This window comes from Siniperca chuatsi, linkage group LG4 (genome assembly GCF_020085105.1).
Source record: "Siniperca chuatsi isolate FFG_IHB_CAS linkage group LG4, ASM2008510v1, whole genome shotgun sequence".
Lineage (NCBI taxonomy): Eukaryota > Metazoa > Chordata > Actinopteri > Centrarchiformes > Sinipercidae > Siniperca > Siniperca chuatsi.
The window spans coordinates 25,608,878-25,840,686 of record NC_058045.1 but is presented as its reverse complement, the minus strand read 5'-3'; the positions used below and the strand labels follow the sequence as shown (position 1 = coordinate 25,840,686).

The 231,809-nt window shown below is 39.8% G+C and overlaps 7 protein-coding genes and 1 pseudogene across 16 annotated transcripts; 2 read left to right on the top strand and 6 right to left on the bottom strand.

Annotated features, from left to right (window-relative positions):
- Nucleotides 1–14,816: 14,816 nt before the first annotated feature.
- On the bottom strand, nt 14,817–18,391 carry LOC122874965. Of its 3 annotated transcripts, none has more exons than XM_044193572.1 (6): nt 18,232–18,388; nt 17,824–17,887; nt 17,480–17,638; nt 16,944–17,156; nt 16,282–16,414; nt 14,817–14,972 (listed from the first exon to the last, which is right to left on the bottom strand). In XM_044193572.1, exons 1-6 carry the CDS (start codon nt 18,300–18,302, stop codon nt 14,926–14,928), a joined length of 687 nt encoding a protein of 228 aa, XP_044049507.1. In that variant the 5' UTR covers nt 18,303–18,388; the 3' UTR covers nt 14,817–14,925. The 3 variants fall into 3 exon arrangements, with proteins under 3 accessions (XP_044049507.1, XP_044049509.1, XP_044049508.1); XM_044193574.1 differs by having other exon boundaries at nt 18,120–18,387; XM_044193573.1 differs by lacking the exon at nt 17,824–17,887 and having other exon boundaries at nt 18,179–18,391.
- A 4,070-nt stretch (nt 18,392–22,461) lies between these two features.
- On the bottom strand, nt 22,462–27,930 carry LOC122874997 (olfactomedin-like). Its single transcript, XM_044193655.1, has 5 exons — nt 27,775–27,930; nt 27,446–27,604; nt 26,921–27,133; nt 26,354–26,486; nt 22,462–24,843 (listed from the first exon to the last, which is right to left on the bottom strand). The coding sequence occupies exons 1-5, from the start codon at nt 27,817–27,819 to the stop codon at nt 23,996–23,998; spliced, it is 1,398 nt and encodes a 465-aa protein (XP_044049590.1). The 5' UTR covers nt 27,820–27,930; the 3' UTR covers nt 22,462–23,995.
- Nucleotides 27,931–36,691: 8,761 nt separating this feature from the next.
- LOC122874995 (olfactomedin-4-like) lies at nt 36,692–42,341 on the top strand. The gene is made up of 7 exons (XM_044193654.1): nt 36,692–36,858; nt 37,008–37,130; nt 37,309–37,527; nt 39,562–39,715; nt 39,962–40,189; nt 41,198–41,366; nt 41,706–42,341. Exons 1-7 carry the CDS (start codon nt 36,805–36,807, stop codon nt 42,139–42,141), a joined length of 1,383 nt encoding a protein of 460 aa, XP_044049589.1. The 5' UTR covers nt 36,692–36,804; the 3' UTR covers nt 42,142–42,341.
- Nucleotides 42,342–48,227: 5,886 nt separating this feature from the next.
- LOC122874994 lies at nt 48,228–61,083 on the bottom strand (annotated as a pseudogene).
- A 3,714-nt stretch (nt 61,084–64,797) lies between these two features.
- On the top strand, nt 64,798–71,427 carry LOC122875340 (olfactomedin-4-like). The gene is made up of 7 exons (XM_044194329.1): nt 64,798–64,958; nt 65,133–65,255; nt 65,481–65,699; nt 68,078–68,231; nt 68,687–68,914; nt 70,012–70,180; nt 70,500–71,427. Exons 1-7 carry the CDS (start codon nt 64,905–64,907, stop codon nt 70,933–70,935), a joined length of 1,383 nt encoding a protein of 460 aa, XP_044050264.1. The 5' UTR covers nt 64,798–64,904; the 3' UTR covers nt 70,936–71,427.
- Nucleotides 71,428–77,454: 6,027 nt separating this feature from the next.
- On the bottom strand, nt 77,455–140,188 carry ndrg4 (NDRG family member 4). 7 transcript variants are annotated; one of them, XM_044193309.1, is made up of 19 exons: nt 140,037–140,184; nt 135,949–136,022; nt 105,928–106,018; nt 103,164–103,322; nt 100,081–100,119; nt 92,619–92,724; nt 89,010–89,130; nt 88,586–88,648; nt 87,880–87,940; nt 87,616–87,702; nt 87,462–87,518; nt 87,055–87,158; nt 86,910–86,966; nt 86,336–86,387; nt 84,879–84,926; nt 84,029–84,064; nt 83,836–83,887; nt 83,586–83,624; nt 77,455–81,778 (listed from the first exon to the last, which is right to left on the bottom strand). In XM_044193309.1, exons 2-19 carry the CDS (start codon nt 136,020–136,022, stop codon nt 81,624–81,626), a joined length of 1,401 nt encoding a protein of 466 aa, XP_044049244.1. In that variant the 5' UTR covers nt 140,037–140,184; the 3' UTR covers nt 77,455–81,623. The 7 variants fall into 7 exon arrangements, with proteins under 7 accessions (XP_044049244.1, XP_044049246.1, XP_044049245.1 ...); XM_044193311.1 differs by lacking the exon at nt 135,949–136,022 and having other exon boundaries at nt 140,037–140,188; XM_044193310.1 differs by lacking the exon at nt 83,586–83,624 and having other exon boundaries at nt 140,037–140,183.
- A 21,151-nt stretch (nt 140,189–161,339) lies between these two features.
- On the bottom strand, nt 161,340–169,753 carry gins3 (GINS complex subunit 3). Its single transcript, XM_044194003.1, has 3 exons — nt 169,463–169,753; nt 167,665–167,898; nt 161,340–162,412 (listed from the first exon to the last, which is right to left on the bottom strand). Exons 1-3 carry the CDS (start codon nt 169,631–169,633, stop codon nt 162,182–162,184), a joined length of 636 nt encoding a protein of 211 aa, XP_044049938.1. The 5' UTR covers nt 169,634–169,753; the 3' UTR covers nt 161,340–162,181.
- A 664-nt stretch (nt 169,754–170,417) lies between these two features.
- znrf1 (zinc and ring finger 1) lies at nt 170,418–230,321 on the bottom strand. Of its 2 annotated transcripts, none has more exons than XM_044193804.1 (5): nt 228,893–230,321; nt 191,911–192,006; nt 178,854–178,959; nt 176,937–177,028; nt 170,418–176,065 (listed from the first exon to the last, which is right to left on the bottom strand). In XM_044193804.1, exons 1-4 carry the CDS (start codon nt 229,284–229,286, stop codon nt 176,971–176,973), a joined length of 654 nt encoding a protein of 217 aa, XP_044049739.1. In that variant the 5' UTR covers nt 229,287–230,321; the 3' UTR covers nt 170,418–176,065; nt 176,937–176,970. The 2 variants fall into 2 exon arrangements, with proteins under 2 accessions (XP_044049739.1, XP_044049738.1); XM_044193803.1 differs by lacking the exon at nt 228,893–230,321 and adding an exon at nt 218,275–218,806.
- Between the last annotated feature and the right edge of the window lie 1,488 nt (nt 230,322–231,809).

Sequence of the window (231,809 nt, the reverse complement as noted above, 5' to 3'; positions counted from 1 at the left end):
TCACAGGGATCAGAGAAATGCACTCATCACTGTTTTACTTAAGAAAGGTAAAGATCCACTTGAATGTTCTAGCTATCGCCCAATCTCACTGATGTTAGAGAAAGCCTTATGGTTTATTAAAATCTGTCCTTCCGCACCCCACTCCCACTGTAGGACACTAACCTCATGCTGAGTTCTACAGTGTGTGTATGTGGGTGTTCGACCTGAAGCTAAGCTGTTACAGTGTGTGGTAGAGCAGCTGGATCAGCCTCTGTGTTTTCTATAGAGGCGGACGGAGCAGAACAGACTGGCTTTTCCCCTCCACAAAATATAATCCCTGTGCTCCTGTTGACGACAGAACAGACAGCTTTGTCCCTCTGCTACTCCACACAGAAGACGAGAGTCTTTGAGCACATATTTTGTGCGCATATAACATTATTTACAAACAAAATACGATATTATTTGTGTGCGTAAGCACTATTGTGTTTAAGTGTACCAAATGATTACAAATGAGCTTCCAGCAGTGAGAAAAAAACAAAAGCAAAAGGCACGAGTCTGGATGAGAAAATGGTTGGGGAGACGCGGTCAATACGGGATGTCTATTCTTCATTGAGAACCGGAGGTGAGATTTTAACTGTCACTTTTCATATCTGTCAACAGTCGTGTGCTAAGTAACATTACGCAACACTGTCAGCATCACCGTCTCCTTGTAGACTTCTCTCTCTTATTGTTTATTGGGGTCCCACTGGGAAAGTACTGAGGTCATCATCCAGATTTTAACTCCTAAATATCAAACACGTATGAAATTATCCGATGAGTCTGCAAGCTCTTCAGGAGGTTTAGGACTGGATCTGTAAACCCCTCATATTACCAGATAATCTGGTCCCAGACCAGATTTCGGGAGGGGTGAATCGGGGATAAATTGGCCCAAAACTCCTGTAGTCTGAGTCCGGCTTTAGTTAGACAGCCAGTCACCAATACATCCACAAATGTTCTGGGTTATCTTCAGGGGACTTCTGACATACTTTGAAAATAGATGTTAAAACTTGGACGGCTAAAACTGCATTAATTGATATTTTAGCCACTTGGGGGTAGCAGAACAAGCTGTAAACACAACATTGACGTACAGTGTTATCTTATAACGTTAATATGGCAAATGTGTTAGCAACCAGTTACACATCCAGCAGCTACAGAGGAACATTAACATTCATTTGGAGTCATGTTTGTGTCCACATGATAAATGTAAATCAAATATTCACTCGTTATCACTCTGGTCTGATCTCCAGTTTTTGCACAAAACAGCTGACTGCAGCTGGAAATGATGAGGGCGGTGAGACTGAACCAAAACAGAAATGTTGGAGGCCGTAAAACTAAAACAATGAGCTAGAAGCCGCTGAAGTGCTTCGTAGAACTGAGGGGAACTGCAGGATTGGGTGATAATTCTCTGAGGGTTCATCACTATGAGCAACACCTTTCACATAAACATTGTCATTTGATCCTTCGGTCCAAATAGATGGATGCCAGGGGCTGAAATAAAATAACTCCACTATGGGTTGCTATTTGCAACTTCGACACATCATCAGATGATACTGCTTAATGTAAACCATTAAGCATCAATATTGAGACGTGCATATTTTTCTCTCTTCTACTTGACTGGTTTAAGAGTGGATTCATTTAATGTTGCATTACTGCCCTTTACTGCGGAGAAAGGCCATTGTCGTGGGTAGAAATGTCACACAACAGGAAGAAGCGTCGCCACCATAGGTGGAAATGCTATCATCGTGGGAAGAGCTGTTCTCATCACAAGCAGAGACATTAGACTACAGACAGACACATAGTCAAAACAGGTAGAAACATCACTGTAACTAGAAGCGTCAGCTTGGCATTTAGAAATGGTTTCGCCACTGGATTGAAAGACATTGCAACAGGCAGAACTCCATCACAGCAGGTAAACATATCCTGTAGGTTATAGGAACATCATAGGAGTGGAACAGACCCTGTAGGAACACTGTGGGCAGAGGTCAGTTGACAAATGAAATACTGAGCCTCAGCCACCGTTTTTATGGAGAAGAAGCCAGTCAGAAGCACAAATCAGAGCAAGACAAATTAAAAACACTTTGTTTTTGCAATTGGGAACTGACGCTATTGTTGCAGAATTCATCCAAAACTGATCCAGAATGCAAAAGTGAACTAAATTGAAATTGCATATATACAGTGTTTTCAGGTTTCTACAACACATGAACTTTAGCTGCCATTTGCGTTATCAGGCTAACAGTGTATGTAACAGAGGTATAACCTTGGTGATTGGATGTTTTGTACCAAAATGCACCTTCGTAGTCCTAGTTGACTTCTGAAGTTTTTGTTTACAATGGCTTATACATTTGACATATTATCAAAGAACCAGATATTTATCTTTTGTCTTGATGACGCAACAGATTCAATTTCATGCCTACCCTAGCCTGGGACTATTGTCTGTGCACCTCTGGAAGTAAAAGTTCTATGAATAGGACTTCTTCCAGAACCCTAGATGCCCAAAACACTTCACAAATCAGTGTGAGAATGCTATCAGTACAGATAGGAATGGTAACGCTGTCACTGTGGGTAAAAATGTTAAGACTGCAGCTACAAAGATCATTATTGCGAATCTGTAAAATGTGATTATTGCGGCCAGACATTTAAGGAATATGAAACAGCATCGCGGCTGCAATTTAAATTTGTGTAAGTTTGTAATATACAGGAACATCACCTGCCATGCCACTTTTTCCAGATGGCATATTCAGATACAGACTACAATTTAAAACCAGGGGTAAATGTGGTCACACAAGTAAAACACACACACACACACACACACACACATTCTAAGACAGCGAGTGCAGAAATATTTCTGGACTGTAATGTAAACACCATCCAAAGACCACCATAGTACAGCTGGTTCAGGTGAAGGGGGAAGGTATGAGTGAATGGTCAGAGTCCGGTAAAAACAACAACTAGTAGACACATAGGAAAACATTTTGTTTGCGGAAGCAGGTTTGGTCACACCAAAAAAGGAATAAATCAAATAGAAGGTTTGTGTCTCACTAAAAAGGTTCTGTCTAAATGTGTTTTTTGTTATTTTATCCATTTAATGCAGAGTCTCCCCAGTCTTGTGTAAACAGGAGGCGAACATCTGCGTCAGTATTTGGTCAGCAGGAACAGGATTTTGAATTATGGGCTAAACTCTGTGTTTTAGACTACAGTAACTCATTACAGGACATGTAAGGACACACATTTTGAATGTAAATCCATCACAGTTAAACAGCAGAGGATGGTGTGTGTGTTTAATGGGTGTTTAACATGAGAAACATCGGTGACACAGTAGCACATTGTGGAAGAAAGAACAAGTTAAATGGTAAAACTGTCCACCCAGTGTTTGAATTAACTGACACACACACACACACACACACACACCCTTTCCATCAACCCTGTCATTTTAAGCAGAGATGGTGGAATCTTTGCTTGGAACAGCTTTTTAAAAAAGTATTTATATCTTTAAACTCCAAGACGCCTTGTCATTAGAAGGCCTCATATAGCAACAAGGCTGGTTCCACCCATCACAGCTCCACTCCCACGCCCCTTTCTCTCTACATCTCCCTCTCTCATCGAGGCCAAAATGGTTTTGCCTAAACAGTGCCAGTGCTAAGTCTCATGGCTTTTTCAAGTCAATGTTATATTTAACAAGTGTATCCAAACACAACTTCTGTTCTATTATTCAGTTCATTTGCTTATAATTAAAGCTACACTGCACAGTAGCAAACATCTGGCTGTGCCATCATAAATCTACAGTGCCTTAAACAAGCAGCCACATTCACCATCTAGTTCCCACTGACACCCACTAAATTCCATTAACCTCTCAATGTACTTTCCCCCATTGGATTCCCCTTAAGTAGTAAAACTGAATGAAAGATTCAAACCAAATACTTTTTTATGGCTGCACCATTCCATTAACTGGAAATCCTGCTTGTTAAGAGATTAAAACCTGTTAAAGTCTGGAAAAACCTGCCAGAACACCTTAAACTCCATTAGGCTACATATCTAAAGGGAAACCTTAAAGGAATTCAAGTATTATTGATCAGTTTTATACCTTTTACGTAGTAGGAATAATAATAATGTTGCCACAAAAATCATCTATATTTTCATAAATCAAAATAAATGAAAGTTACATTTAGGTAGTTACTCCTTATAGCTTTTGCGGCCAGTTTCAAGTTAAATGTTACCGGCTAGCTAATGATTCACTGGTGAGTAACAACTAGTCACTATAGAGAGCATAAGTCTTGACGCCAGGCTAGCCTCTGTTCCATTAGCTTCTGTAACTCATTGCAATCTCTCATTCAGCATTTCTTTCATCTTCTTTCTGAAAAAATGTTTCTGGGGTTTACGTTCCATAGTCTACAACAAATTGACATCCACTCCATGACATATTGTTGAGGAAGGCTCTGTTCCAAGGCTGGATTTTTAGTTATTAGTTAAATGTCAAAGGGATTTGGATGAAGTTTTCTTACTTCTGGAACAGAACCCAGAACTTCCGGTTTAAGTTCAGCTCTCTATGATGTCAAGCTTCCAGCACCTACTTTTTTGTAGTGATATGAGAATGAATTTCACTTTGCCACTTACTGGTGTGGCCTAAGTCTGTACATGGCTTGTGTATTTCTACATTTTTTAAGTGAAATAGTCTAGTTTTATATTTATGTCAGATGAGACAACCATGTATTCATGGTTTGCTGTCATAGTTTACTATTAATTTAGCTGATTTCCAAAATTAAATGGAAAACACATTTGAAATGAAAAATGTATCGGGGATCCATTGATGATTTAGGTGCTTATGTGTCATTTATTTCAAGGCAGTCTCACTGCTTGACTAAACCACCATGAGTGGAAAGACATGGTGGAAGTTGAAAAATATGGAGGAAGGAGGAAGGTGTAATGTGGGTACGGAGGCAATACGAGGAAGACAGGGATAGGTTGAGATGAAGGGGGGAGGAGGAGGGAGGCGGCGAGGAGTCGCAGTAGTCAAGGGAGGAGGTGGAGGTAAAATTGGTGTGTAATTACTCTCTTACTCTCTTAAATTAGAGGGGAGGACAGTGCTGTCACCCTCCTGCTGGTGCCTGATGTCTGCACCAGGATCCCTCCTCCACTCCTTTATGTTTTCCTTCTCTCCTCTCCTCTCCTCTCCTCTCCTCTCCTCTCCTCTCCTCTCCTCTCCTCGGAGTATCACAGAAACAGTTACTGTGAGACAAACACAACGCTCTGGGAATTTTGACAATCATTTTAATTTCTAAACTGCCAAAGTAGCTTTGAGGTTATGCAAGAGTCATTATGCTCTGACTGGGTAAGGGCCAAAGTGATGAGAAGATTTGACATCCACATCTCAACGAAAACAAGGTCTCTTTATCAAGAGGATGAGGGATTAAAAAGGCATCGATTTGAATGTGTTTTACATTATCACCATACTCAGTTGTTACGGCTAACATCTTGCAAACAATTGCCTTTTCACACATCCAACAGACACACAGCAACATTAGCATTGATTTTAAATAATGTTTCTGACTGAGACTGAACAAAATAATAAAGTTGCCTGCCAAAAGCTGAAAGACACTGAAAAGCTCTGTTGAGCTGAGAGGAACTGCAAAATTGGGTGATAATTCTCTTGGGTTTGTCACTATGAGCAACTCCTTTCATATTTCACATAGTCATTTAATACATTGTTAATACAAACATATTGACTAGTGCAGCTTTAAAGTTGTAATGCTTCCATCTCTTGCACTAGTAGGCAGGAGAAGGAGAAAGCTTTTGTCAGACTCAGAGTGAGAGGCTTTGTTATTTCCTGGAAGCAGTACATACCAGTGTCTGCATGTACCTACATACTGAACTTGAAAAAATCTCCAGTCTATCCCATCCACAGTTACTGCTACTGATGACTGTCTTGGAGTGTACAGTACAGTCTTTAACTTAGCACTTCCAGTGTCAGACCTTTTTGCAATTCCAACTGAGTTGATACTAAATACAGATACCCAGATAAATGCAGGTTGCGTAGCAAACATTAGGTCTTGATGATTCAGTTTGTTCCCTGAGGGGACATTTGACGAGATTATATTTTTAAATGCGTCTGCCAGAATATTTTAGCAGTGGGACAACAAAGCAGCAATGTTGTCACCAATGCTTAGTCGGTGAAGGGGAAACTCATTTTCATTATCCTGTTTTGGTAAGGTGTATGCTGCTCTCCTCCACTTCTGTCAGACTGGAGATTTTATCTACACAAATATTTCTTGAAGGCAGAGCCTTCCAGGAGCCAGAAGAAATGTCTTATTGGTTAATTAAACTTTAACAGAGCCAAAGGACCTCAGTTCGACTTTAGTTAAAAACCATTAAACTAAAGCCCAGTGTGAAAACCAACAGGAAGCAGTTTGTACCACAGAATGTCACACAAACAAGAAAAGCCTGACACAACAATCCTTCATTTTGAGTCTGGTGAGTAAAGGTCAAATTTACAATGTTCTTTTATTGGTGTTGGAGAATCAGTGAGTCACACCAGCAAGTCAGATTTGAGTCACAATTAGCCAATGACGATGATCCTCTCTCAAATTAGAGGACAAAGTTTAAAGAAGAGCTCAGTGATGTTAAAGGATAAGGCTGGTGTTGTTCCATATTTTTCTTATTGTCAACAAATCACATGAAAAGATCAAAGCCAACCATAACTATAATACTGGCCATATTTCATTTTGTAAAAAGGATGATGAAGATGGTCAACCTGTCTGGTATTATGAGAATGAATTTGAGAATTAAAGTTACAGTTACATAACACAGTTATTAATCCCAGTAACCCTCTGTCACTTTGCCATTTGGGGAGTCGACTTGTTGTCTTACCAGGAGTTGGATGGGGGAGTTGATATCAGTTTTGTCATTCAATGGAGAGACTGTCTGTTTCCTCTTCAGTTAGTGTTTCTTCTTAGCTGAACCTGCCCCCAGCCTTAACCCTAACCCCAACCAAATATCTCTGTGACGCCTATCCCCAACAACAGAGGGAAATGCTTCAGGAAACACATAGGAAAGCACTGTTGGAAGACTTGTATCAAATTCTGTCTTCCATTAATAATGGTGCTGGGGATGAAGGTTTGGGAGGTGGCCAAAAACCAAAAGAGGGTAAATACGCCTTCTGATGACTCCTAAGTTGTCTTGTTTATCTGTTGTATCTTCTTAGCTGGCTAGCTAAGCACTACATCAAGAATGCTCCATCCAGTTACCAGAGCTAAGCAAGCTATTAGACCAAATACCTCCAAACTGTAGGCTACTTGTTAAACTAGTGTCTCGTTCTGTCTCTCTCCACGTGGTGGTTTTGGAGTTGTTGGAAGGCACCTTTGATGGACTTTTGTTTATTGAGCCAGAAGTAAGGATGATTTTTTGCATTTTCAAGTAATTTTCCCAATACTGGTCACAACTATATTGTAGTTTTTTAAGTAAATGTTACTAAAAAAGGAGTAAATAGTGCATTTGTGGGTGACTATTTTAAGATGCAGATTAATCCACATGTGGTGCTCTAGTGAGTATTTTTGGCAGCAGGACGGTGTATGTGGGTTTGACTCAAAATAAACTACTGTGTGTTCATGGTAATGAAGGAACATACTGTATGCAACAATATGGCTCATTGATGTGTTTTTAATACTTTTTGGACAACAATGGAGCTCTATGGCACAGTGAAATAAGACATATCAGGCTTTGGATACACACACAATACTTGATAGGATCAATTCATTGTTGGTTTGGGTTTTTTCATGGGATTTGTTAACAATACAAAAAGGATAAACTACTGACAGTCTCTTTTTTATGATTTCATTAACTGTCCACAAACATTGTATTAAACAATAGTTACCAGAGATTATATTTTATTATTCAATAAGAGCTTTTATTAATAATAAATATATAATAATAGACGATAGTCGATAGGTCAGTAAGGGTACGCAGGATGGGCATTTTTAAAAACAGTTGAAGTGTGGACAGATGAAGCTACAGCAGCTCTACAGGACTTGTTTTCAGTGCACAGACTGGTACATGTTCAGAGATGCCGCCAGGAGATCCACATCAATCTTGAGGAATATACTGTACATCAACAGTGACATCAGCAAATGTGTTGATGATGTGGTGATCACAAAGACAACAAAATCTTTCCCCAACCAGAAAGCCTGGATGAATGGGCTCTACTTAGAGCCAAAAAAGCTGGCTTTCGGTCAGGAGACAAGGAAGTTTACAACAACGCCAGAGCAAGACTAAAGCTGGCATCAAGGAGGCAAAGCTGAGACGTCAGGAGAGACTGTGGAGAGACCTCAACAACAACAACACCAAAGATATGTGAAAAGCAATCCAGACCATCACAGGCTGTATGAGGCCATGTTGCCTGATGAGCTTAAAACATTTTATGCTCGCTTTGTTCTCGCCAACAAAGAGTCAGTTGTCAAGTCTACTCTGCCTCCAGAGAACCAGCCAATGTCAATATCCACAGCAGATGTGAGAAGAACCCTGCTGAGAGTGAAGGTGAGTAAATCTGCTAGGCCTGATAACATCGCTGGCAGTGTAACAGTAACATGTGCCAACCAGCTATTTGATGTTATTACTGACATTTTCAACATATCACTGTCACAGGAGAGTGTTCCCACCTGCTTCAAGACAGCCACCATCGTCCCTGTACCTAAAAAGTCTGCAGCATCTAGTCTAAGCGACTACCACCTTGTGGCTCTCACCTCCAATCTAGTGCTTTGAAAAACATTTTCTCCAGCACATCAAAGACGACATCCCAGCCAGCTTGGACCCTCACCAGTTTGCAGGATGCCGTGCAGGTGATTAGTTTTAGGAATCAGCATCACAGAGAACCTGTCATGGTTCTCTCACATCTCCACCCTGGTAAAGAAAGCTCAAAAACATCTGTATTTCTTAAGGATACTTAGGAAGGCAAAATTCCCATGCCAAGTTCTTGTTAACTTTTACAGAGGAGCAATAGAAAGAATCCTAACTGGAAACATCACAAACTGGCATGGGATGTGCACGGCCCAGGACCGGAGGGCTCTGCAGTGGGTGATTAAAACCGCCCAGAAGATCATTGGTACCAACATACTGAGCATCAGTGATATCGGAAAGGTGAGGTGTCTGCGCAGAGCCCAAAGGAAAAGACAATAAACACCCCAGCCACAGCCTGTTCAGCCTGCTGCTGTCTGGCAAACCATACAGAAGTATCCACTGCCGTACCACCAGACTACAGAGCAGCTTCTTCCCTCAGGCTGTGATACTCAACTGCACCTCATCCTCTGCACTCCACCATAAACCTTCTTTTATGCTGGTTTTGCACATTACCATACCAGTACCTTTTGTATAATATATGTATATAAGTAATGATATATATTGTTTTTATTTTTATTTTATTCTAATTTTAAATATTTGTATACAGCATGTTCTGTATGTGTAGTGTGAAAGGGGCTACAACTTTCATTTTATTCTGCATTCCTGTGTTGTAGAATGACAAATAAATGTACTATGAACATTGACCTTGAACCTTGATTAGCTGCCTCGCTCTCTCCCTCTCTTTCTTTCCATTTTCCTCATTCAGCCAGTGAATTCAAATAAGTAATGGTGCACAGAATACATTTTTATTTACATAGGTGTAACCAGAGCTTTATGATATAACAGACTACAGCAGCCCCTGCAGCCTTTAAAATATATTCATGTCCATGTAAATAAAAATACATTTCATATGAATTAAGTTTTAATAGCATTTCCAAGGACACCCTTTAGTGTCCTTAGAAATGCTCCTTCTTTATCTCCTTTTAGGATGAGGAGATAAGAGGTGGATGTACTGTCATGGCTGGTAAGTGCAGGGTAACAAGAACATAGGGTTAGGACCCAAATGCAGACAACTGAGGCAGAGCAGACGCAGTTCAGTGATTTTAATAACAAAAATGAGGTACAAAGGTTTGCGGGAAGTTGAGGATGGTCAAAACCAGAGATCGGTCAAACACAAGCAAATAATTCCAGTAAAGAGCAGGCAGGAATCCAAAGTCCAATAAACAGGTAAAGGGTCAAAATGCAAGTAAGGCAGGGAGAAACAGGGAACCAAGACATGAATCACACAGCAATTAAACATAACAAGCTGGACAGGAACAAAGGAAGTGAACTGGTATATGTAGTGAAGGGTGATTAGGGAATGAGGTGCAGGGGGGAGATGAGTGGGGACGCTCAGGTGACTGCAGGATTGATGAGAAATGAGAACAGGTGTGTGGATGGGTGGGTCTGTCAGGTGATGAGAAAAGGAAGGAAAAAAGTCTGAGGACATCTGGTGGACAGCTAGAGGAAAGCAGGTCTGGGGAGATGAAGAGAAGAACATGCCCTGGGATAGGAGAGCAGGGGCTGGAGACAGAGGCTGAGGGGAACTGAGGAGCTGATTGTGACATGTACAGTATATGCATATTGCATGGAAGTGCTTGTGTATGAAAGGTATTCCTTGACTGCATGTGCACAGGTAGTAAAAAGCATTGACACAGAAAAAAATATGTAACTGGCAGCAGAAATGATAAATGAGAGGATATTTGAACACACTTTGAAAAGACAATCTGTGTTTTAGCACCTGCAAAGTTCCACTGGTCTCCACACCCACAGCCTCCATGCATTCAAACACATGCACAGACATACGCACACACTACAAGCATCCTTCATTCACTCATATTAATCCAGTGTAGCGCTTCCATAATCTTATTAACCCCCTACAGCCTTGCTGTTCTGTACCTATCTATCTTGTAGTTGTATGTTACATAATAATAAATGGCAACAGTATCCTGGAGTTATTTTTCACATTCTGTATAGTTAAAGTTTAGTATTAGGACTGTAGTGTTTTGGCTAATGACTATATATCACTACAGTCATCAGAGAGTATTGGTAATGCAGACAGTATGTGCAGATTAGATTAGATTCAATTTTATTGTCATTACACATGTACAAGTACAAGGCAATGAAATGCAGTTTAGGTCTAACCAGAAGTGCAATAAGCAAGTGAAGGATATAAAGTGTGTGCATAAATGCAGAATAGAGCAGTATTAGGAAAACATTTTACAAATGGTACTATGGACATTATATACAGATGGCATTACTATAAACAGAAGTATACTGATGGATATGTACAATAATGAATTTGACTGGGCAGAACAGTAGTGGAATGAATATAAAGTAGTGCAATTTATGGAAATAGTACATAGTACTGGAGTGCAAATGATGCAGATGATACAGAATACAAGCACATCTATGGCATTAATACTGATGGAGGAGGTTGTTCTTGAGTGGATTAATGGTAAATGGTAAATGGACTCTACTTGTATAGCGCCTTTCTAGTCTTGCGACCACTCAAAGCGCTTCTTGAGACATCATGTATATACTGTAATGTACATGTTGGAATCCAATATGTTGATCTGATGACTCTTGTAAAACTATGGAAAACTCTGTACAAAGTTTAGTCTGTGCACAGTAGGTTGCATAATGTAACATTACATATTCTTACAACAGCTACTAGATGGGAGGTGTCTGATTGAATAAATAAATATTAGATGACACCCGTCTGCAAAGAACAATAATGGTAGACTTGTGACTCTCCTCAGTTAGTGGCTTCTGACTCTTCTCATTTTTTATTTTAGAGACTTTTATATTGACAAAACTACAATTCTAAAGCTGTGTTAATGACCTGTAGAGGCTGACATTTTAATTATTACATCCAAAAAACATGAAATTGTTGGATACAAGAAGCAACATACAGATTATTAGCGGCGTGGCTCTATGGATGGCGAGGTCAGCCTGTTGGTCCATTACTTGGTCCAGATTGAAATATCTCAACAACTATTGGATGGATTGCCCTGAAAGTTTGTACATACTGTATATTCATGGTCCCAGAGGTCGAATCCTACTGGCTTTGGTTATCCTCTGACGATTTTTGTGAAATATCACAACTATTGCATGGATTGACACAAAATTTGGTACAGATATCTAGGGTGCCTAGAGGATAAATCACCAAAAACCATCCAAATCATTTAGAAATGTGCAAATTTTGTTTTAATCTGGGGCCCAATTAACCTAATAAGCGAGATTATTTTCTCTGAACCAAAAGTGTTGGACAGACGACTGAAACTGTCCATACAGTGCTGTGAGAGAACTGATACAGATCTACTGGGCAATGTTTTGCCATTTCTGTTTTTATTTCTAGCTTCAATTTTTGAAAACTCCACTGAAAAACGGGCAGCAGAGAGGAGGCTGAAAGATTCAAAGCTCAATACCCTGAAGTTCTGCCACTCTGTCAGTAAACAGCACACAGCTTATGTTCACTAACCCTTTATTCCAAAGGAAACCACAGAGAAGAGAGACAGAAAAAAATTCCATTTGTTCACCCTTAAATTGTTGGTCATCACTTCCTGTATGCAAGATTGCCAACCAGTGAACATATTTAGATTAGAATATATATAGAATATACTTCCTGAATCAGTGTGTGGACAGGGCACTCTCCTCTGCAGCAGCTTGTGATTTAAGCTGATAAGCCTGGCTGATTTTTACATGAAAACCCGGCCTGGTGCAGCTTTAAGGAAGTTGGGTAGCTCATTGCAGGGTCAGCTGATGTCATTACTGGTAATCATCTGTACTTGAAACCGGTAGCGAGTGATAATGGCTCTGTTTATCAGATGGACTCTTTAATGTGACCATTACATATTTATGGGTAATGATGGTGTGATGATGTGTAAAGGTGAAGCTGTCAGGCTATCATCATGGTATAATCCTGCCTTGGAGACAAAACAGGATGGACTTCCTGGCAATAAGTATGAGGTATGAGTATTGTAAGTGGTCAGTAAAGCATCAGCCTTCAACATTTAGTGATCATCCAGTTAAACTGAGAAAAGTCCTGATTAAAAACTTGGCCTTTAGTCTGAGTTCCAACAACAACCACACTCTCTAGCTTATTTGCAGGTCCTGAACCCACTGGGCGGCCGAGGCCTGTCTGTGTGAAGCATTTTCAGTCTTTCTCTCTATCTGCAGTCTTTCCTTGGCTAAAAAAAAGAGAGGAGAGAGCAACGAGTAAACATACTGCACCTGTGGAGGGGGAAACTGTAAAGAAGAGGCATGTTGAAGTTAAGTAGTATTCTTCCGATTTGTTCGTAAACGCAACATTTAAAGTTGGCCCCTCCTCCCCAGCTCTCGCCAGACCTATTTCCATACTTTGTTTTAGTGCTGTGCCAGTGCTGGAGATGCATCCATGACACACAGAATACAGAGGAGAGAGACAGAGACAGCGATGTAAGCTGCTCCCTACGTTACGAGTCCCCGACCTCACAGACTGCGCGCTGGGGGCTACACACCACTGCCCAAAAGTTGATGCCCAGAAACATCCCGAACACAGCAAACTAATAAGAAAATCCTACTTATTCTGCATTTAAGAACCAGTTTAAATGATTCCAGTTGAGATGGTGTATTATTTGTTGTGTAGTCTGTCATGCTCACTCCTATCTGGCCTTGTATCTAAATCTGCAGCTCAGAGTCTACAGCCACACTAGCAGCTCTAGGCTGTACTTAGGCCCAAGTTGGAGAAATTTGCCTTCAGGCCTTTCTTTTTTTCCTAAACCTAACCGAGTAGTTTGGGTGCCTAAACCTAACCAAGTAGTAAGGCATTCTGGCAGAAAGCCCTGAGGGCAAACTCAGGACGTACACAGAGGGGGTGTGACGTCATCCTCTGCTCAGGACACCATTACACCATTACATCTTTACATAGCACGTAGTTGTTGCTATATTGAATCTCATTTACAGAACCTTTAATGACTGATTCATTCAATTCAGTCCGTTTACGTGTGGTGGAGGGGTATGAACTTTTTCCGGCTCCATGACAGAAAAAGTTTGAGAACCACTGGGTTAGGAGAACGTGGGCAATAGGGGCCCACATCTAATTTATGCCCCGTGGCCCCTTATCAGGTTGATTCGGCCCTGCAGTGATGTTACAGAAATGGTATGAAGAAAAAAAGAGGCGCTACAGATCCCTCTGAAGTGTCGGATTACCATTAATTGAATCTCTTATGATTGATTCAGCTTAGTTGTAAATCACCAATAAAATGAGCTCAGATATTAGATGTAGATATTTATACATCTGTTACTACATTTTCGACAACTTTTCTACTTTGTTTCTATATGACAGTGACTGATCTGTTCATTTCTATAGAAGGGCACAATAAAAGAGAGGATTTGAAGATAAAAATTATGACTCTGAAGGTTACCAAAATGTTACAGTATCCCAGCATATTATTACAGAACATGTAGATCCTCCCCAGCCCTGAACAGAAACATGAAATTAGCCTGACCACATACACGGTAAAGAGTAGACCATAAAGTTTTGTCCTGAGCCAGCCGCCTGCTGTTTGGCTTCTTTAAATCTGCAGGGCAGTAGGTCTGTCATTATGTGAGCAGGGCTTTGGGTGTGTCTGAGAGGCAGCCAGCCAGAAACTGGAAACCAGGCCACAGCAGTGGAAACATCTGTCCTCGTGACTTCAGTGTGAGATTACATCGCCCCCTACTGTGTACAATCGGCAGTACAACGAACTGCTCAGTACATACTTCATGTGCTATTTATTGTGTTGTGTTCAGTATACCACAAAACTATTTAACAGTTTCAATACCTCCCATTCAAAGTAAAATAAACAACTGAAATAAGTGCAATATCTCATACTGCACAGCACTATGGGTCATTTAATTTAGTCATTTTATTTTAAACATTTATTTAAAATTATATTCAATGTTATTTTTTACATCATATACATAACTGAAGTGTAGTCAGCTTGCTATTCATTGTAGATAGATAGATAGATAGCTAGCTAGCATTGGTGCCACTTCTGATAAGTCCTTCGCTCTAATGTCTCAGCCTTGGTTAGTGATCAGGCCCTTGAGGCAGTACCTGTCCCGGCCTGGAAACAGAGAGAGATGAGAAGGGTCTGAAGATCAGGTGATATACAGTACAGGATAGAGTATCACCGTCTTTGTCTCTTTTTACCCTTTGGCAGTGCCAACAAAGAAAGTAATAACATGCAAACAGGAAATAGAATAGAGACAATCAGTTAGCTAGTAGCTTTACCTCAGAGATACCACTATCACTGAAAAGATGCAAAGACAAAGTTGTTAATACAGTAACCCTACTTACAATCCTTAAAGTTTCCTTGATAGAGACCTGATACTAATGATTATGTTATGTATTTGCACCTTAAACCACAAACAAAATAGGCAAACTATATGCAGCCTGCGAGGTGAAGCCCAGGGCAAAAAAGGTCCTCAGAGCACCGGCTACAGGGGGCCCCCCATCTCGTGGCAATTACGCCCTATTTTCTGCCTCTTACATGAAATTTAATATGAAAGTATCTCTGGTTCAGAATTTACATGTAAGAAAGGCTGAATAGAAAAAATGCAAATAATTAAAAATATCTTTAAAAAAGGTTAAGTCAAACTTTTTCTGTCATTGGATGCAGAAAAACTGTGGTGCCCCTTCCTATTGTAAACCATTTTAATCTTCACGAAATATTACAAATATTTGGTTGTATTCAGTATCCAAGCCAACCAATTTCAATGGCATTTCATCAAACGTTGCAGAAGATGCCAGAGTTTTTAGATACAAAAGATACAAGGCTCTCCTGCTACATTAATTCATTTGCAGCAATTTTTCACTCCCCACATTGTGATTTTGTATCTGCATGGGTTTTCAGCACATGGTTAATATCTGGTATGACTAAACATGGTGATTTTAAGGAAAGATCTTAGTTGTAAGGAGCATATTTTTATATGATTTCTAAGTAGAATGATACATGTTTATTCAGAGATACCACTATCACTGGCTCTGATTACAGCAGTATGTGTGTGACATCTATATTTCCATTGCACTGCAATTTTAAATGCAAAATGAGCATCAATAAGACTCATTCAACTTTAGTTCCACTCCACATTTTTCCAGTCATGTGGGTCCTCCATAAAATGCTCCCCACAGTTTAAGAACCACAGTTTTAAGAAGTGGCAGGTTCAAACAAACTTACATTTACAATCAGTTGTAGTGTATCGAGGAACTGAGTTTCAAATTCTGGGGTTACATTTTTGAAGATCCTCCATATAACCATTCAGTCAGTTGTTTACCTGACAAATAAGGCCAAATCAATTGAATCGGTTCTTCATGCTATAGTTATTTCAATGAATGAGTGAGTGCTCTCTTACACACACACACAGCATACTTACCTCTGAAGTCTTTGGGGATTGACTTGCAAGACTCAGCAGTGTTCTTCAGGTAGCGCAGTTTCTCTTTGACTGTCTTCATGTTAATTGTGTCTGACATTTGCATCCTGTCTACATCTGTACGCAATTTAACCACCTACACACACACACACACACACACACACACACACACACACAAACATTTACAAAATTGTATACAGTTAACATATATACATGGTAACCCATTCAATTTACCTTTAAAACATTTCAGATACCTCAGTTATGTTTCTTCATATTATCATATTTATTCTCTTGATATATCTCGATATATATATCTATATATAGATATAGATATATATATAGATATATAGATATATATATATATATATATATATATATATATATATATATATATAGATATATAGATAGATATATAGATATATAGATAGATATATAGATATATAGATATATATATATATATATCTATAATTTCAGTTAGGTCTTACTTTTCTTTCTTTCATGTCTGTATTATTCCTGTGTTGTAGCAATCTTATTTATACAATTTTTTTCTTTTCTGTATTATATTACTTTTTGCTGATTCAACAACCCAGTTTCCCCATCGAGTTTATTAAAGTTTGACTTGTTACTTTAGGAATCATTTTAGTGTCTTGCATATTTTACTGTACCTCTTTGGAGAGTTTTTGTGTTTGGGTGTTGTTTAGCTGGCTGTGAATGGCACCAATGTTTGTCTCCAGCTGGCTGAGCTCCTGGCCCAGCAGGCGCAGAGACAAGGCCGTGTACAGGCCCTGGTCGTGCAGGTACTGGTGAGGCTCCAGCCGGGCCGTCACGTTCTTAACCAGAGCCTGGATCTGAGGGAGACGCTGGCTGGACAACTTCAACTGCAAGGAAACACAGACAGAAAATCTTGTGCTGTTTCTTCATATATTCTGAAATCTTCCCATTTTTCTCATTTTAATTGAGTACTGTACCTTCACACAGTCACAAGACATACAAGTCAGGTGAATTGAAGAGTTTATTAGAGTCTAGAGTCACAATTGTTGAATCCAATCAAAATGTCACATTAGAATAAACACTTCTAACCTGCATTGTATGACTCAGGACCACTGTATCCATATAATAAGGTGGAATTGGACTGGACCCAGTCTGAATTAAGTACCACACTCACCACTGTAAAGTGATGCTGGTTGACCTTAGTTCTCACCTGTTCCTGCAGGTTGTTCAAAGATCCTTCACAGGACAGAACCTGCTGCAGCACGGCCTCATACTTCAAAACAAGGAACGACCACAGGTTAGAGTCCACCGCACACACACACAAGCCGTTCTTCTTCTGGCCAGACGCCCGCTGAGTCTGGCCATCACCCTGTAGTCACACATGTACAAAAAACACAGATGTCGTAAATAAGAGATTTACATGGATCGTAAAGAGACTGCATTAACAAAAAGAGAGAAAAATGAAGAAAAAAGCCTCAGTTAAATGTCATCAAGTGCTATATCTTCCACTTTCATTCTTAGTTTCTAAGAGTAGGATATCAAGCGTAAACTCACTGATGACAGCAGCAGTAGGAGCAGCAGCAGCAGCATGTTTAGAGCTGGAGAAATTAATAGTGGACTGACAAAGACAGAACCTGTTAGTAAATCACCACTCCACCTCTTCTCTTTTCTCTAATAAACTAAATCTCAACAAACACACATTTTGCTGATTTGCTTCTTGTCACTGGTGACTTGAGCCTTAAAACCACTCACATGTATGTGAAACTCTCTGTAGTGTTATCTCCTATTTTAAACATGAATAAAACATATGTATTTTATAACAAGCAGAATACTGACAAATGTCTGCACACCTGAATGTGTGATAGGTGCATCAGATTAAAGGGTTTAAAAATCCTGCGCATTACACTACCTTAATGACCCAAATATAAACTTTCACCTGGCATTCATGCCAATAAAACATACTGATTTGAATTGAAATTGTTCTCCCTAATCTTGAGAAAAGGCAGCAAAGTAGCTCTACTGGCTGCAAGCATCAGGAGTCGTGTTGGTTTAACTGGAACAGACAGTCACATTTGCACAACGTAATTTATCCAAGTAGGACATGTTCCTGGACCAACAATACAATCAACCAATCACAGCCCTCTGACAACAGTGTGCTGCTCTTGCGCTTCTTTCAAAATTCCTTTATGCTTCTTCAGAGGCAAGCTTTCCAAAGCTAAGCTAAGTTTTCCAAATTGAAGTTAGTACAACTGAACAAAATCCTCAGTAAAACTGAAGAAAATCCTTAAGCAGAGCAGGTTGAGTTCAAACAGTTTTTTAATGAAAAGAACAAGGCTTGTTCAGGTTACAGGCAGACAGTGGTCACAACCAGGTAAGCAGTCAAAAAAAGGCAAACAAGTCCAACAGGAAGCTGGCAAAATCCAAAAGTCAATAAACAGAACATAAATCCAAAACACAGAAGACTAGGGTCAGGAAGCTTAATACAAGTACGACGACAATCTAACACAGAACAAAGGAAGAACACAGACTAAATACACTCAGGTAGGGGAGCTAGGAGACACATGTGGAACCAATTGACACAGGTGAAAACAATGAAAGCAATCAAAGACAGGAAGCAAAACTACCAGACACAAGAGGGAGGGAGAATATTACAAAATAAAACAGGAAATAACAGGGAGTCAAGTGTGCTAACAAGGTGGTGGAGGATTTTTTTCCTAATTGCTGTCTTTCTCTCCTCAGAATGAGGCAATCCGTATAAGATGAGTATGCACACTCAAGTCTTAGTGCACCTATCGAATGAAGACCCTGAGAGACTGAAGGAATACACAGTGAGTTGCTTGTAAGATACACTAAATGTGACGAAGTAGCTGTTCATCAGTGGATAACCTTATTATATGCTAGATTGCAGAACTATTGTCCTGCTGAAAGACTTGCAGTGGCTTCCTTGATTTTGCTCCATTCTTCTTCACTTTCAACAAATATGTCAACGCCATGCAGAACCAAAAGTGTATCCACATCATGATCCTTCAACTGCCATATTTGACAGTACATAGTCACAAAAGACTTAATCAGCACAGACGACACGCTAACTCAGGATTACAGAGCGCCGTGCATTTGCATCTAAAAGCTACAAACCACACATTTGAAGACAGCGAGGTGAAGATTCTAAGTAGAGAGTAGAGTTGGTTTTGGACGGGGCGTCAAGGAAGCCATTTTTATGAAAAAAGAGAGCCCCTCTTTGAACAGAAATGGTGGTCTGAGATTTAATCTGCCCAAAGTCTATTACAGTGTATTATCACCTTGGTCACGCCAATCACATGCTAATCAGGTACTTAACAGTGATGAGGTAGATGCAGCCAGAAAACAATAGGCCTGATTACTGGGCCATCTTGGAAACAATTAGGTCAGTTTCAGGTGAAACTAGCTATTAACAGATACTCAGGTAGATTCCTTCCTGAGGGCAGGGCTTATGTAACACAGAGTAGCTTAAATTTCTAGTTCCCATCCCATTTTTTTCACAAGTGAGAATGACTTCCGGATGGGAGCCGAAACGTCTTGATTCTGAAAACAGTGTCCAGATGACTACGACTGAAACCTTTTCTACGACAGTACATAGTGTTCTTCAGGAAGTATTATGTTTGCAACACACACTGCTTTGAATTTTGACTTATGATTTCAAAACCATGTCCAACATCTTGGATGTCACTCAATTCCTCTCTGGAAAACTTCAGGCCACTTTTAACATGGTTCTTTTTAGGTCACGGTAATCTCTTTTAACAGATATCTCCATATGACTGCAGAATCTGTAGGCAAGGGACCAAGATTTTGTCATCGGAAGCGTTCTGGTTTCCATTTATAGCCCAACTAGTAATTACCCATCACGTTTGAGTGGGCTTTGGTTGCATGCAGATAAACAGTCCGTATGGAGAGCAAAAGAGGCGGAACACACTGGCCGAAATGTAATTTTGGAACCTATCTGCTATGGAAGTCTTCAGTGGAATGGGGAGCATTGTGCTCACTTTCTTTGTACTCTTGATTTATTTGGAGTGGTATGCTACTCACCTTGATCCTATGCCTTTGTGTGAAGCAGTCACACTTTTAACCCAATACATAGTGTTTTCACAATGAACATTTTCAAATTTGATATGTTATAATGTTGTTTTTGTTGCTACTGTTTTAGAGAGGTGTATTTTGTCCAACCAATTTATATCAGAGGGTCGACCAAATATTAACACCTCTCGGTATAACTCCATTCAACAGCACCACAAACTACATCCTCCAAAATGATCTTACAGTTATATCAGCCCCTCTCTAAAACAGTACCATCAAAAACTGAACATTAGAACCTTTATTAGAATCTTTATTGTAGGACTGACATAATAAACTGGACAATGAGTTTATGTTTCATGCATTGAAAAGAAAGTTAGGAGAAACAGGTCAGAATTCAGTAATATCCAAATAAGAAGCTGATTTATTTCTGATGATATATATATATATATTCATATTCATGTGGTGCTTTGCATTTTTGCATTGCATTGACCATTTATGGTTGAATGTGGGCGTGTAGAGGGCTGGATATGAGGTTGATGGTCCCAGTTTCACTTTCTTACAGGGTCATTTGTTTCTCATTAGAAGAAAACTGCACCGTAAACTAAAGTCAAACATCGGGTCACATCTCGCTACTTCACATGTCCCTCATAGCCTGGATGTTCTCCGGAGTCCCATGGAGGTTGAAGGTAGTAAGACATCAGACCATTTTATGCCGTGTCACTATCTAACTCCAGTAGCATTATGGAAACTGCCAGGATATTGCATCTTTATTTCCCACTGTTAGATTCTTAGACTTTCTTAGAGAGAACAGAGCTGTACCGTGAACTAAAGTGAAATGCACAGATTTGCATATTAGGCTGTTCACCTCCTCATTCGTCTGTGAAGAACAAAATGTGCATTGATATTATGACTATCAAAATATTTGTTAATTGAGGAGTTTAATGTAAGACTCATGCTAAGCTAACTGTAATAGTAAATTGAAATCTTCCTGAGTCAAACTTCAACAAGAGGGGAGTTTACACACCCAAATATAAACCTAATGAATATCATATATAATAAATAAATATTGATATATACAGTACAACCAAACTCCCCTCTCCCCGCTTGTTGTTACAACAAAGCATTTGAATACTGATTTGGATTTTCATGGCATCGGTAGAAGCGTCGAAGCATTGCGTACATGCGTATGTATCGTTATCTGGATACAAAATGACCATATATTGGATATGGAATAAGAGAGTCTGGTCATATCGCACAGCCCTATGTCCGATATAATATGGCATTAAATTTGTTACAGCCTGTGTTGTCTAATTAAGCTATCATTGGCCCATGTTGGTATCATTAAATGTGGTGTCTAATATAGCATAATTTGGTAGTAAGGTTAGAGTAGCGTCTAACTATAGCATGTTTTGGATCTGATATGGTATTGTATTTGATTTAAATAAACTATGATCTTGTAAAATGGTATCAAATTGTGTATTGTGATCTCCTATTGTGTCTCTGTTGAATCTCCTCAGAACTAGCTGTCTGTCTAAAATGCATTGATCAACAGCTGTCAGTGAAAACTTTTCCCAATACTCACAATGAATATTCACACATTTGTCTCATTTCTTTCTTTTTACGTGAAAATTAAATTTTCTAACTCCACACTCCCAGTTTTTCTTCTAGTCTACCCCAACCGATACTGACTTGAGACAATTTATCACATTTCATGCAGTTCCCTCTGGAGCCACAAATAACTTTATGCAACTTATTTCACATGTGCAGTAGTACTCCCCAACACCTGTAAACAGACTTTGATTTGTAAAATCGAGATTTTAATATTGGACTTACAGTCAGCAGGTGGCCAGAAACATGACTCCAAATGAATGATAATGCTGTTCCATGTCTGATGGATGTGTAAATAGGCAACTGTTTGCTAACACATTCGCCATATCAACTTTATTAAGTGATAAGATTTCAATATTGTGTTTGCAGCTTGTTGCGCTGCCCATATGTGGCCAAAACAATTAATGCAGATTTAAAAACACCATGTGTACGATTAAAAATTTCTACCTTTGCTGCCATCTGGTGATATCAAGAGTGACAATGGCAGACAGCAATGCTTGTTGCATCAGACAGAATCTACAATCACACCAAAAATTACACATAGTAACTTTTAATGTATCCTACATGAAATTATGAGTCAAAATATAAAGACAGACAACTAGACATTGCTCCTGGATGATTGCCAGGGTAGACCTCCATATATTGATACATATGTGAGTGTGCAGTGTTGGGCTTGTTATGCTAATATGCTAGGTGTTGCTAATTGCAAAAGCAGTTTTTTATTACTAATCAATAAGATAGATAGATACCATTGGTGCGTGCCGCTTCTGGTATGTCCTTCACTCTAATGTCTCAGCACTCTGGTGGTAAAAAGGCATTCATTACAATGAATGTAATGTAGCCTGTGAGTCTTATCTGCCTGAAAAATATAATTTCATAGAGTCTTATGTCTATCAAGCTATACACATTCTTACCTGTACCCTAAGCTGAATATGAATGTACAGCAATAGTTCAAATAGAACTGCTTCTGCGTTTGTGAAATATAATGTAGCAGTAGAAGTAGAATACAGAGAATGACAGCATGGCTCATAATATCCAGCAGTCCTTCGCTGGATGTCTCAAGATGATTTAGTCAGATGTCATAGTCATCTGAAGTCTCAGGATATAAGTTTGGTAAGTTTATGTAAAAGTTATTGTTACACTCATACAAGCCAAACCAGACTGTGAGAGTGCCCATCAGTCCTTGTGCCAGCCCCTGCTCGCTCAGACTGGATCAGCCACCCAATGAGCTGACCTGCAGGCTGTAATATGTTCACTGGCAGGTTTTACATTATGATCCTCTGATAATACACTGTGGATGCCTAAATTTCACTGTCAGCTCATGCTCTTACTGTTAACTCCTATGAACTTTATATGTAATACTACCTTTTTTAGTTGATAATGCCACCAATATTAAACAATAAAGAAATATCAGCCTCAAGTCTTTCTCCAAAGCAAAGTGTAATACTTGATTGATTTTAAATTGAACTAAGTGTTTGTGTTGTGCCATGCTAGCAGAGGGGCTGTAGAGATGGACAATGACAGTAGACTCACCAGTTTGGGCCAGGATGAATTAGCAAAAGTTAGCATGCTAACACACTAAACAAAGAGAGTGAACATGGTAAAGGTTTCCTTCTATACATCAGCATATTAACACTGTCATTGTGAGCATGTTAGCATCCTGACATTAGCATTTAGCTCAAATCCCCACTGCCTTAGTACAGCGAGCTGTACAGAGCTGCAAGCGTGGCAAAAGACCTGACACACCAGTCTGCAATTACCGCTAACACAATGACTACATTTTCTATTGGAAGAAAATGCTATTAAAGTTAGATATAGTTTACTATGTGATTTGTTTTTATTGATTTTCAGCTTTATTCCAGTCTGTTACTACATTACAAACATTTGTTAAATCATACAGTTTGATATGCTCTACATATCCTAACTTCATGGATCATTATGATATATCATGATATAATATGTACTTTGATATAATCTGAGCTGGACCTTCTCTGGCTAAGTTTTATTTCTTGTTATTTAGTGCTATGTGAACATGGCTAACATGGAAATTACAATACATAGCTTCAGATCAGAAGTTGGCCTCGTAGGCCAGTAGATATCCATCGTTGTACATGTAGATCTGCCTGTTGGTGGGGTTATAGCTCAGACTGGCCACTCCTTTAGCTACCTTCTCCATTGGCAGCGCTAGTGAGTTGTCTTCTTTGCCTGTTGCTGTGTCGAAGGCATAGAACACCTCCTCGCGGTATTCGTCCACATAACGAGTGGCATATAGCACACCGCACACCATGAAAGCATTGCTCACCGCCTTCTTGAACAGCCTCGTCTCCCACGTCTGTGAGACATTGAGTGTCTCAGCCTCGCTGTCCCAAACTAGCTGGCTCACCACTAGATTACCGTGGTTACCGACAGTGGCATAGAGGGCCCATAGTCCCGTCTCGTCTGCCTCCACGTCCACATCACTATTGGCACGACAGTCATAGTAACAATACGGGAACTTGTTGTTGAAACCCACGCCGGTGCCTGGGAGTGTCACCCGTTTGACGGTGTTGCTGTTCAGGTCGTAGCGACAGACGTCTGCAGAGCGGTAGCAGTGATAGTACAGCGCTTCACCATATAGAACAGCACTGGGACCCTCAATGCTGTTGGCGTGACTGTAGGATGGAGCAAATGTAAAGTCCCTGTGGTTGGCAGAGGCCATGAAGTCTTCGTAGGTTTGGTATACGCGCAGGGAGTTGCCCCAGATGTGGCTGGCGAGCAGAGGCTGAACCCAGTAGCTGTTCTTCTGCCCCTCACTGTCCATCTGGGCCTGTTTGCCCCATGAACCAGAAATGTAGCTCTTACCGTGGGGACTGACCTTAGTAATGACAGGATCGCTAATGTTGGTGATCAGGCCCTTGAGGCAGTACCTGTCCCGGCCTGGAAACAGAGAGAGATTAGAAGGGTCTGAAGATCAGGTGATATACAGTACAGGATAGAGTATCACCGTCTTTGTCTCTTTTTACCCTTTGGCAGTGTCGACAAAGAGTTCTAATAATATGCAAACAGGAAATAGAATAGAGACAATCAGTTAGCTAGTAGCTTTACCTCAGAGATACCACTATCACTGGAGAGATGCAAAGACAAAGTTGTTAATACAGTAACCCTACTTCTTAAAGTTTCCTTGATACAGACCTGATACTAATGATTATGTATTTGCACTTTAACCCACAAACAAAATAGGGCAAACTATATGCAGCCTGAAAGGTGAAGCCCAGGACAAAAAAAGGTCGCCGGCTACACAACTTGTTGCTGCTCATTAAGTTCGTTGCTGGAATAACTGAGGGTGACTCAGATGAAAATATCAACATTTTCTTCAACTCCTCTCTTCTCTCATCTGGATTTTGGCAGCTGGATGGTCAGAGGACACTGTTTAGTGAGAATTTCTTAGAAAATCATCCTGAAAGTGTAAAAGTGAGGGGGGACAAAAATAGAACTTTGAAAAGTGAGGGGGGCACGTCCCCCCCATCTCGTGGCAATTACGCCCTATTTTCTGCCTCTTACAAGAAATTTAATATGAAAGTATCTCTGGTTCAGAATTTACATGTAAGAAAGGCTGAATGCAAATAATTAAAAATATCTTTAAAAAAGGTTAAGTCAGTAAGGTTAACTTTTTCTGTCATTTGATGCAGAAAAACTGTTGTGCCCCTTCCCATTGTAAACCATTTTAATCTTTACGAAATATTACAAATATTTGGATGTATTCAGTATCCAAGCCAACCAATTTCAATGGCATTTCATCAAACGTTGCAGAAGATGCCAGAGTTTTTAGATACAAAAGATACAAGGCTCTCCTGCTACATTAATTCATTTGCAGCAATTTTTCACTCCCCACATTGTGATTTTGTATCTGCATGGGTTTTCAGCACATGGTTAATATCTGGTATGACTAAACATGGTGATTTTAAGGAAAGATCTTAGTTGTAAGGAGCATATTTTTATATGATTTCTAAGTAGAATGATACATGTTTATTCAGAGATACCACTATCACTGGCTCTGATTACAGCAGTATGTGTGTGACATCTATATTTCCATTGCACTGCAATTTTAAATGCAAAATGAGCATCAATAAGACTCATTCAACTTTAGTTCCACTCCACATTTTTCCAGTCATGTGGGTCCTCCATAAAATGCTCCCCCACAGTTTAAGAACCACAGTTTTAAGAAGTGGCAGGTTCAAACAAACTTACATTTACAATCAGTTGTAGTGTATCGAGGGAACTGAGTTTCAAATTCTGGGGGTTACATTTTTGAAGATCCCTCCATATAACCATTCAGTCAGTTGTTTACCTGACAAATAAGGCCAAATCAATTGAATCGGTTCTTCATGCTATAGTTATTTCAATGAATGAGTGAGTGCTCTCTTACACACACACACAGCATACTTACCTCTGAAGTCTTTGGGGATTGACTTGCAAGACTCAGCAGTGTTCTTCAGGTAGCGCAGTTTCTCTTTGACTGTCTTCATGTTAATTGTGTCTGACATTTGCATCCTGTCTACATCTGTACGCAATTTAACCACCTAACACACACACACACACACACACACACACACACACACACACACACACACACACACACACACACACACACACACACACACACACACACACAAACATTTACAAAATTGTATACAGTTAACATATATACATGGTAACCCATTCAATTTACCTTTAAAACATTTCAGATACCTCAGTTATGTTTCTTCATATTATCATATTTATTCTCTTGATATATCTCAAGATATATATCTATAATTTCAGTTAGGTCTTACTTTTCTTTCTTTCATGTCTGTTTTATTCCTGTGTTGTAGCAATCTTATTTATACAATTTTTTTCTTTTCTGTATTATATTACTTTTTGCTGATTCAACAACCCAGTTTCCCCATCGAGTTTATTAAAGTTTGACTTGTTACTTGTTATCATTTTAGTGTCTTCACTGCATATTTTACTGTACCTCTTTGGAGAGTTTTTGTGTTTGGGTGTTGTTTAGCTGGCTGTGAATGGCACCAACATTTGTCTCCAGCTGGCTGAGCTCCTGGCCCAGCAGGCGCAGAGACAAGGCCGTGTACAGGCCCTGGTCGTGCAGGTACTGGTGAGGCTCCAGCCGGGCCGTCACATTCTTAACCAGAGCCTGGATCTGAGGGAGACGCTGGCTGGACAACTTCAACTGCAAGGAAACACAGACAGAAAATCCTGTGCTGTTTCTTCATATATTCTGAAATCTTCCCATTTTTCTCATTTTAATTGGGTACTGTACCTTCACACAGTCACAAGACATACAAGTCAGGTGAATTGAAGAGTTTATTAGAGTCTAGAGTCACAATTGTTGAATCCAATCAAAATGTCACATTAGAATAAACACTTCTAACCTGCGTTGTATGACTCAGGACCACTGTATCCATATAATAAGGTGGAACTGGACTGGACCCAGTACCACACTCACCACTGTAAAGTGATGCTGGTTGACCTTAGTTCTCACCTGTTCCTGCAGGTTGTTCAAAGATCCTTCACAGGACAGAACCTGCTGCAGCACGGCCTCATACTTCACAGCAGGGAATGACCACAGGTTAGAGTCCACCGCACACACACACGAGCCGTTCTTCTTCTGGCCAGATGCCCGCTGAGTCTGGCCATCACCCTGTAGTCACACATGTTCAAAACACATTTGTTGTATATAAGACATTTAAGGATAGTAAAGAGACTGCATTAACAAAAAGAGAGAAAAAGAAAGACAAAAGCCTCAGATAAATGTCACCAAGTGCTATATCTTCCACTTTTATCCTTAGTTTATATCAAGCGTAAACTCACTGATGACAGCAGCAGTAGGAGCAGCAGCAGCAGCAGCAGCAGCATGTTTAGAGCTGGAGAAATTAATAGTGGACTGACAAAGACAGAACCTGTTAGTAAATCACCACTCCACCCCTTCTCTTTTCTCTAATAAAGTAAATCTCAACAAACACACATTTTGCTGACTTGCTTCTTGTCACTGATAAGTTACTACAGAGCTGGATGTGAAACTCTAAAAATTTGAAAGTATGGAGTTTCACAAAAGGTGTGGTCAACCCAGGAGTTTCCCATATTTTCCCCTTACTTCATGCAATGGTTATTTCCCCTTTGCAATATCCTCTGCAGTGTTGCATTTTTAAAAATGTTTTGCAAGACCTGCAAGTTTGCAAGTATGTGTCATTACTGAATACTGATAAATATCTCTGCACACCTGAACGTTTGATAGGTGCATCAGATGGCAGCACCACTTGATTTAAAGTAGAAAATCCTGCACACAATCTCACATACATAATGCGTCGGTCCAAACAACATTAATCACCCAGCACTGAGACAGTATACAGGAGTTTTTCCACTTTGATTAATATTAGGCAATGTAATTAGTAGCTGGGAAAGAATGACTGAACTGTTGATTTAATTATTTGTTCATTCATTAACTGTTACCAGGGCAACAGCTACTCTCCCTGGGCCCTTTTCTTCAAATGTGGCTTAACTCAGGGGCATTGTGTAAATGCGGCAGCACAGAGAGTTCAGGAGGTTGCGGCCCAACCGGAGCAGGAGATGGCTGCGACCCAACAGCGGCAGGAGTTTCAGGGTTGTGCAGCAGCACAGAAAGTGCAGGATGACTTTTCAACATGACACATCACACAAGAACTGTAATGTTATGGTTTTCACCAAGACTTGGCCATTGTTCCAGAGGGGCTCGCCATTCACCGCCAGGACCAGACAATAGAATCGGGGAAGAGCAAGGGGGGAGGTTTCTGCTTCATGATCAGCAACCAATGGTGCTCTAATGTGGAGATTATTTCTACAGGCTGTTCTCCTAACCTAGAGCACTTTATGATTGGATGTCGAACTTATTATCTCCAGTGGGAGTTTACATCGGTTGTTCTCACAGTAGTCTATATTCCACCACACACCAGGCTGCATTTATTTTGGATGGGGATTTTAACAACACCAACCTAAGGAAAATCCTGCCAAGATACTACCAACACATCGGCTGCCCTACGTGCGGTGGTAACACGCTCAAGTCAAGGGCCTAGTTATAGTTAAAAGTGTGGGTGCAAGATTAGTGACAGGCAAGGGGTGGTATGGCAGGAAAATTTTTATTTTTTTAACACCAGAAAGTGCCATTTCGTGCAATGTAGAGCCTTTAATCATGACCAATAAAGCTGCTCTTTCACTATGATGCTCAGTTTATATTGCACTATTATATATAAAAATATTAGTTTTTCACTGTGTTCTGTACTTTCAGCAGTGAGTGACAGATAAAATGTTGTCTCAGAGTGTAGATAAGGCATATATTTCATAGTTTGTGAAGACAAATTACAAAGCTATGGAACTCATCTGGGCATATTTTGAATCAAAACCAAGTTTTTGTTGTGTTTGTGATCTGATTCCACCTTATGTACATTTATTTCACTTTCCAATCCACAGAAACCTTTGTTTTTTGCTCTTTAATATTCTTTCAAATAGGTCTAGTTTTTGTCATTAATGATAATTGCAACATTGAGACAATGACAAAGAAATAATCATATCATATATCGGAATTTTATTGTATGACAATAATCGTAAGGCAAAAATATAATAATTGTCACAGCCCTAGGCTGTAAAAATTTAAGAACTTTAAAAAAAGATGACTATTTAAATAATCTTTCCTCCTTTCCTCCTCCATCCATCATTAGCAGTTTTCTTATTTTTTTGGGAACTCTCCAAATATGTTGGTTGGTGGAGCGAGCTGCAAACTGTTTAGCTATGGCATACAGGTCAATTGTCGTTGTGCTTCTTAGGTATGTTTTCAGTCGCCGTAACCCTGAAAATGACCTTTTCTGCGGAGGCAGAGGAGCTTGAGGGTCCAAACCTCGCTAAAGAGGTGGGCAGCCTCACCTAACTGGTTGATTGCTGTGATTGCCAATTTCAGCACCACGTCATTGGACGATATTGGGTCATAGAGCATGCTCAGCTGCACTTTGAGCTTGTTGACAACAATGTCAGAGGAACAGTGCTTCAGCACAGCATCAGAAGAGCCCTTTTCCGCTCTGATGTTGTCCACGAGAAGCCTCTCCACACAGGAAACAGAGTTGTCCAACATGTGGAACCACTCCTCCAGAGTTGTGATTATTTTGGAAAGCAGAAGATCCCAGTGCTTTCTGTAGGTTTGTTTCATTGTGAAGATGGTTGGATCCTCTGCTTCCTCATCATCCTCACTGATTAGCCTTCTTGGTTTTGTTGTTGTTGGTGATCTTTGTGGCAAGAAACACTCTTGCCATAGATCTGCAAAGCATGAATGCGCAGCATGCTTGCTTTAAAGCAGTCTGTGGCAGCCTTGGCTTCGCACATTGTGATTATTTTGCCCTGCAAAACCCTGCTGACCATCTCAGCCATAGACTTACTTACTACACTTCCTCACAAATCAGCAAGCCAGATAAAAACCCAAATAACTAGAGCTGTTTTCCAAGGCCAGATGCCTTGCTTCCAGCATTATCCCTGTCAATTTCTGAGATGTTCTTGAGATCTTTGTGCAGAGGTTCTGAATTGTCAAGGATACATCTGATGGACGAGGCACGCATCCTCCATCTTGTCAGGCACAATGGCTGCAGTGCAGTCTGATCTCCCTGTTGGAGATTCTGGAAACTTGCCAGCCGCTTTGGGGAGTCCTGGACAAAGTTAACCAAATCCTGGACCAGGTCAATAATGTTCCACACTAATTGGACATCTCATGTTGCATCCTGCAGGACCAGATTGAGGATGTGAGAAGAACAGTGTACAAAGAAGGCATTTGGCTGCTCCTCTTTTATTCAGGACATCCTTTATTATCCAAGTAAATCTTCATAAACTTCAAAATGATCAGAGAAAAAGTGGTAGACTTTGGGCGAACGGCGCAGGGGCTGGACAGGTGCAGAACTGAGGACTTCGGTCAGACGGTCCGGGGGCTGGACAGGTGCGGAGCTCATCTCATGATCCCACTGGTGGCCGGTGGCGAAGGCAGGACCCTTCAGGAGGCCGGCGGCGAAGGCGGGTCCCTCCAGCAGAGAATTCAGTGGAGTGCTGCGACCCAGCACACGGTCCAGCAGACGGTTCAGCGGCATGCTGCGATCCAACCGAGGCAGGAGGTGGCTGTGATTCAGCAGTGACTAGGGGTGGCTGCTGCTGCGATCCAACCGGGGCAGGAGGCGGCTGTGATCCAACGGCAACGGGGGATTGGTGCTGCTGTGATCCAGTGGCGACGAGGGATTGGTGCTGCTGTGATCCAGCTGGGGCAGGAGGCGACTGCGATCCAGCGGCCACAAGGGGTTGGTGCTGCTGCGATCCAACCAGGAAAGGAGGCAGTTGCGATCCAGCAGCGACGAGGGTGACGACAGAAGCATCTGAAGCATTTAATTTTGGACATGATGCCCAAACCACTTTTTCCTTGCTGATAAGCCACTCACTCACTACTCTGATCAGCAGTGTTACCTCTGATCGCAATGCCCTGTATTGCAATAAAATAGAGTAACTCCAGGATTTTCATCAGTGCAGTTCTGGCCTTTTCACATTCTTTGAGTGCTTTAGGATTTGATGAAGCACAGTTAAGGACTAGTAAGCGCTGAATTTCAACTCTGCCTCCCTGTAAGCATATGACTTCTCATGGGTTTTGAATTTCATGCTTGCCTCCAGTTACCAAAACCTTGGGAAGGGAAGGCTTCTTCTCTGCATTTTAAAAATGAAAACAACTTTAGCTTTTCATCCATTCTACAGCTATGGCAGAAGGCTTTGTTAACTTCTGAGTCCAACTCAAGCCTTGGATGGTCTGTAAACCATGAGTATTTGAAGGACCTCTGAGTTGATCCAAAGGCTAACTTTGGGAACCGAATGTTTGGCTGATTTGGTGTCCTCTGGAAATCAACATCTGACCTAAAATTTAAACCAAAAGAAAAACAAAACTCATTCACGACTCAAGCTTTTTTCTTTCCTATTGGCCTAGGGTACACACACTGCAGTTAGTTAATCTCTCTCTCTCTCTCACTTTCTCTCTCTCTGTTACTTTCACGCTATCTCTCCCTATCTCTCCTTTGTAGCAAGTCCAGGCATGGTTGATGGTGACTTTGCCTCAATGCAGATGTTTGGGTTGCAACACAATACAAGAGTCCACAGTCCACAGTCCATATTAGGGTTGCTAAAGGTAGGAATATTCTCAGTTCTTGCTTAAAGTTAGATGGAAATTTCAAAATGTTCTCAACTTCGTCAAATCTATCTAGAACTCTCAGGGTATTCATGACATGGAAGATGTAAAAACATGTAAAACTATACAAGGAAAAGGTTTAGAGGATATTTGGGGATATCATTTCTATATCTTGTCCTTATGTATAAATCTGCAATAAATTACACTAAGGTATTGCTAATTAAATAAGACTTTTTTATTCTGAATGATTTATGTATTCAATAAATAATAATTAATATTATACTAGTGGTATATAGTATACTATTAGATTAAATTCTATGACTATACTAACATTATATTATTAAAATATTAATATTATACTACTAACATTATACTATTACATTTTACTAAAGTTATTGTTATAAATATTGCTCAGTAATCTTGTTTAAGTGTGGTTTGGGTTGTGTCGGTGGTGGTGTTTCGTGGGCCGGTCTGATTCAAAAAGTCCAGGCCATTTTTTGTTATCATTCCAGCCCTGCTGTAGTCCCCATGTTTCAAGCAGACCACCATTGTCCCTGTCACCAAAAAGACTAAAGCCCTCTGCCTAAACAACTACTGCCCAGTAGCGGTGGAGGTAGAAGGCCAACAGGATCATCAGAAGCCCCAACCAACCCAGCCACAAACTCTTTTACTTGCTGCTGTCTGGCAGATGGTACCACAGCACCTGGTCCCACACCACCAGGCTCAGGGACAGCTTCATTCTGCAGGCCATAAGACTGTTGAACTCTTGAGCTCTCGAGCTCGTCACTATGTCACTTTACTCGCACCATATTGATACATGGATGTCATTTTTACACTTTATACTACTGCCATACTATACTTACTGATAAACATACAAATTCTACTGCACTGGCTCCACCTGCTTACTTACCTGATTACTTACTTTTTACAACCAGTTTACATCTCAGGATATATCTTTATTACCACCTGTTTAAACCTGTACACATCATAGAATATATATTTATTTTACTACATGTTTATATACGCTGTTTATTCATCACAGTAAATATATTTATGTGCATACCTGTCTATAATCTTTTCTCATTACGTATATACAGTACATTTACTACATTACTGCACAACCTGTCTACTTTCCAGTTCATACAATTTACCATAACTGTACATCTGTCCACCACAGTATATTTTATTATTTTATTTTACATTATATTTTATTCCTATATTTTAGCTGCTGCACTATTTTATTTATTAGATTCTAATTAGATTTTACTTACATGATTTTTTAATACATATTTAGAGATAAGGAACATAAAGAATATAAAGAACCTGAACTTGAACTGAGCGGGTGTGGAATTTCTTCAGTGGATATTCTGTGTGCTCAGTGCTGAGTGGTCACATTCTGTTCCTGAATCCTGTAACCACATTTTCAGCATAGACCAACAAGTCCTCATACCTAAAGGACAGAATAGGTCATTTGCCAATGACTCTCAAAAAGACTTATATGACCGTCGGAGAGGACCTTCGTTGTCGTGGTAACAAACACGTGGTTAGCGTTGTGAAATGGTCGCAGGTTGGTCAGGCACCAAAACCACTTGGTCATGGTTTGGGTTAAAATAGTTAGTAACAGTTAGTGTCACGTGACGTAACTTAAAATAAGTCAACGTTTACATTTGGCTTCACACGGGACACAAATAGCGGTCTCCTGGGTGAAAGTCCTGTGTTTGACCCATCTATCCACCCTGGCCTCCTCCCTATGCAGACCATAGACTGTATATAAAGATGAACAACATGATAGCGGATGGGACGTGAGCCAAACTAAGAGTATACGTCAAATACATTTTTCTCATAGATGGTTTCTGTCATTTTAGGTAGTTCTTATCACGCTGATGTATGTTCACGTGTTCAAGTTTGGTTTTAATTAGTTACTTGATGCTATAAAAACCTAACAATAAGCATAAATATGGGTCGTAATAAGCTGCTTGCACAGACAATCTATACGGCCACATTTTTGTGGAGGACAGGCTCCTGCAAACCTACAAATCCAGAAAAATGCTGTATTAGTCCTCGTTTTCCCTCCACATTTGGATTTCCCTCCCATCATCCTGTTACATTACTGCAGCCTGAAGGATCAACAACCTCCAACCTGTATCTGAATGAGCAGTGGAAAAACATGTATTTAGCTCAGGTAAAGATATGACCTGAGGGTAATATTTGTTTCTGATCATGCACTGCTAAATGCGATAAAATACTTTTAATTGCTCCCATTTTCTTTTTAAAACTGGAGTGCGGGACTTTTACATATAAATGAATGTCCATTACTTTCAAGCCCTTGCAGGTTTAATTATTGTTAATCAATAAACAAAATTTCCTGGTTCCTGGCACTGGGTTTTAAAAGTGTTAAAAAATACATTAAATCTTGCTTTAAATTATCATAAATAATGCATTAGTTACACATTATTTAAGCAGGTGTTTTGTACCCTTATTATAAAGTGTTACCTTTAAAATTCCAACTCGACCAGCTACAAGATTAAAGTGCTGCATACACATTAATGGAACAGTAATACTATTCCAATAACATAATATATAAAACACTCTAATCATTCTGTATAATAAGTACAGTTGTATGCAAAAGTTTAGGAACCCCTGACAATTTCCATGATTTTCATTTATAAATATTTGGGTGTTTGGATCAGCAATTTCATTTTGATCTATCAAATAACTGAAGGACACAGTAATATTTCAGTAGTGAAATGAGATTTATTGGATTAACAGAAAATGTGCAATATGCATCAAAACAAAATTAGACAGGTGCATAAATTTGGGCACCCCAACAGAAAAATCACATCAATATTTAGTAGAGCCTCATTTAGCAGAAATAACAGCCTCTAGACGCTTCCTATAGCCTGTAATGAGTGTCTGGATTCTGGATGAATGTATTTTGGACCATTCCTCCTTACAAAACATCTCCAGTTGAGTTAGGTTTGATGGTTGCCGAGCATGGACAGCCCGCTTCAAATCACCCCACAGATGTTCAATGATATTCAGGTCTGGGGACTGGGATGGCCATTCCAGAACATTGTACTTGTTCCTCTGCATAAAGGCCAGAGTAGATTTTGAGCAGTGTTTTGGGTCGTTGTCTTGTTGAAATATCCAGCCCCGGCGTAACTTCAACTTTGTGACTGATTCCTCAACATTATTCTCAAGAATCTGCTGATATTGAGTGGAATCCATGCGACCCTCAACTTTAACCAGATTCCCAGTACCGGCACTGGCCACACAACCCCACAGCATGATGGAACCTCCACCAAATTTTACTGTGGGTAGCAAGTGTTTTTCTTGAAACGTTGTGTTCTTTTGCCGCCATGCATAACGCCCCTTGTTATGACCAAATAACTCAATCTTTGTTTCATCAGTCCACAGCACCTTATTCCAAAATGAAGCTGGCTTGTCCAAATGTGTGTTTGCATACCTCAAGCGACTCCGTTTGTGGCGTGTGTGCAGAAAAGGCTTCTTTCGCATCACTCTCCCATACAGCTTCTCCTTGTGCAAAGTGCGCTGAATTGTTGAACGATGCACAGTGACACCATCTGCAGCAAGTTGATGTTGTAGGTCTTTGGAGGTGGTCTGTGGGCTGTTTTTGACCGTTCTCACCATCCTTCGCCTTTGCCTCTCCAATATTTTATGTGGCCTGCCACTTCTGGCCTTAACAAGAACTGTGCCTGTGGTCCTCCATTTCCTCACTATGTTCCTCACAGTGGACACTGACAGCTTATAGTTCTGCGATAACTTTTTGTAGCCTCCCCTAAACCATAATGTAGAACAATCTTTTTTTTCAGGCCATTTGAGAGTTGTTTTGAGGCCCCCATGTTGCCACTCTTCAGAGGAGAGTCAAAGAGAACAACAACTTTCAATTGGCCACCTTAAATACCTTTTCTCATGATTGGATGCACCTGTCTATGAAGTTCAAGGCTTAATGAGCTCACCAAACCAATTGTGTGTTCCAATTAATCAGTGCTAAGTAGTTACAGGTATTCAAATCAACAAAATGACAAGGGTGCCCAAATTTATGCACCTGTCTAATTTCGTTTTGATGCATATTGCACATTTTCTGTTAATCCAATAAACCTCATTTCACTACTGAAATATTACTGTGTCCTTCAGTTATTTGATAGATCAAAATGAAATTGCTTATCCAAACACCCAAATATTTATAAATGAAAATCATGGAAATTGTCAGGGGTTCCTAAACTTTTGCATACAACTGTATTTTCACTTTTGATACTTGAGTGCATTTTGCTGCTAATACATCTTAATACTTCCGTACCTACATAAGTCAAACTATAGAAAGTCTGCTTGTAAATTAGTATTTTTATATTGCCCTTATATGTACCTTCCAAAAGGGAGATGTTTAGTTTGAAACGACTTTGAACTTTAAACTTCTTCATATAAAAACTTCCTTGCGCTGTTGCAATCCCAACCACAAGTAGGAAGTAATCGCATTCTGATGAAAACATGACACATCATGTGCACACACACTGGAAACACGTGCACATTCACTTACTCACATGCAGAGGTTAGTGGGAGTCTTCAAACGTTAGAAGCTGCTGCTACACTCAGACACACTGTCATATTCAAACTGGGTTCAGGGACTGTTTCATTTAGCTCTGCTCTCCACCATGAAGCTGTATGTGATCGTTCCGCTGTGTGCTCTGTTCACCCTCACCCAACAGGTAAGGAAACACTGACAATACAATGATTATTGTTCATTTTTTAAATTACTTTGATCATACACTGCCCATTTCAAATGTAGACATACTACTTTACTTATGCTATTTAGTATTTATTTTTTACATGCCAAGTTTGATATTCTTGATTTTAGGCACCTTCAAGTGATAAGTGTACGTGTGAGTTGACTAATTCAGCGAAGGCATTCCCTCATGACAAACTCAGCACAGTGGAGGACAATGCATCAAAATGCAACAGCAACATCACCCCACAGAAGGTAACTACTCGTGTTATTTTGTAAACCAGACTGTAAAGAACACAACCTCCCCCAGCAGCTGTAAAATAATAATAATAATATTTAAAATACAAAAAACCCAGACTGCTGTATGTATGCATTCATGCTGAAGGAGTCCTGAGTGATGTCTGAACATGGTGTCTACCTGCTCTCTCTGCAGACTCTGGAGCTGAAGAGTCTGCTGCTGGGTTTGGAGCGACGTCTGCCCCAGCTGCAGGAAGATGTGTCGATGCTGGAGAGGGAGGATGACGGAGAGCTCTATGCAGTTCTCAGCCTGCATGTGATAGAGAATGAACTGCTGGAGATCAAGCAGCTCATCGACAGGCTCAACAGCAGCACCCTGGGACACCAGCGTCTAACTTCTGAAGCCACTAAACAGGTAGATTCATACAGCGTGACAACCATCAGCTGTTCAACACTGACATAATTCAAGAAAGCAGCATCTGTGTGCAAGTCTACTCAAAATGTAGATTGATGTTTGTTCAGAAAAAATTATACATGAAAAATATCTAGTATAATATTTAAAGAAGCACTAAGACTTTTACTGCACTGTCCCATAGAATGACCATGATGTGCAAATCTGCAGAAGTCAGTGACCATGCAATCTACTGAGATTTCTGGCTTTGAAAGTAATTTATGTCCTGTACACTATTATTGAAACTCTTCCCCTGTTACATTTTCATAGTCAGAAACTAATGAAAGAAGCTTTCTGTTGATAGTGATGCAATGCTCTTGTTCCTTTAAAAGAGTACTCCACTGATTTAGCATTGCACCATTATAACATTGTCCGACTCATGATGGAAAGTTTAAAAGTTTAAAAATTAAAATGAAAAAGTATCAGTTTTAAAATCAATGCAGCAGAACCAGATATATCATCTTTTTTATTCCAATCATTCTTCCACTACTGTAGCCTCGAGCTGCTTGCCTCAAGCAGAGATGAGGAGTGGCCTACAGAGGTCTGGTAAACTCACTTCTTTCTAACTCCACACCCAAATTTTTTTCATTGTCAAACTTGTAGTCTTCTACTCCAACCCATGTTGAATCAAGTAACATCACTTGGGGTAATTTTTTTCCCACACACCTCACTCTGAAGCCACAAAACGTTCCTTTTTAAAGTGGCTGTAATATATATTTTTCTATTAACAATGGATTTAATAACTATGTGAAAGGTGACGCTTGAAGTGACAAACCAACAAAGAAGTATCACCCGTTGCTGCAGTTCCCCTCAGCTCAATGGAGATTTTTAACATCTTTCAGCTCATTGTTTTGGTTTTACGGCCCACCACACAAATGTTTTGGTTCAGTCTCACCACTCTCATCAGCACCGTTTCCAGTAGCAGCAGGCAGCTGTTTTCAGCAAAACTGCTCTAATAATCCACTGTGAGCTACCTACAATGCCTAACAGCAGACAGAAAAAGTTAGCAACTAGCTATGGAAAATTTCCAAAACATCCATCCATCCATCCATCCATCTTCTTCCGCTTATCCGGGGCCGGGTCGCGGGGGCAGCAGCAAAACATAGCTACAGTAAAATGAGGTTTAATATTGGACTTACATTCATCAGGTGGCCAGAAACACGACTCCAAATAAATGATAATGTTGCTCCATGTCTGCTACATGTGTAAATAGGCAACTGTTTGCTACCACATTCACCATATCAACTTTATTAGGTGATAACATGTCGATGTTGTGTTTACAGCTTGATGTGCTGCCCACATGTGGCCATAAAAACCTATTGATGCAGGTTTAAAGGCACCATGTGTACGATTGTAAAATTCTACCTTTGCTTCCATCTGGTGGTATCAAGAGTGACAATGGCAGACAGCAATGCTTGTTGCATCATAAAGATTCTATAATCACACACAGTAACTTCAGTGTATCCTATGAAAATTTGAGCCAAAATGTAAAGACAAATAGAAGTGTACTGATGCAGAGCCCCCTGTTGACTTTGAATGCATCACCACGAAGAGTAGCTACTGTTACAATACAGTAGCTAATGGGGATCTGATCAAACAAACAAACTCATCACGTATGTATAGAAACAACTTACACATTTAATACGAGGCAGCTAACATTGTCATCTGCCTACCAGCTTGCATTTTGAACAGGAACTCATACAAAATGTTTTTCAAATTTCAAAATTGTACCAGTCTTTATATGCAGTCCCGTATTTTATTTTGAAAAACTAATTCCATATGAGAGTTGTATTATCAAGGTAAGCATTGATTGTTGTGAGTTTAGTGGTGAGGTTTGAAATTAATAGGTAAAATGTCTGAATAATATTCTTTCTTCATCAATGTATAAGCTAGTCCAGTTTGTCTGATGACAGGTAATGCTGCATTCAAGGAAATTCATATTTGCAAAAAAAAAAAGACTTGTATTTTGGGACATCTGTTCCTGCTGCTGTCTCTCAGCTGGAGGACATTAGTGCAGAGATGCAGGAGCTGGAGACGTATGACACCATGCAGGTGGTGAAGAGACAACAAGACAACCACCGTCTTAAGAGAGACCTGGACCAGTGCAAGAACGGATTTCACCCCAGCACCCAACCCACTCAACCTCCACATGGTATGTCCCAATAACACACGACACACCAGAGTGTAGGGAGAATTTTTTTTTTAACTTCTTTTTGATTTTCACTGGAAACCACCAGATAGATAAGAAAATGATTCTGGTTATGCTTTCAGTATAGTTCGCAGCTCTCAGCACCAATCACCACAATTAGGAAGTAATTATCAACCAGCTGTACTTATGTAGTTTCCCTACATTTGCATGATTTCTTTCTCTCTGCTTCTGTTGATATTTTCCCCCAAGGTAACTGTCCCCACGGCCAATTTCTAAACATTACTGGGCCGAGGGTATACACAGCAGGAGAGTACCCTGGCTCCTACAAGTATGGAGCCTGGGGACGGGATCCCAAACCAGAGGCGGGGAAGGAGAACTGGTATTGGCTCGTAATGATGACCTCCAACAATAGATACTCCAACTACGTCCGTCTCTACTCCAGCCTGAGCTCACTCATTGTTGGGGTGAGCGTCCCAGGTAAGAACTCGTCTGTTTTACTTTTAAGTGTAAATGTTAGAAATGTGCAACCTTCCAGCTCAGTGTGCATACGGAAGCAATACATACTTCTAATGAACAATAGAATGTATTAAAACCTTACTGGTAATTACCATGATTATGTTGAAATAGAAGGGTTGGTGGAGGGCAGATTTTCTATTCTTTTTATCAAATATGCACAAAGCTTGGGCAAATATATATATTTACAGTATATATCTCGATATACACATTCTCTAAAATAACATACTGTAAATTCTCAAATTGCGCAAACATATGATGATCATGAAGCATTGCTGTAGATTAAATTACCCAACAGCATATTAAGTAGTGGTAGTAATAGTTAAACTTAGCTCATGCTTAAACATCTACAGCAGTAAAATGCAACATACACAATAATGCAGCCGTAATATTTATCCAGAAACATCATATATAATAATCAAACACCGACCATTTCACTGCACAATGAGTACTTTAAATAAATTTTACCTAAGTAAAGGTTTAGAATGCAAAACTTGTAGTGGAGTATTTTCAAAGTGGGGTTGGTATTAGAACTTTTGATTAAGTAACTACGCCGTTGTAACGTTACATAAACAGGGAATTTTTATTTATTTTCTGTACTAGCAATCACAACACACAGCCTTTCACTAACTATTATACTGCAACCTGAGCATATCTACAGACTTTATGGCTGACAAAAGTAATGTAAGTACACTTCAGCGGTATGTCAGCCAGTGCAACAGTGTGGTGTTTAATAGGTTTTGGACAACAATGGAGGGCAATACTAAGTAGAATCAATTCACTGTTGGTTTGGGTCTTTTCATGGGATTTATTGACAAAACGAAAAATATAGAATATAACCAGACTTATCCTTTAAAAAAGTAAGGCACACAAAATACTATGGATTGCTTTCTTTAATATTAACAAATGATAACAATACTTACTTATGATGACATTCGCTCCTCCCCCTCATGCTTCTTCTTCTTCTTCCAGGTAATGTCCAGATCCACTCCTCTAACCCAACCACCAACACTATCCAGGGTCCAAATGTTGTGCTGTATGGAGAGGCCTTGTACTACAACTGTTACAACCAAGATGCTGTTTGTCGATTCAACCTCACCAGCAAAACTGTTAACACCTTACAACTACCCAAAGGCACCAGGTTCGCTCCTCAAATTAGTCTTTAAGCTCATTATTTGAATGGGTGTTGCCGATGCCAGAATGAATGCCTTGTTTCTACAAAAAATAACAAAAGTCATGAAATCTTCTACATTTGTATCTACATGTTGAATTCCGTAGTTTTGTAAGAACAACAAAACAAGAATATAAAAAATAGAATGTGTGATTCACCCTGTGTAAAAGATTATATATGTTTAAAATTATGAATGTGCAAAGTCACAGCATAGCATAATGAGTCCAAGAAAACTAAGATACTAATACATTGTTTTTGACATTTTCATTTCTAAAAAAGGAAACATCACTTCTGTCCTGTTTCTTTCAGGTTTAACTCAAAAGGTAATTTCTGCCACCTTGATGAATGCTACCCGTTCACCGATCTCGACCTGGCAACAGATGAGTCAGGCGTCTGGGTGATCTATACCACCACCCAGGACTTTGGCAACCTGGTGTTGTCCAAGGTGGAGGAGGGTGAACCGCTGACACTCAGCCAAACCTGGCACACCTCAGTCTACAAGCAGGGGGTGACCAACACCTTCATGGCCTGCGGTGTGCTTTACGCAACACGGTACGTCAACAAAGATGTGGAGGAGATCTTCTATTCGTTTGACACCACGACTGGGGTAGAAAGGTTCAACATTGGCATTTTGATTAACAAGATGTCGCCCAACATTTATGCCCTGAACTACAGCCCTGTGGACCAGATGCTACATGCCTACTGTGACTCCTACATGGTCTCCTATAAGGTTTTGTTTTCGTAATTGGATAATGCTGACAACATTTTCCATAAAGACCTGTGTTTAAATCAGGGCTCTAGCAATAGTGACCAGCACGGGCAAATAAAGGTCAGTCATAAATAAAGGCTGGACAAAATTCTCATGTGTGCACTCCATGAAAACATCACACTGGAGAGTGATTAGTAGGAGTTCCCCAAATAAAAGCACAACATAACAAAAATGTACATCCTTGTTTTGTCGAACTTTACACAGTCAGTGTATGTGTGTGTCTTTCTTCACCTTAGTGAGGGGGATGCTTTCCAGCTCCCTCACAAGATGCAAAGGTGTATAAATCTTGTTCAAATCTTCCTGCCACAACTGATCAACAATATGCAAAATAATTTTAATGCAGTAATTCAGCTGTCAACCATATCTAACTGCTTTACTGTTTTTAATATAGAAGAATTGTAAGCTTGTGAATGCAGCATGCACAAAGCAACACTCATTGTGTGTTTGTCCAGGTTGGTGACTGATTATACACATTTTCACCTCACTTCAGGTGATAAGCTTGAGGTAGAGGTGAAAATGTGTATCATTCGGCAATTGTCAGTTGGCTATTCCGCCTTAATGACCCAAACAGATTAAACATACATACAGACAAAAACAACATCACATAGCTGATAGGCCTATAAATGTTTATATGCTCTCCCTACATCTTGAGAAAAAGCAGCAAAATAGCTCTCTTGGCTACAAGAGTCAGGAATGGACATATGTGATGGACAGTCACATTTCTATCGGGCCACATACAGTATAATTTTACACTTGTTTTTTTTTTTATTTGGTGATGAAGCAAAAAAATTGCGGTGCTCCAACCCCTCAGCACTCACAGACCTTGTGTCAGTTTCAGGCAAAATTTTGTGTTTAAAATGATGCACAAGACATCAAGAATACGGCCAGTCATCGAGGTACCAAACCAACACAGGCAAGGAAATAGCCCCTAAAGAGCCGTGAGATGAGAAATGTTGCTAATAATCCCTCATTGCACAGTAAAATCACAAATAAAGCAAGTACGATCAGTCAAAGTTGACCTAGGAAGTTGGTCTGTAAACTGTTGTGAACAGACAGTTCAAGTTGTAATTTTACAGTTTGTTTTATCTTTAACTTTAACATATATTTGACCTTAACCTAAGGTTTGTTTAAATCCTGTCCGATCATCTAACTGCACACAATTATCAGCAAGGGGGCACAGGGTTTTCACAGGTGGGCACTCCTTTTTACATGGTCATAAAGTGTACTTTTATAATTTTTTATTTATTTTTTTAGTAGTGTAACATTATCGCATTTGAGTTTGGCCATATTGAGTATTCAGCCAAGGCCAAGCCATAATCTCATTATAACACACACATACACCAATGTATCACATAACCAATAAACAAAATGATAACCTTTACCGTTTCACCTGATTTGGCTTTTCCCAACTGAGATCTTCAGGTGGAGTAGTTGGTGGAGGTTCCAGTCCAAATGTTAAACTTGAGCTGTTACTGTGTGTGCTAGCCATTGATGGTGCTAGCTAAGGAAGCTACTGCAGTGGAGTCTGCACTAACGTTAGCCGAGCTGGCTTGCTGTGTAGCAGGGCGAGAAGAAACATTGTTGATCGCGCTTGGAGAAGTTGCCTGGGATTTGGAAAATGATGGTGGTTCTGAGTTCAAAGGAGTAGATGTGGCGCAGATGGGGGTTTGAGCCATTTCCTTATGTCCATAGTCCATTCTGTTAAACGCTAGCTAGCTTCACTGAAAGTGATGATGGCGATGTGTTTTGTATAGCTAGTCAGGCAGCACCATCAAATTTGATTTTGCAATCTCTCTCTCTCTCTCTCTCTCTCTCTCTCTCTCAGCATAGACTGCAAGCCAGACACAGACGTCAAAGCTGGGTACATGAAATAAACCAATCAAGGGCACAACTAGCAGACTATCATAGTTTGGTCTGCCTGGATAGTGGCTGGTTTCAGTGATATTTCAGGCTGTTTGACCGGTCTGATCGCCAGATTGGCCACCTCAGCGTGACGTGGGGTTGCGTTTCTCCATCTCCAAAAGTTGATTCTGTTTCAACTTCTCCACCACAGGTTGCTTTTCGCCACAGTGCCTGATTTGATCTGGGAGGTAGGCCTACCTAAAGCCGGCCTGGCCATGATATTATCATATGTATTTTTAACTTGTGAATTTGTTTGTAAATTAATAGTTTTAATTATTTATCAATACACGATTACCATATTTAATGTTTATTATAGTTGTTGGGATTTACAATGGTTAAAGGGGCACCAAATTATGTAGGTGCAATCAATTAAATTTGGCTCTCAAAATTATCAAAGATAATCATAAATAATAATTTATTTAATAAAGTCCTTAGGGCACCACTCTTCTTTAAGAAGAGGAATGATAGCTTATTAATTGATTCAGTCTCAAAAAATACACTAAACTATCAATTTGGAACTCTGATTAATAATTTAATTAATAACTATAACTATAACCAAAATTACCATTAACAGCTAGTAGGTTGAAGGATTTGGAGTTCACCATAGAAGAGGTTGCAAATTACTCACTCTTGTGCAACATTAGGGAAACCAGCATAATTATACACAAGCATTTATTTAAAAGATAAACAAAGAAAAATGCACAATATGAAGACTAACTCTAAATTCACTAAACTACAGAACAAAGAGTGTGGGTGTGTGTGTGTGTGTGTGTCAGTGATCCAAGATACTTCTTGGATGTAAAATGGCGTCAAGCAAAAGAATGGGTGTATGTTTCTTTGTTCTGCCTCCGTATGTCTCACGTGCACAAGCATGAACACACGTGGTCAGAAACAAGGAAGCATGTGAAGCGGGAGCTTTAAAGTTACTATTCCGCCATGTGGTTGTGTTTAAGGCCAAATCGAAGTATGTGTGGATGATCTGTAATCGAACAGTGCCAAGTTAAGAGAGTTAGTTAGTATGCTTGCAGGTTTTGTGTGGTAGCTGCTGGCGCTAATTAAACTTGGTTGCAGAAATCTTATACAGGTCCTTGCGTCGCTGCTGTAAAATCAGAGCGTTCTGGTCTGCTGCATGTTTCTGCTCCAAGCAGATTGCATGGTGGAGGACACCGAGTAGCCATCTGCTGCATGCTGGAGGTGAAGCCAGGAGGAAAGAGAGCTTGCTTACTCTTGGTTAGCATTGATCTAGAAAGCAGAAATCTTAAGATGAAGGCAGGCGCCTGTGTTGCAGTCTAATCCTTTGTTCTTTGTCAGGGGGGGATCTGTGTAACGCAGACCTCCTGACGTCTGGGCGTAGAGCAAGGAGGAAAGAGAGCTTACAGTGATTGCTGACCCCTGACCTGGTGACATCCGGGTCATAGGCTGGCCGATGGTGGCTGGGAAGCTGTGTTCAATGGCTCTCGGGATTGTGGGACAAAAGAGAATGCAGTCTCCTAATAAAGTTAAGTTAAAAATCACACAAATTAATGAATTCATCTCTGGAGTCCCAACATAATATTTTGGGGGGGACACAAAAAGCTCATTTGGGACACAAAAGCTCATTTGGACAGGCATTGTCCCCCATGGCATTGTGCTGCCAGCACAGCATCTGACTGCTGGTGTTTATTGCCCTGTTAGACCCATTCTGAGTAATTATCAGAATTTATCATGAATTTATCATCATTAATTTTATCATGACTGATAGAACTGATGGCCCAAGCTACAAAAACAAAAACAAAGTTGCACTAAACTGTAGTTTTCCTTTGACGAAGGTCTTGCAGTTACCTTAGGCTAGGCTAAACACATCTTGGACCTCATCTCTGCACTGACACACAAAGATGAACCTGATATTGATGGCAAGCAAGCATGCATATTTCTTAAAATGTTGGAATGTTGGAATCTTTAAAACACTCAAACAGCAGTGCTGCCAGCTACAATGAACAAGAGACTCACACAGTGGAGTCCAAACACACACACACACGTGTTTGTTTCACTATCCCCATGGGTCGACAGTAATTGACGTAATGTTTTCCCTAGCCCCTTACCCTAACCTTAACCATCACAACTAAGTGCCTAACCTTAACTCTTACCCTAACCTAATTGTAATGTGTACTCTAAAACCAAGTCTTAACCCTCAAAAAGCAGTCTCTACCTGTGGAGACCTCAATTTTTGTCCCCATGGGTTAGTGTGCATTCAGTCCCCACCGGGATATAAGAACATGAAACAACACACACAACATACTGCATTGTGCCAGGTTAGATCTCCACATATTGGTACATATGAGTGTACAGTATTGTTGTTATGCTTAGGTGTTGCTTCAAAGGCAATTTCACTACTACTACTTCTGCATTGTCTCAGCCTTGCAGTGCACTCTGGTGGTAAAAAGGCTCATTGCTGTCTTTTGCTCAAGCTTCATCTGTTTTGTACTGAGTCAATGAACATACTATCTTGTAGTATGAAATATGAGTGTGATGTAGCCTGTGAGCCTTATCCGAGTCTTACGTCTACACTATACGCACACTTACCTGAATATGAATGTACAGCAATAGTTCAAAAAGAACTACTTATGCCAGTACCAGTATTTGGAATTTCATTTAGTATTGTGAAATATAATGTAGCAGTAGAAGTACAATACAGAGAATGACAGCATGTCTCATAATATCCAGCAATCCTGGATGTCTCAAGATGTTTTAGTCAGATGTCATAGTCATCTGAAGTCTTAGGATATTTAAAAACACAATGATGGTAATTTGTTCATGTACAATAAATGTTATTGTTACACTCAAACGCCAAACTAGACTGTGAGAGTGCTACTCAGTCCTTGTGCCAGTCCCTGCTCACTCAGACTGGATCAGCCACCCAATGAGCTGACCTGCAGGCTGTAATGCGTTCACTGGCAGGTTTTACATTATGATCCTCTGATAATACACTGTGGATACCTAAAATAGAGGTTAACCTGACACAAATACTTTTGTAACAATTTTATTACCAATAAATATCGACAATGCCCACCTTGGGACTTTCACCCAAAGAATACTCTCAACCGTTTTATCTCAAACTCAATTGCTCAGTTTCAGCTTTCCCAAGACCAAGGGGTTTCCCACCAACTCAGGGAAGTCCACAAGTAAAATCACAGACGTGGATTTTTAACAAAGTAAAACATGATTTATTTTTAATCAGTAAAAGGTCAATATAAAAACACTTATCCTTAAATACTGTAAAAAAAATGTTTTAAAAATACAAATGCCAATAATATAAAACGACCATAAATAACTAAAACAGAATGTTCACAGTCTTTAAGAAGGAGGAACTATTAATTGACCTGAGAAGGAGTTACAAAGAAACAGGGAGGTGTTAGGTTAAAGTGGCATAATGTTTACACAGAAACTAACACTGCAGTAATAAAACAACGAAATAAATAAGCAAAAGCACACTTAGGGTGAAGGCGTGCAAAACCGAGAAAGAGCCACTTGTTCAATGCACAACCCTATTAAAATAGCTGCTACCACCTCTATGAAGAATACTTCTTGACCATTTAAACAAGTATTTCTAAATTAATAGTCCTCCCAAAGTAAAACCAAATTAAAATTAAAACTACTAACAAGTAAAATACAATGAAATGTAAAATCAGGCAAAAACCCAAACACGGGGACGTCGGTCTCAATCACACGGTAAGCAGGAATACCATGTAGCAGCGGAAGGGAATGACCAAGGCTAACACGACAGGGGACTGATGTGGAAACTCACCGCATTGGTGGTATGTTGGGGTGAGCTGACTGGAGTAGGAGTGACAAATGCTGACTTAATCTGCCGGTTAAACTGGGCTCTAGGGATGAACAATGTCAATAGACTCACCAGTTTGGGCCAAACTGAAATAAATTAGCTAAAGTAACACACTAAACTAAGAGAGTGAACATGGTAAACGTTTCTTTCTAAACATCAGCATGTTAACATTGGCATTGTGAGCATGTTAGCATCCTGACATTAGAAGTTAGCTCAAAGCCCCACTGCCTTAGCACAGCGAGCTGTACAGAGCTGCAAGCGTGACTGACACTCCAGTCTGCAATTACAGCTAACACAATGATTATATTTTCTATTGGAAGAAAATGCAATTAAAGTTAGATACAGTTTATTATGTGATTTGTTTTTATTGATTTTCAGCTTTATTCCAGTCTGTTACTACATTACAAACATTTGTTAAAACATACAGTTTGATATGCTCTACATATCCTAACTTCATGGATCATTATGATATGATATGTACTTTGATATAGTCTGAGCTGGACCTTCTCTGGCTAAGTTTTATTTCTTGTTATTTAGTGCTAACATGGCTAACATGGAAATTACAATACATAGCTTCAGATCAGAAGTTGGCCTCGTAGGCCAGTAGATATCCATCGTTGTACATGTAGATCTGCCTGTTGGTGGGGTTATAGCTCAGACTGGCCACTCCTTTAGCTACCTTCTCCATTGGCAGCGCTAGTGAGTTGTCTTCTTTGCCTGTTGCTGTGTCGAAGGCATAGAACACCTCCTCGTGGTATTCGTCCACATAACGAGTGGCATATAGCACACCGCACACCATGAAAGCATTGCTCACCGCCTTCTTGAACAGCCTCGTCTCCCACGTCTGTGAGACATTGAGTGTCTCAGCCTCGCTGTCCCAAACTAGCTGGCTCACCACTAGATTACCGTGGTTACCGACAGTGGCATAGAGGGCCCATAGTCCCGTCTCGTCTGCCTGCCTCCACGCCCACATCACTATTGGCACGACAGTCATAGTAACAATACGGGAACTTGTTGTTGAAACCCACGCCGGTGCCTGGGAGTGTCACCCGTTTGACGGTGTTGCTGTTCAGGTCGTAGCGACAGACGTCTGCAGAGCGGTAGCAGTGATAGTACAGCGCTTCACCATATAGAACAGCACTGGGACCCTCAATGCTGTTGGCGTGACTGTTGGATGGAGCAAATGTAAAGTCCCTGTGGTTGGCAGAGGCCATGAAGTCTTCGTAGGTTTGGTATACGCGCAGGGAGTTGCCCCAGATGTGGCTGTCGAGCAGAGGCTGAACCCAGTAGCTGTTCTTCTGCCCCTCACTGTCCATCTGGGCCTGTTTGCCCCATGAACCAGAGATGTAGCTCTTACCGTGGGGACTGACCTTAGTCATGACAGGATCACTAATGTTGGTGATCAGGCCCTTGAGGCAGTACCTGTCCCGGCCTGGAAACAGAGAGAGATGAGAAGGGTCTGAAGATCAGGTGATATACAGTACAGGATAGAGTATCACCGTCTTTGTATTTCTGACCTAGGTTTGGTTTCAGAAGTGGTGGGGACACAAAAAAGTTTTAAGAAATCATTTATGTGATAAAATAATAAATTAGGGTGACATTGCCTTCCAATATATATATTCCACAGTAATATTCCATTTCCATAATAATAATAGTATTAAAACATTTGAAATTTTACGTAAACCTTTATATTGTTAATACACTAACCCTACTAGTTTTAAAAAAAAAAGTGTGACCCAAAATCACCCTGAAAGTATAAAAGTGAGGGGGACAAAAATAGAACTTTAAAAACTGAGGGGGGCACGTCCCCCGAGCCCCCTTTTTATTTCGCCCCTGGCCCTCAAACAGCCTGAAGGCATGTTCACACAAAGTTAATGCAAAGACGTGAATAGACGCGAATTCTCGCATATGTCGAGTGTCGGGGGGCTTGTTGTGTGGGGAGGACCGGGCGGAGTGACGGGACAGCGTCGCTGCTTGACCACAGACAGCTGCTGAGCCCCGGGGAGCTCTAGAGCCAGGGGGGCAGAGCTGGATCTTTTATATTACTGGCTGGAGGAGAGCTCAGAGTTTGTTTGTTTTTTACTTTTGGGATTAAAAAGTGGATTTCTTGTCAACCTCGCTTTTCAACCTCTCTACAGCAGGGAGCGGACTGCGGAGGTGCCGACCTCCACTGTTGTTACTGTAGGCACCCAGAGCTCCATGATAGCTACTATTTCATATTTATACAGAGACCAGACAAAACGGGAGATTGCTTGGAGAAAAGTAAGAGAGGACCACCTGGTAAATTTTGAAAATGTGTGTCTGTTACTTGATTCCAGCTATCGGTGGTACTTTAAGATGAAAAAAAAATTGCTTGCTTGTTGTCTTGCGGACAGACCTGACAAAGCATGATTTCAGACTTTTTACAAATCGGCATCATGATGTAGTTCTTTTGGCATCCTTTTGATCAGTTTATTGCAATTAAATCACAGCAAAATCAGTTTATTTTGGTTTCATACCGCTCCAGTAAGCCAGAAAGGGTGAATATTCGCGGGTTGTATTTAACGCGAGTAACTCAAGGCGAATATTCGCTTCGCGTTTGGTGTGAACACAGCTTGAGTCCACCACTGGGCAACATATTTTATTTTACTGGAGGTAACGCACATTTTTCCTCAGAGTTCTCTTGGTTCTTCATACTTATTGCAATGAATGAGTGAGTGCAATCTCCCACACACTTTCACACACACACACACACACACACACACACACACACACTTACATAGGGAGAGTCTTTGTGAGTTGTGCCAGGACTCAGGAAGTGTTTTCACCCAGTTTCTCTTGACTGTCTTCATGTTAATTGTGTCTGACATTTGCATCATGTCCACCACACGCAGTTTACCCACCTGACACACACACACATTTACAACATTGTGTAGTTAAGATATATAAATGGTAACCCATTAAATTTAACTTTAAACATTTTCAAATATCTCAGTTGTTTCTTCATGTTATATTTATTCTCTTGATTTATCACAAAAAGTTAGGACCTCTTTTCTTTTCCCATGACATGACACTATGAGCTAAGATAATGTAGCATTCTTATTTTTACTTTATTTTTCTTTGTTGTATTATATTACTATTCGCTGATGCAACAACCCAGTTTCCCCATATAGTTTAGTAAAGTTTGACTTCATGTTACTCCTGTAGGCTATTGCTCTACTACTTTAGGAATCATTTTAGTGTCTTCCAGTGGAGGAAGAAGAAGCTGCATACCACTGCCCAAAGGTTGATGCCCAGAAACTTCCTGAACACAGCAAACTGATTGAGAGGGATTATTTTTGTATTTTGAGTCTATGTATTTTTTTTTTAGGAAACTCCTACTTATTCTGCCTTTAAATAAAAGTATGTAAGTACAATCAGGAAAATGTACTCAAAGTAAAAGTACTCAATGCAGAAAGATGTCCCCTGTGACTGTTAAACTATTATATATTATATCATTAGATTATTATTACTTGTGTATTAATATAAAAGCAGCATCTTACTATTTAGTTGAGGTGGATCTAATTTTTAGCTGTTTTGTAGGACTGCAACTAACAGGATTATCGATTGATTGTTTGGTTTATAAAACATCTGAAAATTAGCATGATGTTAGCTCTTAACTGCTGAATCATGCTAGTTTTTCAAACTTGTGGGTCTGGGGTGATTTGTGCCAAACGGTTGGGTTAAGTTGTGCCAGTGGCACAACTCACCCCCACTTATGATTATTTTCAACATATTATTAATTTGTAATTTCTTACATTTTAGCACTTAAACTATGTGACATTCTTAATTTTAGAACAAAACCCATCATGCCACGCAGTTATAAAAGGAAGACAGACAGGGCTTCAACTCCTCTTGTGGAGTTGGACAGAGCAGTGAAAGAGGTGCAACAGGGAAAGACCATACGTCAGGTGGCAAGGGAGATGAAGATCTGCAGGATGACCTTGAAAAGATTCATGGAGAAGAAAAAGATAGGAGAAGTAACAAAGACAGGGTATAAGAGAACAGGACTTGCCAACCAAGTCTTCAAAGAAAACATGGAAACAGAGCTGGCAGACCATATAAAGGCTCTAGCAGCAATGTTTCATGGCATAAGTGCTATGAAATGCTGTGAGCTGGCTTTTGAGTATGCACAAAGAAATGGCATTGACATCCCTGCCAGCTGGATCAGAGAGAAAAAGCAGGTTAGGTTAAGTGTGCATTTATTAAGGAAAAGTTATAGGGAACATTGCTAATTATTTTCCCAGGACATGCTCATTGTCAGTTATCACCATACACATCCTACAGAGAAGATACCCTTTATGCTAATAAACTATTAACCTTTTCTAGGTCCTGATTGGTTCACAGCTTTTAAAGCACGCCACCACTTGTCATGCCGCACTCCTGAAGCAACCTCTCTTGGAAGAGCTACTGCCTTTAATAGGCACAACGTGGGGGAGTTCTTTGATAACCTCTCTAAAGTGATGGACAGGTAATCATCAATCATCAATCATAGGATCACATATCTCTCTCTCTCACTCACTCACTCACTCACACATACACACGAGGCAGCCAGGAAAGGAAAAAGTGCACATCTCTATTGGGTCTTCTGCCCTGAGTAGCAGAATTGACATTTACACACATAACCACCTTCATAATCTCATTTCAGGTATAACTTCCCTCCACACATGATGTACAACATGGACGAAACTGGTGTGACTACAGTGCAGACACCCAAGCAGATTGTCACAGAGAAAGGGAAGAAACAAGTGGGTTCAGTTACATCAGCTGAAAGAGGAGAGCTCGTCACTGTGGCCTGTGCAGTAAATGCCACAGGAAATGCAATCCCACCCATGTTTATTTTCCCTCGTGTTCGTTTCAAAGAATCCTTCATGAATGGATCACCTGCAGGGTCTATAGGTCTTGCTACAAAGTCTGGATGGATGAATGAAGAAGTCTTCACCACCTTCCTGGAGCACTTCATCCGACACACAAACTGCTCCATCGATCATCCAGTCCTGCTCATTCTGGACAACCATAAATCTCACATCTCACTGAAGGCAGTGACAACTGCTAAAGAAAATGGTGTCGTTATGCTCACCCTGCCACCTCACACCTCACACCGATTGCAACCATTGGACAAAACAGTCTATGGACCACTGAAAACCTACTTCTTCAGAGCAACGGACGGTTGGATGCGCACACATCCTGGTCGAACTGTGATCGATTTACGCAGGTCGCAGAACTTGTGAAGCAAGCATTTATGTCTGCAATGACCCCCACAAACATCACATCAGGTTTCAGAGCTACGGGCATATACCCATATAACAGGGATATCTTCCCAGATGAAGATTATGCCCCATCAATGGTAACAGACAGGCCAAACCCAGAAGAGCCCTCCACCAGGGCTGCTGCTGCTGCTGACCCGCCTGGACCATCACATGAGGAGCCAACCCATGCCAAAGGTCTTGAAACAGGTCCAGACCCAGGGTGCCACCTGCCACTCTTCCAGAACCAAATCCTGAGCACTCATCAAGTGATGAAACTGGTTCTGGTGCCCATGGGAATTATGTGTCCCCAAAAGTCATACTTCCCTTGCCAAAAGCCACAGCAAGAAGGCCCAGAATGATGAGGAAAAAGTAAAAACAAAAATCTTGACCGACACACCTGAGAAGATGGAGCTGGAGGAAGCACACAAAGAAAAACAAGATAAAAAGGCTAAAAAGGAAAAGAAAAAGAATGAAAGGCAGAAGAAAAATGGGCTCTGAAAGGCTCAAATCAAAACAAAATCATAAAGAAAAGGTTGTGCACAGTAGCTCAGAAGAAAGCACCATGGGCCTTCCACTTGATGACACCACTGATGATGAAGCAGAAGATGACCTGGAGAACACACACAACAGAGAAAATAAAAGGGCTGAAAAACAGAAAATGAATGAAAATAAGAAGAGAGGGGCTCTGAAAGTGTCCAAACCAACCAAACCCAAAAAGAAAGTGACTGTCTACAGTAGCTCAGAAGAGAGTGACATCTCCATTCCACTTAACGACACCACTGATTATGAGAGTTCAGATGTCCAGAATGATGATGATGATGGTGACAAGGATCTGTCTGCTGGTGACTTTGTCATTGTGAGCTTTGCTGGTAAAACCAAATCGTATAACTACGTTGGATTGGTGCAGAAGGTTGAGGGTGCAGACATCAGTGCAAAGTTTCTAAGGCAAAGTTATAAGAAGTCTGGGGATGGAAAGCCCATCTTTACATTTAAAGAAAATGATGAAGGAGTCATCCCTAGAGGTGATGTGCTCAAGAAACTACCCACACCCCAAAAACTTGGTGGTACAGCCAGAAGAGAGCAGAAGTTTATATTCCCCTGCAGCATTGACAAGTGGGATGTTAAGTAGTAGGCCAGATCCAGACCACCTTGACCTACATACCCACAGGGGATAGTCTGGAGAAGTGAGGAGATGGGCATGCCTCATCACTGTTTGACTTACCTGCCATTTGTTTAATTTAGCTAACACTGATTTCAGTTATGTTATTAGAGAAGTTTTGTTCAGTTTTTAAGTGGCACAATAGGATGTTTAGAAATTAGCCTAGTCACTTTATTCTTATATGTTACATAATTGACAGATAGCGTTCTATGTATGTCAACAGGCATCTATTACCAAAGCCTTTTTGCCTGAAATGATTCACAAATATCATATTATGTATTTAAGTTTTTTGTGTTTTCACCAAAACTACAAAATATGACTTATTCCAACAGTTTAATATGGTGACAATATCTAAATAAACCTTAAATAAGTAATTTTGTATTGAATTTGTCTTGCTTTCATATAGCATTACAGTTCATAACATTAAAATGTTCTGTTTTACTTCAGAAATCACTGGCATAATTTACCCCAACATATTCTCCCCAAAGGCACAACTTACCCCGCACCAGGGGCAAGTTGTGCCACAAGACCACTTTTTCCCCAAAGCTATATTTCTGAAACTATTTATTTCAGATCCAAAGTTATTGTTCTCAGGGATGCACCACATCCTGAAATATATGTACATTCTTAAGTTGAAGGCATTACTGTCATGGCCTCACTTTAAAGTCACTTTGAGTAAAAACTGGCACAACTCACCCCACTTTCCCCTACTTACCTCTGAAGTCTTTGGGGATTGATTTGCAGGACTCAGCAGTGTTCTTCAGGTAGCGCAGTTTCTCTTTGACTGTCTTCATGTTAATTGTGTCTGACATTTGCATCCTGTCCACATATTTACGCAGTTTACCCACCTGACACACACACACATTTACAACATTGTGTAGTTAACATATATAAATGGTAACCCATTAAATTTAACTTTAAACATTTTCAAATATCTCAGTTGTTTCTTCATGTTATATTTATTCTCTTGATTTATCACAAAAAGTTAGGACCTCTTTTCTTTTCCCATGACATGACACTATGAGCTAAGATAATGTAGCATTCTTATTTTTACTTTATTTTTCTTTGTTGTATTATATTACTATTCGCTGATGCAACAACCCAGTTTCCCCATATAGTTTAGTAAAGTTTGACTTCATGTTACTCCTGTAGGCTATTGCTCTACTACTTTAGGAATCATTTTAGTGTCTTCCAGTGGAGGAAGAAGAAGCTGCATACCACTGCCCAAAGGTTGATGCCCAGAAACTTCCTGAACACAGCAAACTAATAAGATACTAAGAAAATACAGGTAGAGGACAGGCTCTCTGCAGATACAGACACGACCACCTACTTCAAGTGGGTCATAAATGATGATTGAGAGGGATTATTTTTGTATTTTGAGTCTATGTATTGTTTTTTAGGAAACTCCTACTTATTCTGCCTTTAAATAAAAGTATGTAAGTACAATCAGGAAAATGTACTCAAAGTAAAAGTACTCAATGCAGAAAGATGTCCCCTGTGACTGTTAAACTATTATATATTATATCATTAGATTATTATTACTTGTGTATTAATATAAAAGCAGCATCTTACTATTGTAGTTGGTTGAGGTGGATCTAATTTTTAGCTGTTTTGTATAGGACTGCAACTAATGATTATAAGGATTATCGATTGATTGTTTGGTTTGTAAAACATCTGAAAATAGTGAGAAATGCCGTCACAATTACCCAGAGCCCTAAGTGACACCTTCACAATGCTTGTTTTGTCCAACCAATAGTACAAACCACAAAATTATTAAAAAGTGAATTAAATTTATTAAAATAATTAAAAGGAAAATCAGCAAATCCTCACTTTTGTTAAACTGGAACCATGCAATATTTTTGCATGAAAAATTACTTAAACAATCATCAAAATATTTGGCAGTTAATCTTCTGTCAATCAATTAATTGGCTGATTGTTTCAGCTGTACTTGTACATTTCATACATTCTATGTGCAAAACTCTTAATTTTAAAGTAACTAGCAACTAAAGCTGTCAAATAATTATAGTGGAGTAAAAAGTACATTTCCCTCTGAAATGTAGTGACGTAGAAGTATAAAGTGCCATGAAACAAAAATACTCAAATAAAGTACAAGTACCTCAAATTTGTACTTAAGTACAGCACTTGGGTAAATGTACTTTTACATTTTACCACTGGTGTCTTCACTGCATATTTTACTGTACCTCTTTGGAGAGTTTTTGTGTTTGGGTGTTGTTTAGCTGGCTTTGAATGGCACCAACGTTTGTCTCCAGCTGGCTGAGCTCCTGGCCCAGCAGGCGCAGAGACAAGGCCGTGTACAGGCCCTGGTCGTGCAGGTACTGGTGAGGCTCCAGCCGGGCCGTCACGTTCTTAACCAGAGCCTGGATCTGAGGGAGACGCTGGCTGGACAACTTCAGCTGCAAGGAAACACAGACAGAAAATCCCGTGCTGTTTCTTGATAAGGGAATGTGTTTTCAGGATTCCAAGTTCATATATTCTGAAATCTTCCCATTTTCCTCATTTTAATTGGGTACTGTACCTTCACACAGTCACAAGACATGCAAGTCAGGTGAACTGAAGAGTCTAAAATACAGATAGTAATTGTAATAATCACAATTGTTGAATCCAATCAAAATGTCACATTAGAATAAACACTTCTAACCTGCATTGTATGACTCAGGACCACTGTATCCATATAATAAGGTGGAATTGGACTGGACCCAGTCTGAATTAAGTACCACACTCACCACTGTAAAGTGATGCTGGTTGACCTTAGTTCTCACCTGTTCCTGCAGGTTGTTCAAAGATCCTTCACAGGACAGAACCTGCTGCAGCACGGCCTCGTACTTCACAACAGGAATGACCACAGGTTGGAGTCCACCGCACACACACACAAGCTGTTCTTCTTCTGGCCAGACACCCGCTGAGTCTGGCCATCACCCTGTAGTCACACATATACAAAAACACAGATGTCGTAAATAAGAGATTTACATGGATAGAAAAGAGACTGCATTAACAAAAAGAGAAAAGGAAGAAAAAAAACCTCACTTAAATGTCATCAAGTGTTATATCTTCCACTTTTGTCTTAAGTTTCTAAGAGTAGGATATCAAGTGTAAACTCACTGATAACAGCAGCAATAGTAGGAGCAGCAGCAGCAGCATGTTTAGAGCTGGAGAAATGAATGGACTGGAATGAGTGGACTGACAAAGACAGAAGCTGTTAGTACTGAAATCACCACCCCACCTCTTCTCTTTTCTATAATAAACTCACTCATAACAAATACACATTTTGCTGACTTGCTTCTTGTCATTGGTGAGTCACTACACAGCCTTAAAAATACAAATGTGGATGTGAAAAATGTGAACATGGCATTTCATAGCAGTTATGGTCCCATATTTCCCCCTTCTTTCATGCAATGGTTATTATTTCCCCTTTGTAATATTCTCTGCAGTGTTGTCTCCGGTTTTAAAAAATGCTTTGCAAGACCTGATGTTTGTAAGTATGTGTTAAAAATATTCATAAAATATTTAGTTAAAATCCTTCACAGAATCTCACTTACTGGTGGATTATTTCATTTGTTTGTCTTTTTTAACTTAATATTAGTACATATAATTAGTGGGTGGGAAAGAACTGTTGATTTGCTTATTTGTTTTTGTATTAGCTGTTATCAGGGGAAACAGTGGGAACTAAAGACATTAGTGGCCTGGATAATGGAGATCAGCAGGGCAGGAAAGCTCAGGCAGGTGGACTGGGGTCTAGACAGAGGAGCAGGATACCTCAGACCAAAGATTCAGAATCAGAATCAGCTTTATTGCCAAGTGGGTTACACAAGAAAGAAATTTGCTTTGGTATTTTGGTGCAAACAATAAACATAGTACAAATATAAAGAAAGATAAAGCAAGTACTGCAGGTCAAGAATCATAAATATAAAATTGAAAATAAGATATTAAAGAATATTTAATAATATTATAAGAAAATAATAAAGAATATGTATAATATGACTGTTATTTAAATGACATTTTGTGCAGTGTGCAAAATATTTAAATGGGAATGTGCAAAAGTTTACAGTATGAGTATACTGTACTATAAGGGGTGGGGGTTAGGGGGTATGAAAGTCAGTGTCAGTGGGGTCCCAGGCCAGCTGCGGTGGGGGAGTGTCTGAAACAGTTTGTGTCCAGGGTGGGAGGGACCTTCTCAGCGGAGTGAATGATAGCGGGGAACCGGTGATAATTACCTCTGAAGTCTTTGGGGATTGATTTGCAGGACTCAGCAGTGTTCTTCAGGTAGCGCAGTTTCTCTTTGACTGTCTTCATGTTAATTGTGTCTGACATTTGCATCCTGTCCACATATTTACGCAGTTTACCCACCTGACACACACACACATTTACAACATTGTGTAGTTAACATATATAAATGGTAACCCATTAAATTTAACTTTAAACATTTTCAAATATCTCAGTTGTTTCTTCATGTTATATTTATTCTCTTGATTTATCACAAAAAGTTAGGACCTCTTTTCTTTTCCCATGACATGACACTATGAGCTAAGATAATGTAGCATTCTTATTTTTACTTTATTTTTCTTTGTTGTATTATATTACTATTCGCTGATGCAACAACCCAGTTTCCCCATATAGTTTAGTAAAGTTTGACTTCATGTTACTCCTGTAGGCTATTGCTCTACTACTTTAGGAATCATTTTAGTGTCTTCCAGTGGAGGAAGAAGAAGCTGCATACCACTGCCCAAAGGTTGATGCCCAGAAACTTCCTGAACACAGCAAACTAATAAGATACTAAGAAAATACAGGTAGAGGACAGGCTCTCTGCAGATACAGACACGACCACCTACTTCAAGTGGGTCATAAATGATGATTGAGAGGGATTATTTTTGTATTTTGAGTCTATGTATTGTTTTTTAGGAAACTCCTACTTATTCTGCCTTTAAATAAAAGTATGTAAGTACAATCAGGAAAATGTACTCAAAGTAAAAGTACTCAATGCAGAAAGATGTCCCCTGTGACTGTTAAACTATTATATATTATATCATTAGATTATTATTACTTGTGTATTAATATAAAAGCAGCATCTTACTATTGTAGTTGGTTGAGGTGGATCTAATTTTTAGCTGTTTTGTATAGGACTGCAACTAATGATTATAAGGATTATCGATTGATTGTTTGGTTTGTAAAACATCTGAAAATAGTGAGAAATGCCGTCACAATTACCCAGAGCCCTAAGTGACACCTTCACAATGCTTGTTTTGTCCAACCAATAGTACAAACCACAAAATTATTAAAAAGTGAATTAAATTTATTAAAATAATTAAAAGGAAAATCAGCAAATCCTCACTTTTGTTAAACTGGAACCATGCAATATTTTTGCATGAAAAATTACTTAAACAATCATCAAAATATTTGGCAGTTAATCTTCTGTCAATCAATTAATTGGCTGATTGTTTCAGCTGTACTTGTACATTTCATACATTCTATGTGCAAAACTCTTAATTTTAAAGTAACTAGCAACTAAAGCTGTCAAATAATTATAGTGGAGTAAAAAGTACATTTCCCTCTGAAATGTAGTGACGTAGAAGTATAAAGTGCCATGAAACAAAAATACTCAAATAAAGTACAAGTACCTCAAATTTGTACTTAAGTACAGCACTTGGGTAAATGTACTTTTACATTTTACCACTGGTGTCTTCACTGCATATTTTACTGTACCTCTTTGGAGAGTTTTTGTGTTTGGGTGTTGTTTAGCTGGCTTTGAATGGCACCAACGTTTGTCTCCAGCTGGCTGAGCTCCTGGCCCAGCAGGCGCAGAGACAAGGCCGTGTACAGGCCCTGGTCGTGCAGGTACTGGTGAGGCTCCAGCCGGGCCGTCACGTTCTTAACCAGAGCCTGGATCTGAGGGAGACGCTGGCTGGACAACTTCAGCTGCAAGGAAACACAGACAGAAAATCCCGTGCTGTTTCTTGATAAGGGAATGTGTTTTCAGGATTCCAAGTTCATATATTCTGAAATCTTCCCATTTTCCTCATTTTAATTGGGTACTGTACCTTCACACAGTCACAAGACATGCAAGTCAGGTGAACTGAAGAGTCTAAAATACAGATAGTAATTGTAATAATCACAATTGTTGAATCCAATCAAAATGTCACATTAGAATAAACACTTCTAACCTGCATTGTATGACTCAGGACCACTGTATCCATATAATAAGGTGGAATTGGACTGGACCCAGTCTGAATTAAGTACCACACTCACCACTGTAAAGTGATGCTGGTTGACCTTAGTTCTCACCTGTTCCTGCAGGTTGTTCAAAGATCCTTCACAGGACAGAACCTGCTGCAGCACGGCCTCGTACTTCACAACAGGGAATGACCACAGGTTGGAGTCCACCGCACACACACACAAGCCGTTCTTCTTCTGGCCAGACACCCGCTGAGTCTGGCCATCACCCTGTAGTCACACATATACAAAAAACACAGATGTCGTAAATAAGAGATTTACATGGATAGAAAAGAGACTGCATTAACAAAAAGAGAAAAGGAAGAAAAAAAACCTCACTTAAATGTCATCAAGTGTTATATCTTCCACTTTTGTCTTTAGTTTCTAAGAGTAGGATATCAAGTGTAAACTCACTGATAACAGCAGCAATAGTAGGAGCAGCAGCAGCAGCATGTTTAGAGCTGGAGAAATGAATGGACTGGAATGAGTGGACTGACAAAGACAGAAGCTGTTAGTACTGAAATCACCACCCCACCTCTTCTCTTTTCTATAATAAACTCACTCATAACAAATACACATTTTGCTGACTTGCTTCTTGTCATTGGTGAGTCACTACACAGCCTTAAAAATACAAATGTGGATGTGAAAATGTGAACATGGCATTTCATAGCAGTTATGGTCCCATATTCCCCCTTCTTTCATGCAATGGTTATTATTTCCCTTTGTAATATTCTCTGCAGTGTTGTCTCCGGTTTTAAAAAATGCTTTGCAAGACCTGATGTTTGTAAGTATGTGTTAAAAATATTCATAAAATATTTAGTTAAAATCCTTCACAGAATCTCACTTACTGGTGGATTATTTCATTTGTTTGTCTTTTTTAACTTAATATTAGTACATATAATTAGTGGGTGGGAAAGAACTGTTGATTTGCTTATTTGTTTTTGTATTAGCTGTTATCAGGGGAAACAGTGGGAACTAAAGACATTAGTGGCCTGGATAATGGAGATCAGCAGGGCAGGAAAGCTCAGGCAGGTGGCCTGGGGTCTAGACAGAGGAGCAGGATACCTCAGACCAAAGAATCAGAATCAGAATCAGCTTTATTGCCAAGTGGGTTACACAAGAAAGAAATTTGCTTTGGTATTTTGGTGCAAACAATAAACATAGTACAAATATAAAGAAAGATAAAGCAAGTACTGCAGGTCAAGAATCATAAATATAAAATTGAAAATAAGATATTAAAGAATATTTAATAATATTATAAGAAAATAATAAAGAATATGTATAATATGACTGTTATTTAAATGACATTTTGTGCAGTGTGCAAAATATTTAAATGGGAATGTGCAAAAGTTTACAGTATGAGTATACTGTACTATAAGGGGTGGGGGGTTAGGGGGGTATGAAAGTCAGTGTCAGTGGGGGTCCCAGGCCAGCTGCGGGGGGGAGTGTCTGAAACAGTTTGTGTCCAGGGTGGGAGGGACCTTCTCAGCGGAGTGAATGATAGCGGGGAACCGGTGATAATGGTCTGGGAGTCAGAGACATGTTTTCAGGAAGGCCTGGGGACTGGACAGTGGTGGAGCAGGAGAAGCAGGAGTCCTCAGATGGGGGGCTAGGGTAGGAGAGGTCAGCCACAGGACTTGAGAGCAAGAAGTGGCTGCTTGGGCAAGTTGCCAGGGTGTAGAGATATAGGCCTAAACTCTGAGGTGAACAATGACCAGAAGGCAGGGCAGATGGGCAGATGTGTCAAGCAGGTGTCTTCAGTGGAGGCTGGACAGGAGGACTGCTGGATACCAGAGCAAATGCTAGCAACTGGCATGCCAGAAACTTTGGTGAAAAGCCTCAGTGACTGGATAAAACTGGAGCTCATCCCTGTTTACTGTGGGTTAGGGGTGTCACGATATACCGGTATTGACGATAACCTTGAAAACGAAATATTGATATCATGTTAATAATACACATATGATAATATCGTATAAATAATCCAGCACTTCTTAAATCATTTCCTTTTCTTTCTGTTCTCGCGTTGTCATAGTAGGTGGCGGTAAAGAAAGAAAAAACGAAGATGAATTTGACTGATTGCATTATTATTTTATTTTTGTTCAAATTTTCTATAGATATCACGATAATATTGTTATCGTGAATTCTTTTGGCCACGATAATCGTGTATTGGAAATTTGATATCATGACACAACTACCTTGTCAGGAATCTCTAATTTTCACAATGCTAATTCTTCCACGTTGACACCAGATGTGACTGCTGGGAGATTTAGATACATAACCTCTGTTTTATGAGTACAGTCTCGACCCTTTTGTCTTGTGTGTGCTATTAAAATGCGATTTCTACATGGAAGTTAAAATAGGTAATGTCCCCTGTGCTGTGCTTTGTTGCACCACTCAACTGAAGTATTGTGCACATAACGATAATTGTTAAAATTGTCCTGTGTTATCAGTTTTGTCCTTGTCAAACTTACCTTCTTAAAGTGACTATAGTGTGTAACGCTCAGTGTTAATATGATATATATATAATATATAATCTGCATATGCAGTCTCCATGGGCCCCCTTCTCTTTCTTATGCATGTACAAATAACTGTCTTTTCTTTTTAATATTTTTTTGGTCATTATATGCCCTTATTATAGCAGGCAGAATAGAGATAACAGGAAACCAGAAGAGAGAGAATGCTGCTTAATTCATCAGCAAGCTAAGCTAAAATAAGCTTAGGTACCAAGGTTCAATCTACATAGCAGTATTAAATATTCTAAAACAGGTGTTAGCTAGTTGTGTTCATTCATCTGTCTTTTGAAAGGATTTTGTTAACCTACAAATATTACTGAACCCTCTGTCTGGTACAGTGGATTATGATAATACAGTCTGCAAGGGGCTAATCACTTAAAGATTTAAGTGTATACTTGTGGTACCATTAAAAGAGCTTGGTATGCACAATAAATGCTGTAGTTATCAAATAACACATTGCATGTATAACACAAACCACAAAATTAAACATTCAATTTAAATCCTGCAGTCTGTTTGGGTCTGGAATGACCCAGTGGATATTTTGGGTGCTCATTGCAGAGTGATCACTTTCTGTTCCTAAATCCTGTAACCACATCTTCAGCACAGATACTGTATGTGCATTTCTGCAAACCCACATACCAAAGGCAGGTATTAGTCACTGCTTCTTTTTCACATTTGGATTTCCTTCCCATCATCAACTCGCATCACTGTGGCCTAAAGGACCAACAACCTCCAGCCTCCATAGACTGTCTACTGTATCTGAAAGAGCAGTGGAAAAAACATGTATTTATCTCAGGTCGAGATATGAACTGGTGTCTGAGGGCAACATTTGTTTTTGATGACGCACTGCTAAATAGGGAGATATAAACTTATAACTTGTCACCAGCACAAACAAAAATCTATTTGCATTTACAATAAACAGTAATATAGGTTGTGGGTTAGCTTAGCTAGGTTGGGGATTAGCAAACTGTCGCTACAGTTGCTGCTGGGAAGCTAACAGCCAGAGAGGACGAGACCGATTCCCAGAGCCAGCACACCAGCTCCAGACAGCGATGCTCACAACTCTCCTGCTGCTATAGCTAACATCACAACAACAGCATATCTTGGCAAACTAGAAAGTAAGATGAATGTCCGTGGACAAGTCATTTAACGTTACCTGACACACAAATCATGGCTGGAATAGTGTTGTGTGGCTCGGTCTGAGCCACTTTGTTTGTTTCCCATTTACAGAGCCAGGGCAGTGTACAAACACCAGATTTTTTTTCCAGCACACACACTAAATGGACAGCTAGCGGACTGTGAGGAGATATTTACTGAATTTGACAAAAGGTGGGGTATGCGATTCTAATCCAATACACATCTTCAAATTCAGATTCAGTTATTCCAGTTAAATCAAGCTCCATGTATTTTTCATCTCAAATTGTAAATAAATTCCACCGTAACCATATTCAGTAATCTGTCTCTGTGACTGCTTGGGATTTGGGGAAGATGGGACCTCTCTAAACCTAACCCACCCCTAGATGGGGCATAACACGTTATTTCCAAAAGTGAAAGTTTTAGTTCAAAATATATTTAAACTTTACTTAAGTAACATCTGTCAGTATTTATGGAGTGTTTCCCTTCATGTGAAAAAATTCCATGTAACAGTTCCCTCCCTCCAAGTAGGAAGTAATGGTATTCTGGTGAAAACATGACACATCACGTGCACACATACTGCAAACACTCGCACATTCACTTACTCACATGGTGGGTTAGTGGGAGTCTTCAAACGTTAGAAGCTGCTGCTACACTCAGACACACTTTCATATTCAAACTGGGTTCAGGGACTGTTTCATTTAGCTCTGCTCTCCACCATGAAGCTGTATGTGATTGTTCCGCTGTGTGCTCTGTTCACCCTCACCCAACAGGTAAGGAAACATTGACAAAACAATGATTATTGTTCATTTTTTAAATTACTTTCATCTCCTTAAATTGTATTACAAATGATCATACACTGCCCATTTCAAATGTAGACATACTACTTTACTTATAGTATTTAGTATTTATTTTTTACATGCCATTTTTGATATTCTTGATTTTAGGCACCTTCAAGTGATAAGTGTACGTGTGAGTTGACTAATTCAGCGAAGGCATTCCCTCATGACAAACTCAGCACAGTGGAGGACAATGCATCAAAATGCAACAGCAACATCACCCCACAGAAGGTAACTACTCGTGTTATTTTGTAAACCAGACTGTAAAGAACACAACCTCCCCCAGCAGCTGTAAAATAATAATAACAATAATAATAATAATAATAATAATAATAATAATAATAATAATAATAATAATATTTAAATACAAAAAAATCAGACTGCTGTATGTATGCATTCATGCTGAAGGAGTCCTGAGTGATGTGTGAACACGGTGTCTACCTGCTCTCTCGGCAGACTCTGGAGCTGGAGAGTCTGCTGCTGGGTTTGGAGCGACGTCTGCCCCAGCTGCAGGAAGATGTGTCGATGCTGGAGAGGGAGGATGACGGAGAGCTCTATGCAGTTCTCAGCCTGTATGTGATAGAGAATGAACTGCTGGAGATCAAGCAGCTCATCGACAGGCTCAACAGCAGCACCCTGGGACACCAGCGTCTAACTTCTGAAGCCACTAAACAGGTAGATTCATACAGTGTGACAACCATCAGCTGTTCAACACTGACATAATTCAAGAAAGCAGCATCTGTGTGCAAGTCTACTCAAAATATAGATTGATGTTTGTTCAGAAAAAATGATACATGAAAATATCTAGTATAATATTTAAAGGAGCACTAAGACTTTTACTGCACTGTCCCATAGAATGACCATGATGTGCAAATCTGCAGAAGTCAGTGACCATGCAATCTACTGAGATTTCTGGCTTTCAAAGTAATTTACGTCCTGTACACTATTATTGGAACTTATCCCCTGTTACATTTTCATAGTCAGAAACTAATGAAAGAAGCTTTCTGTTGATAGTGATGCAATGCTCTTGTTCCTTTAAAAGAGTACTCCACTGATTTAGCATTGCACCATTATAACATTGTCCGACTCATGATGGAAAGTTGCATGAAATCAGTGCAGCAGAACCAGACAGTCTTTTTTATTCCAATGATTCTTCTTCCCTGTCAAAACCTGGTGCCTACATTACCCACAATTAATCTCTAACTGCCAAAATTTCAGTCGGAAAATGAAGGTGTGTTGTGCTAGTAGTGGCTAGTGAAGCTTCGAGCCGCTCGCCTCAAGCAGAGATGAGGAGCACCATAGTAACTAACTTTATTTATAGCACCTTTCAAAAGCAGAGACGTCACACAGTCCTTCACAAATAAAATAAGAGGTCTACAGAGGACTGGCAAGATCACTCGTCAGACACCCCCAGATTTTTTAATTTTCAAACTTGTAGTCTTAAGGCCCAACTGACCCTGACTTAAGTGACATCACTTGAGGCATTATCGATATTTTTATATTGACAGTGGATTTAATGACTAAGTAATGTGAAACGGTGACGCTTGTAGTAAGAAAGAATTATCACCCGACTCTGTAGTTCCCCTCAGCTCTATGGAGATTTTTAGCATCTTTCAGCTCATTGTTTTGGTTTTACAGCCCTCAACTTTAATGTTTTGGTTCACTCTCACCACTCTAATCAACACTGTTTTCAGTAGCTTCAGGCAGCTGTTTTTGGCAAAACAGCTCTGATGAAATCAACATGACTTACCTATAGTGCCAAATGACAGACAGAAAAAATTTGCATCTAGCTTTTTCCCATGTTGAAAACCAATCTAAAAGGAGATTCAATACTGGACTTACAGTCATCAGGTGGCCAGATACACAACCCCAAATAAATGATAATGATGTTCCATGTCTGCTGGATGTATAAATAGGCAACTGTTTGCTAACATATCAAGGACATATCGCCGTATCAACTTGATAAGGTGATAATATGTCAATACTGTTTGCAGCTTTCCAATGGGAGCTGTATTATCAAGATGCAGTGTATTGAGTGTTTTGATATTGGTGGTGAGGTTTTAAAATTGATTCCGAAAAGTTACATTTTTGTCCACAGAGTATTTTCCCAAAAGTCTTGATGATCCCCAAGACTTTTGGGAAAATACTCTGTGGACTGATGAGACAAAAGTTGAATTTTTTGGAAGGTGTGTGTCCCATTACATCTGGCGTAAAAGTAACACCGCATTTCAGAAAAAGAACATCATACCAACAGTAAAATATGGTGGTGGTGGTGTGATGGGGCTGTTTTGCTGCTTCAGGACCTGGAAGACTTGCTGTGATAAATGGAACCATGAATTCTGCTGTCTACCAAAAACTCCTGAAGGAGAATATCTGGTCATCTGTTCGTGACCTCAAGCTGAAGCAAACTTGGGTTCTGCAGCAGGACAATGATCCAAAACACACCAGCAAGTCCACCTCTGAATGGCTGAAGAAGAACAAAATGAAGACTTTGGAGTGGCCTAGTCAAAGTCCTGACCTGAATCCTATTTAGATGCTGTGGCATGACCTTAAAAAGGCAGTTCATGCTCGAAAACCCTCCAATATGACTGAATTACAACAATTCTGCAAAGATGAGTGGGCCAAAATTCCTCCACAGCGCTGTAAAAGACTCATTGAAAGTTATCACAAACGGTTGATTGCAGTTGTTGCTGCTAAGGGTGGCCCAACCAGTTATTAGGTTTAGGGGGCAATCACTATTTCACACAGGGCCATGCAGGTTTGGATTTTGTTTTCCCTTAATAATAACAACCTTCATTTAAAAACTGCATTTTCTGTTTACTTGTCTTATCTTTGACTAATATTTAAATTTGTTTGATGATCTGAAACATTTAAGTGTGACAAACATGCAAAAAAATAAGAAATCAGGAATGGGGCAAACACTTTTTCACACCACTGTATATATATATATATATATATATATATATATCCCCAAACTAAAACGTCAGCTTTAGTTCACATACAGTATGTTTTGACTAAATACTGAGCCGTCTGTTCCTGCTGCTGTCTCTCAGCTGGAGGACCTTAGTGCAGAGATGCAGGAGCTGGAGACGTATGACACCATGAAGGTGGTGAAGGGACAACAAGACAACCACCGTCTGCAGAGTGACCTAGACCAGTGCAGGAAGAAACTTCACCCCACCATCCAATCCACTCAACCTCCACAGGGTATGTCCCAAAACCACACCAGATTTTTTATGTTTTACTTCTCTTTCACTTCCACCGAAAACCACCATATAGATAAAAAATGATTCTGGTTATATAGCATTTGCTTTTTTTTCAGTATAGTTCACTTAAATTTTTTTATAAATTTTGCATCATCAACCAACAGAAACTGATTGGGCTTCCAGATGTGACCAGACCTCAACCTCCAGCAAAATTACACCCAACATCAGAGGCCATTCTGGTTCTGCACCAGAAAGTGGCACTTCAAATGTGGTCACTCACAGCTATGAAGGGCCTTCCTCACTAAGAGCTAATGGGGTATACAGATAGTGAACTGTGGGAAGCTCTCAGCACCAATCACCACAATTAGGAAGTAATTATCAACCAGATGTACTTATGTAGTTTCCCTACATTTTACGATTTCTTTCTCTCTGCTTCTGTTGATATTTTCTCCCAAGGTAACTGTCCCCACGGTCAACTTCAGAACATTACTGGGCCGAGGGTGTACACAGCAGGAGAGTACCCTGGCTCCTACAAGTATGGAGCCTGGGGTCGGGATCCCAAACCAGAGGCGGGGAAGGAGAACTGGTATTGGCTCGTAATGATGACCTCTGGCAACAAATACTCCAACTACGTCCGTCTCTACTCCAGCCTGAGTGCTCTCATTGTTGGGGTGAGCATCCCAGGTAAGAACTCTTGTTTTCTAGTTTTTTTACCTGTTAATGTTAAAGGCAGAATAAGTAGGATTTGTCGTTGATTTTTTTAAGGAATATCTTACTTATTCTGCCTTTAAAAAAGGTACTACCTATCAGTTCAGTAAGCACACACATGCAATACATACTTCTAATTAACAAGAATTGAAGCCTTACTGGTAATTACCGTGTTCATGTTGAAATGAAAGGGTTGGTGGGGGGCAGATTTTATATGCTTTTGATCAAATGTGGACAAATCTTGGGGGAGTAGACGTTTTTATAAATTCAGCTAATTGGCCCAGGACGTTTCCTACAATTACAGAAATCACAACTGCAATGTGACTTGTGTTACTGATTTTTGACAAGGGAAAGGATGTTAACTGTTGGCTGCTCTAAATTTTAGTAAATACGGTGAACCTGGACATTAAATGGTCTTTAACCCAGAAATATATATGTAAAGTATTTTACAGAACAAACTAGACAAAACACAAAACACACATCAGCTAGTAGGATGCTTACCAATAATAACAATAATTAACAACATTAGGAGAATTATTCAGCAACAGCTAGTGTATGTTCTTGGTGACGAAGAATGACATGTCACCCAATGCAATAGGGTGGTGTTTTCAATGTTTCTTTTGGACAAGAATGGAGCTCAACACTTAGTAGAATCAATTAATTGTTGGTTTGGGTTTTTACATGGGATTTGCTGACAATAGGGAAAAATATTGGACTCTGAAGTGACTATCCAAACCTTACTCAGCCAATTTAGCAATGAAATGATATCCAAAACTTATTTCCTTATGGGTGATGTTCCTGTTTATTGCATAGATGAAACAAGGTAGACGTACATTTCACTTGTCTTGACTTGTCTTGTTGTTTATGGTTTACGGCTTAACGGTAAGAACCGTGTGCTCCCCACCACCACCTGCCAACTCGAACTGATCTTGTCTGCTCTAATTAATACACCTGGTGGTCAGCTATAATCATTACACACAAAGAAAAACAATACTTCCCCTAGTGGTCAAATCAGACAGTATATATAAATGGCTCCTACACCCTCTTTCTGCTTCTTCTTCTTCTTCTTCCAGGTAATGTCCAGATCGACTCCTCTAACCCAACCACCAACACTATCCAGGGTCCAAATGTTGTGCTGTATGGAGAGGCCTTGTACTACAACTGTTACAACCAAGATGCTGTTTGTCGATTCAACCTCACCAGCAAAACTGTTAACACCTTACAACTACCCAAAGGCACCAGGTTCGCTCCTCAAATTAGTCTTTAAGCTCATTATTTGAATGGGTGTTGCCGATGCCAGAATGAATGCCTTGTTTCTACAAAAAATAACAAAAGTCATGAAATCTTTCACATTTGTATATAAATGTTGAATTCTGTAGTTTTGTAAGAACAACCAAAAAACAAAATATAGAAAATGGAATGTATGAATCAACATGTGTAAAAGATTATGACACATCACAGCATAGCATAATGAGTCCAAGAAAACTAAGATACTAATACATTGTTTTTGACATTTTCATTTCTAAAAAAGGAAACATCACTTCTGTCCTGTTTCTTTCAGGTTTAACTCAAAAGGTAATTTCTGCCACCTTGATGAATGCTACCCGTTCACCGATCTCGACCTGGCAACAGATGAGTCAGGCGTCTGGGTGATCTATACCACCACCCAGGACTTTGGCAACCTGGTGCTGTCCAAGGTGGAGGAGGGTGAACCGCTGACACTCAGCCAAACCTGGCACACCTCGGTCTACAAGCAGGGGGTGACCAACACCTTCATGGCCTGCGGTGTGCTTTACGCAACACGGTACATCAACAAAGATGTGGAGGAGATCTTCTATTCGTTTGACACCACGACTGGGGTAGAAAGGTTCAACATTGGCATTTTGATTAACAAGATGTCGCCCAACATTTATGCCCTGAACTACAGCCCTGTGGACCAGATGCTGCATGCCTACTGTGATTCCTACATGGTCTCCTATAAGGTTTTGTTTTCGTAATTGGATAATGCTGACAACATTTTCCATAAAAACCTGTGTTTAAATCAGGGCTCTAGCAATAGTGACCAGCACGAGCAAATAAAGGTCAGTCTGGTCAAAAGCAGTGAGGGGGTGTGAAAATACCTGTACCATACATGGTTAATCTACATGGTAATTTCAGCATAAAGTACATTTGCATTCTACTAATTCCATAAGTACAAGTCATGTCATACTCAGTACTCTGCTGCTCTCAGTTTCTCTTCTTTCTCTTTTACTGTTTTCATTCACTAAATTCAATCGCTTCTACTTTGCTGTTCTTTCAATCTGTGTTAAGCTACTGTAACCAGGTTTAAAAATAATACCATACAGTAATAAAAATGATGTTAAGATAAAGGTATATACAGTATGTGACTGTTAAAAACAAACACGAGGTATTGTTATAAATAATGTTAAAAGATACACCATAAATGTGTTTAAAAAAGCTATTTCATAAAATATTAAAAGGGTACAGTGCAATAAACAAGATACAGATACAGATGTATAGTTATAAATATTCTGTTTTATTTTGAAGAGTTCATGGTAGTGAGAGGAAGTGGTATTTGATAACAAACGTAATACTGGTCATTTATTGGTTGAGGTGGGTTGGATCACGGGGATGTGCAGGTGGAGGGAGGACGAGCATGAGTTAACTTGGGTCGCTTGACTGATGCCATAGTGTGTTAACAAGTATGTAGTTGGTGTCTTAGATTATCTATTCGACAGTCTTCCTCCAGATACCGATCCTACATATTTTGTGTGAGCAGCTGGATATATTTTTACTCCAAGTATGTCGTACAGTTGTTCACCTGTGTATGTCAGCTTCTTAGTCAACTGAGTGTATTTTTTAAGCATTCATTTGCAAAATGAATGGACTCCTAGCCACTGTATAGCTAACCCAACTTAAGCTGCTGGCTTAGTTCATCGTTTTCGACATGGAAACCCTGAAGATTTATGAGAGAGTGCTAGCTACCAAGTCAACACTCAGAGTACCTTGGACTACACAGGACAGACAGCGTCATCTCTGAACACCTGCTTGCCATCCTGTTCTTCACCGGAGACCGAGAAACAGGTATTGGTATTGAGAGACAGTATAAGATTGGACTCTTACCTAAGGTAATACTTTTATTTTATTGCTCTTTTGAAGCAGACCAACAGTTTTGGGTATTTCTGTTCCCAAGCGTCACATCAGGCCTGCAACAGAAGTTTAGGGCCAGCTGTGTGTGTGTGTGTGTATGCGCTAAGTGAGCGGGCTACACTACAATCAATGCATCAGCAGGTAAACACAGGACACAGGTAAATTCAGATACGATGGTAGGTTTATTTACAGCAGGCGATCAACACAGATGAAGTAGAATGCAGGTAAGGGAACGGGATAATGGAATGTCTTTGTTAAAGTCTTATCTGAATAAGAAAGTCCTTTTCTTTTCCCGAGTATGGCGTGGAGCTGTAGAGCCAGGAGACGAGTGCGAACACAGGCTGAGGGGAATCCAGAGGACAGGTAGATCATCAGCAGGTAAGTGAGTCAGGTATACCAACTTGGTAGGGTTGAGACCAGACAATGAGTGAACGGGAGGAGTGCTGCTTTATAGCGCAGGTGAGTGATTGCTGACAGGTGAGTGTAATCAGTAGTCTGGTGATTGGTATCTAATGGTGGGCGGAGACGTGGTGTTTGTGTAGGCTCCCTGACACAATGAAACTCAACACTTCCTGGTGGTGTTTTACTTTAATAGCCTACCAGGAAAGGGGCAGATTATTTCCTCTGAGCTGTTGGAAATAATATTGATTAAACATTTGTGTCTGCAGTGTAGAGTTTCATTCACATTAGCTTAACTAGGACTAGGACAAGTTGGCTATGTTATTGTGTAAAAAAATATATAACACTTAGTTAGCTTTAGGGGTTTCATTTTTCATACTAAGGTCTACTTAATTATGGAAAATGATCTTGTATACTTATAATAAACTTCTTAATACTCTGGGGACACAGTTTATAGGATACTGGCTATGGTAAAGGCCATGGTAAAGTTAAGTTATACCTAAACAAAGGATCTGTTGCAGTGTTGGAAATGACTAACATCAAACTGAATTTTTTATAAACCACATGGATTACGTAAATAATGGATAACATGGCTGAATGTATATAAAAGACCTATAGGCAAACTATACCTCTGAATGCTATCACTAACGTGGACAGATTCATTTTAAGACACAGAAAAAGGAAATCAGCAAGGTTAATAATTTTACTTCAGACTTTTCAGTATGTATGTAAATGTAGGCAAGCCTCTGCTGAGTTCATCCAGTTGTGGTTTTGACATGCCAACACAGTCCACTGTAGTGGACACTATAGATGAGAAGCTTAAGGATGATCAAATGGTTATTTTAGCTCCCTGCTATGTTATGAATTGTAGGGGGGTTTAAAGCAGATGCACATGTAATTTAAGGTTGGGCCTTATAACCAAAAAAGACAGGAAAACAAAGGAGGAGAAGAGGATAGCATATTTCTACTAGCTTTACCATGTAACTGAGACAGAAAATCATATTTCCTCATATCAGCAAGCATATAAAAAGTAACAAATCTAACACTCATGTAGCTGTATTAGTCTATATGTACTAGCTGATGAAAACAATGTAAGGCTACGCACTGATCTGAGTGCTCTAGTGTAATATGTGGTCCAGCTCCCACTTTAACTAATGGGATGTATGTATTGTATGTTGTGTTGCGTACAGGACAGTGCATTGCCTTTACCCATTCAGGTGCCCGTGTCATGGACAGAGACAGGGTTGCTTTCCCCACTCACTAATATCCCATTCAGTTCATCCCTACGATTGCCAACCAACACAGTGACTGGCCTGGAGTAGAAATGAAGTTGCTTTGTGCTGGGCATGAGCTTGACATCTTAACAACTACATCAAATTTGTATTCATCTGTAGCAGAGGTCTACCTTAGTACTTCTCTTTTTTTTAAGAAATTGATACAGATGCATGTCCAACCTGCCAAAGTATACCTTTCCACATTTTTCCTATGAATGATTTCATTGTTAAAAGTACAGTGTATTGGTAAATGTGTAATCAATGTACAAGCATTCACAGGATTACTATGTAGTTGTTAAGTCAAAAAAATCACATGCCAAGGAAAGGCGTTTGCACTACATTAACATTTAAAACAAAATTAACTCACAACTAACAATGTAACAGAAAAGTTACTCTAAATCAAAAATGATACGTGCACTGGGATATCATATTGCCCCTGTTAAAACAAAGTCACAGCAGAAAATAATGACGTTATAAACAAGGCCTTTAATTTCATTAACTCTTGATCAGTAAACATTGTAGAAACAGAGTAAGTGTCTGCTCAGATGTAACCTATACTCACCTACATTTAACCGTGTCCACCAGCAACTGCAAGATTTAGTATATGGAAACTTCACAGGTATACATTCAACCCAGTGAGGTACAAACATACACACATTGTGTGTACAAAAAAAGACTCAATCTCATCATGAAACCTGCCGGTAACAAAAACACCACACAAAATTGATCACAAAAAACATCAACACCCAGTGAGTACAATGAGTTTAAAACATTATTTTAAGCACAGAAAAAGGGGAAATAAAGCTTTCACAAGTGGTTTACCTAGGCTTATGAGTAACATTGTGGAACAACTTTCAACACAGAAAACAGATACAAAAATCATATTAACAGATCAGTTACGAGCTGAAAAATTTAATGAAAAAACAGTTGTAGGAAATGTGTATTTCTGTCAAGCCACAAGTCTGAAAAACATGTGGCTCAAACAAGACCAAATCCAGAGTCTACTGATCTCATCAAATCTTCCGCTAGCGCTGCCGCATTTTTGTAGTGACTCTGCAACGCAACCTCTCAAAACAGGTGGAGGCAGTAGGACATGTGGCACGCACGACCTCCCAGTTGAGCTTCGGTGGGGGCACCTCTCAGCCTGCCCAGAACTTCAGAAGGTCACATAAAGTGCTGGTGGATGCTGAGAAATAAAAAAAGGCTCTAAATACAGTAATGTCTTTTACCCAGCACTTTTTAATAGTGACTGCAGCACAAGGTCTGGTATTTGTACAGTTTCCAGAGCCACAGATGATAATCAGCCTTTTTTGTGTCACACTTTGTGTCACCAAAAGGATAGAATCAGGAATGAAGTATACACTTTGCTCAATAAAGTTGCAAAAAAAACCTGTGATTAGCATACCGTTTCAGCCAAGTCATCATCTTCAGCTTCTTTCACAGTAGCCAGCTGATGTTTTGAATGATGACCTGCAGAACATGTGTGATTAACTGTACATTCATTACCCCAAAATCGATTACATTTTGAAGGTTAAAAAAAAAGTGCTAGACACAACGTCTTAATACTTAAAGTGTAACTGCACACTCAAAATTCTGCTAGCTCCCTCCCTCCTGGCATATTTAAAAAATGCAGCAGACGACTGCTGCAGGACAACCATGGTAGGGGGCGTGACAGCTAACTGAGCTAACCAGCCATGAGCAGCCGCTGTCAGACACTCTGTGTCCACACTGGAAACACAACGAGTCCACTGGAGCTTTGACCATCAGAAGCACATTCATGGCCCTTTGTAAAAGTTTCTGTGTGGTACCTGTGTTGTAGCTGAGCTAAGGTTAGTGGCTCAGAGAGGCTGAGAGGTTCTCCGGTGAGTGTGTGTGTCTGTGGAGGAGTGTCAGTACTAATGAAATAATATTGCCTACTGCAGCTTTAATGAGAATGGCAAAAATAAACCCAATAAGACAAATTCATTGAATCATTAAAAACTCCCAGCTCAATGATCCAAAATTTATACACCCTGATTTATCAATGGTGTCTGATCTTGAAAACGATGTTGTTTGCAGGTTTTGATTATGTATACAGTAGATGCTTGTGGTACAACCATTTATTATTGCTGACCTCTTTACACATGTCATACATGACAACAGTTAACACAGCTTCTGTTAACACAGCTGGCCCATCAGAGAGCCCGTCAGGGTGTGGGGTTGCCAGGTTGCAGTGACAGATATGTTGAAATTGTATGTAGTGTGTGGATTGTGTGGTGTAGATGTCTTTCATGGACAATCTGGCAACTTGGGTGACGTCAGACAAACATCCAAAATCTGGATCTATGTATTCATAATAAAGTTTGAGGGCCATGCAAATTACTGGAGTTTCCCGGGAGAAACAACAAAACAGGAGGTACACTGGGAGATGGCCTTGAAATACGGGAGAACCCGGCAAAAACGGATAGGTATGTGTTGGCAGGTATGTGTTTAATCTTCATAAATAATAAAGTAAATGAATCAGAACAAGGACACAGTGTGTCATAGATGCAAAGCAACAAACATTCTTGCATATCGAAAATGGTATGAATAACAGTCCCCCCTCCTTCTCCCTAGAGATGGACTCCTTAACTGTGAGTGAGTGATAAATTATCATAAACTCGCAGCCATTTTCTCATGAGTAGGGATGGGTATTTTTAGGATTTTATTGATACTACTGTTCTTATTGATACTCATCGGTTCTTTTTCATTACTAAATAATTGCTTTTTTAAAAATAGATTATTTAAAAAAAGATTAAATTCAGAACAGGATTAGAATTGAATATTTAAAATATAACTGAATGTTGTTTCCAGAGCAACAACAGCAAAGTCACTATCCCTACTCGTGAGTGCCTGATCGGTAAATATAATAGAAAAAGCTCATAGGGAAGACTCCCACAATATGAAACAATCCAAACGAGAGAAAAAAAGAACTTATTGCTCAATACAAATCAATCAGTTTTAAATATAACTGAATGTTGTTTCCAGAGCAACAACAGCAAAGTCACTATCCCTACTTGCGAGTGCCTGAGATGAAAAGGAAGTGAGATGGCTCAGATACTTCCATCATCAGCTCAGGAAAAAATGATGTGTTTAATTCTTTTGTTACCCGATTGGGCAAGTGAGTTGCTAGATTTATTTGCCCGACTTGGCATTGTATTTGCCCTGGGCAATCAGGTAATCCTTGTTGTTGAGATCTGGCCCTCTGACAGTGTATAAGCCAGTTTTTAATAAAGACCGTTCTCTCTGTAGCTGATTTATGTATGTACCTAGAGTGTGAAAACATAACATTAGGATTTTCCAAAATCAGTCAGCATGAGGTGAGGAGGAACTGTTACAATATGATGTTTATGATGTCTGTCCATTAAATATTAGGAATCAGAAATACATAAGGCAAATGTGATTTTGTCACAACAGTGGTGAGAGCTGTGCAAACTGAAGTCAGAGCTGTGGAAGCTGAGATGAGAGTTGTGCAAACTGAAGTCAGAGCTCTGCAAGCTGACATGAGAGCTGTGCAAACTGAGATGAGAGCTGTGCTAACTGAGGTGAGAGCTGTGCAAGCTGAGGTGAGAGCTGTGCTAATTGAGGTGAGAGCTGTGCAAGCTGAGGTGAGAGCTGCTCACCATATATTTAAAACAGCACGATTGAAAATGATCAGACACTTGACTCTTCAAATTCTGACATAGTCTTTATTACTTACTTGTTACTTGATCAGTACATGGACAGAGACAGCTTACTTTGTATATGTATTTATATATAATATATTTAAACTCTGAATGACAACAAAGCAGGTAAGAGTCCTTTTACTGTTGTGAATAGAAACAAGCTCATAGGGAAGACTCCCACAATATGAAACAATCCAAACGAGAAAAAAAAGAACTTATTGCTCAATACAAATCAATCATAATGACAGTAAGAAGAATATTAGTAGTACACATTAACCAATATAATTATACTAAGATGAGGTTACACCCTATTGTTTTCTACAAAAAAGAGAAACTCCAAGGAAAGAGGAACAGAAATATGTTGAAATTTTCTTCACAATACAGCAGTGTTAGAGTGTTCAGTTTGGGTAACCTGCTCTATAAATAAAAAGTATCTACAAGTGCAAGGAGGACCAAGGTCTATACAAACTGATCCAGTGCCAGCTTACTGTGGACTATCACAAATCGCTACTGAACTTCACTATTTATAGACCTTGAGGAGGAGCAGGAAGTAGCTGGGTTTTCATGTACAGGGTTAAATGTCGAAGATGTGGGCCAGGGATAGAAGTGCAAACTATAGTGAAGGGATCTGAGAGGCGTAGGTTGACAATACTGTACAGCACTTCAAAAAGGGACAAAATACATTCAGGAGCCCCCCAGGCAGTTTGGGTAGAAGTCATGGAGGAGGAAACCAAAGTGTAATGGCAGAAAGTAGCTTACTGAAGAGAGAAAACACTGAAAGATGATTATATACTAACTCTGCTACATGCACACTTCAGTGTTTATGAAATTCATCCATGAGGTTCTGTGAGGAGTGACTGAGGTGTTTGATCTGACTGTCTAATGTCTTCTCATAATCTCTCTTTCCCACGTGTCAGGATTTTTTTTAAAACTAACACATTTATTGGATATTTAAAAAAAAATTCAACAATAATCTCTCCAGGTTTAACAAAATCACATTCATTTTCCAACATTCTTCCATTCACTATTTTTTAGGTCAGAATCTCTCTCTATGTTTTAGTAACAATCCCTTCTCTTCTTTGAAAAAAACTTATTCTCTATCAATCTGCTGCTCTCTAGGTCCCCCAGGTGCTCAGAAACACGACTAACACTACCAACATTTTAAAAAGTGACTTCAGCTGATAGCCCTTTAGGGTGCGACTGGGTTTGCCTGTGAGAGCCGGGGCACCTTGTAATTTTTTTAGGAGGAAGGGGTTATTTTTTTAAGGTGGCTGGGGGTTGCCCTACATTCTGCGCTTGGTGCCCAAATGGCTCCAAAAAAGCCCCGCCCCTTACAGGTCACCTCAGGAAAGCGCACACCTCAGCGATTGGAAGCTACGCCCCTTCTGAAAGGGGACCAAAGGGTTTTTTGTAAAACTGGAAACAGGAGAAGGTGACTATGGTACATGAATTACTAAGCCAAAAACCAGGGGACCCCATCTCTGATCACTATTGACAAGGTGGTCCAGTGTTGTAGCAGATAACAGCACACAGCTTCACTAGTCTAAAACTATACTTATATACATGTACTATACTGGTGAGATTATGGTTATACAGTGACCACATAGCAACAAATATCTTTTTGTGTGTGAATTTTGTGTATTTGTCTTTTCTTTGGCTTAGTTCCCTTACAATGCACAGCCCACACAGCTTTCATTTGAGAAGGTGTGTGAAAATGTGTGTGCATCGGAATATGTGTGTTGTTGTGGATACTTGTTCGTGTGTGTGTGTGTGTGTGTGTGTGTAGCTTTGGTATATCCACAGAGAGGGGCTGGGCGCTGTAAGGAAAGACTGCTGCGAGTTCTTTGGTGGTGACCCAGAAAGAGAGCTTGTCGGGTCAGCCTGGTCCTGCCTCGGTCCCCCTGGTCTGGTTTGGTTTGGGTCAGAGTGTGATTGTCATGTTAGAGACCACAAAGAGCCGACTACTGCCAGAACCACTTCCATGCACTGGAGTTACAGAATGATGATGGCGGTTGCATTCAAGGCTCTACTGAACTAGCCACATGTAAGGTGCTAATGAAGAAATGCCCTAATACTAGATACTACTCAGATACTAGAATGTCCTAAGATTACTTTCACATTCACATGCATATACATGTTAATAAATACTTATTCTAGCCTATATTATGTAGTGGGTTGTCTTAGAAATGTGAGATGACACACAGCTTAAAGCTGCACTCAGCAACATTGCACTTATGTGGCTCCAAATGGTAGCAACAAGGGAAAATTTTAACTTACCACGGCAACTAATTAACTCAATAATGTGACATCAGTAAACTGGTCATGTTCACCAGCCTGGTCTGTCTGTGATTCTCCATACAGCAGCACACCTAGTGGAATTGAGCTTTCTCTGGATAGACCACTTTTTAAATGCTATTTAGGAGACAGTTTGCTTTTGCTTTTTCTCTTCCTAGGCAAAGAAGTGACATTACAAACATAAGTGATTCAATTGTAAGAATCTGTAGTGTCCTGATTAGTGTGAATAAGTTCATCTCTATGTTGTCATCCCATTTTGCAATTTAGGCTTATACAGATACAGAATATTCCTCTGTTAGGCATAACTCTATTCCTCAGTTTACTTGCTACATACAAACATTTTCCATGAAACTATTTAGCTTATAGTGGTGGTCTTTTTAAAGTAGTTAAATACTTCCCTTTGTAAGATATTGACATTTTCACAGAAAGTGATTATAGGGTAAGTGATTAAAATCTGAAAATACTAGTTCAATTCCACCTCTGAATTGTTCGTTTTCTGAAACACATTGTCATCTTCCTCAAAATCAAGATCATTCAAACACCGGTTTGGTTATATTTTGGCCATATCATGTACAGATTATCATAGTAAAAGCAATACAAAAATAGATGAAGCTGCACATTTGTGTCAGCTAAGCTCCCTGGTGGTGTCGTGGCTAGGTTTCAGTGCACTTACGACGACTGTACATCTGGTGACTGGGTTTAATTTCCTGTCAGGAGGTAAAAAGACTTCATAGACTTCAGCCTCAGATTGTGTCTCACATACTACACATGTAAAAATCTGTGACTATCCTGAACAGACAGACTCAACCTAGTAATACAAATAAGGATTTTTATTACGCTGGATTTTTAATACTTTACTGGAAAAGTGTTTATGGTAATATAGGTCCATCCATAAACAACAGGCCGACATCTGTGTCAGTACTACACCTGTCCCGAGCAGTATTCTCACAGTGCCTACACACCTGAAACACATGTATGCTGATGATATTACTTTTGCATTTTAAGTGTAGTTTACAAGTTTGACAGAAAATCTTACCAAGTGCAGCTTTAAAGCAGTGTGGTGTACTCTAGCTATGCTCTTAGACTACAAAACCTTACAAATCCTCTTTAAGCACTACAGGTGCAATCGGCTACGATAGGCTGTGTTCTGCTGTCTGTCAAATTCTGGACACGCTCACCTGTCACTCATGGAAAGAAACAACCATCCCTTACAAACAACAGAGAGAGAGATACTCACATTTTGTCCATACGACAACAACAATAAGAATAACAAGAATAAACTGCTTGCAAAATACGGATAAATAACACTTTTTCATTATGGTACCCCCTAAAAGTTCTGTTTTCCTGGCTATATCCTGCACTTTCACCGTCCCTGGCAGATTTTAATATCACATTATAAACAGCAGCTCTTTATCACATATTGTGGTGTGGATTGTTGACAGACAGGGTTACTTTCTTTTTTTATGGGGGCGTGGGGGGTTTAAAAAGGGTGCAGGCAAAGAATGAGGGGACACTTAGCAAACACAAGAATGTTACTTACTGTAGAGAACAAAAACAGTTACCTAAATCTTTAAGTGCTGGGTGACAGGTGTGGTTGGGGGTTTTAATAGCAATACATATGGTATTTTACAGTGGAGGAGGGAAGAAGATGGCAGACAAAGGGATTTGGAGGAGATAGATGAAGACAGAGAGAGCTGTCTCCACCTTGTTCATGAACTTTACTTCCTGTTGCTGTCTCATTCTACCCTCTACCATGTCTGACCAGCGAGAGGTAGTCAAACCATCACAACCCCCCACCCCCCATCTCCTCTTTGCAATCATCCCTTCCTGTCTCTCTCTTTCCATCCCTTTACCCCCTCCCTCTTCCTATGGCTTGCCGACTCCTCAGCAGGAAACCTCCATGGTGTGGGTGACCGTGCCGACGCCCTCGGTGCTGTCGGAATGGGTGCAGGCCCGAGAGCGAGACCCATCCACGGAGCTGGCGCTGGTCAGGGAGGCCGTCCTGGAGCGAGCCAGGCGGGTCATACTGGCAGAGGGCACTGGGAGGGAGGGAGGAAGGGAAGGGGAGGGGTGGAAGATTGGGGGTGGCAAGAATTCAGCATTACATTTTGTAAAACACTGTGGTAAGTTACTGTTGGGGCGATGTGGGGAGTACATGCTAATGTGGAGAACTGAAGAATATCCCTTTTTGTAGCTGGTGAGAAAAGGCAGCTGAGTGGCTCACACAACAGCCGTGAATGGTTGGGGTTGTTCATTAAAGGGTTAGCGGTCTACACAGAGACACATTTTCAGCACCATGCACAGAAGGAACTCTGGGCTTAGTCTGTGTTATATAAAGTTCAATTCTCCTGTGGGAGTAGGACTTCATTATTATGGAATTGAATTAAATTATTTATCCAATATTAATTAATTAATTAATTAATTGATTGTTTTAGAACAAGTGAGCAAGTGGGCCTTGATTGTTTTGTCAACTGCTGTTTCCAAGGTCAAGAATGACCCGTCAAACTCTATGTATTAATCCTGTTTCTGAATATGTTGAGCTTGAGCCTTACCAAAATCATAATAATTCAGCAAAAAAATTCAGAAGGATTCATGCAATAAAATTGTTTGCGGAATAATTTTTGGTAAGTAAAAAACTTGGTAGGTTTAAAGCAATGATGAATCTTCAATTGAGTGTTTCCCGACAGTTAAAATGATCCAATAAGTCCAATATTCACTTTCCCTTTAGCTCTGTTTATAGTCTCCACCAACTCCTAAGACAAATATGAGGCTCTTAAGCTGCTACAAGCTCAACTATGTTCACTAGCTAGTCGCAAACATAGTTTTGTCTGTCATTTGGTGCTGGTCGGTTAGTATACTGTGGGTTGATCTGAGCTTTTTCTGATACTGGAAATAAAGTTGATGAGAGGTAAGTTTCCGGGCCAGAAAACCAAAACAATGAGCTACACGAGGCTAAAAATCTGTAGAACTGCGAGGGAACTGCAGAGCCGAGACATAATTCTCTGTGGGTTCATCACAACAAATGACCCCTTTCACATTACACAAAGTCATTTGATTCATTGGTTGTAATTGATAACCTGAATTAGTTTCATTTGTCTGTTTTTATGATGAGTTTTAGTGTTTCATCCCTGACAATAATAAAACTCAAGAAATAATTGAATACTTGGAATGTTTGCACATGATTTTTTATGTATGTATGATGTGCAACACAAGCCCCAAGCCCAGAGACCTAGAGGATCATTTTGAGTCTCAAAGGTACACCTTTTAATGTTTCATATTGTATACTGTGCCTATGTGGTTTAGGCTCAGCAGTTTACGTAGCACAGAATCTGTATAACCCTGAGGACAATTTAAAATTGAACTCCTGTTCCGTCAGCAGTTGTAGTTTTAATTAGCTAAAGTTCTCATTTGATTACAGGAACTACATTCACTGTTCTGTTGACCTTTCTCCTTTAAAGCCTAAACTATTACTTCTCTAATATTGGTCGTATTTAAAGACACTGTCATTTGTTACAAACTTAGTCCAAAAGGCTTTGCTCATAGCTAGCTGAAGGCCATGCAAAGAGCAGTATTGGAGATGCAATGGCAAAGGAATGGGGGGAGGGGAAGTGAGGGCAGTATATTTTTCCATGGGAGGAAAAATTATTTTTGATAAAACAAAAGATGGGGTTTAATGTACTTGGGGGAAAAACACACTAGAAATGGCAGCAAAAGTTAAAAAAAAAATCATAACAGCCCAAAATATTATATTCATAACCAAATAAAACTAAAATAAATTTCAAAATGCCAATATCATCAAACAGGGCAGCAATAAGAGGTCAGAGGTGAACAGGGAGGAGGAAGTACCTGGCCCTCCACTCAACCTCCGATCCTTCACATAAGCAACTGAGAGAACGGGGCAAGGAGACAGAGGGCAAGATTAAGACAACTCATGTCCCTCTGCATGAAATACATGGCATCACAACTGAGACATTACTACAATAACACTTATGCTGAAATAGCCTTTAATAAAAAATGACTACTACATACATATATACATACATACAGTATAAAATCACACTCTCACTCACTAACTACAGTCGTTATGGATACTTACTGTAGCCCATTCCCTGCAGGAAATACTTGAAGGCTTCAGTCAGCTTGCCAGGCTGGAAAACAACACGTCAGAGTTCACTGAATTTGGAACTAACAAATATGGATGATGCATTTTTGGTCCGTATGGATTTTTTTATTTCATTTCATTGTATGGCAGCCTGTCGATTAGGCAAGGTTGTTTGTTTGTGTGTTACCTGTGTGAGCTGAGGAAGTCCACCAGAGTCAGCCATCTACCATGAGCGGAGAGAGCAGCAATCAACCAAACTGCTAATAGCTCACAACTTAAGGAACAAGATCACATTTACACTCTTTCTTTGCTTGCCTCTGTTCTGCTAGCAACGGTAACTCATGTTTTTTTCTTTCTGTCATTGCATATTTGGTATAAATTTCATATTGTACAAGTCAGCTGTAAAATAATCATATTTGAAGAATACAAGTTTGTGTCGAAGATGCAGACCATGTGATTGCAACATCTCCAGTTTGAGTCAGTCTGCTTTCAAGTCAAGGTAAAATGCCTCCAGACAGTTTTTTTCCTCACTTTTGAGATTACGCTTGTTATCTGCAATCACTCATCTAGTGCTGGATGAAAGTGTTACTTATGCATTACAGAATTCAGATGACTTTTATTTTTCACATTACAGTGCTATTTTGCCTCTAAATGATCCTGCTGGGTTCTTTCAGAAATAAAAGTGCACCTGCTGCTTCTAGTCAACTCAATAAGTTACAAAAACAGACTAATTTGTTGAATCAGTCTTGTCATTACTTTCCCAGAGCCATTCAGTCTAGTCTCATTAAGTAGATAGAAAGGTACTGGCCATCACAGGAAGTCCATCCAATGCACTGCTGAGGACTACAGTATATATGTAAAATGTTTGCAGTGTTCAAAATTGAGCATTAATTTGGCATCATATTTTGTATAAATTATGATTATTATGATTCTGTTGCGTACGTAAAAAGTTTATCTAAATTAAAGTTGTGCTTGCACAACAAATCAGACTTTTTGTCTAATGATGGAGTAGCTGCAGGTGAGATGAGGACAGTTACCTTAAGGAAGGTGGTGTTGGTTGGGTCCAGTTTGGAGTTGCACTCGACCTTGAGGACAAAAACAGCAGGTTGAATTGAATAAGCCAAAAAAGCTGCAGTAAAAAAACTTTTAAACTTTCTGGAGTGTTAAAGATGGTCAGGACTGGGAGAAGAACTGTGGAGGTACTGTATGTATAGTTTATATATGGAGCCTATATTAGTCTGTGTGTATGTGAGTGACCCAGATACTGCAGTGTGCTGCAGAGATGAGTCACTGCAGCAGGCACAGCCGCAGTGTGCACACACACACAGTAGACAGATGTGCACAGATACATACACACACAATGCATGACCACTCACAAACACATACACAACACAGATATACGCACAGCCAGTGTCATACACACTGAACATGTTTTGCTCTCTGCTGCTTCCTGCTGCTTTTAATCTTTAATCCCTCACACAGATTGCCAAATTACATATTTTACTGCCCAAATATGTTAAACACGAAGACACAACAGAAATGAATGTATTTCTGTTTCTTCTCACAAAATGTTTTCTTTAAAGTCCTTGTAATGAAGAGTTGAAGTTTTGTAAATTTACAACAAAACAGTTGCAAATGAGTTGAAGGATATGCAAATGTATGTATCTCTGAACATTTTCCACTGCTGTGTTCCTCTGCTCACTCTGTATAAAGGAATGTATCATATAAGTGGGAGCAAACGCAGCAGCCTCAACTTGTCATATCAGTGGATATAAAATATTAACATGACCTCCATCTGTCACATCCAATAAAGCAACCTTTGTTCGCATCTCTCGCTAAATCACACTTCTTCCCTCCATTTCTCTGTCACTTTGCATCTCTCCATCTTTTTCTTTCCAAGACGTTTCATAACATCGCTTCCCAACCTCCCTTGATATGCTCATTCCCATTCCTCCATCTGACAGAAGAGTCATTGGATTTAAATTAGAACATGCAGCAGATTAACTGGTACAGAAGCATAAATATCTGGGCCACTTCATACTAGGAAACCCCAGAGACAGAGCGAGGCCATCTGGTCCCTGGAGAAGACAGACACACACACACACACACACACACACACACACACACACACACCTATAGTATCAAAGACATGCACTACAAAGACACAGATGGACAGACACACACACACACACACACAGTCCCTGGGGGTGCAGCAGGGTTGTAGAGAGAGTGAACCAGGTCTCTGCTGGCTGACCTGTTTCTGTTTTACTGAATGAGAACAAACTAACTGGACTTGCATGTCAAGAACAGGGCATGAACAGGAGGAGGAGGAGGGGAGGGCTCGCCGTTTAGAGCTTTAGAACTAATATTTCTTAGAGGCAGGACTACTTTGGAGGAAGAAGATATCTCAAGTAAAATGAGCGAGCTACAGAAGGAAGATAGCTGATGAGACAAAGAGAGACGTTTTCAGGGTGGCTGGATAAAGTGGACTCACCACTCCCTCCTCAGCAGGGGCGTTGTCTCCCACAACCAGCATCACAGGACATCTACAGGAACATTCAGAATATTTAGACAAGTAACTGGAGGTGGCTTGATTTTGATTTGAATCAGAATTGTGGTTATAATTTGGTTATTATTATTTTCAACCTGATTATTTTCAGTATTGGTAAGATTCTGCTGATTATTATTTTGATTAATCAGTTAATTGTATAGTTTTTACTATCTCACAAAACAGGGAAACGGTGAGGTGTTCAAATGGTTTGTCCAACCAACAGTCCAAAACCCCCAAATATTATACAGCATCCATAGAAACATCAAGCTGCAAATTTCACATTTGAGAAGCTGGAACCAACAAATATTTGGAGTTCTTGTTAAATGACTTAAATGAGTTGTTGATTATCAAAACTGTTGACCTACTGATTCTGCTAAGGAGTTCATTTATGGAGAGAGAACTTAATTACAGTTTATCTAAGGTCAATATATATTTTATTTTCAAAAAATATTAACCTCAATTTGACCAACTGGATTAATCAACTGGATCACATGCATCATTGCATTATGAAACTCACTTCAGGGTCTTGGCGTTGAGCACCGTCCCACTGCGATTCATCTCCAGGTCCCTCCGACTGAAAGAGACGAGACATCATGAATGTTAAGATAAAGTGCTTCTGTGTTCATGTGTTCGTGTGTGAGTAGGAAATGACATCTCTCCACCTGTTGTACATGTTCCAGAAAAGCTGCAGGTTGAACTGGTTGACAGTGTTGTTGATCTGTTGCCGGTAGCTCTGCACCAGCTCTGTGTTGTTCATCAGCTCCTCCTGCAGACAAACACAAACTGGGTCAGAACCTTTGCAAAGATACAAGAATGAATTACAAGTTATAGGGTGAAGGAAGATTTGCTACATTTAGATGACAAGGTGAAAATAATTTCGGCAAAATATTCTTTTCCATGCTGTATTCATGCTAGGCAGGTTAATATAGTCTCTGATTTGAGAATTAGGAATGTCATTATTCCTTGCCTTGTTTTTCCTATTTTTAAGAAGTACCAGAAAATGAAGAAAACTAAAATAGCAATTGAAAGACAAGTACTGTCCAATTTTATTCTCAGACCCTGAGCTTACCTGGCTGAAAAGATGTGGCAGCACAGTATCTGGCAGATTGCTGGTCAGACCTGACAGCTGGAGGAAAGACAGGGAGATTGTTATTATGGGAAAATGGATTTGCAAGTGTATGTGCACCCATCCAAAACACTAGTATACAGTAACAGACAGGTACCTTGGTGGCAGCCCAGTCGATCCAGCCTTTGCCATTGGGGTCGATGTTGAGCAGAACCAAACCCTCCACCATGTCAGGGAAGATCAGCTGAGAGCAGAGGACATAGAAACTATGTAAGACAAGTCTTGGATTCAGAGGTAGTGCACTTTGACAAAACACTGCCAGAACACCTAAACCCTGAATGTCTGAATGTTTAATCCAGCACTAGGCTCACTATGAACAGGTCATCTGGGTACAGGGTAGGAGAATCAGGATGCGACTTACAGCAAACTTGGCCAGAATGTAAGCTCCAGCTCCAACACCAATCCCAACGATGCTCTTAAATCTAAAAAAGATCATTGGTCCATTAGAGGCAATGTTTTAAATATAAATAATGATACACTGTTGTAAGTTGTTCATATGTGTGGATGCTACATGGATACAAGTGTGTTGTGACAGTCTGTTGTGCTTATACAATGTTACAGAATGGTAATGGTTGGCAGAATTCATGCTTGTGCACAGCCAAGTATTGTACATCTCAGCTGTGGCTGGTACTGTGTCCAGGCTAAAATTACATCCTGTTGGAAAGAAACGTCTTCGCTTGATATTTTCTACTCTGCAATCTACAGAAACCGCTCAGGAATCAAAGAGGCTGGCTAGTAGACTAACCATGGCCTGTGTTAAATGCTTCAGAAAATAAGGTGAATCTTGCAAATTTACGTGAGAAATGTTGACTGGTGTTGTTCTATTTTGCATATAATCTTTGAATGTACTACAAAATATCTAAAATCAGTGGTGTGAATGGGAAAACTGAACAGATACCAATGCTGATTTTGAATGTAACACAAAGGGAAAGATGTAATAGATGCAGTAACAAAACAGATCGTCTTTGCCAGCTTGTACAGTTGAAAGAGGACATGATGTCCCTGCAGGTGGCTCTTGGCTCTGTGAACACAAGTGAATGTGTAATTTATAGGCAAAGAGCACCAACCCAAAGTGCTGCACCACAGTGGGCAGCATCCCGGCCAACTGGTCCATAGTAGGGTACTGGTACCTGTGGAGAGAAAAGACCCAACTTCTGGTCATCACTGCTTCACATGCTGTGTGTGTGATCCGATTAAAATCATCTGTTTTTACTTATAATTATGATGCAGTCAAATAATTTATGAATACTTTAAACTGAGTAAATTGAGATAATCCTAAAAAAATAATGTTAACTGCAGCATTATCTATGCATCGATAGCCTAATCCCCTGACCACTAAACAATTAACACAAATTAAATAATAAATAATTATCCATTCATTAGTGGTTATTATCAAGTGTATGTCTGGTCAAATGCATGAACGCATGTGTGCATTTGTATTGTATTTTTTTCTTGTGTGTGTGTGTGTGTGTGTGTGTGTTTGTTTTGTACCCCTGTGGCAACTGTGATGCTCCAATCTGCTGTCCTGGGGCGTCAACGTGGCAAACCACAAAGTGCTTGGTGATCTCCTGCATGTCCTCATTATTGAAGAAAGTGTTGAAGCACAGCTTGTCTGTAGGACAGTGAGGGAGGGGAGGTCATAAGCAGAGGCAGTGTGGGGTGAGGGGATAGAGAGATAGGATGGAAGAAACGTGAGGGGGGAGGTATGAAGAAAGCAAAGGGCAGGGCAAGCAGGAGGAGAGGATGGAGGGATGAGAGCAGAGGAAGGTGATCACATTAAATATGCACCACACTCAGAGGACGTTGAAGGTGGCCATCTGTACAACTGATCCTGTGCCAGAAGGAGACAGCAAAGACTCCTTCAATAAATCTGATATGTTATACAACCCTCATTCCCCTCCAGTTTTAACAGAGACACTATAAATGACTCTATAATGTGGCATTTTGTTTGACATGACAAACATGAATGAGTGCAGATTCTGTTCAGTACAGTAATGACAGAGGAGCTAATTAAAAGAAAAATGTCTCTGAAATATGCTGGTTTGCCGTGTTATCCAGGGTCAGATGAACAGGTCCAGGTCCTGGTACTTTTTCTCTTTAAAATTACCTGTCTACCTCCAAAAAGGTTTTCTCCTGTTTCAAACAGTTATCAGACCAGATCATCAACACAGAAAATGTTGAAAAATAGTTTTTATTAACTACTCTACAATGCCATTTTGGCCAGGTCTCTCTTGCTAAAAAGATAATATATCTCAAGAAACTTCCTGGTTAAATAATTAATAACTATAATATAATTTCTGTTTGTCCAGTACAGGAGGTCCTGGTCATTTTGCCTAGCTTAGCACAAAGACTGGAAGCAGGGGAAACTGCTACCCTGGCTCTGTCAAGAGTGAAATAATGCACTTTCCACACCAAAAGCTTTCTTATTCAACTGTTGCATCTTGTTAGCTAGCAAGCTAGTAACCAGTAGATCAAAGAGTCACTGGGGTTTTTTGACAACAGCATTGATAGTGCTCTAACCTGGTGCTCAAAATACTTTATGTTATACGGTGACGTTTAATATTATATATATACACTAATATTATAAAGAATCATTTCAGAGTGTTTACAACACTCAAGTGTCTTGATCTTTTTTATCAAAACTTTTTAATGTTTTTTTTATGTGACCTGGAACTCTGAATCCCTGCGCAGCCTGGCGGTGTCCCCAAGGGCTTGTATAGACCCAGTGGTTGTTGGTCATGAAATACAGTAGCTTCAACACTAACTGCTCATAACCACCTAATGTCTTGCTTTTACTTTTTACTATTTGTACAATGAAAATCAAACATTGTAAACATGTAAATACAACAGCTTTGGAGTTGCAGGAAGCCGTATTTTCACTTTTGATAAAGCTAGGCTAACTAGTTTCCACCTACTTCCAGTTTTTATGTTAAACTATAACACTGTTTCTTGATTTGTTAATCAAGTAATTATTTGTTCATAGTTACTAATAAACACATTGTATTTGCACACTAAACACTGTAAGGATCTTTTGCAGTTTGAGTGTCAGATCTGTTTACTTTTAATTTAGACTAACACACTGGTTCAGGCTCCTTACAATAGCTGGCTGGTTAACGTTAGCAAGTGAACTGTTAAACATAGCTGATAGCACATATTTAGAGTAGGACAGCTTGTATAACAATTTTTGTCATAAAATGGTATTTGTTGTGTTACAGTGCTATCATTAAAATAACTATATATATATGTTTCCTTAGTGTCATTGAACTCATTTTTAAATGAAGGGGGATTATGAGGGACCATAATTACAGTTAAAACATAAATATGAAAAAATGATCACGTTTCTTGTCTTTCTTAGGAAACAAAGAGATTTACTTTGAGAGTGACTCACTGAGGATTTCTCTCAAAATTTAGAGCTCTATTTCCTGAACCAGTATAGAAAACACGGGACATTGTGCAATATGCAATATGCAATACATGTATAATAGACGTCAGCTCTCCGTTTGCCCTCCTCCCACTGGCTCTGCAGTTGGCCTACTTTCAGCCCATGTGTGTCAGACTCGGTGAAACCACGCAGCAACATAGTTTCCTCCTCGGGCTCTGGCTGAGCGGTGTTACTTAACCGATTAGTCTGGGTTGGAGACGGAAAGAGGAAGGTGACCGCTTAATCTTTGCCATGGCACTAGCACCAGTTTGTGAGCTTTTTATGTACACAAAAACACCAATGCTACATGAGGACAGAGGTGAGAAGTTTATCCCACTTTCTCATCGGTTCGCGCTGAATCATCATTCGGCGCTCGCAGTCTGCACTCCTGCTGACTCCATGACCTACTTCCTCCCTCTGCACTTTCTTTTTCTCTCTCTGTTTAAGCCTCGCTTTCTATCATCCCTCCCCTTTTCTTTCCTGCTCCTGGATCTCATTTCTACCTCTTAAATCACTCTGCCTGCCTTTCTTTCCCTCTCTTTCACACATCTAATCTCTTTCTCTTCATTTCATTTCCTTTTTTTTCCCACTCCCCTCCTGTTCTCTTGTTCTCTCTACTGTGTTTTTAATCAAGAGACTGGTGGATCGCTGTGCCATCTGCTGATTGGGAGTCATTTTAAATAGAACAATGAACTCCCTACCAATTTTCCTTAATGTTTTTTCCCAGTGCGACTCACCCCTCATCCCTCGCTTTCCTGCTCCATTCTGTATGATTGTGCACCACAGTCGAGTGATTTAGTGACTGGCTGTGAATACTAACAGCCTTGTGGTTCTGCTGTAGCAAGTTATATCCTGGTCAGTTGTATTCTTTAATCTATTATATTCTACATTATGTATTACTGCTCTGTGATTCTATTTCTTGTTTGTTCTTTATTCTTTTTTATTTCTTATTGTGCTTTTTGCTTTAGTGGATTGCTTTGTGATGTTTATTGTATTATTTCTTTCTAAATGAGATGGACAATCAGCTTAATAATAATTACAAAAAGGAAGAGGACCAATAAAAAGCAGTGGGAAAGACAACAAAGGCCAGATATCTGCAGTAAAACCAGCAGTCAACAGAGCTGTAGATCAGCCCCAGTCAATGATACGCTGTCCTCCAAACCCCCACCATCCCTATCCCACCTCCACCCATCAGGGCAGCGCCGCTGGCCCCACCCCCCTCCATAGGATGGGGATGTTTTTCTGACCTACATTTCATCGATGCCTATCACACTCACTCTTTCATTTGCCTCCTCATCTTCTTCTTTTCTATTTTTTCACCAGTCATCACACTTTAAGACAATTTTCACCTTTCAGTTGTTCAGATACAAGAAAATGTTTTTCATCATTTTCTGATAAAACACATGACACTTTAACAAATAACTTGTTTCTTTTAACTATCAGTATAGTCGTGACACTGGTGACATGGACCTTCTGCTTGAGATGATAAATAATGCGTGTGTCTGTGTGTCTGTGTGTGTGTGCATGTGTGTGTGAGTGGCAGACAAACAGGAATGATGTGGCATAGAGGCCAATTATCACCTCTGATAAGTGCCGAAACACCTTACCGAAAAGCCTGACATCTGTCAAGTCTCACACACACACACACACACACACACAGATCTTTTGTGGATACTCACGGTTCAGTCCCACATCGTGGTAGGTGAGGATAGCGGGCTTGTTTCCTTTGGGTGCCCCACGGATCACCACATGCAGCATCCCGTAAGGGGTCTCAATATCATGCTCCTGTGAAACACACAAACACACTCTCACTCACCTGGTGGTTCACACAAAGTCATCTGTTTTTTGTAAGAACATTTGCACCTGAATCCTCCCAGGGTAACCAGATGTAAGGAAACACCTCACTGATCCATAATCTCAAGTGTTTCACATTGACACGACACGGCACATCAGTATGTGTGTGCACTGTAAGTCTTAGTTGTAAGTTAGCTGTCATTTCCGTGTGTGTGTGTGTGTGTGTGTGTGAGCAGCCTAGGAAGTAATTGATACAATAGCATTTTTTTATTATTTAACCTGCTTTTTATTGAACTTCAGTCAAATGCTCCTTTACCATTAACAGCCAATCCATGTAGGATTGTTCCTTATTAATGTTCAGTGTTACAGCTTTCACAGCAGTATGACAGAGGTTGAGTCAGATAGCAAGAAGGTAAGTAATTAGTGAGCTACGACCAGTGAATCCTGACAGATCATTACTGGACATGGGTTGATTTAACATACATACAAAGAACGTAGAATCATTTCTATGGCAAAACAAGGCAAGAATTAAGGATTAAAAACTTCTACACACAAAAGAGAAGGGAGGTTTGAATTTATGTAATAATCTAATAATCTGACTATTACTGGGCAGCACTACTGGGCGAGGAGCATATAGTGGATGAGAAAAGATACAAACTCCTTTTGGGTAGGAATGGAGTAGAATTCATGGCAGAATAGCATCTGGCAAAAAATGTCATATCAAAGATTTAAAAACCCTTACAACATGAAGACCCTGGATATTAAAAAAATGGGAATTAGAAATCAAAATTAAAATTTAAGATGAAATGTGGGAGCAAACATTTGAAACTGGACATCGACGAGAATTTGAAGTATTTTAGAACTCCTCTTCATCTGGCTCATGTTGGAGGGGTTGTAGCTCGGCTGGGCCTATTCTGGGACTGCCCAAAATGTTTGGATATTATTTGACTCCAAATTCAGCACTTTTTATCCTTTGTTTCCTACCTGAGAACGTACCAGACAATACATTCAATGATCTTTTAATAGCAAAAAAAATGATCACATTATCATTTTTAAATTATTTGGCATAAAATGAGAGTAGAGATATCTAATGGATCATACTGGCTCTAAACATTTGGCTTGTTGTGTATCCAAACCTCTCCTGTTATGACCCACATTTTGTCATCATCCGCTGGTCAGAGCCAGCCAAACTCAAAATGGAGGTAGGAGATATGTGTTACCATGAGCTGCGCAATGTAGACACACACACACATACACACACACACACACACACACACACACACACACACACACACACAACAGAGTGGTGTTTTGGGATTATTATGGTGGCAAAGTGCACTGAAGACTTTATTGATGATGCTGAAACTCCTGCCTATATATTCCAATTTTAACCAAACAAACAAAGATCGACACAGACACGCCATCATTACTGTCCTCCCCTCAGCATGTTTTTACACCTTAAATTATGCAGACACAGAGAAACAGCTGACTGCAAATCCTCTGCTAACCTGCTGCTGTCAATCTGCAGCATCCCTCAATAGCCATCTGCTAACTCCCAATGATTCACAGTACAGAAACAACAGCACTTATAGATGCAGCCAAGTGGCAAAATTCTGCCCCCCCAAAGGCAGCTTGTCATGCAGCCAGCAGTTCTGACTTAATCCAGCCAGATTATCTCTCTGTTATTTCAGCATCAACATCGGTGTTATCTGCAATCAGCAATCTAATTTGAGGCAGTTACTGCATCAGGGGCTTTGTTCACAGTCTGTTTTTAGTGACTGGATTCTGATAAATATGCGGAGATGTCTAACAAACACATGCGCTCCTGATGACCTTCAAACGTCCAAGAGGAAAACACAGAGAGGAATTTACAGTATCTCTTAGTGGATGTGGAAATCCAGCCTTCAAAATAAGAACCTGCTTTTTTGATGCTCCACAGAAACATGATTAGTGGGATTTTTGTCATTTTGACACACACCTTTACTGATTCCGTTTCAAGTTTGCCAAAATGGATGATACCTCAGAAGGATTAACACTTCCTCCAGCACCTATGCACACACACACACACACACACACACACACACACACACACCCGCTCATGTGTTTATCCGCATAGGTATGCACATCGGCGCATTGCACAGCATCTGTGTTGGCGAGCTTAAGTGTGTCAGTGGGCCAGAGTCAAAGAATGAGCCATCATTTGACACTGACGCTGCAGTTTTTCCTTTTGAATACAGAATATAAAGACAAAACATTATGTTGACTGCCAGCAAAATATACAAAATATTTAGAGGCAAACACACGCAGCTCAAAAACCATCATCAGACAATTTTCAAAGACCAAGAAATTTATTCCAGATCCAAATACAGTGACTCACACACACTATATAAATAAATCACACACACACACACACGTACAGAATACATCCTTTCATCTCACACTCCTCCCTGCCACTCACCCCGTCCCAGCACTCAGGCATGGCTCCACAGTAATTGTTCTCTCAGCCGATGAAGAAGAGGAGGAAGAAGAGGGTGCAGACAGGCAGACGAGCAGCCAGGCCTCTCCTGTTTTAAGGGACTAGGTCCTGGTGAGCACTCACTGTAGGGTGGAGAGTTGGATGGTAGATGCTGCAGGCTGCTGCAGTGCCTTTGTCTGCTCGGCACAACTCCCACTCACACTCTTAAGCTCGGAGCTGCAGCAGCCCCCTCCTTCTCCTCGCACTCCACAGGCACCCGAGACAGGGTGTGGGGCAGGCTGGAGATGATTTGCTCAGAGTGCTGCCTCCCCTGCACAGGATTGGTCAGCTCTCTTGCCACTCTTTAGTCTGAAGGTACTCTCTCTCATCAGCACCACTGCTCTAGTTTTGATCTGTTTCTGCTTCCCTGTCTTTCTGTTTTCCTCAGCGACCTTGTTTTGTTCCAGCCTTTTGGCAAAAACAAAACAGCTGCTCTTCATGAATTAACTGTAATGAGGCTGAATCTTTTGATAAAAAATATTAGGGGACCCCCGAATGTAAGTCTGCAGTTTGCCTGGACATAACATGTTATGCAGCAGTGAAGAAGAATCTCAGGAGAATCTATTAAAATCTATTGAGCAGCTTCAGACTGTTTAGGACTTCTAACCAGAACTAAATACTTGTTTTAGCCTCCTTACGGCCCAGCCACACCTGCATTTAACACAGCAAAATTTTGCGGCAAAATCCATTCATTTCAATAGAATCACTGTGATCTGTGTATCTGTGCTGGGGCAAAGTGAATCCACACAAATGGTTTGTGTCAAGTTCAGCTTTGGTGAACTAGACCATACACAAATTTGCGTCGTTGACCAATAGCAAACTGTCTTGACAGTGCTGAATTTTGAGGGTATGCAGAGCCGGCGAGTCAAAAATCGAATAAGCAATAGTTGTATAGCAATATTACATCCACATCACCATCTACTTTTATATGACCTCTCTCAAAACCATTGTAAACTCTATGGTAAAGGACGCCATTCTTAGTTGTGTCTATATTAGCTTACTTTTAGCCTTATTTTAGTATTATTATCTGTTTTTGGTATTGTTGTATCTGTCTTCTGATTTTCTGTCTGTTTGTCTGCAACTTTTTATGCTGTCTTTGCCAGGTCTCCCTTGCCAAAGAGATTTCCAACCTCAATGGGACTTACCTGGTTAAATAAAGTTTTTAAAAAGTAATTAAAAAAAATATTTAAATTACATAAAATCCTGAGAACAAAATGCTAAAGGGGAATAAACAGCACAGTAAATGGGAACATTGAGCTATTTTGATTGACAAGAGCCTAACGTGTTCCCAGCTGGCTAGCAGTCAGCTTGCCAGCTACAGTAGTTCGTCAACCAGCCCTGCGTGTGGTCACTAAATCCACCAAGCTTAAAGAACTTTTTCGTTAAAGAACTATTTCGTGAGGATGCGTGGATTAGTTTCGTTGTGCCACTTTGGCTCCCAGTACCTATGTTATAGGATTGATTTTAAAGTCACAGTGAAAGGGAGGAGCGAGCATCTTTAGCTTCAGTAGTGTGACTGAAGCTGTGTGACAGTAGTGTTTCAGCATGAGTATGTGGGCAGGGTTTAGTTAGAGGAATTTAAATCAAGTACTTAAATTTTATTGCATTGTTCAAAGGTGGGCGTTAGCGAATACAGCGTGGTGTGGTTCGGTAGGGTCGATTTTGGAGTTGTAGACTGGCCTCCGCCCACACCTCCCTCACTAGATCATGAAGAAGAGGACGAGGGAGAAATGAATAAAATAGAGTATAATCATACTATTTTGGAAATATAAACAAAGCTTTTGCCAACACACACCTCCCCCTGCTCTGCTAGCTACTGCAACCCACAATTTAACAGTCAAATGTGGTTTTATCACATTTGATTGGATACATTTATACGCCCCCAAGTTCAAGATGAGTCATCAAAAATATTATAACATTTAAGACGTTTAGACAGAAGAGAGTGTTCTTTATTTGTTTTGATTTTATATTTAATTTTAATTTGCCATGATTTTTGAATTTTCTTTGCTCGTCGCTGAGGAGGCAAATATTGCCAAACTCTCAACTCTGGTCAAAATGTCCAGGAAGTAAAATAAAAGTGCTAATTTTACCTCCTAAAAAGAACCTTTAACATTCATATCAAGTATATCTCCAGTTGAAATAAAACATAATATTGATGTTTGCTGAAGGCTGAGAAGCGTACGTGCACATTCACATGACTGTAATGGTGTCACAGTGACTATCATGCTGACTGCAGTGCACGCACACACACACACACACACACACACACACACACACACACAAACACTAGAGACTCCCTCTCTTTGCTCTCTGGTGTCATTCAGTAGCCCGGCTCTTTGTCCTGCCTCTTCAATCCCATCTCTCCCCCTTTTCTCTCCCTCTATCCCCTCTTTTCTCTCCCCATCTATCCCCACTTTCCTGTTGACAGAACACTCAGCATGCTGACTCAACTTGAAACGCCACTCTTTGCTTTCCCTCCCGCTCTCTCTCTGATTTTGTCCCTCTTTTCGTCCACAGAGGAGATTAACTCTCTCCCTGCTGACTCTGCATCACTCTATCTACTTTAAACATACAATCTCTGCCAGCAAGCATTTGACAAACAGTGATAGGCAGGAGGGAGTTTGAACAAATATTGATATCGAATAACGAATCTCAAATAAACATACATTTGACTGAATGTGAAGAGTTCTTTAGCACACTATTTATAGCATCTCCTCTTGATCTTAACTGAAAAGATGTTGACTTTTAATTCCTCACAGCTTTTACTTATGATGCATTCTGCTGAAGTTGTTCATAAGTTGTTTAACAACAACCCCTTGGCAAAAGGTGAGCTGCGTGCTTCCACGTGTGCAGTTCCCTGACACAACCAGAACCAGTTTCATTCTGATCTTGTGATTTTCTGCAGGATAAGATAATTTCCCTGTGAAGGTTTTATATATAACTACATGACTGAAGTCGCAAGTCTAAGGTGTCTAAGAGCTTTTTAATGAGAAGAATAGAGAAAAAAAACATAGAAGGTGGATAGTGCCCACATCCAACACCCGGCTGGATACAGGTGCAGGACTAAAGCAGCACATACACTAAAAACTGAAGCAGTCTACACACTGAATGTTGCAAGTTCCCAAGTATGTAATGACACAATGTTTTCGCAAAATGTCCTCATTAAATAAGACCTTGCAATATTCAGTGCGTGGACTACATGTCTTTTTCCTTCATAATAGAGAACAAGAGATTTTCATTATCTGTAACAACTTTTACAGTTTAGCTAAACACACATGGATGTCTTTAAAAAAGGTATTGATTACTTCAAGAAGGAATTCTATAAATATGACAGAGGCAGAATCCATTATCTCCGAGGCAGGCAGCCAGCAAGCAGAAACAACACTGCATTTCAAATCAGTGTCATGTTTTGAGACATGTCAGGTTTAAGTGTGAAAGAGGTGTTTCATGACAAATGTCTCATCATTCCTGTCTGACACTCACATACGCATTTCTGACTAAAATAAACCAGCAGAGGTGTTACATGTGTGAAGCTCAACTTCTTCTTTTAAAAAAAAAAAAAGATTGAATTAATGCACACTCATGGTGCAACAGAACTCAGTATTTAATTTATATACATCGATCAAATTGATACAGTGTTTTCATGAAAACATGGTAAACACGGGGGTTTACAGTAGGCTATTTTTAGAGCAGCTAAGAAACTTCTCATCATCCATACCTCTCAGCTGTGGACACGTTTAGTCTTACCCATCGAATTAAACCATGGCTGCTCTTCACGTCTTTATGAAACATGCCCATTTCAACATTGTATTGTTAAAGTTAAGCTTTTTTACCCATTATTAGCCATAAAGACTCAGACAGCAGATATTTCGACTTTGCATGGCAGGTAAAGCACAGGTGTAATAAATAACACTAACAATGGCTCTATTTCATGTTAGTGTCTTAGTAAACCAGTGAACTAGCATGCACAATACCGGGACAAAAAGGTCTATCAGAGTCCTTCTTCTGGCTCACTTCAGCTCGTATGTTTGACCTTTTTTTATCAGCCAGTCCTTTACTTGTGCTTAGTTTCGTGCTTAGTATGTAGCATTAGCTTGCTGTTCTGGAAGCAGCTGGTCACAGTTTTATACAAAGTAGCTTTTGGTAGGTAGGTACTAGCTTACAGTAGGTACTAGCAGCAACCCTTTCGCATGCTATTAATCAGACACGCTGTAATTTTCCATCCATCCGTTCATTATCTTGGCTTATCCTGTGCTGGGTCACTGGGGGATGGAGCTTACCCCAGCAATAACTGGGTGACAGGTAACACCCAGGACAGGTTCCCAGGCTATAACAGGGCTGCCACAGAAAGACAGAAATTCAAATTCACAAATAGGCTGTTCCTTACCAGCCTGTCTTTGGATGCAGGCAGGACGAGAACAACGACACAGAAAGGCCTCAATTGGTTAATGGATCGGAACCCAGGAGCCTCTTTCTGCACTAATGACTCCACAATCCCACTCCACTGTCCACTTTGCTGAATAATCTTCAGCAGTACATTGGGTCATAGCTGAGCAAGCTAGCACTTCCATCTTAAGGTACTTATTATCATCTTTGTTATATTTAGCCTTGTGAAATTACAGATATTTATCTTCCATCTTCTTCTTTTTCTTTTCTCTGTTGACAAAGGCAGGCATCAAGTGAGCAAGCACAAAGAGATGACAAACAAAGAAAGATGAAGGACGACAGACGGTGAGAACACAAAAGACGACACGCGCTGATAAGGTAACAGAGAGGAGAGAGAGATGCAGGCTCAATCTCAACGGAACAGCAGCACACACATCAGCTCATACCTTCCAATCCCCTGCCGGCATCAGCTGTTCACAGCTTTCCTGCAGAGGAAGACAAGCAGAGATAGAAGACAGAAAGAAAGAAATTAAAATAAGAAGGATTTCAGTAGTCTGAACTCACACACACATATTCCTCACACATTAAAGGTGTATCCACTGTTGGAGCTGAAGGCTGCTAGATTTACAGAAGAGCAGCACAAGCTGTACACTGTCGGTCCAAACCACAGACACAGAAAAACACAGTTTCCCAGAAGCACCTTAGCAGTACAGTATATCATGTTCAACATATGTTAAATTTAGCATGAACTTCTCCCTTTATAGGCACACAAATCCAAGATTTTGGTAGTAAAAGTAGTTATTTGAACTTATTTAAAGAAGCACTCCAGCAATTTAGTAGTGCACTCCATTAGATTGGAGTACTCATAGGAGACATATTTTTAAAAGATTGGTCAAAACTGATGCAACAGAGGTCGAGATAGTCTGACTTTTAGTCCCTACTATGGCTCAAGCTCCAAAAACACATTTCCCATAATGCAACAAGAAATTTCACATCACCAGTTTGCAACGCAGGCTTTCGGTTGAAAATGTTTTCAAGTCCAAGCTGAGATAACCCTGATGACATCATTATGACAACAAAAGGGTTATTTTGTCAGACTTTGAAACACTGCCTCCAGAGCCACAGAAGACATGATACAACTGTTTTCTAAGGCTGACTAGTACTCCCCATGACAAGTAAACTCATGAGGAAGATTGGTGGAGTGCCCCTCTGAAAGCATTCTGGAGTTTCCAACTATGTGAATATTTAGCATTTTAACACATCAGTATGTCTGTGCTAAGTGCCAAATACACCTGTTATTCTAGTGTATTCTAAATACAGTACACAGTAAAGATAATTTGCTTAAGTGCATGTGGGAGACTGGGAGCAAATCAGCAGTAAAAAGTGAGGGAAGATGGTGTTTTTTTAATACAGGATGAGAGAGAGCACAGCAACCAGATTCCCCCCACAACAAGTCACCTCAACAGTCATCTACGTCTGTAAACAAAGATGAGCTGGGGCATACGATCAGGCATAAAAATAACATTTTGTCATCTGGCCACAGTGGTGAGGGCAGTCAGAATTCCCGCAAGCCACTCTGACTCCTTGACTGCCAAAATAGATTTAAAAAATCTAAGACACTGATTGATGACAAGCTGGCTGACAGTAGAAGTGACAGCTGTGCCAGCACCAGTCAAAGCTTTCCAGTATTTAAACACTCAGGTTTTGAAGAAAATATGATTTATCTTGCAGTGCTCACTTTTTGAGGAATCTGGTCTTGACTCTTCATATAAGAAGAGATGTACTGACATAAAACAGGTTTTTCATTCATAACTATATGCATACTGATGTGCTGGTAAATGCTTACACATGCTCAGAGCAACATTTTAACTCATTTTTCAACACAGCAGTTAAAGTTTACTCATCGTAACCTGTGTTATTTCAGCACATGTCATTTAAGAGCTTGTTCCTGCTGTGCTGCCTTTATAAAAGCTTAGAGCAGAGTGGGAACATCTGGAAATCTGGACAAAAAAATGAAGCACATGCACATGAGGTTAGACACCAGTCAGAACTGTCATACAGATGGATTCCACACTGCTTCATTGTTAAACATGCACACGTAAAGTCTTAGTGTGTGAGTTCATGTGCGAATTTCTGAAGAAAATTCTGAAAGAAAATATGACAGGATTTAAGATGGATACTGTACATATACAAAGTCAAATGGAATAGATGTGGATTAAGGTGGAAAAAGCCATTTTAATTATTAGCCGTGAAGACTGGAAAAGAAAGGTGAACAAAGTCAGATCAGGGACACACCTAAAGAGAGAGAAAGATATCACTAAAAACAACAGGACCTGAAGCTGCCCTACAAGAATATGACAACTTCATAAAATTGAATATGCTACTGTCTGATCCCCTGCACATCTGAAGATGTGAGGGGGAAGAAATCCAATAAATTGATTTCTCATCTCAACAGAAAGTGCAACTGAAAGGGCAACTTCAGTCCCGGTGGATTTCATGCAAATGGCTCATTGTTTTCAGAGGGAACATGCCAGTGATGACAGTACGGTGGTCGGACCAGCAGGTGGCACTCCTCTCTTCCTTATATCTCCCACCCCGTAATACTGCATGTGGAGGATGTGCAGCAGCTAAACTCAGTGAGAAGGGAGAGCACTGTGGACCTGGAGTGTGTACTATAGGTGGTGACATCTAGAAGAAATGTTTGGCTTGTATCACTTTGGAAAATGTATCCCATTTCGTCTTAGTGAAGGTCTCTGACAGAGAGAGAGATTCTCCATTAAAACCAATGGAAATGAATGCTTAAAGATGGTGTGAGTCCTCCTTTAGCCAGGAGCCTGCCCAGGTGATTGTGATGCTGCATAGAGATGGGGTGCTGTGAAGATTTGTTGGACCTAGTTGCATTGCATTTGTTGGGATGTGTTCCGTCTCTGAGCTCAGAATCTCTGTGTATGGCGGCTGGTTTCATGAATTTAGATTTTGGCCCAGATTTTAGGCTTTTCAACAGGATCTCTCTGCTGAAAAGCAGAATTACTGCAGGACAAAATTGTATTCATCAGGTCCAGGAGGATGATGGGACTGACTTGATTAAGTCTGATCAGATGCTATGAATGAATGAAAACTTGTCTAGAACAAGAAGCGTAAACCATTTCTAGGAAACTGACCAATAGCACAATGCCACTTTAATAAATCGTAAGCTACACAAAAGTCCCTACATGTAATTCCTGCTATTATCCACGATTATGTTGGTGTAGGTACAACTAGCTACATAAAAATGCTGTGCAAGTCCTCTGTAGAGGTGAGATGGAATGACAGAATTGAATACATTCTGCTGTGATTTTGACAAACTGACAAATCAATTCCTTGTGATTTTTGATTCATGATTCAGTTCTAGGCTATATTATGAAGTTTCTGGTCTGGTGTTCCAGTGTTCTGCTCAGTTGCACACAGCTGTGTTGGCTGTGTGTGTTTGATTCAGTGTAGCTACTGGCAGTCAGGTGTTTCTGCTTGTTCTGGTGGTTCTGGTAGTTACCGGGATGACCCCGCTGGTCCGACGGCGGGTCTGGCGGAGCCAGTGCCGTGCGATGACATGCCAGCGATGAGTGGGGCGGCTGGGGGGAGGGGGGTGGTTAAGGGGCGCGGGGCTGGCGGGGCAAGGTAACCCCCCCGATGCCTCTTCTCCTTTATCCTGCTGTGTTGGGAAGACAGAGCAGCAACATACAGTAAACATAAAAATGTGATGCACATCATTCATGATTCATTGTCTGATGCCATGTTATGGAAGCCTTAGAAATGCACTCAGTGATCCTCTAAGCATGTAAAGCTCCACAGAAGAGACTTCTGGCCTCACTTGGCTTCCTTTCTGTTCCACCGTCACAAGAAGAGTCGAGCCGAAGATCTGCAGCCTTCAAGGTTGGGAATAGAGGAACAGGTTGTGGGAGGAGACCTGCTGGATTAGACTATCCACATGCAACTCTAGGCCAGGAATATGCTGCATTCATGTCACATGGGAAACAATGTAAATATAAGCTTCAGAGTAGAAAAGGCTGTAGCTGGTATGTTACTTTCAGGGCCATGATCTTAGACATACTGAGGTCATAAATCAAACCCCACCCAACCCCCGCATAAAATTTTGACCAGACACCAAAAGGAAATTCTTTCAATTATTTGGATTTTTCATATTTAATTTATTCAAATATCCCGATTATATTTTTGTAAGTTATATTTCCCAACATGATGGTCTAAGTCAAGAAATGCAAGAAATACTGAATCATTAATTTATTTCTTTAGTAGTCCAATTGAAATATATTGATTATAAAAAATACAGGAATCAGCCTATAACTGTGTGTTAGTTTTTAATTGCAGAATGTTAAATCAGGTTGCAAAATTAAAATTACAAGAGACAATGCAGAGGACCTCAGTGTCCTCAATGGTAGCTACAGCCATGGTTACGGTGAAACATTATTACATTTATTAAAGGTACCCTGTCGTAGTCTTCACTGCCTTAGTTGGCGCACTGCAACATTTGTTGGCGTATTGCCAGCGACAACTGTCAATCAGCGAAATAGCAAGAAACCAACAGTAGGACGTGTGTCACTTCGAGCGGGCCTGATACAGACAAAACAGGGGTGCACATGTAAAAAGATTGCTCCATAGCGCTACTAGTGACGAAAAACTACTGAGGGTACCTTTAAATTGTCTTAATATTGATTTTTTTCACAGAAACACATGAAGCTGTGTCAGGAATGATATATATTTTTAAAATAAAATAACCAAAATGAATGACGTCTGATGTGGATCTTGTGATCATTACTACTGACTAGAGTATTTGGAAATATTTGGACTATTCAAATGCATCACTATGAGTTTATTTCTTGTTTTAAGTGCTGAGCGTGACAAAGCTGATCAGGAGCACACAAAAAAACCTTGAAAGCTTCAAATCAGTTTCAACAAATAAACATTTCCAAGCTATTGCTATTAACCATCAGGACATCTCTGTTATGCCCGTATGAACTGAATGCAGCATTCATCCAACATGACTTGCTGTGAGTCAGACCACAGTTTTACCAGTGTTTTGTGCCAGGAGGTAATCACTCAGTAACTGCTCTTAAAGGTCACTAACGCACTGTTGCACAACACCAGAGCTACAGATTTTAAATGAGCTGGGAGAGTGGAGAGGCAGGAGAAAAAACTGCAAGTATTTCTCAGCTGAAGTCGTCTTCGACAGAACAATAAAACAAGTGGCCCGTTGAGTCACGCAAACATGTAACTAGATCGATGCGGCAGCAGTCGATGTCCTCGATAGTTTACAAGCAGCAAGTCGTAATGAGCAGGCCTAATGACCTTTTGCTAGATGAGCTGATCAGTAGCAGAATTAGTCATTCATATTGATGCACAGCATGTTTAGGCTACTTCTAGTAAGCTACTGAGTCAACAAACTCTGACTTACTGTATCTCCTGGGTGCACAATTTCATTTCTGACACACTGGTCAAGTGTGTCATGGCTAACACATTTAGTCAGTGGCTTCATTTGCTGCCTCATTGATTCCTCCAGCAGAAATAAGAGGCTTGTCAGAAGCAGAAGAATAATCCACTCTTGTTCATGGTTAGTTCAATATGTTGTTCTCATGCTATTCTGGGCAGTAAGGATTTTGCTGCCTTTTTGCTTCCCACAGTAATAAAAACAGTCTTCTCATATTTGACCACTCAGACCTCCCATTCATCTCTCTTTGATCAAGCACCCTTTATCTTCTTTTTTCTTCTCCATTCACATAGATTGTAGGAATAATAACCAACTCACCTCACTAAGAAATAACTGTTTTCAGGCATAAATCTTGCCTCTTCGAGTCGCTTCAAGTAGATCTCATTTCCATCATTCCTACAACGAGTGACTCTCAAACATTCAAGAGCCCCCAGTTCAGCCACAACCTGTTGCACAGGTAATGGATAAGTGGACTGGAATAAGTGACCTTTCTGTAACCGCCCACCGGCTATTCCCTGCACTTTTTTTTACTTCCATCTTTGTCCTCCACCATTCTCTCTCAGCTTAAATGAGCTTTCATCTTTTCATAGTGTTGTTATCAAAGTCATGGTTGGATGGAGTTCATTAGTTTCCTCCTCCGCTGGTAAACAAGCACATTGTCTAATTATAAGCCATCACAGCTAATGAGCACAAACATCTCTGTCTTAATGCACCAAGAGTTTCATCCTGCACATACTAATCAGCATGTGAACACCCAGACAGGACGGTTAATGGCACAGAGGACACACACAGTAAATAAACCAGGTCGACTGACCATGTCTGAGTCCACTCCTCGCTGCTCTGGCAGCAGGGGCTTCTCCTCCGTGAACTGCTGCTCCTTCATTCCCGCCATCCTGGACAGCAACCTGCAATCACCATGGCAACACGCACAAAAACACACACACACATCTAAGGTTACACTATATTTTCATCATCATCATGAGTACAGTATGTGTTTGACTTTAAAAAAACTAAATCCATCTGCATTTGCATTGCTACCAGTGTGTTACATGATGATGGCAGTTCAGTTTCAATTCAGTGGAGTGAAACAGTCCTTCATGGATTAATTTCACAAATCCACATTGTGAAATTATGGAAGGAATCAGATCATTGATTGAATGTTGTACTGAACTGGAATAATCTGAGAATCTGACAGATGAGGAACTGATTGGAAACGGAGGAGATGGAATCAAGATGGGAGTTAGTTTTACTGCAAACCTGCCCTGATTTATTGGAATAAATAATAATAATACAATATAATAATAATATAATACACTACAGCACACATCGAAAATGAATGAAAAGTCACTATAAAACTTATGAATCAGACCCAGAGATGCTTTAGATTCAAGTTAGAGGTAAATCCTTTCCAATATTAAAGTGGCCATATTATGCTTTTTGAGTTTTTCCTTTTCCTTTAGTGTGTGATGTGGCTTTGTTGTGTATGTAAAAAGTCTGCAAAGTTACAAAGCCCAACGTCCACGCCTTAGGGAGTTGTCTGTCTCCCACAGAAATCACTGCTCCTGACCTGTCTGAAACGCCTCGTTTGTAATTCAGCCTTTTCTTCCGTTACTCATCTATGTCACTATGTCACATTCAAACATTCACAAAATGCCTACCATGGTCACCGTAGCTACAGTGTTGTTTCCAGCTGATCAGGAAGCTTTAGGAATCCGGTTATTCTAAGAAGCTTGACTTTTCTGACACACATTCTGTTGACCAATCACAACAGAGTGGGTCAGCTGAACAATCAGAGTAGACTGGGCTTTTTAGGGAGCTAAAATTGAGCTTTTCAGACAGAGGTACTGCAGCAACAAAGAGTGTGTTCATCACAAACAAACATGTCACCATGTCACACAAGCAGTTTCTATTACTGTACAAACAAACACTACCTCACTCTCCACTACACTCTAAAAAGCAATAAAAACTTTGGACTGACCAATCATCTCTTTCTTGCGTTCAAAGTACAGTCTACAAAAACACAGTTAAGTGATGTTCTTCTTTAGTTTGCGAGATAACAAAATTCAAAATTGGACTCAACATAGATGCTTACTGACCGAGATTACTCTGTAAAAAGTGAAGCTTGGAAGTGCACAGACTACTGCCCCAGAGATAACGAGAGGACTAAGGCTACATTACGGTCTAATTAAAATGGCCTTTTGTGTTTGAGGTCACACACACACAAACAGCCATAACGCACAGTTATACAAGGACACTAATACACACCAACACACACAAAGAGTGGGGTCAGACAGAGTCAGTACAATAACACGGCTAGATGATAACATCAGTCCACCAACGCTGGAACACAGAAGAACATAACACAAACATCACTACACACACACACACACACACATATACACACACACACACACACTTTGTAGTTTGTATTGACACTACATCACCTGACTGAGGTACTGTTGGCCTATAATCCATGTTAAAACAGCAGATTGGTAAGATTTACAGGTTTTCTTTACATTAAATAACACTCTCAGGGACTGCGTTTCCTCATTTAATGTGAAGTTAAAGAGACGGATGATGGGAGAGTGTGTTCAGATAGGAATCACTACACAACAGATTACTGCAAATTATGGTTATTCCTCTGATACACAGTACCTCCAACTGACCCTTCGCTAAGCCTGACCCCCCTCCATTACTGTTGCTAAGCCTGTCAAGCTTTCCATTCTCACACAGCAGATAAGCAGTTTACAATGAAAACAGGGCTGAATTACTACTCGAAATTCAAAGTAATTTTTGAAACAATGGGTCCTTGATGTCAGATAGAAGCAGACAAAAGCAGGCTTCTTATTTCTAACCGGCAACCATCGATTTGACAACTGCCACTAGTAAATTTTATCAGCTGTAGCTAGCTAGCGAGCTAATAATCGTCCATGTCCATTAATTGGTTGAAAACTTTAGCTCCATGAGTTGATTAAAAACTCAGTCTCCAGCTGACTCGTTTTAAAATGTGAAGCCTACAAATGAGTCTTAAATATGTATACATAAATTATATTGTGCTAAAACACTGACAATGAAGCTGTATGTCCTGGATTAAAAATCAGTAGCCTCACCAGTTGATGATCCACAGGGAAACAGCATTGTTCTTGTATTGTACAGTAACTGGTTAGCCCTAGTATTATACTAGAGTATGATAAGGAAAAATTATCAGATTAATTCATTCTAACATAGCCCTGTTTGGATGCCTACTATAGAAAAACATACTTGGACAATAAAATCACTAATGAGGTCAGTATTTTTACTTTAGCTAGTCAGCTAGCATTGACATAGCATGTGCTAAAATTCTAGCATTGAACACGATCTAACAGGGATACAACAATCTTTTACTTTGTGTATTTGTCAAATCCTCCAGTCACTTCAAAATAAGTTTGTTTTGGTTCTGACTGACGAGGCTCCAAGAATTTGTGAGTTTTTGGCCTCATAAATTAAACACATGCAATACATTAAAAATACAATCACCTAAATAACAAAAACACATTTTTAAACTTACCACTAGTCCTGTCTATCCATGCAGACAGTTACAGTCTTATCTGCTGATATATCTTTCAAAACCCCAGTACAATGAGGGTGAATGGAATATGGTTTTTGATTTTAAATTATATTTGAAAAATTCAACAGCAACACATCTTTCCTAGATCTAGTTTCTGTTAAAGAAATAGTAGGCCTACTTATGAACACTGTTGATTGTCGGCAGATTAACGAAAGTTACTGTACTGTTACTGACACTTTGCTTTTATCAAATGTCATTGCTTTTATCAGCACAAACAACATTCCATTCACCTCCATTGAACTGAGGCGGTAGCAGACATTTCAGAGGCAAATATCTCAAAACCAGGGCAAATAAAACCACTACTATGGATGAAACGTTTTTGTGAATTGGGTAACTGACCCTTAAGGAGCTTGCAGCACCTCTCTGTCTCTTCCCATCTGTCTCATTCCACCCTTTTCTCTCTCTCCAACCTCATTTGTCCTCTACTGTTCTCTCTCTGGCAGTCGTTCAGCATAATCTGTGTTTTTATCTGACACTCTTAAAAAGACAAAGCCCAGATGCCACTTACAGTCACTCCCAGCAGCTGACGAAGTGTGTGTTTGTGTGTGTGACCCTAGAGTGTCAGAGTCACAACTTACCAGAGAAAATCCACCCTAAGAAATTATACACATCATCCCAGGACAGATTTTTAAAGCAAAGCTCCACCTGTCAAAGCTAATATGACAGGTGTCAAGTCACCTTTTGTCTGTGCCACTGGCAAAAAGACACAAGGTGACTTTGTGAAAGAGTTGGCTAAAGCCTTCGCACCATTGTGAAAAGCAGCTCATTTGGCTAAGCTGCTTTTCCCAGTGGTGCAACTAGCTCTAAAATAGACAATGTATTCAAATCATCCTGAGAGCCTCTTTAATGCATCCAAGGCTTTTTAAAATATCCTAGGTTATGAAAATGTCTAAATTAATTGATTTAAACCTGTATTGATTTTTGTGGCCACTTGGGGGCAGTGCAATAAGAGCTTATAAAGTTGATATGGTGAATGTGTCAGCAAAAAGTTGCCTACTTACACATTCAGCAGACACAGAGAAAAATTAGCTTTTATTTGGAGTCGTGTTTCTGCCCCTCTAACTAATGTAAGTTCAATATTCACTGTCTTTTAGCTCTGCTTTGGTGTCCACTGACTCCTGAGAAAAACATTTAGCTATTTAGCTGCTAAATGCTCCACTGTGTTCAGTATGTTCACCAGCTAATCGCTATTTATGTCTATCGTTTGGTGCATTTAGTGTACAATGGGTTTATCAGAGCTTTGGTGTAAACGGCTGCCTGCTGTGTCTGGAAATGATGCAGAAGGCAACAGAATCAAAACAATAAAATTGCTGACTGTAAAACCAAAACAATGAGCTGAAAAACGCTAGAACTCTCTGCAGAGCTGAGAGGAACTGCAGAATAATTCTCTGCGAGTTTGTTACTATGAGCAACCCTTTTCACATTACCAGAGCTGTTTTGGACCATGCCCAAGTCAAGTCTCAAGTCTTTGAGACGCAGCTTGCAAGTCAACAAGCAAGTTTCTCTGGTCTATCAATAGTAGTATGAAAAATACAACACTAAGGCCAAAATCTCACCATATACTTATTTTTTTTAATGGAACAGAGGATTTAATGTCCAGTTGCAAGTATCAAAGTATGTGTCAAATAGTTAAATGAGAACACTCAAAATAAAGGTGTAACAATGCAAAAAGCCCAATGATGACTTTCTGTTTGTTTGGAACACGGTAGTGTTTCTCATGATGGACAAAAAACTTTAGTAAATCCAAAACCCTGAAAGTTAGATTGTGAAGCGCAGTGTCCTGCTGTGTTTACAAGACGCATGAACCGTTACACACGGGTGACAGGTAAGTGCAGTAGTTTCAAACAGTCTTTTCAGCAGTTAAGATAAGTTGAGTCTCACAGCAGATGAGTCCAAGTTTCAAGTCTACAGCTCTGCACATTACCATTGCAGAAATACGAGATAAGAGCAGCTTTAAAATGGAACAGCATCAGCTTATTCCCACTAACCCTTTCTTCAAAGGAACATTAGGAATTATTACAACTCAGGTGGTATTATTTTGGTAGTTTTGACAATCATTTGTTTTGGTAATGATAACATTGTAATATGCCACATACTGTACAAGTAATTCCTGAGATGTGCCAGTTCTGAAGTCCAATGGCGCAAGAAACAAGAGCAGTCAGATGACCAGACAGGCGGTAAACAATCCAACGTTTAGCCAGATTATCCAAACCACTTTGTTTGCACCAGAAATTGCACAGGAAAACTGCTTGCATGCACAACTACAGTAAGTACAGTAGATCAGCGTTGAACTAGGAAGTGGGTCTGTAAAACGTGATAGGTGTTTACAATAGACAGTTTTGATGATTTTACTGTTCACCTTTGTTTTCTCTTCCAAATAAGTTTGTCTAACCTAGAAATTTGTGTACAACTTCAGACTTATTTTTAGCATTGTTCTTAGATCTCATCTGGTACATACATTTCTTCTATACATGAAGGAAATCTAACCAAACCATGTCCACATTTCTTTATCGAGATTAACTTAATGTGACATCTCAGCCAGATCACTAACCAATAAATTTGATATATTTTGTTAGTGTAGGTATTTGCTTCGCAATGAAGAGCTTTAGCTTCACAACTTCACATGTTACATGTTGTCAGTGCTGTTTCAGAGGCATTGCTATCCTGATAAGAGGACAATTCTGGAAGAATCAATGACTGTTTGGTTTGGGGGGGTTTCACATCACAATTGACACAGTTAAAAATATAAAACATCACACACATGCTGTCAACAGTTGATCTGTCAGCCTTAAAAAACACACACATGCCATTCAAACCTTAGAATAAACCTAATGATTTTGTTTTTCTCCTCTCCTCTCTCTTTTTCTCCTTCCCCTTTCTCTACCGCCTCCCTCGCCATCTCCCTCCCATCGTGACCAGTTTATTAAATGGGTGAGTGTGACATTTCTGAGGCCAATGGAATGGAGCAAACAACACCACCTCTCTTCCTCCTGCTCGCTCACTTTATTGCTGTCTGTCTGCTATTTCCCTCGGTTTATCACCACTTCACTAATCCTTTATCCTCTCACAAAAATAAGAAATCAGTGACATGTTTGGTCAAATTTTTTTCTATTCTGTATTTCTGATTTACATTACACTGTAGATAATGGTGTTTACAGTTGCTGCTGACAAACAATCCTCATTTTACTTTTCTAATTTGTTGGGCTAAAAAGAGGTAGTCTTGCAAGAACAAAGTCTGGGCCACAGTGTTGCTTAACAAGTTTACAAATTGACCAAATTGCATTGTTAACCATTCGTAATTCTCATTAACTTTTTTAAACAATGGGTTCCTGACTTCAGACAGAAGTAGGCAAAAGCAGGCTTCTCATTTCTCCACTAGTCAGCTGAAAGTACAACTTTCCCTGGCAGATTTTATTAACTGTAGCTAGATAGCTACTAAGCTAACATTAGCGCGATAATATCTTTGAGGATGTGGACTAACCAATGTGTCTGGCAAACATAATGCTTGGCTAATATTTCAGGTAACGTGTTAGGATGGGGTTGCTGGAGTGTTGAATTTCCCAAATATAATAAAGAGCATGACAAAGCTGCTGGTATTACCTACACTCTGATATAAGCTGCGTTTCCACCGCAGGAACTTTCCCCAGGGACTAAGATAAAAATGAAGGTAATCTTTTGTGGCATTAAGACGGTGTAGTCCCTCATTCGTCCAGGAGTGTTCTATCATAGAAAAGGTTTCAGTTGTAGTCATCTGGACACTGTTTTTAGAATCAAGACGTTTCGGCTCCCATCCGGAAGTCAACCCAATGTCAGGTTCTGGAGTATGAGATGACACAGTTTGACAAGTGGATTGCCCTCAACAAATCAGTGGCGAACATTGCAGTGAAGGATCCCCATTGCAAGATCATGTCAATTGTGGATGACCACAATTGAGAATGACTTCGGATGGGAGCCGAAACGTCTTGATTCTGAAAACAGTGTCCAGATGACTACGACTGAAACCTTTTCTACTTTTGTGGCATTACTATTCTAACATCCAACAGCACAACAAGACATTTTTGTTCCCGGTGTCTCGCCTGTTTCACTCATGGATGTATTGTTTCCGCTGTTTTTCTGCCAACACAATGCGCACGCAACTGTAGTGACACAACCATGACGTCGACTCCAAATTGGTCTATTTTACCACCCTCTCCGACTGGTAGACCAGCAAGTGGTTTGACCATCTGGATGAGTTGCTGGGTCACAGGCCAGCCTTCTGGCGCAGCAGCACTTGGATGTATAAAGAGAACTGGATACAGCATCGGAGGCGTTCATTCCTATGAAAGTTGCTCAGTGGCGCATGAAAAAAGCCACTTCCCACTGTAATGAAATTACCTGGGAGAACGCATACTGCGCCTGCTCTATGGGCCCCAGCGCAAATTGAGCATGCACACCAGAGACTTCCGCCAGCCAAGCTGGCTAACTTACAGTTTAGCCTCCACTCACTTGAATGTGAATAACATGATTTAATCGTGCAGCTCTTCTTCCAAATGTTATCGGACCGAATGGATCAAATTCTAATGGTGAAACGAGTCATTTTGTGGGAGTTGTGACGCTCAAAAAAACAGCTGCTTCTTTCACAATGTAAGTCTACGGGAAAAAGTATTTTTGAGCTAGTGTGCATCAAGTAAGGAACCCAGAAGTTGTAATTACACAGTTTGGCCACTATGTCAAATTGGCTTCAAAGCCCGGGGGACTTCCCGGGGGTTTACAGCAGCTTCAACGAAAGACTCAGCTTCTGCACTGTTGGAAGCCATGGTGGAAGACACGGAAACGGTCCGTTAAAGGTAAATCACATACGGCCCATGTGATGCTTGTTAAATGCTATAACACTAACTGATGTCAGCATATTTTTACCCTAGCCAAGCGCTAATGTTAGCTACAAACGCGGCTATAGTGACATCCATGTCATGTCACATTGACATGTTCTCCCCAATTCCCAGTGGAAATTACGCCCTTGACTATATATAGTTTATAGTATGGATAAGATCTAACGCTCTTATGTCAACTGGGAGTGCACTCTTGTGACTAACATTGGAGACAGCCAGAAGTGGAGCCTCCAGACTGTCAGGGAGATCAATTCACTATGCATCAGACAGTCTGTGAACTGTCTAAAGCTAGAATAAAAAAGGACTAGATGATTAACACCAGAAGTCACAGACAAAGAAAAGAGCACCACCTACTTACACTCAAACTTCACTGACAGATAATCCAAAGAAAATGAACACTACACCGCCCACATTCTTTAAGGCAGCACAGTAGTGAGCACTGAGCATGAAAGATGTAAAATGAAAAAAATATATAAAAAAGGATCCTAAAGGATTATCTCCTTATCCTTATTTCACCTCAATAAATCCTTGTTTCTTACATCCTTGGATTTCTTACATAACCGCTTCCATTGGTTTACAATTTTGCCTCCAGGACCATCTGTGTACATCATACTGGATTTTCTCTAAATTTGCATTTTCTCTCCTAAAGCTTGTGTGTTTATGGATCCATCAGCACAAAACTTTATACACAACCCAGACATGGGATCCACTTATACGACATGTATTATATGTTCTCTATCACTGCATAGGCTACACACACAATACCAACATCTTTAGCAAACCTTTCTAGCAAATTAGCTAAACAACAACACAAATTGGAACAATACTGGATAAATGTGACCATTTTGTGTTATAGTTAGTGAACATTCAACAGGTGGAGGTTTAACGTAGGTGCTTTTAGGAAATTGTGAGTTTCTCAAGCTAAAGAGAGCTAGCCAGGAGAGTGTGAAAATTTGTAGACATGATTTAAAGCAGCATTTATTGATTTTTCTTTTAATTATTATTTATTTGTTTTTTTATTTTGGCCTTTTGAGGGTAGCCAAACTGCACCACAAGCTGAAAATCACATATGTTGCACATCATCTTAAGATGTTGTTTTGCTAACCTTTTACATTGCTAATTGATTAGCAATCAAATGCCTATTTACTCATCTGGCAGACACAGGGCAACATTAGCATTCATTTGGTGTCATGTTTCTGGCCACCTGATGAATGTTATTTCCTTAAAGTGTTTTTTTACTGAAAACAGCTGCTAACTGCAGCTGGAAATGGAGTTGATGAGAACAGAATTTGGTGGATATAAAACCAAAAAGAGGCTAAAAAGCTCGCTGCACAGTTGGGTTACAATTCTTTGTGGGTTCATCACTAAAAAGGATCCCTTTCAGATGATACAGTTGTATGCAAAAGTTTAGGAACCCCTGACAATTTCCATGATTTTCATTTATAAATATTTGGGTGTTTGGATCAGCAATTTCATTTTGATCTATCAAATAACTGAAGGACACAGTAATATTTCAGTAGTGAAATGAGATTTATTGGATTAACAGAAAATGTGCAATATGCATCAAAACGAAATTAGACAGGTGCATAAATTTGGGCACCCCAACAGAAAAATCACATCAATATTTAGTAGAGCCTCCTTTAGCGGAAATAACAGCCTCTAGACGCTTCCTATAGCCTGTAATGAGTGTCTGGATTCTGGATGAATGTATTTTGGACCATTCCTCCTTACAAAACATCTCCAGTTCAGTTAGGTTTGATGGTTGCCGAGCATGGACAGCCCGCTTCAAATCACCCCACAGATGTTCAATGATATTCAGGTCTGGGGACTGGGATGGCCATTCCAGAACATTGTACTTGTTCCTCTGCATAAAGGCCAGAGTAGATTTTGAGCAGTGTTTTGGGTCGTTGTCTTGTTGAAATATCCAGCCCCGGCGTAACTTCAACTTTGTGACTGATTCCTCAACATTATTCTCAAGAATCTGCTGATATTGAGTGGAATCCATGCGACCCTCAACTTTAACCAGATTCCCAGTACCGGCACTGGCCACACAACCCCACAGCATGATGGAACCTCCACCAAATTTTACTGTGGGTAGCAAGTGTTTTTCTTGGAACGTTGTGTTCTTTTGCCGCCATGCATAACGCCCCTTGTTATGACCAAATAACTCAATCTTTGTTTCATCAGTCCACAGCACCTTATTCCAAAATGAAGCTGGCTTGTCCAAATGTGTGTTTGCATACCTCAAGTGACTCCGTTTGTGGCGTGTGTGCAGAAAAGGCTTCTTTCGCATCACTCTCCCATACAGCTTCTCCTTGTGCAAAGTGTGCTGAATTGTTGAACGATGCACAGTGACACCATCTGCAGCAAGTTGATGTTGTAGGTCTTTGGAGGTGGTCTGTGGGCTGTTTTTGACCGTTCTCACCATCCTTCGCCTTTGCCTCTCCAATATTTTATGTGGCCTGCCACTTCTGGCCTTAACAAGAACTGTGCCTGTGGTCCTCCATTTCCTCACTATGTTCCTCACAGTGGACACTGACAGCTTATAGTTCTGCGATAACTTTTTGTAGCCTCCCCCTAAACCATAATGTAGAACAATCTTTTTTTTCAGGCCATTTGAGAGTTGTTTTGAGGCCCCCATGTTGCCACTCTTCAGAGGAGAGTCAAAGAGAACAACAACTTTCAATTGGCCACCTTAAATACCTTTTCTCATGATTGGATGCACCTGCCTATGAAGTTCAAGGCTTAATGAGCTCACCAAACCAATTGTGTGTTCCAATTAATCAGTGCTAAGTAGTTACAGGTATTCAAATCAACAAAATGACAAGGGTGCCCAAATTTATGCACCTGTCTAATTTCGTTTTGATGCATATTGCACATTTTCTGTTAATCCAATAAATCTTATTTCACTACTGAAATATTACTGTGTCCTTCAGTTATTTGATAGATCAAAATGAAATTGCTGATCCAAACACCCAAATATTTATAAATGAAAATCATGGAAATTGTCAGGGGTTCCTAAACTTTTGCATACAACTGTATGTAATCATTTGATCCATTGTTAACATAAAAATACTAGCAGCTTTAAATTTAAGAGTTAAAATATTACTGACTTTAAAAATTACTTGTAAAATCACAAGTATGCCGTGCTATGCAGTGTAGGTCAGAGCATAAATGTGTCATTTCCACCCAGGCATTTTGTCTTCTGCTCTTGCCTTGGCCTTCTCTGCTGTTGATTTTCTGGTTGCATAACTCTCTCTGTCTCTGCTTCTTTTTGTTTCTCTGTTTTTCAAATTCGTCACCACTGTTTGACAGTTAGTTTTGTCCAAATCTTTTTACCCTACACCCTCCATCAATGTCTTCCAGCATCCCATCCCTTCTTCTCGGCATCTTTGCACATTTATATTTTTCTTCTTGCCACTCCAGCATATGTCTCTCATCTCTGCCTCTGTCACTTCAATTCTTTCCCTCTCAGTTCTTTCTCTTTCACACCATCTCGTCCTCCCTTCTCTGTCTGTTCTCTTTCCTCATTCCACCACATCTCATCCCTCTCTTTCCATCTCTATTCACTCTGACATGCTTATGTAAGACAGCTGGTTGTGAAATCAATTACCATTGCATTATACCGGCTATATTTGGCCTCATGACGCCACTGCTGCCGGTGGAAAGATACTGGTGCTGTCCTCCTCTGATTAAATGCTTTATGTGTGTAACTTTGCATCTATCTGGTGAAGTTCTTGTTATCGAGAGATGTTGATACATGTAGTGTAGAAATCATACGTGATTGTGTTTTTGTCACCGCAAACCTCTCCTCAAGCACCACCATTAGGCCAAAATTTTCAATCTTACACAAGAAATATCAAAATCTAATGGGCAGAGAGCTATGAAACTCACTGAGCACAGTCTTCGGACACACTTGGAACTTTTCTCTAGTGCCACCTTCAGGACAAACATTACTTAGTTTGGTAGATTAGTGTGTGTGGTAGGATGAGATTGGAAAATCAAAAGTGATCACTCTTTGGGGATGTCAGAAGAGCTAGAAACGGCAGAGCTGTTCCATGTCAAGATAGGATGAAAGGGTGAATTGTTTCAGCCCAGTATCCTAGTAATTCTGCAACGCACATCCAGTGCCAACGTTCAGTGCCAATGCAGAAAGTAGTGTGCCCCATATCTAGCGAAGGAGAAAGTAAGGGTGCGGAGGTCGAGGTGGTGGATGGGTGATTGACTTTCACACAGGAGACCGGAGTTTGCGTTCTGTCACAGAACTGCAATTAACATTCACATATTTCTATTAACCGTTACCACAATCTTTCCCTGATCTTTACCGAGTGTTTTATCTGTCCAATATTGAAGTTCTTGTCTGGCAGTGGGATTGATTGTTTGATTAGTTGTTTTGGACAATTTGGAAACTTTGACCTCTGCCCACAAAATAAAAGAGCTGTCTATATCAAGAGAAGGCTGGTTGAAGCCAGAAAAAGCTCGCTGCCAGACCGATACTATCACCATTAGCTCTGTTAGAGGGCGTTGCTTCACATGGGTGTCACAGAGTCCAGTCCTCAGACTACATTTGAGTCAAACCTGTTCCCCTCAGGCCAGAAGGCACTCACAAGGGAAAAATAGGAAGATCATTACTTCAAACTTGCAACATGCAGTTATGTTGAAAAGTATGCTGTGTTTTAAAATTTCCTGCAGTATAGCCTTAAGGCTGAAGCATGCTCCAAATGAAGTTGAAGTGTTTGTAACTGTTCTGGTGGGGTTGAAAAGCCTGCCATCATGGAGAGGGGGGAGATGCAATCAACTGTACAAATGGGGATATGGAAGCTATTGGTGAAGAATTAAAAAAAAAGACCATGACAGCGGAGATCTGCCTCCCCTGCTGAACTCCACACACGTGGCCAATTGTTGCATGAAGTGAGCATGCTTGTTAGATTGTTAGTTTTCGGAAGTTGGACGCAGCTCTCCCTTTTCCGAAGCTAGAAAGGTGTCCAGAGCGGAGGTTTCAGATGCTTTTTAACAATTTGACAAGCACTTAGTTTAAAGCATGCTGAAGCCTTTTGCCATACAACAATATTCTGTTTGTCATATTCAACACTTTCTTTTGTGGTGTTTAATAAAAATTGCAGCCTCGTGGGGGCACTAGTGGTGCTTTAGCCTTTTAGACTTGTTTGCACAAAATCTGTTCTGTTTCTGTGTGAAATTGTTTTATAAGATTTCTCAATGCACATTGCTTCTGCATAGCTTTACGTAGCCTTGGTAATGTGATGTATACCCAATTAATATTTATTAGGCCCTATAGTAAAAGCCTCTTGGAGCCATTCGCTAAACCCAACAGGAAGTCAGCCATTTTGAATTTACTGTACAGGCTCTGTAATTTAATTAACTTCTCCTGGAGTTTTGACCAGATCGACTTCAAATTTGGACAGTGCAATCTAAAGACATTCACAATGAAAAGTTGTTAAAAGTTTGGGTTTTCGTTGAACGATGTGTCCGTGGCGTCGCATTGAATTTCCATGTTTCGCCATGAAACAGGAAGTTGTTGTAACTTACATGATTGAGAGTGTACATGATCAAATCTGCCCCAAACTTCACGAAGATATCTACATGCTAATATTCAGTCACAGTCATAGCGCCACCTACTGGCAATAGGACAAGACATTTAACTCCTTCGTGCAGTGTTCAAAACACTTGAAAATTCAGAGCCATGTCAACCGACCTCCAGTAACGACGCTGCGGCTGTGGCAAATCCTGACGTGCGGGAAGGTGCGAGGGCCCGTTCATCGCTACTTGCAGCTTCAATTATATATATTTTTCACATTATCATATAGATTGCTAATGTTTTTTCTACTTTTACAGCCTTTGTTTTGGTATATTTTGATTCTTATACTCTTGTGGCTCATGCTCTGTTCTGTCAGCCTAACATGTCCACATTTCATGATTTATTGTTTCATTTCACCTCCTCCATGCAGTCTTGTGTATTGTATCTGATAAACAGTGCTGCTGGTGAATTGAATAGTGAGGCATGTGGCCATCACAGTCCACTCTCCACTGTGGCGGTCCTAACTTCAAAGCCTCTCTTCATCCCTCAACCAACTGTGGTCAGGCAGCCAAAGAGTCAGTGGGTGACAAGTTATTTACAGGCTTGTTTTCTATGTCCTCTCTTTCCTGAAGGAACACTGCCAAAAAAGAGAGCTTTTTCTCTCAGAACAAGTGGGGTGTTTTTCTAGTTTGGGGAGAAAACAATCTGCTTTTGCAGCGGCATGTTGAGGAGAACAAAATGGTCCTGTCCTCTTTTCTTTTCTCTACCTCCTTCACTTCTTTTTTTTTTTTTAAATCTACCCAGCAGAGTTGCTATGACAACCCAGCTTAGTCCCATCAGGTCTGGCTCACCTTCTACTCACTGCTTTTTTTACATTACACATTATTTTCCCACTGTCTTCTCAAAACTAAACATCCTCCATGTTATCATGTGTGCTTTCATCTGTTTCTTATTGTCAGATTTACAACAATCACATTTTTTTTCTTTGTAGTTTTCATTTCACACTAGGTTATTCATAAAGTAGCAAAAGCAGAGCTGATACTATAGTAAAAATACTATCATTGTCATTGTATTAACTCATAGAAGTGGCAGTATTGCGCTCCCCTCCCTGCTTTCCTGCTTTAAATTACACATAATGTCCTCTTTTGTTCTCCATTCACAAGTAGATCTTGCCAAATTACACCTCTCACAGTCACACCATAGTAACCTTTTCTCTTTGCCTTTCTCTTTGTTTTCTTTACCTCCTCCTCCAGTTCATGTAGGGTTATGAGACTCCATTTGTATTGTCTTTGATTGTAACTGTGATCTTCTATGCTGTTCAGACGAGGGCGGGACAGATAAGGTATGTAGTGCTTTACAATGATCAGCACCGTGACAGATGCAGTGATCCCCACCTTAAGTTGTTCCAAGCCATTATCAAAGTAGAAGTTTAAATCTCACCGCTCACCAGAACTAGTTATTTTTTATGTCTGCATCAAGAGTTTTTTGGCATGAACAACACATTTCACATCTTCGGGCTGGCTCATCAAGCTGCCAGGACATCAGATACATAAACACAATGCTATCACATTACAAAAAAATTCAGCAGAAAGTAAAATATCAATGATGTTATTAACACAAAACAAAACACTGGAGTAAATCATATTAGACCATGTGGGCATATAAATGTACCATGTAAAGAAGGACTCAAGAAATACATTTTAAATCTACAGTATATACTATAATGTATACAAATGTTGCTGCAGGTCAAGAGAATAAAGCTAAACAGTGTAAGATGTGACACATAGTACTGATAAAATGTATGTATTATACTGTATGTAGTCAGATGCACTGTATAGATCTAAACTCACCACACATTACATGGCATACAATAGATAAAGAATAAAGAAAAACAGTTTTAAAAAAGATTTCAATTACTTCTTACAACAATAAACAAAAAATTATCGTATCTCATGCAGAAATAAAGAATAACTTCCAGAGAGTTGGTGTGTGATGAGATTTGAACTTCAGAAGTGATTTGTCTTGGACTGTGTAGAAAAAATATATTTTCAGTTGTGTTTGAATAAATAAATTCTTTATGCCAATGCCAAAGTAGTTTGAGATGAAGGTAAAAGTAGTTTGGAATAAACAATTTTTAAAGCTGCATAAATTGATCTTTTGGCCACTTGGGGACAGCTGAAAACACAACATTGATATATTATCACATGGCTGTGTTAGCAAATAGTTGCCTATTTACACATCCAGCAGACACAGAGCAACATTAGCATTAATTTGGAGTCATGTTTTTGGCTATCCAACAATGGTAAGTCCAGTACTCACTCTCCTTCTAGCTCTGTTTTGTTCTCCACCAATTCCTAGGGGAAATATCTGGCTGCTAAATGCTGTGCATGTGTTCATTTTGTCTGTCTGTAGTTTTGTGCTGGGTGGGTAGTGTACAGTGGGTTTTACTGAAAACAGCTGCCTGCTGCTGGAAAAGGAAATGATGAGAGCAGAGTTGTGGGAAACCAAAACAATTAGCTAAAAGAGGCTAAAACACAGTTGAGCCAAGGGGAAAGAGAGTCAGATGATAATTCTCTGTGGGTTTGACACTATGAGCACTACAACACTACCTTTCACATTACACATAGTCATTTGAACCATTGTTAATATAAAAAATATTGACTAGTGCAGCTTTAAATTTGAACATTTCAGTTTTTTAAACCCAAATGTTAGGGTAGAAGGCCCAGTATCTACACTATGTTTATGTCTGAATGACACCATTTGTGTGTTATGCCTGGCTGATGAAAGTTTTGGAGCCAGTGTTTTAGCTCCAATCGTCCAATGACAGTGGAGCACTTTAAGGGAATGCAGGGACAGTAAAGCGGCTCAGAGAGGAGCTTTCTGTCAGACAGGAAATCAATTGCACAGCCATGTGGAGGGGAAGCGTGTTCTAATGTACAATCTGAATCGATACCTGGAAACCGGAGCAGCACAAAGAGAGAGAGAAAGAGAGACATCAGGACAGTAGGGGGACAAACGGTTTGTTTGTTTGTGCACTGTATATAAAATATTAGAAAGCAGCTTGATGAAAGCACTGAAGCTGAAACTTTGGTGTGGAACATACAGTATGTGTCACATTAAATGTACTTCTTTCCTTTTACTTCCTATAGATTGCTCAACATACCAGAAAAGCTGCTCGGTCAACGATTCTAACACGTTGAGTGAAACTGCTGAGGCTCACCACCCCTCTCTCCTCCAGCTTGTCAGGCTACAAGGTTACTGACTCTGCTGAAGTGTATTAATTAGACATATGGCGGCCACACAGAGGATAACAGCCCTCTAAAAGATATGGATGCGCTCTCCCTCTTCCTCCCACTCCTCCTCAACTCAAATCACACACCACTATGCTTCTGCCGGCTGATGAAGAGCCTGAGAAGATGGAGTGACTGGTAAAGTACAAGCATGAAGGACACAAAAACAGAGACTGCTACAAATACTTTACTTCAGCCAGAAAATAAAAAAAGGAATACTGTGAAGTCAACTATAGCTTTGACTATGGGCGTCGCCTGGCCTGGGCATTTTATTTAGCCCCAAATAATTCTCCACTTTGAGCGGCTTGTCACTAAAGAAGACGGCAGTGTTTTAATTTTGTATATTCATTGAACATAACGGAGCAGAGGCAAGACCAATCAGAGAAGGTTTACAGGAAAATACGTGGAAATACTCGTGGCTTATTGGCTGACAGGTCTGTCAGTTTTTCACAGCAGTGGCACAAACATCCTCTCATAATGAGTTAAGAAAAAATCTGTAAATGTCTGTATGAGTTCCAAGTTAAGTGAACATGATATGAGCAGAGCATAAGTTACCAGTATATACCATAAACTGTATACAGCAAACCTACTTTGCATTGCACTGTAGCCAGCTAAACCGTTAGCAATGATAGTTGTGCTAGTGACACCAAACTAGCCTAGTCTCATTTTGTGCCAATTTTTGCCATTTTATTTAGCTAATTTAATGGTCTGCTTCCTAAGAACGAATTAGCGCCGCTGCTCAGTGGCAGACTCTCATTCAGCGAGCACAAAGAGGCCAGCAACGGCGGTAAGAGACAGCGGGAGAAACAGCTGTAGAGCCACAATATTTTCACATCTGACTCTGTAAATTAACTGTAAGGATTTATTTCAACCAAACCAGAGTAGGTGCTTGTTGGAACAGTGGAAAGACTAACCAAGACGGTTTTGGTGTGTTTTATTTAGTTTCTGTCGAGTTTGAATGACGTGTGTTTTAGGACGAGTTAACAGGAGGCAATTAAGCTGCTCTTAGTTTGTTGAAAGAGAGAAACTTTAATTCAGAAGGTGTAACGTTACGGTTGTATTTTTCTGTTTAAAATAAAATAGGTGAAAGAATATTTCCTTTTTTTAGCGCACACGTCTTCCTGTCCACTGGAAGAAAAGCCTATGAGATAAAAAAGTTTTTAAAAAGATAATAAGGTAACTTTGAGTTTTATAATAATCATTATACATTTGAAATAAATTTGAATTTGAAAGCGCCTTTCACAAACTAAAGGACACTGTACAGTGTAAAAAAAGTTGTCAAAAGTAGAGTAAAAAAAGGACTAAAAACATTACTGTCTGTGAGATGCTCTAACGGGGTTAAGTTTGTCAGTAGGAAGTTTGAGGCATCTCCTAAAACTAGAGATTCTGCAGATTCCATAGATACTAGTAGCTCCATGGTAAATACCAGTTTTGTGGTGTACTGTGTGTCTGTCGTCATTTGTGCATCTCCCTGTTTGTCAACAGATAAGTGTAGCCAGTTTGGATTGATAACTGAGCCATCTTTCGTAACAGTTCCACTGTAATGACCTTATCTGTAGTGTGTGGTAGGCTATACAGTATAGCATAAATGCTGTGTTAGGTTTAGAAAGTAGTCTTCAGATAAGTGTAGTAATACAAGTTTTATGTTTGTTGTTTATGTTTGTTCTTTCATTGACCGCCACAAAATATATTGCAAATTAAATAGCACACTAGTAAGTAGTAGAACTGTAGTCAAGAGCAGAATCTAGGTCTTGAGAAAAGTAGCTAGTATATATTAAATTTCATTATTAATTTAATATCTGTTTTAACTTCTCAGGTGAGCCAGCAACATGAGAGAATAGGCATCCAACACAGCAAACAGCAGTAGTCATACAATGCAGAAAAATGAAATAAATGAAATTTAGGCAGAACAGCAGGCACGACCCAAGAAAAATTTTGCACAGTCCTCAGCCCTAGATGGTCTGGGCTTAACCTGGGCTTAACGCCCCTGGCTTTGGCTTCAACAACTTATAGCTTTTTATGAAGATAAAGTATATACATGCAAAACTAATGATATTACCATCAGCTGTACTTTGTGTTTAGTGCTAATTAGCAAATATTAGCATGGTCAACATGAGCCTCATACTTCCTTCTGTACACTTCCATGTAGTACACTGTGTACACTATGTACTTACTTGTGTAGTGCGTGAATTTTGACAGGGTAGTTTTGTCTCAAATCAATTACGGCTGTTGTGCACTTAGCGGAAATGACGATCGCAACATTTGAACACTTCTTCTGCTTCTTCTGCTTCTTCTTTTTAATGGCAAATTGCAACCGAACAGAGCTTTACCGCCAACATTTGGCCGCAACTGTCACCCGCCAAAATATCTGCCGGCTTGTTTGCTCACTTGACAGTATTAAAACTTAATAAAAATGAACGTGATTTTACTTTTACTTGCTTGTTAGCTAGCTGGCTAACATTCACATTGTCGTTTGCGATGCCAAATCATTACAGACTGCTAAATTAACCCCTCCCCTTCCGCTACATAGCCAAGATGGCGACCACTGAGGGTGTGAAGTGTGCAGTGTTCCACAATCAACTTTTTGACCGTTATGAGTACACCATCCGAGTACAAAGCCTACCGCATTTTGCCATAATTTTAGTGTGAACGCACTTATGCACTCAAAATAGCAAGTGGAAGTACAGAAGGGCGTGAATTGAGACACAGCAATGCTAAACATCAGCATGTTAACATTCTCAGTGTGAGCATGTTAGCTAAAGAAACTCACGGAGCTGCTAGCTGCCTTTTGCTGCATATTATCCCCTCTTTCTCTCCCCTGCCTTTCCTGTCTATCTAAACAGCAGTCTATCTGCCGTCTTATTGTCTTCCTGTGGACTTGATGTCTTTCAGTTGTTGGTGTTAAGTGGATGCGATTCCTGAAGGAGCTTCCTTCAGTCAAGCAGAGTGGAGACGTTAATCCTGAATGACATGCCCTGACATTCACTTCTTCATATCATCCCTCCTATTACCATCATCCAGTCTGTTGGTCTGTGTACACACACATGCAAAATGAACAGACGGACCAGCTGACATGCATGTCCTTACACACCTTAAAGCAAAACAGAAGTGCTGTAATCATGACACTGCTTACAAGTGTCTATAAAATCAGTTAGTAACTCAGCTCTCTCCACCATATGAAATTAAACTTTTAATTATTTATAGCTGCTGAATGTCTAGAGGAGTCTTCTGTGGCTTAGAAGCTACCCAGAGCAGAGAGCTCAATGTCGGAGTGAAGGATTAAATATTAAATATCAACTATCAGCTCCAGACTGAAATCTTCAGCAGCAAACACTGTCAGATAAAAGCTTTGTTTCTCTAAAAACTGTTACACACGCTATCCAAAAAGTCAGCTTTACAGGCAATAAGAAAAGCAGCCTCCTTTTTGGATTGAAGGCTGTGTATTTTGGCATTCATACTTACGATATTCATAACTTACAGCGAAAACCCCTCTTTGAACAGAAATGGTGGTCTGAGATTCTATCTGCCCAACGTTTACCACAGTGTATTAGCACCTTGGTCAAGCCAATCATATGCTAATCACTAAACAGTGATGAGGGAGGTGCAGCCAGAAAACAATAGGCCTGATTACTGATTACTGAGCCATCATGGAAACAATTAGGTCAGTTTCAGGTGAAACTAAGCAGGGTAATCAGCAGATACTCAGGAAGACTCCTTCCTGAGGGCACGGCTTAAGCAACACAGAGTAGCCTAAATTTCTGAGTTCCCGGACCATTTTTCACAATTGAGAATGACTTCCGGATGGGAGCCGAAACGTCTTGATTCTGAAAACAGTGTCCAGATGACTACAACTGAAACCTTTTCTATGATAGAACACTCCTGGACGAATGAGGGACTACACCGTCTTAACTTACAGCGAGCTGATTCAGGTAAAACAAAAGAAAATAAAGAGGACACAGGGAGTGTCCAGTCACACAGTGGTGTGCTCACACTTTTGACAACACACTCACTCAGAGCTCTATTTTTGCCTCAGCTCTCAGTGGTGGCATCAGAGCTGTGAGAGGACGGCGCCCCCTTAAGGGTCTGAGTTTCTGCTGTAAGTTGGACTTTAGAGCAGCCGCTGTGCAGGGGAAAGGCTAATGTTAGTTTTCAGCAGTTAAGATGTGAGCAGAGGACAGAGGACTGAGCCTCTGTAATCTCCAGTCTTTCAATTAATTCATTAATTTACTTGGAGTATTGGCAGGTTTCTAAAGGACAAATTTAAGCACTTTAAAGACCTCTTTAATGCTACCTGGAATTCAATTTGAGACCAATTTAAAATCCCATATTAAGAGACAGAGATACAGCCTCTCTCTGACTGAATATAAGTAGCAAAACCTGAAAAACTACAAATGGGATTAAATTATTAATTAAATTGGATACAAAAAAGGACATCAGTAAATTAATTTGCTGTACATGAATAAGACAAAGATTATGATGTTCTGTAATACTGAGGTTCAAGTTCATTCTTGAGAAGCCAACATGGATGGGAAATCCTCTGAATAAAACTGTAAATTTGAGCATCTCGAATTCCACGACAACTGGGCAAACTAAAACTGCTGATGAAAATCATGGGATATTATTGAAAGCTCCAGAACAGCTACTAAATGGACGTTGTGAAGAGATTGCTTTGTCACATTCTGTAATATTGTTTTTTAGGGCTGGGAAATAAATCAGTACTATCGTACATCAACTTTCACTTGAATCATAACGTGATGAAATGATTATGTCATGTTATCATTTTATCAACTTTATTGTCCCCGAGAGGAAACTGGTCTTGAAGCCAGGCTAAACATACAACACACACAGACTTGGACATGAAATCATTAAAACCTAATGGAACACATAAAACCTTTCTATAAAACATGTGCTTCTGCTTGGATTACCAACTGGGCAATATGGGGCAACAGGCCTGGACCCTCTATGTGCCCATAGAGGGTCCAGGTTCACGGTGTGGCCATTACCTTGTGCTAATTTGATTAATTGCAAATCTGTTTGTTAACACTGTACACACCGCTAAAGCACAATAGAAACTGACATGATAAGAACCTTAATGCTTTATTACCTAATCTTGAGTTAAAATCTAAAAGGCCTTTATTTTTTCACTTTATATTGCACTTAACTGATGCAGCTTCCTGAACACATATGTAATTTTTAAATTACCAATAACTAAGTAATACATACATAATGCACTCAGTAGGGGACCCCAGCTCATTTTTGCCCTGTTTTGCCCTCTAAAGGGGTTAATCCAGGGGTTACATTTATTACATAAACTCACATAAAATACAATGTATGTAAAACAACAGCATATCTTAAAGCCTGGAGAGCATCCAGCATCACCATCTGCTGGAAGAAATACTCTATCCTGAATTTATCAAGACAACATAGAGGAAGTAGTGAGTTTGCAGTAACTGGGGAACAGGAGAAATTAGGAATAAAAGCCTGTCTTTAATGCAAGCCTAGTTCTCTCTGCTGGCCACAAACTGAGACTGCCACTGTGGCCACAGCAGACATTTGTGGGATCATGGTAGAAGCTAAAAGGTAGTTTAATAGTAGCATAAGTAGAGAAGAGTCTGGAAGCCAGTGAATTGATTCAGCAACGTCCATTATCCAGCAACACTGACAAAAAGTTGGCAAACATTAGCTAGCCTTAGCCACCATAAGCTATTGGTCATACCAGACCGAGTACAGCTGTAGCAGCAAACATTTTGAGTTGAGCAAAGGTGTGTTTTATAACTTCTGAATTCAGCTTTTAACTTTAAGAGGAAGAATGTGTTATTTCTTCTATCAAAAGTTACATAGTCTCGCTATAAGGTTTCTGTTCTAAATATTTTATATTATGCTATATGTAATACTTAACAGTGGGGCAACAGTGGAAATACAATGTAAAAAATAATCTTATAGTGAAAGTTAGTTAGTTAGTTAGTTAGTTAGTTAGTTAGTTAGTTAGTTAGTTAGTTAGTTAGTTAGGGAAGTTAGATTTTGAGTCCAGTGTCTGGACACTACAACCTGCATGCCAAGATAAAATTTCAAAACTCAACTAAATCCTGCTCTGATGTATATCCTAAAATATGTTCCCAGCTTTGAAGGAGTGTGTTGGTTGGATGAAAAGCTGCCACTGCCTGAGGTGAGAGCAGTGATTAAAGTGAAGCCCACTCATGTCTGGGTTTGCATATATTTACTCGCCTTATTAATTTCACCCAAATGGGTACATAGACAAGAGGCCGGTGGTACTCAGGTGGTCATTTTCACCTTTTCTTTAATCAGGAAAGGCTGAGCACACTTTTAATCATCACTTTGCTCCACACACATTGTTAGGGATGTGTTCACAACTGGGACTTTGCTCAGCAAAAATGTAGGCAGTGAATAAAGTTTGAGAAGATAACTTGTACTAATGTTGAAAACCTGTGCAATCCTGTATACCAGCAAAATAAAAGCTGAGACAACATATATAGTCGCCTATACTGTAGCTGTTATCTCCACCATTGTGTAAAATCATGACCTAAATAGTATATAAAACTAACTGATTGTTTCATCACATGAGCTATACTATGATTATATACATTTAAATAGGCTCAACAGCCCAAAGACAAAAACCTATTAACACCAATCCAAAACATGTTGGTCTTTAATATTAAAGCCGTGTAGACCGCGCCCTAGAAAAATTGCTGATTTAGCTGTTTTCTATCTGTTTTCATTCCTTTGTCAAGTCAGCATCTGAAGAAACCTGGAGGGCAGATCAAGCAGGACTGCATCCTTGTTTTTCATGCAAATTCCAAATTGTTAACAACAGTTCTTGGGGGAAAGTCTTTAATTTTTTTTACATTTATCATCAGCTGTTGATGAGAATGAATACAATTTTATTTAATTAATTGAAACACTTACAATGAGCAGTAAATTGAGATTTCAGACACTGTCATCATTGACGGCTGTAGTGTTACATAATTATCAAATGTGAAGCGTTGCATTGTGGAATTTTTTGCAAAACTTAGTGTAGATACTACGGACAAAACTTTTTTGTTACATTGTTACATTTGCATAAATATTATAGTTAGAATTTGTACTCTATGGTAGAGGGCAAATATAATACTCTATAGGGAGTGATTTTGGACACAGCCTATACATTAAATGTGGACACCCCTTCTAATTAGTAGGTTCAGCAGCCTTAGCCACACCCATTGCTAACAGGTGCATACAGATGTGCAATCTCCATTGACAAACATTTGCACTAGAATGGGAATTTAAAAAACTCTTTGGTTCCTTCAATCAGACTGGGTCAGTGGAAATGAGTTGCCTTAAGTAATGCATATGCTTCTCTGTCTGGCAGAAGTAGATGGACAGATCTTGTTCAGTGTATTCCAGGAGAACATTGCCTGCCTGAATGCATAGTGCCAACTGTTGGTGTTGAAGGAGGAATATTGGTCTAGGGCTGCTTCTCATCATGTGGGCTAGTTCCTTTGGTTCGAATTCGAAGGGAAACCTAAATGTTACAACGTAACAATATTTTAGACAATTGTGTGCTTCCAACTTTGTGTCAACAGTTTGGAGACGACCCTCTCCTATTTCAATGTACAATGCCCCCGTGCACAAAGCCAGGTCCATAAAGAAATGGTTTTCCCAATTTGTTGTGGAAGAACTTGACTGGCCTGCACAAAGCCCTGGCCTCAACCCCATCCAACCCCTTTGGGATGAACTGGAAACTTATCGCCCAACATCAGTGTTGGATCTCAGTAATGCTCTTGTGGTTGAATCGGAGCAAATCCCTGCAGCCAGGTTCCAAAATCTGGTGGAAAGTCTTCCCAGAAGAGTGGAGGCTGTGATAGTAGCAACGTTCATGGTTTTGGAATGACATTCAACATTCACACATGGGTGTAATGTTGTTGTGCCCAAATACTTTTGGAGTGTACGTTAGTTGTACAGTACAATGGAACTGAACAGCTTCATCACCAGTGATTCTTGACATTCACTGAGTTATAGCTCTGTCTTATTATTAACTCGTCTAATGCTTCAAAAAATATGAGCTTCAAGCTGAAAAGGTCACATCTACCTCTCGCTAGTTAGCCCAGTATTTTATGAACATGCATCACTGATCACTTGTGACCTGCTGAGGTGTTAAGACATTAACCTCTCATCTACCATCGTGCTAAAGCCACCAGCCACAGCCAAACACTACATCTTAGCCATATTCACCAACATTCACACAGCATGACTTGTGTTTATTTGGCTCAAGCTGAATGGCACAGTTGGATCGTCCACCAGACGCACTGAAAAATGCAACCAAATTTCCATTCTATGGTCCGCCCACAGGGCTGCAGGGTGGATGCCAGCAGGGCAGACGGGCAGACAGTGTGTGGCTACCAGCAGTACACTGAGGGGAGAGGGAGTGTTTGCCGACTCCTTCCTGAACCAAACGGAGAACCAGATGTCGAGGAGCAAAGCTCAGTGGAGCGTGCTGAGGGGATGAATGGTTTCGTGAGCAAACTGCAGTCGCTTTATTCAGAGACACATGCTTTTATTAGTGTCCACTGAAAACAGGCCATAACCCAGAACCCAAACAGCAGTGATTGCCCTGTATTTTATTTCTGACTGAGACTGGAGGTGTAACACCAAATCATGTAGCAGGATAAAGGGGTTATCATTCAACAGAAAGAGAATTTTAGAATAGATCTTGATGAAAATCTATTGCCGATAACCTATAATAAATAATGAAAGAAAAAAATTAAAGGGTCAGTTCACCCTAATTACATACTGTATTTTTATTACTTAACTCTATAATCATCTGAGATTTTTTATGTGCATTTTATGTGTTTTTATGTGCCGAGAAGGGTTGTCACTGTTTTTGTTTTTTTTTTTTTTTTTTTTTTTGGGGGGTAGCAATTTTTGTTTTGAGCAACATATCACTAAGCTTGTCCAATCATGTTTTTATCTCCTCAGAAACATTGCATGAGCTGAAGAAAATGTATCGACATCCAGTTTTTTATGTCAGACAGGCAGTCCTGCAGAGAACTCAGCATACTAAGGTCAGTGGGCTTGACAGGGAGGTACAACTGTGTGTACCTGCCCTGTCATCCGCATAACAATGAAAAGAAATCCCATCTCTGCAGATTACATCACCCAAAGGAAGCATGCATAAGGAGAACAGTATTGGTCCCAGAATTGAACCTTGAGGCACACCGTACTTGATATGGGAAAAGGATAACATGAAGTTATTAATGCTGACACAGAATTTCCTATTGGACAGATAAGATGAGAACCAGTCTAGTGCAGTGCCAGATATGCCCACCCAGTGCCTCAGTCTATCTAAAAGAATGCCATGAATGCCAAATACAATCTATTTTAAATTTTTGGGATGCAGAAACTGTTGTACATGCTTTTATCTCCTCACGCCTTGGTTATTGTAACAGCCTGTTCACTTGTCATAATCAAAAATCTTTGAAATGACTGCAGACTTTACAGAACTCAGCTGCTAGACTGTTAACCAGGACCAAGAGGTACGATCACATCACACCTGTTTTAACCTCTTTACATTGGCTCTCTGTTTGTTTTAGGGATTGATTTTAAGATCTTGTTGATTACTTTTAAGGCTCTTCATGGCCTGGCTCCAGACTATATTTTAGACCGTTTAATTCCTTATGAACCTTCACATAGTTTGATATCTTCAGGCAGGGATCTTCTGGCTGTTCCTGAGTCCAGGATGAAAACTAAGGGGGACAGAGCTTTTGCTATTGGGCTCTGGAACACCCTGCCCAAAGAAATTAGGTTGTCTGAGTCAGTGTCTTTTTTAAGTCTCTTCTCAAAATGCATTTTTATTGGAAAGCATATCCTGATTTTACCTGAACTGAACCTTTATTTTATTGTTTTTTTTAATGTATTTTATCATTCACTGTGGTATTTTATTGCTCTCTCTGTGAAGCACTTTGTACTTTGTTTTGATAAGTGCTCTATAAATAAAGTTTTTTATTATTAGTAGTATTATTTTCATTATTATTATTATTATTATTATTATTATTATTATTATTATTATTATTATTATTATTATTATGTGGTATGATCCTTAACCACTAGGCTACCAGGACATAAATTTAAACTACTGTTTAACATGGACATAAATGTCATATTCAGTCTTTAATGGTCTGTTCAATTCTCAATTCACAGTGTATAAGCTTGCACCACACTGGGGGTCTGTCTGACACATTTAATGTAAAGGCTATTGTTGTTGTCTTTGCTAACGCAAAATGGAGAAAACTAGCAAATCGTGCTGAACACAGAATCATGACACCAAATCATCTGAGAGGTAATATGTGGAAGCATTTTGAATTTAACACCATCAATAAAAGACGTGGATGAAGGTAAGGCTGTTTTATGACTTTGTAAAACCCAACTGCCTTACAGCAACAGTAGCTTTTCACTGAAGTGTCCTAATTCGTTTGGAGAAACAGTGTCACTGTTACTCTGGATAATTCACATTCACCTCATTGTAAACTGTTTTCATGGGAAATCTGTTCACACTGAGGTCTGTGAAATACCCAGAGTAATGGGGACACTTTTTCTGGAATGACACAAGGCTGTTGAATGCTTCAATGAATTTTTTTAAGGCCATGAGCATCAGAAATGCAAATCCTTTTACCTCCATTGTGTTGGGGAGGAGGCAGATATCTCAAAACCTCCACACATAAAACCAGGACTATCTGAATGGCTTGGTACCACTACTGTGCTGCTGCTCAATTTACTTTCATTGGACTGGTAGACCACAAACAGATCTCCTTCTACTCAAGTTATTTCCATCCATTGTACTTTGTTATTCCTAAAAACTTTCGTTCTAGCATTTACATCTCATTATGTTGATACAGTAGCTAACATCAGAGTGAGTTTTCCTCTGGTTGTTGTTCCCTCAGACACTCAGTCAGAGCTGATGGGAATTTGAGGAGGTGATACGGAAACACACCACATGAATTATTTTTAGCTTGATGGATTGTGATCCTGACATGGCAGGCTACTATTTTTGCTCTGTACAAATAACCCAATAATTAATACATGTCAGTTATTAAGAAAAGATCACATTTCTATTTCAGTACCAATCTGTATCCAGCAACATTTCAGAATCTCTTTCTGCTTTACTGCTGAGAGCAAGGTGCATTCAGTTTTCTAATGAATAACAACTCTTGAGGGTGAAACGCAAAATCATGTTTCCGCACATTATATGAAGCTGTTACCCCTGGTGTGCCACTCTAATACATCATGATATCTGCTCTGGCTCTGAACACATTCTGACCATGAAGTGTTTTCTCTGCAGTGATCACATAAACACAAAAAGTACGTCTGTCCTTTTTTGACAAGATGAATGTGCTGAATGTTACTACTTTCTTGTTCAAGAACATTTACCAGGGTAATCATTGTCACCACAGATATACTACTCTTTGTTGCAGATGAACTATAGTGCGTACACACCGAAGCTCTGTAACAAAGATGTAATAATACACATGCAGAGATGTGTGGAACATGCAGTTCCTTTCAGACTGACTCAGACAATCACACAGGACAGGCAGCACCCAGGCTGGCATTTCAAAGCTGATGGGCGACAGTAATAGATAACACACACATTGAGAAAAATAACGTGTGTGCGTATGTGTGATGACAGGACATGCTGTTATGCTCCATTTCTTTCTGGGTACAGTAATATTAACCAATGAGGGTGAGATTTACCTAAAAATCCCCCGATCAATCCGAATCAAGTTAAGTCTTTGCTGGTGAGAAATGGATCTAAAAACCTACTAGAGAGTTACAAGACTTGGACCAGTGCACTGGTGTGCTTGGAAATTAGATTGTCACCGCACCACAGGTCAGATAAGGGTGCTGCAAGGCAACATGGGATGGAAATGTCACAAAAGACCAATATGGGATTAACATAGTTATTGGTAATCCTGTTCTCGAATTTTATCATGTGCTTGATGAATTACAGAAAAAACTGAATCAGTGCGGCCATTTTTTTACCTCATTGATGCAAAAAAGGACATCTGACCTCAAGCTAGCATCTGCACGAGAAATGTAACTACATATTTTCTCATTTTCAACTGCGGTCCATAGCTCTCATGAGTATAGCAGGGTTATACAGTAAAAGGACAATTCCAGCATGAATGTAACTTTTGTTCAGTTTTACTAAGCCTTTAGCATACAGTTTAATGTGATTGTAGATCCCAGAGATCCATTATCAAACTAGCATCAAATTTGAAGGCCAACAATATGCCATGTAGTAATTAGTCTTAAATTTAAGTCTAAGAGTAGCTTGTCTGTACAACTACAACAATAAACAAACCAGCATGATTGAACTGGGAGCGCATTTAATTCTGAAGATGATCTAGTAATGGTGTATTTTTTCCACAAAAATATGGCCTGATAGTCGTTAGCTGGTGGCTAAGGAGACACTGGCTTTTCTCTTCTGCATTTGATATGTGTCATGTATTCCTGTGTATATTTCTGTATTGACTTGTAATGGTAGACACTGCCATTACCAATGTAAGCTCACAAGAGAATGTATATAATGGGAATATTTTGAACAAAAAAACTAAAAAAGATTAAAAAAATGTTTTTAAAGAAAATCAAGGTACACGTACTTTCAACAGCATGCATGTCACAGTCTTCATCAGTGGATGCAGTTTGCTCAATTATCATGGAGATGGCTCAGTTGTCATCACATCAAGTATGGGACTTCGGTCATGTGATAACAACGTGATTGTATATAACAGCGCCAGAAAAAACTAGTGAGTAGACCTTTTTTTTGTCAAACTACGTTTTCGAGGTTCAAGGTTCAACTTGAGGAAGGAGTTCTTAATGTAACCACAAAGAGCAATAGCTACCGGTTGAAAGTTTTATTTTGGAGAGGAAAAAAGCAGAAATTTTAAATGTTACAATGTAGTAATTGGCTATTTTTTACAAACTGAATTCAAAGTCTGAATTGATGTGAGTCAATGAGCTCGAGAGGTCTGGCAACGCTGATTTAAAGATATTATTTACGGCGGTCTGGTTCTGATGTATGTATACAAACATAAGAAGGGGGGAAAATCTGAAGAATGAGTAAACCACTCATGCTGGAATAGTCTCACTGACACAGTGTGCCACCTGGAATAGGTTGCCGGCAAATGTTGAGGGAATTTTCATTTTCACGGTCTGGCTTTGCTCCCAGCCTAATTCCCAGTATCTGTTCCAGTATCTGTTATGATTTAAAAATGTTTTCTAAATAGATATTTGTCAGATGACAGATGGACTACTAATCTTGTTGCTGTCCTATGCATGTTTGTTTAATAACTAGATGATGAATTTTTATTGCCCGCTGCTGCAGAATGAATATGTGAAACACTGGACTGACTGATTGACAGAATGGAACGGATGGACGGAAATGCCACAGATAAATCCACACAGGCTGGATAAAGGAGAGACTGGTGTGGCACGGTATGGTAGGTTATGTAGGTAGGTACAGTAGCTTCACGATCCTACGTACATGGTCTGCAGGAGGCTCTGTGGAACCGTGCAGCCAGCCTTGGGAGGGAAGTTCCAAAACAATCCAGGCCCCATCTAGCAGTGGGTATAAAAATACAAGAGACAAGATCTACTGTACTGGTGTTGGTGCATTGCAGGTGCAAAGGCAGTAATAGGATTCACAGAATTATAAGAGGAGACTTCATGCAATAAAACTACACAGAGAAAACATTAGGTAGGATTACAGAGATTAATAGGATCCTGTGGAAATGGCCATAAAAGACAAGGGAGAGAAATTTGAAAGTTAACAATTAATTGAAAAAGACTGTTCTGTGATTGAGTAATTGACGGTTTTCTAGTTATTAGATCTTAAAAATCAATAAAAAAGAAATGTAGCTTGTGCAGTCCTTGGAAAATCCAGTGTGAGGTCTTTAAAGCTGCATTAACTGACTTTTATCAGCCTCTAATAGTGGCCAGAAAGAAGTGCAACAACAGACTGTCATTTACATAAATAACACTGTAGACCCATTTCACAACAGACATGAGGATGTTAGCTAATTAGAGCAGAGATCCAACAGAAACATCTAGCAAAGCAGAAATATATCAGCATGCAAAACACGTGAATAACAACACTGCTTTTCCTGTGGTTCACTTGCAGTGCCAACTTCCATTGTTTAGCTGTTGAAAATGCCAGTGTGTGGGAGGGGGGTGGGGACTGAGAGTTGGGTTTGGGGACTCCAAGAAGAGTTGTTCCAAAGCAGAAAGAACCAGAAACACAGAGCAAGCCTTGCAAGTCAGAAATCTCAGAAACTTCTAAATCAATGACTCACAAGTTTTGATCAGCAACTGTGAATCATAAAAAATATATTAGGATCCTTTTCTTCTAAAGGACAGTTAAAACCTCACTTATTTCCTCCTTACCCATAAAGTCAAATTGAAATTTAAAATCACTTTTTGTGTGAGAAAATGTAGTCTATAATGATACGGCAGCATATTTTTTTGCTGCGATTGAGTAATATCCTCAGATCCTCAGCTGGTGTTGCCAAGAGGTGTCTCTACTGACTGGAACACTAAATAATTGTATATCTTACAAACATTGATAACATTTTCCCCTCCTTTTCAACAAGACCACATAGTGTTGACTGTCAACTGTTATCAAGCTGTCCCTTAATAACTTTCAGCATTTAGGAAAACCAGCTGTGCCATTAAGCTTGTATTACACTCAGAAAGTGAACATTAGCTAACTAGCTAGTTAACCTATCTTGCTAAAGTTAGCACTGATTCCTACTAGATGTTACTTTTCGTTCATGTTATTTCAACACTTGCTGTGTTCATCCTGCATTTTAGAAAGGAAGAGGGTCTAGCTATCTTCAGCTGTCTCTCTTTCATGGGTCCAGTTCCAGTTATGGCAAAACTGACAGCAACAGGTAGTCGTATAACCTCAGCACTTCGTAGGTTATCAAGAAGTAACTAACATAGGAAGTCACTCATGGATGTGTAAGATGGAAGTAAACAACACCTAACAACATTGGCCTCCAGCTGCGTTATGTTTTTCCCCACCCGTTTTGCACCATTTTGCGGCAAGCCCTACTGTGCTGTGATTGGCTAGTACATGTTACCTTCAAACGTCCTTGTGATTGGATGCTTGCTGTGAACGCGCCATACTGTACTGTGATTGGGTAGTACTCTTACTTTGACATGTCCTTGTGATTGGATGCTAACTCCACCGATTTTTCTGTCGAATTTTTGGCAAGTCGTGCTATCAACACTAGTGACACTACTGATGTTGAAGATAAAGTAATAATAATAGTCACATACATGCAAATATAAATGTATTTTAAATCCTCATATCTAGAGGGGATGCAACTCTATTTAACCCCTTTTTCATATAACCTTTGCTTCTCAGCAAATCATGTATTCATAACCATAACTTTATTCAATCAACATATTACACTCAATCTTGAACCATGTGTTGCCCATTAAGAAAAACAAAGGGTCAGATAACAAAATCAACAAATTTTTTTTAAATTAAAGCATCTCAGTTTCAATTTTAAAATAGCCTAACATTGTTATTTTATCTTGGGAAAAAACTATGCTTATTATCTTAACGTATGCCGCTCAGAAGTATTAGTGTCAGTGTGGTAAAAGAAGTAATCAGATCTTTACTATTTTGTAATAAAGACCAACTAGAAAATTAAGGCAATAAGTCACAGTCGAGGGAGCACCTAGGATCTCTGTCGTTCTCCATATCTGCGATCGCGCTCATAGCTAGCATCCAATCGCAAGGACTCGTCGAAGTAACAAGTACTAGCCAATCACAGTACAGTAGGGTGGAAAGAGTACTAGCCAATCACAGCACAGTAAGGCGGGACTTGCCACAAAATTGCGAAAAGCAAGTGGGAAAACAAATAACGCCATCAAACTGGTTACCAGCATGTGTGGCCGATGGAATTGAAGTGATGTTACAGTAGGGGGCGCTGTCACTGGAGAAAAATAAGAAAAACTTAAACTTCTCCTTAAAATTACAATTTTGTTCAAGTAAGTACACAAGATAAAACAGACTAAGAATAATCAGTTGGGGGTTTTTTTGTTTTTGTTTTTTAGTAAAAATTAATTTTAATTTCAGTTCAACTTTAATTGCTGTGCATTCATATTTGTGGAAGATTCTGGTAAATAGTTGAATCTACTGCTATCCAAAAACTCAAAATCCTTAATCTAAATATGGACTAACTGGAGCAGTTATAAGGTGTAAGCTAGCACTGCTGTGTGGCTCCATGTAGCTCATGTAGGAACAAAAGCAGGAGTGTATTGCTCTTTGTAAATCTATTTATAAACCCCGAGCTGAGAAACAGACCCTCTCCCAAAGGGAAAACAGGCTCGGCTTCAGTGGCTGTTTCATGTGCTGAAGGAGCGGTGCAGTAGTGAAAACAAGTTTTATAGCTTTAAAACAGAATGTGAAAAACACTCCCTGCAAGGAAACAATGAGGGGAGCGGAGCTCTGGATCCTACAGACTAATTATGTAAGAGGACCAAACAAAAATGGGACATTGACAGTGTCGCTATTGCAAAGGTTTTGACTGGGATACAAGAAAAAATGTAATTTGTTACATGTTTATCTTTCTGCTGATAGTCTAGTTATGGTCTGACCTTTGAAAAAAAATTATTTTATTAGTAATAGTTACAACTAACAAATATGACTATCCAGATAGAATACAGATGTTTCAACACATTTAAGTGCCTTATTGGGTCTTTTATTTTTCAAAACCGCTTTTTTGTTTTTTACCACTTTGCAATCATGCATTACAGCCTCAGTCTTTCAGGTGTTGCTAGCAGCATTCAGCAAATGCAGGCAGATTCAGGGCACCGCTAACACAAGCCTGCACCAAATTCAATCAACTTTTATGACTTCCACTCGCCTCAGTGTGCTGCAAACCAAACATTATTTTCTTTAGCGCACACTGCTCCCTCCTCTTTGCAGTTGTATGCCACTTTAGAATTAGATCTGTGGTGTTTACTGAAAGTGCAAGATTTTTTCTGAAGCAGCAACTTCACATCAATCCAACTTTATTTTTTCATTGTCAATACAAGTATGCTACAGTGTAAAATACACTGCCTTTCAGATCAAACGCATACTAATCTTTTTAGTTGTGTTGATAGGCACTGCTGTAGAGTAAATGGCACACTTTGTTTCCAATAAATTCAAACTGTCGACATGCTATTCATGCCAATGCAGTGGCTGGCGATGGGAGGTGTGTGTGTGTGTGTGTGTGTGTGTGTGTGTGTGTGTGTGTGTAGTGAGGGGGGTGAAGTAAAGTATAGAGTACAAAGCCCAGGCACCAGTATTCACACACATCGTGCCAAAAATCCTGTCCTCATTTTTACATCCTCCTCTTGTAGTCCTCTAACACAAAACAGCTACAGCATATGGGAGCTGAAATCTTACTTTCCTGGACAGATAAAGGACAAAGTACAAATATTATGCTCATGTCAGCTTCACAAAGAGTTTTAGCCTTGATTTAGGTACAAAAACACTTCAGGATGACTATTTCACACACATTCACAGACAGAAACTGTTAAATCATGCTCCAGACAGTTAAAACTTTACTGTACCTGTGGTGTAGAGCTTCTCTGGTCGGTACAGTGGTTTAGTTGTTTTTTGGTCTCTGCGTCCGTGTGTGCGTCCCTCAGGCTGCAAAGGACTGGAAGAGTGTACGTTGTGTGTGTGTGTGTCTGTGGGTGCACTAGATCAAATGAGAGAGAGAGCGAGAGAGAGAGGCAGAGTCTTCCTCTCTCTATCTCTCTTTCTCTAGCTCCCTCCCCTTCCTGATGATAAACAGAGAGCACGTGGCTTCACCAATGATGCAGCACACTGAATAATCACAGCACAGAGAAGTGAAGAAGTGACAAAGGGAGGAGAAGAAGGCAAGGAGAAAAAACAGAGAAAGAGTTGAGTCTGGCTGAAAAAGAGATGTGTATATATGTGCGTGGTCTGTTCTGAGTGTGTGCATGTGCGTTCATCTTGTTCTTGAAAGCAGGACACTGCAGCTCTGACTGGTGAATGCGAGCTTTGAAATTACTCATGCTTTTTAGAACAGGCTGACAAAATGGGAATACATTCATCCAAATCTGAAAGAAAATATCCTTCTCTGAACATCCAATTCTGACACCGAAGGACTCCATATCAGCTCGCAGACATCCTCACACCCACACACAGACAAGGCAGACCAACACAACAGCCCGCAGGCAACCAGAAGAGCTTTGTTGTCTGGTTAGAGCTACAGTCAAAGGAACTGACCATGTTTGGGCAACTGGGCCATGAAGTGATGGTAACACTGATACCAACATCATCCATGTGGCTCTAGTACATCACTGACGCAATCCATGCTAAAACTTTGGCATATACTACATTAAATGTAATATGACATGTTTATAAGAACAAATATTTTAGACCTCTGCAACTCTCTGTTGTTTGTACAATGCTCTAAACATGTCCACCTTCATTTTCAAACCTTGTTTTTCAGATCAGTTTCCTGCACCGGCAGATGTTTGGTTGAGAGAGTCTGGTTGGTGCCCTGGATGTGACGTGTTCCTCAGATAATGCAGGAGAGCAGGGTTGGAGCTGATCTGTGAGGCGGGTCATATCTGCCCCTTCTTGGGCACCTTACATTGCTGTTGGCCAAAGTTTCGTCAAAGCCTTCATGTTTTTAGGAATCAGAGGAGATTCTGAAGAGAGATCGTAGCTCACATCTCCAATTTTGTCAGCATTTTACATGAATCGGGTGTTGCTCCAGTTGGAGAAACAACCAGGCTTGTGGGTTACACAAGCGACACAAGAAAAGGGAGGAGTCGAAAGTTGGAAAATGTTAACTTTATGCAAACAAGGGCAAAACTGACGTGGAAGCTCCATAGTGATTAGTGGGAAAAACTGACAAAGAAAAACTGATGCAGTGGTGGGCCAGGAAGTTTAGTCATTTCCAAGTTTGGTTAATATGCAGAGAAGATTATTACAATATCTCTGGGATTTCTCTTTTGTATTACCATTGTTTCCAGTATTACAGAACCAAACAAAAATTTAGTGCTGCTTGCCACAAAATCACGTCAAATTGTTGGAGAAAGTGCAGGTGCTTATTTACACACTGACCTAACGAGAAAGCTACTCGGTAACTGTGAGCATTTAAACGCACACAGCAACAAGCGTGAAATGGTCACTCTTGCTTGTTTTGTTTTTTTTGTTGTTTTTTTTGCTTCCAGTAGGTCTTCATCATCAGACACCTTAAACATAGCATTAGTAGCAGACAGTCACACACCATTAAATCACTATTTTAAGTCAATAATCAGGATATAACCTAGCTAAACCACATATAACCTAAATACAAACTAAAAATCTACATAAGTTCATTCTTTTTGGTTGGCCTCCGGTAATAGCTCTGGGCTGTGAGCCATTTTTGACCACACTAAGCCAATTCAAAGGTTCTATGCTAACTTAAGTAGCTAGCTTGCAAATATTAGCCATCCAGCTCATTATGTTATATGCTAAAAGCATAATACACTGGCTAGATTAAAGAGATATTCTTCAATAAGTTTTTATTGCCTCCTCATGGGTTAATTAAACACAGCCTTGTTTTTTCTTTTGCAGATACCCTTTGATAGCCTCCGTAAGCTAGCTTATTCAAGTGTTCTCATACAAGAAAACAATGGTCACTCACTGCGGAGAGAGGACTTACTTTTCACTGTGGAAATCTTCCACTCTATGACACCTTGTGTGTTATCTTATATTTAACCAGCAAGTTTTAACAGCAGTACTATTCTGTGTAAACTTGCTAAATGTAACATTGCTACAGTTGACTAAAAATGAGTCACTATAGTTCATAATATAGTATGACTATTTGCACATATCAAATCCTCTCCAAACACATGACGCCATGTCAAACTTACTAATGAATTTGAAACAATAGGACAATTTAGTCTGATTATCAGGCTCTGTAATTCCTGTTCCAACTTTTCTTCCCATGTTTCCTTTTCCTTACTTACCTCCCTCACTAATTGCTGTAATTTGTTTGGAAATTTCTTTCCACTTGCCTGTCTTGGTAATTGGCATGAGCTTTTTTTTTTTGGACAAAATGACACCTTGTTTTGTTTGTATTTCATCCAAGTGTGGCATGTCATGAATTTCAGTGATATTGGCATTTTCCATATTGCAAATGAAAAGAGCCAATTAAGTAGTGAACCAGCTGGCCTATGATGTAAGCAACAAAGTAAACAAGAATAAGCTGAGAGCATTTGCTACCTATGCACATTCCAAATCCACACGCAAAAAGAAAACCATAAAGAAAATGCTTAACACATGTATGAACTGTATTAGTGAATCTTCAGTTGACTTCCCTGTGCTTTCAAGTCATTCAACTGAAAATTGTTTAAATGGAGCTTTGATGCTTCATATTTAAGCAGTCATGTTGATTCTATTATGTTTGCCAGTGTTCAACATTATTCAGAATTGGGAAATAACTCAACCGTGTTTGTTAAAATGGAGCCATCCATCTGTCAGTTCATCCGTCTATCCATCTATCCCACCATCCTTTCCTTCCCTTTCCCTGCCCTGTACGCATTTCTTTTTTCTCATGGACAGTATGACCTACTTAGCACACCACATTCTGACTGACTAGACAGCAGCTTCAAACTGATGGAGGGCTTGCCAAAACACTCTCTGCTATCTAAAATGTCTTGATCAAACAGCATTTAACGATCACTCTGGAGTCTAATCAAATGTTTTAAAATTATTAGATTTAAACAGATGTATGACTCAACCCTTCATTGGATAAGCATATGCTGTACCATGTTATGGAACATTAAATATGATTCAGATAAAATAATTTAAGGCATTACATAATGTGCTGCCTAATTTACATTGGCATATACAAATTTAGAGCATTTTGTGCAAAAAATTACAAGGCATCATCTTGAAGCCAGCAATGAGATTATTTGTCTTGAAATTAGCAATTGTGCCATTTTTAAGCATTTTTTAAATCCCTAGTTCACTCTCCACTGTCAGGTATCATCAATCTATGATGCCAAGTGAATTCCAGGGTATAAATTTGGTAACAATGGTCAATGGTGTTACAGGAAGTAATCACTTTCCCTCTATTTGTTGTGGCCAGTTCCAATCCTGTGAGCAATGACAAATTAGATACTGCTGTTTATGGGGCATGGATAACTTTAAAGAGAGGACAAAGTGATGTCAGCACCGAATGCCTGTGTGGTGCTGTTATGAAGCATCAGTTGATGCTGTCATTGGCTTACTGACTTCAGCATGTCATTGTTTTGAACTGCACGTCTCCTCTTACTCTGATCTGTAAAGATGGCAGAATGAGTCAGGTAGCTAGGTAATAGGTCACAGGGAACGTAATAATTATAGAGTAATATACCTTTTTCAAAGCATACATTTTGACCTGCTATGGCAAGTAACACATAGATGTAATTAATAACATTAAAAATAAGAGCATTAAATTTAGTTTTGATAGTTCCAGGGTCCTTGTAGGTGCCGCACTGGTCTGGCTTCTTGGGACACTTTAATGGAACGGCGCCATCATGAATGTTATTACTTTCACCTGCTAAGTCAAGTCAAAATGTCAAAAAGGTCATTCATTGGCAAATTATGCAGACTATGAAGAGAGGATATCATATTCAACTCTCCAACTGCTTCTTAAAGTGGCTACAATCAATATTTTAATAATAACAATGTATCAAATGTCAATGTGAAAACAAAATCACCTGAATCTGCAACTACCCTCGGCTTTACAGAGCTTTATAGTGAGTTCCAGATCATTGTTTAGCTGTCCAGCCCACAACTTTACTGTTTTGGTTCACTCTCACTGCTCTCAAAACCATTGTTTTTCGGCAGCTGTTTTCAGTGAAAAAGCTCTAAAACCCACTGTAGACTACCTGCTCAGAACAAAACAGCAGAAAGACTAAGTTAGCAACTACCTGATGAATATAGTAGTATTTAGCAGGTAAAGAACCAGATATTCCCCTCAGGAATTGGTAGAGACCAAAAACAGAACTAAAAGAGAGTAAATACTGGATATTTGTCAGGTGGCCAGAAACATGACTCCAAATGAATGATAATGTTGTAACTGCTAGATGTGTAAATAAGCAACTTAAAAGGTTACATGTCAGTGTTGTGCTCACAACTTGTTTCCGTTGCCCCCAAGTGGCCAAAAAAATCAGTTAATGCAGGTTTACAATTACATTCATTGTTTGTTTTTTTTGCCACTAGAGAGCAGAAAAACAGATACACAGCTACCACAAGCTTTGACACCATCAAGTTGTTTTAGCGAACATGTAAACTGGTGCCCACATTAGCATTCATCAGTTATGTGTTAGCAATACAAGGGAACAGGACCCAAATGCAGACACCGGAGGCAGAGCTGGTGCAGATCAATGATTTATTAAAGACAAGGGCTTACACGGGTAGTCAGGTAGGCAGTGGTCAAAATCAGAAAGGCAGTCCAACAGAGGCAAAAATTCCAAGGCGGTAAGCAATAATCCAGAATTTTCAAAAGCAAGGTCCACAAGAAACAGAGTAAATCCAACAAACTGGGAAACAAAGGCTGGGATGTTTGATAAGTAGACAATGACGAACTCACACAACACACAACAAAGGAAGCACACAGACTTAAATACACTCAGGTGAGGGGAGATAACGAGACACAGGTGAAACCGCTCAGGGCAGGGCAAACAATCAAAACTGGCTGGAAAAGCATACAAAGACCGGAAGTAAAACTACAAGACACATGGAGGGGAGGAGAAATACAAAAAATGGGAAAACATTGGTAGAAAAACATGAAACTAAGGAAAAACAAAACTAAGAAGCAGAGCAGGACATGACAAGTTGTGTTTCTGGACATTGAATAAATGGAAGCTTAACATTCACTCTACTTATAGCTCTGTTTTGGGCTCCACAAACTCCTGAAAAGATATCTGGCTCTCTAATGTTCAACTTTCTTCACCAGCTATTTGCTGTTTACCGTTTGGTGCTGGGCAGGGAGTATACAGTGGATTTATCAGAGCTTTTATGCTGGCTATTGTTTCCTGAGGTTGATAGCATAAACTGAACCATACAGTCAATGTACTGTAAAACCAAAACAATCAGTTAAAAGAGGCTAAAAAGCTGGTAAGTTGGTAAGTTTGGTGACAATTCTGATAATGTTATTATCAAAAGGGATGGATTCAGGTTTCTTTCATTTCTATAATTATAATAATTCAATATTTGAAATGAGCTGTCTTTGTTGTTTTAGAGTGTGTTGTCTGTGGGTGTGTGTGAATCTTGTCATTGTTTTACTATACTTGGCTATAATTATTTATACCTTTTTATTTTGTAATCAATGTATGTGTTTACGTCAATAAAAATTTATGGTTGCACTTACTTGCTCATTAAATACTTATATAACCTCTGTAAATGGAGTTATAGTCGTACATGCTAATCTCAGTAAGACTGTAGTAATAACTTAACATAAAGGCCACCTTACAGTGAGGCTGAAGACTGTTACCATTCTGTAACTAGACACAGGCTCAATCTCTGCAATCTCCTAATGTGTCCATCAACAGTCATGTATCATGCAAAAATGGCCTGTAGCAAAACACTGAGAACCCACCAGTTTACTGCAAATTGCTCTAGACTACAATGTCAGCTAAATGCATAAATTATCAAATAAAATGTAAAAGTAAAGTTTTTTTAGAGAAAAGGTGACTACGTACTGCAAATGACATGCAATGCTATGTGACAACTTTCAATTCAATTCAGTTCAATTCTACTCTATTTATATAGCACCAATTCATAACAGAAGTTATTTCATTGCACTTTTCATATAGAACAGTTCTAGACCATACTCTTTATAATGTTATTTACAGAGACCCAACAATTCCCACCATGAGCAAGCACTTGGCGACAGTGGCAAGGAAAAACTCCCTTTCAACAGGCAGAAACCTTGAGCAGAACCTAGGCTCAGCTTGGGTTGAGAGCACACTAGCCCAAGGCAAATTCCACATAGAGTTTTAAAATAATAGTAATGGTGGTGGTAGTGGTAATAATATTAATAGTAACAAAAATAATAATAGTAATAATAATGATAGCAATAATAATTAATGATAGCAATAATAATGACAATAGTAGTAATAATAATAATAATAATAATACGACTAATAATAATAGTGGGGTGCACGGTGGCAGAGCGGCTACAGCTCCTGCCTCCCAATAAGGAGATCGTGGGTTCGTGGGTTCGATTCCCGGACCGGACCAACATCACACAATCTCTCTGGGTGGAGTCTGCATGTCCTCCCCGTGTTACCGTGGGTTCTCTCCGGGTTCTCCGGCTTCCTCCCACCGTCCAAAGACATGCATGTGTAGGTTAATTGATAACTCTAAATTGCCCGTATTGAATGAATGTGTGAGTGAATGGTTGTCTGTCCTTGTCTGTGTCTGTGTTCGCCTGCGACAGGTTGGCCACTGTCCAGGGTGTGCCCTGCCTAAGGCCGAAGTCACTGGGATAGGCTCCAGTCACCGCGACCCCCTAACGGGGACCAAGCGGTAGAAAATGGATGGATGGATGGATAATAATAGTTGTAGCAGCAGGTGTCGAGTAGGAACATGGGGGCAGTAAATGGCTTACAATCACAGATCCAGACTCTGCAGCTCCGGAGGCAGAAATACCTGCTGAAAGCAACAGAAGGAGGGAGGAGAGAGACGAGAAAGCACAAAACTACGGGAGAGAAGATGTCGAGTTACACTTATTTTAATTTTATACTTATACCCACTTGGTACTTAATTTATCTGACCTAGTGTATCATATGTTTTGCTTAGTAATTCTATTCCTGTGTGCACTGACGTGATAGTGAGCTGCTGTAACAAAAGAGTTTCCCCTCGGGGATCAATAAAGTATTTCTGATACTGATTCTGATAATGGGATAAGAGTGCGTACAGATGGAGAGGAAGAGGAGAGGAGAGGAGCTCAGTGCATCATGGGAAGTCTCCCGGCAGTCAAGGCCTACAGAAATATAACTAAGGGATGGTTCAGGACTCATCTGAGCCAGCCCTAACTATAAGCTTTATCAAAGAGGAAAGTCTTAATTCTATTTTGGATTTTACAGGGAGCCAGTGCAGAGAAGCTAATATGGGAGAAATATTATCTCTTTTCCTAGTTCTTTTCAGTACAGTGCATTCTGGATCAGCTGGAGAGCCTGATAATAAGGAATTGCAATAATCAAGCCTAGAAGTAACAAATGCACGTCCTCTGGGAAAAATGGAAGTCTGAAGGACGAGAGACGAGATCCCTTCATAAACCCTCTGACAGCCAGCAGCAGCTTTTTCTTACGTGTCTCTGTCATGTGGAATTTTTTTATATATGTTGACACATGTCACTAGCTTTTACATCAAAGTCTCAGAATTGTCTCGTTCACTGACTGGCAAATTAGACCTGGTCTTTCTTTCATAGGCTGCTTCAACCACACAACTAACTGAGACCAACTTTTCCCCTGTAGCCAGAGTCATCCACAGTGATTAAATGTGTGTGTGTGTGTGTGTGTGTGTGTGTGTGTGTGTGTGTGTGTGTGTGTGTGTGTGTGTTATGTAATGTGAATTAAAACATCATTAACACACTGCCAAATACTGTATATAAAAATCCCATCTACTGAAAGAAATATTACTCATTAGGTCCAACTGTGATTATTTCCAAAGAGATAGGTTCAACTTTTGTGTGTACTGTGTCTAGAAATCTACACTAATGATCTACACGTTCTATGACCAGGTTGTTAAAGGAACTTGATTATCAACAGTTCAGACAGTGATTTGTAAAATGTCATTATTTGTGTTGTACGTCACATGTGGTACCATGTTAATGGTCAATTAACATTTGCCTTTGGGAGTCAGCAAATCATCGAATTTAGGGCAAAGCTGCCTACCCTTTACTATATGACAACATAGACACTAAAATTGTCCTTGTACATGATTGGCCCAAACACTTGATCATACAAAATGTGTAAACATTAATACATGCTGAGGTGCAAATGGGGAGGCAGTTTTTCTGCTAAAACCATTATTTTCATTTCAATCAGAAACACATATGTAAAGGAATTGAGCTTATTCAACTAGATTTAATGGAAAAGGCTCTGCTTTTTGAGGGAGTTCTGAAAGAATACAACCTTAACAAACACATGCATGAACATAAGCTTAGCACACAAAGAAGAGGTCGGGGTGGTGGAGGGAGCTGCAACAACAAATGCCATTGGCATGACCGTATCAGTACAGCAATAGCAAGAAGTGTCAGGTTATAATGGCTGTGCTGTATACCTGCATGAATATGATTGGACATCACCACTGACCTGGTAACCAAGCAGCTGATGAATGAGCCAGTGATGGTGAAGCATGAATGAAGCAGCTGATGTCAATCAACTGATCTATGCTCCATACTACACCTCATTGTAATACACCTCTGTTCAGTGTATTATCACATTTATAACATGACCATTTCTAACCAGTAAGGTAGTGTGATGGTTCCCCACAGTGTCTATTTTCAGCACTGATTAAAAACAGCGGTTGAAACAATTTGACTATTTGAATCCTAATGGCTTTGATGATCGCCTGACTTTTCCTCTAGCCACCATGAGGTTGACATGTTGTTATGAGTTAAATGCCACTGTTGGCGGGATTGTCATGAAATTTGGTACAGACATTCATGTCCCCCTCCAGAAAAGACAATTTGCAATTTGTCCAGTACTTTGTTTATGACCAAATACCTGCTAAACTAATGACATTCCCATCAGCCTCATTTGTACTTTGTGTTTAGTGCTAATTAGCAAATATTAGAATGCTAACATGCTGTTAGATGATGAACATGGTAAACATTATACCAGCTAAACATTAGCATTTAAGCATTGTCATTGTGAGAATGTTAGCATGCTGATGTTAGCAATTAGGTCAAAGCACCGCTGTGCATACTGTAAGTACAGCCTCACCAAGCCACTAGCATGGCTGTAGACTTAGTCTTGTTGCAACTTGATTCCATTTATGCAAGCACATTTCACTACTAGGTAAGTCTTTTGCTTTTCTCATTGCAAATTGACAATTACCTTCTATCTCTTACCATAATGCATTATAGAGGACAGCTCTACAACTAATAATCTTCTGTTGACCAGTATATAATAGTTTATCTGTGCTTGTGTTCTTTTATGTTTTCTAAAGATCCATCACATGGCTAGCCCTCCCTGGACTCAAACCCTCACCCACCAACAAAATCACTGAAATCCCTCCTTACCTCCTGCTGAAACTGACTTAATGCATATATATCTGTTTTTTAAAAAAGTAAACCCTACACATACTGAAATACAATATGAAGCAGCCACAATCAGCACATAGGCAGGGATTTAAAACTCAGTGTGGGCCACTCACAAAGCCAACCACTTGGCATGTCTGTCCCCAATGTCCATTCCCATTGATCCAGTCTAAAAAGCACTCACTCTGTGCAGTAATGCCACAGGAGCCCAGAGCGAGACAGACAGACACACTGGCCCTTGGGCTGACTGAGCTGCTGTTATTATTATTATGACGCATCAGCCTGTTATGCTGCAAATTGGCCTCTGTAGATTTCTGTAAGTGTGAGTGTCTGTTTGTGTGTAAGACAGAGAGACAGTGCAGGGTAATTAAATAAGTGAGGGAGCAAGTGATTGAGTTGCTTGTAGTAAGTACTGTATAATGTTTAAATGGCAACCCACAGACAGACCCAGGCATTTTGTTAATTGTCATCCATAGAATAGACATAGGGAGATGACATTGTATGCCCCATAGCATAAAACTACCATAATATGATACATGATCTTGGAGGGATGATATGCTTTATTCATTAAAAGAGTACTCCACTGATTTAGCATTACACTATACGTAACATTGTCGGACTCACAATTTACTCACAACAGTTAAAAAAAGGATCAAAATCTACTGGACAAGTCAACCAACTGGAAGCTGATAAAGGTCAAAAATCATATAAGTTGTGCATAACACTTTATTTTACAGGTCATTTCTTACTAATTTCCCAATAAATTCCTATAAGGTTTCCTGGAAAGAACTATGTTATCTGGTACTGATCATGTAAAAAATAGGAATTTCCTTGAAAGAAAAACTCACCCAAGTAGATATTTATTAATTATTCCTTTATTACTCCATCAAATTGTATGCTGCCTATAGACACATTTTTGCATTTTCAGGAAAAGCCTCTCTTGGTTACAATCACAATTAATTAGAATCAATTCATTGGAAGTGTTCCAACTGGACGCTATCTCTATTTTCCTTATGATTAGTACCAAATTACATAATTACTTCCAGAAAACATCTTGTAAATTATTAGGAAATTACAGATCTGAAAATGAAGTGTTTTGTTGGAATGAAAAGTTTGCTTTTGTCTGTAATTTTAACATTCTTAGCGATTGGTGTCATAACTAATCCAAAAAATATTGAAGGCTCCCTGGAGCACCTCAAAGCCACAAAGTCCTGGTACCTGAGCTTGCCTCTTTACCATTAGCTTCTGCCAGACAATGTACTTTTCCGTGGGGTCCATAGGTCTTTCTAAACAACGAACGGATTAAACTGGAGTAACTGGTTATCTACTACTGCACTGGAGTGAAATTTGAGCACCTAATCCTTGGATCCTATGAAGATAAATTGATTATTTTGTTAGCATTCAAAAACTACAGCTCCATGAGGTACGCTAATGTGCTAATGGCAATAAATAGATTGACACATACAGATGCAAAGAGGCAGGCACTGTCTTGACTCGTGATTCTGTAGCTTTTGGGTGTGTTAAGAGTTGAATATGTAATTAACAGCTCCAATTAGGAAGTGATTTTATGGCATTACGGATGCCACTGTCGCATGAAAAAGTAGTTCATTTCCCATGTGAACAGTTTCCACACATAATTTCCCATATTTAAGTCCTGGTGCCTCGTTAAAGTTATATCGTAAACAACTGGGAAGTCGTTGAGCAGTGCGATCAGTTTTTCCTCCACTTTGTGGGTCAGACTCATGAGAGCTGTAGGTGCTGAATGCTAACAAAATAATGAATAGACTACTGGATTGGTGGATGCCACACAGATACAATGCACATAGAAAAGTGAGAGAGGAAGTGAGCTAACAGTACACTGTAATACTGACGCTGCTGTGTGAGCTGTGTGTTGTCCTGCACTTCAGTATGTGACCTGTTACCTCATATGTTGTTACATAATCACCACCAAGACAAAACAGTGGGGTCTTATTTGTTAATAGAATATTTCTGATTTCTGAGTCAGACTGTCACCTGTATTATAAAAATTCCAACCTATCAAACCATTGATTGCTTCAAAATGTCACATGAAAATCCACTTGGTCTACACTGTATAATTTTGAGAAACAGGCTCAGTGAATTGAATCATAATGAATTGAATGCCATTACTTTGTCTCATATTGAATTGCTTAACCTTTGCTAAAACCTCAATGCACCACCTGAGCTCACTCTGGGCACCCCAGGGTGCAGGCAACAACTGTTGAAAAGAGGATGAACTGCTCCTCCAAGGGTTTCAGTTAAAATGTTGTGTTTCCTTTCAGCTGCATGAGTAAAATTTTACAGTTATAGATGTAAATGGATTTCATATTTTTGTATGGTAAAGAGAAATGACATGTTCTCACATTCTAACCAAACCTCCAAGTGCCAAAACACTCTTTTCACTGCAACACACTGATGTATGGGCTCTACAGACATGCTGCTTTGATGTGGATAATGACCAGACTCTTGGTTTAATTCATAGGGTGTATCCATCAATATAAGATGTAATAAATTATGTAAAAAAATTTAAAAGATCACAAATAAAGGTGAACAGGGTTTGAAGAAGTTAATAAAAAGATGAAAGTCATGCTAATAATTTACAACTCAAGCAGCTGATAAGCAACATGTTGTCGTAATGTTTGATATTTCATGCTATGTGGGAAATTATCATTTTTAAGCACAAAACACAGTTATTCAATGTTATCCTAGATTTTGGATCTTGCCAGGCAGTGATTAGTATCTGATACAGCATTTAGACCAAACAATCCCAACTCAAGGTCTACTTCATAGCTTTTTCTGGAGTTTTCAACTGTTTTACTGGTCTTCGTCAGCAGATGGAGTTTGCTCAGTTGTGATGAAGATGTATCCGTTGACATGCGAGCACAGTGCCTGTTTTGATTAGGACTTCTAATCCATGTTGGCATAAAAATTAAGCTAAATTCACTCTTGACCTTGGAATTTGTAGTTTGACAAAACAATTCCAACTCAAGTTCAGCTTACTGCCATTTTCTGGAACTTTCAACCATAACAAGGTCTTCATCATCATGGGTTTTTGTAGCACATGTTGTTAGAGTTAGCTTAAAGCTGCATTCATTTTCATTTTCTCTTTTTTTGTTGGCCACCTGGGAGCAGAACTTGATATGGAAAATGTGTTAGAAAACAGTTTCCTGTCCAGCAGATACAGAGCAACATTCACTGTCCTTTAAGTTCAGTTCCGGTCTTCACTAACTCCTGGGGGAGATTTCTGGCTGCAAAATGCTCCACTATGTTCACCAGCTAGTTGCTAACTTTGTCTGCCGTTTGGTGCTGCGCAGGTAGTGTAAAGTGAGTCAATCAGAGCTACCGCAGCTGGAAACGCTGCTGATGAAAGAAAGAGAACCAAAACAGTAAAGCTGCGAGCTTTAAAAACAAAACAATGAGCTGAAAGACACTAAATGCTTCGTACAGTTGAGGGGAACTTGCAGAGTCGGGTGATAATTTTGTGTGGGTTCATCATTATTAGTGACCCCTTTAACATTACACATAGTAATGTGTCACATTGTTAATATAAAAATATTGATTGATGTAGCTTTAAGAGCTAGATACAACAAATATAGTATTAATCCTTTACATCAATATAAAAGGAGAACTATGATCAGAAAAACAGCAAAGTTTTCTTGCCTAATTTCTGACAAAAAATCAGTCAACAGCATATCAACAGTTCTTCACTTCCAAAGTACAGAGTCCAAGAAAAATCATTCAACTGTCCAAATACATGTATCACTATTGCATAGTCAGACACATATATCACCAGCTACCAAATAGCTGCCTATTTTTTCCTCACGGCTGCCTGCCACCTGCTACAGATAATGAAGCGAGGCCTACAGCGTGTTGGACTCCCTCCTCCTCCCAGCCCTGACAACATGGCATTGTATGAGCTGTTGCTCTTGTGCCAACGCGGGGGGGGGTTGAGGGGGAGATAATACTCATTTGGAGAGCATAGTGGGGGCGTTGCTTCAGATACAGCTAATCCTCACACCTCATCGCTGAGATGTGGCTGGCTGCTGCAGTGCTCGCCTTCACCGCTACCTCTCTTTTTGCTTTCCCCTCCTTATTCTCTCCTCTTTCTTGACATCCAGTCCCTCTCCTTGCTGTTTTTGTTCACATCTCTAAGCCCTCTTCTGTTTTTCTTCTCCTCCTACACTTATCGCCTCTCTTCTGGGGCATGAGCACACAGGGCGAAAAGCTGGGGCACTTTTTAGAAAGAAGATAATAGAGGATTTAAAAGATAAGATAAGGGAGGTTGATTAAAAAGAGGAGACGAGAATACAGCACAGCAGGAGAGAAAAAGATGTTGTACCCTTTACATGTTGTCCTGACCAAAATTACATTTTGTCTAAATTTGATATCATTGTAAATTGAGCGTTTGGGTTTTGTACTGCTGGATTAAACAAGCAATTTGAACACGTCACCTCTGGCTGTGGAAGTTTCCAAACATTTTGTAGAATACAAAAATTAACAAATTACCTGTCACAAACAGGATGATGGCTCTCTGGTGTCCCTCCTTTCATTTTAAAAAGTCTATATAAGGATAAATATTGGGGCCCAATTGTTTATTATATGCCTGTTTCAATTATTAGTAATTATATTATATTGTATTGTATTATAAGTAAGTTGAGTTTGAGTGTCTAGGATTCCTCTTGGTTTTCTAGCTGTCTCCTTTATAACGAATGTGTAAGGCAAAATGTTCTTGTGGGTCCCATGCAACCCCCCAGGAACAGGTGATTTATATTTTGGTGCAGTGGCCACACTCAGTATTGCAGCATCATGTGACACCCACTGGCCCAAAAATACTTTTTTTCCATACACAATCATTACAGATACAAGGCTGCTGATGAATACATTATTCTGAGCATCATAAACACCCCTAACTGATTCTTTTTATAATCACAATTTGAATCTAATAAAAAATGTAAAATACTCTCGAAGAGCCGTATCACTAAATTATTTTCATTCCTTTTCATGTGAGGGGAGCCAGCAGGAGGTCAGTCAGATAAGGCTGCTTCTAGCTAGTAAAGGGCTGCTAACGTCTACCAAAACCAGAGGAATACGCCTTCTAGAAACTCCCAAGTTGCTTTATTTACATGTTGTGTCTCTATAGCTAGCTAGCCACTGGTAAGCCTACATTCAGAAATGGACAGTTGGAGTTGGAGGGTGTGTAAACTCTGCTGTGTGCAGTCATCAGGGCTAAGTTGGTCAGTAAATACCTCCAGCTACAATGTCTCATTTTCTATTTCTACACGTTGAATACAGAAACTGTGACATGTGGGTGTGGGTGTGGAGGCTTTGGAGTTCCTGGAGGGCACCTCTGAAATAGTACTGAAACAAATACTTTTGCACTACTTTTTTGTTGAGTAATAAGTAATTGACAAAATTTTTCAAGTAACTTGCCCAACAGTGGTCCCAGGGTATTATGTGACCCTGCAACTGTAACTCTAGACACTACGGCAAAGTGACTGCACAGCCCATTGCTGTTCCTCAGGGACTGGATTCTATTAGGTTGATGTTTTTATGGTAAGTACACTACCCTGTCACTTCATGTTGGCAAAAACTCATCTGACTAATAGACACATTCAAACCGACTTTTTCTTCTTAACAGGCCAAGAAAAAACACAGAGCTCACTGACGTGACAGTGTCTTTGCACATGGAAGCTCTTCACAGCGGGAACCATAAATCAACAGATGACTCCAGTGGGAATCAGCAGCTTTACGATGTATTCATTTGAGGTTGAGTGAAGATGATAAAATGTTAATTGTATAGTATGGTGTAGTGGTGGCCTGCTCAGAATAGAAACTCTGCCTGCACAACGTCTCCACAGTGAGAGAAAGTGATGAAATTACTTGTAATGCTGACTCAAAGATACAGGGATAAAATGTGAATAAAATGAAACAGAATAGATAAGAAATGTCATTACAATTTAGGTACTTAGATGTAGAAAACGAGAGACAAACAGTGTGAGAGAGGGCGAGAGAGGGAGAAAGAATAAGCCTTGGGCTCCTCTCAACATTTTATCATGTACGCAAATGGTTTCCCAACAAATACCAAATGTCAGAGGCCCTTAAAGTAGACAGAAGCCAGAGGCAGCATTAGTGTCTTGTATGTCAGCTTCCTGGACGCTCGCCCTCAGTCTGCCCTTTGCTTCAGCTAAACCTTTGGCTGAGACTGCCCACCAGGACCCACAGACAGATGCAATGAAAGTCCTGTAACAGATCTGCCTGCAGAGACATGTAATCAGACAGTAATGGCTAGATCCACCTACAAACTGAATTCACACTTTTTAAGATTTCTCACCCTGTGGGTGAGACTGATTGCATTGTCCCTCTATGGTCATGATGTAGGGGCTAAATTCATTGTGAATGCATCCTTAATTCTATCCTAATCCTGAGGAGTGTTGCTGTGATGATACAGGTTTGGAGTGCTTTGATTTATTTCCTCAGGCACTGCCACGACAGGAGTCGTCATTCAACGTCAAACTGTATTTTGCATTTGTACAAAGAGAAAAAAACAGATGTTTTGTTGATGCCTCACCCAGCTGGTGTGTTATTAATAGTTTTGAGAGGGAATATTAGTTTTAATTTCCTATGTTCCTTCTTTAAGCAGAGGGACATCACTGCAGGTCAGAGCAGGTCGCACTAGTTATCGCTGTGGTTAACGTCTAGACGTTTCAGAATGACAAACTGGCCCCTGTCACATTTAAAACACAAACAATGATGTAGAAAAACTACATCTTTCAGTGACATTGTCAAGGTCCTGTCACACTATAAAATGCGCACATCCTCGCAAAATTAGCAGTGCTAGAAGCTTGGTAATGTAGGGACTGCTCGCAGGGCTAGTTGGTGAATTACTGTGGCTAGCGGGCTAATCATGCTAGTGCTAGTCAGTCATAATCCTCTTTACAATAGCTCTCCAAGCTAGCCAACTTGCTAAGACAATAAGGCAAGACAAATTTATTTATATAGCATATTTCATACCCAAAAGCAACTCAAAGTGCTTTACAGAGTACACAGGCAAAAGCACAACAAACTAATGATAAAAACAATAAAAGCAAGCAAGCAGAAGCACAAAGTGAAAACAATAAAACAAACAATCAAGAGCACACAGAATAAAAACAATGAGACAAACTAACAAATGAATCTGATTTAAAAGAAAACTGTACAAAGTTTACAGTTTATTCAAAAGATGTATTTGTACAGTATATTCCTGTCTCCTGACTGTCTGAAAGCCATGCCTCTTGAGGAAAAACTGACCGTGTGGAGCAGTTTATACTCCAGGAGAGCAGGTTTAAATAAAAGGTTAAATAACAGTGGATGGTGCAACACAGCTAATTAGCAAATTAGCTTTTTCTGTTTTGGACTCCCCGGTTCTCTGTTCCCTCAAAGGTCAGCACTGTCAAGACGGTGCTATCGGTCAACAGCGCGATTTGTATGTCTAAATTCACCAAAGTTGAACCTAACGCGAATGATTTGCAAGAGTTTAATTTGCCTCCGTGGGTAAATCCACTGATCGCAGTGATTCCTTTGAAATGAATTAATTTCACTTCAGAATTTCACCATTTTTAAATGCTGGTGACCAAGCCTTAATGTTGTTACAAAACCTGCTGGGGAGGAAGTCAGGGTGAATGTTTGGGTTAACAATGCCAACATTCAGGTTTCTTAACCTGAATGTTGTGCACCATCTTTTCCTTGAGCAAGTTGTAGTTGTCTAAACTGGCCAGACCCTGAGCAGGGCTGTGGCAGATTCAAAAAGGCTTAGTGTTCAGATTGCTTTGGAAGGCATTGTCAACCTTGTTGCCAAGATGATAAATCAGGTTATGTTGGAGGAGGAAATACACCAGACAAAGGAATTTTTCACAACCTAGAAACTGAGCCTTTGTTCTAATGGCTTATTACTAATATATAAAGCATTAATAAATGATTTATTAACAGTTAATAAAGGTATCCATTGCAACTTTAAACCCTATATAAAGTATTCTTTATTAGAAAGTGATAAGCACTTTGTATACAGGGCTTTGAATGGACAAGTACTGAACTTCATTCGGATTTCTCTTTGAGGTTGATTTAACCTGCTGGTGAAGGATCTGACTAATTATGACGAAAAGAAAAACAAGATACATTTTTGTTTTTTGTTTAGAAAATAAAGACCTCATACAATGTATTACAATTGAAAAGACATGAAGGATCAGACGAGCAGTAATGTTGTAAAATCTTTTTGTGTAGACCTCCATCAGTCAGGACAATCCCATATCAGGATCAATATATCGCTACAGCCCAGAGGCAACATCAATATTTTCATCAGCGGTGACCTATCTTCCAATTTACTGTCCATCAGCTGACCCACATTTACCACTTCAGCAAGCAGCTAGGACTGGCCACCCTCACATGCTTTTCCACATAAATCCATGTATGACCAGTTGCAGCAGCCTACTGGTTACTGGTGAATATCCACACCAACAACAACCAGGGGTTTCCTGGGATGTTTCCTGTGTTTGATGAATTTAGCACCTGGTACAAAACAACTTGAGTTTGTGGAGAACAAAGTGACTTTGGTAGACCTCAAGCCTCCAGTGTGTAATGCATTCAGAATGTTAAGTGCTGTGGTTGTCAAAACCAGCATAATGGTTCAGATGGCCTCAGCTGAATTAAGTAAAAACTATTCCTAAAGACTTTTTGTTTTTACCACTACTGCCACTCATGGATCATCAGATTTGCTTTTTTTCTAAAGCCAAATAAAATGATATATGATATATATCATTGTTCCAATTGAAAATGACAGTGGTGGAAAAACCAGACCCTTCACTAAAGTATAAAACGTTGTGAGTTTAGTAAAAGTACATTTGAATTAGCAAAATAATGTACTTAAGTATTAAAGTAAAAGTATCAATTAATTGTGCAGAAAAGCCCTGAGGTGCAGTTCAGTCTAAAAGAAACAGGCTGGGATGTCTCAATGTTACCTCTGGATAACAAGCAGTCCCACTGCAGGGATAGCAAGCTAATGATATCAGCAGCTAAAGGCCAAAAACACACACACACACACACACACACACACACACACACACACACACACACACACACACACACACAGAGGGTGTGGACAAAATACCAGTAACTCCTTGTAATATTACAGACAGACAGTAAATACCAACATGGTGAAGATCATGGGTTTTCTTGTTTGTTTGTGAGACTGTCACTCAGTGGACATTGTTGGAGTGGGGTTTGTATGTGTGTGTTAAACAGATGTTCTGCTAAGTGTCTTTCAGTCAGTGTTGCTGAGGAATAAATTAGTGTGTGACAACTTTGTTAACATAGTTTTCCTGTTTGGCATTCTGTATATCTTTTTCCATAATGCATAATGTTTCAGTGTTTGTGATTCAGGCAGTGATCGCTGTAAATCACAACTACAAAGGCAGCTACACAAGTGAGTCATTAAGTTGAATATCAAGTACGAGTCAGCTTCAGCAGAGGTCTGACAATTACCATCATCAACATTACCATAATAGTCACAAGTATTATGGGTAGGTTTCATTATAAAGCCATGTTCAGGATCAGACATCACAAATTTGTTATTGTTACATAATAACAGATAAAATGCAAGACATAGACAAACACAATATAAGAGTGGGAACTAAACATAGGAAAGACTATTGTACATTTTTTGATACTTAAACTAAGATGTGCCAAACAGGACATCTTTTCCTATTCCAGCATCTCTAGTTAGTATTTCTAAACTTGTATACATAAAATAAACCCCATTCTGAAGATGAGTCTTTTAGCATGAAGGATTTAAAGAATAAAGAAGCTCGAAAAAAATGTATTAACATTTATGGAGTCAATTCACCTTAGACAATATTAAAAAAGGGTGACATGCAATGAGAGTCCCTGGCTGGTCTCCATGCAGGGCAATTTTTAGGCTTTCTGATCATAAGGAGTCCTGTAAAGGTGGGTGGCAGCATGACATGCTTTGTGTACTGTAGAGGCAGGTACTGCGGCATCATTGTTGATTTGAAAAATGCTTTCATCATTCTTTGTCACATCTTCTCTTTACATAATACCAAAAACTACTTGTTGTACAGGCCTTTTCACATACAGGAAAGGGACAAGTTTAAGCAATAACATTAATGATGGCTGTTTTCTACTTTTCCAGGGTCCTGCTATTGTGCATGCTGGCTCACTGTCATGGTTTACTGGAACACTTTAGATCGCCATCATCATTAATGCTATTAGTAAAACCTGTGCATCTCCTGCTATGACAAGTCAAAATGTCAGGTGGGAAAAAGGCCTATCGCCTACATCAAATAGCTATTCATTGTCCTACTTTCTATATTCTATATTATAGCTGGGCATCATAGGTGATTTATACGGAGCCCCCTAAAGGTCACGGCGAGAATTTTTTTGAGGACTACTTTTGTGATTTTTCTTCTTCCATTCCTTCTGAGTCATATGTCTATTTGCAATGTAGTGCAGAGATTCTCAGCCACCTTCTTGTTTGTTGCTTTTTATGACTCATATTACAGCACATTAGCTTTATGAGGTAGATTCAACTGCACATCTGTAATTCTGCCTCTGGAGACGTCTCCTTTCCTCAGTGAAACCCCTCTGGGGTCCAGTCCAGAGTCCAGTAACTGTTCACAGATGAAACCGACAGCATCCTGCAGATCACCATACTGCTTCCTTCTGGAGATACCTCTTGATCTAAGAATTTGTTTAAGTTTTTCACTAATTGCATAATATAATATCAGTATACTTAATGCGCAGTTCAAAGTAAAGGTCAACGAGCTGATATACTGTTGCGTTGCGAGGGAGCAGCTGAGAGGAAATAGACATATGGCTGTGAAGGAATAAAAGAAGAAAAGTATTGCGAGGGAACACAAAAGTAGTTCTCAAATGTTTTTCGCCATGACCTTTAGGAGGCTCCGTAGATTTACACTCATTAACAGAAATATGTACTTAAGACATCACAGTCCACCGGAGTGAGGTCAAATGATTCGCCCCACCAGCAGGGGTCAGTAATGTTCCACTGGAACAATGTCTCCAGGAGGGAGGTGAAGACTGCAGTTGAACCCTCTTGCATCTATCCATCCACAGCCTGCCCTCATATCATATTTGATCTTTTATCTTATCCCATTTTAGGAACGTTCACCCTTGAGGCAGAGAAGGGAGGTAAGGAAAAGTTTATAGACTGTGCCACTTTGTTTAGAGTAGCAGCGGATGAGACAGCTAATCAGCAGCCTGTTTGCTACATTTTTTTTGCTTGGATACAGTCAGCTCATGGTAACGGGGAGTGTAGTTTCCAGTGGAGAGCTCAAGCTCAGGGAAAGACTAAAGACTGTTTATAAATGCATTTAAAACGTTATCGTCTCAATAACTCAGTCAGTGTGGTGGGTGACCCTCAGTGATATTTCTACCAGAGACACATTTTACCAGCATTTGGTGCCCAGCAGGTGGTAATTGCAGACTCTGCTCACTGAGCACAACAGTTGGCATTTAGAGGTGACCTCAATCTGCATGCTGTGGCTACACTTTGTATAGAACTCAAAACTAAATTAAGAGATAGCTGCTATCTAGTTAACATTTTGAAAAGGAGCTCATCTTACCAAAGACCATACAAGTGATTGACCATAGATAACGACAGATGGATCGCAGGCAGTAAACATTGTGACAGCAGGTTGTCTGCAACAAGATAATAAAATATTTGTAAAATCAGGACTAAAATGTTTTACTGATATTGTGAGACAGTAGATATTTGTCAACAGGAGATTTTGCTCCACTGTTTCTACCAATGTAGCTATCCCTTTAATATCTCCAGTTCTGTTAGTCGGCAATTAAGAAATTCCTGAGCTGGACTGCTTAATGTCAAATGTTGCTATTTTATGATATAAAATTACGTATGCCTAGCAAAAAGTTGTATCCATAACACCAACCCTTTTGACCAGCCTAAACATCCTAAGGTTACCCATTTGTAATGACATAAAACAGGAAAAACAAGCAATTATTTACAGTTGTAAAGCTGTAACCAGGAAATGTTAGAAATCTTTACTTGATATATGTTAAAACAATTAATCAATAAATCAAAATTTCAACAACCAACCATTCATATATTAACTGAATGTCCATCAACTTATCTATTAGTCAACAGTTTCAACACTAGTGATGAAACACAGTAATCATGAATATACTGTCAAGATTACTTGAAGCTCATACAATATGACAGAATAAATAAAATGTACACTCTACACAGGGTTGTCCCACCACAGAGAGCATGGCTCAGATGTAGAGGGTGGATTTGTTTAAGGAAATGAAAATGGCAGTAAGTAAGAGTCTGTTACTGCCGTGCTCTGAAGTGTGTCTGCGTCTGTATCTTTTAACTGCAGGCCGAGATCAGGGCTGTATATCGGTGATCTTCCTCTTGCGGTAGTTGAGAACCAGACTGGAGGCGGTGAGTTGTGAGGCCTGGCCCTTTTCCCAGCTCTGGAAGCCGTTGAGGCCGCTCTGCCCTGACCTGAACAGAGCCTTCTCCAGACAGTCCAGGCGCTCCACCAGCGCAGACGTGTCCTCGTTGTAGGCATTCTGGGAAGAGTCCATGGTCCGTCTGAACCGGCCAATGAATGTCTGGATGAAGGACAATGTCAACAATTTGCCACCAATTAGATGAGAAGGAAAAGACAGCACATACAGGATACTGTGAGAGTACTGTGGTTAAGGTGTTTTACATTGAGGCATGCTGGTAATGTTTTTAAATCAGAGTGACCCAGTTTGTGAACCAGTGGTCACTTTTGATATAAAATTTTTATCAGACATGTATAATTCCATGTTACTTGCCTTGAGGCCAAACATTTGTTAAAAAAACTGATCTTAGAAATATTGAAACATCAAAGAGTGTGTGTCCAGAACTGGCCCCTGCTACGTTACACTGAATTCTAACATTTTACAAGTAAATACGGCTCATGATATGATGTCCAATATCATAGATTTCCTTATGAAGCCCACACGGTTAAAAACAACCAGGATGGCAATTTTGCCACTTAAATAAAGTATGTGAAAACCTGGTGGTGTGTAAGGCTATGGAGAAGTCTTATAGTGTGCAACAACTGCCTGTTTCTGTTTGTCTGTCAGACAGACAACGAGATTAGAGTCAATCTGCCTGGTAACAGCTACACCAGAAAACCAGTAGTCTACCATGTTTTCTGATCTGATTGCTCCCCCTAGTTGTAATGTATAAAATAACACTGACATCATTTGTTTTGAATCTGCATTGGGTCTGCTGATCTGTGACATTTTATAGCAAAGCATCTGGGCTGTTGTAAAATGTAATATAGACATATATTGCATTGTACAACACATTTATTGATACATTTTTTGGGCATTGCAAGCTTGTACAGATCTTCATCTCTCATGAAAACACAATCAACAATAATACAATCAAATCTTTTATCACAGGCTGGAAATCCTATTGTGCATCACAAATTGTGCAATTCTCACATGCTCAAAGGTAATTCTTCAGACTTGCACGTGTGGGAAACATGAACAATATTTTCTCCCCCCAAAAAATTATATAAATAAAAAAATAATATAAAATAAATAAACTACTCTTCGAGTAAAAAGAGACACAGTAATTGCAACTGCTTATTATCAATCTGTTAATATGACCTGTAGTTCTGCAAAAAGGAAAAAATCCAAATGTGCTCTCACTTTCTGTGTAGAAGTGACTTCTACTGGATGCAGCGGCAATCATTTCTACTCAAATATTTTAATGTAACAAAACCTTGTTAAAAGAATAGTTTGACATTTTGGGAAATAAGCTTGCTTTCTGGCAAGTTAGATGAGAAAATTGATACCTGTCTCAGCCAGTTAGCTTAGCTTAGCATAAAGACTGGAAACAGGGGGAAGAGCTAGCCTGGCTCTGTCAGGTAACAAAATTCACCTACTGGCATCTCTAAAGATAACTTATTAACATGTTATATCTTGTTTGATTACGTTACAATTTGCCATTTAACAGTGGATTGAACTTTTTTTTTGGGGGGTCATAACAGAAACAAATTATTATTCCAATCTGTATATTTTTATGTCCTAAAACATGTCTGGAGGGAACCTTTAAATAAAGCACCCCAATCTGTACACTGTTAATAGGACAGCACATAATATTTCACTAAATTCAACCGCTGGAATTTGAACAGTGTTTCTGAAAAACTTGACCTGACTCTGCCACAGTTGACATTTCTGCTTATTCTGCAAGCTCCTTAAAGATGGCATTCAATATCAGATCCCTTACTAAGAAAACTTTTATTGTTAATGATATTATAAGATCTCATAGGCTTGATTGTATTCTCCTTACTGAGACTTGGCTTGATGAAACTGGTAGCAAAGAACTGACTGAAGCTTCTTCACCATCTAACTTTTCATTTTCACACTGTACCAGGTCTAACAAGAAGGGTGGTGGTGTTGCAGCTATTTTATCATGTAAAAACATCTCATTTGGTTCTTACTCTACTTTTGAGTATTTAGCTCTGGTAATCAGATCTGTATAACCCTGTCTAGTGCTTACAGTTTACCACACTCCAAGGCTTATAAACGGCTTTTTATCTGGATTTGTTGAGCTTTTATCAAAAATTACTGTTGAATATGACTCAATCCTTATCTCTGGTGATTTTAACATTGATATTGATAACACCACAGACCGTTTTGCTAACCAGTTTACTGACATGTTATCAACCTTTAAGTTCATACAAGCACACTGCCAGTTCTACTAATAATCAGGGTCACACTCTTGACCTGGTAATTTCTAAAGACCTTGATATAACCCCAAAGTGCACTCTAGATGTTGGGATTTCAGATTGCTTTTGTATTTTTTCAATATTGCTTGGATGACCAAACATACACCTGGTTTACAATTCTTCAAAAGACGCTCTATTTGTGCAGACACATCTGACAGGTTTACTGCTAGATTTGCTAACTCTGCGTAAGACCAAATTGCAGGGTGACTATAATGTATGAGGATCTGCTCAGTAAATATAGAAATTTAGATAGCATTACCTTTCTCAAATTATTACTGAAATTTGAATAACTCCAAGTTTCTGTTTAGCACAATTGATAAACTGGTTAATCCTCTTAGACCAATACCTGCTGAGCTCCACACTTAAGAGAAATGTAATGAATTTGTCTCATTCTTTAAATACAAAATTTCCAATATTAGGAATAATATTGTGGTTTCCTCTGCTGGTGGGTGTGACCAGTCTTCTTCCACTGCCATGTTGCCAACTTCACCCCTATTCAACATAGTGAACTACAAGAAGTGGTGCAGCAGTTCTGCAACATGTGCTCTTGACCTAATGCCTACTACGTTAATCAAGAATGTTTTCGGTTGCTTGGTTGATGATTCCTTGATATTGTTAATGCCTCCCTATACTCTGGAATCCACATGTCTCAAACATGCTATTGTTACACCACTGTTGAAAAAGTGTAATCTTGATCCATTTGTTTATGAGAACTACAGACCAATCTCAAAACTTCAATCTTGAAAAGGTTATTTACCAACAATTACATGTGTCTGTCATATAACAATTTGTTTGATGTTTACCAGTCTGGTTTTAGAGTTAACCACAGCACAGAAACTGCCCTGGTCAGAGTTGTCAGTGACCTTAAAATTAGCTCAGACAACTATAAAGTCTCTATTCTCGTACTTCTTGACCTCAGTGCAGCCTTCGATACTGATGACCATTTAATTTTTCTTCAGCGCCTTGAACACTGTTTAGGCCTTAGAGGCACAGTTCTGAACTGGCTTGTTTCTTATATTACTGGAAGATCATTCTTTGTGTCTACTGGTAACTTTGAATCAAGTTAAGTTGGCATTCCATATGGAGTCCCCCAGGGGTCAATTCTTGGTCCACTGCTGTTTAACTTGTATATGCTCCAACTTGGGTCCATCATTCAGCAATACAACATTTCATATCACTCATATGCTGATGACACACAGTTATACATATCTGTTTCTGCTTAACCCAGTGAATGACCTTATCCAGTGCATTGCTGATACCAAGTATTGGATAGCCAAAAACTCTTTACAGCTAAATGAGGACAAAACTGAGATTCTTTTAGTAGGTCCCAAGGCTTTGAGGCACCAGATTCACTCTGTTAACTCCCCTGTCGGTAAAACTTTGTGAGCATGCCAAAAACTTGAGTGTGATTTTAGATGCTGATCTTAACTTTCAGAAGCACATATCTAATATCTAAAAAGACTGCCTTCGTAGAAATATATCTAAAGTTAATATATCTAAAGTGCTTCCTGTCGCAATCCTACTCTGAAAAGCTGGTTCAAGCTTATATTTCCAGTAGACTCGATTATTGTAATGCACTTTTTGCTGGACTGACAAAGCAGGTGCTAAATAAACTCCAGCTTATTCAGAATTCAGAAGCCAGAGTTTGAACTAAAATCAGAAGGTTTGAACAACATTACTCCTATTTTAACTTCTCTTCACTGGCTCCCAGTAAAACAAAGAATTGATTTTAAAATACTTCTTCTTGTTTTTAAATCTATGAATTTAGCCCCTTCCTACATCATTGACATTCTCACTGAATACACACCGCTCAGATCCCTTAGATCATCAAGTAAAGATCTCTTCACTATATCTAGAATACATTCTAAATCAGCTTATGGTGCCTTCAGTCATTATGGTCCTACTCTCTGGAACTCTCAACCACATGAATTGAGGTCTGCTACAACAGTGTTTAAAAACACGTCTCTTTTCACAAGCGGGGAAAACTTATTTTAGAATCAGTATTATTGTCATTATTATTTCTTCTTTTATGATGAAGCACATTGAGTCTACGCCTCTTGCATGAAACGTGCTATATAAATAAACTTGACTTGGCAGATTTGCCACCATTTCCTGCTTCTTTTGAAGTGGCCCTCTAGTTGTTATAATGGATTTATATATCTACACCTTTAAAGAAAAGAATGTCATGATCATAAAAATTAATGAATAATGACTGTGGAATACTTTTCTGATTATAAGACACTAGGCAGGGAAAAAGGTGTAATCCTTAATGCTTACAGATAATGATAATAAAAATGTATTAAATGACTCCAGATCAGATACATACTGTACATACAAAGACACGATATCAGCCTATGTTGTTCACCAGATATCAGATTCTACAATGTCAGTCTTAGATTTCTGACCATTGCAATGATGATGCAATGAATACATATTAGATTTCACTCTATCTTGCAAAACATCAGTAGCTGCCACTGATGTTAAAATAATGTAGGAAAAGGAAAAACAAGTCTGAGTCAGTCTGAATAGGCAAGTGTCATAGTCATTTCAGTGAAAGCATCCACATAACATTTACAAGATTGATTTAGCAATGCACTGCAATTTTCAAGTCTAATGGTGTGTTTTTTCACATCTTTTCCGTCCAAGTAGCACAAAATTACAATAAAGAGGCTGGGATCTGTAAAAGCACAATGTACATCTTTGCACACGAAGCTTAAGATGGGGGCAATGTCCATTAATGGTGACAGTTTAACATGACACTTATATGGCTTCCAATGAAGAATCCACTAAGGCCACCATCAGAAGCAACTGCCTTTTTCTTCTCCTGCAGGTTTGTCTCGCCTCCCAGAGGTTATAGTCATACACTGTTTTCATAAATCCATTAAAGGGTTTGCAAAGACACGCTGTGTCCGTGATGAACTAGATAAATCATTGTAAATGACGTGTAATGTGACATGTAACCTGGGTACTATTATAAATGGTTTCATGCCAATATGAATGATGAGGATTGATATTCAATACCAGCACTTTTTTGGTACCTTTTCATGTTAAATTAACTCTTCTGTGTTAACATTTGTGCATGTTGTTCACCTGCAGCAGCGTCTGTGCGATCTCTGGATTCTCAGGGCTGTCAAAGTGCAGCATCTGGGATCCCAGACCGTAGTAGTAGGGCCCCATCTTATGCAGGTCCACCACATTGGGGTCAGCGTTGAACACAGTCCTCCAGCCCTCTTTGTACACCTTCGGAAGCTCAACTGACAACACTCTCCTCTTCTTTTCATACAGTCCCTTGGACAGCCACAGAGGAAGCTCCATCTTTGTACCCTAAGATAAAGGAAACATACTTCAGAGTTGAAGTAATTGTCAAGACCCCTGCTCTCTGGGGTCCATACTGTAGGTTTATGTGTTGGTGCAGGTATAGGTTTGAATCCCCTGACTCCATCTGACAGTAAGGCTTTGTTTATACTTGAGCGATACGCCTTGGTGTTTATTCTCAGCGCGTTGTTTGGTGCAGTATTCTCCGACACGCCAGGGGGCATATTAACAAATCATCCTGTGAATAAGCAAGAAGTCAACGAGTGTTACCGGAAGAATGTCATTATCCAATGTGGCAATCCCTCACACTTTCTTACAAAATGATTTATCTTTTGCCAGTGTGGTGGCGATCTCTCTCCATGAATTGAGAGTCATTTGGCTGTCCCTGTGGTCTCTCAAAGAAGGGTGGTAGATGTGTTTGTAGAGGCGAACCTGCTTGGCCAGCTTCAGCATCCATGTTGAAATGAGAAACGCACCGCGCTCCCTGGACACCTAGTTACAAAAATTCAGAGGTGCACGGCCAAGCTCAGCAACAGCTTGCGGCCCGATGTGAAGACGTGATTTTTGGCTCACAGACCCTGGCGCCGAGGACACTGCATCAAGCATAAACCAGGCTTGACACTTTGATGTGAAATGCTCTTAATTGAGTTCAATAACTCAACTTACAGCACACATTTTGACTTGGCATGGCAGGAAAAGCACAGCTGTTATAAATAAGAGTAACTAGGCTCTGTTTTGTTCAAGTGTCCCAGTAACCCATGAGGTGTGACAGTGAGCCAGCATGCACAATACCAATTGTTATTTACACCTGTGCTTTTCCTACTGTACCATGTCAAAATGTCTTCTGTGAAAAGGGCTTATTCCCTCTAACTAAATCTAAAGACATTTAAATAAGGGCATATCCTTGTTCTCCCTACTGAGGCTCCTTCAGAAGAGAATTAGTGGTGTGTGTAACTGACTTAATTCTTATTTTAGTTTAAGTTGTAACGTTAGGGTTCCAGGGCATGTCTTGTGTATCATTAACGTTACATAACCATTACAAACCAACAACATTTCATTATGATAAAATATTTAAATTTCACGGCTGGGTCCTGAATAACTTACAGTATCCACGATTAACTGACTTAAGGTCATTGGTGTTGAAATTATATTGATGTGAGTGTTGTTTAATTATATATTATTGCTTTTATGTCCTTGACCACTGATTCATTGTAGTCAGTGTAACGTTATGCTGGTGACCTGTGTGTTAATGCCTGCATGCAAACCAAATTTCCTCCGGGATAAAAAATAAAGTTTAAGTTTTAGCAGGTAGTAAATATGCCGAATTGTAAAGTGGGTGTTGTGTATTCTTTAGCAGTCTTAAGTAATTTTCTACCGCATATGTGCCAATGCAAGGAAGGAGAAAACTGCAAAATATTGAATGAGGTTTGGCGTAACGTTCATTACACAAAAAAGACCTGTATCTGGACTATTAGCTGTAACGTTACTTCATAGACAGTTATCTCTAAATAAATGCATTAACGCTGTAACTATCACGACGTTTCATACATTTTCCTTTGGTAACTTTACCGACCTCCGGTATGTCCTGCGTGTCACTCGACTTCTCGAGGAATCCCAGTCGGGGAAAAGTGCACTCAGTCCGTATGGGAAGTCTTTCATGAGAGAGCAAAATATCGTCGAGAGACAGGAAATTCTCCTCCATCCCCACCCCCGGTTGTACAGACAGATATGACTGTGTATCCATTTTGTGCCTGAATGAAGCCAAACGTAGCTTTGTACCAAATATATTTACTGAAATGTTGGGTACAAATCTCTCCTGTTGTGTTTACAACTCGTCCCCTTTGCTGTTTTGGCGCGCAGGCCTGTTGACCAATCATAGCGCTGCTGTGAGGTCTAGACCAGAGCAATCGATTAAATCTGAGTCGAACTGAGTCAAAATGATCTGTTTCTGATTTTTTTTTCTGCTTTATATTTTAAAGGTTGCTGTTTTTTAAGTTTTAAGATGTTTTGAATTTACTATATCGCAATCGTTTCCGACATAGATAAAAAAGTCAGGTGCAATTACGGATTTAGCCATTAGAGGTCAGAATATTACCATTACAAATTTAAAGTCCCCTTGTCCTGTAGGACGAATTTTTAGCAGCCATGAAACTGGAAACTACAATAATAATTATCATCATTATTATTACAATAATAATAATAATAATAATTATTATTATTATTAGAATGATAATGACAACAATAATAACAGAAGATAATAATGACAGTACTTCAAACAAGCACTGGAAAGTCAACCTTGAATTTCCATTGAATTGAATTGGAAATAGAAGTGAAACAAATTAGCATGCTATATGCTTCTCTTTTGCTCTCCGTTTTCTCTTTTGTTCTCCGTCTGTCCTGATCATACTTATCAGTTGATTAATGAAAAATGACAGCTAGTCCTTACTGTAATCTTGTTTTTTCCCATCTGTTAGGGTACCATTACTTTACAAATCTAGACAACAGGAAGAACAGGTCAGTCATCTTTCTTATTTTGACATTTTTAATATTATTGATTATTATATATGTCATTATTATTACTCATCCCACAGATTGCACATCAAAGTCATCAGACATGTTAGTTGGCGCCCCAAAAAGCAGGCAGCCATTCACATCCTCGGAAAGTAAAATAAGTCATGAACTAAAAGAGGTCAAATGAAATAAAGCCATAGTAAATGAAGGTACTGTATTCTTGAAGCTGTGTGTCCGAGCTGTGTGGGCAGGCAGGCGGTACAGTGGGCCTACTGTCGACTGTAGCAGCAGTCTGAGAGACTCATTAGAGATTTTCACTCTGCAAACCAGACTAAAGCACACGTTATTTCCCAAGGAGATCATCCCCCTTCATTAGCTGCGGGCCATGATACACAGGGAACATTGTGTGTCACACAAATAGGCAATGAGGTTAGCAGTTACCATTATTATTTGGCTTCTTACGGCCCACTGTTATGCACCATGATGTTGATCCCCATCCTTGCTGAAGCTAACACTGCCCTCTGTCTCGAATCCTCCATGTGTCATGGCCCTAATAAGGAACAGGGATGATCTCAGCTCTAACAGGCTTGTAACACTTTATTTGAAGCGGTGCTCACGAGGCATCATAACCACATTATGTTCACAAGTGCTTTAATATTAGATGTGATATAATAAGGAAAAAACTCCAGTGGGATTGAATGCTTTCTGCCGAAAACAGTTTCATACCACATTCAAACTCCACTAAAGCTGTATTAGACATCACATGATGGCCGCTCCAAATGGCAACAAGAGGCATCTCTTTAACAAAATATGAAATTGAGTTCCTAAAAATTCTCTAAAGTGAAGTCACAAAGCTTGCTCATGTTTACCAAACCAGCCAGTGTGGGATACTTAGGACAGCCAAGCAGTGACAGAGGAAAAAGATTTAAAATATAAACTTTTAATTCTTAAGAGTCAATTCACCACTCTTTGGGCGAAGACGTGACCATGCCCTCACACAAGAACTTTATTTGTTTAACATTGTCTCAAGTACTTTTGATGGGACATCATGCCTCCCACTTGGTAATTTTGTTTCTGAGAAAACGTTTTACATGCCCAATGCAGCTTTAATCTTTGTCATCATACATTCTAATGCTGATTGCTTTCTGAATGTAATTATTAAAGCTGCATTAATCAATTTTGTGGCCACTTGAGGGCAGTGGAACAAGCTAAAAACCACAACAATGACATATTATCACCTTCTTAAGTTTTTATGGCTGACGTATTAGCGAACAGTTGCCTATTTACACATCCATCAGACACAGAGTAACATCAGCATTCATTTGGAATTATTCATTTGTTTCTGGCAGTCTGATGAATCTAAGTCCAACATTCACTCTCCTTTTAGCTCAGTTTTGAGTTAGCTCCCATAACTCCTGAGTGAAATATCTCTCCCTTTAGCCGCTAAATGCTCCTCTATGTTCCCAGCTAGTCAGTAACTTGGTCGGTCTGCCATTAAGTGCTGGGCAGGGAGTTTATCAAAGCTTTCTTGCTAAAAACAGCTGCTTGCTGTGGCTGGAAACAAGGTTGATGTTAGTGGGCGAGCGTGAACCAAAACAAAAGTTGTGGGCTGTAAAACCAAACAATGAGCTGAAAGAAGCTAAAAAGCTTCGTAGAGCTGAGAGGAACTGCAGAGTCAGAAGATAATTCTTTGTAGGTTTAGCACTACAGATGACACCTTTCACATTACATGTAGTCATTTGACCCATTGTTAATAAAAAATATTGGTTAATGCAGCTTTAACATCAAGCTCTTTAGCTGCTAAATGCTCCACTATATTCACCTGCTAGTTGCTGACTTTGTCTGTCAGCGTTTTGGGCAGGTAGCAGGTGGATTTATCAGAGCTTTCTTCACTGAAAACAGCTGCCTGAGAGTTGGGTGATAATTCTTTGTGGGTTCAGCACTCTGAGTGACCGCTTTCACATTACACTTAGTCATTTAATCCATTGTTTATCTAATAATTTTGACTAGAGCAGCTTTAAGCTAACATACAGTGATGTATACATACATATATGTTTACAGTCCTTATAATGCCTCGTAATGCACTTCAAGTAAAGTTTATGAAAAGGCTCTCATGATAAAGGTCCCCAAAATGGACTGCGTTGACTTTAACATCCATCTTTTACAGGAAATAGAAATCCTCATGACTATGGCAGTATGAGTACAGAGCAGCCTCTATTGTGTAAATGGTTAACTCCCAACTTATCACATCTGAGGCAGTTTTCCTGTCAGCTTCAGAGCACTACAGAGGCCCCTTTGGGAGTTGACTGCATTCAATTGTGTTAAATTTCATACTTCCTGGTATTAACAGCTATAAAGGTGACTATAGAGTAATAAAACCCAGGGATAAAAGCAAGGGGTGACAACTTCACCGCCAATCATTTTAATTGAGTTCAAAGTGTACCTCAAGAATTAAAATGATTGATAGATTAAAAAGATCACGATATAGTGTGGATGGCTACCAGACACCTCTTTTTCCACACATACACACACACATAAACATACACACGGGTACCAAGGATATTGACTGGATTCCTCAAGTTACACCCCAAACAAAAGATATTAGATCATGCAGCATCTGTTGGTAAAAAAGAAAGATAGTCGTAGTGCTCTGAAGCTGTTAGGAAGCTCTCAGCTCAGAGGTTTTCTGCCAACATTCAAGATTTGGTCTGAAAATTCTCCCAAAAGCTGGGTTTCCCTGAAAGCATCTTAGCAATAAGTCCAACTCCTACACACTGACTTACAACAGTGGAACAGTGCTCAAGGGTTTAAGAGTTGGGACCAACATGTCCTTTTTGTTGTGACCGTTTCAACATTATTTATCATAGAGTGCAAAGAAGAAATGTTCGAGGAAGAATCCACACTTGAATGTTTCAACAGCAGCTTGTCATGTATCTGTGATGCATTTCTGGCTCAGATTTAATGTTTGGTATATTGAATCTCTTCCTGTTGATAGCTAGCCAAACGTCGACAAAGTGATGTCAAACTGGGATATTACCAGTATCTATAATGGAGTTTGATAGCAGATTTGTTATTCATTTTCAGAATCAAGGGTACCAATGTGGATTTTTTCCCCTCCTTCAAAACATATCATGCTTTGAGTAAGAGTTACCAAGGGAAGAGTTATTTTAGGCATTAGAAAATATCTGGTTCTTTGATAAAAAGTTGAAGGTATAAGAAACAAATAATTAAAACTGATGGAAATAACATAAACTTATAGTATTGTTAAATTATACATTCATTATTTGCCATTTTCCATGTTGAGAAACATTGAGGAAATCATTTAAAGAAATCTTGAATGGGATTTTACATTGGGGAAAAGATATTTTGGAACCAGCAGCTCCTCACACCTCACAACTCTCTCAGCCCGGCCACTATTGTTCCCCAATGTTCAATAAGTAGTTGTAATTATAGTAGTAGACAGTTATACCCATACTCTATGCGTATACACATGTCCCTTCTACAGCCCTTTTCCTCCTCCTTCCTCCTGTCAAAAGGCATTCTGGGAAATGTAGTAAAATGACCAAATGAAATAAGATTACACACAGCCTGTTTAGAGAAAGTGGATACATCACATTCAATCCCAAAATAACTCCTGGAGTGTGTTGAGCATTTCTGATTGATGTCAGAGTGGGAGATGATTCAAGGGTGGATTTTTCCTTAACTGTAACACCATGCCCCGTTAATATACAGGTATAATACATACTGTGTTTCTATAGGAACGACAATAATCTCAGGACTAAGATGTTTGATGGGAAACCCAGTGCTGTTCACTTTGTATATGTTGTATCTGGGTCACAGAATGAAAGTTGAATATAGAGTCTGTCATCTAGCACAATTTATTCCACCATTTGTTTACAGTAGCTTTGTAAATGCAGTTTGTTTGTATGTTGATTTGTAGTAGTCTTCATACATCAGCTCTTGGCATTCTGAAGAGTGAGTAACACCTCACATGATTGGAATATTAAACAAATATTGTTAAATATGAACAAATGAATAAATAAGCCCCATTCAGTGGATCCACAGTGGGACTACAGAGTCCTTTTTCGGGTCTGAGTGGCTCACGTCTCCAGTCGCAGTCAGCCAGACCTACTCTAGCAGAAACACAATGTTGGGAACCAACAGTAGCATAGACCAAGGGGCGCCTTTTGAATCACACACTCAAACACACATGCACAAACAGTCATATGCACGGAGACACACGCTCTCACACTCAAGGCTCTCACGAGAAAATGACTAATCATGATCACATGAAGAATCTGGCAGATCTAAAAAGAAAGAACCAAAAGAGGTTATGTGTGTAATTTACAATATGTCGCTTCTCTGTAGCTGTAAACATCAGCAAAGTAAAGGGAGGACTGCCAGTCACACACACACACAGGGAACATGGACATCTAGACTGTAAACATTTCAATACACAGACACACACAGCACTGTCCCAGTCAGCCCTCTACACTGACCTTTCACGCTGTCTCACACACACACACACACACACACACACACACACACACACCACACACTAGGCTTCAGCAAAAGCTATGTTGTCACACACACAGTGTACATACACATACCGGGTGAAGCCTGACACTGGGGCATCCCAAATACACACGGTACACAGTAGGAGCATAAACTACATTGCTGGCCCCTTCCTCCCTCCCAATCAGAACTGAGCATGCTCAGACTGCTCCTCTCCACCCTTAGTCCATCTTAACACCCCTCCATCCTGTATATAGAAGACAAGCTAACATCCCAGTTTGTTTTTGTTTTTTTTTACCCTCCATCCCTCCCTGCCTGCCCAGATGCGCACAAATCAGATCCAAGAAGCATTTTGGGGACTTTTTGATTTGATCATTATGAGTCAAATTGTTGAGGATGGGCGCAGAACTGAGGCAGGATCTATGAGAAAGAAGCACACCCGGATCCAGTCTGTTTTGAGAGGACGTCACCAAGTTGGAGTCCTGTTGTGAGATGAGAGGCCCACCAAATAATGTACACGTCTGTTTCTCAAAGCAACTTTTGCAGCTCAACAATCCTCCATTCGTCACTTTCCTCCTCCTCCTCCTCCTCCTCCTCCTTTTCATCCTCGTCGCCTTCCATCTTCCTTGCGCAAGGTTTCCTGCCTCTTCCCTCCTGCCACCTCCCTGCTCTGCTTCCTCTCCCCTCCCCAGTTAAGGCCATGGGAGGGCTGGACACTAATGACTGACAGGCCTAGATCCACATACAAGATGGAAGGCCAGCTGCTGGAGGCCTGTGAGGACCTGAGCACATCAGGGAGGCAACTGGCCACTTGAGTTAAGGAGGGGGGGGGTTGAGGCCGATGAAGCCCTGTAAGGGATGTCTCCAGACTGTTAGCCTGGAGAAGTGGAAGGGGAGGATGGAAGGGCAGGTGGGGGGTTGTTTGTAAGCAGTCTCTTCAGCAGACGTTAAATGGAGGGCTGGGGTGGGGGGGCCCTTTAATGTATGATGGTTTGACAGTCACGTTTTTTTTGGTTCAGTTCACGAGGAATAATTATCTTGGTTAGGATGATGGATTCTGTCAGAATAAGTATGTGTTGATCGCTTTGATTGTTTCATCAGATTTGGTTGCTTCTGTGTCCAGATATCCATGGCAGGACCACGAGATGTCCTGAAGACAGGGAGGAGGAGAGGTGGGGCACAGACAGACAGACAGAGAGTGGGAAAAATGGTGCGTGACTTGTAGTTCTATATGGTTTACTAAGCAACATATTAATAAAAATGGTTAGATTTAGATGACAATAATTTGAGTAATTTTACCGACACACTCTGTATATGAGTCTAAGAGTGTACCATAGAGAGAGAGTATATAAAATTACTCCACAAATTATATGTCATTCTTAGCCATGCTAGCAGCTTGGCTCTATGGATGGCAATGTCTGCTGGTGAGTAGGTCCACCACTTTGGTCCAGACTGAAATATTTCAACAACTACTGGATTGCCATGAAATTTTGTATACACATTCATGGTCCCCAGAGGATGAAGTTTAATGACATTTATCGTGCCCAGAGGATGTATTCTTCAAACTTCTGTGATCCACTAACTTCTCCTCTAGCACCAGTTGAGTTTTTTTGTGAAATGTCTCAACATTATTGGGTGGATTGCAATGAAATTTACATTACATTATTTTTAAACTTTAAACTCTTTACTGAACAAACTCTGCATTATTACATAGACAAAGTTCTTCCTGGATTGCACAACACTTCTCTGTAACACTGGCTTAGACATTACTGCCATCTATTAGCCACTGTCCTGATTTTTTATTCACAAAACAAACAAAGTAAGTGTTTCTATATTTATAACATTTAACCTTTTTAACTGTATGTTTTAACGATATGAATATGAATGACTGTATTAATGAACTAAAGATGTGAATGGACTACATCTGAATTTTAATACAAAGCCAATATGAGCTTTTGTATACTGATTTACATGCACAGTCTTATGTTGCAATAATTAGCATTCAGACAATGGTGTCTCACCTTGAACAGTATTCATAGTGGGCCTGGTGGGCCGTCAGTCAGAGGGGTGTTCAGGGCAGGACCGATTGATCTCAAACCATGAGTCTATACAGCTGCAGATACACATAGACACGTGGGCATTAATGCAGAGGACAAACACTTGAGCTATGTGGGTCAAACATTCACAGTTGACTAACAAAGGTCAGTCATCAGGGCTGAAAAAATAATAATAAAAGAGGGAATGATAATGAGGAACTAGGAATTCGATAAAGCAAGAGAGATCATAAGTGAATTATACTATAGTCTTAAATGGATTCAGTACTACACAGGATTGTTGCTAAAGTAACACATAGGCATGTTGGAAGGCCTCCATGCACTCCCACATTTGCAGAACATACACAAAGTACAATATGTAAGTGAGACCCAGAGGGAAACATAACAGCAGTGTTACAGCAAACTCACATGTGCATTATTTTACACTTGTAAAATTTCCCATTCTCACTGCGTTTTATGGAACCGTTTACCATTTAACGCCATTTCTCTGTTAGTATTTGGGTGTGGTGGAAGTATTACATTCAAAATATTACTTGAGTAAAACTACAGAGGTATAACCAGCAAAATGTACTTACATATAGAGAAACAGTACATATTTTGCAAAATAGCTCCATCAGAGTGTTATATTGTTACATATAAAATATTAAAGCAGTATTTTACATTAATCTTGTAACCTGTTGAAGGGGAGCTCATTTTTACTACACACAAATTCTAACATAGTCACTCATACATGTGTGGAATCCAATCAGTTTTACTCTGTAAAAGAACTATAACTGACAGATAAGCTTGCTTTGGTAAAGAGTAGTCTACATAATTTCCCTCTGAAATGTAGTGGAGTAGAATGTAGCAAAGTAAAGTACCAAAAAATATCATGGATGTGACTTTTTTTAACAATAGGTTTTCAAAGCAGATAAAGCCATCCAACATTTTTTGGAAGAACCTCTGCAAACCTCATTTACATTAGAACCAAGGATATTAATGCTGGGTTTCAAATACTAATTCTAATAACAACATATCCACTCATACATGTGTGTATGATCAATCAATATTACTGTGCAAAGCGTACATAGTAAAGTGTAGTAAAAAGTACATTATTTCCCTCTGAAACGTAGTGAAGTAGAAACAGAAATGTAAAGCAGCAAAAAATGAAAATGCATAACACCTTAAAACATTATTTATAGTTTGTGGTGACAGATGTGAGCTTAAAGGTGCTATATGTATCATCTTGAATCAATAAATCATTGGAACTGCTGTATACAAGTAAGACAATCACCTAAAACATTGGAAACTTCTACTAGCTTCTGTGCTTATATCAAATTTAACACTGAGTCAAATTGCTGGAGAAATCAGCCGAATTGCTTCATGGTAAAAAAAACAGGAAGAGGTTGTTGTTATTACACAGCAAGCAGAGGTTCAGGTGATAGCAGATGATTGCAGGAGTGAACAGCCAAACAAAAAATAATTTTGTTTTTTTTTTTTGCTAAAACCAAAGGGAGAAAAAAACTGAAGAAGTAACATCCCATTTATTGACAGCAAGCACTAGGGCTGATGGGTAATGGACACTCAGCTATAAGACTTTTGAGAAAGACTAGCAGCTCTCAGTTGTCTGTAGCCTGCTCTCATTTGTTTATGGTAATTATCCAAAGCTGTCACAGTTAATCTGACAGTGATATATCGATGTTTAGAAATGCTACACGCAGCACCTTTGTTGTCCAGTGATATAATATGAATAACCTATAAATCAAAGGCAACAAGTACTGTCCATCTTTAAGGAATGTTTTTATTGGAGTGCAGTAAGTGAATTTAATTAGAAGAAGTGCAAAATTATATAATGGGCAGTGATTCAAATCTCTTGGTGTGTGTGTGTGTGTGTGTGTGTGTCACCTTTTGTGGTAGATGCAGAGGCACGGCAGTCTGGCTATGGTGTCCCCTTGCTGCAGTTCCTCTAGACAGATCACACACTCACCGGCATCCCTCGCCAACACATCATCTAAAGTGGCAGGCGCACACGCACGCGCACACACACACACACACACACACATACACACAGGGCAGAACGTGTATCAGTATTCACCAAAGACAGCGACAATTTCAGACTCTGACAGCATATCAAACACAGCAGAGAGCAGTAAGGAGAGCAGGTTGGTGCATTACACACAGTAGATATAGTGGTTACTTTCTGCTTGTACCAATGAAAATGCACAAGGAGGAGTTTTGAGATGAATTAGGAGCCTCAAGTCTGTATCCACTATAGAAAAATAACAGCATCCATCATATGGAAATTCAACACTGAATATTTTTATTTCCACCCATCTACTTACTGTAATGAACACAGGCTCTTAAAAGTCTTGAATGGTTTATATATAAGGCAATATAATTATCTCAAATATAGTTTATAGAATCTCTTTTTTTACATTTTACATTCAGTCAAGGCTGAGCTGGTAAGAAAAAAAAACTAAGTAAGGCAATATGGCAAATGTGGTGTTACGCTACTGCACTGCAAGTTGATCACATAAAGTTTTATTCACACGTATGTTCACATTTAAAGCCCCTAAACACTTAAGTATTTCTCTATAACATTCAATGTTAAAATATCGTAAGTTATTATTAATTACATGTTTATTGTCTGGGTGTGGTTTGATCAGATTTGATTGACAACCATCACAATGTTATCAGATACAGCTTTAAATGTTGCTAAATCCTGATCGGTGCAGCAGTAAGTGACATCACCCTTTTCAATTTGAGCCCTGCCCTCTTCAAACTAATGAGGAGAGCAGAGAGAAAATCAGAAAAGCAGAAAAGTGAAATAACCCAAACTGTTCTAACAAAAAAAAGTGTGTTCAGGTTTCCATCACTCATAGAAAGAAGCTGGTTGAGGAACTAAGTCTTCAGGGCCAGTTTTCATAATAGGCACAGCTGGACTTGTCCCATGACAATTCATTTGTCATTTTTCTTATGCCACAAATGGTTATTTTATGTTTTATGTATGTATACATCAATTCTCCAGTACACCAGCAATACACCAGCCAATGCAGAACTGCAACAATAAATTATACCAATGTTCATAAGTATAAAAAATATATACATCCTACACCTAAAATGAAATGAAAAATAAAACATATGGAGGACAGAAAATGACTTAAGTATTAATAAATAAGTGTATAAATGTATAAATAAATACAGACATAAAATAATAAATACATAAATAATTGCATACATTAAAGAATATAATTAATTAATTAATGAATTATAGAGTAAATGCTGAAAAAATACATAAATAAATAAATGCTGAAATAAATAATTAAATGCACATATATACAAAAATACAGGCACAGAAATACAAAAATAAATGTAGGTGTACAAAAATGTAGAAATAAATTTAAGACATGTATTTATTTATGTACAGTTTAAGTACCAACTTTAAGTACCAACTTTTATTTATTAAACCCACACGGCAAACTCTGACTGGTTGTGTATTTAGGCCTGTACATTTAGATTCTTTGTTGTACTTCAGTGGTAGGTGGCAAGAGTGTATGAAGGAACAAATTCATCGAACATATCAATATGACAAAAATTTGGTTGGTTAGAGAGTCATAATGTCAGTTTCGGTTAATTTTTGATTAATTGCCCAGCCCTGTGCTACAGCGTTTGCATGGAGAGTAGTGACTCCATCCACTGAAAGAGGCACCTCTAAGATAGCAATATAGGGACTGACTTCTATTCCCACATATGTGTGAAAAGGCTTTCAAGATATCTTCCCGAAATCTGTTCAAAGATTGGCATGACCTAAACATATGACCTTTTGGAATATCATGTTCAGTAGAAGACCAAGGGCACACATATAATGGGAAACATTTGTCTACTGTTACATGATATATGAACAACAGTTCGGAAAGCAAAGCCGCAAGAAAGCATGCACTCCATGCATGTGGTGTGATGTCAAAACATACTGTGACTCAATGTACTGTACGCAAACTACAAATAAAGCTTTGAACTCTAAACCTTAAACATAGCAGATAATATAGTACGACATGTTATTTCACAACACCTAATTTCACATCTGTGGGGCACAGCTACAAAGACTCTGCAGCCTGGCTGCTGCTCCAGTTTGAGATTGGCTGGTTGGTAAAGCAGAAGCAGAAACCCCAGCCTCTAATCCACAGTGAGTCAATTAAGAGCCAAGCTGGTCGCAGCTTGTCACCAATTATCTGCTTGTTTTTTTTCTTGCGTGTCATCTTTGGTGCTGAACTGACTCAGTGTATTTTATTGCATTGCATTTTTTTCCCTGCTTTTCACTACTCTGCTCTTTGTCTGCTCACTCATGGTAGGTATTCAATTCAATTCAAAATACTTTATTCCTCCCTTAAAGCGTTATTTAAGGCAAGTTGGTTTGCAAACATAAAACCACACAAAAAACTATTCATTCACACACATAGAAACAATATGCAACAAAAATACAAAATATGAGAGTGTAAAGATTTAAGAAGATTCAAGATTCAAAAAACTACTGTCTATCACATAATGACAAAAAAATTTCTTAGGTTAGGGGCTCACAAACAAAATAAAAACGTACACCCCTCACATAAAATTGCATGAAAACACAAATAATTCCATAAATAAATAAGAGCAGGTGTACAGGCCAGGCGCGCCAATGTTTTTTCTGGCAATGCGTTTCTAGCGATGCATCTCTGTGTGAGATTAAAGAATTCAAAGAATCAAAGTGTTATGAGGAAGGAAATCCACTGAACGCATTTGTTAGGCCTCAAGGATACATGCAATACATGTATGTATGTATGTACCTTTAAGTCACAAGACTAAGACTCTAAATGCTAATTCCAGCATGTTAACATGCTGATGTTTAGCAGGTGTTATGTTCACCATCTTAGTTTAGCATGTTAGCCTGCATTTACTAATTAGCACTAAACACAAAGTGCAGCTGAGGTTGATGGGAATTTCATTGGTTTTGAAAGTATTTGGACAAGTGATGAAAAGTTAAGGGATCACCAAAGTTATTACAATTCATCCTATGGGGTACATGGATATCAATTCCAAATTTCTTTGAGACATTTCACTCAGAACCAGAAATATGAACCTCATGGTGGCACTAGAGGAAAAATCAGGGGATCACCAAAGTCATTAGGATTCATCTTCTGGGGACCATGAATGTCTGTACAAATTTAATGACAATCCATCCAATGGTTTTTTGAGATATTTCAGTCTGGTCCAAAGTGGTGGACCAACAGACCGACATTGCCATCCCTGGCGCTAGTGTGGCTAAAAATAAGTAAACTATGTCATAAATGTATGTAATTGTGAAAAGGGTTTCTTTTTACAGTGATTTGAATGTAAAACTGTATCTGCAAAATTATCACTAACAACAACTGTCAAAAAAATTTAAGTATAATGAAATAGTAATACTCAAGTTACAGAATTTAAGTACAGTGCTCGAATAAATGCGTACTTCACCCGTCATCTGGATAAATGTTCAATCACTGTTGCACTGCCACAGGGGGAACCAACATTAACATTTATTCATGTGAAAATGTCGCAAATTATTGCCTTGATACTAAAAAAATCCAGTTCTGAGGATGTGCCAGAATGATAGTGGACAATTTTTCCTATTTTTCCTAATAAGAATCTTAAATCTCGACAGACAGACAGACAGATAGACAGACAGACAGACAGACAGACAGACAGACAGACAGACAGATAGATAGATAGATAGATAGATAGATAGATAGATAGATAGATAGATAGATAGATAGATAGATAGATAGATAGATAGATAGATAGATAGATAGATAGATAGATAGATAGAATATGGGGCAGATAAGGAGAGGGGGTAGACTGTGAGATGGAATAACAGACAGAAGACATATGCTCTGACTGCAAATCAGCTTAGTTCCTCAACAAACTCCCATAACCTCACTCTCCTCCTCCCTCCCTCCCTCTCTCTATCTCTCTCTCCTCTTCTGACCCCCCTCCTTTATTCTATTGTTCGCTGTAGCACATCCCTTTATCCCTCCGTCCTCTGTCATCCCCCTGAAAACACCCAGCATCTCTCCGACAGAGTGCTCCAGATTAAAGCGCAGGAATCTACATACACTGTCTGATAACAATACAGCAGCTCCACTCCTCCTCTTCCTCTTCCTCAAATATCTTTAGCATTCAAATCGAACCAGGAAACACTTAGAGATTAATGAACTCCCAAAAAGTCTGCATAGTCCTTTGAGAGACACGACTGTTCCCATTTGACGGTGAGTGTAGAGTGTATTAAATCTAAAGTCAACATCTGACCCCAGCTTTAATAATCAAGTGAAGAGGGTTGTTCAAGCTTGTTTCCTTCACCTGTGAAATGTTTAAAAAATGAGGTCATCTGGATAAAGTTAGAGTCCTAACTCATCATAGTCCCGCCTCAGCCAAAGCTCTCTACATCGATTGCAGTACAAAATGCAGCTGCAAGGCTTTTAACTGGATCAGATAGGAGCGTATCACCACTGTTCTAGCTAACCTCCACTGACTCCCGATGAATTTTAGAGCTGATTATGAGATTTTGTTGTTAATTTACAAAGCCTGTCATGATCTTGAAGCTACATTAGGGAGCTTTTAACCACTTACATACCAGCATGTGGCCTGATATCCAGTTTCCTGCAGCTGAAACTAGGTCAATGCAGTACAACACACTGTACTATACTAAAAAACTTTGGTACGCAAAGTTTGAAAACCTGCTAGTGGTCTCTAGTAGCTGCAATGTCCACATGAAAGTGTTGAAGAAACTAACAGTATTCTGGTTTGAGGATTTTTCAACTAGTCCTCCGAATTAAAGGACAAAATACGTTGTTGGTCCATGCCCTCTCGAGTGAACACATAGAAGTGTTTTCTGATCTGACGCCCCTAACAGCAGGGCGACATCATTTCTCTCTGCCTTCCAAAAGCATTACAAATCACTGTTGAAAAATAAAAATCTTGAAAAATAAATCTGTTTTATGTTTTTTAGGCACTTAAACCACTTGGTTAGGTTAGGGAAATAAGACGGTGTAGTCCCTCATTCGTCCAGGAGTGTTCTATCGTAGAAAAGGTTTCAGTCGTAGTCATCTGGACACTGTTTTCAGAATCAAGACGTTTCGGCTCCCATCCGGAAGTCATTCTCAATTGTGAAAAAAATTGGACGGGAACTGGAAATTTAAACTACTCTGAGTTACATAAGCCCTGCCCTCAGGAAGGAATCTGCCTGAGTATCTGTTAATAGCTAGTTTCACCTTTTGGTCACGCCTATCACATGCTAATCAGGCACTTAGCAGTGATGAAGTAGATGCAGCCAGAGAACAATAGGCCTGATTACTGATTACTGGGCCATCTTGAAACTATTAGGTCAGTTTCAGGTGAAACTAGCTATTAACAGATACTCAGGCAGATTCCCTCCTGAGGGCAGGGCTTATGTAACTCAGAGTAGTTTAAATTTCCAGTTCCCGTCCAATTTTTTCACAATTGAGAATGACTTCCGGATGGGAGCCGAAACGTCTTGATTCTGAAAACAGTGTCCAGATGACTACGACTGAAACCTTTTCTACGATAGGTTAGGGAAACATTGTGATTTGGGTTAAAAATGACTACTTCATTAAGGTTACAGTAGTTTCGGCATCAAGGTTACAATAATGAAGGTCGTGTTGGAGAAATATTTATGGGGTAATTAAAATTTATGATTTATGATAATCTGCCGATTAGATTATGAGATTGTATTCATTGATTTATTTTGCCACTTCGGGGCACAACATTAACACAACATTGACATATTATCACCTTATAAAGTTATGCAGAATGTGTTAGCAAACAGTTTACAGATCCAGCACATACAAAGCAACATCACAGTAACATTAATTTGTCGTAGTCGTGTTTCTAGCCTGGCTTTTTAGCAGCTAAATGTTCCACTATGTTCACCAGCTAGTCGCTAACTTTGTCTGTCTGACGTCTGTCTGACGTCTGTCACTCTACTGTTGCTGGACAGGTAGTGTATAGAGGATTTATCAAAGCTTTTTCACTGAAAACTGCGACATGTTTCAGCTTGAAGTGACGCAGTGAGAGTGATGAGAAGTAAAGTGAGGAGGGCACTAGTGGAACATTTATGGAGTGTTTAACATAAAAATGGTTCACCCTCTCAGAAGGTTTCATGGCAATATGTCTGTTAGATTTTATAATTTCTTGTGCACAAGTAGAAATTTTGCCCTTGTCAATGTAGGCTACCAAGTCAGGAGGTCACCAAAGTCGACAATGAATAGTTGGCATAACAATCTGGCAGTAGTTGCCAAGATATCCTTCTCTGGACCAAAATGCTACACAGACAAATGGACAGACGGACAGATGGATGGACTGACTGACATTTACACCCATATGTAACAAATGAGAATATGAACTTGAAGAAATGGGATGAGGTGTGTGTAAAGCTGTTTGTGTGTTCGCAGGTCATGCAGACTTTCCCTGGTCTCTCAAACATCAGCTCTCCCCTCACTTGCCCCTGTTTTCCCTCTTGACTTTCAGCTGTCTCTCCCGCTGCTGGCTTGCCAACAGACATTTGGCATCCAACACCTTAACATCAATTATAAGTTCAAGGAGTCACTCTTTGCTTCTGTGAATCACAGCACTCAATTCCCTCTTTCTTGTCTCTTTCTATGTCCTCCGGTGACCTGAGCTGCAAGAGGCAAACTGCATGTCTCTCACCTTTCTCTTTCTCTTTACCTTTAACTCTCACTCACACTCTCTCTCACTCACTTGCTTTCTGTGTCTCCATACCACCCTCCTGACGTCTGTGTGTGCATGTGGCCCCCTCTCCCTCTCTATGCAGGGGACTATATTTAGTGAGAGGCATTAAAATATCATCATGCAAAGTCGAAGCCCAGAAAAGATCCAGTGGTCAGCTCACGTGGACTCAATGTACTACCTATAACCCTCACCTGCTTCACACAAACTCATGCACAGTATGGCTACACCAACACATACACAGACACAGTGCAGACAAGTAGGCAAGCACAGAGACACAAATAACACATTTGGTTTGTGTGTTTTAATTTGATCTACTATATTTAGATTTAGACAAGAAATTAAAGCTGCAATCTGTGACTTTCTGCTCATTCAGAGCAGCAAAGATGGGATATTTAGTGTCACATTTGTGAAGTTATTAGTTGATATTGGTATGCATTGAAAATGTCAGGAGAGTCTCTCAGCGTCTCCAACCTTAATAAATGGGCTGCTTTTAGTATTTAACCACACCACACCTTAAGGATGGACATAATAATAAAATAATAAGTAAAAACCTTATGGATTTCAACTTTACTAAAATCTCATCTCAATGTTTGTGTTGCTTAGAACAGTGGTTTACAATTACTATACCAGTCAAATAGCAGAGTACTCCAGTAGTTTAGTAGCACTTCCACAAAGTTTGGGGACTTGTGAAAGACAGATTTTATAAAGTAAAAATTGATGCAGCAGAGGCTGAGATATCCTGACTTTAAGTCTCTAGTATGGGTTCCAAGAGCACATTATCCCACAATTCCCATAATGCATATTTAGTGACATATTTTAATAGAGAGCCGAAGTGAAACCGGAACCTCTGGGTTCTGTTCCAGAAGTAAGAAAACCTCATTCAAAATCCTATTGACATTTGTAACAACGCTAATAACTAAAAATCCAGCCAGTATGTTGTGAGCTTGTCTCCAAATGTTTAGATAAGGACTGCAGCTTTTGGAAAAATTATCTAATTTCAGTGTTTATTTAATATTTCTGTTTTTTAATTAACACCATTTCCCATAAGCCCTAGACCTTTGTGGGCAAAACATCACGGCTCAACAAAAGAGGCGAGTCCATGGGTGAGTCGAGGCATCGTGGTTAGCTCAGACATGTCTGTAATAACAGCATTAAGGGGAGCGGACATAGAACTTTTTAGACAGCAGAGATTACAGCTAAGAAATTGGAGACACATTAAAAGATCGATCTTGGATTTTATGAATCGATATCAGATAATTCAAATGAAGATCGAAAATCGATTTTTTTAAACCCAGCCCTAATATTGAGAAATGTGACTGTTGGACTAAACTCCCACAAAGTCAGTCTAGTCCTTTAAGAGTCTGATTATATTCCTGCATCTACAGTAAATGTGTGTATGTGTAATGACCTTGCTCAGAGATGTGCTGATGTGCGACAGTCAGTAGGCCCAGGTGATTGACAATAGACCCCTGAGAATGCTGGGAAAAAAGATAAGCTACAGCTTGGCCCATTTTGTGGGTCTCAAAAACCCAAGAGAACAGAGAGACAGAGAGACAGACAGAGAGAGAGAGAGAGAGAGAGAGAGAGGGAGGGAAAAAAGACAGAAGTTACTGAGAGATTACACAGCGGGAACAGAGCCGGACAGACAGGCGGACTCACAGAGGAGAGAGGGACAGAGGGAGAACGAGAGAGAGTAATTTGCTGGAAATAAAGAGTGACAGGACAGACAGAGCTGTAGAAAAAAGAGAGGAATTATGGGAGTCTTTCTCCTTTTACCCTCTCTCCTCTCATCCGTTATCAGCCATCAGGGTACTCCATCACTCTGGATCCCATCTTCCTTAAGACAGTTTCACTCTCCTCTCTTTGTCTCTGTCACTCAGTCTTCTTTCCCCTCAGTCTGAATTCAGCTGCCGGCTTGAAACTTACATTATTTTTTACTGCACTGGCCTTGTGGGCCTAGTTGACTGCTATTTGTGGAGCTGTAAAATTACATCCCTCCTCTTGCTCCCCTCTAACAACTTTACATGATTTCGTCTGTGTGGTTACATTATCATTATTACCAGAAACACACTGTCCCGACTATGCAAACACACACACAAACACAGACTTCTACAAGGTGACCTTCAGGCTGCAGCTCAGACATACATGAGCACAGTCTTGAGTCAAACAAGTAACTGTCAATCAACGACTTGCTAGGGCCAATGAACAGACATGGCTGCTGTCAATCACGTGTCTCCAAGCAGCCAGGGGTGGAAGCCCAGGCCATAATTAAAAGAGCAGCCTGCTCAAGAAAATAAACAGTAGACTGGAAGGTAGACAGTGGGTCTGGAGCAGTATTACTGACTTTTATTTTGCTCTTTATGTACATTTTTATTTCATTCATAAATAGCCCTTAGTATGGACACAAAGTAACAATAAACATGAATGATGTTGGAACCTCTTGGGCAAGTCAGCAACAACTTGCATCATCCCTCCAGGTCTTATTGGTGGTATGACCATTTGGCTTTTAAAAAGGTGAAATTTGGATCTTTATTTTTTATACTAAAGCTGCGACTGGACTGACTTTATTAAGAACAGAAGCAAACAGGGTGAAGCATTTAAATACCTCAGCATTATAAATAATATAAATATTTCTCAGGCATTTTATGTCCATTATCAGGATAAGAGCTCATCTACATTTTGGGAAAGTTTGCATGCTTCAACCCACGATAATGCATCCACGTCCTAATGATAATTTGTGCCAATAGCCCAGGCCCAGCTAGAATAAACAGCAATCTTGAAGCTGGAGGTGTTATAGCTTTTGTGGCCCAAACCGCACTAAATTACTGATCATTTACTAATGGTTAAAGTAGAGCTGAAAAGATTAGTCGAGTAATCTATTAGTCGATCGGCAGAAAATTAATCAGAAACTATTTTACTAATCGATTAACCGCTTTAACCATTTTTTGAACATTCGTTCGTTCCTGCTCTTCCATTGTGATGACTTGCTGCTTTTCTCTGTTTTAAATCAATGTAAACAGAATATTTTTGGGTTTTGGGCTGTTTTGTTGGACAAGCAATTTGAAGACATCACCTTAGGCTCTGAGAAATTGTGGTGGGAATTTTTTTCACCTTTTTGTTACATTTACATTTTTACATTACGTTAGTTGCAGCCCTAGAATAAAGTATAGATTAACATTTTTTCAAGTCTGTCTTAAAACAGCAGGTATACCCAACAGTTTTTGTTCAATGTAATCATTCCTCCTGTCCATACTGGCTGTGAAGAGATCTCTTCCTATTGTGATTACAATGTAATTTATGCTGGCTACCTAGCTACATCAGCTGTATTGGATTAGTGGAAATATTAGTTTAAATGTTTTACTGTACATGCTGTATCATAAAACACTTCTTGTATGATGCTAGTGGTGTTAGCATTAGCATGGAGCACAATAGCCAGCGATCCATCTCGCCACTCATTGGTTGGTTGACCAATGGGGCAAATTCCCAAAAGTTTGCTGTATTCCTTTAAGATTCACTACAACTAATAGCAGGTATCACTCCTCCAAAACATGAACCACACTTATAGAAGTGTACTAGATAGGTGGAGTAATAGATTAGTGGTCACAAAATCGAATCAACTGGTGGTTGAATAACAGAGGGAAAGAGAGATGGGCCGCATGGAGAGACAGTGAGAGATGAGCTAACACAGAGCATCTCTATACATACGATCAATAAAGCTAAATAGAAGACCCTGACATGCCCTACACTGTTACAAACCATAGCTTTGTTTTTTTTACATCACGTGGAAACCCAGTGAGACCAAGTCGAGCACTGATTTTCAAGGTTACTGATGGTGAACTTTATTTGTATGATGACACACTTATACCACAAGCATCTGAACTCACACTTTTGGCAAGTAATATGTGTTAAAAGCAGTAGGGTCAGCATAATAAAGTTGTTTCTTTCTCTCTTTTTTGGCAGTCATCCCATCTGATTAATTTGTGAACTTTTATTGAAGAAAATGTAAAAGGTTAGAGAGATGCAAGTGCCAAAAATCTGGAATATGCAACGATTTGCTTAGTAAAGTTAACTGTGCAGCGCTATTCATGCATTCATGTCCTTCTCATCCTCCCAGCCTGAAAACTAGCAGTGGACTTCCTTGTGTTGATTCACTCTATATTTGCACTAATTGCTGTGGGGTTTTTTTTGGAGGAAGTTTCTTTAGGTGGCATTCAGCCACAATGTCTGTCACTACTAATGCTATCAATCCAGTTATTTTATTTGTTCCAACAAATCAGTGATATAAAACTTTGTTGTGTGCCAGAGTATTTTTCTATCACTTGTATTAAAGAGAAGAGGTCATCACCCTCTTTCCAAGCTAGTTTCTAAGACTTGGATTCAGGCCTAAATATTAAACAAATACACTATATTTCTGTAGATTGTTCCATTGGAAAATGTAATTCATAAGTGATACAAACATGGACACAATCATCAATATAATGCTACCCCTGGTAAACCACTGGTTCTGAAGCTAGACAATAAAATTTGAACATCTCGTCATTTTAAACAGGTTAAAAAAAAATTTTTTTGTTGACATTCAACAACTGCACATCCCATAAGGTTTTGACAACGCACCTAGCTACTCATGGGAGATGTAGTTGTTAAATGCTAACTAACAAATGATGGGTTTACCTGGTTAAAATGACAAAGTGTTTAAATTTTACTGTCCTGTACAGTGGATACCAATTTATCTTAACACCAAAATCACATCTCTATTTCAGCTTTTCAGAAAGAGAAAGAAACCCTGTATGAAAAAGATCCTTTCAGAGCCAAAAGCTAACGTTAGTAGAACACAGTTCAGTTCAGAAGAAATTCTTTTTGCAGCAAGGCAGTATAAAAACACAAAAGCATGAAACACAAACACAATAAAAACACAATAAGACAATTGAAGACATTAAAAGTGCTGGTACTATGCACAGAATAAAATAAAGGGTGTATGATAAAATCAAGGAAAACAGCAACACGAAGAATAAAGAAAAATATAGTTCTAAGCTTTGTGAGGAACCAAAAGGCAGTTTATATATATCAGAATTTAGAGCACTTATTGAAGTGGAGCAGAATTCTGTCTCTCTATAAAGTGGCAAAATGGATATTTATTGATCAGAAAATGTGACAAAATTGTTTACAAAAGGTTGCATTCACAGCTGTAGTTCGGTTCATGTTGCTTTGGGAATGAAATATTGTTACCTTTTAGTTCTGCTCCCTTTCGTATTACAAACAAATATGAAAGCTGTAGACTTTAGTCATATGGTTGCATGGACCCACGGAGGAAAATAAAATTCTGATGAGTACTTTACTGAGCCATATATGTTTATGAATCTTCTCTAGTGTCATAGAATGCAGCAGCAGAAGTAAGAATTGATTATGAATATTATTAGTCGGGATTCCAAAAAGACTGCCTTTTCAGGAGCTCTTGGTCTGGTCGTTTGGTCCACACCAGAGTTTGATCGACAGCTTTCACACCAGCTTAAATACACCAACCACACCAGAGTTCATCTGAACCATACCAAACAGGTTAAGGGTAAAAGCACCCTCAGAATATAGCAGTTAACGCTACCTCTGTCACTACTGACTAGACATCATGCTTTACACTGTACTGCTGGCTTCTTGCAGAGGGAGACCTGTAGCTTGATGCTCCAGTAGAATGAAACCAAATGCTAAAAAAACGCAGACATAATGGCCTCAGATGGGACCAGTAACATCTTGTGAAACTAAAGAGGTTACATGTTACAGCAAGGGTTGATTGGGCTTCAGCCTCAGTTGTGTTTGTATTTTCAAGAGTGCATGACTGAATATGTCAGGTTGTTTAAACTCATTTCTATGAATTTTTATGATTTTCCTCATTTCCCCTCATTCATATTTATCATGTTTTGGAAGGTCTAGCGCGACAACACGCATCAGTTTGTAGACCCACCCACCTTGTCATGAATATTTATCAGCACAGCAGCAGTGACAAGGGACTTGGCACAATATTGGGAAGACCAGTAAACATGAAAAAAGTACATCATCTTGAAAAACCAGGGCCAAAATCAGTTCAGTATTTACTGGCACACCAGTGAGGCTGGCTGTTCCATCCAAGTATCAGATGTACAGTAGCCTCCTGTCATATAAAGAAAAGGTAAGTACAGACAACGGTGTTCCTTACCATTGTAGGAGAGGCGAGGCTTGCTTAGACACATGATGAAGTGAACTTCCATTTCACTGGACGCCACAGACTTGGAGCAGACAGGACACTTGAATCCTAAGATCAGCAGAGAACAGATCAATGAAAAATACAAATATATACATATACCGCTAAAATAAACCAGGTTCATCATGATCGGTATTTGTATAGCACCTGTAACCCAGTTGACAGCCTACGACATTATTACAAAGCATATTCCAAGGAAGGGGGTAAAGGGCATTGTTTCGATGTCTTTACATAAAAGAAAGGTGAATAATGTGTTTCAGATTTAAATAATGATGCACATTTATCTTCTAAGGTGATGACATAAGTCTAGGAGCCCTGATGATAAATTACCCATCAGCAGACTACTTAGGTGTTGCTGTTTCTTCAGGGCCCCTGGATCCCATCTAATGACAAACCATGACAAACTAGGCGCGGATGCTACATCTCGCTGTGATATAAAGCACAGAGTAGCCTGCACGAAACAGTCTGCTTTGAGTCTCCAAGAAAGTCATGTTCATGTCAAATTCAGAAATGCAAAGCTATTTAATGCTAGTGATGTTTTACATTTCTTCATTGTGACTTTAGAAACAGGCACATTCTGGTCCAAACAGATAAAAAAAAATCCACTGTGAACCAAAAATCTAAAGAAACATACTCAAATGTGGTTTGAGGCATTAACTCATTTTACTCATTTTTCCATTATTCTGAAAAAGCTATTGAACCAGTAAGGATTCTAGCTGCTGCATTTTATACAAGCAAACGTTAAGTGAAGCAAGATCTAAAGGTCAGCACAATGATTTGAGATAAACAAATGACAAGGAACTACTTTTGAATGGAATCATTCCCCTTCAATGTGGTGTGTGTGCTTGTAGCCCTGTGTGTTTGCATTTAGCTTTTTACAGTAGTACAGTTTGTTAGGTAGTACAGTATTGATACAGTAGTTATACTTTAGTTCTCCTATAGAACTCACAGGAACATTTCTTGAAACAGTTTTTCCTTGCTGAGCCGCAGCGGACGGATATATTCAGCAGTTCCAACAGACAGTCAACATTGTTTTTTTTTTAAGCATGACCACGATCATTCCCTAACCTTAATCATGTGGTTATTATTGTAACCTTGACGACAAAGCTCCCCTAACTTTAAAGAGGTACTGCACACTGTTTTTTGAGCTGTAAACTAAATTATATGACTGTACTGTGATGAAACACATCAGTGCTGGTGGTAATATTGACAGTCTTACCAAATTTATGAAAATCAGCATTTCATGAGTTGAAAATGGCTCAACACTCCATCTACTGTTTTAAATCATCCTTGCAAGGCCAATGCTGACATAGAGTCAACCGTTTGGGACTAATTTATGTTAACGCCCTCTAATCAGAGGTGGCCAACCAGTCAGTCTTTGAGTGGCAGTCTGTGAAACCATGCTCATTTTCAACACGCATCATTCACAGGAGTTTATGCTAGTTTTTACTAACCCTCTGCTTAGCATTTTTCTATTTTGGCGCCATGGTTCGGACCTGTGCTTCTGACGGACTGCATTCTTTCCCTTGATGATGATCCCATGATAAACAGCAGGGCTACCTACTGACTCTGCTCCACAGACACACACCAGGCCATGCCCCTTACAGTGCCTGTCCTGTGCAGCCCACTTTTGCATTTTTTGAATATGCTGGGAGGGAGGGAGCTAGCAGAATTTGGGCGTGCTGTTACATTTGAACAAAGTAGTCATTGTAACCCAAAGCACAATCTCTAACCCTAAAGCTAACCAAATCGTTTTTGTGCCTAAACCTAACCAAACCTTAACTGTAGCGTAGAAAAGGTTTCAGTCGTAGTCATCTGGACACTGTTTTCAGAATCAACACTGATTGATTCTGAAAACATTGTCTAGATGACTACGACTGAAACCTTTTCTACGATAGAACACTCCTGGACGAATGAGGGACTACACCGTCTTAACTGTAGCGTTGTCGCATCATAAAATAGATTTATTTTTCAACAGAGATTTGTAACACTTTTGGAAGGCACAGACAGACAGTGTCATCCTGCTGATAGAGACGATCAGAAAACGTTTCTATGTGTAGTTCTACAGGGCATGGACAAACAACGTATTTTGTCTGCCCACTTTTATCCTCACACATTTTCACACACTACCTCAAATAATGTTGGAGCCGTCTCAGTAGCCCCCTCCTGTGCTGTTGGGACCCATTAGGCCTAACTGTATTAGTTTAACACATAACAGATAAATAGATCAACCTCTGGGCCACATGAGCCGAGTTTGCACACAGCTGAAAACAGACAGGACTGCTTTGTGATAAACGAGATTTCTAAACCTTGATACACTCATACTCATACACATCAGTGTCTTTTATCAGAACTTTTTGGTTTTCACTGATTAGATTAGAGATTTTATGGGAGGTAACGCTCTGGTGACAAAGCCACAGTCTTGTAGTGATTATAGCATCTTTGTGCTACAATCATGTGGTGATATAATGAGATTTACATTTAATCAGCAGCATTGCCAGGAGGCTTTCATTTGGGGTTTTCTTTGAGTACAGTTTTTCCTTCGTTTCTTTTTCTTTAACACTTGTTTGCAATAATGGGCTACATGAAGAAATGTAGTTGAACTTTAAGGGGTACTGCAGTGATTTAATATACTTCCATAAAGTTGGGGAACATGCAAGACACTGATGCAGCAGAGGTCGAGATATTCTGACTTTTAGTCCGCAGCAAGGGCTAAGCTCCAACAAATCCCTGGATCCTATGGTTCCCATAATGCAATGTTTTCCTGGTGTGTTCTGGTTTTACTAGACCAGATCACACCAGGTTTCATGTGAGATTTTTTTATTTGAAAGTTTTCATAGCACAAGAGAGGTAAACGTAACTAGTATATTTGGGGTTTTTTTTGTTTGTTATGTAGTTAATAATTATTTATTTCCATGAGAAAAGGGAAAAATGTATGATTGAAAAATGCTGCAAACCTGTAGTGTGTTACATATAGTACGTGGCGCTTACTTTATGATTCAAGCGCTCAAAAAGCTTCAAAGTCTGAGATACGATGTACAGTAGTTTGACAATTTGTTAGGTTACACACACAGACAAATTCAGTATACACAGACCCCACCACACATGGCAGCTGACCCACTTTTCCCTTGGCTGCTATTTTCAGATGCTCCATAGGGACGAGCAGAGAGAGAGATGGAGGAAATGAGTGAAGAAGAGGTGCAGAAGGAAGGTGAGAGAGAGAGTTCAGGCATTTGAGGAGAAATGAAGGGTTATGATACATGGTCCAGCAGGACTCTAGCTGTACAGTCAGAGAGGTGTGTGTGTGTGTGTCTGTGTGCATTTGCCTTCAGCTCAGCCAAGCACCACAAATTCTTGCAGACTTTTCATATTCAAGGAGTGCATAAGGTCAGAGAGGGACAAAAATAAATCATAGGACTGGATCATAAATTAATTATAGTGGTGCCTATGTGAGAGTGTATATGTGTGTGTGTGATGTGAGAGCGCACAACCATGTGTGTATTTCAGCAACTTGTGCCAGTAATCCTGCACCGTGCACCATATAGGATTTGGTTTATGTCACATTGGCACATTTCTCTCAAATATTTTCCTTGACTGTCATCGCTGTGGACCGCAGGTGATGTGAGTAAACTGCACACAGCACTTCATGATCAGCAGCCATGGACGCTTTTTTTTACCAAATGACACCGCGGAGACTGTGAGTCCAGCTTTTTCTGGACTGAGCTCTTACTGACTGCTGCTGAGGAGATTGAATGTTAAATGAACTGTTTTTGCATCTCAATCAAGATGTTTAGGGGAAAAGGGAGATTTATGTTTTTGTGTTGCTTGTTGTCATTTAGGCTAATAAAATGAGAAGATTTTTATATAAAAACCTTACCTCATGCAGTTTGATTTTTTTTTTAAAGGCCAATGGTTTGCATGAGTATTTTGACAAACAAATGGCATTATGTTATTGAATTCTTTGTTTTATTTTACTAAAATGTGCTGCTCTACCTAAAAGTTCTATTGTCTTTCCATCAATCGATAGATGGCTTCTTCTTGCTTTCTCTAGATGGATAGGTGACAATGACAACACTGACATTGGCATTAACCTGTGCACTTCTTTGTATATATTGTTGTTTTGTATTTGTTGCTATAATTTTAATATTTATTATTTGTTTAACTGCTTTAAACCAAATTGTCCCTGGAGGACATCGAAGCTCTACTTATTCTACTCTATCCACCCCTTGTCTACATCTCCTTATCATGTTTTCCAATTAATAGGGTTAAATCCGGTGAATAGACAGACCTGTGACTGCGTAAAGAAGGCCAACAGAAGAAGAAACCCACACAGGGAGAAAATGCAAACTCCACACAGAAAGGCTACAGCCAGCCAGCAGGTTTGAACCCAGAATCTTCTTGCTGTGAGGTTACTACTACACCACTAACCACTGCATCACTATGCTGCCCTTTATTGCATCGTATTTTCACATTAGCCCAATCATTAGCCAGCAGTGTTGCCAACATAGCGACTTTCTCGCCAGACTGGGTGACTTTTAAGAACTTTTTTTTTTGCCTTTTACAAATCTAGCGACTTTTTGAACAGACCTCAACTCCTCTCCCAGCAGCAGCCAGACAGAGATGTGAATGAGCTGTGAATATGCGTATCTAAAGACAAATCACTGATCCCCATTGTTTGTCTGGGGAACTTTCCACATATCTCCATAAAAAAGTTTTTGAAAATGGACGTAGATTTAGATCCATATTGATGAGATGACTGCAGCTTGAAAAATATAATGATAAAGTCAGTTAGAGTCAGTTGAGTTTAGTTTAGCTTCATCTTTTTCTTCTCTTGTTAACATACAGTACATTTATGGAATGTCAAAGATAACATGTTGTTTACCAGGAAAAATCCTATGTATATCGACATATCTAGATCCAAAATCAAAATTTCAACACTGCTTAATATGCAGTGCATCAGTCTACACAATGATATATGTTCAACTTACTAATGGCAGCCAAAGCTGGCCAACATTCAAAGTAGCATCACAACTGTATAAAAGAGTGTGGAGGGGACGAGGACAAATATAACGAATGTGATAACCTAACAATGTTACTAAGAAGGGGTTTAGGCACTGCAACCTGTATAACGAAGAACTTAATGGCAAATACAGAGAAAAAGAAAAAAAGGAAACATCCCAACCTTATATACACCTTGTGACAAAGAAATAGAATAAAATCAGAATGCTTGAAACTATTACCTTTCCCAGTAGTGCCATGTACACTTTGTACTAGACGCTCGGTGGGCAATTTAAGTCTACTGCGGCACAGTAACATCCTGTACAACTGCTTCACTTATCCAAGCAAGCACTCAGTCACAACCAGGCATGTGTGGGCCCATCTAACCCGAACTAAGCCAGAAAATGCAATCAGTACAAACACATTCAGCAGGTTTCTCTTCAGGTTGCTGCTCCAAAACACAGAGGAACAGAGCCAAAAACTGTTGTTTTAGTTTAAACTAAACTAACTGACCAATTTCACAACATGTTATAAATGGAGTAATTTCCCCGAGACTTTTAAAAACTCTGCACTCACAACCAGACTAGATTTAGCAGCTATTCAAGGATGAAGTCTGTAACTTTGTGAATGTTGTCAGCTTCTCCAGCAGTGAGAATGTTCTTTTTTTGTTTCACCGCCACTTTTTAGCCTTACCTTTCCCTTTTGTTTTCTTGTCTCATCCATTTTCTTGCCAATTTCTTCTTCTCCTTTCTCATTATTTCCAACAGCTTTTGTGAGTTGCACCATTGTGCTGCCATTCTCCTGCAGTGTGTGTCAAGCAGGTGTAAAGTTAGCCTCCATACTCATTATGTGATTCTGTGTTTGTATGGCCCGCCCTGCCTATCCTGTATGTGCAATTCTGACTGAGACTTTTCATAAAACTTTAAAAAACAATATCCCAACCATTTCCTGCAGGAAAAAAAAAATGCAACCTGCATCTTTGATTTTATCCCATGTGACTCTATTTTCAAGATGAAGCATTTCTTAAAAGTAACCATGGTGAATGTGCCACTTTTGTGTAATACATCTGGAGCCACTTGCACTAAGTTCAAACTCCGTCCTCATATACTTGAAGCCTAAAAATACACTTCAGGTTGCGTTTAAGCGCGCATAGCACGAGTAAAATGACAGTCGTTAGCCTAGTTATAACATAAGTAAGTGGAGATTTAGGCATCAGGTTGCACCACACAAACTACTTCTCACGAACAGATTAGTTGTTACTAAACATTTACACCTAGTAACTGCCAGGTGTAACTGTTGCATAGCTAACAGAATCAACTGACAAAACTAACGTTAGCTTACTAATATATGAGCTGTTTAGAGTGAAGAGTAAAAGTGTTATTATGAAATATGGTCAACACCTCTGACCAGACACTTGATAAAATGCTGTTTTCTAATAATGTAAACTAGTAATATTTTAAATTACATTTTACTACAATTTCACAAATGTTATGCTAATAACATTTTGCTAAATTGCCTAATAACGTCAACGTAATTGGATACTTATGGATACTCATGCAGCATGTAACTAGTAACTCTGAAACACCTATTTCTTCATGTATGCAGATAAAAATAAAACACTAAGTAATACCTACATTTACAAAGAATTGGAAGTTAAGTTTAATGAATAATTTGGTCTCCTAAAACTGTTATTTTTGGCAATTATGTTACAGCTTTTGATGCTACCGTGACTTCCTGTTTAGATAATGGTACAGATTTTTCCTAGCAACCAATTTACACAACACTGAAGTCTTTACTAACTAAGACGTTTCTTAAAGATCCCCTCCAGACATGTATTAAAACATACAGTTAGCCTGCTTGGAACAATAATGTGTGTCTGATGTGTTTTTTTCTGCAAAAAAAGTATAATTTCCACATTAAAATCCTTAAAAATCCTAAAAATCTAGCTTCTAGCTCTTTAATTCTAAAATCTATGAATATGCACATTTTGTTCATTTCTAAACTTTTCCTGCTGGACACAAGATCCTACTTCACTGTAAAGTCCATTCTCATTGTATGTGCACTGGCAGCTTCAAGTTTCTACATCACACTTGTATAAGTTGCAAATTGGACCAGGATTTGCTTCCAAGCTATTTGTGATGTCACAAATCATGTTCGTAGGCCCACTGATTAAAATCAGATTTTCAGTGAGCACAGAGAAATTTTCCACTTTCAGCAGGTGAATGTGAAAACAGCCTTCTAGTGTCAAACTCTGCATATACATCATTCTGCACAGTGAAGGTCAAACATCCAACTGTAGGAACAAGAAGAAAAACATATTTTGAGTGGAGGGGGACTTTAGGGTAGCCACTCAATTTAGTAAATCACTAGTTTGAAACTAGCTAATAGCTGATGCAATCCTATCCAGATGTATGTATTGATTATATATTAATTTTAGAAAAGTTCAGAAAAAAGTTACCCACCACACCCATTTAGTGGTAGGTATACTGTTACTGGTACTGCATTTAGATGAGTAATTAATTTAATAATAATAATCATTTTGAAATGCAGAAACAAAAAACCCAGCTCATTAATTTTCATTTGTCTTTTGTAGTGGCAGCAGGTGCTACATATATTTCCTTTTCTGCATTGAGAGCGCACACTTGAACTAAACTGAATGTTGTGTTATCTGGTTTTTGGTCAGCCCTCTGTGATGTTTTAGTGATGAAAAACATCAGTGAATCAAAGTTGCACAGAAAAGCAGCTCTATGCTGTGATACAATAATTAACATTGAGCTACCGGTGGGGATCAAAGCTGGATAATGACTCATATGCAAAATCAGCTGTTAGGCTTCCAGTTTGGATTTTCCTGTAACTGGCTCATCACTGGGATCATAGCGTCTTACTAAATCATGATTTCTGTCAGGAGGAAAACCACATGATCAACAGCCATGTCTGATTGGTCTCTGATCGGTTTCAATACAGATGACTTTTCACATACTGTAGTAAAACAAATGTAATATGTATAAAGTGTGGCTAGACTGGAGTACCACCCAGAAGATGCATGATATTAATGTTTTTACCAATAGATGATCATTTAGTTTTGGCCAATATGAATTTCAGTACATATATTTATTTCACTGCAATACTGCTTTATTAGTATCTGCCCTCATTTATCACTTAACACAACACTGGGTCCAAGTGTCTACAGTCACTGAAGGAAATGAGCACAAATCTAAAGAACAAAAAATGTAACATTTATTTTGGTAGAACATTGTCATATATCTTAGTTCTTGGATTTTTCAACAGCAGATGGATCCTTGAAAACTCCTCTGTCAGATGGGGACTGTCACACTCTTGCCTCAAGTGGAAACAAGCTTTGGTGAATATCAAAAGGAGGGAATCTGCTCTCTTCAATCATCACAAAAGAGTTGAGAAATACTCAGAAAGTTAGATGTTAACTACAGTTTATCTATTCAAGATTGGCTACTAATTATGACAATAGAAACAGCCAATTATGGCTAAAGTAATTAAAAACAGTCTGATGCACTTGTAATTAACAATGACTCATCCTCATATCATAATTTTGATATCACTCACAATCCCGATAACATATTTTTGAGCAATAATGGCTGAATACTGATAAACTGACTAATTAAAGTAATAATATGCACCCCTATAGCACCTTTATATAAACTCTGCTGTGAAATACATTAAAGAGCAGAGGGATTTAACTTAAGGGAGAGAAAAATAATAAGCACTGATTCTGTTTTTAACGTAAGAATTTTGCGCTCCACTGAACCGAGAAGCCTCAAAGGGGAAATATGCACTGATAATAAACTAATGCAAATGATTATTATATAATACAATATAGGATGAACGCAAACAAGCTCTGAGGATTGTTGGGACAGATAAAGACCTGTTCGCCCCCCACAGCTCAGTGCAGCTATCTATGAGTAGAAAATAGAATCTGAGCCCATAAAGGGGGATGTTTTGAATGACCATGTCTGTATGCAACTATATAACTACATTCATTTAATCACGTTTTCATTTATTTTAATGCTTAGCCCTATTCAGGGTCCCAGTATGCATTAGGTATACAGGATTATATTTGCGTCTCAATTCTGAGTGCATATTGGGACATTTTGAGATTCTTTGCATGCACCTCAAGCACATTCTTTGGAAATGTAACACACCACCAACTAAGATACTGCTACGTTAGCTACCCATGAGCTAACAGGCAAGTGCAGTTTTACATGTCACCCGAAAATCACATTTGCGTGTATACATTTACGTAACCGTCATTGAGTTCAAGATGAGTCATCAAAAGTATTTTTACAGGAAAAGAAAAGAGATGGATTTGAGAATACTCAAAAAAAATGTTTTTACACATATTTAGCATGTAACAAGAGATAAATGAATAATCAACACAGGCACACAGGATTAGAACTTGGAAAATGTATTTTTGATTTCACTGTTTCCTAAATGCCAAAAAGTGTGGTGTGGTAGCATCATCTTAAATTGGCTAGGCTAGACTTTAGCATGCTGGTTGACAGTGGCTCTGCATGCTAACACTGCTAACGGGATACGCTCTAAGATGATTAGAAGCAGGTGGGTCATTATCTTGGGAGAAAGCTTTAGCAGGAGACTGTGAATGCTGAATTCAAACTGCGTTTAAACATTTTCAGTTTGTCATTGTTTCCAGCACTGTACTGTATAATAGAAAAGGATATTTAGTGAACATGGTGTCACTGTATTTTTTGAAAGAAATGTTTGACTCCATTTGACTTTGAGAATATGTCCGTTAGCTTGTTCCTCAATGTCTCCAAGTGGTAGCTACTTTGAAGCTTTCAGCTAAGAATCTTGACTTATTCTTCTCTTACATTCCTGTGTGGTTTTACTACCCTAGGTGATTATATAACACAGTATCTTTGCTCTAAAACTGAGAGAGGTTATTATTGTTTGCCTATGTGGATTATAGAAAACATGCATATAAATCTATTGAGAATAGACTGTTTGCTCAAATTAAATAATTCCTTGTGTGATAATTTCTCTTTGAAACATAATTTATGTGTTTGAAAAGAGTCTTTTTCTGAGCTCAAAATGTCCCATTGCAGAACTGAGGCACAAATAGAATTCCATATAGGTAGAGGGAAGGAAGGCACTCTGCACAGAAGCTCCCATTCAGACCTACAGGCAATCTGTTCTCCAATCTACCTGTCTGTGGGAGGAATACCCTGAACACACAGGCAACACACACACACACGTGCACGTACACACCCACGCACACATTGCATGACTATGCAATAACAACAGTGAAAGAGGCTGAATAGATAGAGCCGTCACACACTCTGAACTGAAGTGCTATTAAACGGTCCCATGGAGACTTATTCTTGTCAACCCCTGCACAGACAACACACACACACTCACACACACCCTTCTTAGGCGAGGTCACTCAACTCAATCTCTGGCCAATGCATATTTCATCAACCCTTGGCAGCCCGGCCCAGCCTGAGACCCTGACCCAGCTCCCAAATAACCACTGTCCACTGATTTCAAGACTAACAAAGATACTTGTGCCTAGAATGCGCCATGAAGTGTCTGTCAGCAGGAAGTGGAGCTACAGGAAAACAGTACAGCTACACTGGGTATGAAATGTTTGCACAAATTGGTACTTTTTTGCCTGTGCTATTTGCTTTTGAAGGTTCAGTCTTACAGTTTGTTTTTGCTGTTTGCTATCACACGCAAAGTCGGATGAGATTGATATGAATTTATATCAATCCAGCACAAACAGACGTCTGGGATGTGTTTAATTTAGACAAGAGAATATGAAAATACACCTTCGAACAACTACAAAGCTGACGTATTCTGTCTTATTTACACGTTGACAGTAGAGTAATTACAGTGCTCAAACCTTGCAATGCCACAAGAAAGACAAGACTTTTGAGATGCTGCGTACAGTCACTGCACATAGCTGTTTTTGGTCAAGACACAGTTCCAACACTAACTTGTAAGACAACTTTGGAGTAGCTAGCAGTAGCAAGGCTAGCAGCTTACCCCAATTTCAGTCTGTGTGTTAAGCTAGGCTAAACACGTTCTGGAACAATTCTTTTACTGGACACAGATATAAAATGTATAGTCATAATGTCATCCGACGGCAGGTAAGGCACCAAAGAAAAGTATTTTTCAGACTAGTGTGTTTTTACACCGAAAAATCTAAATACAGGAGAAAAGAGCATGTACATATATACATAGTTTACTTGTCAAAAAACTGTGTATATGGCACATCTGTATATGACATATGTGCTTCTCAAGAAGAAAGCCTCAGAAGTCAATACAAAGTGTTCAAGAGTTGTAATGAGGAAGTACGAGAAAGCCAGAACAGACCAAACAATGGCAGTATTCAGAAATAGGAGACATTTATTATATTCACTCTTAAGTTAGTTTAAATTCAGCAGAATATGGCTTTATCCTTCCCCTGGGCCACAGCTGGTAGGGGAGCAGCATGGCTACACTTACAGTTAATGGTATCTTATTCCACTATTACCACTGAGGGCAAGAAGGTCATCGTCTAGAGAACATAACAAGTCACTCAACTGCTAATACACACTTAATAGCTAATAACACTGTGGTAGCATTAGCTTATATGGGCTAGACACTGGTAAACGTTTTACTGCCGATCCACTTCAGACCTTTAGACTTTAAAATCACTTAGCATGTTGGGTCACAGTAACTCCATATGCTAACACTGCTGATGGAATGAGCTCTAGGAAAGAAGACAGCAAAGATGGCATTTTCCTGGTAGACTGAGAGACTGTGAAAGCTGCATTTAAACTGTGTTTTAACATTTTCAATGTGTCATTGTTCCCATTGTTTTCTACTGTATAATAGAAAAGGCTGTCTATTAAACATGTGGTGTCACTGTATTGTCTGACAGAAATGACCACCATAAGTGGCTATACAATATGCTAGCATTATCTGAAAAACTAAAATAATGAAACTGTTGAACTCTGACGTTTGGAAAAACTTAAATCTGCCTTCCAGATTTAAGTTTTTCCACATAAGTGTAAATTAAATAAGGGGCAGGCCTGGTAGATTTGTGTAAAAAATTCACAAGATTCACAAATTATTTGTAGTATCTTCACTTTCGCTGTTTCAAAAAGGTATGTACATAGTTAAAATATTTGTTTAAATACTTCCTTGGTATATCAGCTAAACTGATTTATATTTATATTGACTGGATTTATGATTAAATGAACCTTTGACACCTTATGCCCAGAAAGATGTTAGGCTTTGATGTTTTTTTTAGCATGTAATGCTAAAATCACTTCAGCGGTCTTGAATCACCCTGTCAGGGCTTGTTCTGCAATAATCACTGGCTCACTGTACTTCATCCCTTACTTAACAACTTTTAAGTACCTAAAGGTCAGTGTTCTTACTTTGGATAATACCAGTGGCTATTATCACTCAGCAGAGTGTACAGAGTGCTGGATGAACGCGGTCTAAAAAATTGCTATAAATTATCTGTGTTTGATCATTTACTAAAGAAACCAGCTTGTGACTTTGGGTTCACCAGTCTCACTCTCAGACCAAATGAAAATATCTGTGCAGAGAAAATTAACTCTCCTCTCAATCTGAGAATTACTATCAAACGCTTCTATGACAGAGAACAGCCCACACTAGCCCTGGGAATTACATCCATGTTGGACAATTCTGCAGCTTACTATTTTCAACCAATGCCAACATTCAGTGCCAATGCAGAAAGCAGTGTGCCCATTATGTAGTGAACCGGAAAGTAAGGGTGCGGAGGTTGGGGTGGTGGATGGTCCTGTAGTGCCAAAGGCTAATTTCCACTGGGGACGGGGGTGACACGTCCCCCTCACTTTTCAAAACCTTGCTTTTACAGTTTTACAGTTGCAGCAGTTGAGTGCCACAAAATCTCTCAACAGTGTCCTCCTACTGACCAAATGTCATAATCCAAAAAAGAGAAGCTATGGGTGATAAAAACATTGATTCACTCAAAAAGGTTGCCTTCAGTTGTTGCCGTACCCTAAAAGCAATATTAAGCTTTTGTAAGCAGCGGCTAGAGTTTTGTGAATTTTTTTGCCCTAGGCTTTGTGTCTCAGGCAAGGCTCCCCTGACCCTCAGATTAGTGGAGCTCGTTGAGGCCGTAAGCAGCTTGACAAGCAGCTTTGCAGACACTACTCCAAACAAAACACAACTATTTTTAACCTCCTCTGCATGTTTTTTAGGGAAAAAATAATTTCTTTTTTTTTACTTGCAGTTCCAAACGTGCAATTTCATTATTCTTATGAAAGACAAAAAAAGACAACAATTAAACATGAATCAAAGCGTAGGCAGCAAAGCACAATGTATTTTTGGTGACTAAAACTGTATTATAGTTTTTAAATCTTTGCATGCTGTATTTACTCTTGTTTTATTTATTGTGCTTTGTGGTTTAAGATGTAAATAAAGTCAAAGTTCTCTATCAATGAAATAAACAAAACAAAAAGTAATTATGCATTAATGATACAAACATTTAGGCAGCATTTAATAATTCATTATAATCAGTTATTTTCTAGGTCAATTGAAATATATTTAAATGAATAGTATGATGTAGTATGAATGACCCCAACCTCAACCATATGTAGCTGTAGTTATTGCATGATGCCAGAACTGAAAAATCTTTATATTGAATTGTTGAACATTATCTGTGGTTTTGCAGAGTCACTCAATACCAGTGTTTTTGTCTGCCGATAGGGCCAACAACACAACGTGAGCATGTGTTTAAATGTGAATATATGGTCTTATAGAAAAAGAGAAAGTGTGGTCATTCTACATTAATAGCTGAAGTCGAACCTGAACCCCGCCACAACATACTCTGGCATAGATGTATTTTTAAATGAGGTGAAAAGATATCAGTCAGCAAAATCAGACTCATTAAGTCCCTCACTGACTGATTCTATATCATCAGTCGTATGGAACAACACCTCAACCAGTCTTTAGTAAAGACGCTCATAAGCAATGAATGACTGTGAGACATAGCAATACTGCAGCAGATATTATGATTAAAACATGTATTAGCCTGTCTCATAATGATGAATAATGTCCAGTAGAGGATGGCTGGACTGTAGATAGCCACATTCATCGAGAGGAGCCAGTCTAAATCAAACTAGTGCCTGGGAGCTTAATGTCTGCACAAACAACTCTCCCAGATCAAATCAATAGCACTGTAAAATCCTGACTGTATTCAAACCTCACATAAAATATCTGCAGAACAATAATTATTGAGCAGATGAAGGCTCAGTCATTGTTTCCAGTCCAGGCTGTTATCTGTATTAACAGTAGACGCTTTGGTTGAAAAGTGTCAATAGCTGCAGAGGACAGACAGACGTCGGAGGAGGAAGGGGGAGTCCGCTTTAACTGTGCAGTAAAATAAGGATCACAACAGTCTGGGGGCAGAGGGAGAGATGAATCATCCAGCCGTCGACTTTATGGTGCAGAAGTGAGGAGGAGGAGGAGAGGACAGAGGGAGAGAAATGGAGGGGACAGTAAAGCAGAGAAAAGAGGAAGGCGAGACCAAAAGTTGAAGGGGGAATTGATGAAAAAGAGAGTGCACAAGGGAGCAATAGAGAAGAAAAAGCGAGAATACTAAGACTAAATAGAGGGAGGGAGGCTGACTCATGGGATTGAGCGGGTAGGGAGCAGCGGAGGAGAGAGTGAGAAGTGGAGAGACACCGGGTGGTGAGAAAAGGAGGAGGAGAGTCAGGACAGAAAAGGGGCAGATCAAAACAAGAGAAAAGAAGCAGAAAGCAAAGAAAATGAGATAAAATGTAGAAAGAGAGAAAAACAGCAAGTGTGGTCTAGTTTAGAAACAATTTCTGACTTGCATCTGAATTCCTCCTCTTATGGAGTTGTGCAGCTGCAAAGTGCCCATCAGTCTAAGCAGCCTTAACAGGCTATTTTCTAAAACCTATCACCTGAGCAGCACAGTAATGACAGCTGTGCAATTCTTATATTTTCCAGTACCTTCTATGCAGAATTTTATTTCCCATAGGAAATGCAAATTTCAAGCAATTTACTTAACATCAGGCTGAAAAGCGGTCCGGTTAAAATTTCAAGCTTGTTTTACCTCTGTCAGAAGTTTGCTTTGTCGCACCAGTAACCCCAACTAATGGTGATGTCACGGGGTTCTGGAGTACACGTGTGCATCACTGCAACAAGGTGAGAGGTTAACACCCCCTGAAAACTTGTAGGAATAGTTCGACATTTTGGCCAGGCACAGTGACTTCCTGGAGTCTTGTTGTGAGGTTGCCCTCACGTTGTTCACACCAAGCCCCCGCAAGGCGTCTATCGTTTTCCCACCCGACTTTAGATGAAACCATGCCCACTTCCGTATGACAAAAGCCTCGACGGCTGCGCTGCAATGGAAACCGCGCTCGTGCCGGTCCCACGAAATATGACAGCTACAGTAGCTTGGAAAATAGCGATATGGGGCACTGAATTTGATGAATTTACAGTTACTGTCAGACCACTAAGGAGACAAAAATTAGCTAGCTAGCATGCTATTTCCTAACTGTATGTTCAGTGGGTGTCCGGTGTTGAGTAATGGGAAACAGTTTAAGTCAAGCATAGAAGCTTCATTATGTGTATTATTAGCTTATCATTTAGAAGGTTATACCTGGCAGGTGAGATATTTCTTCATTATAATAATAACTTTAGCCTATATAGCTAGCTGTTAAAGTGACAGGAAGTTGCCTCCTTTCTTAGCTTATTGGAATGCAATCAGTTCAAAGGCCTTTAGTAGTGTTAGGTTATTGGCATGAGAGCAACTGAAGGGACGTAATTCACTATGTGTCAATCTTACCACCCATGAAGTACAGGTTTTCCAGTGCTGTCAAAGTCATTGTTTTGATAGACTCGCTGGGGGGTTTAAACTATTCACATAAACTATGCACCCATCTTGTACCTTTTATAGGAATAGATGACTTTCTCTACCCCAAAACGCAAACTACTAGCTATTCCTTTAATCTATAGTTGTGTTAACAATCAATAGTCGATTAACCCAAAGTATACATTCCATAATTTTTAAAATACTAGTGTGGTCTATAATCACCACAAAATCATTGTTAGTTAGGTTTTTAAATTATAATAACACAATAATGCCTTAAAATTGCAGTGCTCTGAATCCCATTTGTCACTGTTAAACAAATTGCCAGACAAGATTAAAATATTAAATATAGCAAATAATGGTGCACGACTTCCAGGCTTCATTAGAGGACATTAGATGAGACTGATCAAGATCTAGCAAAAAAAAAAGGTTATAATGATCTCAAAACAATATAATTCAGTCTCACTGTTTAGATAATAATGATACTCCATCTAATGTACATGATCAGATTAAGTCGTGTTTAGCCAGACTGTAGCCAGTCCACCTGCTCAGGTGGGACAGTCCTGGGGATGCACAAATACTGCCATGCCAACTTTACAAACCTAGGGAACCTTTCTTTCTTTCCATTTCACCTCCACCAGTAAACTGGATTTACACCCAAAGAAGGGTGAGTGTTGCTTAGAATGTTGATGGCATTGGTTTTGATGTCGTTGGAAAGTACTGCTTGTCCCCAAAGTTAGCTACCACGGTTCTTTCTGCTGCCTGACGCACATCTGGTTCTGTTGAAGCTGGTAGTTTGGCATTAGCATGAGGCTCTGGATAGCTAGCTAAACCAGACAGCTGCCAGAACACAACTCAGTGGAGTTTTCACAGTGTTAGTTTATGCTGAAGGAGTCAGGTTACAGGTTTTTTATCCTTGGAGGGCATTGGAAGATAGAGGCACCACCTAGTGATGCTACCCAGTGCTGCACCAAAACCACATTACATTTTCCCCATGTTACTCGGCTTTTACGTTGTTGTTTAATATATTTTTAAGCGATTGAATTATTAATCATAATAATAATCACTGACATCAAAATAAACGAAGAGCAACAACAGTAACCAGGTTAGGTCTGTGTGTCTATATTTATATACCTCCTGAAGGCCCTCAAGGACCTATAGAGGTCCCTGGATGCCACTTTCACAATCACTACAGGAGCAGATGCTATAGCACTGCTAGAGATGGGTCCTTTGAGATAATAAAACAGATGATAAGAAGAGATGCTCAGTATTAGGTAGCAGACTACAGAGACACAGCAAGATCAGTGACACAATAAACAGCAAAGGTCAACATCCACAAGTAAAACTTGCAGGTAATGGTATAATCAATATCAACTTGAGTTGAGATGGCGGCAAAAGAAACAAAGTCAATGTGGGTAAAGTCAGGTGAAAGGGAAAATGTAGCAGGAGAAATGCTGATACAAATGAAAGTTGCTGCTTCAGAGATTATCTTTTGATGTAAAATGGCAGTTGTCTGTTCTTTTCTCTGCCTTACTCAGATTGATTTCACCAATTTTACTAATACCAAAGATGGAGTAACTCACTTCCACTTTGTCACACAGTTTCCTTTGAACATTCAGAGGGGCAGGCTAATGGCTAGAGAAACAGGCCCGTGACTGGAAGTTGATTGGGTAACATTGATGAGTATTGCTTTCTTTACCTAAATGGTGTTTGATCACCCTAAGGTTAATCTTTACCATAATACATTATTGTTGGATTTTTATTGGATTTTTGGTCAGAAAAAGTTTTTCCAAGCAAAGTGTGGAAGGGGTAGTCGGATTAGAGAGGCATTGTTGCAGTTTCAAGCTTTCAGTTTTACTTTAAAACCATCATCAGGACTGCAACAATGCCTGTGTCCTTTCTTAGAGTAACTATACTCTTATATGTTTTAAATGACAGTGGATCTTCTGGTTTAAGTGTTAGTAGACTAGGGAATGCACAGTATGTATGTATGTATACAGTATATTTATGTGAATGCATGACATTTCAACACCATTAAAAAATGTATTTGTAAAAGTATTGACCTCCCTTCATTCAACTTACTTGGCCAAAAAAAAAGTGGCTAAAGGGATTCAATCCCCAGAGAATGAATACCAGTTACTTTGTTGATCCCCTGGCTTTTCAATGAAAAGCTAGGGGGTAGCGCCGCTAGCAGGTTGAAAATGTTTGGTTCAGATTGAAATGTCTGGACAATTATTGGATGGATTGCCATGACATTTGGGATGTAACTTGTGTTTAGTAATAATTAGCAAATGCTAGCATGCTAACACTCTAAACTAAGATGGTGAACATGGTAAACATATTACATTATATTGCTAGCTTGCTACAGTTGGTACATCAGCTGTTTGAGGTGCATAAACACAGACTGCACAAACAGTCCAGTGGTCAAATATGCGCAGACAACACAAGGAGAAAATTCGCTTCACTTTCTCTCTGAACACATATTAAGTCTTGTTAAATGTATTTTAATTTCAAAATTGCTCTAAATTTGCGTTAACCTCTTGCCCACACCACCCACTACTTTGCCTGCAAGACGCTAGCACTGTGCAGAATTTTCACAGACTGCTAGTGCTATTACAGAAATATGAACATGTAATACATACACTGTTAGATTAGAGTCTTGTCTTTTTGGTCTTTGTGCCCTGTCCAACAAATAATCTAGGTAAAATGCATGGCAAGGGATACTGTAACCTTAAAATATGAATGTATATAATATATTTTGAACTTCTCTTAAAACAAAATTCAAAAAGACAAAATACCTCTTTATAAAGACTTTATAAGTGTGAGAACAAAATCTCTGATAGGCAAATGCACAGTGCCAAGTCACTCAAGTCAAGGTAAGCTAAGAGCACAATCAGCTCAAGAACCCTTTCTCAATTTTTACTCTAATTCTGGGAAAGTCAATACAGAGGACACTGGAGGTTTTTAACTCTGTGGAAGTTGGAAACTGATTCAGCTGCAAAAGGGCACACACACACACACACACACACACACACGCACAGAGCCATGCTGAGATTTAGCTCTCCAGCAGCTGAAGGCAGAGATTCTACTGCAGAAGCACAACAAAGCCACTCTGGGGGTTTAGCTTTGTGGCATGGCAGACTAAAGGCGGAGATTTAACACACAGAGGCACTCCAGGCAGGCGGTGTCAGGCAGACAGATCAGAGAGGAGGAGAGAGAAGACACCATTAATACTACAGATGGAAAGTCTGAGAGCAACTCTAGTCACACTGCTTGTCATGCTGCAGAGCCAACCAGGCACAAGGAAGGAATGGAGAGAAGCAAAAGTTGGACTCTTGATATTTAGTAATGACACATATTTCATAAAAATGACTGAATTGCAAATGTTGAAATAAAAGACAAATGCATGACTGGGAATAGTGAGTAGGGACAACTGATACCAGGATGAGATATAAAGGTGACAAAAGTACATACTGTCTGACTTCTTCAAAAAACAGTATCACTTGGTCACCTTTATACCAAAATATTACTAAAACATATTTAAAAATTAGACCTGGCAATCTATCAGCTGAATATATAGCATATTTAACATGTGAGCATGTTAGCATGCTGACATCAGTACCGTAGCACAGCCTCACAGAGCTGCTAACATGGCTGTAGACTCTTAGTCTTGTTCTAATCTGTGAAATAGCCAACAGTGAGCACTGCACCAGACCTATCTGAATCGTGTAGGCAGGAATTCAGAGCTCTGCAACTAGGCTAAGTCTGTAAACTGTCATCAATGTTTACAATGGAAAGTGTGGGTAATGATTGTTTTCTGGACCAAATAAGCTAACCTGGGGATTTGTTTAAAACCTGTCTGATTGTCTGACTGCTTGTGTTTCTTGCTGCGTTAGACTTATTTTATGTTTCCAGTTCTCAGCAATTTGTTATTATTACTGAGCAGAATGATGGCCAAAATTACAAAAAATATGGTCCAAGTTGTAATAAACCTTTAATAAAAATCCTTTGAAGGGATAGTTTGGGTGTAATGAAGTGGGGTTGTATGAGGTCCATAGTGTATTACCTACAGTAACACACCCCCAGTTTGGGGAAGCAGAGAGTTGTACTGGCTCGGAAGCTAAGCAATGCATTGCTGTGGACAGGGTCAGCAGCATAAATGGTAAATGGACTGTATTTATATAGCGCCTTTCTAGTCTTTCTGACTATTTGAAGCGGTTCGATTCCAGCTTCCCCCAGCCCACATGTCGAAGTGTCCTCGGGCAAGACACTGAACCCCAAATTGTATGAGTGTGTGAAATGATTAGTTTCTTTCAACTGATGGCAGTTGGCACCAGCCATCAGTGTGTGAATGGGGTGAATATGATATGTAGTTGAAGCGCTTTGAGTAGTCAGAAATACTAGGAAGGCGTTATATAAGTAAAGTCCATTTAGAATATTTTCAGTGCCTTACCTTACCATAGAACGTCCGTATTCCTACGCATCAGCGCCACATATGTGTGCCGCACACTGTATAACGCCACCGGAGTTCTACGGTTGAGAAAATATCGTATATATCTTCTCAGCTGTATATGATGGCAAGGGAAGGCGCTGAAAATATTCTAAATACTGTACACTTAAACTGATATAGATTTTTTTTAGGTGGCTAAAATACGTTCTGCTGCTGACCCTGTGCCGACCGCTATCTACTGTAGGTAATACATTGACTATGGATAAGTACCCCATACAACCTCACTTCAAAAAACCCGAACTATCCCTTTAAGACTCACAGAGACTGAGCCATTGCTTAATCAATGAAAAGAGACCAGACCTTTGTCCTCAGGACATCTACTCTCAAGACCTCAAGGCCAGTGTTAACATTTTATTTTGTGACGATATTTGTCTTTCTTATGTTGTTCAACTATATTTATGTATGATATCCTTGCCCCACCTTTTACTGTAACCAGGTTCCTTTTGTCACCTCCATTTTGTTTTTGCCACCTTGATCAGCAGTGCATGCAGCTTTACAAATAAAGCAATACACGGCCATGGTAGATAATAACTGAATGAGACAGCAGTATTTGTACCTTTCTCTTTCATAAACACACACACTTAAAGACACACACACCCTCCACCTCAGAGAGCCTCAGTCAGACAGGAGGAAGCCTGATCGTCAGCAGCCTACCACCGATGACCATAAACGGCAGCCGTGGAAAGTGTTAGCTTGATTACATCACAACTTAGAACGAACGCAACTCTCTCCAACAAACTCTCCTTACCTTACCGGAAAGACCAGCAGTTTCCATGGGAACAGGACAGAACAAGAGAAGGAGAAAAATAGACAGAGAACGATGGAGAGACAGAGGAGAGGATGGATGTTGGGGGTGTGGACAGAAGAGAGCTTACAGAAACAGAAAAATGAGAAACATGTCTATTGTTTTATTCGTCTCACAGAGAGGTAATGCGAACTTAGATGGAGATGAGGCGGAGGGAGGATAGAGGTGAAGTTGGGAGTGGGAGGGAGAGAGAAATGTATAATTATACTGAGAAAAAGAAAGGACAGGGCCACAGCTTGAAGTCAGTGTGGCCTGTGCTTTGGGTCTGTACGATCCAGCGTCACCGGGAGTTAAATTATAATGCTTGCTCCGAAGATAGTCCCTGAATGTTCAATCAACCCCTCAGAGCCCTTCTCTCCAGGGAACACAGTGGGCCTGACAGGGATCGGAAAACAACACAGTGAATATAACTCAGTCTGAACAACAATCACAGTGCAGCTTCACACACACGCCATGTTGTTCCTTCAACAGTCATTAGGTAAATATGAGCTGTTACATGAGTAAAACTGGAACTAGGGTTCCAACTGACTATTATTTTCAGTATCGCTTCATCTGTGGATTATATTAGAAATTAACTGTTCAATCATTTAATCTAAAAAAAGTTCAAATGGCCTTCAAATTACAGAGAATCCAAGGTGATGTCATCAAAACAAAATCAGGGTTGCTAACAGAGCTGTAGTCAAAAACACTTAAATGAACAGTGCAACATTTTGGGACACTTTAGAAGATCGATACCACTCTCGCGTGTGTATGCTAAATATGTAGCTGGAGCCAGCAGCCAATTTGCTTAGCTTAGCACAAAGACTGAAAGCAGGGGGAAACAACACCTCTGAAGCTCATTAATAAACACTTCATATTTTGTTTGTTTAATCTGTACAAAAACCGAGATATAACGTTGTATTAGTGGGCTTTAGAGGTGATGGTAGGTTGTTTTAACTTTGGACACAGCCAGACTACCTGTTTCCCCATTCCAGTCTTTACGGTAAGTTGAGCTAATCGATTCATACATCTTGTGCATATTGGAAGATGAAGTTCTACTTGATCTACTAAAGAGTTTAAAGTCTCAGAAAACTAGAGTTACAAATCAAACTACTGATGTTCTTGTTGAACCGCACCAGCCCATGTAACATCTTAACAAACATCTGACATTATGCAGGTAGTCATGCAGATTCTGTCAAATGTATGTCATGTGGTTTTATGACAGTGTGTCACGGCTGCTGTTGCTCTGTCCATTTTATGTTTGAATTAGGCAGTTTTACACATCTCTGACTGCTATGTGTCACACAATATTACATTTATATACCAAGGCAGCAACTAATGATTAGTTCCCTAAAGAAAGACCAACTTGCTAATATCATAAAAATGAATGCACTTTCATGAAATAATACAATAACCTTCAGAGGAAAAGAACAGAAGTGCTACATTACTTTACCTAGCAAATGCCATATATTTAATGAGTGTGGATAAGGGCTACGACAAACGATTAATTTGCTGATTATTTTCTCAATGAATCGTTTGGTCTATAAAATGTCAGAAAATACCAATCACAATTTGCCTCAGTCCAAAGTGACATCGTTTTGTCCAACTGACAGTCCAAAACCCAAAGACACTCAATTTACGATCGGTCAAGACAAAGAAAAGAAGCTGGAATCAGCATTTTTATTTTTTATTTATTATCAAAACTGTTATTGATGAATTTTCTGTCAATCAACTAATCGGTTAATCAACTAATTTCAACACTAATTTCAGCCACATAACGCATATGAATGAATGATTTTATTCAGCAAGTTTGTGCTCCTTTGCTGTTGTTAAAGGGTATTCTGGGAAATGCAGGAAATCACAAAACAATAAAAAATGTTGGTCCAACAAGAAAGTCAACTGTAACACTATCACTGTAAGAAAAACATATAGATCAGTCAAATGTAGTACTAAATAGATGTAGTTTGCCCTGTATACAGCCTGTTTGAATGCTGCTACCTATCCCTGTTTATCTTTAGAAAGTCTCTTTGCTCTGCCGTGACGACATTTAGGCGCTGTCCATAGCAACAGTCGCCATGCCCACTGACTGCCACGGTGACCGCTGTGGCCCTCACTGCTCGTAATTGGCCAGCCCATTGCAGTTACAGTACATAAGGTGTTGACATGCAGCCACATGACTGATGCAACCTTTGATAACTTTATATTTACTATACCTTTTACATGACTGTTATGAATGCTTGCAGAGACCACTGAAAAAAGTGAACATATCAATAATCTACTGTCTTCCAGACTGTCTTATCTCTACTCCTTTTCTTACTCTGTCTCTTTCTTTCTTCTTTCTGCACGTGGGGGTCGTGCGTGTCTAGTAAATTAGCAGTGATAGGCAGCTATGTGGTTGTCACAGCAACAAAAACCCATCTCCAAACCTCGCCTCGCAGTCTCTCCTTCATTTTCCGTCATCTCATTCTGCCCTTGCATGTATGCAGAATTTGTATGTGTGTCCTTATATGCCTCCTCTGTGTATGCACTGCGCTGAGTTAACAGGGAGGAAAGAGACAAGGAAAGATTGGGAGAGTATGAATATGTGTGTGTGTGTGTGTGTGTGTGTGTGTGTGTGTGTGTGTGTGTGTGAGTGAGAGCGAGAGAGAGAGAGAGAGAGGCAGAGGAAACAGAAATAAATTGCAGTGCTGACCTATATTCACGAATCCAGCAACCAGTTCAGCGGCACAGATGTTCCCCCAATCCCTGTGTTCCTGAAACCCTCGTCCGTGAAATCTAGCCACAACACCCGAATGTATGGAAGGGATTCGCTCTAATTGTGCCTGTGTGTCCCTGTGTGTCCCATGTACGTTATGCATCAGCTGTGTTTTTATTTGTTTGTGTGTGGGAGGATCTGTGCTGATTTAGTTCTGTGCTTAAAGGAGCACTCCGCTGATTTCAACCTTGTCTGTATATGTCAGAGTATGCCTATGGATGCTATTGTACGCATGCCAATAATCTGTATCTGGTAGTAAGGCTCTTTTCATCCTTCCAAATCCTAAACCTGATGATGCAAGCACAGGCCAAGCAGCAGCAAGGAAGACTTATTTCAGGCCTCAGACGTCTAATCATTCTCTCTACCAGACTGAACTGTTTACTTTACCCCTGCTCATGCCATGGCTACATGGATTGTGTTGCAGAATACAGCATATAGAGGGATCCTATAAAATGCAGATAGTATTTTTCTATCAAATGTTTGTTCCAGAGTGTGTCATAGCAGTGTTTATTTAAGTCTGTGGTCACTTTTGAGGCTGTAGTTTGTTGTGCTCTTTATAATATTGTATTTTATAACATGGGCAAGGAAAAGACTGATTGGCTCACAGCTATCTGTTAAAATCATAGAACATGATACCTAAAACATAATTCAGGTTAAGAGTTAAACCAGTGTTCTAAATCAGTACACAAGATTTATTAAAGGGTCGGGTCACTAAAATGACAACAATACCACACATATTTTCTCACCTACCTCTAGTGTTATCTGACTATGTTGTCTGTGTGTTTTGGTTTCATTTTCCCAGGTATTGAGATGTCATGACACGTTTCTATCTAAGAAGTACGTAGAAAGATTAAACCATCTATGAAGTATAAAAACTCACAGTAAGATGTATGGATGGGATGTATATACTGTATGTATATATATTATATATATATGTATGTATGTAATATTTTGAGCAACAAAAATGAAATTCTATTCACCTTCATTTTATTGGGCTAGAGGGAGAAATCTAAGAAACACATAAATAAAATTACCAGATACCACTAGAGGAAAGTGTGAAAATGTTTTTGTAATGTTTTGAGTGAACCAACCTTTTAAACTGTAGGTTACCATAGCAACAGTACTTACTGCTACCAATTAACTCTCACAGGTGAAACTAATTTAATTTGAAATTGAGACACTTCCTCTATTGGTATTATCATTTATATTGTAAACTGTTCCTGTTATTTTGTCCACCCCTACAGTTTGTATGATTTATTATCGCTTTAGGGAACTAATAAACATTTTTATATCAAAATTGTGATTTGGAAAGTAAGAGTAAGAGGTGAAAGTTTTAGCTGGTGACCGCCGATTTCACTAAGTGAAATGACAACTGCAGGCAAATTTAGTCAGCTGTAGCTAATTAGCCTTGATTCCGTGAGTTGCTGTATGCTGATGTTTGTTCAATTCACACTTGGTCAAAGAAGGTTTCCGCAAAAAAGAAACACCACTCTACCATTTGGATGTGTCACAGTTTGCTCCTCAGTCTTTCTCTTCAGCCACATTCCCACTTCCTCAAACACATTCATTGCCATTCTCATCCTGTCCACCAGATGCCCTTTGACTTTTTGTCCTGTCTCAGTTATCTCACTCCCACATTCAGCCACTCCCTCCTGCCCTGCAATTACCCCTTTCCTTCCCTTCCCCATCACCTGACTGCCCCACTCACTCATTTCTTTTTTACTGGTGCACTTCCTTTGTTCTTGGTCAGTTAGTTTTTTTTGTGTACCTGTCTGCTTATTGGTCTGCCTACCTGTATCTGCTAGTAAGCTAATAAATCATTAAACTGCACCAGTCTGCTTACACTATCTGCGTTTGTGTCCTTTCCCTGTTCCCTGCTTGCCAAACCGTGACAGAACAAACTTACCAATATGGACCCAGCAGATGGATGTTTCGAGGAAGAACTGTATGATTTGTCTTACACCATCCTATGCCTCCAAGGTAGTTGGAGGAGGGCCCCTATTTGGGAGTATGGAGCGGCAGCTCTGACTTTGGCACGCAGGGCAGTGTCCACTAAGTCTTGGCTTAGGAATTTTTTACCTGGGTGGGCTACGGACTTTATCAACACCCCTGATTCTCAGCCTGCTTCCCTGCCTGCTAGCTCCCAGCATGCTAGCCACCAGCCTTCACTCCGGCCTGCTAGCCACCAGCCTTCACTCCCGTTGATTAGGCTTGGGTTTGTGAGCCTGCAGTCTTCCTGTCCTGCACCGGCTGGCATGCTACCTGCCAGTCCTGATGCTGCCTGTCCTAAACTGACTAATCCACTTCCTGACAGTCCTGAACCCGCTAACCCCATGCCTGTCCCCCCTGAATCCTTCAAGCCTTTGATGAACTGTTTGAGGAGCCATCCTGATGTCAGTCACCTTTGGAGGGTAATCGCCTGGTCACTCTCACGGGGTACCATGGAGTCTCCAAAGGGAGGTGTGGTCCCCATGGCTCCTGACGGAATTGGCTCTCAGCTGCCCAGCTCTTCATCCTCACCACTGCCCAGTGCTCCAGATACTCAGCTCCCCAGTGCCCCAGAGCATCAGCTGCCCAGTATCTTGGCCACTTCGCTGCCCAGTGCGACACCAGTTCCTGCAGAGCTGCAGTGGTACTCTGTTCCTGCTGAGCCACGGCAGCCTCCAGTTCCGGTGCCACAGCGGTAACTTCCTGCTCCAGCTGAGCTGCAGTAGTCACCAGTTTCTGTTCAGCATCAGCCTCCTGGATTCCTGGCATCACTGGCTCACCTGCCTGTCTCCCAGCTGTCACAGGCTCCCAGCTCTGCTGCCCTGTTGCCGGCCTCATGCTCAGATCTCCAGTCGCTGATCTCTGGTCCTGCACTCCTGCAGCTAGACCTCCAGCCATGTTGCCGACCTCCAGGTCAAGTGAATTATTTTATCAGAGTCTTTTCATGTAGAAACAAGATATGTTTGATTATTCTTGGCTGTATTAGTGCTACACATTCAAATAGTGACAAATCTTCAATATCTGTTATATTAATTTAAGTATACAGTTAGTGTTAAAATTAACATAATCTTTGCTGCTAAAGTATAATACAGACTTGTGTGAATGTCCATGTGCGCAATTTGTTTTTATCACTATTTACATTAAATTACAAAGCACCTGTGTATAGAAGTGGAAGATTTGCTTATGTGTCTATAATCTGAGGACAATAGCATGCAGACATCCGCTCAGTGAGACAGAGAGGAACAGAGGAAGTAATGGGGTTGCTGAGTAATTGCTTTGCGCCTCAGATGGGTGAGTGAACTCTCAGGCAGCAGATTACACGCAGCGTTCACCCTCTAACCTGGCTTAAACCAACGGTGAGCATGTGTGTGTTTGAGAGCCTAAAACTGTGTTTTCCTGTGTATGTGTGTGTGTGTGCCCATGTGTCTATTATGTGTGTGCATAAGAGTGCAGTACCTTTTTGTGTATGCATTTCCACAAACCAGAAGGGTTTAGGAGCAGCAGAAACAAAAAAAAAATCTAATGTATGTGTGAGAGAGAGACACAGAAGAGTAACACAGTACAAGAAAATTAGAACAAAGTGAGTCAAAATCAACAGAATCCAAACAGTAGTGGTGAGGGAACAGGAAATTAATTTACTCAATGCCAGTTCTGACCAAAATGTTGCCCCAAAAAACGGGTCACATTCTGTTTTGTGGAACTGTATTAGATTCAAAGAGCATATAGTTTGCAAGCAATGTTTTGCTTTAGTTGCAGCGCAGATAGCTATGTAACACTAGAATAACACTAGAAATGTATACAACCACCTGAAAAATCAACCCAAAATAATAGAGTATATGATGCATTTACAAAGACCATGAAATCTACCAAAATCCCTGTTGCCAAACACACACAATCTTGGAGCATCACCATACCCAACAAGGCACAAGCAATTAGAGGCAATATTTTTACACATTTGCACTAATCAATATTTTTATATTAACAAAGGATCAAATGACAATGTTCAATGTGAAAGGAGACACTCATAATGACAAGCCCACAGAGAATTATCACCCAACTTTGCAGTTCCCCTCTGCTCCACTGATCGTTTTAGCATCTTTTGGTTTATTGTTTTGGTTTTACGGCCCACAACGTTCCTGTTTTGGTTCACTCTCACCGCTCTCCTCGGCATCATTTCCAGCTGCAGCAGGCAGCTGTTTTTAGTGATAAACCTCTAGAACTTGTCATTGTAAAACTCTGTGAGAATGTCTAAGCAACTGAATGACTAATCCATACCTTGAATGACTCACATAGTTGATCTATCATAGATCTATCATGCTTGCACCATGAAGTGCAGTAGCATCTTGTCTGGCTGCCAAATAACGGCAAAGGGTATAAACAGGAAGTTAGCCACTGTGGTTGAGTGTAGAATTGAAGTGGTCACTGTTTTTGTCCTGAGTGCTTGCTTTACATATATATTCAAATGTGTCACTAAGTTGCAGTCTAACCATAGAGGCTTAACTGATCTGAAAATCTGATTTTGTTCCAGCGATGAACTGATTCAACTCGCCTGCTTAAAAGTACTGTTCAAATGAACAATTGATTTGTGAATTGACCCATCACTACTGTTCAACCACATTACAAATGGACCTGGGTGATGGCACCAGTTATGCTACTGGGAGAATGGTGAGTCTTCTCCAAAGGCCTCTATTGAATTGTATCAAGTTCTGTTTTTTTCTGTTCTCTTCTGGTCTAACAGGCAATGTAATTAAGCGTAAAAAATGCTTTTCCACTTGCAAGGTACCACTGGGGAATTGGTAGCCAAGGTGGGCAGGGATTAAACTTGTTGGTCAGAAAAAGAGTGCAAATACTGTATTGGTTAAGCACTGATGCTGTATTGACAGCATGTGTCAATAAAGAGGCTGGAGAGCGGAGGGGAGGCTCGTTGGTCTGAGGGATGACTGCACTTGACTGATGGATATAATGATCAAAAGCTTGCTAAAGCACTAGGTTGTACAGTAAAGTCAGTTATTTGCGTTTGGGTTGGGGTAGGATCTAATCTGTCTGTGTCTCTGTCAGTCTGTGTGTCTCTAAGCTAATGTCCTCTGATTGACTGTCTTTTGGTCACTCAGGATGTAGTCAATGAACAAAGCAACATACCTCCAAAGTCCTGTCAAATGAGCTCCAGTACCTCTTCATTAACACTACCAATCGTGTTTAATCATTCAATATTTTAATATCAAGTGATTTTAAACTGGATGTTAACACTATTCTGTATCTGCATCTGTTGAAATATCTTTTTCATACAACTGAATTTTCAACGTTTGCAGAACAGATACATATACCCCTGGTTGAGAATCACTGGTTTATACAGTTTAGGTTATAAAGCTGTGTATCAGTGTAAAAAGGTGACTGAATAGAGTTTAGCTGGCTTTACCACATCCCTGCTCTGTCTGTCTCCCTGCCTTGTCCTTCAGTTACATCACAGTGACGCCCCATCACAATTCTTCTCTGTCTGTTTCCTTTAATGATTCATTCACTCTGCCTGTCTCTCTCTCTCTCTTCTGGACTATTCATTCTGCCACATCTGTCTGTTTTTTGACATATTAATTATAGGGAATCCAGCCTTTAGTGGCAGGTCTCCAGGTTCAAACCCTTTTCAAAATGGCCAGCCTTTCATACTTCTCACTGACAGCTGATGTGGAACATTGGGACTAATCAAAGCAATTAAGAATTGCAAAAACCTTTTGCATACAATACCAAAGCAAAACTAAGGCAAATGTTATGAAACAAGATTCGGTTTCTATTACTACATTTCTGTATAATTGTATGATTTGAATGAAGTATGAGTTGTACGTCCTCTACCGAAAGTAGTTTCAGCCAAGCACATGTTGCTTTGCTCATACTGACACTCGCCACTCGCACCACTCGCTGTTTTCTCTGTTCTGGAAACATCAATTTCTCCTGAACTAAACACCAATATAAGGTTCAGAACAAAATTGAGAAATATGGCAGATAGTTGGAAAATCATGATTCTCTGTAAAAAAAAAAGAAAAAAAAGTTTAATAGTTCATGAAGTTTGGGTGTATTGAGAGGAGGTGAGACATACCCGACAAATGTACGTCCTTTAAAAAGTTCAGCGGCTGGAAACCATTTTCCAGACTTAACACTACACATATCAATATTTTTAATAATGACAGCTGCTTAAGGAGTTGTTTCATTCCAGAATAACGTTACTGTGTAAGCCAGTCAAAAGTGGCATGTGTCAGTAGAACACCAGTAACATCCCATTTTTATGTGGTACACAGCAGCAACTGTTCAATAGTATTAATAGTAATTATTAATAGTATTAATAATCGATATATGTCAGTGGGGAGTGGTATCTGTCAATAGAACATGAGTGACATGCTGTTTATAAGAGGCGTAGGCCAGTAGATTAGCAGCACTAAGAATCGGCTTACGCCACAAAAACAAACCAACGGCCACTTTTACAATTCTGCATTACTGTTTGCATCACATTCCATCTATTTCCAGTTATCTTCTCATCCACTGGAATATAAATGAACACATTCAAGTTTTTCAATTGTTACATATTGCCAAGAAAATGCAACTAATAAACCTATTAAAATTAAGATTATGCTGCAAGAACACTCTTTTCTTAATTAAAGAAACAAAAAAAATGTTGAATCAGTTTGAATTCCAACTATGGTGCTTATTACTAAATACCCATCATCAATCACAGACACAACACTGAATTTGACTACAATTCCTCCCTGTGAGGTCTGATTCACACAGATGCGAGCAGCCATATGTTCTGTCATCAGTGGTATAGTGAGATAGAGATGGGACCCAAGATAAAGCTGGTGTAAAAACATGAATGAATGCTAAATCCTCAAACCCATTCATGTTCCTGAAACAAGCAGCAGCCATTTAATGCGCCCCAGCATGGCTTGTTTGACCTCTACCTGCACCGAACCAAAGATGGATGGGAGGAAGAGGCATATGACTGCTGCTGCTCTGTGTGTGTGTGTGTGTGTGTGTGTGTGTGTGTGTGCGCGTGTGTGTGTGTGCGTGTGTGTGCGTGTGTGTGCATGAGAGGATGCAATCTCAAGGCAAGACTGCATAAGGCTACATTACAAATGCAACTGCAAGGCTCTTACTGGTCTGTGTCGTGATTAACATTAGCCTAGTAAATGCATATCTTTACAGCTGAATGGATGTTCATCAACACACACACTCTTCTGCACTACCATCGGCTTTTGTCTTGAATTTTAAAGAGACAATCTGTTCTCCCTTGTGACGACGATTTAGATTCTTCGTTGCACCCCACCCCCACCCACCACCCTCCCATCCCACCACCCCTCCTTTGTCTCTCATTCACAAACACACACGCACACACCAACCTCCCAAGGGCAAACAGGGGGAGAGGCACCTGTGGCCTGCCTGATTAACAGCCATTTTACAGAGGAGCAGAGAGACTGAAGTGTTTTCAGTACAGCAACGATGAGCATTCTGAGAATCCATCTAAGATCTGTGTGTGTGTGTGTGTGTGTGTGTGTGTGCATGTGTCATTATTTATGTGTGTGTGTTGTGGTGGGTAACTAACTAACAGCCCCTGCCTATATCAAGAGCAACCACTTTATGAATATGGGAATATAAAGGTCAAGGTCTGAATGTGACTTTTACTCTTTCTCTCACAAACACTCCATATGAGAACATATCATTACTTTCATGAACTAGTCGAGGTTCCCTCTCAAACTACAAACCAAGTTTCTGAGCATTACTCATAAGATAATGACCAATTATAGTCCTTGTGCTTTGCAGCAGAAAGAATGGCCAGTATGGGAGGATTTAGGCTTTGTTGGATAGATCCTCCTTTGTCAGAGAGTTATACACACTTGTTTTGGAGGTCTCTACCAACATTTTTAACATGGATTGTCCCATACATGGCGACATTAACCTATTAGGGGATCCAGGGGCAAAAATGACCTGCTGGGCCCCCATAACCCCTTACATACAGTGAGCTAGAAAACTGATTTGCTGTGTGGTAGTAAAACTAAAAAAATAATTTAGGAATTTACAACATTTAAGCATAAAATGGAAATAATGAAAGTCTTAAAAAGATTTTGACACAGGGACCCTTTTTATGACAGGGCCTCAAGGTTAGGCTATAAAGCAGGAAGCACCTCAGCCCTTAGCATGTCTGCTGATGTCGTGTGGTGCATATTACCAAACAAATGAGCACAAACCAGATGACACATACAATAGTAAGCGTGGAGTTTTTGGGGTCCCTGGAATTCTGGGATCCTGGGGCAGGTTGCTGGCTTTCCCAGTTGATAATCCAGTCTTGGTCCTATGTGACATGGATTAAACATGTCTTTCTAGGATAAAACATTATACTGTGTAAATGACCAAGCCTCAGAGGTTCCCTGAATGCAGCATTTTTCTCCCAAAACCAGTGAAATAAAAATGATGTGTGAATTTTTGTGTGGAAACATCAACATTTTATGTTTGGGATGCCCAAAAATTTGTGAGACTGGCTTAGAACATGCTTAAATCAATCAAATTTTCAGTTAAAAAGAACAAAGGTTCTTTATCAATCTAGGTTTATCTATCTTTTGTACTTTTGTACTCTTTTCTATGCACACACTGGATTTTACTTGGGTTTGGTAGCCTTCTAGCTAGCTACCTTGTATGATTTTAAGCACTGCTGGCGCTAGTATATTAACCAGAACAATTAAAACTATTACTGCACCTGCAGCCTCACATCATTTCATTAAAAGGTCATCGAACTAATGTTTCCTGAAGGGCAACCACCATTCCTACCTTTTTTCTGCAACATCCATGCTTGGGACTAACTTGAAATCTTAGGCTAACCATTACAAAATACCTGAGGGAGGTCAGTCTCGGTGCTCCAACAATGACAGTGAATGATGACGATGAAATACAGCAACAATCAGGACAGGAATCACTGTGTTCAGTTTCCTCAGTTATTTTATGTCTACAACCCAAACTGGGAGCCACATTCATATGTAAAGTTGCATATTATATGGGTTTATTTGGACTATATTTTCAGGAAAAATCTCTGTCTAGATCAGTGCAGTCTGACTCAACAGATGCTTCAGAGAAGAAGAGCAACTTGTACTTTTGAATGACAGCTCAGTTTTCCTCCCCTGGATCTTTTGGCTACAACCACAATTTGTATCCAGACAACTCCAACTGCATTCTATGACCCAGTCTGATCCAAAGGCAAATCAACACTAATAAATATACGTAAGATAAACAATACAAAAACGCATTTAATCTAGTCTAATTTAAGAATAACTTTATGTGATCTGCAACACTACACACCACCAAACCTTTCAACACTTTCATTACCACACATTCATGGCAAAAATCAAGGTCAGAAAATGCATTATAAAATCTACAAACCTATTTCTATTAACCCTGCAAACTGACTGGTACGGTCCTTTAAGGCAGACATTTCTCCTTTCATGGCACAGTGGTAAAAGGACATGATATGAAGAGTAATGTCAAGGTATTAACTGTAAAATTTGAAGCAAATCAAAGTTTTGGTTAAATGTTGCATTTGTGCATTACATTAGCTAGGCTTCACTTGAAAATTTCAAGTAAACAATATTTCAAAAAGGAAAGCCACATTTTCATGGTCCACATAAACATAAACAAGTATGAAGCATCAGATATGCTGAGCACTGCATCTGTTGAAAGTGTGGGTATCGTGCCTGTTTTGGTTTTCATATTTAATAAAAGATTATCCCACTGCTTGTGGAAGGATATTCTCAATACATAATAGATGCCTTTTTATTGAGTTTGTAAAAACAGGGGATTTTCCTGTGTTGAACAATCACAAACTGAGCATGTTTCTAGTGTTAAATTCATATTAGACTGTCCTTCCTATAGCTGGGTGGGATCACAGCTGCATCAGTCCCAACAGATTTGGTTTGGAAGTGTATATCAACCAGGTCTCCGTCTAGTTGCTTTGCTCCGAAATGGACACGAAAACTGAAAAGCTCCAGGGTTTGAAATAACCTCTCTAATTAGGTGTGATCATGCCTTAGGAACAGATCAACCCAGGCTAGAGAAAAGCAGCCCACAGCCTTCCAGGCACCACGTTGGACATGTTCTACAGAGAGCTGGGCCTCGGCCGTCGCAAATAGTGTAGCGTGTGATTCCAGAGACATTCCCTGCTTCAACCGAACAATGTTGAAACCACCACTCGTCGTCTGGTGTCACTGCAGTTTACTGGTAAACCAGAATGCTCGAAAAGGATATATGTAAACATGGAAGGCTCTTCCAGCTCTAGTTTCTCATTTTCGTTAGCCATTTCAGCACGAGTTAAACGTCCAGGGGCTAACGTGACTGGCATGGTTTAGCTAATGGCCAAAAACTGACCCACTACCAAAGCTTTGCAGGTGGAAATCACACTTTAAAGCTTATGTTATCCACATGCTAAGACATAAATCTACTTAGAGTGATTTAGGCTAATTCAACAATAATTTGGTTCATAGGGTGTACCGAACCAAAGAGTTTTGTACTGAACACTCCTATACTGAACAGTTCGGGATGCACACGCGTACCTTTACACTGATGCTGCACACTTTCTTTCTTATGTTTGCGAGGTAAACAACACGATTAGCACAATGCTACAAGCTATGTGCTACTAGCTATTCCACCTAATATGGATACTTTAACATACTGGATTGGCCAACACGATGCATTCCCGGATGTTCTGTGCTGCAGCTCAAGTTGAATCAGGATCAACTTTTTTTGACAGACTACATGTGTTTTCTTGCTGGAGCCCTTTGCAGCGGCACCCCACTGTAACAAAGCAGTGGTCTCACTGAAATAAATGAGGACCCTTGATTTTTTGACATTGTGCTATTGTCGTTCTGAACGCAGCCTATGGTGGCCAAGTTTCCAGAAAAATCTCATTCACCACCAGAAAACCCCTGTGAGAGGAACATTTCTGCTGGAGTTACAAGGGAAATAAAAGGTCATGCTAAGCAGTCGGAGCAGAGGTCTAGATAGTTGAAAGGGGGCCAAACTCCCTCTAAGAGAACCAATCTTTTATTACAACATTACAGATATGACATTTTGGTCAGAGCGACCTTCATCAGACACTTTAGACCATATCATGTAAGCTTATCTGCCTCCACCATTGACTGCACACATATTCCAACACTGAGAAATAACAGATTCAAGCTGCAACTTTTCTCACAGAGACAGGAAGAGTATTGTCAGTCCTGCCCTCTCCCCCCTCAGATAGTCCAGTTCTTACCCCAACACTTGTCACTCATCTTGATGGGCTGTCTATCTTTTTTATGTGATCTTGCCTGAGACTGAAGTGTGCAGCATCTGTCACCAGCACATCTAAAGCCTCCAGCATTGGTATTCACCGTGCTTTTGAACATTTAAATGTGCTGTTGTTGTTGCTATGACTTCTTGCAATGTGGCTGCTACTACCCTCACCTTTTTAGCCACCACAAGCTAGCTGCTGACCACGCCTATATGACAATCCCACAGTGGTAGTGCACCCAAAAATGTCCTTAACTTTGCTACAATGCTACCTTGAGTCAAACAAGGTGAGTTAGTCATAAACATACTGGTGTTTCCTACATAGTTACTATTATTTACTAGGCCTCTCTTTCTGACATGTGCACCATCCTCAATTTTTCCAATCTTCCACTGACTTCCCTCCCTCCTAGTCTGTTATCTCCTCCCACTGATATGAAAGCACATCAGGGTCGCTAGGCAATGTAGGCAGGGAAAAACAGCCGAGATGTTGATGTTCAACTTGGTATTCTCCTGCTGTGAGCCGGTCAGGGCTTTGGTAATGAGAGCCTGGGGACCTGGCTGAGCCTGTTGTGTGTGTGTGTGTGTGTGTGTGTGTGTGTGTGTGTGTGTGTGTGTGTGTGTGTGAGGGTGTGTGTGAGAGAGAAGGAAGAGTGTGTGTAAAATCTTCCTCGAGGACTTTATTGCTGAGTGTTTGTGTGTGTTTCTTTGCAGTTGGAAGTGAACCAGCTGTGGCCAGGTGGTTAAGGTTTGTGTGTGTGTGGGTATCCCAAATACATGTGTTCAGGTGTAGGTGTGTGCATGTACTTGATGGCCTGACAGGTTCAGTCACACACAGAAACATATTGTGGAGCGAGTGGTAAGCAGATGATAAGCATGAACAACCCCTCTCTCCCTCCTTTCCTCGCTTCTTCCTCCCTTCCCTGCCTCACCTTCCTCCATCTCTTTTCCTTCTCCCGTTTCTCCTCCCTCCCTACCTCCTCTCTAATCGCTGGGCTAATTGACTCAGCCAGATTTGGCAACAGGCTTATTAGTGTCATTTCACACAACAACGAATGACCTACGCAGACAGTGCAGAGATCCAATTTCCCATACACACATGCACACACAGCGCAAACATATTTCCCTCAATTGATAAAATGACCTACTGACAGCAGTTTCATGTGAGTGTTTGAGCAAAATTGGTGTTTGAAGATACTTTTTTTTTTTTAAAACGGAAGATGTAGAATTAAATAGCTTCAGTTTCAAAAATTTCCTGCAGACATGTTTCAAGTATTAAGTGTTGAAAAGCTGATGTCTGTCCAATGCCCCACAACTTTGCAGTGGGGCATTGAGCATTGTGCAGTTTACCCACCTCAGCCAACACAGGGTAAGAACCTGAAGACACATTGTTTTACACTCAAATCATCTTCTTTGTTTTAAGCCTAAAGCTGCCCTTTTCTGTATTTTGGCTGCCTTTCTCTCACTCATCCTCAGGCTGACCTGAACTTCCCTTCATATCAGTGAAATTTAATGGCACCGCATTGGTGTCATTGCCACCTGCAGGTTAACAAGGTGTGCGTGATTGTAGGTGTCTGTCTGTAAGAGCTGATGTCCGGGGCTTTTCTATGTGGTTTTCTCAGATAATTAACCCTTCAGCGTCACCCAAATTCTGCCTGATAAGTGTCAGTGTGTGTGTGTGTGTGTGTGTGTGTGTGTGTGTGTGTGTGTGTGTGTGTGTGTAGAGTAGACCGCCCTTACCGCTGTGTGAGCTGAACCAGCGGGGTGCGATGTGCAGAGGCAAGGTGTCAGCCAGCGACCCCCGGGATCCCAGATAGAGCACCCCGTCCGTGTGGTGCCCTCCGCCCCCAGTGTCCTGGTAGCCGGTACCGTGGGGGGCGGCGGTAGTGCCCCCTGACCCCCCTCCGGCTCGATCCGAGTCCGTCCCTCTGGGGGTGTAGAAGCCGAAGGGCACGGCGGGACTGTGCTCGATGCCCATCCCGGCCACGGAGCTCACCGAGCGGCTCCGCAGGCCCATGGTGCCGCTCGGCCGGTAGTGGCCGAAGTGGGCAGACGGTGGCACCGCGCTGTCATCCGTAGAGACACCGGGAAAAGCACCCCGGGGCCGCCCCGCCGTGCTCTGCTTTCCCCCCATCCAAAGCGGGAGACAAATGGGTGGGGGTTCTGGGTGGAAACAGGAGGGGGCTCGGCTCGATCCGCAAAGGGTCGAGAGAGCCGAAACAGCCTGTCGCCCCCCTCCCCTCGCTCCTGTCTGTCTCTCGGCCTGCCTGCCTGCCTGTCTGTCTGTCCGCGTGTCTCAGCAGGCTCGTCAGCTCTGACTCTCTGCAGACGCAACAGCCCGTTTCCCTGCTGAGCGGAACATGAGCCCGCCCTGACGTCTGGATTCACCTCACCCGCAGACAAAACCTCGACACAACCGGGGGATGGCTGACGAGCTGAATGACGCCGAAAGCCCAGAATGACAAACAGATGTAGCTACACCACACTCCCCTCGCTGTCCCAGGTGATTAAGACGGCTGTATCATTGCAGCAACACGTTTATCCCGCCCGGCCCGGTTCACAGCAGCGCCGCAATGTTCACTCCGCTGCTCTCTCCTCATCTGATCTCAGACATCGTGACAACTGTTGCTGTCTGTCTGACCGCCAAAAAACGACGGTCCGTCTTTGACCAAAAAAAAAAAAAAAATCCCAAAAAAAAAATGACGTCGCCGCTGTCTGTCCGGTCCGGTGGTCTCCAACCAGCGGTCGCTTATTTTCCCGGAGATCGGGGTCACAGTGAAGCCGCTCCCCTGCGCTCAGATCGGCGCTCCGCTGCTCTCCGCTCCGCCGCCGCTGCTGCTGCTGCTGCTGGCCAGACAATGGAGGCGCTCAGTGCGCAAACTCGGATCATAAAAACAGACAGGACAGGAGACAGTGCTGGGAGAAGGCAAACACACTTTGTTTTAACTCCCAATCAAGGGGAATGGACTTGGAAATTGTCTGCAGTGTTACCTTGAAGCCTTTTGAATCATGGGGCATTTCAGGATATGCCAGTGTGGCAGTGGACATCAGGTAGCCCACTTTCATAGCCCACATTGAGCCTAAATTGGATTTTGTACTCTCACCATAATTTGTGATTGTGAAGACAATAAGAAAAAAATCTCAGGACTTCATTTAGAAGTTATACTAAAAACAAGAGGAGCATTATGACCAAATGTGACACTCTATATTATTATTATATTTGTTAACATATACAGTATATTATCCTCAGGCCTATAGCTTATTCAATTTATTCACATAAGGTTCGGACAATTGACATATTTGAAGGGCTAGGGAATCCCCTCTCCTGAGTTTCTTTCTTAATTAATCTGTTAATTGAGGAATAGAAATAGAACTACCTTGCCTTTCTATTACCCATAATCCTGCTTTGCTCCCCCACTCTGTCAGGCCTTCAGCCAGTGTGTTGTTGTCATTACCAAGTTATGCACAGAGTTCTCCACCATATGATACATTATTAGGATTACTGGCTCACATGTTTTGTTTGGGATTACTTGGTCTAATCCTGTGTGTGTGTGTGTGTGTGTGTGTGTGTGTGTGTGTGTGTGTGTGTGTAATTAGACTGGTTTTATTCTGTCTGGCTCTTTGTTTCTTCACAATAACACACAGTCAGTCTTGTACAGTCTTCTTGGCCTCGCTACCCAATAAGGTAAACTATGGTAAATTACTTACTGCAATAGGTGTTAATCTATTCTGCTATAATGACAGCAAGCCTATAAATGGTCCCCTCTCTGCTCCTCAGACATGCAAACACACATTCACACACACACACACACACACACACATAGCCGCACACATAAACCATACAATCAACTCAAATGGTTCTAATATAAATAGAAGACCACAGGGAGAAAAGAAATAAACCTACAGGGTAATAAGGCAACTCTATCGTCTAGTGGTTAATTTGAGTGCTTCCTTCCATTTTCATAACATGTTCAGTAACTCTGAAGGCTTACCACACATTACAATTCGCCAATGACAGACAGAATCCAAGAATTAGTAACAGTTATAAAGTTTCTAGATTGTCCTCACATGCAGTCTTTTTAAGTAATAAGTAAAGGAAGATAACCTTTGTGTTTTATGACACAGAGGAGAAAATAAAAGCATCCTAATAAGTCATATGCACTTTCACACTTTTTAAACATAACAAACCTGGGTTCACAAATATACAGTGCAAGCAGGATCGTAGCCTGTATTTTAGAAATACTGAGGTCAGCAGAATCGCACCAAACCTGGAAATTTTGGTAACACTTTCCAATAAGTCACTTTTTATTAAGTGTTTGTAAATTGTAAGTTATTAATAGGTAATACGTTATTTACTGATGCTTTATGGAGCTGTTATAAACCATTAATAAGAACAACTTTTGGGTTGCCAGGTTGGGAAAATTACCTCTGGCATGTGTTCCTTGTCCACTAGGACACTTGTGGAAAAACCTGTGGCAAATCTGGACCAAAATGCAATGATAACAAATTATTAACAGTCATAAATGCTGACATGATGGTTTATCAGTCAGCGAGAAACCACAATTATTAATTAATGGATTACCAACATTTATAACTTATAACTAGAAAATAGAAAGAATAAACACCCCCAGAGGGATTTTCACCTGGTGAACCCAAA

Coding starts and splice junctions, on each gene's coding strand:
- LOC122875340 (XM_044194329.1), top strand. CDS start 64,905: ATGAAGCTGTATGTGATTGTTCCGCTGTGTGCTCTGTTCACCCTCACC. Junction 65,256..65,480: donor GCAACATCACCCCACAGAAG/GTAACTACTCGT, acceptor CTCTCTCGGCAG/ACTCTGGAGCTGGAGAGTCT. Junction 70,181..70,499: donor CAACTACCCAAAGGCACCAG/GTTCGCTCCTCA, acceptor TGTTTCTTTCAG/GTTTAACTCAAAAGGTAATT.
- LOC122874995 (XM_044193654.1), top strand. CDS start 36,805: ATGAAGCTGTATGTGATCGTTCCGCTGTGTGCTCTGTTCACCCTCACC. Junction 37,131..37,308: donor GCAACATCACCCCACAGAAG/GTAACTACTCGT, acceptor CTCTCTCTGCAG/ACTCTGGAGCTGAAGAGTCT. Junction 40,190..41,197: donor TGTTGGGGTGAGCGTCCCAG/GTAAGAACTCGT, acceptor TTCTTCTTCCAG/GTAATGTCCAGATCCACTCC.
- gins3 (XM_044194003.1), bottom strand. CDS start 169,633: ATGGATACACAGTCATATCTGTCTGTACAACCGGGGGTGGGGATGGAG. Junction 167,899..169,462: donor ACACGCAGGACATACCGGAG/GTCGGTAAAGTT, acceptor CCTTTATCTTAG/GGTACAAAGATGGAGCTTCC. Junction 162,413..167,664: donor TCGCACAGACGCTGCTGCAG/GTGAACAACATG, acceptor TCCTTCATCCAG/ACATTCATTGGCCGGTTCAG.
- znrf1 (XM_044193803.1), bottom strand. CDS start 218,758: ATGGCTGGAGGTCTAGCTGCAGGAGTGCAGGACCAGAGATCAGCGACT. Junction 192,007..218,274: donor CAGGCGATTACCCTCCAAAG/GTGACTGACATC, acceptor TGCTGATCTTAG/GATTCAAGTGTCCTGTCTGC. Junction 178,960..191,910: donor GCCTCGCCTCTCCTACAATG/GTAAGGAACACC, acceptor CTGCCACTTTAG/ATGATGTGTTGGCGAGGGAT.
- ndrg4 (XM_044193309.1), bottom strand. CDS start 136,022: ATGGGGCCTGGATTGTTTTGGAACTTCCCTCCCAAGGCTGGCTGCACG. Junction 89,131..92,618: donor CCACGATGTGGGACTGAACC/GTGAGTATCCAC, acceptor ACTGTCCTACAG/ACAAGCTGTGCTTCAACACT. Junction 87,703..87,879: donor ACATTCTGGCCAAGTTTGCT/GTAAGTCGCATC, acceptor CTCTGCTCTCAG/CTGATCTTCCCTGACATGGT.
- LOC122874965 (XM_044193572.1), bottom strand. CDS start 18,302: ATGCTTGCAGCCAGTAGAGCTACTTTGCTGCCTTTTCTCAAGATTAGG. Junction 17,157..17,479: donor TGAACAACCTGCAGGAACAG/GTGAGAACTAAG, acceptor GTTTCCTTGCAG/TTGAAGTTGTCCAGCCAGCG. Junction 16,415..16,943: donor CACAAAAACTCTCCAAAGAG/GTACAGTAAAAT, acceptor GTGTGTGTGTAG/GTGGTTAAATTGCGTACAGA.
- LOC122874997 (XM_044193655.1), bottom strand. CDS start 27,819: ATGCTGCTGCTGCTGCTGCTGCTGCTCCTACTGCTGCTGTCATCA. Junction 27,134..27,445: donor TGAACAACCTGCAGGAACAG/GTGAGAACTAAG, acceptor GTTTCCTTGCAG/TTGAAGTTGTCCAGCCAGCG. Junction 24,844..26,353: donor AATCCCCAAAGACTTCAGAG/GTAAGTATGCTG, acceptor CTCTGTTTCCAG/GCCGGGACAGGTACTGCCTC.